The sequence below is a fragment of the Eriocheir sinensis genome, chromosome 38 (assembly GCF_024679095.1).
Source record: "Eriocheir sinensis breed Jianghai 21 chromosome 38, ASM2467909v1, whole genome shotgun sequence".
Classification (NCBI taxonomy): Eukaryota; Metazoa; Arthropoda; class Malacostraca; order Decapoda; family Varunidae; genus Eriocheir; species Eriocheir sinensis.
The window spans coordinates 2,559,231-2,786,730 of NC_066546.1; the positions used below are offsets into that span (position 1 = coordinate 2,559,231).

A 227,500-nucleotide genomic window follows, 5' to 3' on the forward strand; every position below is an offset into this window, starting at 1 on the left:
ACTGATGGGCGATGGCCGACTGGCGAGTAGCCGTGAATATGTGAATGTGATAGGAACGTGAACAGGACGGGAACAAACCGAAAGATATCCGTATGAGACCTATGAAATCTAATTTCTATTACTAACAGCTTAACAAGAATTAATCTTCTGTATTGGCCTGGCTGGGGCTATTCATAAAACAGGCTATAGCCCCGAAAGCCCAGGCCTAACTACGCCACTGCGTTTGACAGCAGACTATTTAATTAAGACCGAGGTGTTGCCATGGAGCCGCCTCACAGCTGACTGGCAGTGGCTGCCAGTGACTGGCACGCAGGCGGTAGGGATGGGCAAGTACCGTTAATTTGAGTACCGGTAGTACCGGTACCGAAAACTCAAGTACCGTTAGTACCGGTACCGGTACCGGTACCCAAAGGAGTTTTTTTTTTTCTTAATGACTTCTGATGAAATTCCCAAACAAATTTCCTGTAAAGAAAACCCTCTCTCTTCCTTCAACTTAATATCAACTAGAGTAGAAATGCAACGTTTAGGAGCCTTCTGATTAATGTAAAATCACTTAGGTTTAAGGACAGATCACCTAGTCTGTACCATGGGGTCTGTGTGGTCTATTTTTATCTCTAAATCTCTCTCTCTCTCTCTCTCTCTCTCTCTCTCTCTCTCTCTCTCTCTCTCTCTCTCTCTCTCTCTCTGAATGAAGTGAATATTTATTTTTTCGAAAAAAAAATAGTGTTATGCCGGACGTGTTACTTGGGTTCCGTGTCGCCGTCAGGAGACTCCGTGGGAGGGAGATATGTAAACACTTTGCACAGCTTCTGTAGTTTAATGTTCTTCCTTAGTAGTACACTTCACTCTGACTCTTCACTTACCACTAGCTTACTATCACTGGGACTGGCTCTCTCTCGCCCTCTTCTCCTATATATATCCAGAACAGTACAGTCTAGAATATTACAGTATATTTCAGATCATACAAGAAAATGTAGCAAAAATATATGCGAGTTGGCAACACGTCCCGCCTGGCGCCTGGCCGCGCCCTCAGGGGCGGACGGCTCGCCGTGCTCTCCGCCCCTTTGCTCGTTTCTCCGGGAGCCTTCTAGAGGCCTATGGTCGCCGGTTGAAGCTTCCAGCACAACACTATCCCCCACCCCTAATTGTGATCGTCCCGATCACACACTTAACTATGGACAAACATAAGAGAATTAATCACAAACATAATAATCGTCGTATCGCTGTGGACGCCTGCGTTGTCTCTGTCGTCTGTTCGTTGCCTCCTGCGCGTCTGTCTCCTGGTGCGCCTCGTCGTCGTCCGCTTCTTGGGGTGTCCCTGGAACATCTGCCGAAGCCGGGAGGTTATCTCCTCGGCTGAAAGGGCCAGGAGGCCTACGTCGTCGTCGACCTCCTCTCGGTCCTGGACGTCCCTTGCGTTTTCGTCGGCTGCTGGGTGTCTGTAGTTGTTCCAGGTGTAGTTTCCCGGACCGTGGTACCTCCATAGGCGGTTGACGTGGACAACTTTCGGCTTGGTCTTTCCGTTCTCCGGATTCGGTAAGTCACGTCGGAGAGGCGTTCTAGCACAGTGTAAGGGCCTTCCCAGGGCTCTGTAACTTCGGAGACTGTCCTTTCTTCCTCTGCGGGTTGTAAAGCCAGACTCGGTCTCCTTCCTTGAAGTCAACGTGGCTTGCCCTCATATTGTAACCGCGCTTCATGGCCTCCCCGGAGAACTTCAAGGCACCTCGGACTTGATGGTGCACCTCTTCCAGCCGTTCCTCTAGTTGACGGGCAAAACTGGAGGCGTCCCTTGGAAGGCTTTCCCCAGGAGGCCTTCCTGTCAGTAGGTCCACCGGCAATCGCAGCTCACGTCCAAACATCAGCTTTGCCGGTGAATACCCCGTAGTCTCGTGGGCGGCAGACCTGTAGGCCATGAGAAGCGCAGGCAGCTTCTGATCCCATGAAGACTGATCATTGTTGCACTGCTTGGCCAACTCCTGGCCCAACGTCCAATTAAACCTCTCCACCATTCCATCTGACTGTGGGTGCAGAGGGGTGGTCCGGGTCTTCTTGATACTCAGAAGCTTGCAGCACTCAGCAAGGACTGTTGACTCAAAATTCCTTCCCTGGTCGGAATGGAGCTCGTTAGGCACACCGAAGCGACAGAAGAACTCCTCCACCAAAACCTTGGCGATGGTAGTGGCTTCCTGGTCAGGGATGGCGTATGCTTCCGGCCACTTGGTGAAGTAATCCATTGTGACGCAGATGTACCTATTTCCGTTCGTCGTCAGAGGCAAGGGTCCTGCTATATCCACTGCCACCCGTTCCATGGGGCTCCAACCTGGTATAGTTGCAGTGGGGCACGGTGACGCTTCTTGGGGCCCTTCTTTGCACAGCACACCTCACACGCGTGACACCATTCTTCCACGTCCTTCCTCATGCCAACCCAGTAGAACCTTTGGCGCAGGCGACTCAGTGTCTTCTTTACCCCTAGGTGTCCGCTGGTGATGCTGTCATGCATTTCTTTCAAGACGCCTTCCCGGGACTTCACAGGTAACACCGTGGACCAGTAGTGGTCAAGACCATCATGAGAGACCCAGCGTCGCTGCAACACCCCGTCGTCTATCCGAAGAGTGTCCCACTGAGTCCAGTAATTCTTGGTGGTAGGGCTTTCTCGAGATTACTTCCCACCCAGGTCGCGTTGACGACTGACTCAGCCACTCCATAATTGGTCTCAGATCTCGGTCCTCCCGCTGCAGTTTTCCCAAGTCTTCCCATGGCACCTCCGCTGTCTGTTCCACTGTAGTGCGGCGGCACATATTCTGGACGCTTTCCCTCTGGAGGCAATGTTGACACTCCGGTAGGCAGGGGCGCCGGCTCAAGCTGTCCGCGTTACCGTGTGTTAGTCCAGATCGGTGCACAATAGTATAGTGATGCTGCTCTAGTTTACCTATCCAGCGAGCAAGCTGGCCCTCAGGGTTTTTCAGTGACTTCAGCCACCGCAATGCAGCGTGATCCGTGCGGATGGTGAAAGTTGCACCGTACAGGTAAGCATGGAAAAAGTCAAGGCTCTTGACTACTGCCAGGAGCTCATTCCGGATCCCGCAATCGTGTTTCTCGGCTGGAGTGAGAGTCTTGCGGAAGTAGGCCCCAACCCGTTCCATGTCTGCACATGCCTGTGACAGCACTCCACCAATCGCCTAATCACTGGCATCACAATCCAGTATAAAAGGCTTAGAGGGGTCTGGGTAGGTGAGTACGGGCGAGCTGATGAGGGCCTCCTTGAGCTTCTCAAAGGCAACCTGAGTTTCCGCTGTCCACTCAAACTTGCGCCCCTTCTTCGTCAGGAGGTGCAGTGGTGCAGCAATCGTAGCGAAGCCTTTCACAAACCTGCGGTAGTATGAGCACAACCCGAGGAAGCTCCGCAGCTCCTTCACGTTGGTGGGTGTCGGCCAGTCCCTTACTGCAGCCACCTTCTCAGGATCAGTGCGTACTCCAGCCTCGCTCACGATGTGTCCCAAGTATTGGACCTCCTTTTGGAACAGACAGCATTTCTTCGGGCTGAGCTTAAGGTGTGCAGCTCTAAACCGGGCGAAAACCTCTGATAGCCTTTTTTCATCTCCTGCTCGAAGGTCTGGCCAAAGACAATCACGTCGTCGAGGTAGATGAGTGCCGTCTTCCAGTGAAGTCCCTCCAGCACCCTCTCCATCAGCCGCTCGAACGTGGCCGGCGCGTTGCACAGGCCAAAGGGCATGACCTTAAACTGCCACAGGCCTTGACCGTAGGAGAAGGCTGTTTTCTCTTTGTCCTGCTCCGCCATTTTAACTTGGTGATACCCAGACTTCATATCCAGTGTTGAAAACCACTTGGAGCCCACCAAGGCGTCGAGCGTGTCGTCGATCCGTGGGAGTGGGTATGAATCCTTGATGGTGAGATCGTTGAGGGCTCGGTAGTCCACGCAGCACCTGAGGGAACCGTCCTTTTTCCTGACGAGCACTACAGCAGACGCCCACGGGCTGCTGGACCGCTCGATTAACCCTTGTTGCCGGAGATCATCCATTACCTCATCCATCTCCTTGCGACGGGCTGGTGCCATCCTTCGAGGAGCTTGCTTCACTGGGCGGTGGCTACCTGTGTCGATGTGGTGCTCTACCAGGTCCGTACACCCCAAGTCCAGGTCTCCTGTGGAAAACACATCTGCATTTCTCACGAGAAGCTCCCTGAGCTGTTCCACTTGGGGTTCCTCTAGACACTTGGAGCTCCTGTCAAACAGATCGCGCAGGTAGTCAGGCAGCTCCTCCTGGGGCTTCGTCAGGGTTCTCCTGCAGACACAGGTTCTTGGTTTCTGGTCGATCTCTTGGCACAATCCCACCATGGTCCCTTGTTTTATTTTCTTTGGGCTGAAGGAGACATTGGCCACGATGACAGGCACTTCCGCTGCAGCAGGGTCTACCAAAGTACTTCCTACAATCACCCCGTTTTCTACCGGGCATCGACTTCCACTCTCTACCACACACAGGCTAGCCGGGGGGGCACCCGTAATTTGACAGGGTAACAACATCTCCGACCTCGGAGGAATAATGGTGGTGCGCTTGACCGTCACTGGCAGGTCTTCCTTGTTCACAGTCGTCAGTGGCACCCTCCTTCCTCCTACAGTCAGCTGCTTAGCGCGGAAGTCCAGCTCGCACCTGTGGGAGACAAGATAATCCATACCTAGGATGCAGGGGTCATCCATGTCGGCCACGTACACAGAGAGGAACTCTTCCTTTCCTCCGAGCTCAAACTTCACGTCCACTGGGCCTCTGAGCTCTGCGTAGTGTCCTGTGACTCCGCACAGTCGATGTGGCGTCTTAGGAAGCCGACGATGACTCACCACGTCAGGCCGCACAAATGTGCGTTCCGAGCCTGTGTCGACGACCACAGGCCACAACACTCCGTCAACCTTGCCCTCCACTTGGCAGCTTGTCATGGTGGTTCTCTTGCACACTGATATCTTCGGGGCATGTACAGGACAGACTGGTCGTTGCCCCCGTGAACCAGTCCTTCTTAGTTTCCCGAGTGGTGGTCCCTCGTTGGGGGCACATTTTTCCGACACTCATTCTTCCAGTGCCCCTTTTCTCCACAGGTCCAGCACTTGGGTCCTTCCCTGGGCTTCTTCTTAGCGGCACCTTCATATTCCTTCTTCCTCTTATAGCATTCGTTCTCCTTGTGCCCAACCTTCTCGCAGTACCAGCACGTTCCTTGGAACCTGTCTGTGTCGCTGACAGCGCCCTTTCGTGCCCTAAAGCCAGAAGTCGAGTCGTCCCTGAAGCTTGATAAGCTAGACCTAACAAAGGACTCAAACTCCATGGCACGTGCCAGAGCTTCCTGCATTGATGTTGGCTTAGCTTGGTTCACTTGTATCTTCAGCTGAGGGCTGTCCAGGGCATCGATGAATTGATCACGCAGCAAAACCGTCAGCAGGTCAGGGGTGGCACCTGGGTATGCCTTGTGCGCCATGCTGTCAAGGTCCTGAGCGAGTTCCTGGAGAGACTCGCCGCGCCTCCTGTTGCGGGTTCTGAACCTAACCCTGAAGAGCTCGTTCTGGTGCTTGGTCCCATATCGTTGCTCCAGCGCCTGTGCCAGCCCGCTGTAGCTGCCCTTTGTCGCATTGTCGAGCTGAGCAAGGACCTCCAGCGCCGCCCCTTTCAGGCTAGTGGCCAGCTGTACCGCGCACTCTTGGTCATCCCATCCGTTCCGAGCTGCCAACAGCTCAAACTGAGCGCGGTAAGCCTCCCAGGAGACCTTGCCATCAAACTCCTGAGGCTTCTTTCTAACAGGCGAACCCAGCAGACCCATGGGGCTGGCGGAACTTCTTGCGGGGATAAACTCAGGCGAAACAGGGCTCAAACTACCCCGGACTTGCGTAGGAGAAGCATCTTGGGTACAACTAGCCCCTGCAGGCACTGGCTGTCCGTTTCCAGCCAAGCAGTCTTCAAGGGCCTTCACTCTGTCACTTACTTCTAGTATTTCTTTGTGTGTCGTCTCCCGTACCACCTCCATCTCTTGTTGAAGATTTGTGTGTTCTTTCTCCACTTCTATCAGGCGTTGTCCCAAGTTCGTGGTCACATCAGTCATTTCTCTTCGCACTGATTCACTTCCATCTTGTACTGCTTTTAGCTGTAGCTGTAATCCCGTGAAGCGATCTTCTAGCTGTTCTTTGAGTTCTTGGAGTGTTCCTTCTTGTTGTTGCTGTGCTCTTTCTTGTTGTTCTTTGAGTTCTTGGAGTGTTCCTTCTTGTTGTTGCTGTGCTCTTTCTTGTTGTTCTTTGAGTTCTTGGTGTGCTTTTTCTTGTTGTTCCTTGAGTTTTTGGAGTGTTCCTTCTTGTTGTTGCTGTGCTCTTTCTTGTTGTTCTTTGAGTTCTTGGTGTGCTTTTTCTTGTTGTTGCTGTGCTTTTTCTTGTTGTTCTTTGAGTTCTTGGAGTGCTCTTTCTTGTTTCTCCCCCTGTAGTCTCAAGGCTTCCAAAAGTTCAGTCAACATGTCGTCCCTCTGGGCAGCTTGGGAACGAGTCTCCATGGCGAAAAACAAATGCCTACACTCCTGACACCAGTGTTATGCCGGACGTGTTACTTGGGTTCCGTGTCGCCGTCAGGAGACTCCGTGGGAGGGAGATATGTAAACACTTTGCACAGCTTCTGTAGTTTAATGTTCTTCCTTAGTAGTACACTTCACTCTGACTCTTCACTTACCACTAGCTTACTATCACTGGGACTGGCTCTCTCTCGCCCTCTTCTCCTATATATATCCAGAACAGTACAGTCTAGAATATTACAGTATATTTCAGATCATACAAGAAAATGTAGCAAAAATATATGCGAGTTGGCAACACTTCCCGCCTGGCGCCGGGCCGCGCCCGGTGGGGCGCGGACGGCTCGCCTTGCTCTCCGCCCCTTTGCTCGTTTCTCCGGGAGCCTTCTAGAGGCCTATGGTCGCCGGGGGAAGCTTCCAGCACAACAATAGCATGTATAGTTATTATGGATGTACTCGATCATAGTCTAATAACAATAAAAATAATTATTAGCAACCTAAAAAAGAAAAAGAATCGGACATGAAGAATTATCCAGTAACTCTAATAAATAAATCAAATAATGGAAACGGGAGCTGTGATGGAAACGGAAAGCAGGACAAAATGGTGGGAACTTGGGGAGACGGTCAGCGGGGCAGTGACTCAGCGTCTACACACAGGGCCCATACCGCATGGAGGCGGGCGAGCACCGAGTGATCAGTAAGCTTCCCGGAACCCAAGTGATCATGATGCTTCGCGGTACCAGTACCGATAGCAGTTATCGATACCAGCTATCGATAACTGCTATCGGTACTGGTATCGCGAGATCGATCATGATTCGCGGTACCAGTACCGATAGCAGTTATCGATACCAGGTACCGGTACTGGTATCGATAACTGATATCGGTACTGGTACCGCGAAGCATCATGATCGCTTGGGTTCCGGGCAGCTTAATGATCACTCGCCGGTACTGGTATCGATAACTGCTATCGGTACTGGTACCGCGAAGCATCATGATCACTTGGGTTCCGGGAAGCTTAATGATCACTCGGCACTGCGCATTGCCGTTAGGATCCTAGTGACGCTCGGTGCTCGCCCGCCTCCATGCGGTATGGGCCCTGTGTGTAGACGCTGAGTCACTGCCCCGCTGACCGTCTCCCCAAGTTCCCACCATTTTGTCCTGCTTTTCCTTTCCATCACAGCTCCCGTTTCCATTATTTTATTTATTTATTGGAGTTACTGGATAATTTTTCATGTCCGATTCTTTTTCTTTTTTAGGTTGCTAATAAATATTGTTATTGTTATTAGACTATGATCGAGTACCCATATCACCGAGATATCCACTCACTAAGTGGTGATCTCTCTCTCTCTCTCTCTCTCTCTCTCTCTCTCTCTCTCTCTCTCTCTCTCTCTCATGCTACAACTCCAATATATAAAAATCTTATATAATTCATCTTGCAATTCTTTATAGCCATAAACTATCTCCAAGGTATTCAAACTTTTTTAGTTAATGCTTTTTTTGATAAATATGATCTCTCTCTCTCTCTCTCTCTCTCTCTCTCTCTCTCTCTCTCTCTCTCTCTCTCTATATATATATATATATATATATATATATATATATATATATATATATATAAGTTAACGAGTCATACGAATTTAACAGTGGCAAGTAAAAAGAAAACGAAGTCTTGGGTTAAAAGTTAGTGAGTCCCACGAGTCTTTAGAAAACGCTAATATATATTGTTATTGTTATTAGACTATGATCGAGTACCCACTACCCATATCACCGAGATATCCACTTACTAAGTAGTGATCTCTCTCTCTCTGAATGAAGTGAATAGTTATTTTTTCGATAAAAATAGCATGTATAGTTATTATGGATGTACTCGATCATAGTCTAATAACAATAACAATATTTATTAGCAACCTAAAAAAAAAATCGGACATGAAGAATTATCAATAAATCCAATAAATAAATCCGAGCAACTGGTACCGGTACCGAGCAATCTGGTACCGGTACCGTACCGTTTAGCTGGTACCGTTAGTACCGGTACTGGTACCGGTACCTGCCCACCCCTAGCAGGCGGCAGGGCAAACAAAAGTGCCCTTGTTGCCGGACGCCGGTAATTTCACGGGACATTCCAGATTATTCCTTTACATAGTTCGAAGCATATTCCAATAGCAACTGCTAATTTCATTAAGCTATTTTACTTATTGGCATATACCTAATCTCGCTTTATTTAGCAATCATGGCCTTTAGGGTAAATTACTAAAGAGTTGATTACTAATGCAGGTTCTGGGCAGTGAAGTACCTATTGCCTTAATTTACTTAGTAGTGTGGAACAACTCGGTGGAACAATCACGGTTTCTCAGCTTAGTTTCCAGATCCCAGCTGATATAACTTCTTAGACAACCCTTAATTCCTCACATCGTGTTTTTTCTGGCCTCCCTCCTCGGTACGTGTAGGCAAGGGTGTAGGTTAGCCTACGTGCGGCTAACGTGTGTGGCGTTCCTGAAGAAGCGGGTCTCGAACTATCCTGTATTTGGGTTGGGGGGTGGCGTAACAATATATAAGTTTTGGGGAAGAACAGTGACCGTCTACCACAGCAGCTAGATGTCGATTTAACTGCCGGAAAGGAAACTGGAGATAATTAAGGAGAGAGAGAGAGAGAGAGAGAGAGAGAGAGAGAGAGAGAGAGAGAGAGAGAGAGAGAGAGAGAGAGAGAGAGAATCCGTAGGAGGTTAGTTTGAAAAGCAAAGATTTGTGCCAGAGCTGATTGGAAGCAAAATTGATTGATTGATAGTTTATTGTTGCAAGTAAACAACAAAGCAAAAGGGAGGAGCATGCCATCCCAACCCCCAGGCAAACATGAATATGGCTACAGCAACTGAAAACTCCATACTTCACTCACTTGCTCTCGAGACTTTTGATCGAACGGCATGGAAGCATTCTCCGTGGGCGTGGAAGAGAGCCAGGAGGACCAATTAAGGTGGAGATGGGGAGGTGGTGGATGACAGGGATGGCACAGAGGGCATGCACGCACTCCACGGCGTGAATCTGCAGTGATCTCTTCCCGATCCCGATCTTCCGTCGAGGGAGAACTGGAAGAGGAGGAGGAGGCGAAAGAGGAGGAAGAGTGAGGCCATAGGTCCTTAATTCAATACACACACACACACACGCACGCACACAAGGAGGTGGAGGAGGAGGAGCAGGAGCTAGGAAAAGGAAGGGCAAGAGAAGGAGGAAAAGTGAGGCCATATATATAGGTCCTAATTAAGCTCCTTCTCCTCCTCCTCGATTCTCACACAAAAGGAAAAAAATGGAGGAGGAGGAGGAGGGGGAGGAGGAGAAGGAAGAAACGATGTGTGATTATATGCTATAGTCTTGTTCTTTGCAGCAAACACACAAGCACACGCACGCACCCCATCCCTTCGATCAATCTTTCCTCAGGTAAAATCTTTTGTCTGTCATTAGGTTAATCCTGAGTGAGGAGCTCCTGAGTGCCGAAAGGACACCTGCCGCCGAAAAGGGGGGACTGAGTTTTGTATTTGACTTACGACACTTTATATAAATTAATTTCACAAACAAGGAACTTGCAAGTTAATGGATGCTGTTAAAAAGACAATTGCAAGCTCCTGGTCCTGGTCTGGGTGTGTGTTTACATCCCGAGGGAGGCGCGGCGCCGCACGTCACTAGCCCCATAAAACACCCACGAAGAAGAAGAAGAAGCCTAACTAGCCCCATAAAACACCCACGAAGAAGGATCTGTATCCAAATGCTCGCCGCCGCCCTCGCCAGCGTCAGGAAGCTGCTGGGCGTGCACACACCCGCCAGGCACGCACCCAAGCGGCCCCTGGACCAGTGAGTAGCTCGTCTTTTTTTCGTCTTTTGAGGTGTTCCGCTTTGGATCGCGGTTTAGATTCGTTTTAGTACCGTGCCAGTATTTCATTACCTACCTTATGAAACAGCACAAGCTCTTCATATATCTTTTCTACAAACGTTCAACAGTCGTGGAAACGCCTTCAAAATCCAATTCAGGGACTATTTATTGTTGAAAATGGGATAATTCTCACGAAAGCGTTGCCTCCATCGGCGGCGGCGGTGCAGCCGGTGTTGCGAGAAATACCTCCTCGCAGAAATAAGTCGCATATATATGTGGGGGGGTCCAGGGGGGGGTGCGCAGCCCCCTAGTTAGATGGGGTGTCAAGGGGGGCAAAGCCCCCCCATTAGCAGGCTGCAAAGTTCGGTTGGAGTAGTCTAAATATGCTCCCCCACCCTAAACCCTCTGCGAGCTATTTTGCGGCTGCGGCGGCGGCACCGTCGCCGCCGCAGCCGCCAGAGGAGGCTACGCTTTCGTGAATATATTATTCCCTATTTTCAACAATAAATAGTCCTTGAATTGGATTTTGAAAGCATTTCCATGAATGTTGAACATTTGTAGAATATATATATGGTAATAATTTATAAGAAGTCCGCCTCCCCCTTCGCCCCTCCAGCCCCCCCTACCCCCCAAGACAAGCCTGGGGAACTGTGGGGAACCGGGGTTTGGGGGGGGAAGCCAAAATCACTAAAAAATGGGCTTCCAAAATTTCCCTAGAAAAATCCCTAAATGAAGGAAAATTCCCTAGTCTCCAAAGTAAGGAAAGTACTAACTTTATAACCTAACAGCCCCCCTCGCCCCCCTGCTAACCAAGGGGTGCTGCTCCCTCCTCTGGACCCCCCCACATGTATGATGCGCCGGAAATTTTTTTTTTTTTTTTTTTTTTTGGTGGGGAGCATATTTAAACTACTCCAACCGAACTTTATGACCTGCTAACCCCTCCTCCTAACCAAAGGGGGGCTGCGCCCCCTCTGGACCCCCCCCATGTAGGGAATTTTCTGCAATTTAGGGATTTTTCTTGAAATTTTGGAAGCGGGGTGGGTCCAGGGGGGGCGCAGCCCCCCTTGGTTAGGAGGGGGGTCGAGGGGGGCGAAGCCCCCTCGTTAGCAGGTCGTAAAGTTCGGTTGGAGTAGTTTAAATATGCTCCCCACTGATAAAAAACCCATGATTTTCTGGCGCATCATACATATGGGGGGGGTGCGCCCCCCTTGGTTAGCAGGGGGGCGAGGAGGGCTGTTAGGTTATAAAGTTGGGACTTTCCTTACTTTCGAGACTGGGGAATTTTCCTTCATTTAGGGATTTTTCTAGGGAAGTTTTGGAAACCCATTTTTCAGTGATTTTGGCTTGCCCCCCCAAACCCCGGTTCCCCACAGTTCCCCAGGCTTGTCTTACGGGGTAGGGGGGGGGCTGGAGTGGCGAAGGGGGAGGCGGACTTCTTATAAAGTATTACCATATAAATGAAGAGCTAATGATGTTTCATACGGTAGGTAATGAAATACTGGCACGGTACTAAAACGAATCTTTACCTGGATCGCCTCTTAGGTCCTCCTTGGTACTGCTTCACACTTCTATTCTTCACTACGCATCCTTAGTTACTTCACTGTGCACACTTAGATACTTCACCCTGCACTGAGCTCTGTTTACCTACCTTATGAAACATCACTAGCTCTTCATATATCTTTTCTACAAATGTTCAGCAATCATGTAAATGCTTTAAAAATCCAATTCAAGGACTATTTATTGTTGAAAATAGGGGATAATACTCACGAAAGCGTAGCGTCCTCTGGTGGCGGCCGCGACGACGGTACCACCACCGCAGCTGCAAAATAGGCCGCAGAGGGTTTAGGGTGGGGGAGCATATTTAAACTACTCCAACCAAACTTTACATAACCTAACCTCTAATAGGGGGGCTTCACCCCCCATCGACCCCCTTAACCCCCCCCCCCCCCAACATGATGCGGTGGTAAAACTAGAGAAGTACAACAGTATGTGAGACCTTCCTTGGAAAAGTTATTATTCTCGTGGGGGCATTATTGGAGGCACATAGTGAATCTCCATATTTATCTCACTTTGTTCTAGCACATGAAAATTTTGGTTCAAAGCATGTTTTAAATTTTGTTCTTTCACAGTCAGTAGATCTAAAGCTTTGATTTTCTCTGACTCTGTGGTAAGCCCACAGACCTTCAGTAGCAGCCATTTCTGAATGCTTATCACTGGACCTCACACATTTAAAGTAATCAGTAACAGTTTTACTAGATGAAGCGCAACTGTCAGGCGGCTTGTGTCTCTTGGTGCCAAGGTGCTTAACCCGGTAGCAGCGACGGGCCAAATTTGTGGCTTCACCGTGTAGCAGTGACGGGCCAAATTTGTGCCATGATATTTACCACCCAAAATAGATGATACATAATCTGATCACAAATGCTTTGATATATATTATAAAATGGTTTATGTGAGGGGTGATTTTTTTCTCATTTTTCTCACTTGGAGGGACCACTAAGAAACATGATCCCCGCTGCTACCGGGTTAATAATATCACCAACACCACCATGTGCAATGCTGAGTGTCACTTTTACACTTTTCACAGTGTACATCACTGACTGATGCAGTTATTTTTTTTATCAATGGATATTCAGACTGCAAACACTCTTAACAGAGTAAACAAAGGGACGGACTAAATCAAGGAGACGAGACTTGACGCCACACCGGCACACAAACCACTCAGCCACTGCCTCACTGTGTTTTCTTTATTGCCAAACATCTGCTAAAAAAGGTCCAAACATTGTGGGCTATCAGCCACCTTTTCCAGCTATCGGCTAAAAAGCATTATTTTCTGGCTAGATTCAGCAAAATTCGTCTAAATCCATCCGGAAAATAGCTAATCTGGCAACACTGCTCCCACATCGCACTGATACTCCTGACTTATCGCCCCACGATGTTGCTGGCGTGAGTGTTTGTAGCTCAAGACACCGTTCGTCACCCGAGACATTTTTTGTTTGGAAAATTTGTTCATGAACCGATTTGTTCGTGATGAGAGGCGTTCGTGAACCGAGGCTCCACTGTACTAGGATACTGATGTTGTGGGGCTAGGATATTAGTGTTGTGGAACTAGGACACTATTCGTGTGATGCAAGGATAGTAATATAGTGGCAACAGGGCACTACTGTTTAGTGCCATAGAAGTAAGCTGTAGTCGACTGTTTCTCTTCCAAAAGTATTCCTTTGTAGCACAGAGTTTTATGCTTGCTCTTTTTTTTATGTTTGTCAATCAATGTTAGATGGTGCCACACAGCATAACTATAATATCCCATTGTCCTATTAAGACCTGATGAGTTTGCTACTCTGCAGAGAAAGTGAGGAAGAGTATGAAGAAACCACCTATGCCTCTGAGCCCCAGCAGAAGAGGAGATGCACAGAACTGGACCTGCCAGCCCCAACACCCACTACCAGTAAGCTCCTCCTCAGAGCTCTTATAGACAAGGGATGAAGACATTTTCTTGACAAGTCAGGAAAAGAAGTGATCTAGAGCAGGTCAAATCATGTCTGTGACTGACAACAGATGGACAACCAGTGTAACAGAGTGGCCACCCAGGAATTATAGAAGTCAGGGCCAACAGAGAACAGGCTAGAAAGGTTAAACTAGTATCTTTGCATGATCAGAATGGAGTAATACACTGACATCAGACAGAAAACCAAGTGGAGCGATGAAATTTAAACCTTTGCTGGGGTAGGATGGAGTACACAAACACCAGTAAACCAGGTGAAGAAATGTGATTATAACCTTTGCTGGGGTAGGATGGAGCACACTAATGCCAGACAGAGAGAACCAGGTGGAGAGATGTGATTATAACCTTTGCTGGGGTAGGATGGAGCACACTAACACTAGTAAACCAGGTGAAGAAATGTGATTATAACCTTTGCTGGGGTACGATGGAGCACACTAATGCCAGACAGAGAGAACCAGGTGGAGAGATGTGATTATAACCTTTGCTGGGGTAGGATGGAGCACACTAACACAAGTAAACCAGGTGGGAAGATGTGATTATAACCTTTGCTGGGGCAGGATGGAGCACACTAACACTAGTAAACCAGGTGGAGAGATGTGATTATAACCTTTGCTGGGGCAGGATGGAGCACACTAACACCAGTAAACCAGGTGGAGAGATGTGATTATAACCTTTGCTGGGGTAGGATGGAGCACACTAACACCAGTAAACCAGGTGGAGAGATGTGATTATAACCTTTGCTGGGGTAGGATGGAGCACACTAACACCAGAGAACCAGGTGGAGAGATGTGATTATAACCTTTGCTGGGGTAGGATGGAGCACACTAACACCAGAGAACCAGGTGGAGAGATGTGATTATAACCTTTGCTGGGGTAGGATGGAGTACACTAACACCAGTAAACCAGGTGGAGAGATGTGATTATAACCTTTGCTGGGGTAGGATGGAGCACACTAACACCAGTAAACCAAGTGGAGAGATGTGATTATAACCTTTGCTGGGGTAGGATGGAGCACACTAACACCAGTAAACCAGGTGGAGAGATGTGATTATAACCTTTGCTGGGGTAGGTTGGAGAACACAAACACCAGTAAACCAGGTGGAGAGATGTGATTATAACCTTTGCTGGAGCAGGATGGAGCACACTAACACCAGACAGAGATAACCAGGTGGAGAGATGTGATTATAACCTTTGCTGGAGCAGGATGGAGCACACTAACACCAGACAGAGATAACCAAGTGGAGAGATGTGATTATAACCTTTGCTGGAGCAGGATGGAGCACACTAACACCAGACAGAGATAACCAGGTGGAGAGACGTGACTATAACCTTTGCTGGGGTAGGATGGAGCACACTAACACCAGTAAACCAGGTGGAGAGATGTGATTATAACCTTTGCTGGGGTAGGATGGAGCACACTAACACCAGTAAACCAGGTGGAGAGATGTGATTATAACCTTTGCTGGGGTAGGATGGAGCACACTAACACCAGTAAACCAAGTGGAGAGATGTGATTATAACCTTTGCTGGGGTAGGATGGAGCACACTAACACCAGACAGAGATAATCAGGTGGAGAGATGTGACTATAACCTTTGCTGGGGTAGGATAGAGCACTCTTACGCCAGAGAACCAGGTGGAGAGATGTGATTATAACCTTTGCTGGGGTAGGATGGAGTACACTAACACCAGTAAACCAGGTGGAGAGATGTGATTTTAACCTTTGCTGGGGCAGGATGGAGCACACTAACACCAGTAAACCAGGTGGAGAGATGTGATTATAACCTTTGCTGGGGCAGGATGGAGCACACTAACACCAGTAAACCAGGTGGAGAGATGTGATTATAACCTTTGCTGGGGCAGGATGGAGTACACTAACACCAGTAAACCAGGTGGAGAGATGTGATTATAACCTTTGCTGGAGCAGGATGGAGCACACTAACACTAGTAAACCAGGTGGAGAGATGTGATTATAACCTTTGCTGGGGTAGGATGGAGAACACAAACACCAGTAAACCAGGTGGAGAGATGTGATTATAACCTTTGCTGGGGTAGGATGGAGTACACTAACACCAGAGAACCAGGTGGAGAGATGTGATTATAACCTTTGCTGGGGCAGGATGGAGTACACTATCATTAGTAAACCAAGTGGAGAGATGTGATTATAACCTTTGCTGGAGCAGGATGGAGCACACTAACACCAGACAGAGATAACCAGGTGGAGAGATGTGACTATAACCTTTGCTGGGGTAGGATGGTGCACTCTAACACCAGAGAACCAGGTGGAGAGATGTGATTATAACCTTTGCTGGGGTAGGATGGAGCACACTAACACCAGAGCACCAGGTGGAGAGATGTGATTATAACCTTTGCTGGAGCAGGATGGAGCACACTAACACCAGAGAACCAGGTGGAGAGTTGTGATTATAACCTTTGCTGGAGCAGGATGGAGCACACTAACACCAGAGAACCAGGTGGAGAGATGTGATTATAACCTTTGCTGGGGCAGGATGGAGCACACTAACACCAGAGAACCAGGTGGAGAGATGTGATTATAACCTTTGCTGGGGTAGGATGGAGCACACTAACACCAGTAAACCAAGTGGAGATATGTGATTATAACCTTTGCTGGGGTAGGATGGAGCACTCTAACACCAGAGCACCAGGTGGAGAGATGTGATTATAACCTTTGCTGGGGCAGGATGGAGCACACTAACACCAGAGAACCAGGTGGAGAGATGTGATTATAACCTTTGCTGGGGTAGGATGGAGCACTCTAACACCAGAGCACCAGGTGGAGAGATGTGATTATAACCTTTGCTGGGGTAGGATGGAGCACTCTAACACCAGAGAACCAGGTGGAGAGATGTGATTATAACCTTTGCTGGGGTAGGATGGAGCACTCTAACACCAGAGCACCAGGTGGAGAGATGTGATTATAACCTTTGCTGGGGTAGGATGGAGCACACTAACACCAGTAAACCAGGTGGAGAGATGTGATTATAACCTTTGCTGGGGTAGGATGGAGCACTCTAACACCAGTAAACCAGGTGGAGAGATGTGATTATAACCTTTGCTGGGGCAGGATGGAGCACACTAACACCAGTAAACCAGGTGGAGAGATGTGATTATAACCTTTGCTGGAGCAGGATGGAGCACACTAACACTAGTAAACCAGGTGGAGAGATGTGATTATAACCTTTGCTGGGGCAGGATGGAGCACACTAACACTAGTAAACCAGGTGGAGAGATGTGATTATAACCTTTGCTGGGGTAGAATGGAGCACACTAACACTAGTAAACCAGGTGGAGAGATGTGATTAAATCCTTTGCTGGGACTGGATGGAGCACACTAACGTCAGACAACCACTAACATCAGACATACCCCAGTAAAGTGTGAAGCCAGGGTGAGAGAATACTTGAAGGACAGAAGGGATAGACAGAGGAATGGACTGCAGCAAGCAAGATCAGCGTTTAAGGATTGGAGCCACTGGAGACACCTGCCATGGCCACCTCGAAGGAATGGCTGTGGGATAGTCAGAATAAACACAGACAAACTAAATTTTATCTCACTTATTGGTACTTCTTTGTACAGAGTATTGTGCTGCAGATGATTCTGTTTATTAATTAGTTTTATCCTTGGCCAGCCTTCTGTGCTGTAAAAGGTGACCAACAGGGATAATAATAATAAGATGCCTCACCCTTCGTTCCAGGTAATCCCGCGGTGCAGCGCTTCCCGTGGTTCACCTTGAAGGGTGCCGAGTCCACATTCGCCAGCAAGGTATGGAAGGGTTCTTCCCCCACAGGCTGTTAAGCAATCTGTTTACATAGTCCCAATCAAGGAGAAGAACTGTGTAGAACTGGAGTAGGTAGGAAGACACCTACCGAATGGGCGCAAGCCACTCCCGGTGAGGTATATATGGGAAGTGAGGAGGGTGCTGAAGCCCTCCAAAGACCCTTCCCATGTCCTCACTAACCATTTCCCTATTGTCTCACCAACATCAGAGAGTAGTTCAGCATGCTCTCTATCCACACCACACTACATTCACGCAACACACACACCTTTTCCCAAAATTCAAAATTCAAAATGGCTTACAAAAACTCTGCCTCGGAGTCTCCGCCTGGGGGGGGGGGGACCACAAATTCCCCCAGGGAGGACTCCCCTTTTGACTGGCGACCTGAGAGGTGTCTTGATCACTCCTCGAACCTCTTTCTTATCAATTTCTGCAACATTCGCGGTCTTCATTCTAATTTCCATTCTGTGGAACACCATCTCTCCTCCTCTAAACCTCACCCTCTCTTCCTCACCGAAACACAGGTTTCTGAGGCTACTGACAGCAATCTCTACTCTGTTCCCTCCTATTATCTCTATCCTAAATTTTAATCCAAAGCTGGATGTTGCGCCTACGTGTGCAACGACATCACTTGCTCTTGTGCCCACAACCTTGACTCTTCAGAATTTTCCACCATCTGGCTAAGACTTCATTGTCATTCTATTACTAAATACATCTGTGCTGTTTATCTCTCACCTAACTCTACTAACTATGTAAAATTCTTTGACTATTTGAGCTCTAAAGTGGAGCACAAATTGACCCACTCTCCATTTGTTGAAATCTCCATTTTGGGAGATTTCAATGTTCACCACCAGCTTTGGCTTTCATCCTCTTTCACTGACCAGCCTGGTGAACAAGCCTACAACTTTGCTCTCCTCAATGACTTAGATCAGTTGGTTCAGCACCCTACACATATTCCTGACTGTCTTGGAGACCGGCCCAACATACTGGACCTCTTCCTTACCTCTAACCCTTGTGCTTACTCTGTCAAACTGTTCTCTCCGTCATATGACGTGGTTGACTAGAAGGAGTAACAACATTGACACTTCAACTGACGTGTCAATTATTGATCAGACAAACAGCCCTTTATAAGCTAAGGCTTTTTGGGCAAGAAGCATTAGGATAAAAGAAAATACAAGGATACAAAACATACATTCTCTCTCTCTCTCTACTAGGACTTTTGCATGAGTTTGATATCTGAAGGTATTTTTTTTTTTTTTTTGTGAGAAGTCAAAATGAAGGTAAAATTATGTAAATTTTTCATAAATTCCCATTACGTTGCATCTCTTTCTATCTTCTATCGATATTTTCACTGCCTTGCCTCTTCTGAACTTGCTAACTTCATGCTTCAAGGGTGTCCCGTGGGTACTCATGCTCATCCCTATACTGTCCAAGCCCCTTATGCAAGAGTTAACCAGCATCTCCATTCTTTCATCCCTTACACTGGTAAACTCTGGAAAAGCCTTCCTTCGTCTATATTTCCTCCTGCCTTTGACTTAAATTCTTTCAAGAGGAGTGTATCAAGACACCTCTCCTCCAGAATTTACCTCTCTTTTGGCCGCTCATTACTTTTGTCTTTGTGGTGAGCTTTTGGTTTTTTTTACACCTTTTTTTTTTGTTGCCCTTGAGCTGTTTCCTTAGTTGTAAAAAAAAAAAAAAAAAAAATCCTTCAGATATCAAACTCATGCAAAAGTCCTAGTAGTGCTCAGTGATAGCAGTAGTAGTGTGTGTGTGTGTGTGTGTGTGTGTGTGTGTGTGTGTGTGTGTGTGTGTGTGTGTGTGTGCTCCCTAATTTCTGGGCCATGACTCTAAGACCTGCTGCCTTCCAGATGAGTTCCCGGAGTAAGAAAAGTGAGACAGATGCAGCCGAGGTCATCGTCGTGGAGGAGTCGGTGCAGGGCGGAAGGCATCAGCGAGGTCCAGGCACCACACGCGTCCGCGCTGCCCTCCTGGCTGAAGAGGAGGTTAGTATGTGTGTGTGTGTGTGTCTCTCTCTCTCTCTCTCTCTCTCTCTCAACTTCTAACACTACAACTATTGATACTACTACTACTACTACTGCTATTACTATACCTCATACCAATTAATCTGGCCAGGCATGTATGGCAACACTGTTCCAGTGAGTTGCTGATTGGCTGGAGGTGCTTGTTGGGTTTGTTTTTTTACACCCATACTCCCTTGGCTCATTTTCTTAGGTTACGTTTATTGTAAAGATAAGATCTGTAAGTTTTGGTTTATTGGTTCTAATTTTGCTCTTCCTTCTTTAGGATGCCTCTAAGGTCTTGGGCAGAAACCAGGCGAGAAAGTTGTGCGAGCTGGCAACTTGCCGCCCGCCTCTACCCCACAGCACCTTGGCAGACTTCCGTTTTGTCCCGAGCACCAAACAAGTCAAGGACCAGGAGGCTGTCAGGCTGGGGAGCGAGAATTCTAGTGAGTTAACTCATTCTAATCTTCAAATCTAATCCTTCAAACTGCCATCCTATACCTTTATTTTCTTGTCTTTTTAGAGCTTTTGAAACAGTCCTTGACAGGAAATTTTTCAGCATCTTTCCACTTCTGTCTTCTTTGATCATTAGTAAGGATTCCACAAGGGTGATCTTGTTTCTTAACTGACTCCAGGTCATCCTCTCTTTGCCATCTTGGTGAAGCTTATCTGTTGCCTTAGACATCGCAAAAGCTTTTGACCGAGTCTGGCACAAGTCCTCTGCTGATGACTACTCTGCATTTCTCAACATTTTTAACCCTGCAACTGCACAATTCAATAAATGGAAAAAAATAACTTGCTGGAAAGTAATTTTTAATCTTATAAAACCCAAGAGAAACATGTAAAGTGCTTAACAGTTTAAAAAAATAATAATTTACTTCATTTGGCAATGCTGGCTGGATGAAGGTGGAGACGAGGTGTCCTTGGGGGTGGGGTGAGTCGGGAGGGTGGCAGAGGGAGGATAACACACTTCACAGTCATGCATGAACATTTTCTTACAACTTATTATTCATTCCAGTTATAACACATGCATGAATGGAGTAATCATCGCCTCTCTTATCTGACGCCCCTGTTCTCCTTCTGCCTTCCCCTTCTCCTCTCTCACACCAGCTGGCAGCCCTCCCTCATTCAGTTCATCAGCTGATTCTTCTCCTATATCCCCACTGTCGTTTTCCTTGGCTTCCTGCCACTGTGGACCATCGGAGAGTGATGACAGTGATTCCTCAGAGTCTACAATCAGTGGTAAAAATTCTGAAGGTGTCAATGGCTTGCCAAGTTTGCTGGTAACTTTACTTTTAACAGTGCATCAGTGACCTTGAGTGCCAGGACTGTGTTTACACTTGTCACACTTCCTCACACCAGGAGAAATTGATGGTTGTTTGGAATCCAAATCACTTACTTTGAACACAGTCTTACACAATCTTTCTCTTCACTTACACCTTCATTTTACCACCTCCAGTGTCTCCCCCACGGCCACAACCACAGGCGCTGGGGTGCTGGCTAGAGTCAGAAGATGATGACAAATTAAAACCCTCCATGACTGCCACTGGCTGACTGATCTGATAGATTATGATATGAGGGAGGGATGATGTTGCAACATGAGGTTCACTAGATTTTACTCTGGCATTGCGGGAATTTTTTATATGCAGCTTGGAATGTCTGTCATCTTAAGATGTCTGGCTCAGTCTCCCTCATAGCATCTTAAGATGTCTGGTGCAGTTTATGGGTAAACAGAAGACCCTCCCTACAGCAATTATGTATCTCTGGGCCAGACTCTGCAGCACACGTTGACTCTGACCTTGCTATCATTTCTGAATGGGGCAGGAGGATTTTGGTGACATTCAGTGCTTCAAAAACTCAACTTGACACCAGGGGTGTGGAGTCGGAGTCGGAGTCGAGGAGTCGGCTACTTTTGGCCGGAGTCGGAGTCGGAGTCGGAGTCGGAATTGGAGTCAGAGTCGGAGTCGGAGTCGGAGTCGGAATTGGAGTCAGAGTCGGAGTCGGAGTCGGTAAAAATATGAGCGACTCCGACTCCTTTACGTGCTAATTTTTTTAGTAAAGATTTCACTTCATGGAGATTCTTACAAATTGGGAGAAATTGACGTTTTGGAAGATATGTCCAATCAAACAGTCTTGGGAATATTGGTATTTTAATATTTTTCATGCTTTTTATTTTGTATTTTCTTGAGGATATACCTTAAGGAAGGAGGGCGGTACATGCCGCAACAACCACCCTGACAACAGATAGTACAGGTATCCCTTTTGCCATATTTTATGGTGTTTTGCATGAGCTAATGTGTATATTTAATTCTATCATGGAGGATAATTGCTAAGTGATATCCAAGGATATATATATATATATATATATATATATATATATATATATATATATATATATATATATATATATATATATATATATATATATATATATATATATATATCATACTGTAAAAAAAAAAAACTAGTCGGAGTCGGAGGAGTCGGAGTCGCAACCTTCAAATTTCCTGGAGTCGGAGTCGAGTCGAGTCGCAACATTTAAATTTACTGGAGTCGGAGTCGCAACATTTAAATTTACTGGAGTCGGAGTCGGAGTCGGAGTCGCAACATTTAAATTTACTGGAGTCGGAGTCGGAGTCGGAGTCGGAGTTTTGAAAATCCGACTCCACACCCCTGCAAGTTGACACAATCTTCCAAACACCTATCCCCTATTCCTCGCTAACATGTAACCATCCCTGTCTTCTACACGAAGCATCCTTGGTCTATCCTTATTTCAACTGAGAATTTCATATCTCCTCTCTTGCTAAATCAGCTTCTTTAAGGTTAGGGGTTCTGTATCGTTTCTGCCAGTTCTTTTCCCCCTCCCAGATGCTATTCATATACAGGGGCCTTTTCTGCCCTCGTGTAGAGTATGTAGCTCATGTGTGGGGGGGCTCCACACACACAGCTCTCTTGGACAGAGTGGAGTCAGACTTTTCATCTCATAAACTCTCCTCTTACTGACAGTCTTCTACCTCTTGAATTCTGCCACAGTGTTGCCTCTCTTTCTGTCTTCTGATCTTTTCATGCTGATTGCTCTTCTGAACTTGCTAACTGCTTGCCTCCACCCCTATTGCAGTTCTATTGCACATGACCTTCTACCAGGGGAGTCAGAGTCGCAACCTTAAGGGGCGCGCCTATGGGTCTCCTCCTGCACATATGGTACATCCAATAGCTTTGAAATTGTAGTATGTTGTTTGATGATGTAAAGAAATTATATTCTGCAAATTTCATCAAAATCGGGTGAAGTTTAGGAGAGACTCAAACAAAGCGTGTTTTTTATTTTTTTGTTTCACAGGCTTTATTTTTCAGTTAATTGCTTTGAAAAAAATACCATAGAAACTTTGTTTACCTATCTACATTTTGTTGGAAGTGAATTTTTGATTTTTTGTTTTGTCTTTGAAGGAAAAAAATTACAATTTTTTGTCACTTATTATTTTCTCCACTCTGTGTCCCGTTTTCTTTGGACATTTTTGAAAATCCATTTCCAACAAAAACTCGCCCTTTAGTTGAAGTTTAAAATGATACCTAACAAAAGTCATTCAGACGTTTTACCGATTTTGTGAAATTATTTGAAAGTTAAAAAGATTTTTTTCGAGATATCGGCTCCTAAAGATTTTTTTTACATTCCTCCGTCTTGCCATTTGTATTTATCTGATTGGTATAAAATTCTCACATATGACTGTATATACCTTGTTGACTTACCTCAGAATGATAAGGCATCTGGTCCCCCTTTCTAAGAAAGTATTACTCGCAGGTGAGGGTGTCAGAAGGCGCCACCTTCCTCATTGTGGCCAGATAGCGCGAGTGCCGCGGGAGTGCCTTGCTTCTACGCTACTCTCTTGCTTGTTTTCTGAGGTTTGGCCGCTCCATAAGCCCTCTTGATGTTGGTGACTTTTTCTGGTTGCCTTGCGCTTGTACATCATTTGTCAGGAGGTTATTTTGGCTGGAGAGGAGAGAAAAGTACGACATACTTTTCCCATCTGTCTCTCGCTTGGCACTGGCGCGGTGGCACCTCTCTTCCTCCCCTGCCTCTCCGCGCGAAGAAGAGAGGATGACAGATGACAAAATTTACGAAGAAATAAAATATTCTAATGCAATTTTTACGTATATACGAATGATACCGCATATGTTGACAAGAGCATCTTATGACGCGCATGTCCTACTATTACGCTAAAGCCCCCCCAAGGGGGAGGGGTTTTAATTTTACGAAAACAAACCTCACCACATGGTAATTTAGGGTTTCCCGGCCACGCTGAGCGAAAAACATGTACTCGTTCGATTTTAAATATATTCGTCAAAAAATACCCCGTAGTCGCCCCCCTTAACCCGGTAGCAGCGAGGGTTATGTTTCTTAATGGTCCCTCTAAATGAGAAAAGTGGGTAAAAATCATCACTCACACAAACCATCTCATAATATATATCAAAGCATTTGTGATCAGTTTATGCATCATCTACTTTGGGGGGTTAAAATCATGGCACAAATATGGCCCGTCACTGCTGCACGGTAAAGCCACAAATTTGGCCCGTCGCTGCTACCGGGTTAAAATTTCCTGGAGTCGGAGCCAGAGTTGAAATTTATATATCCGACTCCACACCCTTTCTCTCTATTCCTGCTCCTTCCAGTGCTATCCAAATCACTTATGCAAGAGTTGATCATCATCTTCATTTTGTCATCCCTTTTGCTAGTGAACTCTGGACTAGCTTTCCTTTGTCTGTATTTCCTCCTGTCTCTCAAGAGGGGAATATCAAGACACCTCTCCAAAGAGTTCCCAATTTATCGTATTGTTATTATCATTATTACTATTGCATTTTTATCATTGATAGTACACAAATGTTTACAGTAGAGTAGTTAGATAGAGAGTGTGGCTTCATTCATATCTCTCTTATCTCCATTCATATCTCTCTGTGTGTGGCTCCATTCATATATCTCTGTGTGAATTCCTATATCTCATCTCCATTCATATTTCTCTGTGTGAATTCCTGTATCTCATCTCCATTCATATTTCTATGTGTGAATTCCTGTATCTCATCTCCATTCATATTTCTCTGTGTGAATTCCTATATCTCATCTCCATTCATATTTCCCTGTGTGAATTCCTGTATCTCATCTCCATTCATATCTCTCTGTGTGAATTCCTATATCTCATCTCCATTCATATTTCTCTGTGTGAATTCCTATATCTCATCTCCATTCATATCTCTCTGTGTGAATTCCTATATCTCATCTCCATTCATATCTCTCTGTGTGAATTCCTATATCTCATCTCCATTCATATTTCTCTGTGTGAATTCCTATATCTCATCTCCATTCATATTTCTCTGTGTGAATTCCTGTATCTCATCTCCATTCATATTTCTCTGTGTGAATTCCTATATCTCATCTCCATATTTCTCTGTGTGAATTCCTATATCTCATCTCCATTCATATTTCTCTGTGTGAATTCCTATATCTCATCTCCATATTTCTCTGTGTGAATTCCTGTATCTCATCTCCATTCATATTTCTCTGTGTGAATTCCTGTATCTCATCTCCATTCATATTTCTCTGTGTGAATTCCTGTATCTCATCTCCATATTTCTCTGTGTGAATTCCTATATCTCATCTCCATTCATATTTCTCTGTGTGAATTCCTATATCTCATCTCCATTCATATTTCTCTGTGTGAATTCCTATATCTCATCTCCATTCATATTTCTCTGTGTGAATTCCTATATCTCATCTCCATTCATATTTCTCTGTGTGAATTCCTATATCTCATCTCCATATTTCTGTGTGAATTCCTATATCTCATCTCCATTCATATTTCTCTGTGTGAATTCCTATATCTCATCTCCATTCATATTTCTCTGTGTGAATTCCTATATCTCATCTCCATTCATATCTCTCTGTGTGAATTCCTATATCTCATCTCCATTCATATCTCTCTGTGTGAATTCCTATATCTCATCTCCATTCATATCTCTCTGTGTGAATTCCTATATCTCATCTCCATTCATATCTCTCTGTGTGAATTCCTATATCCCTTTGTTGATTCCAGACTTGTCAAGGAGTTCCCAGAGCCAGAAGAAGCCCATGTCCAGCAAGGCTCCCACAGACTTCAAGGGCTACTTGGACAGGCTCTGGAAAAAGAAATCGTCAAGCTTCTTGTCTTCAAGGATAAAACACTCGATGGTTCAGAAGGTTTGTAGTTTCCAGGCATGATGGTGGGTTAGCAGCTTTAGGGGGAAGAGGAGGAGGAGGAGGAGGAACATCACATTATAAGAAAAAGAAGAGAAGGAGAAGAAAGAGAAATAGGAGAAGGGAAAGGAAGAGGAGGAGGAGAAGGGGAAGGAGGAATGGAATAAAAATAGGAGGAGGGGAAGGAAAAGGAACACAAGAAAAATATGAGGCAAAGAAGGAACAGGAATAAGAGAAGGAGGGGAAGAAGGAGGAATGGAATAAAAATAGGAGGGGAAGGAAAAGGAACACAAGAAAAAGATGAGGCGAAAGAAGGAACAGGAATAAGAGGAGGAGGAGGAAGAGGAAGAGAAGTATGAGCAGATGAAATGAAGAGTGGAAGAGAAGTGACTGAGGCATTTGTGAAAGAGGAGGAAGAAGAAGAGGAAGTGAATGTGAAGGATGTGGTGTGGAGGAATGTGGAAGTAATGTAGGGGAGAGGAAGGCTTAGAGGAAGGAATGGCCTGGGCAGGGATAGAGAAGGGAAGAGGGAAGAGAGGACCTGTAATAATGGTAATGGAGTAATGGAGTTGCAGTAAGTAGCGGGCTTTTTTTTTTTCATTATTTTTTTATTATTATTATTTTTTTTTTTTTAACGCCCTTGCACTGTCTCCTCTGCTGTTAAAAAAAAAAAAGATTGTGTGGATGACAGGAATTGTGAAGTGAACGTTGGTGTGTGGTTATGCTCCTTTGACTGTGGATTTCCTACCTACGGAACCATTTCTTCGCCTTCCTTTCCTTTTTCTTTTGTCAGAGGGAGGGGCTAGGAGACAAGAGCTACTTCGTCTCTAGGATTGAACTATGAGCATGAGTGGAGTGGGTGAAGTCGCCGGAGTTATTTACGATGCCTTGGTGGACATGGGCTTCTTCTGGCTCTGGGAAGTCCTTGACAAGTCTGGAATCAACAAAGGGATATAGGAATTCACACAGAGAGATATGAAAGGAGATGAGATATAGGAATTCACACAGAGAGACACACCAATAGTCTCAGTCTGTTGTGTTGTTGTTCATGTCTGAGTCGACACTCTTGCTGACAGAGTTTCCGCCACGAGGAGAAGATGAGGTACCGGCAGCTGCTGCAGCAGTACACTGAGCATTGCTTGGCCCCCGGCTCCAGGACTCCCTCGCACCAAGTTTCAAGGTAGGTGGAGCAGCTTCACAAACAATCTATAGTTCTATACAAAACCTTATGCAAAAGTTCACCAGCATCTTCATTTTTTCATCCCTTTTGCTGGTAAACTCTAGAAGAACCTTCTTCTGTCTGTATTTTCTTCTGCCTACAACTTGAGCTCTTTCAAGAGGAGCCCATCAAGACACCTCTCCTTCCAAGACTGACTTCTCGTCCAGTCACTCATTCTTTTCTCTTTTTCTGGAGCAGCACTCTGCAGGCTTTTTGTTGCTTTTGTTTTTTGCCCTTGAGCTGCCTCCCTTACTAGAAAAGATAATAATAATGAGGTCATGAGGACATGAGTAACAGGGTTAGTCAAGCGTCACTCCGGCCATGAATGTGCTCAGTATGCTTTCTTCTCCCTCACCACTTTGTCCTGGAAACAAACTAAAATACCTCAGATGTAGTTGGTGAAGTCATGAAGAATAAGGTTTTAGAATTTTAACCGTTACAAAACTACAGATGCAAGTTCTTGCAATTTGTGTTTGTAGTGCCTCCCTGGCTCTGTCACTCAGGCACTCATGTTGCAAGCTCTCTCTGCCCAGGCCTCTCCTGGATCCATTCCAAAATTACCAGAGTGCCTGATGTTGTTCCCTACAAGCTTTCTGTGAACCCCTTTTACAGTTTAATGGCTACATCCACTATATCAATTCCCCTTATTACTATGGCCAAAAAAGACCAACAAAAAATGATTTTGATAATTAAGTATTTGGAATTTAATGAATGACAAACAGTTTAAAAGCTGCCGTTGGAGTTGGTAGTGACTGATATCTGGCACGGATGAACATAAGAACATAAGAACGTAGGAGTCTGCAAGAGGCCGGTAGGCCTGTACAAGGCAGCTCCTTTGAACCTAAGCTCCCGTGAATCTAACCCCACCTAATATCACTGTCCATGAATTTATCTAATCTATTTTTGAATGTGACAATTGTATTGGCACTCACCACATGGCTGCTCAGCCTATTTCACTCATCCACCACTCTGTTAGTAAACCAATTTTTGCCTATGTCCCTGTTGAATCTGAATTTATCCAGTTTAAACCCATTACTGTGTGTCCTACCCGGTTCTCTTACCAACAAAACCTTATGAATATCTCCCTTATTAAAGCCCTTCATCCATTTATTAACATCGATCATGTTTCCACGCACCCTTCGCCTTTCTAGAGAATGCAAGTATAATTGTTTGAGTCTTTCTTCGTATGGCAAGTTTCTTAACCCCTGAATCATCTTAGTCATCCTCCTCTGCACCGATTCTAACGTTTTGATATCCATTCTATATTAAGGTGACCAGAACTGAACCGCATAATCAAGATGAGGTCTTAACTAATGCTAAATATAGTTTGAGGAAGACTTCGGCGCTTCTGTTGCTTTCGAATATAACTGATGGCCTAAATTTATGCATCCATACCACTTGTCTAACTCTCACGATGGAGTCCCACTAAGAGTAAGCCACAGGGATGCTACTCTTTTGTGTGTCCAGTGTCCCATGCAGGATGGTGTTGTATTGTGCCTGAGTCACTGGTGCAGAGAGGCACTGGGCGCCTGCTGACCTTGGTGAGGAGTGCTCAAGGCAGTGATGAGAATGAAAGGCAGTTGAAGAAAGGCTTTGCTGAGTGTAGCAGTGAAAGAAATGAAAGAATGAAGATACTTTTTGACCCTTGCATTAGGAAGATGGATTGCATAAGGATGAAATTGAGTATAAAGTAGTGTGCAGTGAGATTGTGGGAGGGGTGGAGGTATCTATTCAGGAAGTTCAGAAAAGCTGCAAACATAAAAATAGCAAGAGAGGACAGCAAGGGAAGTAACACAGAGCAGACTGCAAGGAACAGAAGGCAGCCAGTAAAGGGGGGAATGGGAGAGATAAGGAGAATGGCCTTTGACTCAAGACTTAAAAGTGTATTTATCTTTCTGCCCAACAGTTCCCTTTCGAGCCCGGTGGGAATGGTGACCCGCTCCCGGATGTCGCCTCTCTGGACCAAGCAGAAGCAGGATCTCCTTGAAAATGCATCAGGGGAAGCATCCCCTGTGAGGGTGTTGTCATATGCAGGCAGTGCAGGGTGAGTTGCTTGGAGTTTCATGAAGAGCCGTTGTTTCTGATACATGGAGTTTAGGACTGCAGTGTTGTGTGATCCATGTTGTCAGAGGCAACTTAGATTGGCACACCTCTGCTGCACAGGAGGCTGGGGTTAGCTGTTGATTTAGGGGCGGTATTACAAGTCGAATCCGAGAAGTTTCGGGTCCCTACAGAGCTATTCATCCTGAACTCTGTAGGGACCTGAAGCTTCTCAGTTTTGACTTGTAATACAGCTTACAGACTCCTCCCTCAACTATTTATCCCCAGAACAGTGTAAAGTGTTTCCCCTATTACAGTGTGCCCTGTTTGCCCCGGAACAGTGTAGCCTGTTTGCTCAGAGCAGTCTGATTTATGAAGGAAAACTTGTTTTGTTTCACCTGAGGTTTGAGGAGGCTGAGCCATGTGTGTCACTCTTTGTCTGTCAAGAGCAGGAGTGTGGGGCATGGGAGCCAGAGCTAGCATGTGGTGGCAGGAGCAGGGATGAGAGAGGAATGGGAAATGTTTAGAGGGAAATGATAACACCTCTGGTTAACTAACTGTTCAATGTCTTCTTACTTATTTTTTAATACTAAATGTCCTATCTGTGAGTGTTTGGCACCCAAACCTCATTGGCTACATCGTTCATTCCATGATATGAGAAAAAAATATTATTAATCAACAGAGACTTTTGTGATGAATGACAAAAACTTACACAGTGTATAACAAATCTATACAGTACCCTCTCGAGTTTCGCGCTATCCGAGTTTCACGATCCTCGAGTTTAGCGCTTAGTCCTAAATTCTTGCCATCACGACTTTTGCGCATTACCGCCACGAGTTTCGCGTTGCTTTAACATGTACGGGTCACGTCTACCTACCGTCGGCGTCATGCATGCTGCCTTAAAAGGTGGTGTCCAACCATTGGGGTTATGGACAACAGCGGTTGCCCTTATGCCCAACCGGGAATGAGTTGTTGGTTGTCCTTATGAATGGAAAATGATTGTGAGTACGAACGTGGGTACCGAACGGCTGTATGTAAACAAACAGACGACAGCAGTGGCTGAGGAGTGAGGAGCAGTGGAAGATGGCCCACCAATAGACTCGTAAAATGGACTGGCAGAGCTGCTTTGCTTACTACTTGATTAACAAGATAAGAGAACACCCCATACTGGGGAACCACAGTCCAAAAATCTTTTTATCAAATCTATGAAAATTGTAAATCTCCCAGTGTTGTTTTCCTTTTCTTCTTCTTCTTCTTCTTTTGACCTGTAATGCATGGCAGCGATGGTGGAAAGTAATAGTGAAAATAGCAAAAGGGCATAGAGAAGCAAAATCAGGGAAAGAAAAGGACAGAAAACCACCTGAGTTCAGGGTGAAGTGTATAAGTGCGCACTGTTAAGTAACTAAGGGCTGCTTTCACAGTCACTTTGCTTTGATCGTTAACAATGGCGGCGATCGCCGCTTAGTACCTATTTCACGTGAAACTGCCCGATGGGGTAGTGGCGGCTGCAGACTAAGCGAGAGATGCTAAGAGTGTTTGGTAAGTTTGGGGCTAGGCTAACCCCGCAGCGGCCACTACCCGATTGGCCAGTTTCACGTGGAAATACTATAGCAGCGACCGCCGCCATTGGTAACGATCAAAACAAACAAAATGACTGTGAAAGCTGCCTTAAGTGCATGTTGTGAAGCATAAAAGTGTGGAGAAGGAGGACCTAAGAGGCAATACAAAGCATTACAGGTCAAAAGAAGAAGAAGAAGGTCCACTACACTGGCCGGTGTTGCGAGAAATATCTCCCCGCTGAAATTAGTCATTCTGCTGTCCACCACGCATGCATGCTGTGGGAATACACAGCATTAAAAGTATTAATTTGCTTGGTTTTGTTCTAGTCTGTCCGCTTGTGATTTTTGTGAGCGGTGAGGGAAATAAGGAAACAGTAAACAAGTTGAACCTCTCTGCGAGCTATTTTGCGGCGGCGGCAGTGGCTTACGTTCAATAGGCATTGAAAAGTCAATCATGATATTAGTGATTTCATGATTTTTAACAGAAAGAGTTAGCAAATTATTTCATAACACAGAAAACTACCAGAAAAATATAGGTTTGTCCAATTGTCCCACAGGTGACCGCCAGTGACTGCCCTTACTTTAGCAGACGACACCACGTGGATCACAAGCGTGTATTTAGAACTGCCAACCAGTTGTAAGGCAGCCTTCTTCAACTGGGGCTTAAAAACGATCTGTTCTTCCTTCCCATTTGCTGCCTTTTAACAAGGTACGTATTTTGAGATAACAAGGGAGTAAAGTCAGAAAAAGTAATTATTTTCTGCGGGTCTGAACCAATAAGCGCTTTTACATGGACTTCAATACCTCGAGTTTTGCGATCCTCGAGTTTAGCGCCATACCTTCGGAATTAAGCAAGTGTGAAACTCGAGAGGGTACTGTAGTTTTATATATATATATATATACCCTGTTGTGATGTGTATCAGCATGGCCATCTTTGGCTCGTCAGTGTCCTGGAGGCTGTGACGACCAGAAATGTGGAGTTGTGGAGCTGGCCAAAGTTCATATGTTCATAGAGACACTGAGGTGTGATGAAAGCCTTTAATGTTTGGGTCCTGCGTCAGACGACTGACGAATAATGAAGGGGCTTCCATTGTGACGTTTGGGGTAGAGTAAAGGGCTGCAGCTCAGGGACTGACTGCTGCTTTGGCCAGTTAACATTTAGGAAAGAGAGATTGTTGTGGCCAACTGTAATTATGATTTGGAAGGACCATACTACTCTCAGTCTGTCTACATAGTCACAGATACTTCTTCTGGGAACTCCCTTGGAGGGATTGGCCACAGAGAGAGACTCTCCAGTTCCGCCTGTTCATTTACTCCCTTCCCACAAGTCACACAGCCTGGCCCACCTCTCCTCTTTGTGTGTTCTTCAATCTTGTCCACCCACTTTACTGCTGCTCTCCCTGCCAGCTCCTTAAGACTACCACTACCACTACTTTGCAACTGCCAAGACTGTTTCTACTACCAGTGCCTTGTTGGTGGTGGCGGTGGTAAAAATTTAAAATTTATTACCCAACTGACCATTAAGCCTTTGCAGGACTCACCCACTATATGAGATAGCTTATGCAAAGAGTATGCACAGTATAAGTGTTATCAACAGGGAAAGATTATCAAACCGTTGTTTCAGGTTTACAGAATTATTCAAGACCAGCGGCATGGCTGAGAAGGAAGAGGCCCTGGGAAGACACCCTGCACAGGGGGCGGTCGGCCCTGCCAGGGTGCCACTGGTGGATCTCTCCAAGGAGGACAGTGAAGACACCTTTGCGAGTGCCAATGGTGAGTGTAGATGCTTGTTTTAAGTTGGTTATTAATATGACATGTTCAAAATGTTTACAGGAAAACATCAGTCAATGTTCTGGGGAAAACTTGAAGAATGGTTGAGAAATCCAGAGGGAATCTGAAAGGTCTAAGAAAATGAAGGTAATGTTTGTTGATTATTTGACAGGACAGCAAATGATGTTTGGGAACAAAAGACTTGAGAGAGTAGAGGAGCACACCCTACTATACAGACCTGTCCCAGTGAACGATTGGGAAGAGAAAGGCAAGAGTGGGAGGAAGAAATTTGGGGAGTATTCAAGGCAGTGTTTGAAAAGTTTGGAGAATGAAAGAAAAGTATTTATGTCAGGGGCTGTGATGCAAGGGTTGGAAGCTTGGGTATTAGTGGTGTGCTTTGGGATTGGGGTGTTGATGGACTGAATGAGAATGGGCAGCACCTTGTGGAGGCTTGTTCTGTTCAGCACCTTTTGTTGCCAGTTGAGCCACAGGTATTCATGAGTGAGAGGAAATGAGAAGAACTTGATGCACAGTAGCTATGGACAACAGGGTGAAGGGGATTGAAGTAAATGCAAAGGTTGTAAGGGGAATGGATCTGACCGCATTGCAGGAGTAACAAAATTTGGATGAAAGAGAATGAAAAATAGAAAAACGAGAGAAAGAAACTGACAATGAGAGACTGCATGACTGTGTTCAGGCAGGCATGTAGAGGAAGAGTGAAGGGTTTACCGGGAAGAACAACAGTAGAAATATAACAATGCTGGAGCAAGTAGGTTTTTTGAGAGTTAGGCAGTCAGTGGTTAGAGCAGCTGAGGAAGTAGTTGGACATGAAGTGTTTTAGGCAGTTAGTAGTTGGGGAAGTAGTTGAATATGAAGTGTTTTAGGCAGTCAGTGGATAGGGCAGCTGAGGAAGTAGTTGAATATGAAGTGTTTTAGGCAGTCAGTGGATAGGGCAGCTGGGGAAGTAGTTGGACATGAAGTGTTTTAGGCAGTTAGTAGTTGGGGAAGTAGTTGAATATGAAGTGTTTTAGGCAGTCAGTGGATAGGGCAGCTGAGGAAGTAGTTGAATATGAAGTGTTTTAGGCAGTCAGTGGATAGGGCAGCTGGGGAAGTAGTTGGACATGAAGTGTTTTAGGCAGTTAGTAGTTGGGGAAGTAGTTGAATATGAAGTGTTTTAGGCAGTCAGTGGATAGGGCAGCTGGGGAAGTAGTTGGATATGTTGTGTTTTAGAGAGTTCAGGTTGAGGGAAGGAGGAAGGGCAGATCAAGGAAGGCAGCTCCAGAATTTACCAGTGAAAGGGATGATGGGATGAAGGTAGTGGTTAACTCTTGCATCAGGAAATGGGACAGCATGGGGGTGGAGTGAAAGGGTTGACAGGATGAAGGTAGTGGTTAGCTCTTGCATCAGGAAGTGGGACAGCATGGGGGTGGAGTGAAAGGGTTGACAGGATGAAGGTAGTGGTTAGCTCTTGCATCAGGAAGTGGGACAGCATGGGGGTGGAGTGAAAGGGTTGACAGGATGAAGGTAGTGGTTAGCTCTTGCATCAGGAAGTGGGACAGCATGGGGGTGGAGTGAAAGGGTTGACAGGATGAAGGTAGTGGTTAGCTCTTGCATCAGGAAGTGGAACAGCATGGGGGTGGAGTGAAAGGGTTGACAGGATGAAGGTAGTGGTTAACTCTTGCATCAGGAAGTGGGACAGCATGGGGGTGGAGTGAAAGGGTTGACAGGATGAAGGCACTGGTAACTCTTGCATCAGGAAGTGGAACAGCATGGGGGTGGAGTGTAAGGGTTGACAGGATGAAGGTAGTGGTTAACTCTTGCATCAGGAAGTGGAACAGCATGGGGGTGGAGTGAAAGGGTTGACAGGATGAAGGTAGTGGTTAGCTCTTGCATCAGGAAGTGGGACAGCATGGGGGTGGAGTGAAAGGGTTGACAGGATGAAGGTAGTGGTTAGCTCTTGCATCAGGAAGTGGGACAGCATGGGGGTGGAGTGTAAGGGTTGACAGGATGAAGGTAGTGGTTAGCTCTTGCATCAGGAAGGAGGACAGCACAGGGATGAGCTTGAGTAGAAAAATTTGCTTATATAACGTTGGAATATGACGCAATGTTTAAATTTTTTCACATATTTTTCTGTTAGTCAAAGGAAAGAGGAGATGCAGGCTAAGGAAGGCAGTAAAAGGGATGGCAGGAGGAAGAGACTGGTCAGCTCTTGCACCAGGAAGTAGGACAGTGAAGGGATAAGCTTTAGTGGAAAGTCTTGCATATATAATGTTGGAATGTGAAGTAATGTAATGTCAATATTTCTTCAACTATTTTTTTTCCGTTTCTGGCAGAGTCAGACAGCGATAGCGTTATTGTGGTCAAGGAAGTCCTCTCACCGGCAGCCCACAGGAACTCCCTCGAAGAGAGGCTCAAAGAACATGCAGTCTATGATCTGGACTGGGTCAAGTCCATGTAAGTATTACAAAAATCATGTATTTTTTTTTATTTATTTATTTATTTTTTACATTCAGCTCATGGCACCTTTAGTTTTTTCTTGATTGTGGCCTGATATTTGGCCCCAGCTCGTTAGTGGTGCAGGCAAGAGTTTATAGTGGTGCCATCATGCTTCAGATAAGAGTCCCTTAGAATGAGAATGCCACAAGCACCCATCCCAAAAAGAGAAGAAAAATATTGTTAATGTTTTGCTCGTCAGTTTTTCTTCAGAGTTATCATTGTGTAGTGCAGTCTTGAACCTTTTAAATGACCTCTGTGCCTCGACTCACACCTCCACAAGACAAAGGACACAACACAACCTGTTACTACAGTCAGTTTCATTCCATCTGTACACCCACAAGTGTAGATGTGGAACACGTACATTGCTGGTTTGTGATTGACTGAAAATAAACTGTTGTGATAAATATTCAGCCTTCTTTTGCATTAATATATTTGAATGTTTATGTATACTTTTTGGGGATTAACTTTATCCATCAAGTGACTTACCCACAAGTGTACGTGATGACTGGAATTGGAGAGCCTAGATTAACATTGAAAGGAACTTCTGTATTTTCCTTGAGTGAGAACTACTTACTGGTTTATTTTTCCCGCCAGGAGGAAGGATTACGAGGAGAGAGTACAGGCCTCTGCCCAAGATGTTGACGTCACCTTAAAAGTGATCCAGGATCTTGAGGAGCGGCGGAGCAGGAGAGCGTCGCTGGACGAGAAGGTGACGCGACAGCTGCAGCACCTGGACCTCACCTTCCCCTCCGAGTACTCTGAGCTGCCGGATGAGGAGGAGGAGGCCTTCATCCCGCTCACCCCAGAGATGGAGGTGCGGCCTCTTGTTCCTTGTTCTCACCTCACATTTGTGTTATGATTAAGACTTGATGCTGGCTGTGGCACTGGGAGGCAGCAGCAAGTCTTGGGGATCAGGGGACAGACATAGGGTGAAGATATTCTAATGATGATAAAGAAAACAAATGGACTTGGGTCGGTCATGTCATGTGTACAATGGAATGGCATCCAAAGTTAGAGAGGCATTTCATGACAGACAGAGAGCCAAGTGGAGTGATGGATTTTTAGCCTTTGCTGGAGCAGAATGGGGTACAGTAACACTGTACAGAGAACCAGGTGAAGAGACAAAATTATAATACTTATATACACACAGCGACATAACCAGCAATCAGCAACTTTTTGAGTCTTGATTTTTGAGCCACTTAAATCTTTATTTTGTAGTCCTTTTGACCATGAGTCTGCTTTATCCTTTGAACCACCAAAATAAAGATTGAGTGGAAGCATACCTGATGTGTGTAACTTAATCAGGAAAAGTCTTTCACAATGTAAAGTTGGGGGCATTCACTAAACTGTGCATGGCCTCAGTGCTCATCTCTGTCACCTTACTTGAGCCTGTGGTGGGTGACAAGGGGCAGAAAACATTGACTTCTAACAATGATTTGGAGACTAACATTAATCCCTTCATTCCAGAGTGAGGTTGACAATGCCTTGAAGAGGACTCCGGCGTCGGAGGTGCTCATTGAAAAGTTTCGCCTTAGGATCACGCGGCGAGACATTGCAACACTGGCCGGACTCCACTGGCTCAACGATGAGGTAACTGTTTTGTTCTCTGTGCTCACGTGTTTCATTCACCCAGAGTCTGACCACATGCTGGACCTTAATGTCTTGTTTCTCTACCTGGTCGTTATCATTGGCGTGTAGTTGGTGCCGGAGTCTCCTTCTTTTGGCTGAAGTCAGAGTTGGTAAAAATATCTCTGACTCCGACTCTGTTAGGATATGTGTGATGTTGTGTGGCTGGGTGTGGTGTGGTGTGGTGTGGTGTGGCAGGGTTTGATTTCCCTACCACTGTGATGCAGCAGAGCGGAGGGGGAGGGGGAGGAGTAGGAGTCAGAGTCACTACCTTAAAATTTCCTGAAGTTGGAGTTGGTGTCAGAGTCAATTTTTCTTTATATCCAACTCCATGCCCCGGATTGTTAGTTTCATGTTTATTGCCTGTCATGCCGTCTCCCAACACCACATAATCTACACAACTAATTTTCTTCACTGCCATCATCACTCTTCCTCCCAGTTTTCCCTCTCTGTCTCTTCACAGTCTCTATTTGCCATCAATATTGACGTCCTTGCTTAAATTGGTCTCCACAAGTTTTTAGTGTTTTTACAGTAAAGGAAGCAACTCAAAGGCAATAGTAAATAGATATAAAAAGACTTGCTAATGACTGCTCCCATAAAGACAGTAGAAATGAGTGGTACATGATGCCAGGCTCTTTTCCCTCTAAGAAATTGGTTAGCCCGTCTGTGTTCACATATGCTACTTTCAAATCTTTTAAGCTGTTGTCTATTCTGCCCTCACCTCCTCTCTGCAGATGCTGCTTCCTCAGCCTCTGATCCAACACTCTCCAGTAGGACTTTATTTTCTCCTCCTCTGTTCTCTGGTCATTTTTTTACCCTGGCTTGCCAAACCAACTCCTATACTTTTTCTCTGTGTGTGTGTGTGTGTGTGTGTGTGTGTGTGTGTGTGTGTATTTACCTAGTTGTATTTACTTAGTTGTGACATATGGGAAAAGAGCTACACTCTCGCTGTCCTGTCTCCATATCCAGTCTTCTCCAACTTTTCCTTAAAATAATGATTGTTTCTTGCACAAACCACCTCCTCCTCCAGCCTATTCCATAGCTCAGTGCTTCTGTTTGGGAAGCTAAACTTTTTCACATCTCTCCTACACGTGGTCGCCCTCAACTTCTTTCCATGTCCTCTTGTTTCTCTCTCACTCCACACACACAGGTCCTCTCTGTTTAAATGCTCCACTCTGTTTGCCACCCTGTACACTGCTATCAGATCTCCTCTTTCTCTTCTTCTCTCCAGGGTTGTGAGCCCCATGCTATTGAGTCTCTCCTCATAAGTCCGATCTCAATGTTCCGGTACCATCTTAGTTGCCACTCTGCACTCTTTCCAGCTTCCTTCTGTTCTTCATTTTGTGAGGAGACCAGACCACTGCTGCATACTCCAACCTTGACCTTATCATTGTAATTATTATTTTCCTCATCATCTCCTCATCCAAGTACACAAATGCCGTCCTTATGTTCCTCACCAAATTCATAGTTTGTCCCGTTATCCTGTTGATGTGTTTGTCCAGTGACATGTTCTCTGTAACAGTCACTCCCAAATCTTTTTCCTCCACTCCTCTGCATATTATCTCTTCCCATCTTATAATCGTATTCACATCTTCTGCCACTCCAACCAAACTCCATTTTGTTTACATTGTGGATGTGGATACGGGCAACTGACCTTGGCCGAGTGTGACGCACACCCCTAAAATTGGGATTTGCCAGTTGTCCAATTAAGCTGCCGCCAACGCGGTGGGAAGAAAAGGGCTCAGTGTGACACCAGGTTACGGTGAACCGACAACTCGCTCCTGGATGGGCGCATGGGCGTTGCCAGTAGCCACAACGGTTAGAAGAAAACAGCCAGTGTGATACTGCCTTAAGGCAGCGAGGCCGCTGACTGGGTGAGCGCCAGCGATGACGTCATTGGACTCCCAGCAAATCACAAGTGTGTTTTCAGAGCTCAGCCAATCATAGGGCTTCACATGTGGCTTTAAAACGACCCGTTCTCTCTTCCTGTTTTCTTCCTTTTTCCAAGGTACATTTTTGAGATAACAAGGGAGTAAAGGAAGAAAAAATTGAGCTCCGGGGCAGGCAGTATGAGCCAATTAAAATGGTGCCACTATAAACAGTTACCTGCCATGGCAGGCTCGAGGCCGACCATCAGGTCCAGATGGATAGTCTACCGGCGCCATAGCTGACATGTAAAAAAAAAAACGGGGGGGGGGGGGGCAGAACAGATAAGCGCTTTTTCAGTGTTTTCAATACCTCGAGTTTCGCGATCCTCGAGTTTAGTGCTATACCTTCAGAACAATGTGAGTGCGAAACTCGAGAGGGTACTGTAGTCTTCTGTGCGATACTTTATCAAATACCTTTTTCAAATCCAGGTACAGTACCCTCTCAAATTTCGCACTCGCTTCGTTCTGAAGGTACAGGAAATCCCCGATATACGAAAGCTCGATGTACGAAAATTCGGATATACGAAAGTGAAAAATATAGGACAATTTTCGGTTCACGAAAGACATGCTTCGCATATACGAAAAGTACGACAGTTTCCGCGCCCACTGTTTCGTACCCGATGTCTATATCGGTCGCCGCGCGCCGTCAACAGCCTCACGCACACTCGCAGTGATTAGGCAGCAAGTGTCCATGTCCAGTCCCCTCCACTTCAACGCTCATCACTTAGCGTTGCCAGTTTGTGAACCCCTTGCTTCGACTCGAATCCGAAACACATCCCAGCCAGCGTGAGGAAACGTGAGGGTGATGGAGGGTTGGGGGATTGGAGTGGTGGTGTACTGTTTGCACGTGTTTCGGCACGAGTCGAATCTTGCCTTTCAGATCTTGGGAAGTAAACATTGTCAATGTTAAGTGATGATTTGTATTGACGAGTTAGAGGGGATTGTCCTAACATATGTAATGCATTTCTATAACAGTAAAGGAACAGGAAATGGTAATTGTTTTTAATTATTTATGAGCCTTGCGTTTCATTGTATTGTGAGTAGTAAATTGCTTTTAAGCATAGTTATATTTAACTTTTTTTTTTTTTTTTTTTTTTTTTGCTGGCGCTGGTCCCTAACCCCCCTATTTATTAACAATCCTATGGGGGAAATGGCTTCGATATACGAAAAATCGATAAACGAAAGGTTTTTTCAGTCCCTAACCCTTTCGTATATAGGGGATTTCCTGTATAGCGCTAAACTCGAGGATCGTGAAACTCGAGGCGTTGAAAACACTGAACAAGTGATTATCTGTTCCAACCCCTGGAGTTTTTTATTTATTTATTTTTTTTACATGTGGGCTATGGCGCTGGTAGACTATCCATCTGGGCCTGATGATCGGCCCCGAGCCCATCATGGTGCAGGCAACTGTTTATAGTGGCACCATTATAATTGGCTCATGCTGCCCCCTGGAGTTCACTTTTTTTTCCTCCTTTACTCCCTTGTTATCTCAAAATACGTACCTTGGAAAAAGGAAGAAAACGGGAAGAGAGAACGGGTCGTTTTAAAGCCACAGATGAAGCCTTACGATTGGCTGAGCTCTAAAAACACCCTTGCGATTCGCTGGGAGTCCGATGGCGTCATCATCGGCGCTCATCTGGTCAGCGGCCTCGCTGCCTTAAGGCAATGTCACACTGTCCGTTTTCCTCTAACCATTGTGGCCACTGACAACGCCCATGCACCCATCTGGGGGCGAGTTGTCGGTTGTCCATAACATGGTGTCACAATGGGCCTTTTATTTCCCACCACGTTGGCGGGAGCTTGGGCAACAGGCAAATCCAACTTTTCCGGATGTGCGTCACACATGGCCAAGGTCGGTTGCCCGTATCCACATCCACAACGTAAACAAAGCACCTGCCCTGTATTGGCATGGCGTCGTCTGCTAAAGTAAGGGCTGCCGCGGCTTGTGCTGCCCAAGTTATGGACTTGTTGCTGCAGTTAAATGGCAGGAAAAAACTGTTGTGGGTGTGGCGTGTCTGTGGTTCCTCCGTGCTAGTTCTCATTGTCACCATTGCGCATGAGCGGCCAACCCACCCATCTAGACTCCGACCACATAAACACATGAATTGAGTAACAACAAAGGCACACACACACACGCACGCACACACCAGACTCATCATGAACCATGGCAGATGTTTCTCACAAACAAAAATGGCTTCCCCATTTCCTAGAGTGTGTTAGAACTTATTTGGTGAGTGGGTGGTTCATACAAACCAAACTTACCTAATGGCAAGAAGAGAGCAGTGTTAAAGATGACTGCTCTCTTCTTGCCAAGAGCTAGGTTTGGTTCATGTGAGCCACTCACCAAATACGTTCTGACACACTCAAGAAATGGTGAAGTCGTTTCTGTTTGTCAGAAACATCTGCCATGGTTCCTAATGAGAATGGTGTGTGCATGTGTGTGTGTGTGTGTGTGTGTGTGTGTGTGTGTGTGCCTGTTGTTACTCGATCCATGTGTTTATGTGGTTGAGTCAAGATGGGTGGGTTGGCCGCACACGCGCAGTGGTGACAATGAGAACTGGCATGGTGGAACCACAGACATACCACACCCACAACTGTTTCTTCCTTCCATTTAACTGCAGCAACAAGTCCATAACTTGGGTAATGGCAGCACAAGCCGCTACAGCCCTTACTTAAGCAGACGACGCCATGTTGATACAGGGCAAGTGCTTTGTTTACGTTGTGGATGTGGATACGGGCAACTGACCTTTGCCATGTGTGACGCACACCAGGAAAAGTTGGAGTTGCCGGTTGCCCTAGGTGGCGCCAACGCGGTGGGAAGAAAAAAGCCCTGTGTGACACCAGCTTACGGATAACTGTGAACTCGCTCCCGGTTGGGCGTACAGGTGTTGCCCATGGCCCCAATGGTTGGAGGAAAACGGCCAGTGTGACACCGCCATAAGGCAGAAGCCGTTGATAGGGTGAGCGTCAGCGATGACGTCATCGGACTCCCAGCGAATCACAAACATGTTTTCAGAACTGTCAGCCAATCGTAAGGCAGCCGCCTTCAAATGCGGCTTCAAAACGACCTGTTAATTCTCTCTTCCCGTTCTCTCTCTCTCTCTCTCTCTCTCTCTCTCTCTCTCTCTCTCTCTCTCTCTCTCTCTCTCTCTCTCTCTCTCTCTCCCCCCCCCCCCCCATAGCCACAATGTTTGGAGGAAAACGTCCAGTGTGATACTTTTTATTTTTTTTTATTTTTTTTAATGTCGCGGCCTATTGCGCTGGTAGGCTTCTTCCTGGTGGGTCCTGATGGTCGGCCCAGCCCATTCTGGCGCAGGCAAGTGTTTATAGTGGTGCCATCTTGCATTGGCTCATGCTGCCCTCCCGGAGCTCATCTCTAATCATAGAGTCTAGTGTCCGGGTTGATAGGTGGTCTTCTGGACAGCATGTGGGTAGTTTTAAGCCACTCGGCGGCGGCTGAAAAATCCCAGCTTGGTGGAACCGGGCGGGGGTTGAACTCGCGTCCTCCCGAACGCGGCGCCGTCACTCTGTTGACTCAGCCACCCCTTCCCCTACTACCTTTAAAGGTAGCGTGCGTGACGCCGATGGTAAGTAGACGTGACTCGTATGTGTCAAAGCAGCGCGAAACTCAGGGTGATAATGCGCGAAAGTCGGGATGGTAAGAATTTAGGACTAACCGCGAAACTCGGATAGCGCGAAACTCGAGAGGGTACTGTACACTCCATCCACCCAGCCTTCTCTCTCCTGTATAAATCTGTCACCCTTGAGTAGTAACACAACAAGTTGGTGATGCAAGATCAAGTGTGTGTGTGTGTGTGTATTTACCTAGTTGTATTTACCTGTTGTGACATACGGGAAAAGAGCTACGCTCGCTCTGTCCTGTCTCCATATCCTCTCTTATCCAACTTTTCCTTAAAATCATGAATGTTTCTTGCACAAACCACCTCCTCCTCCAGTCTATTCCATAGCTCAATGCTTCTGTTTGGGAAGCTAAACTTTTTCGCATCTCACCTACACGTGGTCGCCCTCAACTTCTTTCCATGTCCTCTTGTTTCTCTCTTGTTCCACACACACAGGTCCTCTCTGTCCAAATGCTCCACTCCGCTCGCCACCCTGTACACCGCTATCAAGTCTCCCCTTTCTCTTCTTCTCTCCAGGGTTGTGAGCCCCATGCTATTGAGTCTCTCCTCATAAGTCTGATCTCTAAGTTCCGGTACCATCTTAGTTGCCACTTTGCACTTTTTGCACTCTTTCTAGTTTTCTTATGTTCTTTTCGTGAGGAGACCAGACCACTGCTGCATACTCCAACCTTGGCCTTATCATTGTAACTATTATTTTCTTCATCATCTCCTCGTCCAAATACACAAATGCCGTCCTTATGTTCCTCACCAAATTCATAGTTTGTCCCGTTATCCTGTTGATGTGTTTGTCCGGTGACATGTTTTCTGAGACAGTCACTCCCAAATCTTTTTCTTCCACTCCTCTGCGTATTATCTCACTTCCCATCTTATAATCATATTCACATCTTCTTCCACTCCTACCAAACTATGTTTTTACATTTCCCAAGGTTGAACTCCATCTGCCATGTACCACTCCACTTCCATATTTTATACAGGTCCCTCTGCAATGCCTCACAGTCTTTCACCTCATTCACTCGTCTCAATAGCTTTGCATCATCTGCAAACAAACTCACATAGCTGGTCACTCCGTCCACCATATCATTTATATAAACAGCAAACATTTTTGGTGCCAGCACTGAACCTTGTGGGACTCCACTCATCACAGGGCACCAGTTGGAAACCCTGTCCTTGATTATTGTCCTCATTTCCTTGTTAGTTAGGAAGTCCTCCAGCCATTTAATCAGTCCATCACCCACTCCACCCCTATTTTTAATTTTCCAAATTAGTCTTGTGTCGTTCTTTGTCGAATGCCTTTTTCAAATCCAGGTACACTCCATCCCCCCAGCCTTCTCTCTTGTATTAAATCTGTCACCCTTGAGTAATAACACAAGTTGGTGACACAAGATCTCCCTCTCCTGAATCCAAACTGGCAATCCGAGATAATTTTCTCACTTTCTAAGAAATCCGACCACCTGTTTTTAAGCAGCCTCTCGCATATCTTTGCAACCACACTAGTGAGTGATACCGGTCTGTAGTTTAATGGGTCCTCTCTCTTTCCTCCCTTAAAAATTGGTACTATATTCGCTCTCTTCCAATCCTGTGGTACCCTTCCTTCACTCAGGGAGGCATTCATTATGGAGTGCAGTTTCTCTGCAAGTTGCTCACTACATTCTTTCAAGATCCACCCTGATACTCCATCCGGCCCTGTCGCCTTTCTTACATCCAGCTTGTTTAAGCTTTCCTTGACCTCCTGCACCGTTAACTGTATCTCCAGCATAACCCTTCCTCTTTCCTGCCCCGGGGGTTGTACAAATTCATCTCTTCTTTTGTGAAAACTCTATGGAATCTGTTGTTCATCACTTCTGCCATCTCTGCTGGGTCCTCATATGTAGTTCCATCCATTTTCAGTTTATCAATTGTTTCTCTATTCTTTAATTTGCCGTTCACATGTCTATAGAATAGTTTGGGTTGGTCTTTGCACTTGTCGATTATATCTTTTTCATATTTCTGTTTTTCTTCTCTTCTAATCTTTGTATATTCATTCCTTGTTTGTTTGTAATTGTTCCACGAGTTGATTCTTCTTCGTCTCCTCCATCCCTTCCAAGCTTCCTCCTTTCTTTTTCTAGCTGCCTCGTATCTTTTGTTAAACCAATCCTTTTTACCAACATCCTTTTTGGTTACCTTTGGGACATATCTATTTTCAGCTTCCTTGTAAAGCTTTAAAACCTCCTCCCACTTATCCTGTGTATTGTTGGCTTTGAACAGCTCACTCCACTTTGCATTTAAAAAAAAGTTCTCATGCTAACAAAGTCTGCCTTACAGTAGTTACTTCTCCCAATTTTGTGATCCTCTTTTCGGTCAATCGTTCTCTTATCTTTTACTTCAAATTCCACAACTGCCTGGTCACTCTTTGCTATTGGACAATCTCCTTTAAGATTTTCTATTATTTTAAGCTCCTTGCTAAATACCAGGTCTAGTCTTGATGCCTCGCCTTCTTTCCTGAATCTGGTATGTTCCTTAATCCACTGAGTCCGTACATGTTCCATTGCCAGTTGCAGGAGTCTTCCTCCCCATGACTCTTCTGTTCCCTGCGTCTGCCAATCCTCCCATTCTACCTCCATGCAATTAAAATCACCCATTAAAATTATTCTCTCACCCTCTCTCAACATTCCCTCCAGGCAACTCACCGTGTCTTGTATCATTTGTTCATATTCTCGGACCTTCCATGCATTGGTTCTTGGTGGCACATTCCCTACTACATACTGCCTCCTTCTTCCTTCACCACCCACAATTTTCACTTTCAGTACCTCTGCCAAGCCTTCACCCTCAATCACCTCCTCCACCCTAATGCCTTTCCTTACCATCAACATCAAACCTCCTCCCTGTTTTCTCTTTCTGTCTCTCCTCCATATATTGTATGCACCTTCTCCAATCCCCACCACCTCAATTGGATCACACAATTTAGTCTCCATCAGCCCCACAATATCAGGTTCTTTGTCTCTCAAATAGTTGTTAACCCTTTCATTGCTAAATGCTCGCAGCGAGTGTTAGGCGTATTCGCTGGTGGTGCTAAACACTCGCTGCGAGCTCCACCCACACTCAAATCTCCCGCGTATGAAAGTGTTCCAACACTAATTCTCACAGCACAGGATTGCCAATTGAGTGGGTTCTTCACTAAATTTGGTGGAAAATCATATCAGCCCTGTGCGGCAAATCTACGGACGAGTAGCTGGTGGATGTTCTTACCCAATGTAGTGGCATTTTTGCATAGCTTCACCTATCACCTGACTGATTCTTTGACCACATAGTTGTAAATATTGCAGTTGGCAGTACTCCCTTGCCAGAATCTGAAGGAGAGATGTCCGCAGTTCTCTCAATACAGCTGATCATCCCACACGCACCGACGTAAGTGTTAAGGGGGTACGGGACACCTGAGGTCATCTAACTAAACTATCGGGTATTGCGATGAAACTAAGTAGGCATCTATGTTGCCTACATTTTGTACGAGCCAGAACAATGTATGCATACTTATATGTATACTCATACGTATACATGTGCATATACGTGTAGCGACACTTAAAATTACACAGCACCATTAATACATAGCCAATCACTTTCATTTTTTGGCTGTGAATAGTCTTTAGGTATGCCTAGAGCCCTATGGAAAATATTCTGAAAGTTTCCCATATAGAAAGGCATAATGGTATTTCTTTTATTATGTTCACTTTTCCTCTTAATACTCCTATCTTTAACCTATCAACAATATCTAATCATAGGTCCCTAGCTACTTGTACAATCAACATTCCCTGCACTTTTAATGTAAATCTGATTGATTTTAGATTTTCTATGATTGAAAAAAAAGAGACAAAATTTAACCTTTAACTCAGTCCATTTAAACCCGCACCAGACATTTAAAATTTGCGCTACGAGGAAAACATTGCTCGGGGATTATTTCTAGATGGTACAAGAACGTTTTTAACCCAGTTTTGCTAAATGCTATATTGACCAAAACACCCAGGTGTCGCGTACCCCCTTAACATTCAACACTCCCTGAACGTGCATGTACGTTCGCAAGAGAGGCATACATAACTGACTCCTATAGATCTGGACCTCCTCTTTCCAATGGTGTTTTTGGTTTTTATCTGTGATGAATAATTTTTGAGATACAGAGGTTAACCCTTTCATTGCTAAGCGCTCACAACGAGACTATCCCCTCAGGCGCGCTCGGGGAGCCCAATGGGGGGTCTCTTTTAACCTCTGTAGCTCAAAAATTATTCATCACAGCTAAAAAACAAAAACACCATTGGAAAGAGGAGGTCCAGATCTATAGGAGTCAGTTATGTATACCTCTCTTGCGAACGTACATGCACGTTTAGGAAGTGTTGAATGTTAACACTTACGTCGGTGCGTGCGGGATGATCAGCCGTAGTGAGGGAACTGCGGACATCTTTTCTTCAGATTCTGGCAAGGGAGTATTGCCAACTGCAATATTTACAACTATTTGGTCAAAGAATCAATCAGGTGATAGGTGAAGCTATGCTATGTGTGTGTGTGTGTGTGTGTGTGTGTGTGTGTGCATGCATGCGTGTGTGTGTGCGTTTTTTCATCTAGCTGTTATATTTGGGAAGAGAGACGCTCATGGGGTCACATCTCTGTCTCATTCGGTAAATCTTTGCTTCAAACTTGTGTAAGTTTTTGTCTTTAATAACCTCTTCAGCGAACACAACCTCTTTTTCACCTTTCTTTGATTCCCTCCAGCTGCTCCCCCACCCCACACACAGGTCCTCTCCATCAGTTCTGTCAACTCCCTTTATTGGCGTGAACATTGCCATGGTGCCAACCATCCACTTTTCTATTATTATCAACATTTTCTGATCAGCTTTTGTTTTAAAACAAGCCTCATTACTTTTTTTTTTTTTTTGTGCCCAAACCCTTCCAATCAGATCCCTGGTGTTTCAGGTCATCAACTTTTACATGAATCTCATAATGGAGCGAGGTCAGAAGGACAACTACCCCGCCGTGTACGCCTTCAGCACCTTCTTTTACCCTAAGCTGTCCAAGGACGGGTACCAGTCTGTGCGCCGCTGGACCAAGAAGGTGAGTGCAGCGCCCACAGTCCAAGGGCAGCCATTAGTTGCATGGTTTTGTTAAGGCAACTTTTCACCCACGAGCAGCAGTGACGACATGTGGCAGTCTCCCATACAGCAGTTTTTATGCAGTAGAATCATTCAGTGGATACCTTTTATATCAAAACAAGTATTAAGTATTCATGGAGAAGTCTTCATGTACATGGGCTGTTAGACAGTTTGTGCACTTTACACAAGTTTGCATTCATGAATTGATTTTTATGTATATTAGTGCAGTTGGTCCTCCACCAGTGTGGTTTTTACTAGGGTAGGTTTTCCCCATGCCACACCCTTGAAAACATCTGTATTAAAGGACTGCCGAGGAAATCCAGGTCTCAGAGCATTTATTTGACAGTCAGACAGCACACCATCTTCATAGCCCCCCCCTCCCCCCCCCCCCCCCACACACACACATGTGCTGCCAATCCCCTGTGGGGCTTGGCTGTCTGAGGGGCCTCCCTCTCCTCTCTCACTGTCAGCATTTACCAAACATTCACGAGCCCAAACTGTAAAGACTGAATGATCCAATGCCCATGTCCCTTTGTGAATGTGGACAGTGCCAACCATGCTATCTGGCAGTTGCCCCACGGAGGGGTGGACAGGTGATGGCTGTGTGTGGAGGGGGCCTCTGCTTTTACCTGGGAGGGGGGTGGGAGGATTCACACATGTAACATTAAGGATGCACGTGTGAATGTGGATGGAAGGAATGAAAAATAAAACAGAAGGAAATCATCGCCATTCAAGAGAAGAAAGGTGGACATTCTAATTGGTGGTGAACTACACTCAGAAGGCTGTGCTGTGCTGGGTCATGGAGGGGCTGGTGGAAACAGTGTGTGCCCCGGAGGGTGAGGAGGAGTGGGATGGGCAGGCTTGGAAAGTGAAAAGAGGTAGGAAGGAAGGAAGGGTATGCAATATTGGGCTCCCTAAGTATGGGGAGGAGCAGATCGGCATGGACAGTATTGGTCAAGAACAGTGTGGACGACATGAGATAGGAGGCTTGAGGTACGAGTGGAAGTGTGTGCCCCAGTGAAGGATAGGGGAAGGAAAGGCTGGGCTGAAATGAAGAGATGCTAGAAGAATTTTATCCATGTTTGAAAACCTCTGGGAATGGAAGAAGAATATTTGTGTTTGGAGGTGTGGATGTGGAAGTTAATGCGTGGCCCCCCGGCAAGGGTCTGTGATCCCTCCTCAGAGGGATGTACACGCTTGACCCTGACAGCCCCCATATAGCCCGTGTCCCCACCCATGAGGTGGCGAGGAAAAAAAAATGTCATGTCAGCATTCAAAAAACTTTTGGATTTTGGAATATCGGATATAGGACTCTCAGCCTGTAGTAATATTAGTCATGGTAGTAATAGAGGTAGTAATAGTAGCGGTAGTAGTGGTAGTAACCCATTAGAAAAGTAGTGTCCATGTAAATGTGAACTTACTAAAACTCGCCAAACTTTTTTCAAAACTTCTCCTCAAAAACAAGTGTGTCCCCTTCCATTGTTACACTGTCATGGAGGGCACAGCTTTCACACCCATTCTTTCCTCTACTTGTATGCCATCAAAAGGCACTCAGCCTCAGCTTGCTCTCCTCAGGTGGACATCTTCAGCTATGACATGCTTCTGGTTCCCATCCACCTCGGGATGCACTGGTGCATGGCCCACGTGGACTTCAAGATGAGGTGCATCAGCTACTACGACTCCATGCTCGGCAGCAACGAGTTGTGTCTGCGGGTAAGACTGCCCACCTTTGAAAATCATCATCATCATCATCATCATCACCAGCCATTGCTAGTTCACTACAAGCTAAAAGACTTTCATAATGTTCTCCATTGCTTTGTATGTGATGTCTTCTTTTTTTTCTATGTCCTGGCCTGTAGCACTGGTAGGCTATCCTGGTTGAGCCTGGTGGTTGGCCCAAGCCTGTCATGGCAAGTGTTTATAGTGGTGCCATCTTTTCTTGGCTCATGCTGTGCCCTGGAGCTCATCCTTGATTTCCCTTGGACAGTTCCTCTAGAGTCTGAGTTGATAGGTGGTCTTCAGGACAGCATGTGGATAGTGTGACTGAAAAATCCCAGGTGATTGTGGTGGATTCCAACCCATATCATCCATGACACGGCGGACACGGGACCAGCACGCTAACCTCTCAGCCACCGCCTCCCCTTGTACTCCATCCTGCCTCAACAAATGTTTTAATATTCCACCTAGTCCTGTCTGCCCTGACTTTCAAGTCCTAGGCTGCTGCCCTCATACTTTGTTTGTCCATTTGCTATTGATTTATGCATGATATGACCTGTTCAAGTCCATTTCTCATTCTTAATCATCAGTAGAATATCTGTAACCTTTGTCTGTCTCCTAGCACATGAGGTTCACTTCCTGTCCCTTGTGCAGCTCTTCTGAACTTTTTTTTGGGGGGGTGCTGTCAGTAGCACCGGCAGGCTTCTTTTAAGGGTTTCTTGAACAACTCCAGCCTGTTAAGTGGCGCTGGTGAATTATATTAATAGTGGCTGCCGTGATGTATGACTCTTGCCTGGCCCATGCTGCCCCCCAGTGGTCCTCTTGGCTGAAGTCGCTGAAGTTAGTGTTCATTGAAGATTTGGGCAGCATGCGGGTAATTTACTGCCACTCGGCAATGGTTAAAAATTGTCAATGCATCAGTGGGACTCAAATCTAGGACCTCAGGCTCACCACGCCTGCACGCTACCACTCAGGCATTCAACACGTAAACTCATCGAGTCCTGATTGTTTTCAGCCTTCAATAGTCTGTCATCTTGATGCTTCCCTTACTTGCAATATTGCTGTTTTTTTGCTAACTGCTCCTTTGAACTTGCCAACTACATGCCCTCACCCCTCCTGAGCCCTCTTAGCACATAACCTTCTACTAAGGCTGACTCTCTGCTGTCCACGTTTTCAATGCAAGAGTTATCCAGTATCTTAATTCATTTCACCAGCAAACTCTGGAACAGCCTTAATTACCCTGTATTTCCCCCTTTCAATGACTTGGACTCATTCAAGAGGGGAGCATCAAGACAACTCTTTAACAAAATTTGATAATGCAATTTGGCTTCGTCTTCTGTATCCCTTTGTATGCAGCAGTGTGTTGCAGGCATTGTTCATCTTGCTTTGGCCTTAAAGCTCAGGAATTTGATGGATGGATGAGGTCATGGTTTCTTCTTGTGCTGTTCAGACTATGGGCTGCTTTCACAGTCGTTTTGTTTGTTTTGATCGTTACCAATGGCTGTCATCACCACTATAGTATTTCCACGTAAAACTGGCCGATGGGGTAGTGGCGGCTGCGGGGTTAGCCTAGCCCCGCACCTTGGCACACAAACTCAACACCTCTCGCTTCCTCTGCAGCCGCCACTACCCCTTCGGCCAGTTTCACGTGGAAAACTATAGCGTCGATCGCCCCCATTGGTAATGATCAAAACAAATGAAGTGACTGTGAGAGCGGCCCTTAGAACATGAAGAGGAGCAGTGCAACAAGACTTCAAAGTGTTGGAAATAGGGGAAGGATTAGCGTTCGAATGAGCAAGATGGAGGAGGGTCATTGCAAGTCCAACCTCAAGACTGGGAGGAGATGAACCATAAACAAAGAAGAAAAAAGAGAAGAAGCTGTTCATTAAGTGTTCCCTGTGTGCCAGACAGTCTCACTTTTGTTGATGAAGCTCGACTCCTCATAGAATTTTGTTAACTTTGGTCTCCGACTTGCACCATTTTAGACCTGCTAGCCTTAGTAGGTCATTGATTATTATGTAGATCACACTAGTCACAAAGTGTGTTGTATGATTTGGCACTATCTGGGTAGGTAGGAGGGAATGTTGTGGCCATGAACAATGAATTGGTAAAATTTGAATATATTAGAAAAAGCAGAAATGAGGATCAAGAGGAGCAGGATGTACGAAGTGATACAAAGCGGTGCAGCTCAAAAGAAGAGGGAAAAGAAAAGGAAGAAGAAGAAGAAGAAGAGAGGATCAAGAGGAGAAGGACCTGTGAAGTGATATAAAGCGATGCAGCTCAAAAGAAGAGGGAAAAGAAAAGGAAGAAGAAGAGAGGATCAAGAGGAGAAGGACCTGTGAAGTGATACAAAGCGATGCAGCTCAAAAGGAGAGGGAAAAGAAAAGGAAGAAGAAGAAGAAGAGAGGATCAAGAGGAGGAGGACCTGTGAAGTGATATAAAGAGATGCAGCTCAAAAGGAGAGGGAAAAGAAAAGGAAGAAGAAGAAGAAGAAGAAGAAGAGAGGATCAAGAGGAGGAGGACCTGTGATGTGATATAAAGAGATGCAGGTCAAAAGAAGAGGGAAAAGAAAAGGAAGAAGAAGAGAGGATCAAGAGGAGGAGGACCTGTGAAGTGATATAAAGAGATGCAGCTCAAAAGGAGAGGGAAAAGAAAAGGAAGAAGAAGAAGAAGAAGAAGAAGAGAGGATCAAGAGGAGGAGGACCTGTGATGTGATATAAAGAGATGCAGGTCAAAAGAAGAGGGAAAAGAAAAGGAAGAAGAAGAAGAAGAAGAGAGGATCAAGAGGAGAAGGACCTGTGAAGTGATATAAAGCAATGCAGGTCAAAAGGAGAGGGAAAAGAAAAGGAAGAAGAACAAGAAGAAGAGAGGATCAAGAGGAGAAGGACCTGTGAAGTGATATAAAGAGATGCAGCTCAAAAGAAGAGGGAAAAGAAAATAGTCGATCGGCCATTTCTGAAAAGACGACTTTTTTGGGTTCGAAATAACTACAGTTCGGGACCTATACCATGTTAATCTACAATATTTTGGGAGTTTACCTAGGGGTTCTAGGTTATGGGCACCCTTGGGCAACCCGGTCAAAAACGTGATTGAAGTTACCAAAAGATGTTTCGTGCAATTTCCGATGTTCAATAGCTGTCTTAGAAATTTATTTACCACTTCAAATTTGGTATCAATGGAAAGAACTTGACCTGTAGAACAACTTCAATTCCCTAGTTTTTGTAATTTGGTCATTGGTGACATAACCAGGGGTCAAAAGGTCATGGGTACGGGCCAAATCCAAGATATGCACTCTTCTCTATTTTAATCCTACCTGAGTTTTTATGAAATTTCCCTTGGGGTTCAACTTTTGGGAAACAAAAGTGTATATGTATAGGCAGTTTTTGAAATTAGAATGAATCACCTATTGACAGTACATTATCGTAAAAAACATTCAATAAAAATATCGAAAAAAGTGAATTTCCTAAAAAAATCAGCTTTTAATGCGGAGTCTTCAGCCAAGTAACAAATATCATTTTCATGTAACTTAGAATAATCTGTTAGTGAATCTGAGTGATTTAAGGATTTTGAAGAATGCGCCGCAACAGCCAGGGTTATATGGCTCCAGAAAAAAAAAGGAGAAAAGGGAGAGTAAACGATGAATAATGTGAATATAGTTTAATATTGTCGTGCCCGTACAGTCATATTAATTTCCGATCCATTAGCTCAAAAACCAATATTGAACTTTTTGTAGTCTACATGCCCTTATTTTCAAGAAGAAAAATATATACATAAAGTGAAAAATCTCGTACAGTTTTATTAATAATATTGATTAAGTATTTCGTTGTCATAATACAGGGTAAACATATTTCTCAATAGTCTCTACTCCGAATGAAGCAGGTAATGTGCCTTCTTTAACTAATAGTAATACTAACTGTAAGTGATGGAAGTGAGATTATCTGATATGCACACAAATATAGTCACAAAGATTATAGGTCAATATTCATGTATTCATGGTACATACATAGCTACAATAAATAATAATAACAGTATTGCATACTCAAAATTCAATTTTGAGTGCAAATATTATTTCCTAACAATGTACTTTTTCCACAATGAAATTATTATAATCATAAAGTTTTTTCCACAATGAAATTAAGTAATAGTTACATAAGGGCACAGGAAAATACGAACCTCTCCATGGAGATTTAAATCGACTTCGAACTAAACTGGCCAGTACAAAGGATATGGCTATGTGTAGGTTGCCACCGTGCGAACCAGTATTTTACCAGCATGTTCTGAGAGTGATGTGGCAGGTCCGTCAATGGGTCAATGCAAGAAATCCTGAACTCATCAGTGGATCCCCATTCGAGTATGGTTGGAAAATAACAGAAGATGAAATTGAACCCATAATGTTCGAAGGAATCACAGCAGCTGAGATGATCGATGGTCTTGCTTGTGTATGCAAGGGGAAGAAAGCTCGGTGCAAGAACGAATGCCCATGCTTTGTCTCAGGATTATCTTGTATAGAGCTTTGCACTTGTGAGGGGGATGAGCTGAATATTGTCACAACCCAAAATCTCTCCTTGGCGATCACGATGAGTAGAGACCTGTATTTTCGATTAGATTAAGTTTATTGTTTAAAAGATAGTAGAATGTAATTGCACTTGCCCTTATGTAACTATTACTTAATTTCATTGTGGAAAAACTTTATGATTATAATAATTTCATTGTGGAAAAGTACATTGTTAGAATATATTTGCACTCAAAATTGAATTTTGAGTATGCAATTCTGTTATTATTATTTATTGTATCTATGTATGTAACATGAATACATGTATATTGACCTATAATCTTTGTGACTATATTTGTGTGCATATCAGATAATCTCACTTCCATCACTTACAGTTAGTATTACTATTAGTTAAAGAAGGCACATTACCTGCTTCATTCGGAGTAGAGACTATTGAGAAATATGTTTACCCTGTATTATGACAACGAAATACTTAATCAATATTATTAATAAAACTGTACGAGATTTTTCACTTTATGTATATATTTTTCTTCTTGAAAATAAGGGCATGTAGACTACAAAGTTCAATATTGGTTTTGAGCTAATGGATCGAAATTAATATGACTGTAATGGGGCACAATATTAAACTATATTCACATTATTCATCGCTTACTCTCCTTTTCTCCTTTTTTTCTGGAGCCATATAACCTGGCTGTTGCAAGATTCTTCAAAATCCTTAAATCACTCAGATTCACTAACAGATTATTCTAAGTTACATGAAATGATATTTGTTACTTGGCTGAAGACTCCGATTAAAAGCTGATTTTTTAGGAAATTCACTTTTTCGATATTTTATTGAATGTTTTTACGATAATGTACTGTCAATAGGTGATTCATTCTAATTTCAAAACTGTTTATACATATACACTTTTGTTTCCCAAAAGTTGAACCCTAAGGGAAATTTCATAAAACTCAGGTAGGATTAAAATAGAGAAGAGTGCATATCTTGGATTTGGCCCCCATGACCTTTTTGACCCTGGTTATGTCACCAATGACCAAATTACAAAAACTAGGGAATTGAAGTTGTTCTACAGGTCAAGTTCTTTCCATTGATACCAAATTTGAAGTGGTAAATAAATTCTAAGACAGTTATTGAACATCGAAATTGCACTAAACATCTTTTGGTAATGTATAGGTAACTTCAATCACGTTTTTGACTGGTTGCCTAAGTGCCCATAACCTAGAACCCCTAGGTAAACTCCCAAAATATTGTAGATTAACATGGTATAGGTCCCGAACTGTAGTTATTTCGAACCCAAAAAAGTCGTCTTTTCAGAAATGGCCGATCGACTAAAAGGAAGAAGAACAAGAAGAAGAGAGGATCAAGAGGAGGAGGACCTGTGAAGTGATATAAAGAGATGCAGGTCAAAAGAAGAGGGAAAAGAAAAGGAGGAAGAAGAAGAAGAGAGGATCAAGAGGAGAAGGACCTGTGAAGTGATATAAAGAGATGCAGCTCAAAAGGAGAGGGAAAAGAAAAGGAAGAAGAATAAGAAGAGAGGATCAAGAGGAGAAGGACCTGTGAAGTGATATAAAGAGATGCAGCTCAAAAGGAGAGGGAAAAGAAAAGGAAGAAGAAGAAGAGAGGATCAAGAGGAGAAGGACCTGTGAAGTGATATAAAGAGATGCAGCTCAAAAGGAGAGGGAAAAGAAAAGGAAGAAGAATAAGAAGAGAGGATCAAGAGGAGAAGGACCTGTGAAGTGATATAAAGAGATGCAGCTCAAAAGGAGAGGGAAAAGAAAAGGAAGAAGAAGAAGGAGAAGAGAGGATCAAGAGGAGAAGGACCTGTGAAGTGATATAAAGAGATGCAGCTCAAAAGGAGAGGGAAAAGAAAAGGAAGAAGAAGAAGAAGAGAGGATCAAGAGGAGGAGGACCTGTGAAGTGATATAAAGAGATGCAGCTCAAAAGAAGAGGGAAAAGAAAAGGAACAAGAAGAAGGAGAAGAGAGGATCAAGAGGAGGAGGACCTGTGAAGTGATATAAAGAGATGCAGATCAAAAGGAGAGGGAAAAGAAAAGGAAGAAGAAGAACAAGAAGAAGAGAGGATCAAGAGGAGGAGGACCTGTGAAGTGATATAAAGAGATGCAGATCAAAAGGAGAGGGAAAAGAAAAGGAAGAAGAAGAACAAGAAGAAGAGAGGATCAAGAGGAGGAGGACCTGTGAAGTGATATAAAGAGATGCAGCTCAAAAGGAGAGGGAAAAGAAAAGGAAGAAGAAGAGAGGATCAAGAGGAGGAGGACCTGTGAAGTGATATAAAGAGATGCAGCTCAAAAGGAGAGGGAAAAGAAAAGGAAGAAGAAGAAGAAGAGAGGATCAAGAGGAGGAGGACCTGTGAAGTGATATAAAGAGATGCAGCTCAAAAGGAGAGGGAAAAGAAAAGGAAGAAGAAGAAGAAGAGAGGATCAAGAGGAGGAGGACCTGTGAAGTGATATAAAGAGATGCAGCTCAAAAGGAGAGGGAAAAGAAAAGGAAGAAGAAGAAGAGAGGATCAAGAGGAGGAGGACCTGTGATGTGATATAAAGAGATGCAGCTCAAAAGAAGAGGGAAAAGAAAAGGAAGAAGAACAAGAAGAAGAGAGGATCAAGAGGAGAAGGACCTGTGAAGTGATACAAAGCGGTGCAGCTCAAAAGAAGAGGGAAAAGAAAAGGAAGAAGAACAAGAAGAAGAGAGGATCAAGAGGAGAAGGACCTGTGAAGTGATATAAAGAGATGCAGCTCAAAAGAAAAGGAAGAAGAACAAGAAGAAGAGAGGATCAAGAGGAGAAGGACCTGTGAAGTGATATAAAGAGATGCAGCTCAAAAGAAAAGGAAGAAGAACAAGAAGAGAGGATCAAGAGGAGGAGGACCTATGAAGTGGTATAAAGAGATGCAGCTCAAAAGAAAAGGAAGAAGAACAAGAAGAGAGGATCAAGAGGAGAAGGACCTGTGAAGTGATATAAAGAGATGCAGCTCAAAAGAAAAGGAAGAAGAACAAGAAGAGGAGAGAATCAAGAAGAGGAGGACCTATGAAGCGGTACAAAGCGATACAGCTCAAAAGGAGGAGAAAAAGAAGAATAAATGTGGTGAATGCATTGCCTCTGAGCTGTTACACTACCTACATTGTTCTGTAAAGACACGTTCTGAATATCCCTCTGTTTGTCTTTGTTTCTTCACAGTTTCTTCAGGGTAGGCGGTGGCTGAGTGGTAGCGTGCTGTGCCCACGTTCGCCGCGTGATGGACGACGCAAGTTCGAATCCCCACGCTACCACCTCGGATTTTTCAGTCACCGCCGAGTGGCTTAAAACTACCCACATGCTGTCCTGAAGACCACCCATCAACCCGGACTCTAGAGGAAACCGTCCAAGTGAATCAAGAAGGAGTTCTGGGGGGCAGCATGAGCCAAGAGATGATGGTGCCACTATAAACACTTGCCTGCGCCATGACGGGCTGGGTCCAAACACCATCCAGGCCCCTCAAGCAAGCCTACCGGCGCTATAGGCATAGACGTAAAAAAAAAAAAAGTAAAGGAAGCAACTCGAGGACAAAAATATATTAAACAAAAAAGCCCACTAGTCACTGCTCCTATAAAACAAAGTAGAGAAGGGTGGCCAAAAAGAGGGGTCAATATCAGATGGAAAGTGTCTTGATACTCGTCCCATGAAGGAGGTCAAGTCATAGGCAGGAGGAAATACAGACGAAGGAAGGCTGTATCTCTGTGTGCCGGTGTTTCTGATGTTTAGTATCAGCTGATAACTGTACCATTACCATATTTGATGACACCTTGGTTATCTGGGGCTTTGAGCATCCTAAGTAAATTGACTAAAAACTAGAAATATGGGTCAGAATTTGGCTCGTTGTGAAGTAGGTATCATTCTGTACTTTTATCTCCAGTTTTCTTTGTGTCCAACCTATCTCTGCTGTGGTAGATGGTCACGGCTCATCCTTTTAACCTGTCAGCAGTGGTGTTCTGCAGGGCTCTGTTCTATCTCCCACTCTATTTCTGTTGTTCATTAATGATCTTCCCAAAACTAACTGTTTTATCCACTTCTACACTGATGACCCTGCTCTGCATCACTCAACATCTTTCAATACAAGACCCTCCCTACAGGAATTACAAGACCCCAGTGGTATTGTTGTTATTGTTGTTGTTATTATTATTATTATTATTATTATTATTATTATTATTATTATTATTATTATTATTAATAAACTTTATTACCAGCTTTTCACCCAACCACCCAACAACACCTTTGTCACATACGTTAGTAATAAGATTCGTAATGATAACGGTCGTATGTACAGTATCAAATAGTGTATCACCCTTTAGGTGATAACATGCCATAAACGACAAAGGTGTTGTTGGGTGGTTGGGTGGGAATGCTTGTGTGAGGAAGGAAAGGTTGGGTATGGGGGAGGTTGACGAACCAACGAGGGATGAAGCCAGAAACTACTGCTCGCTTACATACATGCAGCATGTACTACCAATAGTCACATTTTCCATGTAAAGGATAAGTAATTTCCTTCGAGTAAAACTGTTTCTCCCCAACTGATAGTCCATATAAGGAACATCCATATTTACAGTAGATTAAATATTGCTACGGTGTGTGTGTGTGTGTGTGTGTGTGTGTGTGTGTGTGTGTGTGTGTGTGAAGCAGTAAGACATAATTGCTGGATGGATGGATGATTACTCATACGTCAGAGCTAAACGTCACATCAACGTCACGAGAAGATGAGCGGGGCGGGGCTAGCCTCGCTCACAGTGCCTTTAACTTTCCGCCAAGTTTACCCTAAATTTACTCTTATAAGTGCTTCATTATCCACATGTGACACCAAATCATATTTTTGCCCATTAGGTCGGGGTCTCAAACATCCACTGCCAAAATAACATCCTTGTCCAACGCTTTGTTAAAGTTTTATTTGCGAAAAACAGGGGAGCACAGCCCCTGAATCCGTTAGTACTACTAAATTTATTCTTGAGCCCGTCATGTCTGTCTTGCCACATCCTGCAGTGTCTACGTACACCTGAGCCTGACTCGCATGAGCACACACAGTGTTGTGCCTCCATGAATAATCAGTACTATTCCTTTCTTCAAACTATTTTTCTTGTTTTCAGTTGTTGATGGAGTATCTTGAGGCAGAGCACCAGGACAAGAAGGGTTCCCCGTACAGCACGAGTGACTGGAAACTGGAGAACAAGAAGGTATGGCCGCTGCATTCCACTGCTACGTGTGGTTGCAGTAACAAGCACACTCGCTTTGTCTCACGGTGATATTCACTTTACTGGAGTCTCGCATATTCCGTCATCATCATCATCATCATCATCTCATCGACGCCTGCTCCAAGGAGCTCCCACCAGGGGATGACCATGGCAGAAGAGTTTCCAACTTTCTCTATCCAGACACTCCCTCCTTGCCTGTTCAAAGTTTCTCAAGGATCTTTCCCCCCTCTCCCCAACGTACTCTTGCACCCTATCCCTCCATTTCACTGGAGGTCGTCCTCTAGCATTCCCTCCCTCTATCTCACTCACATACACCCTTCTGGTCATCTTACTCTCCTCCATTCGCTCCATGTGGCCAAACCACTTTAAAGTCTATCGCTTCACTTCTTCCACCACTCCACACTTCTTCCCTTCACCCCTGTGACACATTCCAAAATGCTCATACACACTTTCATTACTCATTCCATCCATTCTACTCATACCACAAGCACTCCTCAAATAACTCATTTCCACTGCCTGCACTCTAGACCTCTGACTTTCATTCCAGGCCCACGTTTCACTTGCATATGTGAGGGTTGGTACTATTATTGTATTTCTCAAATCCCTCTTTACCTCCATGCTCACACTTCTGCCATTCATGATTCGTCCCAAAGACCCTACCACCCTTCTTCCTTGCAATGCCCTTTCTCTTATCTCTCCCTCCGTACCACCATGCTTAGACATAACTGATCCAAGGTACTTAAACTCATTGACCTCCTCCATTTCTTCACCATTCAAAATTATTTTGCATTCTTTTTCACATTCAATTTCCACTCTATATGGGCATACAAAATCCACAACCTCACTTCTACTCTGCTCACAAACCATCACTTTACTTTTGTTGACATTTACTTTCAGCTTTCTCCTATTACCTACACTATCAAAAACACTGACCAAATTTTGTAGGTCACTTTCATTTTCTGCAATGAGCACTGTGTCATCAGCAAATAAGATTTAATCCAGCACCCACTTCCTTCCCTCAGCGAACATTTTTACTCCAACTTCCCCAACTTTGCCCTTCATTTCTCTCATGACACCATCCATATAAATATTGAACAACCATGGTGACATGACACACCCCTGCCTCAAGCCCACTTTTATCTCAAAATGTTCACTTGTTTCTCCACTAATTTTGACACATGTGGATGCATCAAAATTAGTGGAGAAACAAGTGAACATTTTGAACATATTCCCTAACCTCTTAAGCTTTACTAGTGCGTAATTCACCTTACCAAAGTCACATATTCCCTAACCTCTCTAGCTTTACCAGTGTGTTATTCACCCTACTAAGTAACATTTTAAGTTCTACCAGTGTGTTACATGCACTGTGTCTAGCTGGTAGTGGTGCTATAAAAATATGATTATGTTTACAGGCAAGCAGCGCTGGGATTGTTTGTCACTGCCTTTGTGCTTATAGGTTACCAGCATCAGCATCAGGTTACTTTTTTTTTTTTTTTTTGTGTGTGTGTGTGTGTGTGTGTGTGTGTGTGTGTGTTTTTCCTATAGCACTGGTAGGCTCTCTTGAGGGGCCCATGGACAACCCCCGCCCATTAGCAGTGCAGGTGAATTTTATTTGAAGTGAGTGCTGTGATAGATTACTCTTGCTTGGGTTGCACTTAGGGGAGTGTGATAATTTGGGAAAGTAGATTTTTACCATTTGTACCTTCATGCTGTAGTGTGTGGACATGATGTCTTAGTGGTTTACTATGGCATGAAGGTGCAATGGTGTTTTCAGAGATGTGGAGTGTCTCTACACAGTTGTCATTTTATTTTCAGCCAGTGCCTGTTCAGTGTTCACTGACAGCCATTTTCTAACTTTTCAGAAAATCCCGCAGCAGATGAACGGGTCGGACTGTGGAATGTTTGCATGCAAGTTTGCGGAGTACCTGTCAAGGCGTGCTCGCATCATCTTTGACCAGGAGCACATGCCATACTTCAGGAGGAGAATGGTCTATGAAATCATCAACGGGAGACTCCTCTAGGTGAGTCACTGTGTAAGAGGGTCGTGTGCTGAGTCAGGGAAGTGGAGGAAGGGAAGAGAAATAGCAGGACTGCTTATAAATAGGAGCATTCCACTTAAGGACAGAGGAAAATATTTGAAGCATGTTTCAGGTCACTATTGCAATGTGCCTGTTCGACATGGGGCTTAACAAAGAAGTTTGAGGATGTGTTTGTTGGCTGTGATGGGAGTATTGAGGTACATGGCTGGGGTCATGTGGAGGGATGGGGTGTCCTGTGAGGAGGTGGCAAGGTGTGGATTGAAGGAGCTGAGTACAGTGCTGAGAGTATGGAGTCTGGGGTGGTTTGGGCATGTGAAGAGGAGGGGGGATGGTGAGACACTGAGAAAGCTGTTGGGGTGGAGGTGCCAGGTTACCACCCACTAGGCGAGCTAAAGAAGACATGAAGGCAGTGTGATGAAGAGGATTTGGCAGCATTTGGCATTGGAAAGGCTGAGCCAAGGGAAAGAAATAGTTGGAAGTGTATCATTGACTGTCTGATATTATAAGAGATTATGGGAGTACCTTTCGTTAAACTTGATGATGATGATGGCGATGGTGATGGTGTGCTCTGTCACTGTTGGCATGGAGAAGCAACGAGGATGTGTGAGTGTTTGGGTGTGAGTGTGATAGCAAGGGGAGTGACTGAGTGGGTGAAGCGAAGTTCTCTGAGACTGTTTGAATATAGATGAATAAGGATGATTTAGTGAAGATAGTGTATGAGAACAAGACTGAGGGAAGTGGTATTTGATTACTTGTGAAATGGATTTGATAGAGTAGATGAGTACAAGCTTGCTGATAAGAGAGGGAAACAGGGGACACTGTGATTGACCCCTTCAGAAAGCTTAGATACATTTGAGGGTTGGGAGGTTCATTCGGTGTTGCTGGGTGTACAGGAGCAGCCCAGTATTGGCCTGGTGGGCTCTTCCAGACTGTTTATATTTTATGTTCCTACAGTGCTGAACATTTACAAGATGAAATCCCCAATTCTTTCAGTCTGGCCTTGAAGAGAGTCAGTCACTACCAACACTTCCACTTGCAGGTTTGGTCATGGGAGAAGAGGTGAGGCAAGGTTGTCAGCTCCTGCAGCACGACACACAAGGCTGCACAGTGATGGATGGTGCCTACAGGAGTCCAGTCACTTGGCCCACAGAGGAGCTCCTGGGAACCAAATATTCATGCTCTGCCACCCCTGCACAGAGACCTACCCAGCCTCCATGGCCTGAATGCTGGTGATGATGATGATGACGATGATGATAACACACACACACACACACACTCTCTCTCTCTCTCTCTCTCTCTTTCAAAATAATTTTACATACAAGAGAGAGAGAGAGAGAGAGAGAGAGAGAGAGAGAGAGAGAGAGAGAGAGAGAGAGAGAGAGAGAGAGAGAGAGAGAGAGAGAGAGAGAGAGAGAGAGTTTTCTTAAATTAGCATAATTCAAACCCTGTGCTCTGTACTTGAAGTAACTCATTGTGGGGATTGCATAACATTCATACATGTGAATATAGACATAACAAGAACTCTCCAAGTCAAGCACTGTGTAATGCCTTAGTGTGTGTTTCGCTGGAGGGGGCAGCGGTGAGGCCGTTTTCTTCCTTCGTTTCTTGTGCTACACTTCTGAACAGACTTTGAAGGAAAACGCCGTGCATAGGATTGTATGCATGTTGAAGGCTGCCCCTCCAGGTGTGTGGTATGCTGGATTCAGGAATTACCCTAACCACCTAGGAAAATAGTAGTAGGTAGTAGTAGCTAGTAGGAGGGTAGGAAATCCACTTGTTTGACATTTCATTTTTTCAACATTTATGTAAAGATACCACTTTTTGTTAATTTGACATGCAGTCCCTGCCATTTTGACATTTCACTTTTCAAATTGCATACCATACTTTTGCTCTGCTGCCAGCTGGCTGATCTGACTGGCCATATGCCTCCTCTCCTGTCCTCTGTACCTTCATCCACTTGTTCAGGCTCCCTGGTCACCATCGTCAGACAATGACAAAAGATCGCCGTAACCATCTTGAGTGAAGGCTTACCTTCTTTGCAATGACACTGTAACGGGGGCATGGCGGGATGAGGAGCTGGAAAGTTCCTCTCCCTACTGACAAGATTAGTTTATGCTTTCTATTGAGATAACTTTGGTGATATAAGTGTGAACTTTGCACAGCTGGATCAGTTGATGCACTACCAAAATGACAGCCCCCACAACATTCCTGCAGTGACTGCAGCTTATCTTGGCTAGTGAGCTTGCAGGCAACCCTGTTATTGAAGCTGCCATAAGTGAGGCAGGACAAAACAGGATGTCTTTGACAGTGGCAAAAATTAAATGCCACTGTCCACACTCAGATATCTAGGGTTGCTGCTGTATTTTCTTGCCTGCCATCTTTGACTTACAATTACGCTTGCCAGTGGCTAGAGCCAAGGTCCTGTTAGTCACTGATGGTCCTGTGCGAGGCAGTTTTGTGTAGGCTGGAGGCTACCCCGGCCTTGCCCATTCAATGGAAGTGGCCAAACTACTAAAACTGCAATCCAGCCAGCCTGGGGCAGATCCTGCTTGAAGCTTCAACACAACAAATGCCAGGAGGGTGGGCAGGCCTAAGGTTGACACTCAGGCTGGTGCTGCACTCCACCTCCCTGGCCTGTGAGACTTGTGTCACTATATTGTGCTACAAGTCACGGCAAGGTGGCGGCGGTGTCAGGCAATTGGCTCAGCAAATGACTTTCACTTGAGCGTGGTCCAGGTGAAGGGAGTCCCACAAAGCAGCTGCCAGGTACCTCCTAGAGGCATTAAAAATATTAGTAATTTTCCTTTTTATTGGATTTTTCTTGAGTCAAGGCAGTCAGGAACCTAATCCTTCCTTATTTATAAATAACACTGGGAAAATAGGTTCGTTATTTGACTATTTTCTAGGGAACACAACCCTGTGGAATGACAGTGGGTTCCTGTTGTAGTAGTAGTAGTAGTAGTAGTAGTATAGTAGTAGTAGTAGTAGTAGTAGTAGTTATAGTAGTAGTAGCAGTAGTAGGAAACCCTAGAAAAGTTGCTTCCATGTTAAACCTGAAGTCATGCACTCGTTAAAAGTGTTGCTTTGATGTAAATCCATGTGTCGGTTTCCTCTTGAGGCAGCCGCTCTCAGTAGTCCAAACAAGTAGCTTTAGCGCCTCTGTGAGCATGTTCTGTGCAGGGAAGTATTCATCCTTCTAGGCTTACACTGATCTATTTATAGCACTGGTTAGGATGAGCCTCTACACAAACCTAAACTAATCTATTTTGTAATATCTTGAGTGCTATGAGATCATACCTTCCTTGTGTCCCATGTAAAGTCTGACTAAACTATTGTGCAGAGAAAGTGTTATATCTTTGTACTGGAATAAAAACAATTTCTATCTCCTCATGTGTTGCTGTGATGCCCTGGAGGGGGTGGCCATGGCAGAAGCCTCCAAATCCTCCTGTTCATGCTCTCCCTTGCTGCAACACTCGCCCTTCCTCCCACTTATTTATTTTGCAGCAAAAGAGGAGCTCTTGGGAGAAACAAAATGAGAAAAAAATGTGTATGCCTTCCACAAAAAAGATTGAAGGAGATTCCAAAATGGAGAGTCAAATTCGGTTGGAGATGTGTCTGGATACTCCCCTTTTGAAAGCATTCAAATAGTGGAAATACAGACAAAGGAGGGCTGTTCCAGAGTTTACTAGAGAAAGTAGTGATGATACATTAATTTGCAGTAGCTAGAGTAGTAAGTTGTGTGCAGTGGGGCCACAGAAGGGGTGGAGGAATGCACTTAGCAAGTTCAAAAGAGCAGTCAGCATGGAAATATTGATAGAAGATAGAAAGAGATGGAACACTGTGGTAGAGTTCAAGAGGAAGAAGAGGAAGAGGTAAGAGGAAAGGAGTTGATGAGACGAAGAGCCTTGGACTGTTGAAAAGGGCTGAGTGTGTGGAGCTCCCCCACAGATGAACCACATCCCCCACATGGGAAACTGTTCTTTGCGGGGAAGTGGTACTGTGGACTTTATTTTAGTTTTGTTGCATGCTGAGCTGCTTGCTTTGCTGTGAAGAAAAAATACAAGTTGGTCGATCAGTAACAAGGACACATCTAAGGCAGAGGAAAGTGGTGGGAATAAGAAATAGTAGATGATAGACAGCTACAATAAATCAGGTCCAACAAATTAGTGCCAAGCAATAAGAAATCAATATGAAAAAAAGTAAATTGATATTCAGTAAGAATCAAATTATTGTTGTGCTGGAAGCTTAATTCCTCTGGGGTGCATGGGCCTCTGGAAGACTCCGGAAGGAGCGAGCAGGGGGGAGGGGGCAAAGCTCCGCCCGCGCCCCGCGGGGCACGGTCAGGCGGCAGGCCAAGTAGAAAACGAGGTGATTGCAGGCAGTACTTTAGTAGACCCTGCTGCAAGGGAAGTGCCTGTCATCGTGGCCAATGTCTCCTTCAGCCCAAAGAAAAGAAAACAAGGGACCATGGTGGGGTTGTGCCAAAAGATTGACCAGGAACCGAGAACTTGTGTCTGCAAGAGAACCCTGATGAAGCCTCAGGAGGAGCTGCCCAACTACCTGCATGACCTGTTTGCCAGGAACTCCCAGTGTCTGGAGGAGCCCCAAGTGAACAGCTCAGGGAGCTTCTCGTGAGGAATGCAGATGTGTTTTCCACAGGAGACCTGGACTTGGGGTGTAAGGACTGGTAGAGCACCACATCAACACAGGTAGCCAACTCCCAGTGAAGCAAGCTCCTCGAAGGATGGCACCAGCTTGTCGCAAGGAGATGGATGATCTCTGGCAACAGGGGTTAATCGAGCCCATGGGCGTCTGCTGTAGTGCTCGTCAGGAAAAAGGATGGTTCTCTCAGGTGCTGCATGGACTACCGAGCCCTCAACGATCTCACCATCAAGGATTTATACCCACTCCCATAGATCAACGACAAGCTCGACTTTGGTGGACTCCAAGTGGTTTCAACGCTAGATATGAAGTCTGGGTATCACCAAGTCAAAATGTCGGAGCAGAACAAAGAGAAAACAGCCTTCTCCTACGGTCAAGGCCTGTGGCAGTTTAAGGTCACGCTCTTTGGCCTGTGCAACGCGCCGGCCACGTTCGAGCGGCTGATGGAGAGGGTGCTGGAGGGACTTCAATGGAAGACGGCACTCATCTACCTCGACGATGTGATTGTCTTTGGCCAGACCTTCGAGCAGGAGATGGAAAGGCTATCAGAAGTTTTCGCACGGTTTAGAGCTGCACACCTTAAGCTCAGCCCGAAGAAATGCTGCCTATTCCAAAGGGAGGTCCAATACTTGGGACACATCGTGAGAGAGGCTGGAGTACGCACTGATCCTGAGAAGGTGGCTGCGGTAAGGGACTGGCCGACACCCACCAACGTGAAGGAGCTGCGGAGCTTCCTCGGGTTGTGCTCATACTACCGCAGGTTTGTGAAAGGCTTCGCTATGATTGCTGCACCACTGCACCTCCTGACGAAGAAGGGGTGCAAGTTTGAGTGGACAGCGGAAACTCAGGTTGCCTTTGAGAAGCTCAAGGAGGCCCTCATCAGCTCGCCCGTACTCACCTACCCAGACCCCTCTAAGCCTTTTATACTGGATTGTGATGCCAGTGATGAGGGGATTGGTGGAGTGCTGTCCCAGGCATGTGCCGACATGGAACGGGTTGTGGCCTACTTCAGCAAGAAGCTCACTCCAGCCGAGAAAAACTATTGCGTGACCCGGAAAGAACTCCTGGCAGTAGTCAAGAGCCTTGACTTTTTCCATGCTTACCTGTACGGTGCAACTTTCACCATCCGCACGGATCACGCTGCATTGCGGTGGCTGAAGTCACTGAAAAACCCTGAGGGCCAGCTTGCTCGCTGGATAGGTAAACTAGAGCAGCATCACTATACTATTGTGCACCGATCTGGACTAACACACGGTAACGCGGACAGCTTGAGCCGGCGCCCCTGCCTACCTGAGTGTCAACATTGCCTCCAGAGGGAAAGCGTCCAGAATATGTGCCGCCGCACTACAGTGGAACAGACAGCGGAGGTGCCATGGGAAGACTTGGGAAAACTGCAGCGGGAGGACCGAGATCTGAGACCAATTATGGAGTGGCTGAGTCAGTCGTCAATGCGACCTGGGTGGGAAGTAATCTCGAGAGAAAGCCCTACCACCAAGAATTACTGGACTCAGTGGGACACTCTTCGGATAGACGACGGGGTGTTGCAGCGACGCTGGGTTTCTCATGATGGTCTTGACCACTACTGGTCCACGGTGCTACCTATGAAGTCTCAGGAAGGCGTCTTGAAAGAAATGCACGACAGCATCACCAGCGGACACCTTGGGGTAAAGAAGACACTGAGTCGCCTGCGCCAAAGGTTCTACTGGGTTGGCATGAGGAAGGACATGGAAGAATGGTGTCACGCGTGTGAGGTGTGCTGTGCAAAGAAGGGCCCCAAGAAGCGTCACCGTGCCCCATTGCAACAATACCAGGTTGGAGCCCCCATGGAACGGGTGGCAGTGGATATAGCAGGACCCTTGCCTCTGACGCATTTAACGGAAATAGGTACATCTGCGTCACAATGGATTACTTCACCAAGTGGCCGGAAGCCTACGCCATCCCTGACCAGGAAGCCACTACCATCGCTAAGGTATTGGTGGAGGAGTTCTTCTGTCGCTTCAGTGTGCCTAACGAGCTCCATTCCGACCAGGGAAGGAATTTTGAGTCACAGTCCTTGCTGAGTGCTGCAAGCTCCTGGGTATTAAGAAGACTCGGACCACCTCTCTGCACCCACAGTCAGATGGAATTGTGGAAAGGTTTAATCGGACGTTGGGCCAGGCGTTGGCCAAGCAGTGCAACAATGACCAGTCTTCATGGGATCAGAAGCTGCCTGCGCTCCTCATGGCCGCCTGACCTGACCTGACATGACCTCCTCTGCCGCCCACGAGACTAAGGGGTATTCACCGGCAAAGCTGATGTTTGGACGTGAGCTGTGATTGCCGGTGGACCTACTGACAGGAAGGCCTCCTGGGGAAGGCCTCCCATGGGACGCCTCCAGTTTTCTACATCAGCTAGAGGAACGGCTGGAAGAGGTGCACCATCAAGTCCGTGGTGTCTTGAAGTTCTCCGGGGAGGCCATGAAGCGCGGTTACAATATAAGGGCAAGCCACCTCCTCCTCCTCTATCTACCTCTACATCACCATCTACACAACCACCACTACCTGCACCACCATCCACTCCTCCACCACCTCCTCCCCCTCCATCTACCTCTACATCACCACCTACACAACCACCACTGCCTGTACCACCTCCTCCCCCTCCATCTACCTCTACATCACCACCTACACAACCACGTACCACTGCCTGTACCACCATCCACTCCTCCACCACCTCCTCCATCTACCTCTACATCACCACCTACACAACCACCACTACCTGTACCACCATCCACTCCTCCACCACCATCTCATGTGCTACTTTCAACTGCAAGCTCCATTCCTGATTGACATTTTGTTCGCCCTGTTCCATTGCCACCTGCACAACACTATTGAGGGTGATCAAAATGTCATTTTGCCTGCCGGAAAAAGATCAGGCCACTATAGTCTGTTCACTTAAGCTAGATTCCTGGCGCCTAGGCTGATTGGCTGCTCCGCTCTCCCACTAACACTCATGTCGGACCACATCTTGCATGCTCGAGTGAGACATGTTTCTTTATTATATGCCATAGCTCAACTCATATACGAGCTAGCCAGTTTTGGTTGACACCATCAGACTCAGCAGTGACTGTAGAATCAAGATGTATTTTAAAAACTCGACAAAACAAATAAGAAAATGGTATTACGATGGGTTGAACCGTGAAGATGTTAAAAAAATGTTTATAACATGTTTTATTTATGCTCACTGTTTTCAACAGTTGTTCATTGACTGCAGAAATGTATAATTACATGACGTAGGAAAATTTCTTATGAACACGTTAGTGTGATCAGAATGCAGTTAAAGCTCTACGTATTGAAAACACAGAGTTATTTATAGTAACATTTCACTCGCCCCAACCATCACGGCGCTCGAGACACCCTGTATGATGATGTTAAAAAAAATGAGTGTCGCGCGCCATGATGGTTGGGGCGAGTGACATGTTGCTATAAACAACCCTGTGTTTTCAATATGTGGAGCTTCATCTGCATTCTGATCACACTATCGTGTTCATGAGAGATTTCCCTACGTCATGTAATAATATATTTCTGCAGTCAATGAACAACTGTTTAAAATAGTGAGCATAATTAAAACATGTTATAAACATTTTTAACATCTTCACAGTTCAACTCATCGTAATACCATTTTCTTATTTGTTTTGTCGAGTTTTTAAAATAAATCTTGATTCTACAGTCACGGCTGAGTCTGATGGTGTCGACTAAAGTATATATATATATATATATATATATATATATATATATATATATATATATATATATATATATATATATATATATATATATATATATATATATATATATATATATATATATATAGCTCGTATATGAGTTGAGCTATGGCAAATAATAAAAAAACATGTCTCACTCGAGCATGCAAGATGTGGTCCGACATGAGTGTTAAGCCCGAGTCACACATTCACGACAATGACTCCCGGCGCTCTCCCGACTCAGACCACGCCTCCTACCGTCGGGCCGCACGCCGACAATTTTGGACATTTTCAAAACAATCGGGGGCCTCCCCGATATCTGTCACCCGTCGCGAATAAGCTACGACCGTCGGATGTCCATCTCAACGACGTCGTAACAACGTCGTTTCGACATCGACTATGGTCGGCACTCAAGGGGATGGACTTACGATGGTCGTTACGTACGTCTGGCAGCGCGACATTCCAAAACTGGCAGCGCGTGGTCTGATGTCGGGAGGGCGCCGGGAGTCATTGTCGCTTGTGGGGCTTTAGCGGGAGAGCGGAGCAGCCAATCAACTGCAAGCTTTCCAACCTGCCCAGGCGCCAGGAATCTAGCTTAAGTGAACAGACTAGTGATGAATATATATGAGGCTGGAGCTCATGGAATTTTGACACCACCTTGGTGACTATGAAATTAACAATTGTATATATAATTATGCCTATTATTTGTGTTATATAGAGTTAATTTAGTCAATAAAACTTAATTTGTAAGAATGTTATCATTAAATGGCGGGAGGAGGAAATATAAGATGTTTGAATAAAAAGCCTTTAGCTGTATCTCAAAACTATTTTTTTCGGACTTCAAATCGATGTGGAAAGAATTTCATAACTCAGATTGCCAATCTGCTTTCATTTTCTAATAGTAGGCTACATAGTATAATCTACATTTGTATGCATGGATATGAATATGTCTCAAGAGTTGGTCACAGACTTGGAGGAATTAAGAGTATCTTCCTCCAGGTCACAGACAAGGTTAAAAAAAAAAAATGTCGAATAAAAGATCATAACTATAATACAAACATATGTAGCGGTAATAAATCTTAGGAATAGCAACTATAGTGCGCGCCAGCTATTTTGGCCCGTGAAGGAGGAGCTTCACGGGAAAGCCTAGGTCATTAAGCTCTTAAAGCGTTGCCACATATCTGTCGCTCCGCCTCCAACAGGGTCTAGCTCCCACCCATCTCTCTCTCTCTAATTTTAACAGATTTGGAAACGTTCTCTGTAGGTCCTCCGTAGTCCTTCTCTTTCTGGAAATACTCGTGGACGTTGAAAACAATGTCCTTTGCCTGACTACGTAAGTGAGACGAGTGATGGTTTGGATGAGCTGCCATGCTTCCTCTGTGGTGGAGGGAAGTGGAATGCATGCCGGGCTGGGCCGAGGGAACAGGGAGTGGCCAGAGGAGGAGTCAGTGAGGTCGTGACCCGACAACACTGTTGAACACTATTGTCACGTTTTCTCCACCGTTTTATAATAACCTAAATATATAAGTAACAGTACACTGTGTAGCTCATTGCAGTTTGAATTAAAATAATATTAGTGTGTGTTTATATCTTTTGAAAAGTTTTTTTTTTTTTAAATGACGCACATTAATTAAAGCCAAATACGTTCACTTGACATCTGAGCATTTTTCACGGCCCTCCCTCTCACGGGCCAAATTAGCTGGCGGGTGCGCGGGCTCTTCCCTTTCTTCACCCCGGAGCTCGCAGTCTCATCGCCCATCGACTTGGAAGAAATTGTGAGGCCAGCGTGAAAAAATACACCCCTTGTGACATGAACACGTACGCCTGTCCGCTCGTCAAAACCCCGTCGTACGTGCCCTAAATGCGCACCCGCTAGGAGACGCTATTCCTAAGATTAACCTATGTACCAACTTCATAATGCATCCAATTGTAGATTAATGCTTATAATGTACACAATATATCAAGGAGAAAGAATTTTGAATAATGGTGTCTTTCACTTTAATAATGCCTAAAAATGCTTCTTTCGAGTAATATTGGGGGTAAAAAAATAATATTAAAAACTCGACCATAGAGCAATAATATTCCTTACAGATAAGTAGCATAATGAGACATATATACGCTGTAAAAATTACGTTGAGATAATCCTATAAACAAAAAGCCCTGCATCGCTTCCCTTTCGGCTCTTTGCCTGACGGTTCACTTTAGCATGGCTCATAGGGAAAAGTCATCCAGGTAATAAGAAATCCAGGTAAGAAGAAGGTGAGGCCATCGTCGTATCTCCCGATGTACCGTTAAAAGTACGCAGGTGCGGCCATCGTCATCATCAGCCGCCGCCTCCACATGTAAACAAAACACCCCTAGCCGCTCACTCTCTTGGTATATTTTCACCTTTTTACGCCACATTGTGCGGGTTAACCACTTGATAATGAACCTTTATAGTTACCTGCGTTGACCTGCCCCCAGACACCAGTGCGGCCACGCGTATTGTGGCCGGCGGGGCGGCCACGCAGGGACGAGCATGCCCTTATCTTTTTCCTTCCATCCGCTCCCTTCCAGTACAGCCTTTCCGGTAATTGTGGAGATTGACTCTGCGCCTCCAAAATACGATGTTAACGTCCCTGTACATAAATTCTTTATTACTTGGCTGTGGTCCCATAGCCTAACTAGCCCCATAAAAAGAAGAATTCTTTATTACTTTTGTTGGTAAAGATTCGTTTTAGGTCCGTGTCAGTATCTCATAATCTATGAAACATCACTATCTCTTCATATATCTTTTCTACAAACCTTCAACAGTCATGGAAACGCTTTGAAAATCCAATTCAAGGACTTTTTTTTTTACTCCTGAAAATAGGGGATAATGTTTATGAAAACGCGTCACCTCTGGCGGCGGCGCCGCAGCCGTAAAATAGCTCGCAGAAGGCTTAGGGTCGGGGAGCATATTTAAACTACTCCAACCGAACTTTACGACCTACTATGTGACTTATTTCAGCGAGGAGGTATTTCTTACAACACCGGCTGCAGTGTCGCCGCGGCCGCTGCCAGAGGAGGCGACGCACTTTCGTAAACATTATCCCCTATTTTCAAGAGTAAAAAATAAGTCCTTGAATTGGATTTGCAAAGCGTTTCCATGACTGTTGAAGGTATGTAGAAAAGATATATGAAGAGATACTGATGTTTCATAAGGTAGGTAATGAGATACTGGCATGGACCTAAAACAAATCTTAACCCTTTTGTTCTTTTGAATTAAATTGTTTGGTGAATAAAGTTAGTGTGCTAGTAGATTTACTGTCTAGCTGTAATGTGTCTTTATGTGGTGTGTGTGAGACTTGGCTTAATTCTGATATCAGTGACTGTTGTTAGTGTAGCTGGTTACAATTTTTTTTAGAAATGATTCTTCTAACCTTAGAAAACATTGTGTTGGAATTTATATTAGGGATGACGGTAAAGATTCGTTTTAGGTCCGTGCCCGTATCTCATAATCTACTTTATGAAACATCAGTATCTCTTCATATGTTTTTTCTACAAACCTTCAACAGTCATGGAAACGCTTTGAAAATCCAATTCAAGGACTTTTTTTTTTACTCTTGAAAATAGAGGATAATGTTTTGTTTAAAGCACGCTGTTTTCTTCTCTGGCGGCGGTCATGGGCGACGCTGCAGCCGCCGCAGCCGTAAAATAGCTCACAGAGGGTTTAGGGCTGGGGAGCATATTTAAACTACTCCAACCGAACTTTACGATTTCTGGACCCCCACATGTATATATGTGATTATTTCAGCGAGGAGGTGTTCTCGCAGCCATGAAGCTGCAGTGCTGTGCAGCTGTCGCCCAGAGGAGGAGAGGAGGCGCGCTGCAAACATTATCCCCTATTTTCAAGAGTAAAAAAAAAGTCCTTGAATTGGATTTTCAGAGCATTTCCATGACTGTTGAAGGTTTGTAGAAAAGATATATGAAGAGATACTGATGTTTCATAAGGTAGGTAATGAGATACTGGCACGGATCTAAAACAAATCTTAACCGGGATGACATTAAGGTTGGTAGAACCTTTAATGATCATCCCAACACAGTTGGGGTATGTTTGCTTGATTTTGGTGTTACTGTTTTGGTTGTTTACAGACCTCCAAGTAATTCTTTGGTGGACCTACCTTGAGTCTGTTATGGCCTAACCAGCCCCCTAAAACACTGAAGAAGACGAAGAAGAAGGAAACAACTTATTCTGACTGGGGATTTCAACCTGCCCTCCATTGATTGGTCCTCTGACGTTCCTGTTGGTAATTCTTTACTTGGTGAGCAATTTCTTGATTTTTTTTAGCTCTCTGGGTCTTATTCAGTGGGTCAAGCAGGCTACTTATCTTGGATCTAACACTATATTGGATTTGATCTTTACCACTGAAAATGATAGAATATCAAATGTTAATTTGATTGACCCCCTTTCTGGCTGTGACCATTTTCCTGTAATATTTGACCATCTGTTTTGTCCCCTTGAATCTAGCCCAGTGAATTCAAAGGATGAATATGATTTTTTCAAAGGAAACTACAGTTCAATAAACAAACATTTCAAGGACATTGAGTGGGGCATTGAATTTATGGGATTAGATATTGATCAGTCTTACTCGAGATTTAAGTGTTTATTGTTCAATACATTCCACCACATTATTCCCAAGAAACCAGATCCCTGTTCACTAAAGCCTCCTTGGACCACAAGCATACCTAATGATATCAAACGTCATAAACGGCAGGCTTGGCTTAATCTAAAGATGCTTGTTCTGTGTTTGGCAGATCATCTCCTATTGCCTTAAGGTTGTGGTACCATATGTTTTTAGCCATTTATCTCTGGAATTCAAAGAGATTGTCCATCAGTCTGTCATTAATTATGAAAGATCTCTTGTCTCGGCTGGTCACCATGATGTGAAGCGTTTTCATGCTTACCTCTGTCATAAGCAGGTTCAGCGTCCGACTGTAGGGCCGTTACATAGTGAGGACGGATGGTGTGTTGAGGCTGCAGATATGGCAAACCATTTTGTTGGGTCTTTTTCCACTGTATTTTCTAGAGAGTTCTTGCTTAATCCTTATCCTTTACAGCAGTGTGATAATAAATTTATATTCAATGTCTATACGTAGTTTTGACATTTTTCAAATAGAGAATATTTTGGCTCAATTAAAACCTGTTCTGGCCCTGATGGTATTCCTTCAGTCTTTTTAAAAAGATGTGCCCCTTCTGTTAGTTACCCTCAGTTGCTACTGTTCGGAAAATCTCTTTCATCAATGCGTGTCCCCTCAGACTGGAAAGATGCTAATATAATGCCACTATTTAAAAGTGGGAGTTCATTCTGATCCTCTTAATTACAGACCTGTAAGCTTGACATCTGTGTGCTCAAAATCTTTTGAGAGAATTATAGTCTCCCAATTGTCTGGCTTTTTGGAACATAGTCAATTACTTTCACCTTACCAGTATGGTTTTAGATCAGGCAGGTCAGTGTCTGAGCAATTATTATACACCTATGACTTTGTTACTGATCACTATGATCAAGGTTTTTCAGTGGACGTTAAATTTTTTTACTTTAAAAAGGCATTTGGTGTTGTCAACCATAGACTGTTACTTTGGATGTAAGCTAGCATTGGTGTTGAAGGCTGTTTGCTGGGCTGGCTGAGTGTTTACTTGACTGGGAGGGAAATGAAAGTGGTTGTGCATGGCTGTGAGAGTTATCAAGTTGCGGTTGGTAGCTGTGTCCCACAGGGTTCAGTGATTGGTCACTTGCTATTTCTTATTTACATCAATCATGTTGTCTCTGGTTTAAACTGTAAATTTTGTCTCTTTGCTGATGACCAAGTTATTTTTAGCCTCGGTAATATCGAAATTGACTTTTTAATTTTACATCTTCATCTGCAGAGAGATATTAACCTACTCTTCAATACAAGAAGATCTTAGGGTTTGTCTTTTTCAATTGGCAAATGTGTCAGAATGAACTTTTGTAGAAGTTTTCATGATGCACCTGTTCTCTTGCAGTACTTCATTGGTGAGCAACCTATTTTAGATGTTGACAACCACAAAGATCCTGGGGGTCAGTATTGATTCTTCTCTCAAGTTCCATCTTCATGTGAGAGAGATTGCAGGCAAAGCTAGTGGCATAAACTATAGTATTCTTAAGGGAACTATTTGTAGAACTCCAGATTTTATGAGAGAGGTTTTTATTTCACATATTAGGCCAATCCTCGACTACGCTTCTGTGGTGTGGTTTACTGGATATTTGGGTGATGTAAGACTACTAGAAGCTGTTCAGAGAAGGTGGACTAAGAAAATCATTGGGTTCTGTGACGTACCTTACAGGGATCGTCTCGTGCAACTGAGTCTCTACTCGATCAAAGGCAGACTGATCAGAGCTGATCTTATTATGGTGTTTGAAATTGTAAAAGGACTTTGTACGAATCTTGATCATTTGCTGACGAGAAATCGCAATAGGGACACTAGAGGTCACTCCTATAAGCTTTATGTCCCCCATTGTAACACTGATGTGAGAGCCCGCTTCTTCTCATTGAGAGTGATTAACATTTGGAACAGCTTGCCGGATTCTGTTGTTTCTGTCATATCAGTGAATTCTTTCAAGCAACAGCTGGGCAAGCATCTTGGTCAGATCTTATGCGAGTTTGAGTAATTTGCTACGTGGTTTGGTTGTTCTGTGGGTGTCTTGTTTGGATTGTTGTTATTGACTGAGTATTGAAAATTAGAAGTTGTCCATGCCATCTTGTGATGTCATATTAGCCAACCATCTGACCATATTCATGAAAATTCATCAGCTGCAGTTTTGGTTGGAGACATCTCTCAGTTTTTGGATGGGGTGTGTCCCCATCCAGGTAAGAAATCCATTACGCCTCCATATTATAGTTAACCCCTCCACTCCGGCGACGCTGACGTTGGCGTCCGACGGTGTCACTGTATGGAAAGGGTTAGTCTTCTTCTAAACCTCTTAATCCTCTTCCATTTCCTTTTAATTCTCTTCTAAACCTCTTAAGATGAAATGGAAGAGGATTAAGAGGAATTTAGAGGAGGATTGAGAGGTTTAGAAGAGGATTAATCCTTTTCCATTTCCTCTTGACTATTTCCATACTGTGACGCCGACGTCTGCGTCATGGATGGAAAGGGTTAAGGGACGAAATACATGTCCCTCAACCATGATATGAAGGCGCAAGTAATTAAAAGTAAAGAAAAGGGCCTAATCCCCTTCCCCTAATGATCTTGGGTAAAATTCTAGTGTTTGCCGTACTCCCCCCCTCACCCCCAAAACAAGCTTGGGGTCCATCACCAATCCATGTGTGTGTCCTCCCCCCAGACTGAGCCATGAGTGGTGGCGGCGCAGGCTGGCCCGGCGGTGGCACCCCCAGTGGCGGCAACGGCGAGTGGTACCACACCGATGCTGGGAGTGGCATGGATGTCCCTCCCCAGTGGGCCTCCCCTGGGTGTGCCTTCTATTCTGTGGACTCTGCACCTCCCCCAGTGGCTCACCCCCCTCAGCAGGTCCCTTGGGGGTGTCCGAGCACCACGGCGCCTCCCTGTGTTCGGAGCTACGTACGTATGAGGCTGTGACGTGTTGCTTGTTTGGGGGGTGATCGGCATTGGGCCTTAGAAGGGAGAATGGCTGCCTGACTCCTCTTCCTCTTATGCTTCCTCTTCCTCCTCTTTCTCATCATCTTCTCCTCCCTCTCCTGTTATTCCTCTTCCTTTTTCCTCTTATTCCTTTTCCTCTTGCTATTGTGTTCCTATGTTCCTCCTCCTCCTCTTCCTTCTCCTTCTTCCCCTGCTCCTATTCTTCTTTCTTTTTCTCCTCCTCCTCCTCCTACTCCTACTCCTACTCCTTTTCCTTCTCATGCTCTTTCCTCTTTTTCCTCTTCCTCCTCCTCTTCCCTTTACTCTTTACAATTCCAACATGCAGCAAGAGGAGGAGGAGTAGGAGCCCCCCCCTCCCCCCCAGGTGTAAGAGTCCATCCTAGCTGTGATATCCTGGGCTCAGGAATCAACATAATCTTTTTAAGAAGTATCACCCATGTTAGGTTAGGTTAGGTTGTGTTATGTTATGTGAGTATCTGTTAGTTAGGTTAAGTTAGGTTGTGTTATGTTATGTTAGGTTAGGTCTGCCTTATTCTGGTACTATTATTGTATTTCTCAAATCCCTCTTTACCTCCATGCTCACACTTCTGCCATTCATGATTCGTCCCAAAGACCCTACCACCCTTCTTCCTTGCAATGCCCTTTCTCTTATCTCTCCCTCCGTACCACCATGCTTACACATAACTGATCCAAGGTACTTAAACTCATTGACCTCCTCCATTTCTTCACCATTCAAAATTATTTTGCATTCTTTTTCACATTCAATTTCCACTCTATATGGGCATGCAAAATCCACAACCTCACTTCTACTCTGCTCACAAACCATCACTTTACTTTTGTTGACATTTACTTTCAGCTTTCTCCTTTTACCTACACTATCAAAAACACTGACCAAATTTTGTAGGTCACTCTCATTTTCTGCAATGAGCACCGTGTCATCAGCAAACAGTATCAAATTCAGTACCCACTTCCTTCCCTCATCGAACAGTCTTACTCCAACTTCTCCAACTTTGCCCTTTATTTCTCTAATAACACCATCCATATAAATATTGAATAACCATGGTGACATGATGCACCCTTGTCTTAAGCCCACTTTTATCTCAAAATGTTCACTTGTTTCTCCAGTAATTTTGACACATGCAGATGCTAGGTAGTTACAACCACAAATAAATTGGTTGGCTTCATCGAACGAGTCTTCAATAATAAATTGGAAAAAGTAATATTAAAACTGTATAATTCACTGGTTCGACCCCATCCAGAGTACTGTGTACAGTTTTGGTCTCCCTATTACAGAAAAGACGTAGAAAAGTTGGAACGGGTTCAACGGAGAGTAACAAAAATGATTCCTAGGTTGAGAAATTTATCTTATGAACAAAGGCTTAACCCCCTCGTGCACAGTGACGCGTTTCGCGTCATCAAAGGGTAAAAGGTCCTGGCGCACGATGACGCGAAACGCGTCATAAAAGTTTAAAAAATTGATTAAAAATTAAGTTTTCGGTGAAAGTGCGTCAAATTTGGAAGCGTCATTTGTTGGGATAAGTTTCTTAATGGTAACATATGGCAACCTTTCTAAGGAGTGTAGATGAGGAGCTTTGAGCGATTTTTATTTGTTAGCCTACTCTGACGGGAGAGGAAAAAAATACAGTTTTCTTGGTGTAACTCGGGAACCAATAGGTGTATGAGGATTTTGAGGATACCATAAAAATTGTCTACAATACCCTAAATGGAGACTTGAAACAAGTTTGTATTGTTTATATATATGTTTTCCTCCATTTTTATTTGTGCATGTTCTAGTACAAGTCTTTATGAAGCCATTGATACCAAATTAATTGGGGTACAACATATCTGTGAGGGTAAAATATGTCCGGGAATGTAGAGTATTGCGGCGGCAAAAAAAGGCCGGTCGGGCCTGAGAAATGCATGGTGAGTGGAACAGAAACTTATTGGAAACTTACGGTGTGCGAGAGGGTTAAAGAAGTAAATTTATTCAGCCTATCAAAACGAAGAATCCGAGGCGATCTAATAGAAGTGTTTAAAATGTTTAAAGGATTTAGTGATATTAATGCGGAAGATTACTTTACAATTGATTGATCAAATAGAACAAGAAGAAATAACAATTTGAAGATACGTAAATGGTTAAAGATTTTCGTCGCACGAAGCTAAACACTTCTTCTTCACTCGAGTTGTTAATGTTTGGAACTCTCTTCACTGTGATGTCATTGATAATACAACAGTTATGGCCTTCAAGAATAGATCAGACAAGTATTTTGAATCCAACTAGCAACTAAGATATTACTCATTGCCGTAATAACCTTAAGTTCTTTAGAATACTGGTGTCCTTGTCCGTTTTTATCACCCGGTTAGTGGTAGCAGTAATGGTAGTTCTTTCCTCTTTCCTACATAATTTCCATGCAGTTTTTCCATGCTTCATGGTTCTTTTTCCTTTCCTGCCAGCTTTGACTGGAGGGATGGGGGGGTGGGGAGGAGCCTATGCCTTTGCTGTCCTTCATCTTCCACCTTTGATTAGATAGTTAGTGTAGCTTGTCACAAACAGCCTCGTAAGGACCAGCAGGTCTGCTGTTGTTTGTTCTTCCTTTGTGTTCCTCCTCCTCATCCTCCACTAATCTTTTTCCTTCTCATCCTACATTAGATTTATTGCCATCCTCCTGTCTCCCCCCCCAGGACACACCATCGTACCAACCTACCATCGCACCCCCCGGCTACCCTCCCCCACACTACGCGCCGGTCCCTGGGGTGAGCCATGACCAGTTCAGCACGGCGCCCCCCCAGCCATACCCAGACCACAATGCTGCGCCCCCCAGGGTTAGGGGTATAAGGCCACCAGGACCACCAGGACCTATTCAGTCCTACGCCCCGGCTCTCCCATCACCCGTTCCCCCGTCCTGCCCTCCTCCCGCCCCCCTGTATGCTGGTGCAGCCCCTGGGTATGGGTGGGGCCCGTCTCCTGTCCCCCCGGCCCCTCAGACAGGGGTGCAAACACTCGGACCGCCAGAGGTAAACATGCATGATTGTCTGAGCATTATTATTGTTGTTGCTATTATTATTATTGTTATTATTATTATTATTATTATTATTATTATTATTATTATTATTATTATTATTATTATTATTATTATTATTTTTGGCAAGTAATAATACAAAATCTCATGTCTTTCTTTTCTGATCAGGTGAATATATTTTTTGCTTTCGTGGGCCTCTCCCAATAAGCTGAACAGTACGATAGTCCTTCCACTGCCATTGGCATTATTGGATTTTTATTGTATTAGTAACAGTAGTGGTAATAATAGAGGCGGTGGCTTAGTGGTCAGTGTGCAGGCATGGTGAGCCCGTGGACCTAGGTTTGAGTCCCACCAAAACACACTGATTTTTTAAACCATTGCTGAGTGGCAGAATATTATATATATATATATATATATATATATATATATATATATATATATATATATATATATATATATATATATATATATATATATATATATATATATATATATATATATATATATATATATATATATATATATATATATATATATATATATATATATATATATATATATATATATATATATATATATATATATATATATATATATATATATATATATATATATATATATATATATATATATATATATATATATATATATATATATATATATATATATATATATATATATATATATATATATATATATATATATATATATATATATATATATATATATATATATATATATATATATATATAGTTTAGAATAAGGATGGTCTGTTTTCTCTCTCTCTCTCTCTCTCTCTCTCTCTCTCTCTCTCTCTCTCTCTCTCTGTATGTGTGTGTACAGCCTGGAGTAAGGTCGGTCACTATTGTTGTTCAGCCACAGCCTTGGCCGCTGCCGGAGTGGGACCAAAGCTGTGTGCCGGCCCACCCAGACCACGGGTCCCGGCACGGGTTCCACGGCTCCCTGGAGAGGGGAAGAGCACCCTCGGCCAAGCCCTTCAGGGATGGCAGGGCGAGGGAACACGACTCAGCCGCCCGGAGTGATGACAGGCCCCAGCACGCACCAAGGTGGGTGGGACAGTAGTAAAAGCTAGTAAAGTTGGGAGCATGCACCATAGCTGGCAGTGCTCATCTCTGTCCCGGCACGTGGGAGAGAACCGTTTACCTGACATAGGGCCAGTGTGACATCCAGGTTACCACAGTTTACTTTCCCCAGGTACCCATTTATTGACCATCCTGAAAGGAAGGATGAACAGCTGGGAGGGCTGCACACTGACTGCCCAGGCTGGGATTCAAACCTAGGCCTGCAGACTCATAGTCAAAGACACTACTAACCACTGCACTGTGGAGGTGTATGTGGGACAGTAATGAGGACGTGAATATAACTGGCACTGGCAGACAAAAGTTGTATATTTACCAGTGTTGGTGGATGCTGCCACTACATTCAGGGGTTTGGAGGAGGAGAGGCAGGGAAAGTAAGAACGGAATTCTTTATATACACAAATGCACAACAAGTAACCTCTGAGAGGCCGGGGTGGGGAGGGCGGGTGAACCCTTCACTCCAAAGGTCACGTGGTGGGCAGGTCAGGTCACCTCCTCTCCCTTCTCTGTGATAGACAGGCAGGGGATTCAAGGGGTGGGAAGAGGCCTTTCCACCAGTGACCTCATTGAATGTTCCCACACTTAAGTTGAAGTTGTTGAGTTTTTATACCCATTGCTTCAATAATCCAAATATATTTTATAATCATTACATTAACACAGCTGTTGGCTTCTGTCCTAGCTGTTCCTGTGATTTTTTTCTTCAACATGTTTAGAAATAGCATTGTTTTCATTACTGGCTCTTATTACATACTGTTGATCTTGAATCTGTGTGTCAAGGTCCTGGCCTCTTTTACCAATGTGAACTAATTCACAAGGAACACACCAGCTTTGGAGAAAACAGTGTTTTTGCTCTTTACTAAGAGGTTAGTCATAGGAGTATATTTATAGCCTATATTAACACAAAGTTTGTGGCATGCTGGCTTAACAGCATTAAGGTTGCACCCGTCTGGTATGGACAAAAAATGTTTCTTTTTAATGGATGAATGAGTTACAGAAGATACTTCAAATATTTTAATTTTCCTCTCACAAATGATGAAGGCTGCAAATTCTTGAGGCTCTGAGGAATATTGATGAAGTGATGGCCAGTGTTTTGGAGAAGTGGTGACAGGAATGATAATGTATGAATGAATTACAGTTTATTGGTTCATGCTCTAGGCTACCTTGAAAGAGGGAATGTTATTTGTCTTCAAAATGAGATTTTCTAGGAGAGGAAGACCATCACTTCTTTCCCATTCAGCTTTGACTTTTATGAAAGAAGCAGAACCATAATTTAGCTGGGCAAAGAATTGATCAAGTTATCTATGGCTGAGGGCCAGAAGCATCACGTATCAGTGTAACTAAACCAGATCAACGGAGGGGAAATGCTTGGCAGCAGCTTGGTTTCGTGACGCTCCATACAAAGGTGACTTAATACTGGGGACAAAGGGGAACCCATCCCCATGCCAAGACACTGTATGCAAAAATCATCACTAAATGAGAATGCACTTGAGATAACAAAATTTTATAAGTTCAATGAATGTGTCAACTGGCACACCTAACCTAGTCATTGTTGCAATTTGGCAATTTATGAGACATGACAAGACATAACGTAACATAGACTGGCTTAAACTAACCTAGCCTAACGTAACTTAGGATAACATAACATAATCTAACCGAATATAACAGCCTAACATAACATGATTAACCCCTTCACTACGGCCAGGCCAAAACAGCGCCCCGCGCCGTATCCGGGATCGCCGCGCGCACCAAATTTCAAATGTCGCTACTGAATATAACAAGTTTTCAGCCATAAACTCAACATAATCATCATGTATTATATATGAAAACATGCAGAATTAAATGGTGCACATAAAGAAACTCACTATGGCCGGGCCAAAACAGCGCCCCGTGCTGTATCCGGGATCGCTGCGGGCGCCAAATTTCAAATGATGCTTTTGAATATAACAAGTTTTCAGCCATAAACTCAACATAATCATCATGTATTATATATGAAAACATGCAGAATTAAATGTTGCACATAAAGAAACATAAATTAATTGATAATTTTGAGATGTAAGCATAAATATAGAGATGAAATAACTCGTATATTGGCTAAAGCGAGCCAGGATGCAGCATGCACATCCTAAGATATGGTACGGGGCACGCAAGGATGCAGTATACGCGTCCTCGTGTTGAAGGTGTTAAAAATAACATAACCTAGTACATAACATTACACAGCACATGGGGAGGCAGTGGCTGAGTGGTCAGTGTGTGGGTGTGGCATCCTGGAGGACCGAGGTTTGAGTCCCGCCCACTTCTACAAGCTCACAATTTTCAGTCATCGTTGAGTGGCCTAAGACTACCCACATGCTGTCCTGAAGACCACCTATCAACCCATACTCTAGATTTATTCTCTAAAGAGGATAAAAAAGGAGCTCCTTGGGACAGCATGAGCTAAGCAAGATGGTGCCACCATAAATTGACCACCAGGACCCACCAAGAATTCCTACCGATGCTATAGGCTGAACATTAAAAAAAAAACAAACAAAAAAAAACTAACCTAACCTGTAGCCACCGGTTTGTATGTGTGAATGCCTCTCCAGCCGCAGTTTAACACACACGTCCCCTCCGCAGGTACGAGAGAGAGCGCCGCAGCCTGGAGCCCAAGTACAAGGACGGGGAGTACCTGGGCGGGGAGGCGCGCTGGGGGGAGGGCAGCGGCAAGCACCACCCGGCCTCCTGCAGCTCCTCACAGTACAGAGGTGAAGGCAGACGCTACTCACCACCAGGCCGCGCCCCACGAGACCCTCCCCCACCAAGGTGACTCACTGGCTGTCTGGATGAATGGATGACTCAATGGCTGTCTGGATGGATGGATGAATGGATGACTCACTGGCTGTCTGGATGGATGACTGACTGACTGGCTGGATGAGTGGATGACTCACTGGCTGGCTGTATATCTGGATGAATGAATGGATGACTGACTGGCTGTCTGGATGGATGACTGACTGACTGGCTGGATGAATGGATGACTCACTGGCTGTCTGGATGGATGACTGACTGACTGGCTGGATGAATGGATGACTGACTGACTGGCTGGATGAATGGATGACTCACTGGCTGTCTGGATGGATGACTGACTGACTGGCTGGATGAATGGATGACTCACTGGCTGGCTGTATATCTGGATGAATGAATGGATGACTGACTGGCTAGCTGACTGACTGACTGACTGACTGCTTGTTTAAATTACTGACTGACTGACTGACTGACTGACTGCTTGTTTAAATTACTGACTGACTGACTGACTGATTGACTGCTTGTTTAAATTACTGACTGACTGATTGACTGCTTGTTTAAATTACTGACTGACTGAGTGATTGACTGCTTGTTTAAATTACTGACTGACTGATTGACTGCTTGTTTAAATTACTGACTGACTGACTGACTGATTGACTGCTTGTTTAAATTACTGACTGACTGACTGACTGATTGACTGCTTGTTTAAATTACTGACTGACTGACTGATTGACTGCTTGTTTAAATTACTGACTGACTGACTGACTGATTGACTGCTTGTTTAAATTACTGACTGACTGACTGACTGACTGCTTGTTTAAATTACTGACTGACTGACTGATTGACTGCTTGTTTAAATTACTGACTGACTGATTGACTGCTTGTTTAAATTACTGACTGACTGATTGACTGCTTGTTTAAATTACTGACTGACTGATTGACTGCTTGTTTAAATTACTGACTGACTGATTGACTGCTTGTTTAAATTACTGACTGACTGATTGACTGCTTGTTTAAATTACTGACTGACTGATTGACTGCTTGTTTAAATTACTGACTGACTGACTGACTGATTGACTGCTTGTTTAAATTACTGACTGACTGACTGACTGCTTGTTTAAATTACTGACTGACTGACTGCTTGTTTAAATTACTGACTGACTGACTGACTGATTGACTGCTTGTTTAAATTACTGACTGACTGATTGACTGCTTGTTTAAATTACTGACTGACTGATTGACTGCTTGTTTAAATTACTGACTGACTGACTGATTGACTGCTTGTTTAAATTACTGACTGACTGATTGACTGCATGTTTAAATTACTGACTGACTGACTGACTGATTGACTGCTTGTTTAAATTACTGACTGACTGACTGACTGATTGACTGCTTGTTTAAATTACTGACTGACTGACTGCTTGTTTAAATTACTGACTGACAAAAGTACTGACTGACTGACTGCCTAAGTTTTTGAATGTCTGATTCCCTAAAACACTGACTGACTGACTATCCAAATCTCTGACTGAATGATGAATTACCAACCAACTGACTTACTAAATTACTGACTGACTAGGTTTCTGACTGGCTGACTATATTGCTGACAGACCGACTGACTGACTTCGATTTGCATTCTCCTCTCTTCCACCTTGTCCTTTTCCTCCTGTTCCTATTATATATGAGAGAGAGAGAGAGAGAGAGAGAGAGAGAGAGAGAGAGAGAGAGATGTAATCCTTCCTTGCAGGTATGAGAGAGAGAGGGAGCGAGAGAGGGACAGTGGTGAGGGGCGATACAAGTCCGAGCGTCGCTATGCCAAGTACTCAGAGGAGCGCTGGCCCTCCAGAGGCAGTGGAGAGAAGCGGAGGCGAGGCTCACGCTCCCCCTCCCCCGCCGTCAGGGCCTCGCGTGATCCTAGTGAAAGGTGACTCCATCATTTGTGTTTGTATTTACAGTGGAAGTCCTTTAATATGGAATGCAGGGGTCACGGACCTTCTGGATTAGCAGATTTTCCAGACTCCCAGGAGGGTGCCTCAGAATGTTGAAACACACATTCTCAGACATTTACCACACTCCATCTGACAATCGCCAATATTCAGTGCCTGCCCCAGACTTTCACCACACTGTATGGCACATTTAAGCATCACACCTAAGGGAACTACAGCACGTTATTTGAAGACTTGCATTACTTGTTAATCAAAAAACTCACCTTTTGGGGTCTTAAATATATCGTACAAATCAAATTATTTACTAATGAATGCTTCTTTCTATAAATATCAGGAAATGTAAATAAAAAAACTGTAATAAAAATGATCATAACTAGATCGGGAAGTCCAAAATGCACCTTTACATGCATCAGCAGCTGCCACTGCTCGGCTCATGCATGGAAACAAACAGATGATGTGTCGGCGGGGCGAGGCAGCACTCACCACTTGCCTGGTTCTCCTTCTCCTTCATCTTCATCTGCTTTTTTCTTCTTCTTCCTCTTCTTCTTCCTCTTCTTCTTCTTCTTCTTTCTCTTCTTCTTCCTCTTCTTCTTCTTCTTCTTCTTCTTCTTCTTTTTCCTCTTCTTCTTCTTCTTCTTCTTCTTCTTCTTCTTCCTCTTCTTCTTCTTCTTCCTCTTCTTCCTCTTTTTCTTCTTCTTCTTCTTTTTCTTCCATTTCTTTGCCTTCTTTATTTTTTTTATTTTTCTTTCCTTTTTGTTCCTCCTCCTCCTCCTCCTTCCTCCTCTTCCTCCTTCTCTTGCTCTTCCTTCCTCCTTTTTTTTCCTCCTACAACCTCTACATTCACTTATGGCAATAATAACAATGAGGATAGTAATAATAATAAAAATAGTGATAATAATAAAAGTAATGATAATGATGATAATGATATAGTAGTAGTAATAAATGATAATAACAGCAGTAATAACAAACAAAACAATCCCTCCGCCAGGCCCCACAGCAGGTCAGCCAAGAGGTGTCGCAGCCCGAGCCGAGAACCCCGACACTCAAGGTCACTCGACAGAAAGAGGTGAGTTGAGGCGCTTTGATACGTTATGCTGTTTACTAGTTTTTTTTCTCTCTGTCTCTCTGGGCCAGTTTCACAGTTCCCCATGATGGGTTAGTAAGCTCCCAAACAAATACAGGTAACTCTCGATTTACGCGAGTTTGGTTTGTGCGTTTTTAAAATAACGCGTGGTCCAAAATCCAAATAAATGTTTAATTTACACGTTTTTTTCCACTTATATGCGATATTTTATGGAGTGGCCACCATATGTTTCACGCAACTGGATTCACACGGCGCTGCGGGCACACAGCTGAGCTCAGTTCTTCCCGCGTGCCACTTGAACAACAATACAGTACCCACGCTGCCACGCTACTCAACAGTAGGGGTGAGCTGGTACCGGTACCAGTACCGGTACTAACGGTACTAGCTATACGGTATGGTACCGGTACCAGACTGCTCAGTACCGGTACCAATACTAGCCAGTCGCTCATGGTGTCCCTCATTTTTTCCTCACACGAGTGAGGCTGAGACTGAGTGCCTGAGTGGATATCTCAGTGATATGGATATCCTCTCTCTCTCTCTCTCTCTCTCTCTCTATCTCTCTCTCTCTCTCTCTCTCTCTCTCTCTCTCTCTCTCTCTCTCTCTCTCTCTCTCTCTCTCTCTCTCTCTCTCTCTCTCTCTCTCTCTCTCTCTCTCTCTCTCTCTCTCTCTCTCTCTCTCTCTCTCTCTCTCTCTCTCTCTCTCTCTCTCTCTCTCTCTCTCTCTCTCTCTCTCTCTCTCTCTCTCTCTCTCTCTCTCTCTCTCTCTCTCTCTCTCTCTCTCTCTCTCTCTCTCTCTCTCTCTCTCTCTCTCTCTCTCTCTCTCTCTCTCTCTCTCTCTCTCCACTGAATGAAGTGAATATTTATTTTTCGACAGAAACCTACCTCTTGTTTGATTTACATTGTTTTTGATTTACACGACCTCTTCAAGGACGCAATACTCGCGTAAATTGAGAGTTACCTGTACCAGAGCCATCGAAATTTCCTTGAATAGTGACTGGTGTTTATATTCAAGTTCACAAATTTGATGAAGCTATACAGGAAAAGTCTTGTGTATTTAGTGTGGCATCGAAGACCTCCCCATTTTGGACTGTATGGGATTCTATAGTTTGGTTCAGGTTGTTACGAAGACACTGTGTTGGCCTGTGAAATCGGCTCTCTGTCTCTGTCTCTCTCTCTGTTTGTCCCTCTGTCTGTCTGTGCCCAGCTTTACCTCCATAATTTTTCTGAGGGGTTCAAGAATTTTTTTTCATTATTTCATATTAAAAATCTCTGGGTGTACTGATTTTCTTTTGCTTCAGTACATGCTCTCTCTCTCTCTCTCTCTCTCTCTCTCTCTCTCTCTCTCTCTCTCTCTCTCTCTCTCTCTCTCTCTCTCTCTCTCTCTCTCTCTCTCTCTCTCTCTCTCTCTCTCTCTCTCTCTCTCTCTCTCTCTCTCTCTCTCTCTCTCCCCCCCCCCCCCCATACTTATTTCTCTTCGCTCCTTTTATCCCCTTCACCTTCACATTCCCTCATTTTCAACATACTTCTTCAACCTTTATCCTCTTTTCCCCTTATCCTCATCACCCCTTTTCCTTCCCTCATCCTCAGTCACTTACTTCAGTACATGGTTGCGTGTGCGTAACAAGAACTGCGCAGTGAGTGAATCTACCAACCAACCCTTTTGTTTACCATTTCAAAGACACAGCTGCTCGGGGTAAGAGCACTGGAACTTCAACCAACAGTGGAACGCTTTGAACACAGAGAAGGGCAGAAAGCAACATACAGTATCATAGTCATATTTGTTCAATGACAGTTATGATCACTGATAAACTGATGTAATACTTTATGCTCTTCTCTGTGTTTGAGCTGACACTGGGAACTCCAAACACAGAGATTTTTTTTTTCTAAATATATCTTGCCGAATTATAAGTGCGTCTTATACTCCGGTGTTTCTTATATGGTGAGAAATACGGTAGTTATGTGTTCTGCAGACCCCAAGACTCCCGTAGCCCGGAAAGCCGCCGCCTGAGGACTCCAGACCGAGCCTCCGCCGCCAAGAAGTCTGTGCCGATACCAAGGCCGCTGAGTCCGGAGCCCGACTTGGCAGCTCTCATCACCAAGGAGGAGCTGGAAAGGGAGGGAGTGGAGGAAGAGGAGGAGGAGGAGGAGGAAGGAAAGGAGCCCTGGGTACGCTCTGCCCCTGCCGACCTCTTCTACCAGCGCGATAAAACGTAAGTGTGTGTGTGTGTGTGTGTGTGTGTGTGTGTGTGTGTATTTACCTATTCGTAGTCTACCGGGCCCAAGCTAAGCTCTAATAGTCCCGTCTCCATATCTACATTCATCCAGCCTTTCCTTCATTTGTTGGATACTACTCGCCTCCACCACCTCTTCCCGCAAGCTGTTCCATGTGTTAACACTTCTATGTGGAAAACTATAGGTACTTTTTCAAGTCACTCAAACAGGTTCCTATATTAAGTTTCTTTCCATGTCCTCTCAGCCCTTGCTTTCTCGCAGTTGAGAAGAGATCATCTCTATCCACCTCATCAAACTTATTTACCAACTTATACAGCATGATCAGATCTCCTCTCTCCCTTCTTTGTTCCAGTGTCATCAAGTCCATCTCCCTCAATTTGTCTTCATACGTCATATTTGAGAGTTCTGTGTGTTTGTGTGTGTGTGTGTGTGTGTGTGTGTGTGTGTGTGTATTTATCTAGTTGCCTAGTTGTAATTTTACAGGGCCTGGGCTTACGCTCATGTGGTCCTGTCTCCATATCTGTATTTGTCCAGTTTTTCCTTAAAGTTGTGCACACTCTTCGCCGATACTACATTCTCGCTTAGTCTGTTCCAAACCTCTATGTTTCTTTCGGGAAGCTATATTTTTTTATGTCTCAAGCATCTTCCTTTTCTCAATTTTTTACTGTGTCCTCGTGTGTTGCTGGTGTTTCCTACTTCTCTAAGTAGGAACTCCTCGTTATCTACTTCTTCCATTTTATTCCACAGTTTGTAAAGTAGTATTAGGTCTCCCCTTTCTCTTCTTTGTTCTAGTGTTGGCAAGTCCATTTCCTTTAACCTTTCTTCATATGACAATCCCTCCAGTTCTGGAACCATCTTCGTTGCCATCCTTTGTATTCTTTTAAGTTTTTTCACGTGTTTCTTCTTATGGGTAATCATCTTTTTCATCATAATTTTATCCATGTAATGGAATGCTATTCCTATATTTCTTACCATTTTATACGTATCTCCGAATATCCTATTTACATGACTCTCAGACTGTTGTTTATTTTGTATTGTCACTCCCAGATCTCTCTCTTCTTGAACTTTTAATATTTCTCCATCTCCCATTCTATATGTCCACTTTGGTCTCCCTTCACTCTTATCCATTTCCATTACATGACATTTCTTCATATTGAACTCCATCTCCCATTTCTTACTCCAATCCCAAATCTTATTTAGGTTCTCTTGCAGAATTTCAGTCTTTACTATTTCTTATGTGTCTCAGCAATTTTGCATCGTCTGCAAACAAACTCATGTAACTATTTACTTTCTCAGGCATATCATTTATATATACAGGTAACTCTCGATTTACGCGAGTTTGGTTTACGTGTTTTTGAAATAACACGGGGTCCAAAATCCAAATAAATGTTTAATTTACACGTTTTTTCACTTATACGCGATATTTTATGGAGTGGCCACCAGATGTTTCACGCAACCGGACTCACACGGCGCTGCGGCCACACATCTGAGCTCAGTTCTTCCCGTGCACCACTTGAACAACAATACAGTACCCACGCTGCCACGCTACTCAACAATAGGAGTGGGCATGTAGCGGTACCAGTACCGGTACTAACGGTACCAGCTATACGGTACGGTACCGGTACCAGACTGCTTGGTACCGGTACCATTACTAGCCAGTCGCTCATGGTGTCCCTCATTTCTTCCTCACACGAATGAGGCTGAGACTGAGTGCCTGAGTGGATATCTCGGTGATATAGATATTCTCTCTCTCTCTCTCCGCTGAATGAAGTGAATATTTATTTTTCTATAGAAACCTACCTCTTGTTTGATTTACATTGTTTTTGATTTATGCGACCTCTTCAAGGACACAATACTCGCGTAAATCGAGAGATACCTGTACCAGGAAAAGTATTGGTTCCAGTACCGATCCTTGAGGCACCCCACTATCTACATTTTTCCATTCCGATTTCTTGTCCTTTACCACTGTTCTCATTTCTCTTCCCTTTAAGTAACTTTCCATCCAGTTTTTCATTTTCCCTCTCAATCCCCCTCTATTTTCCAGCTTCCATAATAGTCTTGTATGTGAAACTTTGTCGAAAGCCTTCTTCAAGTCCTAGTACACGCAGTCTACCCATCCATCCCTCTCCTGTGTTATGTCCGTCACTCTCGAGTAAAAGCTTAATAAATTTGTTACACATGAACGCCCTTTTCTAAATCCATACTTTTTCTGTAATTATATTGTGCTCTAGAAATTTCGTCCATTGTTTCTTTATCACTTTTTCACATATTTTGCAAACTATTCTGGTCAATGATACTGGTCAGTAGTTCAGAGGTTCTTCCTTTTTTCCTCTCTTATATAAATGGACCACTACAGCCCTTTGCCATTCCTTCGGTACCTTACCAGATGATATTGAGCACTTTATGATATCATGTACCGGTCCAACCAGCAGATTTATGCATTCTTTCAAAATAGGACCTGAAACTCCATCCAGTCCTATTACTCTCCTCTCTTCCAGCTCCTCCATTATTTTATATATCTCTTCTTTAGTTACTATTACTTCCTCCATTTGAACATTTATCTTATCATCTTGTGATTCATTAAATTTTGATTCTTGTTGAAATTTCTTGTTTAGTAGTTCAGTCATTTCTTTAGGATCTTCAATTATCTTATTTCCATCTTTCATCTTTTTCCTTCAAATGGTTTGATTTTTCCATTTATAAATCTTTAAAGCAATTTAGGTTCCTCTTTACACTTTTCAACAATATCCTTTTTGTATCCTTTCTCTTCTTCTCTCCTTATTTTCACATATTCATTTCTTGCTTTGTTAAAGTCTTCTTTATTCCTTTGGTTCTTATTTCTTTTCAATCTTTTCCACGCTTTGTCTCTCTTTTTCTTTGCACCTGCACATCTTGCATTAAACCAATCTTGCTTTCCTCTTTCCATTGGTTTATATAATGGGACATATTTTCTAACTCCTGTCTCGTATGCCTCCATGAAAATATCATACTTTTCCTGCACCTCGTTTGTTCTTTTTAACTTTTCCCAGTCCAGTTTTTCATAATATTTCTTGAGATTTTCTACGTCTGTTTTCCTGTAGTTTCTCCTTTTTCTTTGTATGATTCGTCTTCCTCAGTGACTTTTTCATCGGTTTCCATCTCTATTACTACATGGTCACTTTTCCCCATGGGACACACATATCTTAATTCATTTAACAAGTTCACTCCCTTCATCAGCACCAGGTCCAGTCTCGCTGGTTCGTCGTCACTCCTGTATCTTGTATTTTCAGTCACCCACTGCACCATTACGTTTTCCATAGTCAGTTTTAGAAATCTTTCCCCCCATGCCGTCTCACTACCTCCACTTTCAAGTGTTTCCCAATTTACCTCTTTGCAGTTGAAGTCCCCAACCAACAAGACTTATATGCTTTGAGTAACCTACTCAAACTCTGAATGGTATTGTCTATCATCCTCTCATATTCTTCTCTGTTCCATGAGTTTGTTTTTGGTGGTACATAGGTTGCTATTATCGTCATCATTTCTGAAGTTAACACTCACTATTTCCGCCTTTCACTAATATGCAATAATAATTATAAATTCTTGAAATTGTTAGTTAGAAAAATGCTGGTCGCGGGACCTGACTACTGTGTGGGAAATTCACCAAATGCACACTGCAAGATAAGGTCAAAACAACGGTTCAGCCACACGCTAACCAAAAAAGGCTGACTCTGCGTGTGTGTGTGTGTGTGTGTGTGTGTGTGTGTGTGTGTGTGTGTGTGTGGGTTTGCCATTCAGTCAATTATCCTCATTGTTAAGCTTGAATCCTCCTGTAATTCTAGTTGCTGTATTAATCCTTTATCTTTAATCCTCCTGTAATTACAATAAAGTCTCGAATTTGGTGACTAACTGGTGCTAGAGGAAGCTTGCCAAATGTGAACAAATTAAACCCACAGGAAAAAATGTTAATTGGTGCCATAGCCCCCAGAGTCAACCTTTTTTGGTTAGCGTGTGGCTGAACCGTTGTTTTGACCTTATCTTGCAGCGTGCATTTGGTGAATTTCCCACACAATGGTCAGGTCCTGCGACCAGCATTTTTCTAACTAGCAATTTCAAGAATTTATTATTATTATTTCATATTAAAAATTACTCCCTGGATGTATTGGTTTTATTTTGCTTTAGTATATGCAATGGAAAAAGAGGATAACAATGTCTAACTATTTATTTTTTCCAATGTTTTTATTCTTTTTCTATTTTCATTTTTTTTTCTATATTTTTTTTCCTTTGTTTTGTTTGTTTCCTTATGTTTTTTCCCTTGTTTTGGGGTATTGGGGAGGGAGCAATACAGCTACCCCCTGACTGGGAGGGTAGCCTACCCCATCCTCACCTTCACGTGGTGTGCACCGTTAGCATACCCTGCGGGGTAGAACCAACGGGGAGGGGGGCAGCAACCATCAGCTGTCTTGTTTTTAATCCTTTTAGCCCAGACGAGGAGCAAGTCTCCATAATACCACATTGGACTGGCCACCCATTGTTGGCCTCTAATATTTTTATCAAAAGTTATAGAGGCAGGAACAACAGCCAGAGTGCGGCAGAAGAGAAAGAAGTGCATGAGACTGGTGTCTATTAATGTGAATGGATTAGGTGATGAGGAAAAGAGGAGAATGATGATTGAAAATTTTGTGAATGGTGGAGTGGATGTGTTGGGAGTGAGTGAAACGCATATTAGAGGAACTGGTGTGAGTGATGGTAGAGAGGGTACGTGGGAGGGTGTGCCTGGGGGGGTTGTATGGACGGGGATGGATGAGAAGTGTAGAGGCAGGAGTAAGGAAGGATGTGCTATTGTGATGTCTGAAAGAGTGTGGAATGGTGTGACTGATTATGGTTGGAAGGGATCAAGAATTGTGTGGGTGAAAGGAAAAGTAGGTTTAGTAAAGTATGCATGGGTGTGTATTTATGCACCAGTAAATGTGAAAAGTAAAAAAGGACTGAGGGAAAGGGAAGCTTTTTGGGAGGAAGTGAATGCATGTTTGAAGAGTTTTGAGAAAGAAAGGAAACTTATTATGATGGGAGATATGAATGCTAAAGTGGGTGATGAATGTGTGATGGATGTGGTGGGAAAATGGGGGATATCTGGGAAGAATGAGAATGGAGAGTGCCTGGTGGATGTCTGTGCTGAGAGGGGAATGTTCCTAGCAAACACCTTCTTTCAGCACAAGAATATCCACTGATACACATGGAGGAGGGGGGAAGATTATGACCAGAAAGGATTGATTGATTATGTGGCAGTAGATGGAAGACTTAGAAAGGATATTTGTGACTCGAAGGTAGTAAGAGGAATGTTTGGTGACTGACCATCTTGCAGTGCTGGCAAAATTAAGGCTGAAATAAAAGTGGGTGTTTGAAAAGAAAGGTGAAGTAAAAAAGGAAATATGGAAGATAGAAAAGTTACAGGAAAAAGAAATAAAAGATGAGTATAGACATGAAATGGCAGAGGCCTTGAGTGAAAAATGGGAAAGTGTAAAAGATAATACAAATATTGAAATAGTTTTTGGAACATTTAAAGAAATAATGTTAACTACAACAAAAAAAGTGTTAGGGATGAAAGTGGTGAGAGATGGAAAAAGAAAAGGAAATTCATGGTGGACAGAAGAGATAAGGAGGATAGGAAAAGAGAAAAGGGAACTGTTTAGGAAAACTCAAGAAAGAAATGTGGCCGAGCAAGTAAAAAGGGAAAGGAAAAACAAATATAGAGAATGCAAAATGAAATTAAAACAAGCAATAAAAGAAAGTAAGAAGAGAGTTGGTGAAGACTTTGGAAAAAGACTAAGTGAAAAATGTAAAGGGAACAGGAAATCATACGTATTGGAAAGAATTAAAAAACGAAAGAAATGCAGAAAATATCTCCTCAAGTAAAATAAATGAAGTTATGAATGAGAATGTAAAGATGTTGAGAGACGGGGAAGCTGTGAAAGAGAGATGGAGAGAATATTTCAAAAACTTAATGAATTTTGAGGATGGACGTCCAGCAGCTGTAACAGCAGTAAATTTGAGTAGAGGTAGAGGAGGAGTATATAAAGAAAAAAGTATAACATATGAAGAAGTAAATCAAGCAATAAAAATATAAAAAAAATGGAAAGGCAGCAGGAATTGATGGAATCACAGCAGAAATGTTGAAGTGTGAAAGAGATGTAGTTACTAAATGGATGGTCAAGATATGTGAAGTAGCATGGGAGGGGGGGGCCCCCCCTCTCCAGCAGACTGGACAAAAGCCATCATTGTCCCAGTTTACAAGGGGAAGGGCAGGAGAGGGGAATGTGGGAGCTATAGAGGTATACAGGTAACTCTCGATTTACGCGAGTATTGTGTCCTTGAAGAGGTCGTGTAAATCAAAAACAATGTAAATCAAACAAGAGGTAGGTTTCTATCGAAAAATAAATATTCACTTCATTCAGTGGAGAGAGAGAGAGAGAGAGAGAGAGAGAGAGAGAGAGAGAGAGAGAGAGAGAGAGAGAGAGAGAATATCCATATCACCGAGATATCCACTCAGGCACTCAGTCTCAGCCTCACTCGTGTGAGGAAGAAATGAGGGACAACATGAGCGACTGGCTAGTATTGGTACCAGTACCGAGCAGTCTGGTACCGGTACCGTACTGTATAGCTGGTACCGTTAGTACCGGTACCAGTACCGGTACCTGCCCACCCCTATAATGTTGAGTAGCGTGGCAGCGTGGGTACTGTATTGTTGTTCAAGTGGCGCGCGGGAGGAACTGAGCTCAGCTGTGTGGCCGCGGCGCCGTGTGAGTCCAGTTGCGTGAGACATCTGGTGGCCACTCCATAAAATATCGCGTATAAGTGAAAAAACATGTAAATTAAACATTTATTTTGATTTTGGACCCCGCGTTATTTCAAAAACGCGTAAACCAAACTCGCGTAAATCGAGAGTTACCTGTAGGTCTCCTGAGTATACCCGGAAAGGTATATGGAAAAGTCATAATAGAGAGGGTGCAAAGACTTGCAGAAGAGGAAATCAGTGAAGAACAAGGAGGGAAGAAGGCAAGAAGGGAAGGGGATATGTGGATCAGATATTTGCCTTCAGGATGGTAGTAGAAAAAATATTAGCAAAAGGAAAAAAATTATACGCTGCCTTCATGGATTTGGAAAAAGCTTATGACAGAGTTGACTGACTGGCAATGTGTGACGCTATAAAGATATGTGGTGTGGGAGGAAAACTGCTTAATGCAATAAAGTCTTTCAATGAGGATGCATCCGCATGTGTCAAAATTAGTGGAGAAACAAGTGAACATTTTGAGATAAAAGTGGGCTTAAGACAAGGGTGTGTCATGTCACCATGGTTGTTCAATATTTATATGGATGGTGTTATTAGAGAAATGAAGGGCAAAGTTGGGGAAGTTGGAGTAAAAATGTTCGCTGAGGGAAGGAAGTGGATGCTGAATTAAATCTTATTTGCTGATGATGCAGTGTTCAATGCAGGAAATGAAAGTGACCTACAAAATTTGGTCAGTGTTTTTGATAGTGTAGGTAAAAGGAGAAAGCTGAAAGTAAATGTCAACAAAAGTAAAGTGATGGTTTGTGAATGGAGTAGAAGTGAGGTTGTGGATTTTGTATGCCCATATAGAGTGGGAATTGAATGTGAAAAAGAATGCAAAATAATTTTGAATGGTGAAGAAATGGAGGAGGTCATTGAGTTTAAGTACCTTGGATCAGTTATGTGTAAGCATGGTGGTACGGAGGGAGAGATAAGAGAAAGGGCATTGCAGGGAGTATGGAGTATGCATCTCACGTGTGGGGGGCTCCACTCCCACAGCTCTTCTGGACAGAGTGGAGTCTAAGGCTCTTCGTCTCATCAGCTCTCCTCCTCCTACTGATAGTCTTCTATCTCTTAAATTCCGTCGCGATGTTGCCTCTCTTTCTATCTTCCATCGATATTTCCACGCTAACTGCTCTTCTGAACTTGCTAACTGCATGCCTTCCCTCCCTGGCCCGCTGCACACGACTTTCTACTCATGCTCATCCCTATACTGTCCAAACCCCTTATGCAAGAGTTAACCAGCATCTTCACTTTTTCATCCCTCACGCTGGTAAACTCTGGAACAATCTTCCTTCATCTGTATTTCCTCCTGCCTATGACTTGAACTCTTTCAAGAGAAGGGTATCAGGACACCTCTCCTCCCGAAATTGACCTTTCTTTCGGCCACCACTTTTGATTCTTTTTTAGGAGCAGTGAGTAGCGGGCTTGTTTTTCATTATTGTTTCCTTTTTTTTGTGCCCTTGAGCTGCCTCCTTTGTTGTAAAAAAAAAAAAAAAGGGAAGAAGGGTGGTGGGGTCTTTGGGACGAATCATGAATGGCAGAAGTGTGAGCATGGAGGTAAAGAGGGATTTGAGAAATACAATAATAGTACCAACCCTCACATATGCAAGTGAAACGTGGGCCTGGAATGAAAGTCAGAGGTCTAGAGTGCAGGCAGTGGAAATGAGTTATTTGAGGAGTGCTTGTGGTGTGAGTAGAATGGATGGAATGAGTAATGAAAGTGTATACGAGCATTTTGGAATGTGTCACGGGGGTGAAGGGAAGAAGTGTGGAGTGGTGGAAGAAGTGAAGCGACAGACCTTAAAGTGGTTTGGCCACATGGAGCGAATGGAGGAGAGTAAGATGACCAGAAGGGTGTATGTGAGTGAGATAGAGGGAGGGAATTTTAGAGGACAATCTCTAGTGAAATGGAGAGATGGGTGTAGGAGTACATTAGGGAGAGGGGTGAAAGATCCTTGAGAAACTTTGAGCAGGCAAGGAGGGAGTGTCTGGATAGAGGGAGATGGAAACTCTTCTGCCGTGGCCATCCCCTGGTGGGAGCTCCTAGGAGCAGGCGTCAAAGATGAATTAAAAAAAAAAAAAAAAAAAAAAAAGTTTTCCGCCCCTACTCAGGGAACACATAGAGAGTGAGTGAAGCGACGCATCCCCAGTGTATGCTTTCCATAGGATAGAAACAGTCCCAAGCTTCATAACTAAAGACCAAAGTGAAAATATTTCCCTTGGCTGGGAGGAATGAGTATGTAAGCTGTGTCAAAACTGTCCCAGGAGTTGTTGCGCAGGAAGGGTGGCACCTGCTCCCTGCGTTTAGTTGACCCGCTAGCCATGCAACGTTGTGCAGTGTTACACAGCAGAGCTAACAAATTTTGCTTTCATTTTCAGGAACCCCCTTGTGACCCGGGCCACCAAGAAACTAATGTCCCTGTGTGAGGTGTTTGAGGAGAAGTTGGTCAAGCGAGCATCCCGTGCCAAGCAGGAGAAGAGGCAGAAGGCAGAGAAGACGCAGCAGCTGTCTGGTGAGCACTGGGAATAGTTTGATCCCGTGATTCATATTTAATTATGTAGCAGATAATTTCATAGCTATTTTCTCTATGCTTTTTTTTCCAGCAAGGGAGGAGCTCAAGGGCAGAAAAGATCAATACAACAACAAAAAAGCCTGCTAGATGCTGCTCTGATTAAAGGAAAGAGAATGAGTGGCCAGAAGAGAAAAATAAATACTAACTTTTTTCTGATGTGCAATCCGTAGCATTGGTAGGCCGCTTGAAGGGCAATAGTCTGGCTTGGCTAAACGTGCGGTTGTGGGCGGGTTCAGCGTAGGGGATCCCCTTGTACAGCATTGCCGCGTGTCTCCTTGCCTGCGATGTAGAAATATTATTGGTAAAACCATGGCAAATATGATCAGCAAATATGCATACACATTTAATCTTAGTATTATAACATTTGAAAGAACAGTTAACTTATTATGGATAAGATATTTATAAGCATATAAAGAAATGTGGCATACATAATTTACAGTGTTGCTAAAAAAAATGCTATACTTATTATTGAGTTTCCCTTTCATTTTGGGATGTGTTAGTAGTTTCACAATTATATTTAGATTATCGTATTTGATGGCTTATAGGACGCACTTTTTTTCCAAAAAAATGTCCTTGAAAATCACCCTGCGTCTTATAAGGTCAAGGTTCAGCTTTGAGTTACTGGCTAGTGAAGCCTTAGTGCAGCAATGGCACATGAATTAAACTGCAAACCTCTCCGCAAATGTAAACAAGGTGGCGATCGCTTTTACAGCAACAAAGGCAACTTTTTCCAAAGTAACAGTGTATAACAGTAGTACTTACCACTACTTCATATAAAGTGACATCAGTCAGGAAGAAAATTAAGTGACTTAATGCTTGTACCTAAACAAACTAGTGGAAGGTTGTACACTAAGGGCCACTTTCACAGTCGTTTTGTTTGTTTTGATCGCTACCAATGGCACCGATCAACGCTATAGTTTTCCACGTGAAACTGGCCGATGGGGTAGTGGCGGCTGCAGAGGAAGCAAGAGGTGTTGAGAGTGTGTGCCAAGGTGCGGGGCTAGGCTAACCCCGCAGCCGCCACTACCCCATCGGCCAGTTTTAAGTGGAAATTCTAAAGTGGCAATCATTGCCATTGGTAACAATCAAAACAAACAAAACGACCGTGAAAGCGGCCCTATACTTGACAACACGCACAAGACACACTACGTTTCCGTAGTAGACAGGGATCATTGAAGTAAGACAAGCCTTTTTCATAAAACTGTTTAACTTTGACTGATAAACACAAACAATATATGGATAATATTGACGAGATATTGAGAATATAGGTTATTATACGATATTTACAAGTGCCTGTTTCTCCATTTTGTGCTTATCTTTTAACATTTTTACTTTACGTACGTGTTCAACTAACATTGAAGCACATTCAAGTTTGAAATTTCACACTTCCCTATGTTTTAAAAATGTACTTGAATATTACAACTAGACTTATGATGTAGAATAATAATAAAGAAATATGATGCACAAACTTTATACCCGTTACCCCTCTGAATGTTGCTGTCTCCGCCATGTTTGTTTACATCTCAAAGCAGTACCCTCGAGTCTATAAGAACGACCTATTCTGGTAGGTCCCAGCAAATATTAAGGGTTTTAAATGTAAAGTATTGGGATTTGATTAGGATCTGAATACATGTGAAACTTTAACAATGACACTCTTGGCTCAAACCCGTTTATTATATTTTTTTCAAATGCTTGCCGAAATTGGGGGTGCGTCTTATAAGCCGTCAAATATGGTATATCGTGAATGAATGTGCGTTAACCCTTTCACTCCGGCCGGGCGAAAACACGCCCCGCCCCGTATCTTGCCTGGCTGTGCGTGCCAAATTTCAAATGTCACTTCTGATTATAACAAGTTTTAAGCCATAAACTCAACATAATCATCATGTATTATATATAAAAACATGCAAAATTGAATGGTGCACATAGAGAACCATAATTTAATTGATAATTTTGAGATGTATGCATAAATATGTACAGAGAAATTTGCGTTATGTGTAGATGACGTGTGTCTGCTGAATTGTATTTCCTTATGTTAGTGTAAGAGAGAGAGAGAGAGAGAGAGAGAGAGAGAGAGAGAGAGAGAGAGAGAGAGACACACACACACACACACACACACACACACACACACACACTTGATAATCACCAGGGAGCTAGATACCATAGAGGAGATGAACTATAAGAGCCCTATAGGGAAGAGCGATCACGTACTTATTGAGTACATATTACGAGAAGGAGGTAAAACAATCAGGAATGAGGACTACAGGAAAGAATGGTTTAACTTTAATAAGGCAAATTTTGAACAGCTTGGGAAACATTTTGAGGAAGCACAATGGGATACTTTTTTTGAGGCTGAAAATGTGGAGGAAAAATGGGCTATTTTTTTATGGATTCACAACGAAGGAGTGGAAAAGTGGGTACCAAGGATGAAAGAAGGCCAGAAATCAAGAGAAGAGTGGCACAATAGAAAGTGTGTAGACACCAAGCAGGAAAAGGAGAAGGCATGGAACAAATGGAGAAAAAATAGGAGGATGGATCTATGGAATGAGTACAAAAGGAAGAGGAATGCTTATGTCAAAGTAAGAAGAGAAGAAAAAAAAATTTGAGAAAAATATTGTAGATAAGTGCAAAGACCAGCCAAAACTGTTTTATAAGTTCATAAATGGAAACTTGAAACACAGAGATGAGATTCAGAAAGTTAAAGTTAATGGTGAAACTTTTGAAAGTATAAGTGAAATAGTAGAAGTGATGAATAACTGTTTCCAAACAGTGTTCACAAGGGAGAGTGAGTTTGAAGGTGTAGATGCAGTGCCGGGGAATAGAGTGCATGGGTCTGGAGAGAATACAAACATCAGCAGATGAAGTTAGAAAATTATTGGAAGAATTGGATGCGAGGAAATCAGCAGGACCGGATGGTATATCAAATTGGGTGCTAAAAGAGTGTAACCAGCAAATAGCTGAAAAGTTGAGCAACTTGATTAATGTCTCACTAGCACAAGGGAAGGTACTGAGAGACTGGAAGAGGGCTAACATCGTCCCAGTACATAAAGGAGGAAGCAAGGAAGACCTGTTGAACTATAGGCCAGTGTCACTAACAAGTGTAGTAGCAAAGATGTGTGAGAAAATAAAAAAAAAACAGATGGGTGGAGTATTTAGAAGAAAACAGTATATTAACAAATAGCCAATTCAGATTCAGAGGAGGACGGTCTTGTGTAACTAATCTGATCAGCTTCTATTCAAGAGTAATTGATATAATACAGGAAAGAGACGGTTGGGCAGATTGTGTGTATCTGGACTTAAAGAAGGCGTTTGATAAAGTACCACACAAGCGATTAATATGGAAACTTAATCATGTTGGAGGTCTGGGTGGTTCAATATTGGATTGGATTATGGACTTTTTGACAAAGAGAGAAATGAGAACAGTAATCAGGAATAATAAATCAAGCTGGATGGAAGTGACGAGTGGAGTCCCCCAAGGATCGGTGTTGGCTCCAAATATGTTTGTAACTTATATTAATGACATGACAGAAGGGGTGACAAGCTATATGAATATGTTTGCTGATGATGCTAAAATAATGAGGAGGGTGGCTAATGAAGATGACTGTGTAGCCCTGAGCCAAGATCTCGATAGAATAAGCGAATGGTCACGCAAATGGGAAATGACATTCAATACAGAGAAGTGTAGCGTGATGGAGTTTGGTAAGAGCAGTAGACGAATATCGGGGAACTACTCTCTGAGTAATGAAAGAATCATGAAAAAAACTGAAGCAAAAGATCTGGGAGTGATCATAACAGACAAGTTATCCTTTGGAAAGCATATAGACCGGATAACTGGGGAAACATACAATCTTCTTAGAAACATAAAAGCAGCATTTACATATTTAGATGAAGAAATGGTGAAGAAACTAATAACATCGATGATACGTCCAAGACTGGAATATGCAGCATTAGTGTGGTCACCTAGATTGAAGAAAGAAATTAGAAAGTTGGAAAGAATGGAGGGATAGGGTGCAAGAGTACGTTAGGGAGAGGGGGGAAAGATCTTTGAGAAACTTTGAGCAGGCAAGGAGGGAGTGAGGAGGAGAGAAAAGGGAAGCTCTTCTAGCATCTGTGGTCAGCCGAGTCTAGGAGGCGTCAACAAGGAATGATGATGATGAAAGAATACAAAGAGCAGCGACTAAATTACCGGAAACTCTGAGAGAACATACTTATGAAGAAAGACTGGAGAAATTGGGACTAACAACACTGGAGAGCAGAAGAGAGAGAGGGGACCTAATAGCATTGTACAGGATACAAGAGGGATTGGAGAAATTGGACAGGGAAGACCTAGTGGTACGTGACAGAAGTGTGACAAGAGGCAATGGTAAGAAATTGAAGAAGAGCGACTGTAGGAGAGACATCAAGAAATACAGTTTTCCATACAGAAGCATAACAACATGGAACGGACTTGACAAGGAGACTGTGTGCAAAAACGATTCATGAATTTAAAGCCAAACTGGATAATAAGCGTTATGGAGACGGGACAGCACGAGCCTAGTACGGCTCTTTTCCTGTATTTCACAACTAGGTAAATACAACTAGGTAAATACACACACACACACACACACACACACACACACACACACTCTGAAGGAAGGAAGGAAGAGAGAAAGAGAATAGGGACAGCGGGATTTATGTAAGGGAGAGGCAGGGAGGGGAGGCCGCGTCCTTGAGCCGAGGGGGTGGTGAGTAATGGCTTCTCAACTCAAAGGAAGAGGAACTCCACACACATAAGATATATATAGGCCTAACTTATCAACCCCCTCCTCCTTTTGTGTGTGTCTGTGTGTGTGTGTGTGTGTGTGTGTGTGTGTGTGTGAGATAAAGATATGTCTGTGAAAGACTGCAAAAGTTCTCACAGTAGAATTCCTTCGTTATCATATAATTTAGTTACCCATATTGTTTTCTCTAAAACCATCCATGTCCCAGAAAACGTATCCCTGCTATGGCATACTAAAATTAAACAGGACTTATATACACGTCTCCTGTATGTGGCGTGTAGCAAGCAGGACGTATAGACACGTCCACCAGATGGGAGCACTTGGTGACCAGGACGTGGATATTCGTCCCACGAACTGAAAGAGTTAAAATAAGCTGACATAAGTAAGAAAAAAATACATTCAGATCCTCATGGCGGTAACGCCACGAGAGAGAGAGAGAGAGAGAGAGAGAGAGAGAGAGAGAGAGAGAGAGGCAACCAATGTGGGGTTTAAAACCAGTGGCAGATCTAGAAAAAAAAAATTATGGGGCAACTTGGCATTTAGCTTGCAACCAAATTTTTTTGGTTGAATAGAGATTTTGGGTTCTATTCCTGGGCAGAGTGAGAGTTATAGTGGGCTTTCTCTCTTCACACCCCGGCCCCTGCGCCTCTGTAGCTGAGTGGTTTCTGTGACCGCCTCCCACTCCTCGGGGCATCAATTTGAGTTCGATTAGGTGCATTCAGCGCACAGCCCACCCAGATATTGCTCCTGATAATCCTTCCTTTCGGGTTGGTCGATAAACGGGTACCTGGGGAAACTTGGGGAAGGTAAATTGTGGGAATCCGGACGGCATAGGGTCATGTCCCCAGGCTAGTGGATGTGAGTCCACCACAGGCTCAAAAGGTCAAGGAGGCGGAAATGAGCACCGATGTAACGCTCGGCAATATCGTATGCTCCCCACTTTACCTACGAGTATTACTTTATTAGGCGGACACTGTAGGCTAGTCTCTGGGTTACTAATTTTTCTCATCCCAGCCTGTCTTCCATATTGTACTTTTAAGATATGTTAGGTTACAAGAGAGAGAGAGAGAGAGAGAGAGAGAGAGAGAGAGAGAGAGAGAGAGAGAGAGAGAGAGGTGTGTGTGTGTGTGTGTGTGTGTGTGTGTGTGTGTGTTGTGATGTACAAATTATAGGATAAAGTTTCTTCTTTTTTCTTTTTTGAAAATATATCAGTGACAGCCATAACAAAATTTTCAATCAGATCACCGATGGTCAGTTCACGGTGAATGCATAGATTTGCAAGCCCATCCAATCTCCCCTCACTCATAGTTGACCGTCTGCATGATTTTATATGTTTAACCCTTTCATTGCGCTAGGTGCGGGACGCGACTATCCCCTCAGGCACAGTCAGGCAGCCCAATGGGGGGTCACTTTTAACCTCTGTATCTCATAAACTATTCATCACAGCTAAAAACCAAAAACACCATTGGGAAGAGGAGGCCCAGATCTATAAGAGTCGGTTATGTATGCTTCTCCTGCGCACGTTCAGGGAGTGTTGAATGTTAACACTTAATCAGTGCGTGCGCAATGATCAGCCATTTTGAGGCAACTGCGGACATCTCAGTCATTTCTCCTTAAGGTTCTGGCAAGGTTGTATTGCCAACTGCAATATTTACAACTATTTGGTCAAAATCAGTCAGGTGAAACTATGCAAAAATGCCGCTACATTGGACAAGAACATCCACCAGTTACTCGTCCGTAGATTTTCCACGCTGGGCTGATATGATTTTACACCAAATTTAGTGGAGAACCCACTCAATTGGCAATCCTGTGCTGTGAGAAATAGTGTTGGAACACTCTCATACACGGGAGATTTGAGTGTGGCTGGAGATCGGAGTGAGTGTTTAGCACCAACAGCAAATGTGCCTAACGCTCACTGTGAGCGTTTAGCAATGAAAGGGTTAAGTGTAAAAAAAACTTTTTTCAGCTGTTGCAGATGAAATGGGCAAAGTGGCATAAATAAGTACCGTATTTTGCAGCGTATAACGCGCACCTTTTTCATTTAAAAAATGCCAGAAAGTTACCCCTGCGCGGTATACACCGAAGGTACAAATTTTGATATTTTTTCTCTGCCTTTTTCTGCTGTAATTTTGAAGTTTGTATGTGGTTTTATGGGTCAGTGTGACTCCTAGGCTGCCACAGAACTCCGTGCCATTCTCATATGAGGATAACTCACTTCCTTTATATCACAACTAAGTAAATACAGGGAAGAGGAAAGGGAAGAAGAGAGACAGTGAGAGATAAAAAAAAAATAAAGATAGAGGATGTAAGAAGGAAGAACAAGGAAAAGGAGTGGAGGAAACTGGGAGAGATAGAGTATGAAAACAAGGAGAAAGGAGAAGGGTGTGGGGAGGGAGGAGCAGAAAGGAAAGTCAGGTCAGGGCTTCCCTCAGGACATGACCTGACTCAGGTCAGGGCTTAGGTCAGGACATGACCTGACTCTCCCTTCTGCCCCTCCCTCCCCACACCCTTCTCATTTCCCCTGTGTGTGGGTGTGGGTGTGGGTGGGTGGGTGCATGTGTGTGTGTATTTACCTAGTTACCTAGTTGTGACATACGGGACATACATATGTGTGTGTGTGTGTGTGTGTGTGTGTGTGTGTGTGTTCATATAATCTAATGGGGAAGGAGAAAGGGAGGAAGAGTGATAGATAAGGCTAAAGATAAGAGGGTGTGAGAAAGGAGGAAACAAGGGAAATGAGTGGAGGAAATGGGACGGGAAAAGAAGAGAGAGAGAGAGAGAGAGAGAGAGAGAGAGAGAGAGAGAGAGAGAGAGAGAGAGAGAGAGAGAGAGAGAGAGAGTCAGGTAAAGGTGAGGAAAAAGGGAGAGAGAAAAGGTGCGAATGGTAGGGAAAGAGATTAAAAGAGAAAACTGGGAGGGAGGGGAAAGGCAAAGAAGAAAGAAATGAAAAGGAAGGAGAAAAATACATTAACAGAGAGGGAGAAGAAAGAAAGGAAGTATGTAGGAGAGAACCAGGGACAAAAAGGTGAAGGTTACAGTGAGATGTAGCACTCTTTTTTTTTTCTTTTTTTTTTTGTCACCAGGAGGAGAGCGGATATTTTCAGCGGTGACTAGCTGCTACAGATACTCCCCCATAGTGATGAGAAAGGAGGAACGAAATCTTCCTGGTGCAGGGGCGTTGTGGCACAGATGGTGTTGCGTTGTGGTGCGTTGCATTGAGTTGTGTGGTGAGTTGCGTGGTGGTGAGTTCAGCTGCAGTGAGTCGAGCTGAGGTGTTGAGCAGCGAGGGGTTGAGCAGCGAGGGGTTGAGCAGCGAGGGGTTGAGCAGCGAGGAGTTGAGCAGCGTGAGTTGAGCTGCGTGAGTTGGGCTGCGTGAGTTGGGCTGCGTGAGTTGGGCTGCGTGAGTTGGGCTGCGTGAGTTGGGCTGCGTGAGTTGAGTAGCATGAGTTGGGCTGCGTGAGGTGGGCTGCGTGAGTTGAGTAGCATGAGTTGGGCTGCGTGAGTTGAGTAGCATGAGTTGGGCTGCGTGAGGTGGGCTGTGTGAGGTGGGCTGCGTGAGTTGAGCAGCGTGAGTTGGGCTGCGTGAGTTGAGCAGCGTGAGTTGAGCAGCATGAGTTGGGCTGCGTGAGTTGAGCAGCGTGAGTTGAGCAGCGTGAGTTGGGCTGCGTGAGTTGAGCAGCGTGAGTTGAGCAGCGTGAGTTGAGCAGCGTGAGTTGAGCAGCGTGAGTTGAGCAGCGTGAGTTGAGCAGCGTGAGTTGAGCAGCGTGAGCTGAGCAGCGTGGGAGTTGAGCAGCGTGAGTTGGGAAACGTGATGAGCCGAAACAGCGTGAGTTGAGTAGCATGAGTTGGGCTGCGAGTTGAGCGGACAGCGTGAGTTGAGCAGCGTGAGTTGAGCAGCGTGAGTTGAGCAGCGTGAGTTGAGCAGCGTGAGTTGAGCAGCGTGAGTTGGGCTGGGTGAGTTGACATGAGTTGAGCAGCGTGAGTTGGGCGTGAGTTGAGCAGCGTGGGTTGGGAGTTGAGCAGCGAGGAGTTGAGCAGCGTGAGTTGAGGAGCGTGAGTTGAGGAGCGTGAGTTGAGGAGCGTGAGTTGAGCAGCGTGAGTTGAGGAGCGTGAGTTGAGCAGCGTGAGTTGAGCAGCGTGAGTTGAGCAGCGTGAGTTGGGCTGCGTGAGTTGAGCAGCGTGAGTTGGGCTGCGTGAGTTGAGCAGCGTGAGTTGAGCAGCGTGAGTTGAGCAGCGTGAGTTGAGCAGCGTGAGTTGGGCTGTGTGAGTTGAGCAGCGTGAGTTGAGCAGCGTGAGTTGAGCAGCGTGAGTTGAGCAGCGTGAGTTGAGCAGCGTGAGTTGAGCAGCGTGAGTTGAGCAGCGTGAGTTGGGCTGTGTGAGTTGAGCAGCGTGAGTTGAGCAGCGTGAGTTGAGCAGCGTGAGTTGAGCAGCGTGAGTTGAGCAGCGTGAGTTGGCCTGTGTGAGTTGAGCAGCGTGAGTTGAGCAGCGTGAGTTGAGCAGCCTGAGTAGAGCAGCGTGAGTTGAGCAGTGTGAGTTGGGCTGTGTGAGTTGAGCAGCGTGAGTTGGGCTGTGTGAGTTGAGCAGCGTGAGTTGAGCAGCGTGAGTTGAGCAGCGTGAGTTGAGCAGCGTGAGATGGGCTGGGTGAGTTGGGCTGGGTGAGAGTTGCGGCGTGGATTTGACGACAGGTTGAGGCAGCGTAGGACGAAACGTGGGTTTCCCAGAGCAGCGTGAGTTGAGCAGCGTGAGTTGAGCAGCGTGAGTTGGGCTGTGTGAGTTGGGCTGTGTGAGTTGGGCTGTGTGAGTTGGGCTGCGTGAGTTGGGCTGTGTGAGTTGAGCAGCGTGAGTTGGGCTGTGTGAGTTGGGCTGTGTGAGTTGGGCTGTGTGAGTTGGGCTGCGTGAGTTGGGCTGTGTGAGTTGAGCAGCGTGAGTTGAGCAGCGTGAGTTGAGCAGTGTGAGTTGAGCAGCGTGAGTTGAGCAGCGTGAGTTGAGCAGCGTGAGTTGGGCTGTGTGAGTTGGGCTGTGTGAGTTGGGCTGTGTGAGTTGGGCTGTGTGAGTTGGGCTGTGTGAGTTGGGCTGTGTGAGTTGGGCTGCGTGAGTTGAGCAGCGTGAGTTGAGCAGCGTGAGTTGAGCAGCGTGAGTTGAGCAGCGTGAGTTGAGCAGCGTGAGTTGGGCTGTGTGAGTTGGGCTGTGTGAGTTGGGCTGCGTGGGTTGGGTGGTTGGCTGGTTAAAAGATCCTGAAAGGCTTGAATCTGTACTCCAAAGTTGCAAACCACGTAGACGGGTCCTGAGCAGAAGAGTGGTGCTCTGAAGGACACTGCTGTTGCATAGGAAGAGTTGTCGTCGTCAGGCATGGTGAAGTCAAGCGGCGTGGAGCAGATGGGCAAAAGGCGCTGGCGTAAATGGGCCAGGGGCCATGGCAGTCCGAGAAAGCATCGAGGGAACTGTGTGTGAAGGCGCTAGCTGCCAGCGTGCCAGGGGCCTCGGCAGTCCGTGAGGTCCCTGGAGGAGGCGCAGAAGGTGCCTGGAGGAGGCGCAGAAGGTACCTGGAGGAGGTGCAGAAGGTGCCTACAGGAGGCGCGGAAGACGCCCGGAGAGGGGGCACAGAGGGTGACCCTGCAGTGTTGCTATGGTTCAGGGTGGCTTGAAACCGGTGCCATTTCAAGGGCACTTTCTGCCAGAGCGGTGGACCTGGGTCTGAAATGATCCATTCGCCTACTCTCTCCTGGGGCAATAAACCTCACCTCCGCTTGGAGTTTGTGAGGTTGAGCTCCAGGTCAGGAGAAACATTACGCCCTGGGCGTAGTTGCCACCTTCAGGGTTCTCCCCCGCCCTCCCCCAGGCACCCTCTGTGCCCCCTCTCCAGGTGCCTTCCGCGCCTCCTCCAAGCACCTTCTGCGCCTCCTCCAAGCACCTTCTGTGCCTCCTCCAGGCACCTTCTGTGCCTCCTTCAGACACCTTCTGTGCCTCCTCCAAGCACCTTCTGTGCCTCCTCCAAGCACCTTCTGTGCCTCCTCCAGGCACCTTCTGTGCCTCCTTCAGACACCTTCTGTGCCTCCTCCAAGCACCTTCTGTGCCTCCTCCAAGCACCTTCTGTGCCTCCTCCAGGCACCTTCTGTGCCTCCTTCAGGCACCTTTAGTACTCCCCCCAGGCACCTTCTGTGCCTCCTTCAGGCACCTTTAGTACTCCCTCCAAGCACCTTCTGTGCCTCCTTCAGGCACCTTTAGTACTCCCTCCAGGCACCTTCTGTGCCTCCTTCAGGCACCTTTAGTACTCCCTCCAGGCACCTTCTGTGCCTCCTTCAGGCACCTTCTGTGCCTCCTTCAGGCACCTTTAGTACTCCCTTCAGGCACCTTCTGTGCCTCCTTCAGGCACCTTCTGTGCCTCCTTCAGGCACCTTCTGTGCCTCCTTCAGGCACCTTTAGTACTCTCTCCAAGCACCTTCTGTGCCTCCTTCAGGCACCTTTAGTACTCCCTTCAGGCACCTTCTGTGCCTCCTTCGGGCACCTTTAGTACTCCCTTCAGGCACCTTCTGTGCCTCCTTCAGGCACCTTTAGTACTCCCTTCAGGCACCTTCTGTGCCTCCTTCGGGCACCTTTAGTACTCCCTTCAGGCACCTTCTGTGCCTCCTTCAGGCACCTTCTGTGCCTCCTTCAGGCACCTTCTGTGCCTCCTTCGGGCACCTTTAGTACTCCCTCCAGGCACCTTCTGTCCCTTCTTCGGGCACCTTTAGTACTCCCTCCAGGCACCTTCTGTGCCTCCTTCAGGCACCTTCTGTGCCTCCTTCGGGCACCTTTAGTACTCCCTCCAGGCACCTTCTGTGCCTCCTTCAGGCACCTTCTGTGCCTCCTTCGGGCACCTTTAGTACTCCCTCCAGGCACCTTCTGTGCCTCCTTCGGGCACCTTTAGTACTCCCTTCAGGCACCTTCTGTGCCTCCTTCAGGCACCTTCTGTGCCTCCTTCGGGCACCTTTAGTACTCCCTTCAGGCACCTTCTGTGCCTCCTTCGGGCACCTTTAGTACTCCCTTCAGGCACCTTCTGTGCCTCCTTCAGGCACCTTCTGTGCCTCCTTCGGGCACCTTTAGTACTCCCTTCAGGCACCTTCTGTGCCTCCTTCAGGCACCTTCTGTGCCTCCTTCAGGCACCTTTAGTACTCCCTCCAAGCACCTTCTGTGCCTCCTTCAGGCACCTTCTGTGCCTCCTTCAGGCACCTTCTGTGCCTCCTTCAGGCACCTTTAGTACTCCCTCCAAGCACCTTCTGTGCCTCCTTCAGGCACCTTCTGTGCCTCCTTCAGGCACCTTCTGTGCCTCCTTCAGGCACCTTTAGTACTCCCTCCAGGCACCTTCTGTGCCTCCTTCAGGCACCTTTAGTACTCCCTTCAGGCACCTTCTGTGCCTCCTTCAGGCACCTTTAGTACTCCCTTCAGGCACCTTCTGTGCCTCCTTCAGGCACCTTTAGTACTCCCTCCAAGCACCTTCTGTGCCTCCTTCAGGCACCTTCTGTGCCTCCTTCAGGCACCTTTAGTACTCCCTCCAGGCACCTTCTGTGCCTCCTTCAGGCACCTTTAGTACTCCCTCCAGGCACCTTCTGTGCCTCCTTCAGGCACCTTTAGTACTCCCTCCAGGCACCTTCTGTGCCTCCTTCAGGCACCTTTAGTACTCCCCCCAGGCACCTTCTGTGCCTCCTTCAGACACCTTTAGTACTCCCCCCAGGCACCTTCTGTGCCTCCTTCAGACACCTTTAGTACTCCCCCCAGGCACCTTCTGTGCCTCCTTCAGGCACCTTCTGTGCCTCCTTCAGGCACCTTTAGTACTCCCTCCAGGCACCTTCTGTGCCTCCTTCAGGCACCTTTAGTACTACCTCCAGGCACCTTCTGTGCCTCCTTCAGGCACCTTCTGTGCCTCCTTCAGGCACCTTTAGTACTCCCTCCAGGCACCTTCTGTGCCTCCTTCAGGCACCTTTAGTACTCCCTCCAGGCACCTTCTGTGCCTCCTTCAGGCACCTTCTGTGCCTCCTTCAGGCACCTTTAGTACTCCCTCCAGGCACCTTCTGTGCCTCCTTCAGGCACCTTCTGTGCCTCCTTCAGGCACCTTTAGTACTCCCTCCAGGCACCTTCTGTGCCTCCTTCAGGCACCTTTAGTACTCCCTCCAGGCACCTTCTGTGCCTCCTTCAGGCACCTTTAGTACTCCCTCCAGGCACCTTCTGTGCCTCCTTCAGACACCTTCTGTGCCTCCTTCAGGCACCTTTAGTACTCCCTCCAGGCACCTTCTGTGCCTCCTTCAGGCACCTTTAGTACTCCCTCCAGGCACCTTCTGTGCCTCCTTCAGACACCTTTAGTACTCCCTCCAGGCACCTTCTGTGCCTCCTTCAGGCACCTTTAGTACTCCCTCCAGGCACCTTCTGTGCCTCCTTCAGACACCTTCTGTGCCCCTCCAGGCACCTTCTGTGCCTCCTTCAGACACCTTCTGTGCCTCCTTCAGGCACCTTCTGTGCCTCCTTCAGACACCTTCTGTGCCTCCTTCAGGCACCTTCTGTGCCTCCTTCAGACACCTTCTGTGCCTCCTCCAGGCACCATCTGTGCCTCCTTCAGGCACCTTCAGTACTCCTTTCAGGCACCTTCTGTGCCCCTACAGGAACCTTCAGCGCCATATTCAGGCACCTTCAGTACTCCCTTCAGGCACCTTCTGTGCACTCCCCCCCCCCTCCCCTCCTCCTCCTTGCCTTTCTGCTGGTACTATGAGTAAGCTCCTGTACACTGTGTGACACTCCACCTAGACACTCAAACACAGTGCGACACATTACCCACTGAGACATGCACATTGCCATACCAGACTCAGTGCACACGCAAACGCTCCACACAAGACTCAGTACGTGAGACACGCAAACACAGTGTGACACCCCACCGGGATTAACCAGGGCCCTGTGGATAACTCATCGCCTTTTGGATTTACCACCGCCCTCTTGGATTACCCTACTCCTGTGGATCCTTATGTACAGTGCAGTGTCTCCATAAACAGTTTAGTACAGTGAGTTCCCATCAATAGTGTCACAATAATACCTACTAAGCAGGCAGTGTCATGTTACAGTGCCTTCTTGGACACTGGTTCGCCCCCTGGGCCACTGAGGCCCCTGGCAGACGCCAGCGCCTAAAACACGTAGTTGTTCGATGCCCTCACGGACTGCTGAGGCCCCTGGCACGCTGGCAGCTGGTGCCTTTAACACACAGTTTGTTCTACTCTCTTGGACTGCCATGGCCCCTGGCATGCTGGCAGCTGGCGCCTTTAACACACAGTTCCCTCGACGCTCTCTCAGACTGCCATGGCCCCTGGCCCGTTTACGCCAGCGCCTTTTGCCCATCTGCTCCACGCCGCTCGACTTCACCATGCCTGATGACGACAACTCTTCCTCTGCAACAGCAGTGTCCTTCAGAGCACCACTCTTCTGCTCAGGACCCGTCTATGTGGTTCGTGATTTTGAAGTGTGGATTCAAGCCTTCCAGGCAGAAGGGATTTCATGGTGGGAGTGCAGTGCAAAACAAACCATTAGCTGTTTACTGGTGGTTGCCAGAAGAGGTCTGGTGGAACACTCACGGGTGGTTGCCAGAAGAGGTCTGGTGGAACACTCACGGGTGGTTGCCAGAAGAGGTCTGGTGGATGCTGAAGGCCTGTGTATAATCCCCTGGCTTCTAGAAAGTGATTAGTAGCCTTAATCTGAGCCCCTGGTGAAAGGCTGTCAAGTAAATGAGTTATTTCTTTGGCACATACAGCCTAGTCAATTTTCCTCAACAAACTATGAAACTTCACTGATAGGCATCATCGTGTAGTTCTCAAAGTCAATGTCACTTTCCTCCTCAAGCTCAAAGAAAATTTAGGTGAAATTTCCTCTCCTGCTGCATCTTGACAGCCACTGTTTGCACCATGCTGTCCTTCTTCTCTCTGATACCTTTCCTTTAGGACAGCCAAGTGTTACTGTGGTCCACAAAATGGTCTCTTCCATGTCCACGCTCCTGCAGCTCAACAGTTACTGGAGTGGGAGAGTCAGGCCACTTCCCCTGTTATAGGCTATGATTGAAAGACTGGTTGATTAAAGTAGGGATAGATGACCTGACTCCTGCCATGTGACCTGTGGGGTGAAGAGTTTGTCCACCTGCTGCCACGTGGTGCAGGTTGAATTTCATGATCACTAATGTGGACGTACTGGTGGAGCACCGACGTGAGTTTCAACAGGGGATGCTTGCAGCCTGTGTCGATCTCAAGAAGGCGTTTGACTCAGTGCATCACGAGGCACTCTGGGATCTTCTGCGACTCCGTGGGATTCCTGCGAGGACTATTGGTCTGCTGACTGGCCTGTATTCTGGGACAGAGAGTGCTGTGAAGTGTTGGGGGGGCTTCACCAGCTTCTTTCCCGTGAATGCGGGAGTGAGGCAGGGCTGTGTCCTTGCCCCATTGCTTTTCAACACTTGTATGGACTGGGTACTAGGCAGAGTTGTTAACCAAAGTCATTGCGGAGCATCCATTGTCAATACCAGGGTCACTGGCCTTGTTTTTGCCGATGATGCAGTAATCCTAGCAGAGTTGCTGGAGGTTTTGGTGATGGCTCTCGAGGCACTGCACAAGGAGGCGAAACCCTTGGGACTTCAGGTCTCCTGGGCCAAGACCAAGGTACAGGTGTTTGGAGGCTTGCTGGATGACACAGTACAGTCTGTTCATGTGTGTGGTGAGGACGTTGAGATCTCAGAAAGTTTCAAATATCTTGGTAGCGTAGTTCATAACAACGGTGAGTCTGGCCAGGAAGTCTTACGGCGGATTGGTCTGGCCCACGGTGTTATGGACTCGCTCAACGCAAGTATATGGCGTTGTCGGTACCTGTGCAGAAGGACAAAGATCCGGATCTTCAAGTCCCTTGTGCTCCCTGTCTTACTCTATGGTTGTGAGACATGGACACTAAATGGGAACTTGGACAGGCGGATTGATGCCTTTGGTAATAAGTGTCTACGCAGAATCATGGGATATCGCTGGAATGACTTTGTGTCAAACCGGCGACTACTCCGTGAGACTGATTCGACATATATTACCTGCATAGTCCGTCAACGCCAACTCCCGCTATACGGGCACGTGGCATGTTACCCAGAAGTTGATCCTGCTCATCGGGATGTCTTTAAGAGACAATCCTGAGTGGAGGAGGCCAAGGGGACGCACACGGACTTTGTTGCTTGAGCAAGTTGATAGATCTTGCCGGGAGGTACTCTGGATGGGAAGGGGGACTGCATGGAGACTCGCCTGGAGAGACCCCTGGGCTTGGCGTCGTAGGGTGGGTGAGGCGATGTGCCCCCCGGTGTATGCCCCCATTGATTGAATGTGTACACGCCTGTGTGGCAGCAGTACTACCTGCAGTGTGAGAGCGGGGGTGACAAGCCCATGTGTGGACCAGGCTTATATAGCAAGGGAGCAAGAACAGCTGTGAAGAGAGTGGATTCTTGCCAGAATGTCATATATATGAAGAGGCTTACCTGTTATATAAATTGTTATTCAAATTAGTTGATCCATGATATTTGTTTCAGAGCATAAAAATGTCTGTAGCAGGATCAAGAACAGCTGTGAAGAAAGTGAATTCATGCAGTAATGTTATGCATAAGCCCACCTGTGTATGTATTGTGTCATGCATATTGACTGACCTGTGTTACTTGTTTCAGGGGATAGAAATGTGTGCAGCAGGAGCAAGACAAGCTGTGAGGGCGGTGAAGGCATGCACGGAGACGCTGCCAAGGACGCCGAGCAGGACACCGATAATGACAAAAACAAGAACAGTGCCAGCGACAAAAGTCTAGAGAGCAGCAAGTTAGCCGAGGGACCAAGTGCCAACAGTGACGAGTGTAACAGTGATTCTGTGACGCCGGCAACCACCAAGGAGAGCTGCAACATCCCCGAGTCCACGCCAGACCCACAGCCAGGCAAACCACCGTGCAAACACCAACACAAACACCGGAAAAGGAAGCACACGAAGGAGAGGGACAAGGCAGACTCCCACAGCAGCAGCAGCAGCAGCAGCAGTGGCAGCGACGACAGTTCAAGCAGTGAGGAGGATGAAGAGAGTGAGATGGACATGATATCAAAGGAACTGGAGAAGAAACGGAGCCACCCTGATCGCCTCCACCCAGAGCTATGGTTCAACGACCCTGGGGAGGTGAGCTTCAGTGTCTTGACTCTCACACACACACACACACACACACACACACACACACACACACACACGTTATGGAGACGGGACAGCACGAGCCTAGTACGGCACTTTTCCTGTATTTCACAACTAGGTAAATACAACTAGGTAAATACACACACACACACACACACACCTCCTCTCATTGAATATTTTTTTGGCATCCATTTCTCCATCCGTTATCTTTCATCCCTTTGTTTCTGCGGCCGTCATTATATCTGTCCCTATATCATTCCGTTTATTATCCTCTAACTGCGCCATCACCCACGGCATCTATATTCCTGGTGTTTACGCTCATTGCTGCCGCCCCACAGATGAACGACGGTCCACTCTGCCGGTGTTCACTCAAGGCGCAGCGATCGGGCATTCGACACGGCTACTACGTCGGGGAAGGCAACCTCAAGCCCTGCGACCCCTGGACCAACAATGCGGACTGCCTCCACCACTACCTCATCACCATCTCTCCGCCAACAAACTTCCTGGTTAGTCCTCGTTGCCACTATACTCCGGGTGGACTCATAACAGCACCGTCTCTATCATCATCTCTTCTCCTTTCTTCTTCTTCTTCTTTTTCTTTTTCTTCTTTTTCTTTCTCTTTTTCTTTTTCTTTTTCATTTTTTTTTCTTTTTCTTCTTCTTCTTCTTCTTCTTCTTTGTTTTCTTCTTTTTCTTCTTTTTCTTCTTCTTCTTTCTTTTCTTCTTCTTTTCCTTGTGTTTCTAGTCCATCCTCTTCTCTTGGGGTCGGAGGTGTGATGATCCTCCTCCATCTTGCTCAGTCCAGTTCTAATCCTTCCTCTCTTTTTAACACTTACAAATCTTGCGTCAGTGTTCCTCTCCATGTTCTTCTTGGTCGTCCGGAAAACTGGTCTCCTTCCGGGTACCTCCATCTCCTTCTTTTCTTGGGGTTGGAGGTGTGATGATCCTCCTCCATCTTGCTTGGTCCAGTTCTAATCCTTCCTCTATTTCTACACTTTCAAATCTTGCGCCAGTGTTCCTCTCCGTGTTCTCCTTGGTCTTCCGGAAAACTGGTCTCCTTCTGGGTACCTCCATCTCCCTCACCATCCTCCTCAGCACTCCGCCCTCTGTCTCTTCTCACATGTCCGAACCATTGCAACCTTATCTGTCTCACGCTCATCATATCCTTCTTCTTGTTCCCCTTAAGGGGCTATTACATTGGGCAAAATTTCCGTGGATCTTTAGTCAAACCACGATTTCCGCTGGCGTGGTTCTCATATTTCTGTGGTTTTCTGACGTGTCCACGATCTTCCAAGGCTATGGTATAGATTTCACCGAATGACGACAGCATTACTCACCATCAGCAGCAGCAGCAATAACAAGAAACAAATGAGAGCCACGCCAGCGGAAATCATGGTTTGACTGAAGATCCACGGAAAATTTGCCCAGTGTACAGCAATCCCTCGCCATATCACGGTTCACTTATTGCGGCCTCGCTGTATCGCGGATTTTTAAATTGTATCGCATCATGGATTTTTCACTATATCCCGGGGTTTTGCAGGTAAAATAAGCATTTTCTAGCCTAAAAAATTTATAAGAGTGTGGGAAAGGTCAATAGGAGTGTGGGAAAGATTTGTAAGAGTGTGGGAAAGGTCAATAGGAGTGTGGGAAAGATTTATAAGAGTGTGGGAAAGGTCAATAGGAGTGTGGGAAAGATTTGTAAGAGTGTGGGAAAGGTCAATAGGAGTGTGGGAAAGATTTGTAAGAGTGGGAAAGGTCAATAGGAGTGGGAAAGATTTATAAGAGTGGGAAAGGTCAATAGGAGTGTGGGAAAGATTTGTAAGAGTGGGAAAGGTCAATAGGAGTGTGGGAAAGATTTGTAAGAGTGTGGGGAGGGTTTATAAAGCCTTAAAATATATATAAATAATAAAAAAAAAAAATATAAGGTCGCTACTTAGAGGATTTTCACCTATCGCGGGGGGTTCTGGAGCCTAACCCCCGCGATAGACGAGGGATTCCTGTAATAACCCCTTTAGTCCCCTTATCATTCCATCTATCCCTTCTTAGGATGTAGGACTCTCCCAAAAGCTTCCATTAGTTTCTGTCCTGTGCCTCAAGTTTTCAGTCTCATGGTAAACTCTCTCTAAACTTAATTTTGTCACATTGATCTCGTAAACATTTCCCCCTTGGGTCCTTCTATAGCAGTTGTTTCCGGTCTGTTGCTACCCATGTCCACTGGCTGTCCCCTCTCCTGCATGTGTGCGTGTCTTAACCCTTCCCATTTCCCAGTCTGTCACATGTTCATTTCCTGTCCTCTCTCTCCTACATATATATCCCAACCATTCCTATTTCCCAGTCTGACACACCTGTCCATTTCCTGTCCTCTCTCCTACATATATATCCCAACCATTCCTATTTCCCAGTCTGTCACTCCTGTCCATTTCCTGTCCTCTCTCTCCTACATACATATCCCAACCATTCCCATTTCCCAGTCTGTCACTCCTGTCCATTTCCTGTCCTCTCTCTCCTACATAAATATCCCAACCATTCCCATTTCCCAGTCTGTCACACCTGTCCATTTCCTGTCCTCTCTCTTACATACATATCCCAACCCTTCCCATTTCCCACTCTGTCACACCTGTCCATTTCCTGTCCTCTCTCTTACATACATATCCCAACCCTTCCCATTTCCCACTCTGTCACACCTGTCCATTTCCTGTCCTCTCTCTTACATACATATCCCAACCCTTCCCATTTCCCAGTCTGTCACTCCTGTCCACCTGCTGTCCCCTCTCTCCTACATACATATCCCAACCCTTCCCATTTCCCAGTCTGTCACTCCTGTCCACCTGCTGTCCCCTCTCTCCTACATACATATCCTAACCCTTCCCATTTCTTGATTTTATATTGCTGTTATTATGTTGTCTACTTTTGTCTAGTCCCATAACTGCCCGGCTTTTCTTGAACATATAAGCTGGGGCGGTGGAATTACTGGAATATGGTGTGGAGGTGAGGCCAGGAGGTGGAGAGAGTGGAGTGGTGGAATTGGCAAAGCAGAGTTCACTGAGGCAATTTGGTCATGTTTGGATGGTGACTTTTTGGAGAGTGTAATGTCGGTATTCTTAAACACCTCCGCCTATCACACCAACTCTTTCCAAAGGCCGAAATGGAGATGAATCGGGCTATTGTGAGTGTTTTCTTAGGTTCATGGTATAGAAGATTGATCAAACTACCACCAGGGTCACAACACCCGCCCCAGAGATGCCCATGACTCCCATGAAAGCCTTGTTAAATATGTGTGCTTGGGAGTGGAAATGTTTATGAATATGGCCCTAAGAGTCAAAAGGCAGGGTAACCTAACTATCCCACACACAGGCAGTACCCCACACTCATCCTCCACGACAAGCATGAGTTCATCTTTGAGGGGCTCTTGCTGTTGTCGGACCTAATATAACCTGTTGTCTAACCTAATATGACTTAACCTCACCAAGAGAAACCTAATCCCCCTACACACAGGTCAATACCCCCAATCATCCTCCACAATAAGCATGAGTTCATCTTTGAGGGGTTCTTGCTGTTGTCGGACATTGTATCCTTGTCTAACCTAATGTAACCTAACCTCACCAAGAGAAATCTAATCTCCCTACACACAGGTCCCCCCTCTGTCATCCTCCACGACAAACATGAGTTCATCTTTCAGGTGTTCTCACTGTAGCTTAACGTTATATCGTCACCCTCATTAAATAATCGCCTGTCATTTTTCAGCGATTTCCAGGTTTTTGTCTACATCAATTTTTCAACAAGTGACGCCCATTTTTGTATAGTTGCCTTTGTCATTCAGGGTTTGAGTGTTCTAGAATTGACCTTTTCATTTCTGCCTAAATCTTAAGACAAATGAGACAATGACAATTCTTTCCTGATTCTCTGAAAACTAGAAAATAATGACTTAGGCATTTTTTTTTTATGAAGGTGACGATATCCTTGTTTATCCTTGTCTAGCCTAGCCTAACCTAACCTAACCAAGAGTAACCTAACCGCCCTGCACACAGATCAAGACCCCCACAGTCATCCTCCACGACAAACATGAGTTCATCTTTGAGGGGTTCTCGCTGTTGTCGCACCACCCCTTGGAAGAGGTTCCGACCTGCAGTGTGATCCGCTTCAACATCGAGTACACAATCCTCTACATCCAGGAGAAAATACCCGACAACTTCTGTATCCAAGAACTCAACTTGCTGTGTGAGTAATGTCTCCCCCTCACCATTACAGCAGTGGCTCTTTGCAGCAACAGACACCTCGGGGAACCTGGGAGTGGCTTCAGTGTCTCGGCTGTCCCATGTACACACACACACACACACACACACCACCCGTAGGTAAGTGGTTGAAAGCTCTGTGCTGCCAGGTTTCACGGCCTGACAGGCAGAGGTTCGAGCTCTGCTCAGGTCGGGATTTTTCTGCTGACAAGGAGTGGTTACAGTTCTCTCTTGAGCAAGGGGGATGGAGTGTGTAGCATGTAGAGATCCTGGCAGTACCCAGAGATTGACTATAATGAGCTTTCTCTTATCAGGAGGGTAAATGCTGGTGATTGTGAGTCCAACTCGTGATCAGGCTGTGGTGAATTACAAACACACACACACACACACACACACACACACACACACAGACACACACACACAGACACACACACACACACACACCCTTCCTCTCATTTTTCCTTGCATTTTTTTTGCATCTATTTCTTCTTGGGAGTAGCTTCAGATTCCCCTTTGAAACCCTGGCAGTATCTTCAGATCCCTCTCCCCTTGTTATCCATGGCTGGGAAGGTATTTTAGAAGCCACCACTTGATATTAATTGTTCTGTGTGTCACCTGGCATCATCACCTCACTTGTTACACACATTACCTAGGCTTCAGTGAGCTATAAATCCCAGACATGGACCTCTCTTCTGGCCTCGTTTTTTTTCTTTTATCGGAGCAGCGTCTAGTAGGCCTTTTTGTTGCTGTTTTTGTTCATTGCCCTTGAGCTGCCTCCCCTGCTATATATATAAAAAAGGAGTTATAGAATAGGGGAGTGTGGCCAGCTTCTTCACAGGCGCCATGTTGTTACCAAAAGAGCCACGCTGAATTCAAATGGATGTTGATATAAGTGTTCTTTTGTGGGCTAGGTTTGGTCAGGGTCTTGAAGAAGCACGCAGAGCACACAAAAAATATTATTGTATCAGCATCAATTTGGATTCCACACGGCTCTTTTAATAACAACGTGGCGCCTGCGATGAAGCTAGCCACTATTCTATTCTGTGGCGCTGGATAGTCCTCCACAACACACTGTATGCATGCACTAACAATCGGGGGCCACGGGCGTGTGATGTGTGGGTCTGTTTCAGTGCGCATTTCACTGTTTCATTGCTTGTTCCGTTGTTCACTTGGCCCCGTGCACCTTTCTATGTATCAGCCTCCTATCACGCCTCCACCGGCTAACACTTGTGCAGTCACCCTGAGTAAAGCACAAAGGACTTAATAGATACACCTTGGACCTACATAAACTTGATACAGTGGGTGACGCAGCAAATGGAGTGTGGTGAGGCCTGGTATCAGTGTCTCTTATCATGTCTCCACCGGCTAACACCTGTGCAGTCACCCCGAGTAAAGCACAAAGAACTTACTATATACACCTTGGACCTACTATATAAACTTGATACAGTGGGTGACGCAGCAAAGGGAGTGTGGTCAAGCATGGTATCAGCCTCCTATCATGCCTCCACTGGCCAACACCTGTGCAGTCACCCCGAGTAAAGCACAAAGAACTTACTATATACACCTTGGACCTATTATATAAACTTGATACAGTGAGTGAGACAGCAAAGGGAGTGTGGTGAAGCATGGTATCAGAGTCTCCTATCATGCCTCCAACGGCTAACACCTGTGCAGTCACCCTGAGTAAAACACGAAGAACTTACAATATACACCTTGGACCTACATAAACGATACAATGGATGAGGTGGCAAGGGGAGTGTGGTGGAGCCTGGTGCCCTGAGCTGCTGAGAAGGAGTGAGGAGTTTGTGAAGAAAATGTACTTATTTTTACGTCAATATAAACAGCTGAAGGGCATAACAAACAGAAAAATGAGAGCCTGCCAAGTGCCTCTCCAGTATGAGAGTAAAGAATGAGAGGCCAGAAGAGAGCAAGGAGAGGAATGGTATGAGGGGAGGCCGCTAGTGAAAGGGATGAACACTGGATGAGTATTATAGAGAGGGAGACTGTGCATGAAATTGAATGTTCAGTATTGTAACGGGGGCCACTGTGGGCGCTTCTGCCTGGGCCATTAAGCTATCCAAGGGACAGGGCGCCAGAGGTGTAGACATAACAGAGATCCATCAAGAGCTTCAGCAACTTTAACTGAGGTGTTTCAATGGACTAAGAGGCTTGAATGGGGCAGTTTAACCCGGTAGCTGCAGAGATCATGTTTCTTAATGGTCCCTCCAAGTGAGAAAAATGAGAAAAAATCACCCCTCACACAAACCATTTCATAATATATATCAAAGCATTTGTGATCAGATTATGTATCATCTATTTTTGGGGGTTCATATCACGGCACAAATTTGGCCTGTCGCTGCTACACGGTTAAATAAAGTACTGATGTGAGAACGCGCAGCAATGGGTACAAGTTGGATAAGTTAAAGTTCAGGAAAGAAGTAGGCAAAAAGTAGTTCACATAGTGGTGGATGAGTGGAACAAACTAATAGATATGTGCATTCATGGATGGGAAGAGTGATGAACAACCAACCCCCAGGAACTGCCCTATTCAAGCCATCTGTCTGGGCTCTTGTGTCTCCTCATGTCCTCGTGTATCCTTGCTTTATTAAGGGGCTATTACACTGGGCAAATTTTCCATGGATCTTAAGCCAAACCACAGTTTCCGCTGGCGTGGTTCTCACATTTCCGTGGTTTTCCGACGTGTCCACGATCTTCCAAAGCCACGGTAGATTTCACCAAAGGACGACGGCATTACTCACCATCATCATCAGCAGCAATAACAAGAAACAAATGAGAACCATGCCAGCGGAAATCGTGGTTTGACTGAAGATCCACAGAAAATTTGCCCAGTGAATAGCCCCTTAAGATATACCATAATTTTACCAATACTTCTGTCCAAACTCAAGAAGCCTCCTCCCATGTGTTGACCACCTCCCCTTCACCCCCACAGATGATTACCTCTTCCTTGAACTCCTGGAGCTTGTTGACCTGAACCTCAAGGCCATGGGGGACTCCGACGGCTGCCCAAGATTCCACTTCATGCCAAGATTTGTTCGCAAACTTCCAGGTTCGTCATCAATCGTTTTTCTCAAATTTGCTTTAAATTAATCTTAAATATCAGAGGCCATTGAGTATCAAGCTCTTCCTTACTGTTGACAATTTCCTGAGGTGTTTCAGTATGCGCCCTCTCTCTCTCTCTCTCTTCTCTTCTCTTCTCTTCTCTTTCTTTCTCTCTCTCCCACTCACTCTCTCTCTCTCTCTCTCTCTCGCTCTCTCTCTCTCTCTCCCCCCCCCCCCTTATGAGAGTGACGATATGTTGTCCAGTGTCCCCGAGTATCATGTGTTGTCTCACCCTCCAGACAATGGCAAGGAAATTCTGTCCATGAACGAGGTGCTGAGTTCCCTGCTGAAGAATAGCGGCCCCCTGGTGCAGCCCGAGGACCTGGCGCAGCTGCTCAGCATGACACAATACCAATGGCAGAATTATGCTGACCATCTCAAGGGTGACTATGCTGCATCATGTTCTATCTTTCTGCCTATCTGTGTGTTTGTTTGTCTACCTCTGAGTCTGTTTATCTCTACATCTACTTTTTTTTTTTTCTACAGCAGAGAAGTCAGTTCAAGGGCATAAAAAAAGGAAACAAATGTGAAAAAAAAGCCTGTTACTCCTGTCAATCTTTCTCTATTTGTTTATTTATTTATCTATTTTATTTTATTGTCTGTGTTTTCCTACCTCTATCTATCTATACTTGTCAATGTCTATATATGTTTATCTTTCTATCTATCCATCTATATTTCTGTCTCTGTATTTATCTATCTATCTATCTATCATTTATCTGTATCTTTCAATCTATCTCTTTGTCTTTGTCTGTTTTCCTTTGTATCTATATATATTCCTATCAGTCTATCTCTCTATCATATCTGTTTGGTTATCTTTATATATCTATCTGCTTATCTATCTATCAGGCATGGTGGTGACCTGCCCCGGGATGAAGCCGTGCAGCATCCGTGTTGACCAGTTGGACCGAGACCAGGTCAGTGACGAGACCATCAACTACCCCGTCATCGTCCACTTCGGCATCCGTCCACCCCAGCTCTCCTACGCTGGCAACCCAGAGTGAGTTTCGAGGCTGTTAGTTCGTGTTCTCGTTGTTTTGCTTTGTTTTTGTGTTTACGGCGAGGGAGGTGGTTAGACACAGTGCACTTAGGTAGTTTGGTCATTTAGAGAGAATAGGAAGGAATGAGCCAAGAAAGAGTGTGTGTGCAGGGGTAAGGTTGATGCTGTGAGTGCAAGAGAATGACCGACCGGAAGATGACAGGGTGGTGGAACATTTGAGAGAAAGAGGAGAGAGAAGAATGGCAGGACTGGAGTATAGAGAGAATGGCAAAGAATGGGCTTAAAAAGAGAGTGTGCAGGGGTAAGGTGGATGCTGTGAGTGCAAGAGAATGACCCACTGGAAGATGACAGGGTGGTGGAATGTTTGAGAGAAAGAGGAGAGAGAAGAATGGCAGGACTGGAGTATAGAGAGAATGACAAAGAATGGGCTTAAAAAGAGTGTGTGCAGGGGTAAGGTTGATGCTGTGAGTGCAAGAGAATGACCCACCGGAAGATGACAGGGTGGTAGAACATTTGAGAGAAAGAGGAGAGGGAAGGATGACAGGACTGGAGTATAGAGAGAATGGCAAAGAATGAGCTTAAAAAAGAGTGTGCAGGGGTAAGGTTGGTGCTGTGAGTGCAAGAGAATGACCCACCGGAAGATGACAGGGTGGTGGAACGTTTGAGAGAAAGAGGAGAGGGAAGAATGACAGGACTGGAGTAGGTATAGAGTAGCAAGAAATGAGTCCAAGGGCAAAAGAAGAACAAAATCAGTAACAGAAAACCCCGCTGGACGCTGCTCGGACGAAAGGAAAAGGAACGACAGGCCAGAAGAGAGGTTGATTTCGGGTGGAGAGCTGTCTTGAAACTCCCCTTCTCTGGTGTTGTTGTTGTTGTTGATGTTGTTTTAATTCATCATTGTCATCTGTTACTGTAGACCCAAGATTTTGAGGACTAAAAGGAAGGGTTGAGAGGTAGTCCATACAACTCTCTATCTCTCTGTCTATCTGTCCATCAATATCTATTTATCTATACCATCCTATCCATATAACTACCTATCAATCTAAATACATCTATCTATCTTTCAATCTATCTATCTATCTATATTTGTCTACCGATCTGTATGTCCATCTACCTACTTATCTATCCATATATTCCTCTCAGTCTGTCTTGTCACATTTGTCTGTCTGTTATATCTATTATTCTGTCTGTTTATTCTTCAAAGCAACATTTATCTCCTTAGCACATTAGTTTGGTATCACTCGCGTTGGTAATCTCAACTCTTCCGCCTCTCAACGTCAACAATTTCCAAAGGCTATAAAGGAGGTCAGTCAGGTTGTGGCGAGTGTTGTGTTAGGTTCATGGTACAGAGGAATGGTCAAACTCTCACTAGGGTCATAAAACTGCCTCTGGAAATGCACAAAACTCCTCTGAAAGCCTTGTCAAATGAGTGTTCTTGGATGCCGAAATGTTTAAAAAAATGGCCCTCAGGCTCTCAATCAGCTCAGGACCATGGCAGATGTATCCAGTAGCTCCTATCCATGCAGTCCTTGCCTTCAGTTAAGTTATTCCTCGAGTATAAAGAACATAGGGAGTCTACATTTTTGTTGTATTAGTATTATTGTCAGTCATTGCTACATGGTTTCCCTGGGTATTAGAGTCCAACCCAAAGTTTGGCCCTCATCTATCCCTAATGTTCCCCTGTTTTCATGTATACTCTCTGCTCACTCCTTGCCATTCTGTCCCTACTCCAGTCCTGTCATTCTCCCCTCTCCTCTTTCTCTCAAACTTCACTCCCTTGTGCAGGTATCAGAAAGCATGGCGGGAGTATGTAAAGTTCCGTCACCTCCTCGCCAACATGCCCAAGCCGTCTTTCGATGACAAGAGGCGCCTGGCAGCCAAGGAGAACAGGCTGCAGGAGATGAGGATGACGTCTAAGATGAAGCGAGATGTGACCGTCGCTGTGTCGTCCCAAGGCTTCTACAGGACGGGGATCATGTGCGACGTGGTGCAGGTCTGTGTTTGGAGGGTGCAGGACATAAGCTAAGCCCGTGTTGTCCCGTTTCCATGTCTGCTTCTGTCCAATTTTGCTTTAAGTTTATGGATGGTCGGTATGCTCGGATTCTTCTTCTCTCACATCATCTATTTCTTAAGGCAGGACTGGAGTAGGTATAGAGTAGCAAGAAATGAGCTCAAGGGCAAATGAAGAACAAAATTAGTAACAGAACACCCCGCTGGACGCTGCTCGGACAAAAGGAAAAGGAACGACAGGCCAGAAGAGAGGTTGATTTCGGGTGGAGAGCTGTCTTGAAACTCCCCTTCTCTTTTGTTGTTGTTGTTGATGATGTTGTTTTAATTCATCATTGTCATCTGTTACTGTAGACCCAAGATTTTGAGGACTAAAAGGAGGGGTTTTAATGAGTGTTTTTTCACATGCATGGTATAGAAGGGTCAAACCACCAACTGGGCTGGGCCATAAAACTATCCCTGGAAATACATCACTTATTTTCAAAGACCATAATGGAAAGTAATTTGGTTTTAATGAGTGTTTTTTCTCATCCGTGGTACAGAAGAAGGGTCAGACTACCAAAAGGGTAAAAAAACTACCCCCAGAAATGCCCAAAATTCCTATGAAAGCCTTGATAAGTGTGTGAGCTTAGATGCCAAAATGTTTAAGAAAATGTCCTTAAGTATCTCCACATCCAGACTGCTCCATGTTACTGATTCTGTTGGGGAAGACAAACCTCTCTACATCCTTTCTGCTTCCTGTTTTCCTCAGTTTATATTCCTGGGAAAGACAAACCTCTCTACATCCTTTCTGCTTCCTCTTTTCCTCAGTTTATATTCCTGGGAAAGACAAACCTCTCTACATCCTTTCTGTTTCCTGTTTTCCTGTTTATATTCCTGGGAAAGACAAACCTCTCTACATCCTTTCTGCTTCTTGTTTTTCTCAGTCTATATTCCTGCCCCATCCCTTGTCCTTTCTCTGTCCCTCAGCAGCAGGTCCTCTCCACATGGTCCAGGCCCTTTGTGAGGCTGTCAGCCAGGATTAGGTCACCCCTTTCCAAAAATTTTTATTGAACATTAACCCGGTAGCAGCGACGGGACAAATTTATGGCTTTACTGTGGAGCAGCAACATGGCAAATTTGTGCCATGATATAAACCCCCAAAAATAGATGATACATAAACTGATCACAAATGCTTCGATATATACTATGAAATGGTTTGTGTGAGTGATGATTTTTTCTCATTTTTCTCGCTTGGAGGGACCATTAAGAAACATGACCCCCGCTGCTGCCTGGTTAATTTATCTGACTTTTATGCAGCAGTTGCTCAAAAGTTTACTATTTAGAAGATTTTTTTTTTTCAGTTCTGACTTCAGGAGGTTTTACTGTGCCAATTTACATACCTAGTGCTTGTCTGTGTGCCTACCTACCTGTTTATATATCTACCTGTGTTATCCATCCACTTGCCTGTCCATCTGTCTATATTCCTACCTATGTGTATTTAGGAGCAGTAAGTAGCGGGCATTTTTTTTTCATTATTTTTATTTATTTTATTTTTTTACGCCCTTGCACTCTTTTCTGCTGTAAAAAAAAAAAAAAAAAAAAAAATGTATCTACCTATGTCTTATCTACCTCCCTATCTATTTTCCTACTCCTCTGCTGTAAAAAAAAGTATCTACTAACCTGTATCTACCTATGTCTTATCTACCTCCCTATCTGTTTTCCTACTCCTTTGCTGTAAAAAAAAAAAGTATCTACTCACCCGTATCTACCTATGTCTTATCTACCTCCCTATCTATTTTCCTACTCCTCTCCTGAAAAAAAAAGTATCTACTTACCTGTATCTACCTATGTCTTATCTACCTCCCTATCTATTTTCCTACTTGTCTATCCATGTGTCTTCCTATCTACTTACCTGTCTATCTGCCTACCCAGCTGTATTCCCTCTGTAGCTGTGTCTTCATGTGTCCCCTCATGTGTCCCCAGCACGCCATGTTGCTCCCGGTGCTGGTGTGCCATCTGCGCTTCCATCAGTCCCTGGAGGTGCTGGAGGAGCGCATCACCTACAAGTTCCAGGCGCGCTTCCTGCTGCAGCTGGCGCTCACTCACCCTTCCTACAGGTGAGGACGCCAGGTGGAGCTGTGTCGCTGTTATTATTGTCCGTGCGATTATAAGTTGTGTGGGGAGCTTTATTATTGTTATTATTGCTTTTATTATTACAGTCATACCTCGGGTTACGAGTTTAATTCGTCTCGGAATTTTGCTCACACACCAAAACACTCGTAAACCAAAACAAATCTCCCCATTGAAATTCATGTAAATCCCATTAAACCCTTCAGGACCAGCAGTGGTGATAATCTTGGTGCTGCCAGGACGGCCCTTCAGCTCTAAGCACCGAAAATAGCTTGTATTCACACACTCCTTACTCTTAACCTACAAAGGACGAGCAAATGAAACAGACTTTGTCCTCACTATTAAGTCTTGTTCTTTCTAATGCTGCCATCCAGAAGTCTCTACATGCCGTGGTTATGGAGAGACAGCGAGTTGAAGAGGAGAGAATTTTGGCGGGAACGGCCATGCGTCCGTTTTGGCTGCTTGGCCATGACGGGTGCCCCGAGCTCTATTTACGCAAGCTAGACTATAATATAAGCTCCCTCCATGCAATAAAGCCCTATTGTGTGTGGTTAGCAGGCGTTGAGGTCTGAGGGCAGGAGGGTGTGGGCAGGAAATCGGACTCATCGGAATCAGTGTCACTGCTTTCTGCCATGGTGAGAGCAGAGCAGACTGACAGAGTAGCCAAACTAACTCTTGGGCAGAGTTCCCAATGAGTGAATTACAAAAATTAGCGAAATGTAGCTAAATTTAGTGTAAAAACAGCAAGGTTGTTGTAAGCACCTCTGGTCCTCACCCGGTAAAGTGACTATAGCTGCCTCCAGTCCTTTAGCGGTTCATGCGTCCCATATCTCAAAAAAATATCTATTTAAAAATCATTTTACATGTTATTTTATACAGAATTAAAGTAATTTTACTAACAAATAGCAATGATAAATAATATAAAACACAAATTAATGTGTTATGGTTGTTACGGAGACTCTCATAACCGCTAATTATGCTTGAGGTGTAGGCTTCACACAGGGGTCAGCCGTAGTTTCCCTATTCTTGAGGCACCGAACTACGTTTGGCCACCAACGTGAAGGTAACTCAACGTATTGTCCAAGATGGAGGGTGAGTGAGAGTCAGTCACATCCAGGAGGGCATACAAGCTGCCGAGGCTCACACCTCGTTCCTGTTGCAGGCATAGTATCCTCCGTTCCTGTTGTCTTCTTTGCAGCACCATTCCTTTTAACCATCTTTCTGGGGGACATTGTTAAAGCACAAAGAACGCACACTGTAGTGCTGAAAACAGAAAGATCGCACACTAAAGCACAAATGCAATCGGACACGAGTGCACGGGTGTTATTTTTATGAGTTTACAACGCGGGTTGAGACTAGGGTTGCAAACTTGCCACCCTTTCCTTAACCCTTTCCATCCATGACGCAGACGTCGGCGTCACAGTATGGAAAGGGTCAAGAGGAAATGGAAGAGGATTAATCCTCTTCTAAACCTTTCAATCCTCCTCTAAACTCCTCTTAATCCTCTTCCATTTCCTTTTAAGAGGTTTATAAGACTTTTAAGAGGAAATGGAAGAGGATTAAGAGGTTTAGAAGAGGACTAACGGTGACGCTGTCGTACGCCCGTCGGATGCTGACGTCGGTGTCGCCGGAGTGAAGTGGTTAAAATATGGAGCGCCATTTGTTCTGTATTTGGTTGTCTGAATGGTTAAGCAGATAAAATTCAGTATTTTAAAACTGTTGTGAGCACATTTTTCAGTGAACCACAAAACCAGTCCATAAAATTATGTTTGTCAAGGGTCGTCCTGAAATACGTCCCGCCCCCCTTCCTCCTGCCTTCACCAGCAGTGGGCAGCAGCTGTCAATCATGGCAAGCTAGAGAAATTTAAGGCCACTGGCACACGAGCAACGTGTGGTCGCCATGCCGCCATGTGGCTTCCCATTGGTTACCATTGTTCTGAAGCGAACCTTTTCACACGAACGACTGTGGCCGGCGACTGTAGTGAGGAGATGCAGATCCCTGCCACAAGTGGCATCGCTTTGTGGCTTGGACCTGCACACATGGGCCACTTGTGGTTGCTTGGTGGTGGGCAAAGCTGCGATCTGCCAATTGTTCACCAGACTGGATAAACTGAAGGGGCGAGTCGGGGCATTTCTCTGCCGCGGCTAACCTTACACACGGGTGATGCTGCGGGCGAACCACAAATCCCGTGCAACAGCGTCTTGAAAGCTACTCCTGTCATCATGGAGTGGTGACCACAATTCGCTCGTGTGCCAGTGGCCTTAGGGTTGCCACCCATTCCTAAAACTATTGGATTGGTTCTGTATTGGAGAATGGGATGTTGCATTCCTTATTATTTTAGCACAAGGTGGCAACCCAAACTTAGACTCTATTCCCATTGTTTTCTGCTTTGAGCATTCATGTCTTGTGGCAAACAAAGGGAACCCACGCTCATGCCTTCGACTTGTACAAAGAGACACGCCAGCCCTTGTTGAAAGACCGACTTGGTTGGAGAGGCTGACACCAGCCGATAGAGTCGGTCTATTGGCATCCCCCCTCCCCTTCATGAGTTATCACCCGGCAAGGGTCTGTGGTCCCTCCTCAGAGGGATGTACACGCTTGACCCTGATGACCTCCATATAGTATGTGTCCCCACTCGTGAGGTGGCGACCAATTGAAAAAAAAAAAAAAAAAGAAAAAGAAAAAAAAAAAGAAAAGACGTGTGCAAACAGGATGCTCATATACCAAGTCACCGCTCATAAACCAAGGCATTTTTTGTGGGATTTTTTTGCTCATAAATCAAAACACTCATAAACTAAGGCACTTGTAAACTGAGGTATGACTGTATTTCTACTATTATTAGTAGGAGCACCATAGTCACTGTGTACTAAATTGGCCCTGAAGCCTCGCCCCTTCTCTCGCCCTCCCTCCAAGGTAGCATTTGCTCCTATCTCCAAGCTCCTTTCATCCTACCACAGCCATGAAAAAGGACGGAGTGTGTGGGACAGTTTAGGGAACAATGATTGTAGTGGTAGTTGTAGCAGTAATAATAGTAGTAGAAGCAGTAGTAGTAGTAATAGTAGTAGTAGTAGTAGTAGTAGTAGTAGCAGTAGTAGTAGTAGTAGCAGTAGGCAGAGGTGTGGAGTCAGGTTTTAAATATTCCATCTCAGACTCAGACTCCAGGAAATTTCGTTTTCTGCCCCGACTCCACCCCCGTCCCTAAAATAGTACATCATTTCCACACTGACAAACCCAAGTTCAGTCAATATTCCCACAAATTGCTTGCTTGAAATGTGTTCTCACAAGAGCTCACACAAATGCTTATTTCTCCCGCAAAATTATGAGAATTCCCCTCGAAGCGGCAGCACTGGCTTGGCAGTGCACCTAAGTACTTTACACGAGAATTGATCACATAAAAGAGTTGGAGTCGGAGATATTTTTACTGACTCCATGCCTCCTGACTCCAACCCCAGCCAAAAGTAGGCAACTCCAGCAACAACTCCGACTTTGACTCCATACTTTTTTTTTCTGCCTATTGCTCCGGTAGGCTATCTTGGTGGGGCCTGATGGTCAGCTTCAGCCTGTTGTGGTGCAGGCAAGTGTTTATAGTGGCACCATATTGCTTGGCTCATGCTGCCCCCTTGAGCTCATTTTTGATCCTCTCTTTAGAGAATCTAGAACCCTTGAGAGGTGGTGTTCAGGATAGCATGTGGGTGGTCTTGATCTTTCGTGGTGACTGAAAAATCCCAGCTTGTGGCGGCAGGCAGGACGCGAACCTGGGCCCTCCTGGATGCTGTGCCTGCACACTAACCACTCAGCCACTGCCTCCTGCTTTATGGGCCGTACCCTTGGAGGGATACAGGAATAACCAGGCTAAGTTAGAGGCATAGCAGGGATTGTATTTTTATTATTATTATTATCATCAATATTATTATTATTATTATTATTATTATTATTATTATTATTATTATTATTATTGTTATTATTACTATTATTATTTTTTTTTCTTTTTCATCATTTTCTTCTTATTGTTTTTATTATGAGTAGTAGTAGTAGTAGTAGTAGTAGTAGTAGTAGTAGTAATAATAGTAGTAGTAGTTGCCTAGTAGTATATTAGCAGTAGTAGTAACAGTAGTAGTAGCAGCAGCAGTAGTAGCAGTTCACTAAGCAGTCATCTCTTTGTTTGTCTCGCTGCAGGGAAAACTTTGGCACCAATCCTGACCACGCCCGGAACTCCCTCACCAACTGTGGCATCCGGCAGCCTGAGTACGGGGACCGCCGCATCCACTACATGAACACCCGGAAGAGGGGTGAGTGTCCTGGCGGTTAAACATTCATTCATCTATTATTGTTGTTGTTGTTGTTGTTGTTGGTGGTGGTGGTGGTGGTGGTGGTCTTTTTCTTCTTCTTCTTCTTCCTCCTCATCTTTTTATTATCATTATTATTATTATTATTATTTCTTTATTATTATTATTATTATTTGTGTGTTTCTCTCTCTCAGTCTGTATAGCTGTCATTCATCCTTTCCTTGTTCTCTCTCTCTCTCTCTCTCTCTCTCTCTCTCTCTCTCTCTCTCTCTCTCTCTCTCTCTCTCTCTCTCTGTATCTTCCTACTTACCTAACTGTCTATCTAGCTACTATCTATCTATCTTTAACTATCCATCTAGCTAACTATGCATCCTCTACCTATCTATCTATGTTTCTATCTATCGTCCTCTCTCTGCTACAGGCATCAACACCCTCATCAACATTATGTCTCGCTTCGGACGCAACTTGGAGACGGAGAGCAAGATAACTCACAATGAACGGCTGGAATTCCTCGGAGACGCTGTGGTGGAGTTTCTGACGTCGATTCACTTGTTCCACCTCTTTCCCAGCCTCGAGGAAGGTGGCCTGGCGACTTACAGGTAATCTTTGTTGTTGTTGTTGTTGCCGTTGTTTTTTTATTCCTGCTGTTGTTGTGTTTCTTCTTTTTCTTCTCTTTTTTTTTTCTTTTCTTTTTTATGTTCATATTTTCCTTTATGGAGTTGGATGGTCTAGTCTTTTTTTGTTGTTGCTTTTTTATTGGTGTTGTTTTTTTTCCTTTTCTTCTCTTTTTTGTTTGACCCATAAGAGGTCAGCATATCTTACATCCCATATACTTATCCGGGTCACCAAAAATCAAATTTTCGTTTTTGGTCCCAAATATATAAGGAAAAAACTGAGTTAAAATTTGAAATTGCTATTTTTAAATGTCCTTCTGGGGCTTTGAACTTTGCTCGTTCAGCGATGCTGCCAGACGTATGATTTGAAGCCATGCTGCATTTTTTTTTTGCGTCGTTTCCCACTCATCTTATAGCACTAGGTAATAGATTACGATATGGATGTCCATAATAACTGCCTATTCATAAAGATAAAGGCTTTTTTCATATATAAATCATTCCTTTTTCAAAATAAAACACCTCACAAAATTATTGGCCTAGGGTGTAGTAGGTACCCTCCCCCTACCCCAGGGAAGTGGTGTTTTGCGATGTGTACTAAACAAAGGAGGAGGTGGCCTTGCCCATGTGTGGTGTGCCTCATCACTGCCTTAATGGAGCGAGGGCGTAAACTCAAGGTCATCAGACTCATCAACATTATCATCAGTTGGGACAACAGATGACTGTTGCCTTTCACATGAAGATGACCTTGCCTCCCTCCAGTCACATGTATTGGAAGGGGAAGATGAGGTGGAGGCCCAGCATTCAGGGAGGGAGGAGTGGGTGCAGGTGGTGGTGTGGCATCTTCTGCCATCCTGTTTTGTGAGACATCCCATCCTGAACTGTACATTGCGGAACCCAATCTTTACTATCACAGAGTAACTAAGTGAAGTATCTAAGTGTAAAAAAGTACCAAGGAGGACCTAAAAAGCGCTGCAAAGCTGAACAGGTCACAAAAGAAGACGAAGAGTGATTGTTGATATCCTAGTTATATACACACATACGTCATCATTTGTTTTTATAATAATATAAATAAACTTGGGTGGGACAGATCCCGACAAGCAGTTGACAAAAGACATGGTACCGTGTCGAAATTCACCCACCCTATGTGTATTCAGGATGGGATGGACTGTGACGGAGGGATGAGATTTGACGCCATAGCGGGAACACACCAAAGTATTCTGCCTCAGGTTCCTCGTCTTCCTGGGGGCTTCGTGGTGCAGTGGTTAGCACACTCGGCTCACAACCGAGAGAGCCCAGGTTCGATTCCCGGGCAGAGTGGAAAAATTTGGGTGGCTTTTCCGATACCCTACGCCCCTGTCCACCCAGCAGTGAATGGGTACCAGGTGTTATTCGGGGGTTGTGTCCCGTCTCCTGGGATCTGTTCCCTTCTATAATTCCCCCTCCTGTCTCTCTCCGGCATATGACCACAGATGTTGTGCCGACTAAACGAAACTTTCCAACTCTCCTCGTCTTCCTCCTTCTGATCAAATACATAATTAGGGTCAGCACTACTATCACCAATACTGACATCATTGTATTGGTCGCCAATATCATCAAGGCATAAATGTGCAACAATCTCGGCGGGAGTTTGAACGCAGTGATGCCTCCCTGCCCCGCAGTGACGTGTGGGCCGTGAGGGGGATGGGTGGGGGGGCTAACAAGTGTGTCTAAATGGCGGGAAACTGTATGGATAGATGCCAGACACTTCCAGAAAATTAATTTATGTCGTTAGAGGGAAGTTGAAAGCAATAGAAAGCGGGAAAGTGAAAAATGTACTTGTACGTGATTGACCACAGGGAGTAACCGCTGATTTCACATACTTGTACGTGATTGACCTCTTGCGGGTTAATGTCCAATTGTTCCCTCATGGGGTTGGACGGGCTATGAGTTTGTTGTTGTTGCTTTCTTATTGCTGTTGTTGTTTACTTGTTCTAATTGTTTATTCTTTTTCATCTGCTTACTCTTCTTATTTTTATTCTTGATCTGCCTACTTGTCAGTAAGTCTTGTTATTGTTGTTATTGCTGTCTTATTGCTGCTCTTGTTGTCATCTTTCTTCTTCTTCTAATTTTTCTATTTCTTCTTTTACTTGCTCCTCTTTTTTTTCTGGCTACCTATTGGTGAGGCCTGTTGTTGTTGTTGTTGTTGTTGTTGTTGTTGTTGTTGTTGTTGCTTTTATTTTGCTGTTGTTGTTTTCTTCTTTTCTTGTTCTAATTCTTTCTTTCATCCTTTACCTCCTTTTTTTTCAGCATGTTTCTATATAGCTATTTATCTGTACATCTATCCACCTATCTATCTATTTATTTATGTATCTGTGGTATAGTAAAGATGATAATAATAATAATAATAATAATAATAATAATAATAATAATACGGGTCTCCCTCACATTACGATTGTATACTCATATTACAATTTTTCACTTCTACGATTGGCATTGTTATTATCTTTGGTTGTATAATATGATGTGTGATGGAGTCTGGCAGGGTATGGTGGAGTATGGCAAGGTATGGTGGAGTATGGCAAGGTATGGTGGAGTATGTAAGGTATGGTGGAGTATGGCAGGGTATGGTAAGGTATGGTGGAGTATGGCAGGGTATGGTGGAGTATGGCAGGGTGTGGTGGAGTATGGTAAGGTATGGTTGAGTATGGTACGGTATGGTGCAGTATGGCAAAGTGGGGTGGAGTATGGCAGGGTGTGGTGGAGTGTGGCAAGGTATGGTGGAGTATGGCAGGGTGTGGTGGAGTATGGCAAGGTATGGTGGAGTGTGGCAAGGTATGGTGGAGTATGACAGGGTATGGTGGAGTATGGCAGGGTATGGTGGAGTATGGCAAAGTGTGGTGGAGTATAGCAGGGTATGGTGGAGTATGGCAGGGTATGGTGGAGTATGACAGGGTATGGTGGAGTATGGCAGGGTGTGGTGGAGTATGGCAGGGTGTGGTGGAGTATGACAGGGTATGGTGGAGTATGGCAGGGTGTGGTGGAGTAAGGCAAAGTGTGGTGGAGTATGGCAGGGTGTGGTGAAGTATGACAGGGTATGGTGGAGTATGGCAGGGTGTGGTGGAGTATGGCAGGGTATGGTGGAGTATGGCAGGGTGTGGTGGAGTATGGCAGGGTGTGGTGGAGTATGGCAGGTATGGCAGGGTGTGGTCGAGTATGGCAGGGTATGGTGGAGTATGGCAGGGTGTGGTGGAGTATGGCAGGGTGTGGTGGAGTATGGCAGGGTATGGTGGAGTATGGCAGGGTATGGTGGAGTATGGCAGGGTGTGGTAGAGTATGGCAGGGTATGGTGGAGTATGGCAGGGTGTGGTGGAGTATGGCAGGGTGTGGTGGAGTATGGCAGGGTATGGTGGAGTATGGCAGGGTATGGTGGAGTATGGCAGGGTATGGTGGAGTATGGCAAAGTGTGGTGGAGTATGGCAAGGTATGGTGAAGTATGGCAGGGTATGGTGGAGTATGGCAGGGTGTGGTGGAGTATGGCAGGGTATGGTGGAGTATGGCAAAGTGTGGTGGAGTATGGCAGGGTATGATGAAGTATGGCAGGGTATGGTGGAGTATGGCAAAGTGTGATGGAGTATGGGAAGGTATGGTGTAGTATGGCAGGGTATGGTGGAGTGTGGGAAGGTATGGTGGAGTATGGCAGGGTATGGTGGAGTGTGGGAAGGTATGGTGGAGTATGGCAGGGTATGGTGGAGTATGGCAGAGTGTGGTGGAGTATGGCAAGTGTGGTGAGGTATGGGAGGATATGGTGGAGTATGGCAAGGTATGGTGAAGTATGGGAGTGTATGGTAGGCTATGGTAGGGTATTGCTATTTCATGTATTATACAAGTCAATAAAGTTATCCCTATTAAACCTCAAATTTGTTATTTGGTCATTTCACTCTAAGATCACTTTTCCAGGAAATTAATCCACCCGTAATACATGGGATACTTGTAGTGATGCTATAATAGTAGTCTCCTGCTCCATCACACACACACACACACACACACACACACACACACACACACACACTCAGAAATAAAAATAAGTATGTATTTAATAAATCTCATTGAAATAACATTTTCTTCAATTTCATTGGTACTTATCACCCGTCAAAAAACAGACATCATCATCATCATTTCATCGACATCTGCTCCTAGGAGCTCCCACCAGGGGATGGCCACGGCAGAAGAACTTCCAACTTTCTCTATCCAGACACTCCCTCCTTGCCTGCTCAAAGTTTCTCAAAGATCTTTCCCCCCTCTCCCTAACGTACTCTTGCACCCTATCCCTCCATTTCACTGGAGGTCGTCCTCTAGCATTCCCTCCCTCTATCTCACTCACATACACCCTTCTGGTCGTCTTACTCTCCTCCATTCGCTCCATGTGGCCAAACCACTTTAAAGTCTGTTGCTTCACTTCTTCCACCACTCCACACTTCTTCCCTTCACCCCTGTGACACATTCCAAAATGCTCGTACACACTTTCATTACTCATTCCATCCATTCTACTCACACCACAAGCACTCCTCAAATAACTCATTTCCACTGCCTGCACTCTAGACCTCTGACTTTCATTCCAGGCCCATGTTTCACTTGCATATGTGAGGGTTGGTACTATTATTATATTTCTCAAATCCCTCTTTACCTCCATGCTCACACTTCCTCCATTCATGATTCATCCCAAAGACCCTACCACCCTTCTTCCTTGCAATGCTTTTTCTCTTGTCTCTCCCTCCATACCGCCATACTTACACATAACTGATCCAAGCCGTAATAATAACTACTACTACTACTACTACTACTACTGCTACAATGGTACTACTACTACAACTACTACCACTACTACCAATCTCCCATTCCATCAGGGCGGCCATCGTACAGAACCAGCACTTGGCCGTCTTGGCGGAAAAGCTTGGCCTGGACCAGTTCATGCTGTACGCACATGGTTCAGACCTCTGCCACGACTTTGAGCTCCGGCACGCCATGGCCAACTGCTTTGAGGCGCTGATGGGAGCGATCTTCCTGGACTCTGGGATTGAGGTGAGTCTTTATCGACCAAATGACTGCTCTCCTGTCTCTCTGAAGGTACTGGTCAACTCTTGCATCAGAGAATTGAATATCACAGGGATGAAAGAGTGAAGATACTGATTAACTCTTGCATCAGGGAGTTAGATGGTATAGGGATGAAAGAGTGGAAATACTGGTCAACTCTTGCATCAGAGAATTGACTAGCATAGGGATGAAAGAGTGAAGATATTGGTTAACTCTTGCATCAAGGAGTTAGACAGTATAGGGATGAAAAAGTGAAAATATTGTTCAACTCTTGCATCAGAGAACTTAATAGCACAGGGATGAAAGAGTGAAGATGCTGTTAACTCTTGCTTTAGGGAGTTGTGCTGTATAGGGATGAAAGAGTGGAGATACTGATCAACTTGTGCATCATGGAGTGGTATAGCATAAGTGGGGCTACTGTCTTTCCTGTGGACGAAAAGCCTAATCCACCCCTCTGTGCCGTGTTTCCCTTGCAGGAGGCAGACAAGGTGCTGAGCTCCACCCTGTTCAAGAAGGAGCCAGTGCTGCTCAACATCTGGGTCCACTACCCGCTGCACCCCATACAGGAGCAGGAGCCGGAGGGGGACCGAAAGTGGATCAAGTCCTTCCCCATACTCATGGTGAGGCCCCAAGGAAACGACACACTGACTGGCTGACCAACTTACTCACTGACTAACTAACTAACTAACTAACTCACTGACTGACTGACTAACTAACTAACTAACTAACTGACTGACTGACTGATTCACTCAATTTTTCTGTTCCTCAGAAACTCTCCAAATTTGAGGACTCCATTGGTGTTGAATTCAAGCACATCCGCCTGCTGGCCCGCGCCTTCACCGACCGCAGCATCGGCTTCAATAACCTCACGCTTGGCTCCAACCAGCGGCTCGAGTTCTTGGGGGACACAGTGCTGCAATTGGTGTCTTCCGAGTACTTGTACCGATACTTTCCAGAGCATCATGAAGGACATCTCTCGGTAGGCTTGGTTAGGTTAGGTTAGGTCGGGTTGGGTTGGCTTAGGTTAGGTCAGGTTAAGTCTCCCTCCAGCAGTATTCTTTAACACTTATCTCTCCATCTATCCATCCATCTCCAGTTTTCTCTTCTCCACATACTCGGTACTTTGTCTGCCAACACAAACACACACACTGGATCTGGATGATAATGTGCAGGGCACCTATCAGGTGTATAACAACACACACACACACACACACACACACACACACACACACACACACACACACACACACAACTGATAGTGTTGCACAGAAATACAAGTGGAATGGACTTGTTGGATAGAAATGATTTAATTGAGACAGAAGGGAGGAGGCAATTAAAAGGACATACTAGTAAGAAATTGAGTAAGGGGACTTGTTTGAAAGACATAAAGAAGTTCAGTTTTCCTCACAGGAGTGTGGATACATGGAATGGACTAAACAAAGACATTGTTGAAGTGGGCAGTGTCCATAAAATGAAGGAAAAGCTGGACAAATATAGATTGGGAGACAGTACTGTCCATGCTTGAGCTCAGGCCCTGTTTACAACAAATAGGTAAAATACAACACACAAACACACACACACACACACACACACATATATATATATATATATATATATATATATATATATATATATATATATATATATATATATATATATATATATATATCGTATATATATATATATATAAAGAAATGTTAAAGGAAATGGACCTACCAACACTGGAACAAAGAAGAGAAAGGGGAGAGCTAATACAAATTTATAAATTATTGATTAAAATGGAAGAAGTAGATAATGAGGAGTTACTACTAAGAGAAGGAATAAACACCAGGAACACAAGAGGACACAGTAAAAAATTGAGGAAGAGAAGATGCCTGAGAAACATAAAGAAATATAGCTTCCCGCAAGAAATATAGAAGTTTAGAACAGACTAAGTGAGGATGTAGTATCGGCGAAGAGTGTGTACAACTTTAAGGAAAAGGTGGGCAAATACAGATATGGAGACAGGACCACATGAGCGTAAGCCCAGGCCCTGTAAAACTACAACTAGGTACATACAACTAGGTAAATACACACACACACACACACACACACACACACACACACACACACACACATAAAATCAGAATGGAGAAATGTAGAAAGCGGAGTACCACAGGGTTCAGTATTAGCACCGATAATCTTCCTGGTATATGTAAATGACATGGCTGAAGGAGTTAATAGCTACATAAACCTGTTTGCTGATGACGCTAAATTACAAAAACATATAAGAAACAAAGAAGATTGTGAAATATTGCAAGAAGACCTATACAAAATTTGGAAATGGAGTATGGATTGGGAGATGGAATTTAATGTGAAAAAATGTCATGTTATGGAAATGGGTAAAAGTGAAACAAGACCAATCTGGATATACAAAATGGGAAATGGTGAAACATTTAAAAAAGTGCATGAAGAGAGAGACCTGGGAGTAGTGATGAGGGATGATAATCAACCAGAGAGTCATATAAATCGGATCTTTAGAGACACATATAACTTGGTGAGAAATATTGGAGTAGCATTTAGCTACATGGACAAGGACATGATGAGAAGGCTAATCACTACCATGATTAGACCAAAATTAGAATATGCAGAGGTAGTGTGGTAGAAGAAGCATATAAAGAAACTAGAAAGAATACAGAGGATGGCATCAAAAATGGTCCCAAAGTTGGAGGGATTAATATACGAGGAAAGATTAAAGGAAATGAACTTAACAACACTGGAACAAAGAAGAGAAAGGGGAGACCTAATCCAAATTTATAAATTATTAAACAAAATAGATGAAGTAGATAATGAAGAACTGCTACTAACAGAAGGAAACATAAGCAGAAATACAAGAGGACACAGTAAAAAATTGAGAAAGGGGAGATGCTTGAGAGACACAAAGAAGTATAGCTTCCCGCAACGAAATGTAGAGGTTTGGAACAGTCTGAGCGAGGATATAGTATCAGCGAGGAGTGTGCAAAGCTTTAAAGATAAGTTGGATAAATGCAGACACGGAGACGGGACTACACGAGCATAATGCCCAGGCCCTGTAAAACTACAACTAGGTAAAACTAGGTAAATACACACACATGCACAGACACTCTCTCTCTCTCTCTCTCTCTCTCTCTCTCTCTCAAGTTGGTAATAAATGTCACCTCTTGGTCAGGGAGTGCAATGGTATTGATGATGATGACTGCCCTTGCTTCCATCGCCTGTATCATCACCGCCCTTTCTCCACAGCTGCTGAGGTCGTCGCTAGTAAACAACCGGACACAGGCGGTGGTGTGCGATGACCTGGGAATGACCTCGTATGCCATGTACTCCCACCTCAAGACTGAACTCAAGACCAAGGACAGAGCTGACCTGCTGGAGGCGTTTCTCGGGGCGTTGTACATCGACAGGGTGAGGAAATGGTGCCAGTACACACACACACACACACACATTTATTTTTTTTTGTCTTTCTTTTAAGTTTAGTCTGTTGATCTGGTAGGCTTTCTTGGTGGGGCCTGATGGTCAGCCCCAGCCTGATATGCCATAGGCAAGAGTTTGGTGGCACCATCTTGCTTGGCTTATGCTTCCCCCCTGGAGCTCATTATTGATCATCTTTAGTAAGTTAATCTAGAGTGTGGGCTGATAGGTGGTCTTCAGGACAGCATGTGGGTAGTCTTAGGCCACTCAGTGATTGAAAATTGTCAGCTTGTAGCGGTTGCCAGGACTTGAACCTGGGTTCTCCGGGACGCTGTGCCTGCATGCCAACCACTCAGCCACTGCCTCCCTGACACACTGGTTTCCAAGCTCCAGACAGTCACAGCAGCCAGGCTTGGAGGAAGTGCCTAGCTTTTTTTTGTGGACTGGTCAATGATATGCACCCTATGGAGAAGTGGGAGGGGTCTATTTTGCCAAGTTACTGTGAATAGAGTGTGATTTGAACCTTTCTATTATCCACCAATAAGATTTAACCTACCTCAGCATCCACCATGATAGTTTAACCTCTTCCTCCTCCTTCTCTTCCTGTTCTTCATCCTTTTTGTCCTCTACAGGGCCTGAAATACTGCCAAACCTTCTGCCAAGTGTGTTTCTTCCCACGGCTGCATCAGTTTATCATGAACCAGGACTGGAACGACCCCAAGAGTAAGCTACAGCAGTGCTGCCTCACGCTGCGGACCATGGGTGGCGGAGAACCAGATATACCCATTTACAAGTAGGTGCTAGAATAGCCTAAGTATGGGAGTGTGAAGGGAGAGTGAGGGACAGAGAGAGCAGTGAAGGGCAGTCAGGAAATAGGTGCTGGAATTGGCTAAGTATGGGAGCATGGAAGGAGAGTGAGGGAGAGAGAGAGAGCAGTGAAGGGCAGACAGGAGGAAGGTGCACTGTAGTGAGTTATGAAGGGAGGAAGTGTGAGCATGAGGGTGAAGGATGGTATAAAAAATAGTGTTGTCCTCACAACTCTGGCACACACATCCGATACATGGACTTGTAAAGCAAGGTCCGTAGAACACAGGGTCTCCTCACTTGGCGGTGGTGGGTTGAGCTGTGGCGTCGCAACTCCCTTGCCGACTCGGAGCCCTTCCACATATCGTGTATTTTCCCCTGAGATTATGAAATAATCAAAAGATTTTCTATCCCCCACTCTCTTCCTGTTGCTCTTTAATGATCTTTCCCAAGCAAACTGTCCTATTCACTCCTGCACTGATAATTCTACTCTGCACTACTCAATGTCTTTTGAAAGAAGACCCTCCCAACAGGAATTACTTGACTAAGCTGGACACTGCAGAATGCCTATCCTCAGATATTGCTTTAATTTTTTAATAGTCTTCAGTGCCTCAAAAATTAAATTCTCCACCTGTCATCTTTACACAATCTTCCAAACACCTATCCCCTATTCTTCGGTAACTCTCGGCTGTCACCTTCTACACTAAACATTCTCGGTCACTCCTTAACTCAAAATCTTAACTGGAAACTTTGTATCTCATCTCTTGCTAGATCAGCTTCCTTGAGGTCAGGCATTCTGTATCATCTCCACCGGTTCTTTTCCCCCTCTCAGATGCTGTCTATATACAAGGGCCTTGTCTGCCCTCATATGGCATATGTATCTTATGATGGGGGGGGCTCCATACACAGCTCTGCTGGACAGGGTAGAGTCAAAGGCTCTTTGTCTCATCAACTTCCCTCCTCTCACTAGCATTGCTTACTTACTACCTCTCAAACTGTGCTGCCACAATGATGCATCTCTTCATTTTCTATTGGTATTTTCATGCTGGCTGCTCTTTTGAACTTTCTAAGTACATGCCTCCACCTCCACCTGCACTCTACTTTCTAACTTAACTCATTCCTGTAATCTTCAACCCCTTATTCAAGAATCAACCAGCATCTTCATTCTTTCATTCCCTTAGTGGTAAACTCTGCAACAGCCTTCCTTTGTGTGTTTTTCCACCTTCCCATGACAAACTCTTTCAAGAGGGGAGTATCAATCAGGACACCTCTTGAACCATTATTAACCCTTTCATGGCTAAAGCTTGCAGCGAGCGTTGGGCGTATTTGCTGTTGGTGCTAAACGCTTGCTGCAAGCTCCAGCCACACTCAAATCTCCCACGTATGAGTGTTCCAACAATATTGCTCTCAACACAGGATTGCCAATTGAGTGGGTTCTCCACTAAATTTGGTGGAAAATCATGTCAACCCAGGACAGAAAATCTACGGACGAGCAACTGGTGGATGTTGTTTTCCAATATAGCGACATTTTTGCATAGCTTCACCTATCACATGACTGATATTTTGACCAAATAGTTGTAAATTTTGCAGTTGGCAATACTGCCCTGCCAGCACCCCATCATCAAGAGATCTACAGTAGTTGCCTTACGGCTGACCATCACGCACGTATAAATGTACGTCTTCACAGGCAACACCCCCTGAACGTGCCTGTACATTTGCAGGAGAGGCTTACATTACCAAATCGTATAGATCTTGCCCTCCTCTTTCCAATGGTATTTTTGTTTTATAGCTGTGATGAATAGTTTTTGAGATACAGAGGTTAAAAGAGCGAGCACTAGCGTCACTTGGTGGTGGTGCTAAAAGCTCGCTGCGAGCGCCAGTCACACTCACAGCAAAAAACACCCCCTGAACGTGCCTGTATGTTCGCAAGAGAGGCTTACATAACCGAATCTTATAGATCTTGGCCTCCTCTTTCCAATGGTGTTTTTGTTTTGTAGCTGTGATGAATAGTTTTTGAGATATAGCGGTTAAAAGAGATCCCCTTCCCCCGCTGGGGTGCCTGAGCGCGCCTGAGGGGATAGTCTTGTTGCGAGCGCTTAGCAATGAAAGGGTTAATAATCTTCCGTTTTTACTCCCGGAGAGCAATAGTTTTGCAGGCTTTTTTCCATTTTTAAGAATAGAGGACTGAAGGAGGTGCTGAACACCTCGAGAATCACTGTTTTGAGAGCGTCCTTCCCTGCCACCTCAAGCACTAGTGGTTTTTATTTTTTTACAGCAAGGGAAGCAGCTCAAGGGAAAAAATACTATAAAAAAAAGCTAGGTGCTGCTCCACTAATAGAAATAGAAAGAGTGGTCAGAAGGGCGATCAATTTTGTAAGAAGAGGTGTCTTGATGCTCTCCTCTTAACTCTGTGTTCCAGGGTCATTGAGTGCAAGGGCCCCACCAACACACGCGTCTACACAGTGGCCGTTTACTTCCGAGGTCAGCGGCTGGCCAAGGCGTCGGGGCATTCCATCCAGCAGGCAGAGATGAATGCTGCCCGGGAGGCACTCATGAACTCCAAAGGTAAGTTTGTTCCTGAAGGTTCCTCACATGTTGGTACTCACCACAGGACTGCCAAGCCTCTTCCTCTCACATCCACTCATGTAGGAAACCAATTCTTGCCTGTCTGTTTGGTATGCTGCTGCTAACTATGTCTCGTTTGTCTATTCATCTATATCCATTCGGTTGTCTTTATATTTATCAGTCTTAGATAACCAATTCTTGCCTGTAACTGTATCTGCTTATCTCTTCATCTATTGTAGGTAACCAGTTCTTCTCTGTGTCTTTTTAGCATCAAACCATTACTTGTCTGCCTAGCTATCCATAAATCTATCTACCTATGTATTTAACAACCACTACCTCTGCCACAGCCAATTACAGCCCAATCTGTCTTCCTATCTACTTAACAATGTACCACCTCCATTACAGCCACTAACAGCCCAATTTCCCCACTTTTCAGAGCTGTTCCCGCAATTGGACCACCAGCGTCGAGTTATTGAAAAAAGTGTCAAGATCCAAGGCATCAGCAAGACAAACTTTCGCGTGAGAGGCAAGGGCCGGGGGGTGGGGAGAACATGGAGAGGAAGCTGGAGAGAGGAGGAGAGGCGAGGTGATAGAGACAGACCCAAGGAGAGAGAGAAACAGGATAGCAGAGAGAGCGACAGATGGAGAGATGGAGAGAAGAGGCCAGTGAGAGAGAAACAGCAGAGCACTGATGGCCCCAGGGTGACAAAGTCCTGGGAGAAGGAGAAACCATGGTCAGAAAAGGACTGGGAGAGGAGCCATGCAGACAGAGAGAGACAAGGAGAGTTCAAGAGAGGCAGGACAGACTTTGATGATTTTAAGAGAGGCAGGGCAGGATCAGTTGACTCTAAACAAGGGCGAAGAGATTCAGATGATTCCAGGCGTGGAAGGAACGACTCCGAGGACTCCAGAAGAGGCCGGAGTGAGTTTGAGGAAGACAGAAGACACAGAAACGAAAACGAGAGCAGATCTTTCTCAGGCTCTGAACCACGATCGAGAGGATACTCCAGACACATCTCCAAGGATGTTCCTGACGCAGACAAACACCGTGAGAGACACAGAGAACACCCACGCAGCCGCCTCAGCCCTCTACCACACCGAGATAGTGGTGCAAAAAGTGGACACCATGTGCGGGGGGATTATGACTGAAGAGAAGGGACCAAGTGATAAGGTAACAGCTCTTAGCGAGTGTAGTGACTGGTGATGGCTGTGGCCGCTCCTCAGATTGATTGGTTGACTCGATTCAGGGCAATGAGAGAACACAACCAAAGAGGAGGTGAAGTGCCTGCAATCTCAACTCCATTTCATGTACGAGGGTGTCAGATGGAAGATGTTTGGTCAGCCAGCAGCCTGTATCCTTCCACTGTATTAGGGAATTGTGGGAAGGAGAAGTATTGGTATGGTCCTCCAGAGTGTACCAGTGAATGGGATGAAGGACTGAAGATACTACTGGCCAACACTTGCATTAAGCTGCGTCCACACTTGGCCTTGTGAGCTCCACTCTTCCCCGTGGGGTGTTCCCAGGAGCGGATTTTGGGGTGAGCGAGGGGCAATACCGCTCTGTTCTGGTGATCTAGGCTGGAGGCATTTCAGAGTGTGGGACAACAGTGCACCAGGCAGCAGGTCACCAATAGCTGTTTGCATTCATGGAAAAGAGTATTTTTTTTGGCATTATACAGCACATTTTTCCTCAGCAAATCATAAAATACATTGATGAGCATCCTTGTATAGATCTCAAGGTCAGTGTCACTTTCTTTCTCAAGTTGGGAGAAAAGTTGAGTGAAGCTTCCTCTCCCGCTGCATCTTGAGACCCACCACATCCATCACCACGAACTTCCTTGAACACAACAACTGGACACGGGTCAGCACACCACTGACCTCCTCAAGCAATATCCGTGTCTATGGGAGTTTAGGAACAAGGACTGCAAGAACAAGCATGTAAGAAGTGCAAGTTTGAATGCATTGGCCAAAGAATTAATGAGTACAATGAGTTGTGTCGCGGTACTAGATGATATAATGAAGAAGTTGCATAAGGTGAAGTGGAAACAGTAAAAGCAACGCAGACCCAGAATTCAGGAGCAGGGACAGAAATGTATACACCCAAGCTCTGGCTGTTGTGTGGCTGCATGCCTCAGTTTTCATAGCATGAATACACCTGTGTGGCAGACACACCACCCACTGTGGAAAAGTGCAGGTGACAAGGCCTAGTGTGGACGGAGCAGGCTTTAGGGAGTTGTATGAAAGGGGAAGTAGAGTGGTATTGTCTTCCAGAGTGAACCAGCAAAATGAAGACACTGCTGGTTACCCTTGCATGTAGGAAGGTAGACATACTTGTGAAGGGCTCAAAGCTTTTTTTAAAGAGGATCATGAAGAGGGATGAAAGAGTGAGGATGCTGTTCAACTCTTATGCTAGGAAGCTGTAATGGGAGAGTGAATGCTGTTGACTCTTAGTCATAAGAAAGTGAAGTTGGTTTTGTAAAACTGAACTCAAATAGAGTGTCTCAAATGATTCAGCAGCTTTTGTCCGAGTTTTTGATTCCAGAGAATGTAGATACAGCTCCTTAACACCCCCCCCATACACACACACACACACACACACACACACACATAGAGAGTGTGGCCAACTCCATCACAGGCGTCAGGTTACTAAAAAGGTGGTGGTGGTGGTGGTATTGCAGCCCGTCTAGTGGCAAGAATAAGCTCAGCCCACCAGGAGGGACATGATGCCATCACTTCCTTGGAGCTGACTGGTTGACAGAAATTCATGGGAAAAGAGAAAAAAATGACAACTATTCCATTTATCAGCTCACGGGAAATATCAGTTTATCATCTCAAGCATTTTGTGCAGTTTCTTGTACAAAGAAAAGTTCCTCATTTTATCATGATGGAGTCTGAAAAATATAGTTTATAATCTTTGACACAGAAATTTACTGCCTACTGAGCCCAAAGTTGCAGTGAAACTCGAAAAATAATTTGGGTAAATTTTTTGTATTTTTTCATTCTGGAATGAAATTGAATAAAAGTTGTAGAAAATCATCTGTACAACTCAACTGTGAAATCAGATCATTATTTGGGCAGACCTTTTGGCTGGAATTCCGTGATTCCCCCCAAAATCCAACTTCTGCTTCCCACTCCTCTGAACGCTCCTGTGAACAAGATATTGGTTCATCTGGAACATCACGTATATTAGTGGAGGTGTCAAGACTACGCTCAGCATGCACACAACGAGCAGAAACTAAAGGAAGACCGCCGAAACAGATCGTCTGAGGAAACATAATCGCTCTGCAGACGCCATGATGCGTAGGCAGGAACTGTAGACTATTTTTAGCATGGAGTGGTGTAAGGGACAAAAGAGGTGCCGGTTAGTCACTTAGCATCGACAGAGACATAGTTACGCATGTCCTTCAAATTCCAGATAGCTTCTCGCTCTCCGGCGCTGTCGTCATGTTCGTTGCCCACATCTGATGGAACTATATGACACCAGCGGCATCAATGTCATTAAGGGGTTAAAGAGATACAGGAGAGAGTGAGACAGAGAAGGTTGCAATGTTTGGGACATGTGAGAAGAGAGACAGAGGGCAGAGTGTTCAAGATGGTGGAGGAAATGGAGATACAGTACCTGGAAGGAGACCAGTTAGAAGAGCAAGAACATGGAGAGGAACACTGCAACAAGACTTGAGTGTTAGAAATAGAGGAAGGATTAGTACTGGATTGAACAAGATGGAAGAGGATCACTGCAAGTCCGACCCCAAGAATGGGAGAATATTGACTAAAAATTAAAAAGAAAAAGAAGAAATTCTTTTGTTCTTGAATCCTCCCACAGGACACCTCACACACCCTGATCGTAAACACAAGACAGCATCTTATAAGTCTCTATCCTGTCGCCTCTTGCCCCTCTGTACGCCAGTGTTGGTAGTCTAAGATTCTTTGGCTGTTCCTCATAACTCAAGTTTCTGAGTGTTGGTATTATCTTACTTGCTCTTATTTGTAGGTTTGCTATTGATTCTTTTGTGAGCTATGGGGCCCTTACATGATTGGCATACTCCAAAGGGGGTCTGACTAGTGCAACATTGACACTTAAATATTTCCTCATCCAGAGAAACAAATGTCCTCCTAACCAGGGGTGTGGAGTCTGAGTCGGTGGAGTCGCCTACTTTAGGCCGGAGTTGGTGTCAGACTAAGAGTTGGTAAAAATACCTCCAATTCCGACTCCTTTACATAATCATTTATCGTGTAATGTAGTAGTGAAGTTTTTTTATATTTTTTTTTACGTGTTGCATATAGCACCTGTAGACTTTCTTGAGCGGCCTCTTTGGCAATCCCAGCCCGTTACTGCCATGATATATGACTGCTAGGCCAGTTTTGCTACTTCGTGGGGAATTCCAACAAGATTGTGGGAGAAATTACCTTTTGTGGGGGCTCTTATGGGCAGACATTTCAGGCAAGCATTATGGGTTAGGTTATTATGGTGTGAATACTGATTTAACGTGGATTTTATTGTGTGTAATAATGTTATATTTCATGATATTTCGCCTGATTAAATAATTATGTAGATAATTGGGAAATTATTAGACTATGTTGGAGAAAACATATCCAATGACACATGAAAGTGTATATGTATGTGCCCTGATTTCTATTCAGAAAGCACGTGTTCGATTCCTGGCACAAGTGGTTTGTTGAGATGTTTTTCTGTTGTTTAAAGACAGTTTCTTGATGTATATGTATGTATGTATGTTTTGTACTGAACGTATCTGATTCCTGTAGTACTCATACACGTCTCCACTCTCTATAGTCTATTCATTTGGGCAAGGCCACTCACGGTAGCTTAGTCCCAGCGACTCCACTTCCCCCTTCTGGCTGGGTAGCTCCGAGCTGGATGATGTAACCTACTTGTCATGTTAAGTAGTCAACATAAAATGGTAAGTAGTAATAATAAAATGTTAAGTAGTCAACATAAAATGCATAATTAAATTAAATTACCTTGGGCAATGCTTGAACAAATTAGCGGTTTGTGTTAGATGAGCATTTTATGTTGACTACTTAACATTTTATTATTACCACTTACCATTTTATGTTGACTACTTAACATGACAAGTAGGTTACATCCAGCTTGGAGCTACCCAGCCAGAAGGGGAAAGTGGAGTCGCTGGGACTAAGCTACCATGAGTGGCCTTGCCCAAATGAAGACTACAGTCAACCTGATCGAGGCAGCTCAGCAGTTGACAAGAAATGCTCATCTGAGATAGACTGAGGCACTGCCCGCCACTTATTATATTAATTTACATACGTAAGATCATTGAATATTCTGTGATTATAGCAGTTAGCTGATGAAAATGACACACACACACACAGGCACACACACACTGCTGTCGAGACTACACACACACACACACACACAATAAGAGAGCGAACACGCGTTGTGTTATTTGGTGTCCCCACCGTCAACGCTTTTGTTTACAAACACTGGTCTCTCGTGAACTGCACATGCTCAGACCAGCAAGCGTAGACCTGTACAGTCTCACAAAGCTTTTTAACCATAATTATTAAGAGTTGCTGGAAGGCTGAATCAGACATACAGTACCACAACCACCATCCCCGCTGTTTCTAGAACGACACTCTGTACGAGTTGTATTTATATGTACAGAGTGTCGTTCTAGAAACAGCGAGGATGGTGGTACTGTATGTCTGATTCAGCCTTCCAGCAACTACTCTTAATGTGTTAAAAAGCTTTGTGAGACTGTACAGGGCTACGCTTACTGGTCTGAACATGCACATTTCACAAGAGACCAGTGTTTGTAAACAAAAGCGCCAGCTTTTAAAGATGGGACACCAAATAACACAACACCGGGTGCCTTCAATACCATGGCATGCTCACAAACAAATATGGAATATCAAATTTGAGGCAGTGAATAATCATTTTTTGGGCAAAGTTAAATGATTTTTCTTTGATATATTGATTTTTGAGTAACATAAAAAAATAACCTAGTGTTTTAATGTTGATGATCTAAGTATGAAATCACTTCACCAAAGATATTTCATACCCCGAAGTTTTTTCACACAACACCGGGCGCCCGGGCCATGTGTAGGAAGGAGACAACGTTTTTTTCTGAGAGGCGGAAAAAAGTAGCGATTATCGCTAGTTTGGTTACAAAAGTAACGAAGATACCGATATATATATTTAAATAAGTTGCGGATGGCCGATAACCCGATTTTGTTATCAGTGATAAAGTATCGTGATAACTTATTGCGATAACGCCCAGCTATGTCGATGAGATGATGATGACGTATAGAATGGTAAGAAATACAGGAATAGCATTAGACCAAAATTGGAATATGTGGAAACTGTGTGGCCTCCCCATAAGAAGAAACACGTAAAAAAACTAGAAAGAATACAAAGGATGGCAACGAAAATTGTTCCAGAACTGGAGGGATTGTCACGAAGAAAGGTTAAAGGAAATGGACCTGCCAACATTGGAACAAACAAGAGAAAGGGGAGAACTGATACAAATTTATAAGTTGTGGAATGGAATGGAACAAGTAGATAATGAGGAGTTACTACTAAGAGAAGTAAGAAACACCAGCAACACAAGATGACGCAGTAAAAAATTGAGAAAAGGAAGATGCTTGAGACAAAAAAATATAGCTCCCCACAAAGAAACATAGATGTTTGGAACAGACTAAGTGAGGATGTAGTATTGGCAAAGAGTGTGCACAATCTATCAGTCAATCAATGGGGGCATACGCCAGGGGGTGCATCGCCTCACCCACCCTACGCCGCCAAGCCCGGGAATCCTTCCAGACGAGTCTCCATGCAGGCTCCCTGCCCAACCCGAGTACCTCCTGGCAAGATCTATTGACTTGCTCCAGCCACGAACTCCGTGGGCGTCCCCTCGGCCTCCTCCACTCAGGATTGTCTCTTTCAGAGACAACCTGATGAGCAGGATCAGTTTCCGGAAAACGTGCCACGTGCCCCTATAGCCGGAGTTGGCGTTGACGGACTATGCAGGTAATATATGTCGAATCAGTCTCACAGAGTACAGGTAACTCTCGATTTACGCGAGTATTGTGTCCTTAAAGAGGTCGCATAAATCAAAAACAATGTAAATCAAACAAGAGGTAGGTTTCTATCGAAAAATAAATATTCACTTCATTTAGTGGAGAGAAAGAGAGAGAGAGAGAGAATATCCATATCACCGAGATATCCACTCAGGCACTCAGTCTCAGCCTCACTCGTGTGAGAAGGAAATGAGGGACACCATGAGCGACTGGCTAGTATTGGTACCGGTACTGTACCGTATAACTGGTACCGTTAGTACTGGTACTGGTACCGGTACCTGCCCACCCCTATTGTTGAGTAGCGTGGTAGCATGGGTACTGTATTGTTGTTCAAGTGCCGCGTGGGAAGAACTGAGCTCAGCTGTGTCATGTGTGGCTGCGGTGCCGTGTGAGTCCAGTTGCGTGAGACATCTGGTGGCCACTCCATAAAATATCGCATATAAGTAAAAAAATGTGTAAATTAAACATTTATATGGATTTTGGACCCCACGTTATTTCAAAAACGCGTAAACCAAACGCGTAAATCGAGAGTTACCTGTAGTCGCCAGTTTGACACAAAGTCATTCCAGCGATATCCCATGATTCTGCGTAGACACTTATTACCAAAGGCATCAATCCGCCTCTCCAAGTTCCCATTTAGTGTCCATGTCTCACAACCATAGAGTAAGACAGGGAGCACAAGGGACTTGAAGATCCGGATCTTTGTCCTTCTGCACAGGTACCGACAACGCCATATACTCGCGTTGAGCGAGTCCATAACACCGTGGGCCAGACCAATCCGCCGTAAGACTTCCTGGCCAGACTCACCGTTGTCATGAACTACGCTACCAAGATATTTGAAACTTTCTGAGATCTCAACGTCCTCACCACACCCATGAACAGACTGTACTGTGTCATCCAGCAAGCCTCCAAACGCCTGTACCTTGGTCTTGGCCCAGGAGACCTGAAGTCCCAAGGGCTTCACCTCCTTGTGCAGTGCCTCGAGAGCCATCACCAAAACCTCCAGCAACTCTGCTAGGATTACTGCATCATCGGCAAAAACAAGGCCAGTGACCCTGGTATTGACAATGGATGCTCCGCAATGACTCTGGTCCACAACTCTGCCCAGTACCCAGTCCATACAAGTGTTGAAAAGCGATGGAGCAAGGACACAGCCCTGCCTCACTCTCGCATTCACGGGAAAGAAGCTGGTCAAGCCCCCCCAACACTTCACAGCACACTCTGTCCCAGAATACAGGCCAGTCAGCAGACCAATAGTCCTCGCAGGAATCCCACAGAGTTGCAGAAGATCCCAGAGTGCCTCGTGATGCACTGAATCAAACGCCTTCTTGAGATCGACACAGGCTGCAAGCATCCCCTGTTGAAACTCGCGTTGGTGCTCCACCAGTATGTGAAGCGCTAGGATACGGTCAGTTGTTGACTTGCCAGGCGTGAACCCAGACTGTTCAGGTCTCTGCAGCTTCAGCAGCTGGCTGTGAATTCGCATCAGCAATAGGTGGGCAAGCACCTTGCCTGGCACACTGAGCAGCGTAATACCACGGTAGTTGTTGCAGTCCTGGCCCTTTCCCTATCCAGATAGGTACGACCAACCCCCTCTTCCAGTCAGGAGGAATGGTACTGGACTGCAATATGGCAGTCAAGATCACATGCAACCCACGGATCATGGCATCACCTCCAGCTTTGAGCAGCTCCGCACTGATGTTACAGGCGTCAAGTGCCTTCCCACCCCTCAACTTGGCCACAGCCTCTCTGACCTCAATCAGAGAGGGTGGGCTTTCATCAATGGGTGGGTCAGCATCTGTCACCTACAACCCAGCAACTGGAAGCTGCCCACGTGGAGGGTCCGCCATGTACAGCTGCACAAAGTACTCAGCCCAACGAGCCCTCTACCCATCCATGTCCAACACGAGGCAGCCGTCAGCTGTTCGTATAGTGCTCACCTGAGAGGGAGACTTGGAGCAGAGCTTCTTCAGGGCTCGTTAAGCAGGTCGAAGGTCATTCGCATTTAAATGGCCCTCGACTTCCTCAGCGAGACCCCTGACATACTTCTCCTTGTCTCTCCTCAGGAGAGCTCTAGTCCTACGTGACATGCCCTGTATTGGCCCCGATTCCTAGCAAGTCTGGCAGCGTGACTCTCCTCAATATTCTCTAGTGTCTCCACCAAGGCAAAGCCACTCCTAGATCTCGGGCGCTCTCCAATGCACTCCTTGGCAGCTTGCAGAGTCTCATGTTTGAAGGTATCCCACAACTCTACAGGGTCCTCCAGGGTGCCAAGCACTGTGAACCAATTTGAGACTGTCAGTGCATACTCCTGAGCACATGCCAGGTCCTTCAGCCTCTCGAGATGAAACACAGTAGTGTTGCATCTCGAGATTCTTTTTGATCTGACACGAAGCTTGAGTGTCGCAACAACAAGCCTATGGTCAGTTGCAAAGAACTCAGCACTCCGGAAAAACTGGACAAATACAAATATGGAGACGGGACCACACGAGCATAAGCCCAGGCCCTGTAAAACTAGCAAGGGAAATACAACTAGGTAAATACATGTACAAACAGACAGTAGCAAGTGGTTTTGTACGGAATCGTTTACTGTCAAAAGTTTGGAATAAAATTATCTGGTTACATGTTTTCATTTCTTTTCATTTTAGATTTTTTATCAAAAACATTATAACGACACGACGTTAGGATAAGACCTGCAAGTAAACCCTCAGTTTTGCGGACTAATTAGGGGACCTTGCTCTCAAGATGCCGAAAGTAATTTAACCCTTTCCATACATGGTGCAGATGTCGGCGTCATGGTATAGAAAGGGTGAAGAGGAAATGGAAAAGGATTAATCCTCTTCTAAACTTCTTAATCCTCTTCTAAACCTCTAAATCCTCTTCCATTTCCTCTTAACCCTCTCGCGCACCATAAGTTTCCGATAAGTTTCTGTTTCACTCACCATGCATTTCTCAGGATCCCCAAACTATTCGAAAATCCGTATAAAATTAGTGGCCCTGGGCTGTGTTTGAGAGAGGGAATCGGGACTCTCGGAACGTCCCGAGTGCTCTCAAATGCGTGACATGGCGGCACGAGTTGCCAACTCGGCAAGTCTGCTGGCTCCCGGCTTTGAGAGGTGGAGCGCCTTTCTGCTGTGATGACGTCATCAGCAAATATGGCAGCCCAAACAAACACATATAAGTGTTTCCATTGCATTTCACCTCTTTGTGCCACCATAACCACTGCAGCTTCCTTTTCATCTTCTGTTGTAAGGAGTTCGTCAGCCAGGACAGCTAGTAATGCATGTTAAACATCACCAGGAATATCAGCGTAAGCCATTTTGCTGTGAGTGAGACACCGTTACCATATCAACGACGAGGCTTAGTAAAAGGACGGCCTTTATCTCCACTCTTGCAGCACTCATGGAGCACTGGCAGTTACTGCAGCAAGAATTTCTTTTACACTATGATTTTCAAGGTGTTGGCCCTGAGGGAGTAAGCCGTTTCAAAGGCTGTAGTCGGGACAGAAAGGGACAACTACCTCCCGAACCAAGACAAAGACCAAACGAGAAATCCCAGGCCACCTGTGACATCAAGACCAAGATCAAGATCATAGATACAGCAAACACTGCTCTCATTCATGTGGTATGCTCTCCCTACGGGAACGTAACTCATCCCAAAACGTAACTTCTCCTAAATCTGAATTTTTCTGCAAGGTGAACACCTATCTCAAATGCTTTGGGGTGTTTTCAGCAGGTATTTTGGTAAAACAGTGTTCCCACTCACGCCATGGCTACTTGGTGTGACGAGCGGGAAATTTAAAAATCCTAAAAAAATTCTTCCATGACAATCTGTATAAAACCGAAACCGTACCATGTAAGGGATGACTGTATGTATAATCATAACAATGACCTTACTAAACGTAAGTATATAGTTTTTATTGTGTGCATTATGCACATTGTCTATATAGTGTATTTAACTTGGATGTAAATACATGCAAAATTATTGATAGATAGGTACTGTACCTTGAGTGATATAATGTTGCCGTGACCGACTGACCATTCCTGTGTGCCTCCCAAAAGTTCGCCCGTTTCAAAATCCACGACTCAAAATAATAAAAGAGAATACCTGAACAACTTAGAACATTATACTATTGTTAAATTTGGAAAAAAGAAACTAACTAATAAATTGATAACGTACGTACTTATATGACACCAGTGCTTCAAATTTTTGTGATGGTATGACGTGTGTGTGTGTGTGTGTGTGTGTGTGTGCTAGTTGTAGTATGCTTCTGGAAGAGGCACCATTTAGAAACTTAGCGTACTGGTGTGCGGGTGGCAGCCCCAAATTTCGTAAACATCATAATGTGTTATTTTAAACACTTTAATGACACTCACAAACACTTTGCATTTTCTATCACACTTAGGTCCTGGAGTGATAGATAAGACTTTCTTGTGGTGTAAATACATCCTTCATTTGAATGGGAACCACAAGGAGGAAATTCTTTAAACAAGTTGTCTGAAAACGACATACAAATTGCAGTTGAGACAGAGTGTGCGGACTTAAACAAAATTGGTAACCATGGTTTGAACTAAAGTAATCGAGAGATTGGAAGTCAGATAAAGTTAGGAGGACGAGATGGCTAGCTTGCAGTTACTGTGTGCGGTCAGTTCAAAAATGACTCTCTGGCTGGGGCCGTCCAGGACAGCAGGAGGCAGATACTGGGGGGGGAACTCTCGCACGATGACACGTTTCGCGTCATCAAAGGGTAAAAGGTCCTGGCGCACGATGACGCGAAACGTGTCATAAAAGTAAAAAAAAAAATGATTAAAAATTAAGTTTTCGATGAAAGTGCGTCAAATTTGGGAGCGTCATTTGTTGGGATAAGTTTCTTAATGGTAACATATGGCAACTTTTCTAAGGAACGAAGATGAGGAGCTTTGAGTGATTTTTATTTGTTAGCCTACTCTGACGGGAGAGGAAAAAAACACAGTTTTCTCGGTGTAACTCGGGAACTGATAGGCTTATGAAGATTTTGAGGATACCATAAGAATCCTCACTAAATTCCACTTCAAAACATATATTCGGCTAAAAAAGTTGGCCCACAAGATTTTGAGCTAGCGAGTGGGGAAGAGTTGGTACTTTGGTTTCATTGTCTACAATACTCTATACGGAGACTTGAAACAAGTTTGTATATATATATATATATATATATATATATATATATATATATATATATATATATATATATATATATATATATATATATATATATATTTTCCTCTATTTTTATGTGCGCATGCTCTAGTACAAGTCTTTATGAAGCCATTGATACCAAATTTGTTGGGGTACGATATATCTGTGAGGGTAAAATACGTCCGGGAATGTAGAGTACCGCGGCAGCAAAAAAAGGCTGGTCGGGCCTGAGAAATGTATGATGAGTGGAACGGAAACTTACTGGAAACTTACGGTGCGCGAGAGGGTTAATAATAATAATAATAATAATAATAATAATAATAATAATAATAATAATAATAAATAAATAAAAAGTTTTGCAGAAGAGGGGGAGGAGGGCCGGAGTCAGAGTCGGAGTCGCAACCTTAAAATTTCCTGGAGTTGGTCGGAGTTGGAAATTTTTAACTCCCGACTCCACACCCCTGCTCCTAACCAGTCCTCTTCTTATTATTTTGTTTAATGGCGCTATTTTCCCTTATGGGGTTGGACATTCCACTATTCAATCAGCTTTATTTATTTTCTCTGTGCAGTGTCCTGGAAAGTCTGGCTTACTGTCAACTACTATGCCACTGTCTTCCTCAGAGTTGACTTCATTCATTTGCTCACTCCTGCAATACCCCGCAGCTCCAGTCTCACATTTGCAAATTCACACGTATTCACACCATTGGCCAACCGCTATTGTTAGTTTATATTTTCATCGTTTGTTTTTTTCTTTTGTTTGACTGATTGGCCTAACTGACACATGGACTTTTCTTATTGCACCCCTGAGGTAATTTGCATTTAATGGAAAATGGTTAAATGGAAAGTGAATCCTTCATTCAGGTCTTGCGTTATAAGGAAATTCTTAAAAGAAAACGTGCCAAGTACTTGTACAACAGGAAAAATAAAATTGTGTTGAATGTTTTGTACCTTTCAGTATTTGTAAGCAGTGCTGTGTGAGTGGCACGGTTCACGGCCACAGGAGGGAACACGGCTACACCTCACCACACAAAAACCTAAGAGCAATGCAGAGTGTTTAATTTCCTTATAGGAGACAAGGAGATAAAATTGTTCATCTTGGGCTTGTGTTGCGCCATACAGACAACTTGTGTCTTTGTGTTGTAAGGAACCACAGCATTCACTCTGTGGGACACAGCTTACTTGTTTTCTATGATGCAGACACCCTCACCATCACCCTCAGCAGCAGTCATTATGTGCAGAGTAAACAATCAAACTGTATATCCCATGAAGTAAATGCTTCAATTCTTCACAACACAAAGACACAAACTGCCTAATGTACCTCAATAAAATTAATACTGTTCACCACAAGAGTAACAACTTCCCTACTGCCCCTGCTGATCCACTCAGTGCCTTGGATGGGATACAGGCACACACACACACTGTTGGTTTTTGATGCAAGAATTCCACTGCTGCTTCAGCTGGTACAGTGGTGCCTCAGGTCTGTTAAGGGTGTGTGTTCATACCGGCAGTCTTTGATGTAGGAAAACCATTGGCACCACTGCTGGCTCACTACTACCTAAAATGCTGGCAAGGGTATAGCATCTCACCTCTGGTCACAGAGGCCCATTCACAGCCCCTGTGGTGAAGTAGGTAGATTCAGTCACCAGGAACATACACATACCTAGTCACCAACTCTCTATTAGATATGGATCCTCCTCAATTTCCTCCATCTTCACAAATATTTCATCTTCAACTTTCACGGACAACTCCGGTTCTTCAAAACAGGCTGAGGTACGTGGCCCCTCACTGCTCCACCTCAGGCTGTGTGGCATCTGTGGTGTGTCTGTCCTGTAGGGCGCTTCATCAGCCTCAAGCTTGACAGACACGTTTGTGTCCTCCATTCTGACTGGCATTTCTGAAAGGAAAATCAATGCAAGGTTTAAGCATTAGTGAGAAAATGAATGCCATACTTTCTTGGCAGCTTCCACTTTGCCAACCAATCAGCTGTCTAGGGATGGCAGCAAGGCTGGGCAATGGTAGTGTTCTCAAGGGTGTGGACAGGAGTGGATGGGAGTGGAGAGTTTGGGTCAAGGACAGTGTGTCTATCATCATCCACTCATACAGCCATTAGATATCATAAATCATACACTCACTATACATAGGCTAATCTTACAAAATCTAAGCTGCTATGGAACACTACTACAGCTCAGACCCTGCCACAAAACAGGTGCCACCAGACTAGAGTTACAAGCACCATCTTACCCCAGGTTGCCAGTCCCTGGCACAGCGCAAGGTCAGGCTGGTGGCTCTCCCCAACCAGGGGCGCTGTATCTGTTTCTGAGTCCCGCCTCATGAATAGCGGAGCATTGGGGAGGATTTTTTTAAGCTCTGCCAAAGCTTGCATCTGTTCAGACTGAGACAGAGGCATTGGCTGGAGTTCTCTGGACATTTTGAGTCTCTTGCTGCTACTGGGATGAATGAAGTCGATGTCCTTCACGCAAGCCACACACTTCTGTAGGTGAAGGACACAAATCTATGTAGTAGCCTACTGTGAAGAGCAGTGGTTCCCAACATTCTTACACTAGCGACCCTTTTCCCCAAACCTTGAAACCCAGACGACCCCCTGATATCAGCAGTTTATTGTATCAAGGGGTGTGGAGTCGCATATAAAAAATTTAATCTCAGACTGCGACTCCAGGAAATTTTAAGGTTGTGACTCCAACTCCTCCCCCCTCCCCATCCCCTTCTTTTGTAGTACAGTGGTAGGGAAATCAAACCCAGCCACATCACATGCCACACCACACCCAGCCACACATCACATGTATTGTAAAGGAGTCTGAGATATGTTTACCAACTCCAGCCAATTGTAGGCGACTCTGGTGACTCCAACTCCAATTCCACAGCCCTGGTTTTACCCATTTCTTTAATACACTAATTTTCCATCATACTCGGCTCTGACATGCCCCAAGGGACACCCTGACGTTCCCTCTCAACAGTCACCAGCAGCACCACACACCACCAGCAGAATAAAAACACAGAAAACACCCAAAACAATAAGCTACAAAAATCATTCTCTCAAGCTGTTTCTAGGAAGGCTTTGTGACACCCAGCCAACCCAGGACTAAGGGCTGTACTCTTAAACATTTTGGCGCTCCAGCACACATACTTGATGAGGCTTTCGTAGGAGCTTTGGCCATTTCCAGGGATAGTTTTATGACTGTGTTGGCATTCTGACTTTCTCTGTACCATGAACCTAAAAAATCACACACTCAAAGCTTCATCTCCTTGACCTTTGGAATTACCCGACGTGAGAGGCGGAAGCATCTTAGAACACCGACCTGAGCTGCAAGAGCCTATTAGAATGTCCACAGAGAGTATAGAGCGACTATCCATTGAACACACACACACACATTATGGTATTTATTATTATACTCATTAAGAACACAATATAATCAAACTGTCCTCAATTTTTTGCATTTGAATATATATATCTCTCTCTCTCTCTCTCTCTCTCTCTCTCTCTCTCTCTCTCTCTCTCTCTCTCTCTCTCTCTCTCTCTCTCTCTCTCTCTCTCTCTCTCTCTCTCTCTCTCTCTCTCTCTCTCTCTCTCTCTCTCTCTCTCTCTCTCTCTCTCTCTCTCTCTCTCTCCTCTCTCTCTTCTCGCCCTTCTCTCTCTCTCTCTCTCTCTCTCTCTCTCTCTCTCTCTCTCTCTCTCTCTCTCTCTCTCACCGAACTAACAAGTACTGTTGATACCTTGCAGGAGTTTATCCAGTCCAACATATAGCCCCCTGCAATTGGCGCGCTCACACTCCCCACCTCCTCACTCGATGCCCAGCCACCTTCTGAATGCTTCACCCCGTGAGAGGAGGAGAGACCCCGCCCTAGAGCAGCCATTTATCTCATTGCTTGCTAACAGATTGCCATACTGGTGACTCTATGATTAGCCCATCAGGTGGTTGAATTCTGTGGCAGAGTCCCGTGTGTGGTAACTACTATACTGTTATCTGGGAGCTGGTGTTGACGACATCACAGCTGCCTGGACGAGTCTCGAGGCCTCTATCTAATGACTCTTTGTCACCTGTCCCCCATCGGGCAAGCCAGAGATGGAAGGCTCCTCTCAGCCACGTCCTTCCATCGCCCGCCTAAATAGACACCACACACACGACTGTAACATTGAACATTCCAACCCTCCAGTAACCAAGCTTCAAGATAACCTAAGATAACTTAGTTTCAATTAGAAACAAATTTGATGAACTGCGATGTCTTGCTCTGACAGAAAAACTTGGCGTAATTGCTATAAAAATTTATCGACACCCACTAAAATTGATTTAAGTTGTGCAAAAAGTCATTTAATATATCTGTCTTTTACAGCCTCCCGGGCAATCTTGATGGCGATCTTGAAATGTGTAGCTGCCTTCTTTAAGTCAGTCACTAAAAACAGCGACACTGATGTGACTGAAAATAAAGTTAAAGTGCCCAATTTCAAAAGCCAAAACTTTAAAAATCACTTACTCACTCAGGCAGGACATTTTTCCCCTTGTGTAGAAATTAACACTAATAAAAAGTCCACCTTTTTTTAGCGAAAAATTAAACACTCAGTCAAGGAGAAAAATTGTCTTACAGGTTAAAGAAAGACCAACACCAGTACTAATGTAAATCCCGAATGCATTGTCTCTAACTTTGAAAAAAAAACCGAGAAGTCCCTTAAAGCCTCAACACTTAAAACAAATAAAGTCCCTGGACTGATAAAGTATATCAACTCTGATTCAATATGTCCTTTGCGACAAGGCATTGTCCCTTCAGATTGGAAAAAGGCTAACGTGACACCGATTTTAAAGAAAGAGAAAAAAAGTACCAGGTAATTACAAAAGATCCTGCCTATCAAATCTATAACCTTTTTTATAACGACTCTTCACTGTTTATGATAAAACCAAATCACTTCTTGATTTCCAGAAAGCGCTGATAGTCCGTGCTCTTCATTATTTACATCAAACGACGGATGTTTTGGACAAATAACCGCGTTAGTAAATTGCAGACGACACAAAGAAAGTTTGATTACAATCTGGCGCGTTAAACTCAAGCGCGTTCATCGTCAAGGACTTGGGGGTCAAATCGCGTCAAACCTCAAATTCTCACTCACCAGCAGATGCAGCATGCAGCAAATAACAGAAATAATGTTTTGGCTTAATTAAACTTTTTAAGAGAATAAAGATAAGGCTTTCTACCCTTAACATGTTCTCTCTTGAGAGCGTCGCCTCGAGGAAAACGATGGGAATGTTTTTAAATATTAATGGTTTCACGAATGTAGACAGATCAGATCAACATTGTTTATGATCGATGACACTTTTATGGCGAATGAAATAAAAAAACAGATGGAATAGCTCCCATCATCAGTGGTCCAGTGTAACACGATTGACTTCAAAAAAATAAAAACCGTCACTTCCTTTCTTCAACAATATCACTAGAGAGTATGCAACGTTTTTGGGTCTGGAGTCTTCTGATTAATGTAAAATCACTTGGGTTTAGACAGACCACCAAGGTCTGGGTCATCTAATATTGGTCTGTTTCTATTTCTATGAATCTAAAATCTATCTCTCTCTCTGTCTCTCTCTCTCTCTCTCTCTCTCTCTCTCTCTCTCTCTCTCTCTCTCTCTCTCTCTCTCTCTCTCTCTCTCTCTCTCTCTCTCTCTCTCCAGCCCTCCCTAGGCAGTTACTTTCATATCAAAACAACATAAGAACGTAGGAGTCTGCAAGAGGCCGGTAGGCCTGAACAAGACAGCTCCTTTGAACCTAAGCTCCCGTGTATCTAACCCCACCTAATATCGCTGTTCATGAATTTATCTAATCTATTTTTGAATGTGACAATTGTATTGGCACTCACCACATGACTGCTAAGCCTATTCCACTCATCCACCACCCTGTTAGTAAACCAATTTTTTGCCTATGTCCTTGCTGAATCTGAATTTATCCAGTTTAAACCCATTACTTCGTGTCCTACCCAGTTCTTTTACCAACAAAACCTTATGAATATCCCCCTTATTAAAGCCCTTCATCCATTTATAAATCGCGATCATGTCTCTACACACCCTTTGCCTTTCTAGAGAATGCAAGTTTAACTGTGAGTCTTTCCTCGTATGGCAAGTTTCTCAACCCCTGAATCATCTTAGTCATCCTCCTCTGCACCAATTCTAACATTTTGATATCCATTCTATAGTAAGGTGACCAGAACTGAACTGCATATCAGGTGGGTTATGAGTGTGGGAGGGAGGGGGGAGGGGGAGGGAGTAAGACTGCAGCCAACCTTCCCTCACACAGTCTCTCTTTCTCCCTTCTGCCTCACCCTTCCCTCCTCCTTCCCTTCCCTGTGTGCTGTGTGACCATTTTCAGTCACTGGGCCGTGGAGTCAGCAAGCTTCTAAAGGGTTCTGTGTCTAAGTCTGTGCGTCACATATTATTATTATTACTATTATCAATATCATTATATTGATCCATGAAGGGCATAAAGGGAAAATAAAAAATGAATATAGACCCAAAAGAGTCACCTTGATGAGCAAACATGGAAATGAAAAATAAGAAAATTGAAAAAAATATAGGGGGGGGATGTGTCCCACCAAAGCCCCTCCCAACAATGCAGTGTGTGATCCTCCAGCACCTGAACACACCAGGCAGCTCTAAAGTGACTCTCTTTGTGGCAGAAAATACAACATTCTGTCCCCTGCACCACCAAACGCTGCCTACAACACCACACTGTTTGGACATTTGGAAGCTCACTTACAGGATTGCTGTGCTAGAGGCAGTCTTGCAGTGTCAGCGACAGTAATGCAAGTTATCACTTATTGTTATGGGAAGGAGGTGACGGTGTCTGTGTCCTGCCTGGGGACGCTGAGTCTCCCGAGGTGCTGCGGCTGTGACTGAGGCAGAGGCCTCTCAGGCAGTGTGGAGCAGTTCTATCCAAGCTACAACATTAAAATGTCAATTCTAAGTTTGTTTTTTAGGTTTTTAATTATATATAAAGCTGAAATCATATAATAAACGTTAGCAGAACAGCAGTAAGCAGTTAATTTCCGCTGATTTTTCTGGTAGTTTAGCAGTTAGCACAACAAAATTTTTAGCCAGCTGTGCCCACCACTATGGGCAGAATACCTGTGGCAGACACTGTCCTTGCTGAGTGGACAGCCTGTAGATGTGCTGATCCCAAATACTTGAATTCAAGTACCACTGCAAGCAGCTGACAATTTTTAATCAATGCCAAGTTGCTTAAACTACCCACATGCTGTCCTGAAGACCATCTATCAACCCAGACTCTACCAAGACTCTACAGTAAAGCAAAAATGAGTCCAAGGATGAGCCAAACAAGATGGTGGGGAGGTGGTGGCTGAGTGGTCAGTAGTGTGTGGGTGTGGTGAGGCCGTGGACCTAGGTTCGAGTCTCACCAAAAAATGCTAATTTTTCAAGCCATTGCAAAGTGGTGGAAAATCACCCACAAGCTGCCAAGATCTTCAGTCAACCCTAACTTCAGCGACTTCATTCATACCCCCTGGAGCACCAGGGGGCAGCATGGGCCAAGCAGTCATATGTATCACTTCAGCCACTATAAATAAAATTTGCCTGCACCACTAATGGGCAGGGGCCATCCAAGAGGCCCCTCAAGAGAGCATACCTGCGCTACAGGCAGCATCTTAAAAAAAAAAAAAATAAATAAATAAATAAATAAACCTGCACCACGAACAGGCTGGGTCAATATTGTTAGACACTTCCACCTCTTACATCAGCTATTCCAAAGGCCAGAAAGGAGATCAGTTGGGCTCTCATGAGTGTTCTTCAGGTTCATGGTACAGAAGAAGGGTCAAACTACCACCAGGGTCATGAAACCACCCCTGGAAATGCCCACAACTCCTACGAAAACTGTGTCAAATACGTGTGCTTCGGCACCGAGATGTTCAAGAATGTGGACCTGGGGCCAGCCAGAAGGAAGGCCCATCAAGTTAGCCCACTGGTGCCATAGGCTCAATGTAAAAAAATGCTGAATAAACAAAGGATCACCCACATGCTGTCCAGATCATCACTCAACCCTAACTTTGGCAATTTTGGCCTCTGTGAACAATGAACAAGTGGCGTTCTTACCTTGGGCCGGTAGTGCCTGTCCCACACTGCCAGCTTGCTGCTGTCACTGTCCAGGCCTTTGCAGGTCATGCCCAGCGACGTGGCAGCCTCCACCCTGAACAGCAAGGCCAGCACATGACTGCACACTTCTGTAAGCCTGCCAAGGAGACTCGATTCTTAACTTGATTTAAACAGAGTACAAATAAGATAAGACACACTCCTTCAAAACCAACAGTGGGACTCTACCTTCACTCTGAGCACAACATAAATAATAAATAAAATAAAATTAATAAATATGAGGCTACACACTCCTTCACACCCAACAATGAGACTCCTCCTTCATGCTGATCACAACCACAACAAAACTAACAAATAAAAAAGTAAAAATAAACATACAGTAAGATCCAGATTTTAGTGGTAGATTTAGTTTAGTAATTCACCATTTTGATGAGAATAATTAGGAACATCAGTGGTTTAGTTCTAGCAAAATTTTATCTGATTTTAGTTATGCTTCAAATAAGAAAGATTACTGAAATTAGACTATAGTTTGATAATTAGGAGAGAGCATCAAGAACATTGAGTGGGGAAGACTCATAACCCAGCCAACCCCACAATGGAAAATAGGACATTAAACGAAGAAGGGGAAGAAGAAGAACAACAAAAAAGGAAGAGAAAAGGAAGCTGTGAAAGAAGAAAGGAAGAAGACAAAGAAGAAAAGGAACCAGAAGAAGAGGTAGCAGAAGAAAATGAAGATGATTAGATGTTGCTACAGATGGCTGGGAACACACGAGGAAGGGCTGGGCGTGGGTGTGAAGGCTGCACAGCGGGAGAATGTAAACACTGAACCACAGGCTACTCCCTCGGCCAACCTTGAAGGGAGGACCTGGAGGGGGCAGGGCATCACAAAAATAGATGGGAAAATAAACCAATTAAATCCTAGGGCAGCTTTTTGGTTAGGATGTGTTGCAGTTATATGTGGTGGAGCTAAAGTGGATGTGGTGAACTAATAACAGATGGACAGCAGGTGTAACAGAGTGGCAACCCAAAAACTGTACAAGTCAGAGAAGAGAGAGGACAAGTGAGGAGGTGAAACTAAGAGCATTTGGTGGAGTAGGGTGGAGCACTCTAACATAAAACAGAATGGTGGAAAAGGTTGAGAAGAGCCTCTGCCCTGCAGTGGACTAGTAATGGCTGAAGATTGAAAAATTGAAGACTGAAATTGACCTCTCTTTTGGCCACTCTTCTATACTTAACCCGATAGCAGCAACGGGCCAAATTTGTGGCTTTACCGTGTAGCAGCGACAGGCCAAATTTGTGCCATGATATAAACCCCCCAAGATAGATGATGCATAAACTGATCACAAATGCTTTGATATATATTATGAAATGGTTTGTGTGAGTGATGATTTTTTCTCATTTTTCTTGCTTTAGGGGACATTTAAAACATGATGATCCTGCTACTGGGTAAATCTGACATTGTCTTGTCTGTTTTTTTTTTTTCATTTTTTTCACTCGAGCTGCCCCTCTTTTTTAAAAAAAAATATGAGGGTGTGTGTGGAGTAATAAAAAAAATATGACTTCAACTCCAGGAAATTTTAAGGGAGTGTTGTTAATTTTTAGTGTTTACTGACTTTTGAAAAAATTTCATTCATTTTTGGTTATTTATGACATATCCTTTTTGTATGAAGTATCATTCCCTGTGCCTGTGCAAACAAACAAAACCTTTAAAAATAAAAAAATAAAAATAAAAAAAAAAAAAAAATTCACTTACTACTTTACTGAGGTTTGCTTTTTTCTAGTTTCTTTTTCTTTGTAATAAGGTAGAACATTTATTGTGGATTATTTTTCTTTCTTTTTCTTTCTCTCTCATCTCTGTATAATAATATACTTATGCAAGTACTCTTAAAATTAAAAAAGGAAAAATGAGGAGGGAAAACTAAATATTTATTTAGAAAACTAATATTTTCAAGAGAGTAAAAAAAAAAAAAAAAAAAAAACAACAAAAAAAAAAAAAAAAAAAAAGAAAAAAAAAAAAATATTAAAAAAAATAAAAAAAAAAAAAATATAATAAACACAAACCAAAAAAAAAAAAAAAAAAAAAAAAAAAAAAATACAGGGCATTCAAAGTTTGCAAAGTTTGAGCCGTTTAATTATATTGCCATTTACATTTTATTTATTTTTTTTTATTTTTATATATTTTTTTCTATATTAACCCCTAAAAATTTTTTTAACAATCAACTTTACCACTAAACTTTTAGACTAATCATATCACAAATATATAACTATTTAACTAATTTTCATCAATTTCAGTCAATTATCACATCAGTGGGGCTATCCTTTAACTTTGCTCTTTTAACAATGCTAAATGCTAAGCGAGTTGCTGCGCGATTTGTGTGCTGGCAAGGGGAGCGCCGCCGCCCCCTAATTCAAAATCAAATGCGTGAAAGTGTTCCAACACTAATTCTCACAACACAGGATTGCCAATTGAGTGGGTTTTTCACTAAATTTGGTGGAAAATCATATCAGCCCAGCGCAGCATATCTATGGACAAGTAACTGGTGGATGTTCTTGCCCAATATAGCAGCATTTTTGCATAGCTTCACCTATCACCTGACCAAATAGTTGTAAATATTGCAGTTGGCAATACTCCCTTGCCAGAATCTGAAGGAGAGATGTCCGCAGTTCCCTCAATATGGCTGATCATCCCGCACGCACCGACGTAAGTGTTAACATTCAACACTCCCTGAACATGCATGTTCGTTCGCAAGAGAGGCTTACATAACCGACTCCTATAGATCTGGACCTCCTCTTTCCAATGGTGTTTTTGTTTTTTAGCTGTGATGAATAGTTTTTGAGTTACAGAGGTTAAAAGAGACCCCCCATTGGGCTGCCTGACTGCACCTGAGGGGATAGTCGCGTCCCGTCCTGCACGCAAGGAAAGGGTCAAGGCCGTGACTCTGACTCCAACTGCACCCCTCTCCCCCACCCCCTTTTCTGCAGTACACTGGCAGGCAAATCAGATCCAGCCACACCACACCCAGTGACACACAACATCACATCTATTGTACAGGAGTCGGAGATATTTTTACTAACTCCGACTCAGGCCAAAAGAAGGCGACTCCGGTGACTCCAACTCCATACCCCTGATGATGATGATGATGATATACTTAACAGTTGTCTCACTTACCCGGCCAAACATGTACAGTGGGAAGCCAGAATGGTGCCTTCCGTCTCTTCCAGGTACACCCAAACGTCACAGTTCTCGGCCACAGTGCTCTTGAGGGGGCTGACCCGGGCCTTGAGGAAGCACACCGGAATGTCACTCTGGACTCGGCTGCTCTCCACTGCTAGCACGTGGCCCAGTTTGAAGGTGCCGTAGCCCTCCGCTGCCACAGTGCCCACATCCTTCTTCTCTGCTGCCCAGCCCTGGCCACACAACAGGTACTGGTGTATGTGCCCAAAGTTTAGGTCTGGCCACAGCTTCACGTCGCTCTCCCAGCCTCCAAGGATGTAGGGATCGGGCAAATACATCTTATATTTCTTCAGTCTTAGTTTTGAGATGTACTGCTCCCTCTGGTCCACTGGTAGGCTTTGCACATAGCTTGACATGCCATGCTGCATGTATCTGGTGAGGTAAAATGTATAGCGTCAGCAAGTGTACAGTGTTAGCAAATCCATATTATATTTCTTCAGTCTTAGTTGGACAAGTACTGCTCCCTCTGTTCCATGAATAGACTTTCCATATAGTCTGACATGCTGTGATGCACATATTTGGTGAAGCAAAAAGTATATAGTGTTAGTTCTATAATTATTTATGCATTAATAAAGCAAACAGTTATTCATTTATTCATCCTCCTTCCTTGTGTGATGTATATATCTGATAAAGCAAAATGTATAGTGTTGGATCTATTATACAGTCAAACCTCGGTTTACGAGTGCCTTAGTTTACGAGGGTTTTGATTTACAAGCCAAAGAAATCCCACAAAAAATGCCTTGGTTTATGAGCGGTGACTTGGTACAGGTAACTCTCGATTTATGCGCGTTTGGTTTACGCATTTTGAAATAACGCGGGATCCAAAATCCAAATAAATGTTTAATTTACACGTTTTTTTCACTTATACGCGATATTTTAAGGAGTGGCCACCAGATGTCTCACACAACTGGACTCACATGGCACCGCAGCCACACAGCAGAGCTCAGTTCTTCCCGCGCGCCACTTGAACAACAATACAGTACCCATGGTGCCACGCTACTCAACAATAGGGGTGGGCAGGTACCGATACCAGTACTGGTACTAACGGTACCAGCTATACGGTACAGAACCAGTACAAGACTGTTCGGTACTGGTACCAATACCAGCCAGTTGCTCATGGTGTCCCTCATTTCTTCCTCACACGAGTGCCTGAGTGGATATCTCGGTGAGATGGATATTCTCTCTCTCTCTCTCTCTCTCTCTCTCTCTCTCTCTCTCTCTCTCTCTCTCTCTCTCTCTCTCTCTCTCTCTCTCTCTCTCTCTCTCCACTGAATGAAGTGAATATTTATTTTTTGATAGAAGCCTACCTCTTGTTTGATTTACATTGTTTTTGATTTATGCGACCTCTTCAAGGACACAATACTCGCGTAAATTGAGAGTTACCTGTATATGAGCATCCTGTTTGTTCCCCCCCCTTTTTTTTTGCCGCCACCCCCCCAGGTGGGGACATGGGCTATAATATGGAGGCTGTCATGGTCAAGCGCGTACGTCCCTTCGAGGAGGGACCACAAACCCTTGCCGGGTGAAGGCTCATGAAGGGGTGAAGAGGATGCCGATAGACCGACTCTATTGGCTTACATCAGCCTAGCCGACCAAGTCGGTCTTTCAATGAGGACTGGCATGTCTCTTTGTACAAGTCGAAGACGTGAGCGTGGGTTCCCTTTGTTCGCAGCAAGATGAGAGCACTCAAAGCAGAAAATACTGGGAATAGAGTCTCAGTCAGGGTTGCCACCTTGATCTAAAACAAATAAGGAATGCAACAACCCATCCTCCAATACATAACAAATCCATATTTTTGAGAACGGATGGCAACCCTAAAATTTCTCTAGCCTGCCATGACTGACAGCCGCTGTCCGCTGCTGGTGAAGGCAGGAGGAAGGGGGGGATGGACGTATTTCAGGAAGACCCTTGACAAACATAATTTCACAAACTGGTTTTGTGGTTCACCAAAAAATGTGCTCACTACTACATTTTCAAAATACTGAATTGTATCTGCTCAACCATTCAGACAGCTAAATACGGAAAAAATGGCACTCTGTATTTTAAGGAAAGGGTGCAAGTTTGCAACCCTAGGGTAACATCTGGCGATATATGGCCTTCTTGAACGACCCCCCCATTCTTGAGACTGTTTTTCACCTCCCTCCCGTAATCCGCCAGAGCGCTCTATCTTGTCCATGTGATTGGATGAAGCAACACTGTTTCTCCTTTTGTCACTCATCAAAGACAACACGCTTTAATTTAGTCACAGTTACGGGATCTACAGTTCATTAGGAGTACTTCAGTAGCTACTTAGCGTCACTGCATGCCACGGAGTATCTTAAAACGTCCTTTTTCTCTACAAAATACTGATAAATGGCATTGTTTCAATTTCATGTTTCCAACGATGACAATGATGTTTTCAAACCGGGAAGTTCTTACTTATCATACAGTGCTGCTCTAAAATGGTCTGTGGTGCAACAGTAACATAACAGTAACCTCATGAACTCTATGTCCACCCCCACCTGGCAGGGTTACCCATAGGAAGTTCAGGAAATGGTCATCGCCATAGGCCTATGGAGGTGCGGCCAGCAAAACAGTGGCCATACTCAGCCCTGCCACGGCTTGCGCAGGACCCGTGATTCTTGCCAAGAATTGGGGGGAATTCTTTAAAATTTGACACACCAGAACAAGAAACGCAAGAATTTTGCAAGATTTGGGGTTAATTCTTGCTCGGTCTAGGGTAATTCTTTACCACCAGATGACGGCTCTAGTCTCAGTCCACGTTGTAAACTCGTAGAAATAGCATCCATGCACTCGTGTCATGTTTTCAGCACTACAGTGTGAGTTCTTTGTGCTTTAACAATGTCCCCCAGAAAGACGGTTAAAAGGGATGGTGCTGCAAAGAAGAACACAGGAACAGTGGATACTATGCTCGCAACAGGAACGGGGGGCAAGCCTCGGCATCTTGTATGCCCTCCTGGACGTGACTGACTCCCGTTCACCCTCCATCTCGGACGATACGTCGAGACAGCTTCACGTTGGTGGTTGGACGTAGTTCCAGTGCCTCAAGAATAGAGAAACTGCGGCTGCTAAACCCCGGGGCGAAGCCTACTCCTCGAGCATAGCTAGCGGTTGTGGGAGTCTCCGTAACAACTGTAACACATTGATTTGTGTTTCATATTATTTATCATCGCTATTTGTTAGTAAAATAACTTTAATTCTGTAAAAAATAACATGAAGAATGATTTTAACAAACATTTTTTTGAGATATGGGATGCATTAATGGGATTTACATTAATTTCAATGGGGAAATTTGTTTTGGTTTACGAGTATTTTGGTGTGCGAGCAACATTCCAGAACGAATTAAACTCGTAAACCGAGGTTTGACTGTATTTGCTTACATTCTTCAGAGCTGTTTAGTTTCCATGACCTATTTGGTATAGTTTCTGTTGCCATTTGGGACCTTAGCTTTATCTTAAGTGGTCTGCTTTTTCCTTCCTCGTGTCTTCTCAATCTAGTTATTTCATCTACTTCTTCCTCTAACTGTTCCTCCTCTTCAGTAATCTTATTTCTCAGTATACTTTTCACCTTACTCCTCTCATAACTCTCTCTCTGAGCCTTCAGTTTTTTTTCTTCTTCCTTGACACCAAACACTATGGCACACTTTTTCTTTCCTGCCATGTCCCTCACCATTGTTTCTCTATTTTTTAGTACATTCACAACTTCTTTTTCTATGTCTTGCCTCTGTTCCTGTTGCTGTTATTCTAGAATTTCCCTAAAGCTCATTTTTTCCTTGTCTTTTTTCACTTCTCCACTCCTTTAATTCATCATTGACCACATGCTCAATCTTTTCCTCTACCTTTACACCCACACTCTGCTGATCATTTCCTATCTTCTTTGCTACCTCTCTTTTTATAATTTCTTCCATCTTCTTCTCCATGTCTTTCTTTGTCCCCATCACACTCCTCTCCCTTTCCATTTTCATAATTTGTATCTCTTGGTCTATTTTTAATTCTTCCATCTTCAGTTGCACTATTTCTTTTTGGCTTTCCAACTGTTCCTTAGTCAATTTAGCCCCCTGGGTGCCAAGCATTTTTTGCAAAAACCTTCCCCTGGTGCCAAGCAAATTTGTATTTTTCTTTTTGCAGAAAAGTGTTCAGAATGACTGGACAACACATAATTGATACATTTTACTATTCACCTCTTATAATTTCCATGATTTCTAGGCGCCGGAAGTTTCCGATATTTGGAGTGTTACATCCTGTAGACTTACTCACCCCAGGGAGCTCGTCTATCACCATCACCATATAAGAGGCGCCTTTTGGCCTGAGAGGCAGCAGAGGGTTCGAAAACCCTCCTTGCTCGGGCATAATGTGAGTGGCGAGGCGTCGGCACCTCACTTTCCTCACCACTCCAGCTACCACTATCACTATGTAGGTATATCATCTTTATCAAGGTCACTATCAGACTCAAAGTCACTCGCATCACTATCCGTGAAGTCAGTAGGGGCCTCATCAAGGGCACGAGCAAAGTTGGGCGTTCGCAAAATATGCTTTGCGCGGCGAGACATCCTCCCTGCACTGCGGTCAGGTCAGGGAAGGGACCCGTACCCTCAGGATCCCTGGAGGCTTGGTGGGGGGGTGAAGATCAGTGACTGGGAGGAGTAAAGGTATGAAGAGTGTCCTGACAAAGCATGAAAAGCTTCTCAGTCAAAATAAGGCCACGGCGATTTTTCTAAATTGCCGCTGTAAATAAATGGCGCTGGCACATACTGTGCGCCTACCCGCCGTCGTAAATAAACGGCGCTGGCACCCTGGGGGTTAATTATTTCTTCTTTCAAGTTCTCTACCATTTTCTTTGTCTCCTCGTCTCTTCTCCTTGCTGCATCATCTCTCTTTTTTACTTCGGTCAGTGGCTGAACCACTTCCCCAAACTCCGCTCTCAACTTCCTCATTTCATCATCATCATCTCATCGACACCTGCTCCTAGGAGCTCCCATCAGGGGATGGCCACAGCAGAAGAGTTTCCATTTCTCTCTATTTCTCTACTTCCTCATTTCTATCACTAATTTGTCACAGTCCTGCTCCACTTTGTTTATTCTTTTCCACTGTACTGGTTCCATTGCTGATTTTGCCGTGAAGCCTTCAAAACTCTCACCCGAGTCCTCTCCCTGTCGATTAGAAGACTTCGCTGTCTTGAATCTTTGTTTACTTTCCATCCAACCTCCTTCCTCTCCTTCTCCTCCCCATTTTACTTATTGCTTCTCACTCTCTCATAATTCTCTCAATTCCTGAACTCCTGGAGATGGGACCCAAATGACTTAGCTGTTGCTTCGTCTGTCCATGTCCTCTTGCTGCTGTGGTCGGTGTGTGTGTGTGTGTGTGTGTGTGTATTTACCTAGTTGTGAAATACAGAAAAAGAGCCATACTAGGCTCGTGCTGTCCTGTCTCCATAACGCTTATTATCCAGTTTGGCTTTAAATTCAAGAACTGTTTTTGCACACACAGTCTCCTTGTCAAGTCTGTTCCATGTTGTTATGCTTCTGTATTGAAAACTGTATTTCTTGATGTCTCTCCTACAGTCGCTCTTCTTCAATTTCTTACCATTGACTCTTGTCACACTTCTGTCACGTTCCACGTGTATGAGATGAGATGAGAGAGTTAGATGGAAGATACAATGTGTGGAGGAAGGATAGAATGGGCAAAGGCGGAGGAGGAGTGGTGATAATGATAAAGAAAGAGTTATTAGTAAAATCAATAGAATATGGAGAGGGAAAAGCAGAGATAGTGAGTGTAAGCTTGGAAAACAAGAACAGAGAAAGGATGACGATTGCAGTAACATATGTACCACCAAAAACTACATCATGGAGTAAAGAAGATTATGAAAACATGATTGATGACACCATACAGAGTTTGAGGAGATTACTTAAGGCAAACAAAGGAGTAATACTAGTTGGCGATTTCAATTGTAAAGAGGTTGACTGGGAGAGGTTTGAGAGCAATGGTAGTGATGTGGCATGGGGGAATAGATTCTTGAATTTAATGATGGAAAATTTGATGATACAAAGGGTGAAGGAAAGAACTAGATATAGAAGAGACGATGAACCGGCAAGACTGGATTTGGTGTTGACAAGAGAAATTCACGTGAAGGATGAATTGAGGTATGATTGCCCCCTGGGAAAAAGTGATCACGTGCTCATAGAGATGGAAATGGAGGAGGAAGGAAGGGAACAAGACAAGACTTATAGAAGAAATAGATTAAACTATAGGAAAGCAGGGGTGGAAAACCTCAAGAAGTTTTTTGGTGAAATGGATTGGAATGAGTTAATGAGTACAAGCGAAGTTCAAGGAAAATATAATATTTTCATGAGGGCGTACAACACAGGTGTTATGAAGTTCGTACCAAAATACAGACCGAGGGAGAGGGCCAAAAAGGACTGGTTTAATGCAAGATGTGCAAAGGCAAAAGTAAAGAGAGACAAAGCGTGGTCAAGATTAAAAAGAAACAAAAAACAAAGAAACAGAGAAGACTTTAAAGCAACGAGAAATGAGTACGTGAAAGTGAGAAAGGAAGAAGAGAAACAATACGAAAAGGATATTGTGGAAAAGTGTAAAGAACAACCTAAACTATTTTATAGATTTATAAATGGAAAAATTAAATCAAGAGAAACAATTGAAAGACTGACTGAAGAGAATGTAGAGATTGAGGATCCCAAAGGCATGGCAGAATTATTTAACAAAAAATTCCAGCATGTGTTTACCAAAGAATCAGTATTTAATGAACCACAAGAAAACAACTTAGATGTATATATGGAAGAGGTCAAAATAGATAAAGAGGAGATAAAAAAAACTATTGGGGGAATTGGAAGAAGGGAAGGCCATGGGACCAGATGGAGTTTCAGGTTTTATACTTAAAGAGTGCAGAAATGAGCTAGTTGGCCCGATATATGACATCATTAGGTGCTCAATTAAAACGGGCACAGTGCCTAGGGAGTGGAAGAGGGCAGAAGTGGTACCTATATACAAAAGTGGAAAAAAGGAAGAACCCCTAAATTACAGACCGGTGTCTCTGACCAGTGTAGTATGCAAAATATGTGAGAAATTAATAAAAGAACAATGGATGAGATTTCTAAAAGAACATAATTTAATCACAAACAATCAATATGGGTTTAGGAAAGGCCGCTCATGTGTGACAAACTTGCTGAGCTTTTACTCAAGAGTGACGGACAAATTACAGGAAAGAGACGGGTGGGTGGATTGCATTTACCTAGACTTAATGAAGGCATTTGACAAAGTTCCACATTCAAGACTGCTGTGGAAACTAGAAAATAAAGGAGGAGTGAGAGGGAAAATGAAGTGCTGGATGGAAAGCTACTTAAGAGGAAGAGAGATGAGAACCGTGGTTAAGGACACTAGATCGGAATGGAAAGCAGTGGAAAGTGGAGTGCCCCAGGGGTCGGTTTTGGCACCAGTACTCTTCCTAGTCTATATTAATGATATGCCAGAGGGAATAAACAGCTACATGAGCCTGCTCGCAGATGATGCTAAACTGCTAAGACAGATAAGAAACAGTGAAGACTGCAAGGAGCTGCAAGAGGACCTAGACAAGATTTGGAAATGGAGTCAGAAATGGGAGATGAAATTCAACGTGAGAAAATGTCATGTTATGGAAATGGGAAAAAGTGTAGAAAGACCAAAATGGACATATAAAATGGGAGATGGGGAAATATTAAAGAAAGTAAATGAAGAGAGAGACCTGGGAGTAATAATGCAAGATTATATGCAACCAGGAAGTCATATAAATCGGATCTTTGGTGATACATATAACATGGTGAGAAATATAGGTATAGCATTCCACTACATGGACAAAGAAATGATGAAAAAATTAATAACTACTATGATCAGACCTAAACTAGAATACGCGGAAACAGTGTGGTCTCCACATATGAAGAAACACATAGTAAAACTAGAAAGAATACAGAGGATGGCAACAAAAATGGTTCCAGAACTGGAGGGACTGACATATGAAGAGAGACTAAAGGAAATGGACTTGCCAACACTGGAACAAAGAAGAGAAAGAGGAGACCTAATACAAATATATAGGCTATTGAGTAAAATGGAAGAAGTAGATAACGAGAAATTGCTACTAAGAGAGGAACCTTCCAGCAGGAATACTAGAGGACATAGTAAAAAGTTGAGGAAGGGAAGATGCTCAAGAGACATAAAGAAATATAGCTTCCCACAAAGAAATATAGAGGTTTGGAACAGATTAAGTGAAGAAATAGTATCGGCGAAGAGTGTGCAAAGATTCAAGGAAAAGTTGGATAATTATAGATACGGAGACGGGACCACACGAGCGTAAGCCCAGGCCCTGTAAAACTACAACTAGGTAAATACTAGGTCTTCCCTGTCCAATTTCTCCAATCCCTTTTGTATCCTGTACAATGCTATTAGGTTCCCTCTCTCTCTTCTGCTCTCCAGTGTTGTTAGTCCCAATTTCTCCAGTCTTTCTTCATAAGTATGTTCTCTCAGAGTTTCCGGTAATTTGTCGCTGCTCTTTTGTTCTTTCCTTTCCTCTTCTTCTTTCTTTCTTCTTCATCTAATTACACACTAATGCCATATATTCCAGTCTTGGATTATCATCGATGTTATTAGTTTTCTCACCATCTCTTCATCTAAATATATGTGCTGCTTTTTTTTTTTCTTGTATGTTTCCCCAGTTATCCGGTCTATATGTTTTCCAAAGGATAACCTGTCTGTTATGATCACTCCCAGATCTTTTGCTTCAGTTTTTTTCATGATTCTTTCATTACTCAGAGAGTAGTTCCCCGATATTCGTCTACTGCTCTTACCAAACTCCATCACGCTACACTTCTCTGTATTGAATGTCATTTCCCATTTGCGTGACCATTCGCTTATTCTATTGAGATCTTGGCTCAGGGCTACACAGTCATCTTCATTAGCCACCCTCCTCATTATTTTAGCATCATCAGCAAACATATTCATATAGCTTGTCACCCCTTCTGTCATGTCATTAATATAAGTTACAAACATAATCAGAGCCAACATCGATCCTTGGGGGACTCCACTCGTCACTTCCATCCAGCTTGATTTATTATTCCTGATTACTGTTCTCATTTCTCTCTTTGTCAAAATGTCCATAATCCAATCCAATATTGAACCACCCAGACCTCCAACATGATTAAGTTTCCATATTAATCGCTTGTGTGGTACTTTATCAAACACCTTCTTTAAGTCCAGATACACACAACCTGCCCAACCGTCTCTTTCCTGTATTATATCAATTACTCTTGAATAGAAGCTGATCAGATTAGTTACACAAGACCGTCCTCCTCTGAATCTGAATTGGCTATTTGTTAATATACTGTTTTCTTCTAAATACTCCACCCATCTGGTTTTTTATAATTTTCTCACACATCTTTGCTACTACACTTGTTAGTGACACTGGCCTATAGTTCAACGGGTCTTCCTTACTTCCTCCTTTATGTACTGGGACGATGTTAGCCCTCTTCCAGTCTCTCGGTACCTTCCCTTGAGCTAGTGAGACATTAATCAAGTTGCTCAACTTTTCAGCTATTTGCTGGTTACACTCTTTTAGCACCCAATTTGATATACCATCCGGTCCTGCTGATTTCCTCGCATCCAATTCTTCCAATAATTTTCTAACTTCATCTGCTGATTACATGAAGTTAGAAAATTACTGGAAGAATTGGATGCCAGGAAATCAGCAGGACCGGATGGTATATCAAATTGGGTGCTAAAAGAGTGTAACCAGCAAATAGCTGAAAAGTTGAGCAACTTGATTAATGTCTCACTAGCACAAGGGAAGGTACCGAGAGACTGGAAGAGGGCTCCAGACCCATGCACTCTATTCCCCGGCACTGCATCTACACCTTCAAACTCACTCTCCCTTGTGAACACTGTTTGGAAACAGTTATTCATCACTTCTACTATTTCACTTATACTTTCAAAAGTTTCACCATTAACTTTAACTTTCTGGATCTCATCTCTATTTTTCAACTTTCCATTTATGAACTTATAAAACAGTTTTGGCTGGTCTTTGCACTTATCTACAATATTTTTCTCAAATTTTTTTTTCTTCTCTTCTTACTTTGACATAAGCATTCCTCTTCCTTTTGTACTCATTCCATAGATCCATCCTCCTATTTTTTCTCCATTTGTTCCATGCCTTCTCCTTTTCCTGCTTGGCGTCTACACACTTTCTATTGTACCACTCTTCTCTTGATTTCTGCCCTTCTTTCATCCTTGGTACCCACTTTTCCACTCCTTCGTTGTAAATCCATAAAAAAATAGCCCATTTTTCCTCCACATTTTCAGCCTCAAAAAAAGTATCCCATTGTGCTTCCTCAAAATGTTTCCCAAGTTGTTCAAAATTTGCCTTATTAAAGTTAAACCATTCTTTCCTGTAGTCCTCATTCCTGATTGTTTTACCTCCTTCTCGTAATATGTACTCGATAAGTACGTGATCGCTCTTCCCTATAGGGCTCTTATAGTTCATCTCCTCCATGATATCTGGCTCCCTGGTGATTATCAAGTCCAATCTAGATGGCTCGTCTTCTCCTCTGAATCTTGTATTTTCCTCCACCCACTGTGTGAGGACGTTATCTGTAACCAATTCCAAAATCTTGTTCCCCCATGAAGCTTCACTTCCTTCTGTTGACCAGTTTTCCCATGACACTTCCTTACAATTAAAATCCCCCATTATCAGAATCTTATCCTTCTCCTCCAGCAATCTCCTTAGGCAATCCAATGTGTCTTCCAGCTTCTTGTTGTTACAATTCTTCCGTCCATGAATTGGTTTTTGGAGGGACATACACCACTATGATATTTCTGCATCCTCCCCTTTGCAGTCTTATTCCCACACTCAAGACCTCCGCTTCCCCTTCGCCATAGGTGACACCCTCCACTGTCCATTCTTTTTTCAACAATAGCATCACTCCTCCTCCTTGTTTGTTTTCTCTATTTCTCATCCATACATTATATTTACCATCCCTTATGTTAAATGCATCTATACTACCAGTCAATTTGGTTTCTGTAATCCCCATAACATCTGGTTTTTCCTTACCCAGGTAATCTATTTCTAACATTGACGATATTAACCCGTTCACATTAGTGTATGCCACCTTCAAGCTGTCTCCTCTTCCCTTCTGTACCACTTCCTTAGGTCCGTGTCTATCACTCTCCAGAAAGGCTTCCTTTTATCCTCTTCTGATCTTATTTCATTCTTTTCATTGGCTTGATTCTTCAAGTCTCTTATCGTGTTCCTTTCCTCCACACTTCTGTCCTTTCTTACCCAGACTTTTTTGTAGGTCTCTGTTCTTGCTAACTTCCATGACTTTCCCACCACTTCTTCTGCCGCCACTTGAGACCTAAACTAATTTTAACTGGTTGTTTGGCTCCTTCTTCATACTTTCCAAGCCTGAATACTTCTTCGATCTCCCCTACCAGCTCATGACCTTCTTCCTGAATTGCTTCAATTACTTGTTCCACTGCCTTCCTTTCCTTCTTTTCCCTTGTATGTCTGACTGGCATATGCTCTTCATTAATGTGTATGTATAATTAATTAGTGTAATTAATGTGTGTGTGTGTGTGTGTGTGTGTGTGTGTAGAGGCCCTGAAATATTTGAGACTATGAGCCCGGGGTAACACAAACTTCCCCTCCTTACTGTGCATGCGTGGCGTCCTCCTCCCAGGCTGGCTGCTGGCGGGGGCTGAGTGCCAGGGGGTCCTGCGCTGCGCTGGGTGTCACTTCCTTCTCCTCGGTGATCACTATCTCAATTTGGGGAGGTTCCCTGGTGTGCTCAACCTTCGTCACTGTAATCTTTTCACATCTGATGCTGAAAAACACCAAACAAGTTCTTACAAGGTGAACATTCTCAATACCATATATGAGGTGTGTAATGTGAAAGAGATGGCCTACCATTTTTTTTAGTTTTGAGCAAGTGGTGTTTTAAAACAACTTTCAGACTACACGACCACGCCAAAAGAGGTCAACAGAAAAATCACACAACTGTAGACCTACAAATCACCATCTTTAGAGTGGGTGATTCATAGGCCTTAAGTTGTGATTGTTCTGTCATTAAAGTTGGTGGTTCGCAGGACTAAAATTGCATGCTTTTTCTGTCAAAATTGACAATTCATAAGCCTAAAGTTGTGTGGGTTTCCTATCACTAAAGGTGGTGATTCATGGGCTTAAGTTGTATGATTTTTCTGTTGTTAAAAAAAGGTGATCAATACACTGTGCGCCAACAGATTAGTCACTGTGTGGGCCTGAACCTCAAATCTCGGGCGAGAAAATAAACTCATTAACCCTTTCCATTCGTGACGCAGACATCGGCGTCACAGTATGGAAACGGTCTCAAGAGGAAAAGAAAGAGGATTAATCCTCTTCTAAACCTCTCAATCCTCCTCTAAATTCCTCTTAATCCTCTTCCATTTCCTCTTAAGAGGTTTAGAAGGGGATTAAGAGGATATGGAAGAGGATTAAGAGGTTTAGAAGAGGACTAACCTTTTCCATACGGTGACGCCATCGGACGCCCGTCGGATGCCGACGTCAGCGTCGCCGGAGTGAAGGGGTTAAAAGCTCACCCAAAAGCCCAGAGTGGCATCTCATACATCTGACAGTACAAGATATTATTTTTGTGCCCTATTGCAACCGTTAATTATGCCAGTTGTCACTTTGACACGAGTGAGTGAAGAATTCTGAAAGCGAGTGTCCTGTTGCCACATTAAGATATTCTTACTGATGCGCTGACTTTGTTGCCTCATTCTGTCCACAATGAGTCGCAGGAAAGATTAGTTGAAAGAGCAGATTGTGTCCGTCATATATATCTGCATTAAAGCTCAGCATCCAGCAGGAGAAATATTAAGAGTGTGACGGTCATGTTCACAAGTGTGCAGCGGTTGATCATAAAATTCTGCGACATTGATGAGCCGGCAGCACCCGACCACAAGTGAAGCTCACAGAGGAGACACAAGTTGTCATCACGGACTTTGGTTCTTATCAGGCGTCAAGTTGATGATGATCCCCACATAACATCTCTAGAATCAATAGAAACAAACTTTGCCCTACTCAGTAATGTGTCCAGAACCATTCAGCACTCACTTTAGGACGACCTCCCTTTTCAAAGACGATGTGTGCTCTCCTCACCCTAAGGCAATAGGAGCATAGGGTCACATTTGCAAGACAATACTTTCAGTGGGATAAGACTAAGTGGTATTGTGGAGTGACGGGGCAGTGCTCAGAGTCAGCTGTGGCCAAGGATCATCTGTGTACCGATATGACGGCATTTTTTTTTTTTTATATGTGGCCTATAGCGCTGGCAGGCTATTTCATAGGGGCCCGATGGTTGGCCTGAGCCCGTCATGGTACAGGCAATTGTTTATGGTGGCGCCATTATTATTGGCTCATGCTGTCCCCCGGTGCTCATTCTTGATTTCACTTGCACAGCTTCTTCTAGAGTCCGGGTTGATTGGTTGGTTTTCAGGACAGCATGTGGGTAGTCTTAGGCCACTCGGCAGTGACTGAAAAATCCCAGGTGGTTAGCGGTGGATTCAAACCTGCATCATGGACAATGCGCTGAATGCAGGGCCAGTACACTAACTACTCAGCCACTGTGATTTGCTTGACAAAAGTTTTTGTGCAGGCCAGAAAAGTATCCCAGTTCATTGATGGTTTGGGCTTGTTTTACATAGTTATCATGGTGTAGGTGACTTAGAAGTTTTACCTAGAAATGAAAACATCAATCAGTGCAACAACTTAAGAGCTGTTATGTGATCACTTACCCAGTTCTTTTAAAAATGCAAGGCAGACGTCTTCATGCAAGATGGTGCTCCCTGTCACAGGGCGAAATATGTTCTAGAGTGGCTTCAGGATTGTCTGATAACATTCATGGAGGACTGGCCAAGCAACTCACCAAATCTAAATCTCATTGCAAACCTATGGTCGCTGATGAAGAGGCGTCGTCAGAGAAGAGACACGCCTAGCTGGAGGCGGCAGTCAGGGAGGAGTGGACAACGCTGAACACTCAAACCCTTGAGAATTAAGTGGAACCTTTTCCCTCATGCCTAGATAAGTGGATAAAGTGATAAAGAAGAAAGGAAGAGGAGGGTATCAGGGCACCTCTCCTCCCAAAATTGACCTATCTTATGGCCACTCCTCTTGACTCTTTTGTAGGAGCAGTGAGTAGCGGGCTTTTTTTTTTCATTATTGTTTCCTCTTTTTTTTGCCCTTGAACTGCTTCCTCTACTGTAAACAATAAATAAATAAAGTATTAACATCTTGGTAAGTACCTTTTAAGACTGGTAATTTCATGTTTTTTAACTCATGCTGCTAATTACATTTGTGCGTTGATGACGACTAATTGGTTGGCGCATATTGTAGGCCTAAAGTTGCATGATTTTTCTGTTGAGAATGTTAGTAATTCATAGGCATAAAGTTGTGAGAATTTTCTGTAGTGATAGTTAGTAATTCATAGGTATAAATTTGTGATTTTTCTATCATTCTCAGCTGGCATGGGGATTGGTGGTGGAGAGAGAGAGAGAGAGAGAGAGAGAGAGAGAGAGAGAGAGAGAGAGAGAGAGAGAGAGAGAGAGAGAGAGAGAGAGAGAGAGAGAGAGAGAGAGAGAGAGAGAATGTTTAAAAAAGTTCATTTAACCCTAAGAGTACGGGTGGCGATATATATCTTTTATAAAGCTTTTGAATCAATCCTTAACCGGAAGATTCAAAAGCACCTTTCCACTTCTGACCTTCTATCTGATCGCCAGTATGGGTTCCACAAGGGGCGTTCTACTGGTGATCTCCTAGCCTTCTTAACTGACTCTTGGTCATCCTCTCTTAGCCATTTTGGTGAAACTTTTGCTATTGCGCTGGACATATCAAAAGCTTTTGATACCAAACTACCCTCCTACGGTTTCTATCCTTCTCTCTGTACCTTTATCTCCAGTTTCCTTTCTGACCGTTCTATTTCTGCCGTGGTAGATGGTCACTGTTCTTCCCCTAAATCTATTAACAGTGGTGTCCCACAGGGTTCTGTCCTATCTCCCACTCTTTTTCTGTTGTTCATTGATGATCTTCTTTCCAAAACGAACTGTCCTATCCATTCCTACGCCGATGATTCCACTCTGCATTATTCAACTTCTTTTAATAGAAGACCCACCCTTCAGGAACTTAACGACTCAAGGCTGGAGGCTGCAGAACGCTTAGCCTCAGACCTTACTATTATTTCCGATTGGGGCAAGAAGAACCTGGTGTCCTTCAACGCCTCAAAAACACAGTTTCTCCACCTATCCACTCGACACAATCTTCCAAACAACTATCCCCTATTCTTTGACAACACCCAGCTATCACCTTCCTCAACACTAAACATCCTCGGTCTATCCTTAACTCAAAGGCGGTGGCCGAAGTGATAGCGTACTGGACCCACATTCGCCGCGTGATGGACGACGCGGGTTCGAATCCCCACGCTACCACTCGGATTTTTCAGTCACCGCCGAGTGGCTTAAAAGTACCCACATGCTGTCCTGAAGACCACCCATCAACCCGTACTCTAGAGGAAGCCGTCCAAGCGAATCAAGAACGAGTTCCGGGGGGCAGCATGAGCCAATGCAAGATGGCGCCACTATAAACATTCGCCTGCGCCAGAACGGGCTGGGCCGACCATCAGGCCCCACCTGGAAGAAGCATTGGACCGACCATCAGGCCCCACCGGGAGGATGCCTACCGGTGCAATAGGCAACAACGTAAAAAAAAAAAAAAAAAAAAAAACCTGGAAACTTCATATCTCTTACTAAATCAGCTTCCTCGAGGCTGGGTGTTCTGTACCGTCTCCGCCAGTTCTTCTCCCCTGCACAGTTGCTGTCCATATACAGGGGCCTTGTCCGCCCTCGTATGGAGTATGCATCTCGTGAGGGGGGGCTCCACTCACACAGCTCTTCTGGACAGAGTGGAGGCTAAGGCTCTTCGTCTCATCAGCTCTCCTCCTCATACTGATAGTCTTCTACCTCTTAAATTCCGCCGCAATGTTGCCTCTCTTTCTATCTTCTATCGATATTTCCACGCTGACTGCTCTTCTGAACTTGTTAACTGCATGCCTCCCCCCCTCCATCCACAATCTTAAAATTTCCTAGTCAGAGTCACAACCTTAAAATTTCCTAGAGTTGGAGTTGGAGTCACAACCTTAAAATTTCCTGGAGTTGGAGTTGGAGTCACAACCTTAAAATTTCCTGGAGTCAGAGTCGGAGTCACAACCTTAAAATTTCCTAGAGTTGGAGTCACAACCTTAAAATTTCCTGGAGTCAGAGTCGGAGTCACAACCTTAAAATTTCCTGGAGTCAGAGTCGGAGTCACAACCTTAAAATTTCCTGGAGTCGGAGTCACAACCTTAAAATTTCCTGGAGTCAGAGTCGGAGTCACAACCTTAAAATTTCCTAGAGTTGGAGTCACAACCTTAAAATTTCCTAGAGTTGGAGTCACAACCTTAAAATTTCCTAGAGTTGGAGTCACAACCTTAAAATTTCCTAGAGTCGGAGTCACAACCTTAAAATTTCCTGGAGTCTGAGTCTGAGTCACAACCAAGAATAGGAAATATCCCCCTAAAATTCGATTTTCTGTTTTTTGCATTTATACTTTGGTCTATCTTCATGGATAACTGTTTTAAAATATCTTAGCGGTACGATGCCAGTTTCCACTGGAAATTAGTCATTATTTGACACTACCTCAGGCCTGGAGTGGCGCACTGGCGCGCAACCGCGCTCTGGAACCAAGGTGTTATATGTTTATTAAGTTATTTGAGGCCCCGTGTGCCAGAGGGGCGTAACCCAAAAATTGGTGGTTTTGAGTTATTGCCAGCTACGGCCACCAGAGGCATTCACAAACCACGTGGTGGTAGACTTCAGGGAAAAAGCAGCTCTGTGTTCGTGGTACGAAGGCTTGAAACCACATGTTTTCATCTGATCAAAACATCATGTTAAGTTTGTGGAGGTGTGGAAGAGGGGCGGACTCGAGATCCAATGGGAGAGCCAGCTCGGAACACACGCCCCCGTTGAGCCATCGTATCAATCCTTCTTCACGGATCCATTTAGAGCTCAGGAGCAGATACCTACTCAGGTGGGGAGCGGTGATCAGGGGGATGACCTTGATCCCAATGACCCCGACACCTACTAACACCCCCCCCCCCACCACCACCACCACCACCTTCAAGTCCATCAAGTTCATTGTCTTCTCTGGCAATGGTGAATACTCAAACTATATCAGTATGAATTATTTAATCAAAATTATGTATTTCTACTGGTATTTTCAGGTCTCAAAACATAAATTATGCATATTTTCCAATTTCATAAATTTCTTAAAAATTCAAAATATGTACCTAACAGGCTGAAATTTACACACAATGCATATATTATATATTTTTATCTTGTATATCTAAATTAGAAATATTGCAATATTTTAGGGTTGGCTACAGAATGGGTTAAAAAAAAGAAATTTTTACTTAAATTTTATATAAATAAAATTTACTCAAATTATGCATAAAATGGTAGATCTAGACTTATTGATTATTTTGATATATGATAATAATGCATTTTGTACTATTATATACAAATTTTCATTACATAACTTTAACGCGCAATTACTCAAAACGCGATTTTAGGGGTTACGCCCCTCTGGCACACGAGGCCTCCTTTATATGATTTTTAGGCAGTTTTTCGATACATGTAGCTGCAAAGCAACTGACTGACGAAGTTATTGACAAGCTCTCCTCATACTACACAAAGGCTGTCAGAGACAAGCATGAGACTGTTGGTAGCATGAGGTCAGCGATAATGGCCAGCTATTATCACCACACTGCCACCAAAAATGAAGAACATTGTCTGTGCCCCGAGAGTCAATCCTCATGGTGCTGGGTGCAGAGAAGCCTGGCAAAAGGGGAGAGACCAGCACCACACATTGACAATAGGATGTACTTGTTCCACATATCATATGACAACCTCAGCCTCATCAGGACGGTGTACCGTGACCTCACAAGACCAGAGCTGCTTGAGAAGTGCCTGAAGGGGAGGACACAGAACAAAAATGAGAGCCTACATGGAAAGGTCTGGAGGAAGGCTTCAAAAGACAAATTCTGTGGCCTACATAGGACTGTTTTTGTGTCTCAGGTCACAATCCTGGAGCATAACTTTGGGCACAGTGAAGCCAACCTCCTGACCTCGATTGGGTTCAGGAGGTCTTCCAACTTCATAGATTCTCTTGAGCGGAAGGAAAAGAGGACAAGCAGAACCAAGAACGAGAAGAGGAAGAAGAAGAAGACAAGAAAACAAGCCAGCAAGGCAGCAGAAAAACATTATAAGCCTGGAGGCTTCTGAGTAAAAACCTATCTACAATGAGTGGGGTGGTGCCCCATGACACCCACACCATTGAGTGTATAATATCCTTTGAAAAGGAGGGGACCAGGTACCATAACTCAGACATTTCTGAAGAGTCACAACCTTAAAATTTCCTGGAGTCAGAGTCGGAGTCACAACCTTAAAATTTCCTGGAGTCGGAGTCACAACCTTAAAATTTCCTGGAGTCAGAGTCGGAGTCACAACCTTAAAATTTCCTGGAGTCAGAGTCGGAGTCACAACCTTAAAATTTCCTGGAGTCAGAGTCGGAGTCACAACCTTAAAATTTCCTGGAGTCAGAGTCGGAGTCACAACCTTAAAATTTCCTGGAGTCAGAGTCGGAGTCACAACCTTAAAATTTCCTGGAGTCGGAGTCACAACCTTAAAATTTCCTGGAGTCAGAGTCGGAGTCACAACTTTAAAATTTCCTGGAGTCAGAGTCGGAGTCACAACCTTAAAATTTCCTGGAGTCGGAGTCAGAACTTTTTATACCCGAAAAAAAGTTCCGACTCGACACCCCTGGATTGATATTAAAAAGCAACTTGTATGTTTCTCACCAGGTTGTGTGTCTCACCTACAATTCTATTAAAGTGTTTCTCCAGCGACAAATACATATGATACAGTTACTCCCAGGTCCTTTTCCATTGATGTTTTCTAAACACTTTAATTTCCTAATGTGTAGTAACCTGAAATTCTCTTTTTGCTTTTTCTAAATTCCATCACACTACACTTTTTGGTGTTAAATTCTGTATCCCATCTACAACTCCATTCCCATATCCTGTCCAGGTCCTGTTGCAGTACTTGACAATCCACTTCCAATCCTCCTCAGTAACTTGGCATCATCACCAAACAAACTCATATAACTGTTCATTCCCTCCACCATGTCATTGATATAAACTGCAAACATGACCAGAGCCAGCACCGACCCCAGTGAAACTCCACTGGTCACTTTCCTCTACAAGGACCTCACATTCCTGATCACAGTCCTCATTTCCCAGTTTTCTAAAAAGTCCTCCGATGTGCTCCACCTTGCACAAGTCTTTTATGTGGCACCTTGTTGAATGCTTTCTAAATCCTTTCATTGCTAAATGCTCGCAGTGAGCGGTAGCGTCATATGCTGGTGGTGCAAAACGCTTGCTGCGGCCTCCAATCGCACATAAATTTCCCGCATATGAGCGTGTTCCAATAATATTTTACGGGCCTCTTCTCACCCCCACAGCATTGCCAATTCAGTGGGTTTTCCACTAAATTTGGTGGAAAATCATACAGGTAACTCTCGATTTACGCGAGTTTGGTTTACACGTTTTTGAAATAACGCGGGGTCCAAAATCCAAATCAATGTTTAATTTACACACTTTTTCACTTATACGCGATATTTTATGAAGTAGGCACCAGATGTCTCACGCAACTGGACTCACACGGTGCCGCGGCCACACAGCTGAGCCCAGTTCTTCCTGCGCGCCACTTGAACAACAATACAGTACCCACGCTGCCACGCTACTCAACATTATAGGGGTGGGCAGATACCGGTACTAACGTTACCAGCTATACGGTACAGTACCGGCACCAGCTATACAGTACAGTACCGGTACCAGACTGCTCGGTACCAGTACCAATACTAGCCAGTCACTCCCACAGCCACACAGCTGAGCTCAGTTCCTCTTGCGCGCCACTTGAACAACAGTACAGTACCCACGCTGCCACGCTACTCAACAATAGGGGTGGGCAGGTACCTGTACCAGAACCGGTACTAGTGGTACCAGCTATACGGTACGGAACCGGTACCAGACTGCTCGGTACTGGTACCAATACTAGCCAGTCGCTCATGGTGTCCCTCATTTCTTCCTCACACAAGTGAGGCTGAGACTGAGTGCCTGAGTGGATATCTCGGTGATATGGATATTCTCTCTCTCTCTCTCTCTCTCTCTCTCTCTCCACTGAATGAAGTGAATATTTAATTTTCGATAGAAATCTACCTCTTGTTTGATTTACATTGTTTTTGATTTACACGACCTCTTCAAGGACACAATACTCGCGTAAATCGAGAGATACCTGTATCAGCCTAGCACGGAAAATTTACGGATGACTAACTGGCAGATGTTGTTGTTCAATATAGCGGCATTTTTGCATAGCTTCACCTATCACTTGACTAATTTTTTGACCAAATAGTTGTAAATTTTGCAGCTGGCAATACTACCCTGCCAGCATACCCATCAAGATCTACTCAGTTGCCTCAATATGGCTGGCCGTCGCGCACGCACAGACATAAGTGTTAACAGGCAACACCCCTTAATGTGCCTGTATGTTCACAAAGAGGCTTACATAACTGAATCTTATAGATCTGGGCCTCCTCTTTCCAATGGTGTTTTTGTTTTTTAGCTGTGATGATTAGTTTTTGAGATACAGTGGTTAAAAGAGACCCCCCCCGTCGGGCTGCCAGAGTGTGCCTGGGGGATCGTCGCCTCCCTTACCATGTGCAATGAAAGAGTTAAGAGCCATATCCATCCCTTTCCTGTACTATGTATATCACTCGTGAGTAAAAACACATTATATTTGTTGTACAAGATCTTCCTCCTCAAAAGCCATACTGTTTGTCCATCAATCTGTTTTTTCTCCAGGTAGTCATGCATGCTGGCACCTCGTCCATGCGGACTCGGGTTCTAGTCCTCCCCACTGCCACAGTTGGGATTTTTCAGTCACTGCTGAATGGCACTGGACTACCCACATGCTGTCCTGAAGACCACCGATCATCCTGGGCTCTAGATTCCCTCTCTAAAAAAGAGAGGGTCAAAGATGAGCTGAGGGCAGCATGAGCCAAGTAAGGTGGCGCCACTAGAAATGCCTGCCTGTGCCGGAATAGGCTGGGGATGACCATCAGTCCCCACCAAGAAAGCCTAGCGGCGCCATAGGGCTTAAAAAAAAAAATCTTTAATCAGCCTTTCACAGTTCTTCGCTTCCACACCTGTCAAAGAAACTGGCCTATAGTTCTCAGGGTCTTCACAGCATCCTCCTTTGTGAATTGGTATGATGTCTGCTCACTTCCAGTCTGCTGGGACCTTACCTTCTGCTGGTGAGCTGACTATGATGCATTGGATCTTATCAGCTAATTGCTCACTGCACTCCCTCAAGACCCAGCCTGACACACTATCTGGTCCCATTGCCTTTCTCACATCCAGACCTTCCATTAATCCTTCCACCTCTTGTACTGAAACTTGTACAGGGGGTCCTTGACTTACGACGGACTTCCGTTCCTACAACACCATCATAACCCAATTTTGTATGAAGCCAAAACACCCTTTATTAGAAGGAACTGTCAGCCCCAACCCTCAAATCAAAGTACCATAAGCATTTAAATCACTAACCTGTGCTTACGCAGTAGTAAAGTCATAATTAAATAGTTAATATTTGTAAGAAAAACACTTCTAGGCCATAAATGCAAAATAATAAAATGAAAAACAGTAACAAAAAGAATTCAGCACATGACCAATGTTCATCGCCATTTCTCCCTTTTCCAATCACTTCACAATGTCAAATTTCACTTCCACTGTGATGTCTTTCCTTTTCTTACAAGCACTGCCATCAGATGAGTCTTCCTCGACCCCTCCAGCGTGGTAACACTACACTGTGACTGCAGCAGAAAATGCATAACTGGCAACTTGGGCACGTGGGTACAGCTGAGCCAGACAGGTGGGACTCAAATTCCGTAGGAGTGCCCCAGGAATGTTTTTAGGGGGGGGCACTAATTTTATACGGATTTTCGAATAGTATGGGGGTCCTGGGTCCCTAACCCCCGTACTATTTGAGGGATGACTGTAGTGTATGATCAGAATGTACACAACGCACCAGCCTCAGTGCAACGCTTGGTGATGATGTATTCTTCCACCGCAATCAACAAACTAGTTTCTGCACGAAGTTTGTAGTTACGAAGAAAACGTCGAAAGTCGAAACAAGAATTATTTAATTATTTGTGGGGACCACGTCGTAACCACGAAACGTGGTAGGTCAAGACCGTCGTAACCCAAGGACCCGCTGTGTTCCTTCCAGGCACTCCGTATTTTCTTTCCTTCCTTCATGTCCATTACCCTGTGGGCTGCAGGACCACCCAACTGAACTATAGTTGGGCTGCTGCTATAGACCCTAAATCGATCAAGGTGTTTTGGTAATTTTTGACAGTTATTATTAAGGAGACACATGGCAACTTAACCCGACTTATGCCGAGGGCAGGTGAGACACAGCAGGTGAGTCAGGCCTCCACCTCCCCCTCTTTCTCTTCCCCCTTAATCCTTTTCCTTCTCTCTCTCTCTCTCTCTCTCTCTCTCTCTCTCTCTCTCCTTTTCAATGGACCATATGCACCTTTACATTTTTTTTTTTGGTGTGTGTGTGTGTGTGTGTGTGTGTGTATTTAACTAGTTGTATTTACCTAGTTGTAGTTTTACACTAGTGTGGTCCCGTCTCCATATCTGTATTTGTCCAGCTTTTCCTTAACCCCTTGACCCTGGGTGACGACATATGTCAACATTACGGAAGAAGTCCCTCACCCCGGGTGACAACATATGTCGTCCTACTAATTTTTTAAAAAATGTGCCAATATTTGTGGCTTCTTGAACTTTCTGGGAGTGGAAAAATCCATCATCCATCATCCTGCACATTCCCGCTACCCCAAGCCACCCCCCAGGCTCCTCCCTCCTTACTCCCTGTCATCCCCGTTTTGCGCGCGGCACCAACACCTGCATGGGTTTGTACACAGCCTGTGGTTTGTACCGCTGCCCCGGCACTTACTCACTCAGGCATACCCGGTTTCCTATGCTGTGCACCATGTTGCGCTCTAGTTTGTCCTCACGCTCGGGCAATGTGTATGTTTCTTTGTGGTAGGTATAAAAACACAAAACACGTAAACAATGCAATGCAGCACATAAACATTGGCAAATAAACAGACGGAAGAAGGAAATGTACGTAATTTTTCAGTTTTGTCACAAAAATTACAATAATTTGTTTTAGGTGTAAATAATGACGTTCCAGTGCAAATCATGCATTTTTTGTATTTCTACATTCAGTAACGGGGCCATAAGTCATGTATGCTCAATTTGACACCGAAAACTACAACTTTTTCACAAAAAATTCCTGCAAACAAGAAGCAAACAAAACTTGGAAATCATTTTATGGGGGGTTTCTTGGTTGATAATGATACCACACACTCATATATCATGAAAAGGTTTTTTTTCTTCAAAATTTGATGTTTTGGGGGTGTAAACAATTATCGTGGGTGTAAACAATCACCATTTGTGCATTTCTTCAATGGGTAAGGATAGCCAAACAACGGTATAACTCACATATGTCATTTTTACCTCTTCATTTCATATGTATCGCGTAAACAATTCGTTGTTTATGATGTAAACAATGATGTTTGTTTGCCATTTTACCTCACTTGTTTGCCCCCCTTTCAGTCTTCTTCATTTTCTGCGCACCGGTCAAACAAGAACGCTATCTTGAAATACAAGGAATGTACTTTCATATGCTGTTTGGTTTATTAATCTAGGTTAAGTAGTTTTTATTTTTGGCGAATATTTTCCCAAGGGCAACTTTTGGCCAACTATTCCAGGCTGCAGAACAAGACTACTGAAACATAGCATTTTTTTTTTTTTTTTTTTAACGTCGTGGCCTATTGCGCCGGTAGTCTTCTTCCCAGTGGATCCTGATAGTCGGCCCAAGGCTTCTTCCTGGTGGGGCCTGATGGTCGGCCCAGCCCGTTCTGGCACAGGCGAGTGTTTATAGTAGCATCATCTTGCAGTGGCTCATGCTGCCCTCCCGGAGCTCATCTTTAATCCTAGAATCTAGAGTCTAGGTTGATAGATGGTCTTCTGGACAGCATGTGGGTAGTTTTAAGCTGCTCGGCAGCGGATGAAAAATCCCAGCTTGGTGGCACCGGGCGGGGACTGAACTTGTGTCGTCCTGAACGCGGCGCCGTCACGCTATCCATTCAGACACCGCCTCCCCATTAAGGGGTTAAAGTTGTGCACACTCTTCGCTGATACTACATCCTCACTCAGTCTGTTCCAAACCTCAATGTTTCTTTGCGGGAAGCTATATTTTTTTATGTCTCTCAGGCATCTTCCTTTCCTCAACTTTGTACTGTGCCCTCGTGTGTTGCTGACGTTTCTTCCTTCTGTTAGCAGTAACTCCTCATTGTCTACTTCCTCCATTTTAATCAATAGTTTATACGTAAATTTGTAATAGGTCTCCCCTTTCTCTTCTTTGTTCCAGTGTTGGTAGGTCCATTTCCTTTAACCTTTCTTCATATGACAATCCCTCCAATTTTGGAACCATTTTCGTTGACATCCTTTGTATTCTTTCTAGTTTTTTTGGTGTTTCTTCATAAGGGGAGACCACACCGTTTCTGCATATTCCAATTTTGGTCTAATCATAGTGGTTATTATCTTTTTCATCATATCTTTATCCATGTAGTGGAGTGCTATTCCTATATTTCTTACCATTCTATATGTATCACCGAATATCCTATTTACATGACTCTCAGGCTGTTGATTATCCTGTACTGTCACCCCCAGATCTCTCTCTTCTTGAACTTTTTTTAATATTTCTCCATCTCCCATTCTATATGTCCAATTTGGTCTCCCTTCACTCTTCCCAATTCCATTACATGACATTTCTTTACATTGAACTCCATCTCCCATTTCATACTCGTCCCAAATCTTATTCAGATCCTCTTGCAGAATTTCAGTCTTTACTGTTTCTTATATGTCTCAGCAGTTTCGCATTGTCTGCAAACAGGCTCATATAACTGCTTACTTTCTCTGGCATATCATTTATATATACCAGGAAAAGTATTGGTGCCAATACCGATCCTTGAGGCACTCCACTATCTACACTTCTCCATTCTGATTTCATGTCCTTTACCGCTGTTCTCATCTCTCTTCCCCTTAGGTAACTTTCCATCGAGTTCTTCATTTTCCCTCTCAAACTTCCCTTATTTTCCAGCTTCCATTGTAATCTTGTGTGTGGAACTTTATCAAAAGCCTTCTTCAGGTCCAAGTACAAGGAATCTACCCATCCGTCCCTCTCCTGTATTATGTCTGTCACTCTTGAGTAAAAGCTCAGTAAGTTTGTGTGTGTGTGTGTGTGTGTGTGTGTGTGTGTGTGTGTGTGTTTACCTATTTGTAGTCTAAAGGGCCTGACTAAGCTCTATTAGTCCCGTCTTCATTTCTACATTCATTCAGCTTTTCCTTCATTTGTTGGACACTGTTCGCCTGAACCACCTCTTCCTGCAAGCTGTTCCATGTGTTAACACTTCAATGTGGAAAACTATACTTTTTCAAGTCACTAAACAAGTTCCTTTATTAAGTTTCTTTCCATGTCCTCTCAACCCCTGCTTTCTCGTAGTTGAGAAGAGATCATCTCTATTCACCTCATCAAACTTATTTGCCAACTTATACAGCGTGATCAGATCTCCTCTCACCCTTCTTTGTTCCAGTGTCATCAATTTCATCTTCTTCAATCTGTCTTCATACGTAATATTCGAGAGTTCTGGGACCATTCTATGTAGTTGCAATTCTATGTATCCTTTCCAACTTTCTGATATCCTTCTTTTTGTGAGGTGACCACACAACTGCAGCATATTCAAGTTTTGGTCTTATCAGTGTTGTTATTATTTTCTTCATCATTTCCTTGTCCATATAATGGAATGATACCCTTATATTTTGCATCATCCTGTAGGTTTCTCCAAATAACTTGTTTATAAGCTTTTCTGGGGATAATGTGTCTTGCATCATTACTCCCAAGTCTTTTTCTTCATGTACCACCTTTAAGTTTTCTTCTCCGACCTGTATATTTTCCTGTCTTTTTTTACTTTTTCCCATTTCCATAACATGGCATTTGTTTGCATTCAATTCCATCTCCCATAACTGGCTCCATCTATACACTCTATCTGTGTCTTTCTGCAGTTCTTCACAGTCTTCCTCTGTCTTCACTTATTAACCTTGCATTGTCTGCAAAGAGGCTCATATAACTTTTTATACCCCTCGGCATATCATTTATATATATTATGTGTTTGTGTGTGTGTGTGTGTGTGTGTGTGTGTGTGTGTATTTACTTAGTTGTGACATATGGGAAAAGAGCTACGCTTGCGCTGTCCCGTCTTCATATCCTCTCTTATCCAATTTTCCTTAAAATCATGATTGTTTCTTGCACAAACCACCTCCTCCTCCAGCCTATTCCATAGCTCAATGCTTCTGTTTGGGAAGCTAAACTTTTTCACATCTCTCCTACATGTGGTCGCCCTCAACTTCTTTCCATGTCCTCTTGTTTCTCTCTCACTCCACACACACAGGTCCTCTCTGTCCAAATGCTCCACTCCGCTCGCCACCATGTACACCGCTCTCAGATCTCCTCTTTCTCTTCTTCTCCCCTGGGTTGTGAGCCCCATGTTATTGAGTCTCTCTTCATACGTCCGATCTCGAAGTTCTGGTACTATCTTAGTGTGTGTGTGTGTATTTACCTAGTTGTGACATTTTTTTTTTTTTTTTTACAACAAAGGAGGCAGCTCAAGGGCACACAAAAAAAGAAAACAATAATAAAAAAAAAGCCCGCTACTCGCTGCTCCTAAAAAAGAAGCAAAAGAGGTGGCCAAAAGCAAGATCAAATACGGGAGGAGAGATGTCCTGATACCCTCCTCTTGAAAGAGTTCAAGTCGTAGGCAGGAGGAAATACAGATGAAGGAAGATTGTTCCAGAGTTTACCAGCGTGAGGGATGAAAGAGTGAAGATGCTGGTTAACTCTTGCATAAGGGGTTTGGACAGTATAGGGATGAGCATGAGTAGAAAGTCAAGTGCAGCGGGGCCGCGGGAGGGGGGGAGGCATGCAGTTAGCAAGTTCAGAAGAGCAGTCAGCGTGGAAATATCGATAGAAGATAGAAAGAGAGGCAACATTGCAGAGGTATTTAAGAGGTAGAAGACTATCATTATGAGGAGGAGAGTTGATGAGACGAAGAGCCTTAGCCTCCACTCTGTCCAGAAGAGCTGTGTGAGTGGAGCCCCCCCACACATGAGATGCATACTCCATACGAGGGCGGACAAGGCCCCTGTATATGGACAGCAACTGTGCAGGGGAGAAGAACTGGCAGAGACGGTACAGAACGCCCAGCCTCGAGGAAGCTGATTTAGTAAGAGATGAGATATGAAGTTTCCAGTTGAGATTTTGAGTTAAGGATAGACCGAGGATGTTTAGTGATGAGGAAGGTGATAGCTGGGTGTTGTCAAAGAATAGGGGATAGTTGTTTGGAAGATTGTGTCAAGTGGATAGGTGGAGAAACTGTGTTTTTGGGGCGTTGAAGGACACCAGGTTCTTCTTGCCCCAATCGGAAATAATAGTAAGGTCTGAGGCTAAGCGTTTTGCAGCCTCCAGCCTTGAGTTGTTAAGTTCCTGTAGGGTGGGTCTTCTATTAAAAGAAGTTGAGTAATGCAGAGTGGAATCATCGGCGTAGGAATGGATAGGACAGTTTGTTTTGGAAAGAAGATCATCAATGAACAACAGAAAAAGAGTGGGAGATAGGACAGAACCCTGTGGGACACCACTGTTAATAGATTTAGGGGAAGAACTGTGACCGTCTACCATGGCAGAAATAGAACGGTCAGAAAGGAAACTGGAGATAAAGGTACAGAGAGAAGGATAGAAACCGTAGGAGGGTAGTTTGGAAAGCAAAGATTTGTGCCAGACCCTATCAAAAGCTTTTGATATGTCCAGCGCAATAGCAAAGGTTTCACCGAAACGGCTAAGAGAGGATGACCAAGAGTCAGTTAAGAAGGCTAGGAGATCACCAGTAGAACGCCCCTTGCGGAACCCATACTGGCGATCAGATAGAAGGTCAGAAGTGGAAAGGTGCTTTTGAATCTTCCGGTTAAGGATTGATTCAAAAGCTTTAGATAGACAAGAAAGTAAAGCTATAGGACGGTAGTTTGAGGGATTGGAGCGGTCACCCTTCTTAGGCACAGGCTGTATGAAGGCATACTTCCAGCAAGAAGGAAAGGTAGATGTTGACAGGCAGAGGCGAAAGAGTTTGACCAGGCAGGGTGACAGCACGGAGGCACAGTTTTTAAGGACAATAGGAGGCACTCCATCAGGTCCATAAGCCTTCTGAGGATTGAGGCCAGAGAGGGCATAGAAAACATCATTTTGAAGAATCTTTATAACAGGCATAAAGGACATGCGGGAAAAGAGCTATGTTCGCACTGTCCCGTCTCCATATCCTCTCTTATCTAACTTTTCCTTAAATCATGAATGTTTCTTGCACAGACCACCTCCTCCTCCAGTCTATTCCATAGCTCAATGCTTCTGTTTGGGAAGCTAAACTTTTTCACATCACGCCTGCACATGGTCGCCCTCAACTTCTTTCTATGTCCTCTTGTTTCTCTCTCGTTCCACAAACACAGGTCCTCTCTGTCCAGATTCTCCATCCCGCTCGCCACCCTGTACACCGCTATCAGGTCCCCTCTCTCTCTTCTTCTCTCCAGGGTTGTGAGCCCCATGCTACTGAGTCTCTCCTCAAACGTCCGATCCTAAGGTTCTGGTACCATCTTATAGTCTGTTCAGAGTATGAAGTCGGTTCAAGGTGTGGCAGATTCTTGAATTCCCATGAGTGCAGCGGTGCCAGTTCGACCACCAATTATCAGATTAGCACCGTCTCCCTACCTACCCACCCACAACCCACCTGTTTATCTCTCTCTCTCCCTCTCTCTCCCTCTCTACCCGGGGGAGGGACCTAAGGGGACACGCCGACCACCACCACCACCACCACACCAAAACGTGGCAACATGGGAAAAAATCGCTGCCACATGTCATAGAATTTATACAAATCGTTGTTATAATCCTAAACATCGACACTCACTGTACTATGTAACTTCTTTTACTATATACCGAATATATAAAAAATATCACTTTCAAATAGCACATGGATGGGAAATAAGAGAGAGACGCATGTACGAAGGTTGATTTGGCAGCATGGCTAGAGGTAAACGACGATACCAGCTCCACCCTGAACCGACTTCGTGCCCTGAACAGACTATAGTTGCCACACTCTGCACTCTTTCCAGCTTTCTTATGTTCTTTTCGCAAGGAGACCAGACCACTGCTGCATACTCCAACCTTGGCCTTATCATTGTAACTATTATTTTCTTCATCATCTCCTCGTCCAAATACACAAATGCTGTCCTTATGCTCCTCAGCAAATTCATAGTTTGTCCCGTTATCCTGTTGATGTGTTTGTCCGGTGACATGTTTTCTGAGATAGTCACTCCCAAATCTTTTTCTTCCACTCCTCTGCATATTATCTCACTTCCCATCTTATAATTGTATTCACATCTTCTTCCACTCCTACCAAACTATGTTTTTACATTTCCCAAGGTTGAACTCCATCTGTCATGTACCACTTCACTCCCATATTTTATACAGGTCCCTCTGCAATGCCTCACAGTCCTTCACATCATTCACTCATCTCAATAGCTTTGCATCATCTGCAAACAAACTCACATAGCTGGTCACTCCGTCCACCATATCATTTATATAAACAGCAAACATTATTGGTGCCAGCACTGAACCTTGTGGGACCCCACTCATCACAGGGCACCAGTTGGAAACCCTGTCCTTGATTATTGTCCTCATTTCCCTGTTAGTTAGGAAGTCCTCCAGACACTTAATCAGTCCCTCACCCACTCCACCCCTATTTTTAATTTTCCAAATTAGTCTTCTGTGCGATACTTTGTCGAATGCCTTTTTCAAATCCAGGTACACTCCATCCCCCCAGCCTTCTCTCTTGTATTAAATCTGTCACCCTTGAGTAATAACACAACAAGTTGGTGACACAAGATCTCCCTCTCCTGAATCCAAACTGGCAGTCCGAGATAATTTTCTCATTTTCTAAAAAATCCGATCACCTGTTTTTAATCAGCCTCTCGCATATCTTTGCAACCACACTAGTGAGTGATACAGGTAACTCTCGATTTACGCAAGTATTGCGTCCTTGAAGAGGTCGCGTAAATCAAAAACAACGTAAATCAAACAAGAGGTAGGTTTCTGTCGAAAAATAAATACCGTATTTTGCGGCGTAAAACGCACACCAGCGTATAACGCGCACCCCAAATTTTAAGACAAAAAAAAAAAAAAAAAAAAAAAAAAAAAAAAAAAAAAAAAGTTCTTAAAATGCTCAGAAATATGTACGGGTTAAAGAACATTGACAATGTAGTTTCCCGAAATTCATATATTTTAGGTGTAATCTTTACTGCTTGAATTGACAAGTGTCCTTGAGTAAAGCAATGAAAATGGCGGCTGGGCTGGTGTTGTGAGAAATACATCCCCGTACATACTGATGATGCACAGCTTCTGATATCATAATAAGCATATTATTCCCACCATCACTCGTAGGTTATGACAGACAACGAGGCAAGACACAATTCACACGGTTCTGGTGACACGCGGCATGCAGCTGTTTGTTGTTTGGGTGTGGTTGTGTGGTTTGTAAACAATGCAAATGGCGGCCGGGTGTGAAATAACTCCTCGTACAAGACTCATGATGTACAGTTTCTGATATCATATTTACCCCATTATTCTCACTAATATTAATAATTAATAATGAACACACGGATATTTTTTTTCCAATATGATTCTTTTATGAAGTTGTACTGATCAAGATCAAGATATACAAATGGCGCCCGACGGGAAAATGGGATAACAGCAAGGCATGGGCGATCCTCCACCGATTTAATTTTTGTATAGAAGTTATTTGATCGCCCTGTATTCTATGGTAACATATTATAAGACAGCTATGGACTATGAAGGATCATTAACAATAATAAAGGTAAGTTTGCAGTTGTTATTGGATAAGACAAAACACAGACCCTTAAAAACACTCCAAGGAAGAAAAAAAATCATTAAAAGTTTGTACATTCGGTGTATAACGCGCAGGGCTAAACTTTCAGGCATTTTTTTATGTGAAAAGGTGTGCGTAATACATTCAGTGGAGAGAGAGAGAGAGAGAGAGAGAGAGAGAGAGAGAGAGAGAGAGAGAGAGAGAGAGAGAGAGAGAGAGAGAGAGAGAGAGAGAGAGAGAGAGAGAGAGAGAGAGAGAGAGAGAGAGAGAATATCCATATCACTGAGATATCCAATCAGGCACTCAGTCTCAGCCTCACTCGTCTGAGAAAGAAATGAGGGACAGCATGAGTGCCTGGCTAGTATTGGTACCGGTACCGTACCTTATAGCTGGTACCATTAGTACCGGTACTGGTACCGTTACCTGCCCACCCCTATCGTTGAGTAGCGTGGCAGCGTGGGTACTGTATTGTTGTTCAAGTAGCGTGCGGGAAGAACTGAGCTCAGCTGTGTGGCCGCGGCGCTGTGTGAGTCCAGTTGCGTGGGACATCTGGTGGCCGCTCCATAAAATATCGCATATAAGTAGAAAAAACGTGTAAATTAAACATTCATTTGGATTTTGGACCCTGCGTTATTTCAAAAATGCGTAAAACACTCGCGTAAATCGAGAGTAACCTGTACTGGTCTGTAATTTAATGGGTCCTCTCTCTTTCCTCCCTTAAAAATTAGTACTATGTTCGCTCTCTTCCAATCTTGTGGTACCCTTCCTTCACTCAGGGAGGCGTTCATTATGGAGTGCAGTTTCTCTGCAAGTTGCTAACTACATTCTTTCAGGATCCACCCTGATACTCCATCCGGCCCTGTCGCCTTTCTTACATCCAGCTTGTTCAAGCTTTCCTTGACCTCCTGCACCGTTAACTGTATCTCCTGCATAACCCTTCCTCTTTCCTTGTACGAATTAATCTTCTTTTGTGGAAACTAAACTATGAAAACTATTGTTCATCACTTCTGCCATCTCTGCTGCATATGTAGTGTGTGTGTGTGTGTCTAATTCCCCATGGCCTGATCACAAGTTGGGCCTGCCACTACCAGCACATACCCTCCCGATTAGACCACACTCCTATCTGGGCATTGTGTCCATTGGTTAATAAAAACATGAGGAAGAAAGAGAAAAGTGAGAAGAAAGCCTAGCAATCACATGTCCCCAGGAATGTTCCATGTCCTCACCTTGCCTCTGCAGCCTTCTCCTCCCTCGCTGGTTTCCTGTTACCAAGAACCGGAGGTTCGCCAGGGTTAGTGTACATTGGTCCCGTCCTCTCCCACTTCCTTCTCTTCTTGTTGGCAGTGGGGAGAGCTTCCTGTGACACGTGCGGCTGTGTTAAACACTCCTCTGAAAACAAATTTTAAAAGTGATCCCACACACTGGCCGCACTTATGTTGTGTGTGCCCACGTGTACTGTTTTAAGGGAAGGGGCTGCTGGCCTGTCCCTACCAATCCAGACCAGGGCCTAAATTTACAAAAATTCTTAAATTAAAATGAAAGTTCCACTTAATCTTAAGTTTTCCATGAGTTCCTCAATCCCCTCACCACCCTTTGGTTCCATGGCAAGTGGTGAAGAGTCACCCTCATTCACTTCTTCCAAAAGGAAGAGAGGAGTGAATTGGAAAGATTGCCACATACTACATTCAACAAAGCAAGTAGGCTTGAAAAAAGACATCATGAAGGGCAAATTCGACTTAAGGTCTCCTGACCCGACTCAGGCCGTCCCGCCAGTTAAGCATAAGTTAAGATAAGGAATAAAATTTAACTCGAACTTAAGTCCAACTTAGTGACATGAATTTTTATAACTTCGGGCCCAAGGACTGGGCTGACTGCCAGCCATGGGTGGGGACAAAATCCCTGAGTGGACAGAAGCCTTGGCTAAGTGAGAACATTTTTGGTAAAGTGAACTTCTGAAAAAACAAGGGAATTAAAAAAGTGACATTAGTACAGATTAATTTGGTAAAGTTATGTTAATGGAATTTGAATTTTAAAAAATTTGGTAAAGTTTTCATTAGACAAATATTACTGTATTTGACACCTTATAAGACACTTTTTTTTCCAGAAAAAAGACCCAGAAAATCACCCTGCGTCTTGTAAGGTGAAGGTTCAGTTTTTGTTTACTGGCTAGTGAAGTTTTAGTGGTACCTGGCACTTAAATTAAAGCGGATGTTTGTTCACGAAACCTCTCCGCAAATGTAAACAATGTGGCGATCACTGCTACGTCAAGAACAGTATTTTTTTCTATAGTAGCGGATGGCTCCATCCTGCTCATCCAGCGGCGCTGAATTATCGTACTTTACATCGTATTTACCATTCTTAAGCCTGAAACTCTCCTAACCTACACAAATAACAATGGAAAACGAAAAGAGTTAGCGTTAAGGCTGTTACTCATTGATGTTTCTTTGTTTTTTGCTGTAGTTATCGGTCGGAAACTACGAAAAAATGCAATGCGATGAGTACGACAGTTTGGCAACACTGCGCTCAGCCCGTGGCATGTGCTTACTCGGCCCTTGAAAGGTAAGAGCGCTGCAGTGCCGTCTTTCACCCCGCCATCAAGTATTAGTGAATTCTCATCTCTCCCCTCTGTGTTAATATTCATATGTATATCCATGTCCATCCAGTATATTATTAATTAATTTGAGTGTTTGCTGGGCCCTTGGAAGGTCCGTTTGTGGCTGATTCCGGTGATACGCCTGTACAAACTTTATACCCGTTACCCCTCTCTCACTGTTGCAGTCTCCGCCATGTTTGTTTACTCCTCTAAGCAGTTGCCTCGAGTCTCTTAGAAGGACCAGTTCTGGCAGGCCCCAGTAAGTATCAAGCATTTTAAATGTAAAATATTGGATTTAGGGCAGCTTTCACAGTCACTTTTCTTTGTTTTGATTGTTACCAATAAGCAGTGATCGCCGTTACAGTATTTCCATGTGAAACTGGCCGATGGGACAGTGGCGGCTGTGGGGTTAGCCCTGCCCCACACATTACCACACACTCGACACCTCTCACTTCCTCTGCAGCTGCCACTACTACCCCATCGGCCAGTTTCACGTGAAAATACCATAGCGGCGATCGCCACTCATTGGTAATGATCAAAACAAACAAAAGTGACTGTGAAAGCAGCCCTTGGTAAGGATCAGAATACATATGAAACTTTAGAAATGACCTGTTAGTGGTGAAGGCAACAAATGTCAGGCAAAACATCTTTACCAGAAACTTGTATTTTAAACCTGTTTATTTTTATTTCTTTCAAATGACAGCCCAAGTTGGGGGTGCATCTTATAAGCCGTCATACACGGCAGTACAGAAAATCTGAAGACCAGGAAATTGAGGCCCAGAAAGTTGAGCGTCTACTATAGTTCCTGTGCAATGTTGGGCCACTGACCATGTCCAGCAATGCACCGCAGCAGTGGCCACGTAACAACATGTTCACTGTACAGTTGGTGAAATGGTGCCTGACGGCAGTTTGTTTATGGCAAGGGGGGAAGCTCAAGAGAAAAAATGACAACAGCAAAGAAGCCCCCTGAGTGCTGTTCCAGTGTGGTGTCATCTGCCATCCGGTATCATGAGACACCCCATCCTTAGCTTCGCATCGCGGAACCCAAAATTTACTATCATAGAGTGACTAAGTGAAGCATCTAAGTGTAAAAAAGTACCAAGGAGGACCTAAAAAACGATGCAAAGCAGAACAGGTCACAAGAAGAAGTGAGATTGTTGAGATCCTAGTTATATATATACATGCATCATCATTTGCTTTATAATAATAAACGAACTTGGGTGGGACAGATCCTGACAAGCAGTCGACGAAAGACAAGGTACCATGTCGAAATTCATGTATGCATTCAGGATGGGATGTCTCACGATACCTGGATGTCTCATGACACGACACCAGTAAAAGAGAAAAGAATGAGTCCAGAGGAGCTCAATTTCTAAAGAAGTGTCTTGAAAGTCTCCTCTTGAAAGAGGTCAAGTCATAAGCAGGAGGAAATACAGACGGAGGAAGGTTGTGCCACAGTTTACCAGCAGAAGGGATGAAAGAACAAAGATGGTGGTTAACTCTTGCAGAGGGGACTCAGATAGAATAGGGATGAGTAAGAGTAGGAAGTCGTGTGCAACGGGGCTGCAGGAGGGGGGAAGGCAAGCAGTTAACAAGTTCAGAAGAGCAGTCATGAAAAGCACTATGAACAGCATCCCTATTCTATCAAACTCTTTACCTTTCTGTGGAGGGTAGAGCTCAGCGGCCAACACGAGGAGCTGGTGGAAGCGTTGCAACACGTCTGGGAATGTCAGCTTGAAGTATGTAAGTGTCAATTGTCCCACAAACGGCTCCTGAGCCCAGGTGTTTATCCTGGCACTTTGATGGCTGCCCTGCGGCTGCTGCTCAGCATTCTCCGGCGTGGAACTGCTCTCAGGGATGCCACGGCTTGCTGGGTGATGCACAGTCTTTTGCGCATAGCCCTCAAAAGACAGAGATGCACATTTTCCCCAGAAGTCAGAAACGATCTCTGTTCCGGGCAGGATCCATTCCCTGATGCATTCTTCAAATGTTTCCTTTCTGAGGTTTGGGAGGGGGATCAAGAAAAAGGACCTTGACTCTTCCTCAAAGCCCCCGAGGACCCAATGGCATTTGGTGGAGGGTCTGCAGTACTTTTTTTCACGAACTCTTGCTTTTCTAATCTTCACTGTCTTGCCGGGGCCGCCAATCTTCCTGCAGTGGTTCAAGCAGTAAGTGATGATGAGCTCCTGGCACAAGGTGTACCAGTAGATGAGTCTGTACAGCGGCACGTTCACCCTCCCCATCACCTCTTCGTAGGTTGCTGTATCCAGCACAAACCAGTAACACAGACACAAAATTTTTTTCAAGGGAAGATTACTGTGATCAAAGAAGGTTCCTTTGAGTGCAGAAATGTCAAAGTTGCATCGCTTTGTCACCAGTCTGTGGTCAACAAACGTTGTCATCACTCTCTGGCAACGAAACCTGGAGTGTCTGAAGAGGTAAGCGGAATACTGACACCAGGGGCAGTGCACGGTTCGGTGCACCAGGCCATGTGCCGCCACAAAGTCCCACAAGTGCACAGGTAACTCCACATGCCCATCCTCCTGGCGCTGCAGCCCCTGGCATGCAGCACAGAAGGGGAGTGCCTTGATGACCACAACTGGGGCTGCAGTCATCTTGTCGGGGCAGGCAGCACCTTGCTGGCCACAGGAGGGAGGCGCTTTGTCAGCCACATCAGGGGTTGCAGTCATCTTGCCGGGGCAGGCAGCACCTTACTGGAAGGGTATAACAGATATTTACAATGCCTTTAAACACAAAGGAATTAACAAAGTACAGTCACCTCTCGATTAACACGAGTTTAAATAATGCGTTTTTGATTTAACATGAGTTGATATTTAAGGAGATACGTTTAACTAACGCGATATGTTCGATCTAACACGAGTTTCATCGATGACGTCATGCTCGATGACATCACTTTCAATGACGTCACGCTCGATGACGTCACCGCGAGGAGACGCTCTCAGTCTGAAGCTAGCCGGCACTGTGAGTGGAACGTTTCTCTGGAATACGTACACTGCATTTTGACCTCTACTATGGCACCCAAGCGTCCTTCCACCTCCTCACAGGAGGTGGAAGAACGGGGTGAGGAGGGAGGAGGGAGAGCGGGGTGAGGATTCGGCAGACGACGACCAGTGACGCATCAACAAAGTGATGATAAGTGTGAGGACGTGTTTTTGTTGTGTCAGTGACTTACAAATGTAATGTAGCAATTCTTTCTTTAGAAAACTTTAACTTGAAGGAGTTATCTTTGTCACCAATAGCATGGGTAGTCAAAGGAAGAGGAAGGAGGCAAGTTAGGTGGAGTGGCGGAGGTGAAGGGAGCGGCTGGTGACGGGAGCGCGGGGTAAATGTAAGAAGTATGACAAAGAGAGAACGAAGATGATGCAGGTGTTTCTGAGTGAGATGGGACGTGAGGTGAATGGGAGGACTGGACGGGAGTGGATGGTGCTGCTGCTGGGGCTGAGTGGAGAGACGAATGGACGAGTGATTGAGGCAGTGAAAGAGTTCCTGGAGAGCATGTGGCATGCAAGATGTAGGGAATGATATCTTGCCCCGAGTAGAACATAAGACTTTCCGCATGTTTTTGTTTTCTTTCACAGGAGCTGCCGATACAAAGGCCTGGCTGGGGAGAAATCCCAAGCCACCTGTGACATCAAGATCAAGATCGAGGAGGGACGGTGGCTGACGCAGGTGAAGAACAAATTTAAATAAATTGAGAGCACGTGTTTTTGTTGTTTCCGTGACCTACTAATGTATAATAATTTTTTTTAAGGTTAGTGACAAAACCCCCAAAATAGGCAGACTTTCCCAGTGTCCAGGAATGTAATCTCCCCTATTACCATTGTCTCCTATGGGGAAATTATGTTTAAATAACGCGACATCTCCAGGAACGTAACCCTCACGTTAATCGAGAGGTGACTGTACAGTAGATTCTTGCCACTTACTAGACAAGGAAAACAGATATTTACAATGCCTTAAAACACAATGGAATTAACCCTTTCATGGCTAAACGCTCGCAGCGAACGTTAGGCGTATTTGCTGGTGGTGCCAAACGCTCGCTGCGAGCTCCATCCACACTCAAATCTATGCATATGAGAGTGTTCCAACAATATTTTTCACAACACAGGATTGCCAATTGAGTGGGTTCTCCACTAAATTTGGTGGAAAATCATGTCAACCCAGCGCGGAAAATCTACGGACGAGCAACTGGTGGATGTTGTTGTCCAATATAGCGACATTTTTGCATAGCTTCACCTATCACATGACTGATATTTTGACCAAATAGTTGTAAATTTTGCAGTTGGCAATACTGCCCTGCCAGCACCCCATCATCAAGAGATCTACTCAGTAGTTGCCTTAGGGCTGACCGTCGCGCACGTATAAATGTACGTCTTCACAGGCAACACCCCCTGAACGTGCCTGTACATTTGCAGGAGAGGCTTACATTACCGAATAGTATAGACCTTGGCCTCCTCTTTCCAATGGTGTTTTTTTTTTTTTTTTAGCTGTGATGAATAGTTTTTGAGCTACAGAGGTTAAAAGAGCGAGCACTAGCGTCACTTGGTGGTGGTGCTAAAAGCTCGCTGTGAGCGCCAATCACACTCACAGCAAAAAACATCCCCTGAACGTGCCTGTACATTCGTTTGCAGGAGAGGTTTACATAACCGAATCTTATAGATCTTGGCCTCCTCTTTCCAACGGTGTTTTTGTTTTGTAACTGTGATGAATAGTTTTTTAGATATAGCGGTTAAGAGAGATCCCCTTCCCCCGCTGGGGTGCCCGAGCGCGCCTGAGGGGATAGTCTCGTTGTGAGCGCTTAGCAATGAAAGGGTTAAGAGAGTACAGTAGAATCTTGCCACTAACGTTAAACTAGTGTCTGAAAACACCGTCAATAATGAAAATGTTACCTGCCTGCCACTGAAACACACACGCAGAGGGCTGACTGGTGAAACCACTCCAGGAGGCTCACCCACTGCCCCCTTTGTAACCCTACTGAGGGAATTATAATAATCCTGACCGATTCAACACCAGGAGTATGAAAATCACCTTGAGGGAGTTAAAAATGTGTTTGGTATGATAATTGTTCTGAGGCTTGCACACGGCAGCTACTGTGGAGCAACCCTGCCCCCCCCGACCACCACGGCCCCACTGCCTGGCTCACCCACATCCAGTAAGAAAGATGGATGGTTTATTGACTACACATTAACTGGTACATTACACAAGGCAAACTACAATGAAATAGCTACACAATGTAGATATTCCCATTTACACAAAAACTGACTGTAGTCCAAGAAAAGTTTTCTAAGGCCAAAATAACCCAAACATTAAAGTGGAGTTGGTGGTGATCACCACAACACTGGATGTGGAAGAAAGAAAAAAACAGGAAAATGAAGTAAATGGGTTCATTCAGTCTTGTAAGATGGGAAGGATGAAGGGGAATTCCATGCACTGTTTCCTCATTTGACTGAAATTTGAAAGTAAATATTACTGACTTTAGAATGAATGCTGGTACCTTTAAACAAGTACGGACTGGAGCGAGGCCACCTGTGGCACCCCCATATCTTTTGAATGGATTGCTACTGGTGCACAACCAGACTGTAGCTACCAGTGTGGATGCTGCTACTGTAGTGCATATGATAATATGTGACCAGACCCTGACTGCCAGTGTGGATGCTGCTACTGTAGTGCATATGATAATATGTGACCAGACCCTGACTGCCAGTGTGGATGCTGCTACTGTAGTGCATATGATAATATGTGACCAGACCCTGACTGCCAGTGTGGATGCTGCTACTGTAGTGCATATGATAATATGTGACCAGACCCTGACTGCCAGTGTGGATGCTGCTACTGTAGTGCATATGATAATATATGACCAGACCATGACTGCCAGTGTGGATGCTGCTACTGTAGTGCATATGATAATATGTGACCAGACCATGACTGCCAGTGTGGATGCTTTTTTTTTTTTTTTTTTTTTTTTTTTTTACGTCTCTGCCTATTGTACCGATAGGCTTGCTTAAGGGGCCTGGATGGTATTCAGCCCCAGCCCGTCATGGCGCAGGCAAGTGTTTATAGTGGTGCCAACTTCTACTTCTTCTACTTCTACATCTTCTGCTACTGATGTGTGACAATATGTGACCACACTGTGACTACCAGCGTGAGTGCTGCCACTGAAGTGCATGTAATAATATGTGACCAGATCGTGACTGCCAGCGTACATGCTGCTACTCAAATGAATGTAATATATGACTGAATTGTGACTTGAGTGTGACCATCATTACAGTGTGCACTGGGCCTTAGTTTAGTCACGTGCTCCCAATGTTTGTGGACACCCAGGTGGTGGTCTCCTTGTACCGGCCACACCGCAGCTCATCAGTGTCCAGTACTCGGGCAAGTACACACACACACACACACACACACACACACACACACACACACGAGTGTATAGTATATCCGTGTAAACATATTACGTTGAATGAAATTACAGTGGGAACTGGAATGTACCCCAAGTATCCAGAATATCCAAGTATCAGGGCAACTGAGGAAGTAATCGGGTATAGGCTGTGTGGAAAGGTAAAGAAAGGGAGTGCATGGTTGATGGATGAGATAAAAGAGGCAGTTGAGGTGAAGTTACAGAGAAATGTGACAGAGGAGGCGAGAGAGAGATGGGAGAGAAAGTTTAGGGAGAGTAAGATGATGGTAAAGAGGCTGATTAGGGAAAGTAAAGAGAGTGGGTGATGTAATGCCTCGCTGTATTTTTGTGCCTACATAATTATATTTTGTATCTGTATGTTATATTTTAGTGTAAGTTATTGTTAAGGAATGCCAGACAACGTGGAAGATGGAGGCGGGGAAGGAAATGGGAATGCAATGAAGGAACACCTGGTGTTTGGGCAGAGTAGGAAAAGATTAGTGGACACCTGGAGGAAAGAAAAAGTAGAGGAGGGCTTTAGGACATCAGGATTCTGGGAGGAGCAAAGAAGAGTTTAAGGTGTCCCCATCTCAGAACACCTGTGCTTTGACGTCACGTGAATGAAGGATGGGAAGGTGAGTTAGCTGGAAGCGAGGTGAAGGAGAATTACTTCAGGGCTGGAGAGCAGGGTCAATATACATAAAACTTGTTACCACTAGCAAACAGCTGTTAAGACTAACATATTCCTGTTAGTCTTAACATTTTTCTGTTAAGCGCTAACAGATATTCACAAAGCTTGTTGAGGCCTTAACAGCACTGTTAGGGTAACAGTGGCAGGGAGCACTTTTACTGCTTAGCAAACAGCTGTTAGCAGGATTGCTTATGTTCTTATTGTAACTCCTCCCTTATTTGTTGACCATTTTTCTTCATCCAAAAAGCATTTTAATCGGGAATGAAAGGAGATTAAGGCTTGAGCGGATACATAGATGTGTTTGTTGGATTTACGAAGAAAGTTATGATATAGTTCCTTGCGGATATATACAATATGTTAGTGAATGCTAAAATATTTCCCGTTTTCTTCTGTAGCAGCGTGAAAGAAAGTTGAAGTTTTAGGAGAGACAAAAGAATACCTAAGATAAAAATGAGGTGAAAACATCTTTTGCAGCCAGTAATTCTGCAGAAACTCATGACAGGACTCAGGCAGTGAACACATTTTTTTGTTTTTTTATTATTATTGACATTGAAATCAGCAGATTAATGAATATAAACACTTGAGATCGTCGAGAGTATAGTACAGTTGGCACCCCTGAGCCGAGACTTAACAAACAGCTGTTTGCTAGCCAACAGTTGCCAAGTTTTGCTTTCTGTTAGCGTCTCACTGCTAACTAGCAGAAATTGTTAAGGCTAACAGAAAAGGTTTATGTATACTGGCCCAGACGGGTAAGATGGAGGTCTTGGAGTCACGTGTGTGGGTGAGCTGTGAGAGTTGGAGATGGGTTAGTGGAGATGTTGTGGAGAGTTGTGGTGTTAATGTACTGGAGGGTGCAGGAGACAGGGTGTGTGTACAGAAAGTGGTGTGTGAAGACTTTGGTGGTTGTACTACTTTGGTGTGATGAGATTAGAGGGAGAGAGAGTAGAGAGGGAAGGTGTGTACTTGTGTGTGTTGTGTTGGTCTGGGGAACGTGGTGATATATTGTGTGTGTTCTATAAGTGTAAAGTGGAATTTGTAATGTAAATATTTAAGTATCAATATAGAGTTTATTTTGTTACTGTGATTTTTTGGTTGATCCTCCTCTAAGCACAACGTGGGTGTGAAGTCGGCTTAGGTTTGGCCCAGGATAGCAAGATTGAACTTGTCTATCACATACTGGGTCGTATTAACTGGCTACGTTACTTGTAGTACGTCCTACCTAACATAAGACCAGCCTAGGTCATGACAATGAGGATTTTGGAAGGAAAATATTAGCAAAGTACCAGAACAAAAAACTTTTCTGGGAATGATGCTACAAGAGAAATGGGGGAGAAAAGTGACATTTGTAGGATGAAGAGGAGAGATGGAGTGCTAGTGAGAGGGGATGAGGAGATAAGGGACATATGGAAGCAGCACTTTAAAACTGTAATGATTTTTTTTTTCCACTGCTTGTAGTGCTGGTAGTCATTCTTGAGGGGCCTTCTGGACGACCCCAGCCCATCAGTGGCGCAAGCGAATTTTATTTATAGTGGCTGCCATGGTGAGTGACTCTTGCTTGGCCCATGCTGCCCTCTGGTGCTCCTCTTGACTGAAGTCGCTGAAGTTAAGGTTGACTGAAAATCCAGACAACATGTGGGTAATCTTCCACCACTTGGCGATGACTTGAAAAATCAGCTTGTTTCGGTGGGGACCCGAACCTAGTCCACGCTAGGTCTTTAAGCTCACCATGCCTGCACGGCCACCTCCTCCCCAGAGAGTGTGTAAGGAAGAGCAGAAGTGAATAGTGAAGGAATGAAGATCAATATAGGGCAGCCAGATCCACAGGGGGAGGTGGGGAGGGGTGAGGTAGAGGAGGCAGTGAAGAGGTCAAAAGTCACAAAGGCCCCTTGAGCTGATGGCATAACAGCAGAAATGTTGAAGTAAGGAGGAGGTGTAGTTGTAGATTGGATGTTCAGGATATTTAACCTAGCATGGGAACAGGGCGAGGTGACAGAGGACTGGAGAAAGGCTATTGTTGTGCCGCTGTACAAAAGGAAAGGAAGCAGAGGTGATTGTGATAGTTACAGGGGAATAAGTCTACTTAGTGTGGCAGGAAAAGTGTATGGAAGGGTTTTAAAGGAGAGGACGAAGAAAATAACTGAGAAAAAGTGTTGGCGATGAACATGGGAGTTTTAGGAAAGTGAGAGGCTGTGAGATCAAATATTTGCACTGCAGATGCTCGCTGAAAAGTACCTAGAGGAGGATAGGAAGCTGTTTGCTGCATTCTTAACTTAACCAAACCAAACTGTACCAACTCTAACTTAACCTGACCTGTGGCTCGCTGCCAATACACGTTAAATAGAAATACATCTGTAAGTTTGCAAATATCAATATCCAATGTATATATAGAAAGATAGATACAGACATAGATAGGATTAAGATTATTCACAATGGCAGGATCTGCACCATGAGACAGGTAAGAATTGGGTCCTTCACTGAGCTCAACCTGCCATCTGGTGGCCCTCGTGGAACTACCTCCAAAAATAATATGCATGCGGCGTACATCCAATTAATTTTCTCAAGTTTTTCACTATTATTTAGAAATCACATTTTTTTCATAGCTACGGTATAGAGACAATTGACTTACTCTACCAGGTTTACTTAACCTGTAAAGGCCGATAGGGCCCATATGGGACTGCGTCGCCGCAGGCCGATAGAGCCCTTATGGGACAGCTATTTTACACGCATATCAAAACTGCGACAACATTGATAACGCTGCTAATTTGGCTTGAGGAGTAGGCTTATGTCTACACTGTTGCCCCGCACCATCACCACCTCCCCCACACACCCTACCTCTGTCCCATAGACCGACCCCGGTAAAGTGACCACCACCTTTGCCACGCCAACAACGAGTGCTACGGCAGCTGTAGCAACGGCTGCTGCTTCTGCACGTGCCCATAAACATCCAAGGGGGACCAAAAAGGCTGCAACGATGTCGGGAGATGATGCACATGGGCCAGTTATGCAGGGGTTCAGTGCAGGTGGCCAGTCCTCCTACGCCTGAAAAAAATCACACTGTGACTGCCCCACTATCACAGAGGGTCCAAAAACAAACAAACAAACAAACAGGCCCAAAATAGACCAGCAAAAGGCCCTGGGCACACAACGGACTGAGTCTGACACCTCAGCAGTCCAGCCCAGCTCAGAAGGTTGCACGCGCCACCACAATCTCTAACTACCGGCGATTATTCTGAAGCAACCAGGGTGAGCTAAGCAAAAATATTTTACATGCTGATGTATCTATATGTATACTAACAGCTAAAATTGCTTCCAGGTCATTCTGCAAGAGTTGATTTTAAGACAAATAATGCGGCTGTGGGGGGGTAGACGCGGGGGGTATCATCGGCCTTTGCGGGTTAAGCTAGATTCCTGGCTCCTAGGCAGGTTGGTAAGGTTGCATCTGATTGGCTGCACCGCTCTCTTGCAGACACTCATGTTGGACCACATCAAAATGCGGTCAGTAAGGATTCATGTGTTCGAACAGCTCGGGCAGGAGGTTCGAGAGCCTTCACTTGCTCTAGCATCCGCAGTACTGTTTAAGGCACGGTATTGGACGTATCACGACTAGCCAGTGGTTTTGCTTGTGTCAGTGATAAACAATGAAGATACACTGTGGAGGACAGAAACCTTGCGATGAGGTGACAACCTACAAGAGAGAGAGGGCATGAGTGTGGTGTAGGTGGTTTATGTGAGCGCAGATGGCCTCTGGCGCCACGCCAGATGGTGAGGTGAGCATCGTTTGGTGGGTTCACTACCAGTGAGTGCGTGGTTTCCGTATGGGAAGCACTAAATTCGTCGCAAACGCTTATTATAGTGGTGGTGGGAGGGAAAAAATCCCTAAATTTAGGGAAATTCCCTAGATCTAGGGTTTTTATCCCCCCCTACACTAAAAAATACACAATTGTGACGGATTTCGTGTCCCCCACCCGAAACCCCGTGTTCCCACTAGGTCCCCAGGCTTGTATGGGGGGGAGGGGGAGTATGGGCAAACACTAGAATTTTACCCCCCTTCAGACCTTTTTGTTCTAACTCCTGATTTACACAACAGAGGCCACTTGTACAAAATAGCACATGTTTGGACCCAGCTTGAACTAAGGAAGAGGTCCTTCAGTGTCAGAGGAATTCCTTTGTGGAATTTCCCCCCTGAATCCCTAGTCACCCTCCAGTCTCTATCTCTATTTAAATCAGCACTAGCTCATCATCTTGGGGACAAACTTTTAGAATATCATTAAGTGGACTATAGCTCTTCATCTAATCTTATAAATGCTATTACAAGTTGACTGCATATGATGCACTATCCAGCTCTTTCATTGGTACTTGTTTTTGTGTATGTAATTATATGTTGAGAGCTGGAACATCTGCAGATTGCTTGCTTTCTAGTATCCCCTCCTCATCATGTGGATTGCGGGGTCGGGAAGCTCACCAGGTGAGTAAACCAGGTGAGGGCCACCAGATGGCAGGTTGAGCTCAGTGAAGGATCCAATTATCAGGCTTAAGAATGACCTTTGTCAAAATAATGCAATAAGAAAATGGGTGAAGGAGTTCTATAATTGTACTAGTTGTTTTCATAGATAAATACCAGAGTCTGTGGGTGACCTTTGACTTGAGAGGCAAGGTGTGGTGACCTGGGCATCCTGCACCAACAGAGGCTGACACCTTCAGGGCAAGTTGCGGTTGCCTGTTCAGTGCTGTGCGGGGCTGGGGAGACCACGGAGCCACAGCCTCTGGAGCCGCAGCTTGCTGAGGACAGCCGGTGCTGTTCTGCACCTCTCAAGGGGGCTGAGCCTGCTGGGCTGCTGGCCAGGCGTGAGAAGGCCAGCGGACACCAGAGCCACGAGACACACAGGACACCAAGCACACAAGTTGGTGGCTGCCTGCACAGCACGTCCCCGTGCAGCAGCTGCAGCACAGGACCTGCTGGGTATACAGTGTTAGAAAATCATGTAAATTGGATAAAAACTTTACTAGTTTTGATTTTTTTAGGGTGGAAAAACTACAAAAAATGTAAAAACTGTAAACTATTCTTCGAATTCCGCTGAAATGTGCACAGACCCATCTCGGAACAACCCCAACTAACGTATAATTAAATAATAAAAATTGGCCTAAAAATAAAAATAAAAAAATAAAAAAAATCAGTGAAACGGACCCCTGGCTCACGTTCCCGCCACAACAACAATAACAACAAACACCCACGGTTCATCTCGCGCCAGGGACTGTTCCCTGTGTACCTGAGTTAACACGTCACATTAAAATGTAATCTGCAGAAAAAAATCAAGAACGACAGTGCATAATACGTCATGTGCGAAGCCAGCATCCTGGGAGTAGGCAAGTAGACACCTGCCGGAACAGGCGTAAGCCACTCCTGGTCAGGCCCACACGGGTGGCGAGGGGGCTGCTGCAGCCTTCCAGAAACTCTCGTGCCTTCACTCATCATCTGCGTGACGGAGAGTCAATGGTGTGTGTATTGCGTGGATGTGATTTCCTTTGGAAGGAATGATTGACTGTCTTTAGAGAGTATAGCTAGGTTGAACACTCTCTCTCTCTCTCTCTCTCTCTCTCTCTCTCTCTCTCTCTCTCTCTCTCTCTCTCTCTCTCTCTCTCTCCATTTGTAGGCCAGTCAATAGGGGAGGAAAAAAGGCCGAATAAGGAAAAAATTCATGGAAAGCTGGAACAAGCTTCATTATCTTTGTAATAGGGTACTTAATAACATATTAATTTTGCACCCCTCTACCGCCACGGATTTGGCCGCCATCTTGGAAAAATGGCGGCGAAAAACAGTTTTTTGCAAATATCTCGCTTAGGACTGAATTTAGTTGAAAGTTTACTGATACAAAAAATAATCTTCATAAAATTTCCTATAAAATCTCCATTATTCATTTTTTCTATTTATTGCACCGTTTTGGTGCTAGGAGTACGATAATATTTGAATTTAAATTTTTTCCTACATGTTAGACCTTAAGGACTACATAACCCCAAAGGAATATGAAGATTATGTTCAAAAGGGTTATTTTACAATAAGAAGGTCGGAAAAATTTTGGTCCGGCATCTGGTCTGACATGACCATTGAACAGACTTTGATGCGTTCCATGAAGAGTTCTGGTGGACTGACCCATGGTAGAGGAATGTCAGACTCTGCTAACCAGATGGGTTCTTGGAATGCCTATCAATTTGAGGATCACAGAGATAATTGAGGAGTATTGTGATGTTGCTTACAATACAGGAGAGCAGCATGCAGATGCCAGAAAGGCTCGCATTTCAAGAGATAATGAAGATCTTCAGCACTTTGTAGGATGGTTCTTATCCCACCCACCATTTCCAGATTTTGATGGCATTATGTCGATAAGCACAGGAGTAACGGGAGATACAGAAACAAATCCTCATAATGCTTTTGATGCTGGAGTAGTTTCAATGTCAAATATTGTTGGCAGTAACTTTGCAAAAGTCAAATTTGCACGGAGGAATAGAGTCAAACCCATAGGAGCTGCCATGACAGGAGTAAAAATACGAAATGTTGTATGTCCAGTTGAAAGTGAGATGTTATTTAGAAGAATTTCATTCACCAAGAACTCACATGAACTATTCAAACTTAACTTTGAGTATGAACTACTTTTAGTAGCTCCATATCCCTTGTCCATCTTTGATGAGATAGGAATGCGCAAAACCAAGAAATCCGTGATGTATGAACTATTTGCACCTCTTAGTGACACAGGAATTGTTGGAGATACGGTTTTTGTTATTGATGGAGGATTTCTGATGCATCGAGTTGTTTGGCTAAAAGGAGAGATGATTTCAGCCATTCTAAAGAGGTACACTGAATATGTAAAGAACCACTACAAGAGAAATGCCATTGTTATATATGATGGATATCCAGAAAATCTAGCAGACAAAAGTACAAAATGTGCTGAGCGTGCTCGGCGAATGATTTGTTCTACCACAGACACAATGTTTGATGAAACAATGCCCGTAACAACAAGTCAAACCAGGTTTCTTTCAAATGAGAGAAATAAGAGCCGGCTTATTACAATGCTCACCACTAGACTGATCAATGAGGGTTATACAGTAAAACAGGCTACTGAAGATGCAGACAGATTGATTGTTGCTACTGCTATTGAAGAATCTACCATGGCTGAATCAGTAACAATCGTAGGAGAAGATGTAGACCTCTTAATCATCCTTACAGCCTTGGTTGGATCAAGGACAAATATATACATCTTAAAACCAGGCAGAGGAAATACAGAAAGCAAGCTGTACACACCAACCTCCATGAAATATGGATCAGTCATCAAGGACAACATTCTCTTCTTACATGCATTTAGTGGGTCCGACCCTACTGCTGCCTTTTTAGACAGGGAAAACTGAAGTTCATAAGGCTTATGGAAAAACATGAAGAATTAAAAGATCTTGTTGCTGTCTTTAAAGAACCATCTGCTGAATCTGCAAAGATTGCTGAAGCAGGAAAGAATTTCATTCTTCACTTATATGGGCATAATGAATGTGAATCCCTTTCTGATTTGAGATATGTGTGCTATGCTCAGTCACTCATTAAGAGTAAATTCACTTTGGCTTCTCTGCCTCCTACAGATGCAGCTGCTCGATTTCATTCCTTACGTACATATCACCAAGTGCAGAAGTGGTTGGGAAATGACTTGTCTCCAACAAATTGGGGTTGGAATGCAACTACAAAAGGATTGGTTCCAGTCACTACTGATAAAGACCCAGCTCCACCAGACCTACTCAACATTGTGTCATGCAAATGTGCTAAAGGTTGCATGACTGCCACCTGCAGCTGTAGAAAGGCAGGATTAAAATGCTCTGTGATATGTGTTTCTTGCAAGGGGCTGTCATGTTCAAACTCTGATGTAATTGATGATGAAGAGGACTGTGACGATCCCCTTGATGCCACATTAGAAAACTTCTTGATGTCAGAGAGTGAAGAAACTCATGGAATAGAATAATCAGAATATATTATAGGAGGGCCAGCGACCCACTCCTAATAAAAAGCAAATACAGTTAAAAAAAACAGTGAACAAACCTCCCTGGGAGGTTGGTTCATAACCACCTGCAAGGGATGAAGGTGTCAGACAAGAGATAGATAGATACATGCCAGGCTGTTATCTTATCTTACAGCCATTCTACAAAAGAACCAAACTACTTGTCATTACTTTCCTATGAAGAAAAATGTGGTTCGCTATACTACCCATGACGAGAAAACCAATGCTATCCTGGAAATCAATACTTCTAATTGTGCAGCAAGAACTGGTAAAGCATTGTTTAAATGGATAACTTCATAATTTGGGTGGATGGTTGGGTGCAAGGGTTGTAACTCTGCCAGTGAGCATTCACGGTCTGTCCTAAGCCAGAAACAAAAAGAGGAAATACACCCTTGAGACAAATTTTGGAGATTGGGGGTATAGGCATAACAAGCCGCAAACTTTTTCATAGGCTTGGCACGAAAACGGTGTGACATATCAAAAATATGCATAGAAGAGTAATTATAGGAAATTTTGCGTAGATTATTTTATGTATTGACATATTTTCTGGTAAAGTGAGTCCCAAGCGAGATATTTGCAAAAAACTATTTTTCGCCACCATTTTTCCAAGATGGCGGCCAAATCCGGGACGGTAGAGGGGTGCAAAATTAATATGTTATTAAGTACCCTATTACAAAGATAATGAAGCTTGTTCCAGCTTTCCATGAATTTTTTCCTTATTCAATCCCCTATTGACTGGCCTATTGTTCATTCTAGTGCCAGAGAAGTTCAAGGTAGATGCCAAGACATGGCAGAAGAATCTTACTGGTCAAAACGGAGGCGACTGAAATTTCGTATGTCAGCACATGTAGATTTCCTTCAAAATTCCTCAGTAAACCCAGATGTTGACTTGTATGACACTAACCAACAGTTATATGAGTCATGTGCTCACAGTTCAGAAAGCGAAGTGTTGAGTAATGATCATTATGAAGCTGCAAAAACCTCTAATGTAGGTTTTGAGAAAGCCCAAGATCAGTACGTGGCTGCTACCCGCGGGCCAAAGTTGCCAGTTATGCATTTTCTGCTGCAGTGTTGCCACCCTGGGGGCAGATTCAGAAAGCGCTTACATCCAAGACGAGTAGGTAGAGAGAAGGTATCGTCATACAGGCGGGAGGAAATCACTCGTTGGCAACTCCTATAGCCTTCACCCTTGGCCCCGCCCCATCGTCGTTGTCTGCCCAAACCGACGACTTCACACACCTCACTCTCACCCTGTTTCCTGACCCCAACATTCATTTTTACGAAAAACTGAGACCACCATCATCTTCCTGAGAAAATTCTGCATCACATTAGCATAAAATTATAACAATAATGTAAAATTACACATCCGAAAATCAGAATTAAGTGAACTATGGAGTATGTACACCTTTTCTTGCACTTATTTCCCTTCAACTCCTTAATACTCAGCTGGTTTCCGTCGCATCACTTTTTTAAGCACAGATCCTAAACCTGCATGCTTTTCTGCATGACCTGGCAAGCATTCCCTGTTAATGAGCTGTAGTTTTACCTATGAGTTTTCTTTTGGTTCTTCCTCCCCAAAGCCTTCGTCCTCAACCACAGCCTCCACCTACTTGGCCTCATCATCATCCGCCCAGCCCGCTAAACCCTCATCCTCCTCATCCTCGGAATAATCCTGTTCCTTCTGCTTCTTGTTCCAGGATGAGGAAGCAATATCTCCGCCAGTCTGGAAGGGATGAAATTTATTTTTTACCGTGAAGTTTTACACACACACACACACACACACACACACACACACACACACACACACACACACACACACACACACACACATAGAAAATAAAAGTGCATCTTCCTCAACTCATTTTCTTTGTTTCCTCTTAACTTTGTCACAGAATCTAAAGGCCATTACTGTGAAAATGATCATGCACCTGGAGGAGCAACTTTTTATGTGGAGTATATTTATGTAGTCTTCATTTACATGAGTGTATAAATGTTCAACAAGGATATATGCTTGCACATGTAATTCAGAGTGATGAAAAGATGCACCTAATACTGAATATTCATATCCATCAAAATACAAAAATATATTGTCACAAATCTAAACAGATATAAAAACTTTCGCACAGTATGTCATCCAACACTTGAGTTTAAAATATTGTTGTGCTGGAAGCTTCCTCCGGCGTCCATGGGGCTCTAGAAGGCTCCGGGAAGAGCGAGCAAGGGGGCGGGGAGCAAAGCCTCGTCCATATCCATGGGCGCGGCCAGGCGCCAGGCGGGAAGTGTTGCCAACTCGCACATACTTTTGCTACATGTTCTTGTATGATCTAAAATATACTGTAACATTCTAGACTGTACTGTTCTGGATATATATAGGAGAAGAGGGCGAGAGGAGTCCAGTCCCAGTCATAGTAAGCTAGTAGTAAGTGAAGAATCAGAGTGAAGTGTACTACTAAGGAAGAATATTAAACTACAGAAGCTGTGCAAAGTGTTTACATATCTCCCTCCCACGGAGTCTCCTGACGGCGACACGGAACCCAAGTAACACGTCCGGCATAACACTGGTGTCAGGAGTGTAGGCATTTGTTTTTTCGCCATGGAGACTCGTTCCCAAGCTGCCCAGAGGGACGACGTGTTGACTGAACTCTTGGAAGCTTTGAGACTACAGGGGGAGAAACAAGAAAGAGCACACCAAGAACTCAAAGAACAACAAGAAAGAGCACAGCAACAACAAGAAAGAACACTCCAAGAACTCAAAGAACAGAAAGAAAGAGCACAGCAACAACAAGAAGGAACACTCCAAGAACTCAAAGAACAACAAGAAAGAGCACAGCAACAACAAGAAGGAACACTCCAAGAACTCAAAGAACAACAAGAAAGAGCACAGCAACAACAAGAAGAAACACTCCAAGAACTCAAAGAACAGCTAGAAGATCGCTTCACGGGATTACAGCAACAGCTACAAGTAGTACAAGATGGAAGTGAGTCAGTACGAAGAGAAATGACTGATGTGACCACGAAGTTAGGACAACGCCTGATAGAAGTGGAGAAAGAACACACAAATCTTCAACAAGAGATGGAGGTGGTACGGGAGACGACACACAAAGAAATATTAGAAGTGCAGGGAAAGGTGAATCGTACTGAACAGGCAGTTTGTGACGTAAGTGACAGAGTGAAGGCCCTTGAAGACTGCTTGGCTGGAAACGGACAGCCAGTGCCTGCAGGGGCTAGTTGTACCCAAGATGCTTCTCCTACGCAAATCCGGGGTAGTTTGAGCCCTGTTTCGCCTGAGTTTATCCCCGCAAGAAGTTCCGCCAGCCCCATGAGTCTGCTGGGTTCACCTGTTAGAAAGAAGCCTCAGGAGTTTGATGGCAAGGTCTCCTGGGAGGCTTACCGCGCTCAGTTTGAGCTGTTGGCAGCTCGGAACGGATGGGATGACCAAGAGTGCGCGGTGCAGCTGGCCACTAGCCTGAAAGGGGCGGCGCTGGAGGCCCTTGCTCAGCTCGACAATGCGACAAAGGGCAGCTACAGGGGGCTGGCACAGGCGCTGGAGCAACGATATGGGACCAAGCACCAGAACGAGCTCTTCAGGGTTAGGTTCAGAACCCGCAACAGGAGGCGCGGCGAGTCTCTTCAGGAACTCGCTCAGGACCTTGAGAGCATGGCGCACAAGGCATTCCCAGGTGCCACCCCTGACCTGCTGACGGTTTTGCTGCGTGATCAATTCATCGATGCCCTGGACAGCCCTCAGCTGAAGATACAAGTGAACCAAGCTAAGCCAACATCAATGCAGGAAGCTCTGGCACGTGCCATGGAGTTTGAGTCCTTTGTTAGGTCTAGCTTATCAAGTTTCAGGGACGACTCGACTTCTGGCTTTAGGGCACGAAAGGGCGCTGTCAGCGACACAGACAGGTTCCAAGGAACGTGCTGGTACTGCGAGAAGGTTGGGCACAAGGAGAACGAATGCTATAAGAGGAAGAAGGAATATGAAGGTGGCGCTAAGAAGCCCAGGGAAGGACCCAAGTGCTGGACCTGTGGAGAAAAGGGGCACTGGAAGAATGAGTGTCGGAAAAATGTGCCCCCAACGAGGGACCACCACTCGGGAAACTAAGAAGGACTGGTTCACGGGAGCAACGACCAGTCTGTCCTGTACATGCCCCGAAGATATCAGTGTGCAGGAGAACCACCATGACGAGCTGCCAAGTGGAGGGCAAGGTTGACGGAGTGTTGTGGCCTGTGGTCGTCGACACAGGCTCGGAACGCACATTTGTGCGGCCTGACGTGGTGAGTCATCGTCGGCTTCCTAAGACGTCGCATCGACTGTGCGGAGTCACTGGACACTATGCAGAGCTCAGAGGCCCAGTGGACGTGAAGTTTGAGCTCGGAGAAAAGGAAGAGTCCCTCTCTGTGTACGTGGCTGACATGGACGACCCCTGCATCCTAGGTATGGATTATCTTGTCTCCCACAGGTGCGAACTGGACTTCCGCGCTAAGCAGCTGACTGTAGGAGGAAGGAGGGTGCCACTGACGACTGTGAACAAGGAAGACCTGCCAGTGACGGTCAAGCACACCACCATTATTCCTCCGAGGTCAGAGATGCTGTTACCATGTCAAATTACGGGTGCCCCCCCGGCTAGTCTGTGTGTGGTAGAGAGTGGAAGTCGATGTCCGGTAGAAAACGGGGTGATTGTAGGCAGTACTTTGGCAGACCCTACTGCAGCGGAAGTGCCTGTCGTCGTGGCCAATGTCTCCTTCAGCCCAAAGAAAATAAAACAAGGGACCATGGTGGGGTTGTGCCAAGAGATCGACCAGAAACCAAGAACCTGTGTCTGCGGGAGAACCCTGACGAAGCCCCAGGAGGAGCTGCCCGACTACCTGCGCGACCTGTGTGACAAGAGCTCCAAGTGTCTAGAGGAGCCCCAAGTGGAACAGCTCAGGGAGATTCTCGTGAGGAATGAAGATGTGTTTTCCACAGGAGACCTGGACTTGGGGTGTACGGACCTGGTAGAGCACCACATCGACACAGGTAGCCACCGCCCAGTGAAGCAAGCTCCTCGAAGGATGGCACCAGCCCGTCGCAAGGAGATGGATGAGGTGATGGATGATCTCCGGCAACAGGGGTTAATCGAGCGGTCCAGCAGTCCGTGGGCGTCTGCTGTAGTGCTCGTCAGGAAAAAGGACGGTTCCCTCAGGTGCTGCGTGGACTACCGAGCCCTCAACGATCTCACCATCAAGGATTCATACCCACTCCCACGGATCGACGACACGCTCGACGCTTTGGTGGGCTCCAAGTGGTTTTCAACACTAGATGTGAAGTCTGGATATCACCAAGTCAAAATGTCGGAGCAGGATAAAGAGAAAACAGCCTTCTCCTACGGTCAAGGGCTGTGGCAGTTTAAGGTCATGCCCTTTGGCCTGTGCAACGCGCCGGCCACGTTCGAGCGGGTGATGGATAGGGTGCTGGAGGGACTTCACTGGAAGACGGCACTCATCTACCTCGACGACGTGATTGTCTTTGGCCAGACCTTCGAGCAGGAGATGGAAAGGCTATCAGAAGTTTTCGCCCGGTTTAGAGCTGCACACCTTAAGCTCAGCCCGAAGAAATGCTGCCTATTCCAAAGGGAGGTCCAATACTTGGGACACATCGTGAGCGAGGCTGGAGTACGCACTGATCCTGAGAAGGTGGCTGCGGTAAGGGACTGGCCGACACCCACCAACGTGAAGGAGCTGCGGAGCTTCCTCGGGTTGTGCTCATACTACCGCAGGTTTGTGAAAGGCTTCGCTACGATTGCTGCACCACTGCACCTCCTGACGAAGAAGGGGCGCAAGTTTGAGTGGACAGCGGAAACTCAGGTTGCCTTTGAGAAGCTCAAGGAGGCCCTCATCAGCTCGCCCGTACTCACCTACCCAGACCCCTCTAAGCCTTTTATACCGGATTGTGATGCCAGTGATGAGGGGATTGGTGGAGTGCTGTCCCAGGCATGTGCCGACATGGAACGGGTTGTGGCCTACTTCAGCAAGAAGCTCACCCCAGCCGAGAAAAACTATTGCGTGACCCGGAAAGAACTCCTGGCAGTAGTCAGGAGCCTTGACTTTTTCCATGCTTACCTGTACGGTGCAACTTTCACCATCCGCACGGATCACGCTGCATTGCGGTGGTTGAAGTCACTGAAAAACCCTGAGGGCCAGCTTGCTCGCTGGATAGGTAAACTAGAGCAGCATCACTACACTATTGTGCACCGATCTGGGGTAACGCGGACAGCTTGAGCCGGCGCCCCTGCCTACCAGTGTCAACATTGCCTCCAGAGGGAAAGCGTCCAGAATATGTGCCGCCGCACTACAGTGGAACAGACAGCGGAGGTGCCATGGGAAGACTTGGGAAAACTGCAGTGGGAGAACCGAGATCTGAGACCAATTATGGAGTGGCTGAGTCAGTCGTCAACGCGACCTGGGTGGAAAGTAATCTCGAGAGAAAGCCCTACCACCAAGAATTACTGGACTCAGTGGGACACTCTTCGGATAGACGACGGGGTGTTGCAGCGACGCTGGGTCTCTTATGATGGTCTTGACCACTACTGGTCCACGGTGCTACCTGTGAAGTCCCGGGAAGGCGTCTTGAAAGAAATGCACGACAGCATCACCAGCGGACACCTTGGGGTAAAGAAGATACTGAGTCGCCTGCGCCAAAGGCTCTACTGGGTTGGCATGAGGAAGGACGTGGAAGAATGGTGTCACGCGTGTGAGGTGTGCTGTGCAAAGAAGGGCCCCAAGAAGCGTCACCGTGCCCCATTGCAACTATACCAGGTTGGATCCCCCATGGAACGGGTGGCAGTGGATATAGCAGGACCCTTGCCTCTTACGACGAACGGAAATAGGTACATCTGCGTTACAATGGATTACTTCACCAAGTGGCCGGAAGCCTACGCCATCCCTGACCAGGAAGCCACTATGTACCATCGCCAAGGTTTTGGTGGAGGAGTTCTTCTGTCGCTTCGGTGTGCCTAACGAGCTCCATTCTGACCAGGGAAGGAATTTTGAGTCAACAGTCCTTGCTGAGTGCTGCAAGCTTCTGGGTATCAAGAAGACCCGGACCACCCCTCTGCACCCACAGTCAGATGGAATGGTGGAGAGGTTTAATTGGACGTTGGGCCAGGAGTTGGCCAAGCAGTGCAACAATGATCAGTCTTCATGGGATCAGAAGCTGCCTGCGCTTCTCATGGACTACAGGTCTGCCGCCCACGAGACTACGGGGTATTCACCGGCAAAGCTGATGTTTGGACGTGAGCTGCGATTGCCGGTGGACCTACTGACAGGAAGGCCTCCTGGGGAAAGCCTTCCAAGGGACGCCTCCAGTTTTGCCCGTCAACTAGAGGAACGGCTGGAAGAGGTGCACCATCAAGTCCGTGGTGCCTTGAAGTTCTCCGGGGAGGCCATGAAGCGCGGTTACAATATAAGGGCAAGCCACGTTGACTTCAAGGAAGGAGACCAAGTCTGGCTTTACAACCCGCAGAGGAAGAAAGGACAGTCTCCGAAGTTACAGAGCCCCTGGGAAGGCCCTTTTACTGTGCTAGAACGCCTCTCCGACGCGACTTACCGAATCCGGAGAACGGAAAGGACCAAGCCGAAAGTTGTCCACGTCAACCGCTTATGGAGGTACCACGGTCCGGGGAAACTACACCTGGAACAACTACAGACAACCAGCAGCCGACGAAAACGCAAGGGACGTCCAGGACCGAGAGGAGGTCGACGACGACATAGGCCTTCTAGACCTTTCAGCCGAGGGAGATAACCTCCCGGCATCGGCAGATGTTCCAGGGACACCCCAAGAAGCGGACGACGACGAGGCGCACCAGGAGATGGCCGCGCAGGAGAAATCGAGTAGAAGACAGAGACAACGCAGGCGTCCACAGCGATACGACGATTATTATGTTTTTGATTAATTCTCTTATGTTTGTATATAGTTAAGTGTGTGATCGGGACGATCACAATTAAGAGGGGGGGATAGTGTTGTGCTTGAAGCTTCCTCCGGCGTCCATGGGGCTCTAGAAGGCTTCGGGAAGAGCGAGCAGGGGGGCGGGGAGCAAAGCCTCGTCCGCGCCCCGCGGGGCGCGGCCAGGCGCCAGACGGGAAGTGTTGCCAGCTCGCACATACTTTTGCTACATGTTCTTGTATGATCTAAAATATACTGAAACATTCTAGACTGTACTGTTCTGGATATATATAGGAGAAGAGGGCAAGAGGAGTCCAGTCCCAGTCATAGTAAGCTAGTAGTAAGTGAAGAGTCAGAGTGAAGTGTACTACTAAGGAAGAATATTAAACTACAGAAGCTGTGCAAAGTGTTTACATATCTCCCTCCCACGGAGTCTCCTGACGGCGACACGGAACCCAAGTAACACGTCCGGCATAACAATATATAGTTACCTTATGCAATAAAGTCTTTCTAGGAGGATGCATCTGCATGTGTCAAAATTACTGGAGAAACAAGTGAGCATTTTGAGATAAAAGTGGGCTTAAGGCAGGGGTGTGTCATGTCACCATGGTTATACAATATTTATATGGATGGTGTCATTAGAGAAATAAAGGGCAAAGTTGGAGAAGTTGGAATAAGAATGTTCGCCGAGGGAAGGAAGTGGGTACTGAATTCGATACTATTTGCTGATGACACGGTGCTCTTTGCAGAAAATGAAAGTGACTTACAAAATCTGGTCAGTCTTTTTTATAGTGTAAAAGGAGAAAGCTGAAAGTAAATGTCAACAAAAGTAAAGTGATGGTTTGTGAGCGAAGTAGAAGTGAGGTTGTAGATTTTGTATGCCATTATAGAGTGGAAATTGAATGTGAAAAAGAATGCAAAATAAATTTGAATGGTGAAGAAATGGAGGAGGTTAATGAGTTTAAGTACCTTGGATCAGTTATGTGTAAGCATGGTGGTACGGAGGGAGAGATAAGAGAAAGGGCATTGCAAGGAAGAAGGGTGGTGGGGTCTTTGGGATGAATCATGAATGGCAGAAGTGTGAGCATGGAGGTAAAGAGGGATTTGAGAAATACAATAATAGTACCAACCCTCACATATGCAAGTGAAACATGGGCCTGGAATGAAAATCAGAGGTCTTGAGTGCAGGCAGTGGAAATGAGTTATTTGAGGAGTGCTTGTGGTGTGAGTAGAATGGATGGAATGAGTAATCACCGTCTTGGAGATCGGCCCAACATTCTAGACCTCTTCCTTACCTCAAACCCTTCTGCTTATTCTGTCAAACTGTTCTCTCCGTTGGGCTCCTCCGATCACAATCTTATTTCTGCATCCTGTCCTATCGCTCCTGTACACCCTCTGGACCCACCGAAGAGGCGATGCTTCTGGCATTTTGCTTCAGCTCGGTGGGACGACCTGAGGATGTACTTTTCCGATTTCCCGTGGAATGATTATTGCTTCCAGGATAGAGACCCCTCTGTGTGTGCTCAGCGCATCACAGAGGTGATTGTCTCTGGAATGGAGGCATACATTCCTCGTTCTTTCTCTACTCCTCACGCTAAAAAGCCTTGGTTTAATTACGCTAGTTCTCGTGCTGTCAATGATATAGAGGTAGCTCACAAAAGGTACCAGAGCCTTCAAACTAATGCTAATTATGAACTTTACATTTCTGCCCGAAATCGTGCCAAATCTATTCTCCGACTAACCAAAAATTCTATCATTAATAGAAAATGTCAAAACCTTGCTTTCTCTAACTCTTCCCGTGACTTCTGGCATCTAGCCAAAAACATCTCCTCCAACTTCACTTCTTCATCTTTCCCTCCACTCCTCAGTCCTGACGGCAACACTGCCGTCTCATCTATCTCTATGGCTGAACTGGTATCTCAAACTTTGTCTAAAATTCCAATCTGGACGATTCTTGGCATATTCGTCCGACTCATCCCAGCTATGACTCCTTTATGCCTGTTATAAAGATTCTTACAAATGATGTTTTCTATGCCCTCTCTGGCCTCAATCCTCAGAAGGCTTATGGACCTGATGGAGTGCCTCCTATTGTCCTTAAAAACTGTGCCTCCGTGCTGTCACCCTGCCTGGTCAAACTCTTTCGCCTCTGCCTGTCAACATCTACCTTTCCTTCTTGCTGGAAGTATGCCTTCATACAGCCTGTGCCTAAGAAGGGTGACCGCTCCAATCCCTCAAACTACCGTCCTATAGCTTTACTTTCTTGTCTATCTAAAGCTTTTGAATCAATCCTTAACCGGAAGATTCAAAAGCACCTTTCCACTTCTGACCTTCTATCTGATCGCCAGTATGGGTTCCGCAAGGGGTGTTCTACTGGTGATCTCCTAGCCTTCTTAACTGACTCTTGGTCATCCTCTCTTAGCCGTTTCGGTGAAACTTTTGCTATTGCGCTGGAC

General features: G+C 44.5%; 3 protein-coding genes and 3 long non-coding RNA genes across 12 annotated transcripts; 3 read left to right on the forward strand and 3 right to left on the reverse strand.

Annotated features, from left to right (window-relative positions):
- Positions 1 to 9,911: 9,911 nt before the first annotated feature.
- On the forward strand, positions 9,912 to 64,217 carry LOC127008540 (sentrin-specific protease 1-like). Of its 2 annotated transcripts, none has more exons than XM_050880711.1 (17): positions 9,912 to 10,386; positions 13,756 to 13,850; positions 17,619 to 17,686; positions 19,568 to 19,702; positions 20,004 to 20,166; positions 25,801 to 25,943; positions 27,017 to 27,120; positions 29,066 to 29,203; positions 32,383 to 32,531; positions 34,862 to 34,982; positions 35,619 to 35,838; positions 36,492 to 36,614; positions 47,158 to 47,295; positions 48,909 to 49,046; positions 58,690 to 58,776; positions 60,657 to 60,815; positions 61,873 to 64,217. In XM_050880711.1, the coding sequence occupies exons 1-16, from the start codon at positions 10,133 to 10,135 to the stop codon at positions 60,813 to 60,815; spliced, it is 2,235 nt and encodes a 744-aa protein (XP_050736668.1). In that variant the 5' UTR covers positions 9,912 to 10,132; the 3' UTR covers positions 61,873 to 64,217. The 2 variants fall into 2 exon arrangements, with proteins under 2 accessions (XP_050736668.1, XP_050736667.1); XM_050880710.1 differs by having other exon boundaries at positions 9,916 to 10,386; positions 13,750 to 13,850.
- Positions 49,102 to 55,586, reverse strand: LOC127008542 (uncharacterized). Its single transcript, XR_007761179.1, has 3 exons — positions 55,474 to 55,586; positions 51,754 to 51,845; positions 49,102 to 51,302 (listed from the first exon to the last, which is right to left on the reverse strand). It is a non-coding gene; the product is annotated as an uncharacterized LOC127008542 (long non-coding RNA).
- Positions 64,218 to 71,495: 7,278 nt separating the features above from the next.
- Positions 71,496 to 147,067, forward strand: LOC127008539 (ribonuclease 3-like). Of its 2 annotated transcripts, none has more exons than XM_050880708.1 (27): positions 71,496 to 71,610; positions 73,348 to 73,517; positions 76,560 to 76,795; positions 79,517 to 79,849; positions 80,731 to 80,921; positions 83,568 to 83,753; positions 85,477 to 85,653; positions 86,664 to 86,741; positions 88,730 to 88,969; positions 98,179 to 98,312; positions 114,822 to 115,312; positions 115,660 to 115,827; positions 119,349 to 119,538; positions 122,503 to 122,619; positions 122,912 to 123,055; positions 123,519 to 123,669; positions 125,455 to 125,662; positions 127,642 to 127,775; positions 131,966 to 132,078; positions 132,497 to 132,674; positions 137,573 to 137,747; positions 138,236 to 138,379; positions 138,529 to 138,738; positions 141,021 to 141,182; positions 141,821 to 141,981; positions 144,412 to 144,557; positions 144,994 to 147,067. In XM_050880708.1, exons 3-27 carry the CDS (start codon positions 76,568 to 76,570, stop codon positions 145,704 to 145,706), a joined length of 5,172 nt encoding a protein of 1,723 aa, XP_050736665.1. In that variant the 5' UTR covers positions 71,496 to 71,610; positions 73,348 to 73,517; positions 76,560 to 76,567; the 3' UTR covers positions 145,707 to 147,067. The 2 variants fall into 2 exon arrangements, with proteins under 2 accessions (XP_050736665.1, XP_050736666.1); XM_050880709.1 differs by lacking the exon at positions 71,496 to 71,610 and adding an exon at positions 71,630 to 71,803.
- A 10,559-nt stretch (positions 147,068 to 157,626) lies between these two features.
- LOC127008543 (uncharacterized) lies at positions 157,627 to 214,339 on the reverse strand. Of its 3 annotated transcripts, none has more exons than XM_050880713.1 (10): positions 214,276 to 214,339; positions 213,709 to 214,043; positions 211,962 to 212,129; positions 203,642 to 204,698; positions 200,618 to 200,780; positions 179,809 to 179,979; positions 168,057 to 168,494; positions 164,891 to 165,026; positions 159,030 to 159,279; positions 157,627 to 158,682 (listed from the first exon to the last, which is right to left on the reverse strand). In XM_050880713.1, the coding sequence occupies exons 4-10, from the start codon at positions 204,672 to 204,674 to the stop codon at positions 158,453 to 158,455; spliced, it is 2,421 nt and encodes an 806-aa protein (XP_050736670.1). In that variant the 5' UTR covers positions 204,675 to 204,698; positions 211,962 to 212,129; positions 213,709 to 214,043; positions 214,276 to 214,339; the 3' UTR covers positions 157,627 to 158,452. The 3 variants fall into 3 exon arrangements, with proteins under 3 accessions (XP_050736670.1, XP_050736672.1, XP_050736669.1); XM_050880715.1 differs by having other exon boundaries at positions 211,923 to 212,129; XM_050880712.1 differs by lacking the exon at positions 211,962 to 212,129.
- LOC127008544 (uncharacterized) lies at positions 183,930 to 190,831 on the reverse strand. Of its 3 annotated transcripts, none has more exons than XR_007761180.1 (4): positions 186,974 to 190,831; positions 186,692 to 186,871; positions 184,422 to 184,493; positions 183,930 to 184,283 (listed from the first exon to the last, which is right to left on the reverse strand). It is a non-coding gene; the product is annotated as an uncharacterized LOC127008544 (long non-coding RNA). The 3 variants fall into 3 exon arrangements; XR_007761181.1 differs by lacking the exon at positions 186,974 to 190,831 and adding an exon at positions 186,902 to 186,971; XR_007761182.1 differs by lacking the exon at positions 183,930 to 184,283 and adding an exon at positions 184,365 to 184,391.
- On the forward strand, positions 204,710 to 205,709 carry LOC127008545 (uncharacterized). The gene is made up of 2 exons (XR_007761183.1): positions 204,710 to 205,143; positions 205,584 to 205,709. It is a non-coding gene; the product is annotated as an uncharacterized LOC127008545 (long non-coding RNA).
- Positions 214,340 to 227,500: the final 13,161 nt, after the last annotated feature.

Excerpts from the sequence above, each read along its gene's own strand:
- LOC127008539 (XM_050880708.1), top strand. The coding sequence starts at position 76,568 with ATGAGTGGTGGCGGCGCAGGCTGGCCCGGCGGTGGCACCCCCAGTGGC. Across the intron at positions 79,850-80,730 it reads AAACACTCGGACCGCCAGAG|CCACAGCCTTGGCCGCTGCC; the intron begins GTAAACATGCAT and ends ATTGTTGTTCAG. Across the intron at positions 83,754-85,476 it reads CGAGACCCTCCCCCACCAAG|GTATGAGAGAGAGAGGGAGC; the intron begins GTGACTCACTGG and ends CCTTCCTTGCAG.
- LOC127008543 (XM_050880712.1), bottom strand. The coding sequence starts at position 204,674 with ATGACTGCAACCCCTGATGTGGCTGACAAAGCGCCTCCCTCCTGTGGC. Across the intron at positions 179,980-200,617 it reads GAGAAGGCTGCAGAGGCAAG|CATCAGATGTGAAAAGATTA; the intron begins GTGAGGACATGG and ends GGTGTTTTTCAG. Across the intron at positions 165,027-168,056 it reads CACTGTACATGTTTGGCCGG|GCTTACAGAAGTGTGCAGTC; the intron begins GTAAGTGAGACA and ends TCTCCTTGGCAG.
- LOC127008540 (XM_050880710.1), top strand. The coding sequence starts at position 10,133 with ATGCTGTTAAAAAGACAATTGCAAGCTCCTGGTCCTGGTCTGGGTGTG. Across the intron at positions 13,851-17,618 it reads AGCCCCAACACCCACTACCA|GTAATCCCGCGGTGCAGCGC; the intron begins GTAAGCTCCTCC and ends CCTTCGTTCCAG. Across the intron at positions 58,777-60,656 it reads GGAAACTGGAGAACAAGAAG|AAAATCCCGCAGCAGATGAA; the intron begins GTATGGCCGCTG and ends CTAACTTTTCAG.